The 270,437-nt window shown below is 41.1% G+C and overlaps 9 protein-coding genes across 12 annotated transcripts; 5 read left to right on the top strand and 4 right to left on the bottom strand.

The window, feature by feature from the left end:
• The first annotated feature begins 272 nt into the window (after positions 1-272).
• Positions 273-5,317, top strand: hspb1 (heat shock protein, alpha-crystallin-related, 1). The gene is made up of 3 exons (XM_053332209.1): positions 273-761; positions 3,836-3,899; positions 4,550-5,317. Exons 1-3 carry the CDS (start codon positions 356-358, stop codon positions 4,704-4,706), a joined length of 627 nt encoding a protein of 208 aa, XP_053188184.1. The 5' UTR covers positions 273-355; the 3' UTR covers positions 4,707-5,317.
• A 9,109-nt stretch (positions 5,318-14,426) lies between these two features.
• Positions 14,427-28,814, bottom strand: ywhag1 (3-monooxygenase/tryptophan 5-monooxygenase activation protein, gamma polypeptide 1). The gene is made up of 2 exons (XM_053332208.1): positions 28,684-28,814; positions 14,427-15,178 (listed from the first exon to the last, which is right to left on the bottom strand). The coding sequence occupies exons 1-2, from the start codon at positions 28,768-28,770 to the stop codon at positions 14,522-14,524; spliced, it is 744 nt and encodes a 247-aa protein (XP_053188183.1). The 5' UTR covers positions 28,771-28,814; the 3' UTR covers positions 14,427-14,521.
• A 3,181-nt stretch (positions 28,815-31,995) lies between these two features.
• Positions 31,996-39,715, bottom strand: LOC128370946 (scavenger receptor cysteine-rich domain-containing group B protein). Its single transcript, XM_053331131.1, has 10 exons — positions 39,580-39,715; positions 38,491-38,523; positions 37,772-37,810; positions 36,920-37,222; positions 36,675-36,743; positions 34,904-35,218; positions 33,728-33,793; positions 33,208-33,522; positions 32,429-32,509; positions 31,996-32,312 (listed from the first exon to the last, which is right to left on the bottom strand). Exons 1-10 carry the CDS (start codon positions 39,713-39,715, stop codon positions 31,996-31,998), a joined length of 1,674 nt encoding a protein of 557 aa, XP_053187106.1.
• An 11,613-nt stretch (positions 39,716-51,328) lies between these two features.
• Positions 51,329-107,917, top strand: LOC128371826 (RIMS-binding protein 2). The gene is made up of 30 exons (XM_053332205.1): positions 51,329-52,204; positions 73,152-73,259; positions 73,627-73,755; positions 75,392-75,568; positions 76,393-76,578; positions 83,977-84,144; positions 86,212-86,295; positions 86,450-86,539; positions 86,688-86,810; positions 86,900-87,004; positions 87,242-87,292; positions 89,758-89,938; positions 90,667-90,756; positions 91,209-91,414; positions 93,602-93,708; positions 93,800-93,909; positions 93,997-94,872; positions 96,544-96,695; positions 96,812-97,276; positions 97,366-97,761; positions 98,056-98,208; positions 100,069-100,168; positions 101,772-101,914; positions 102,221-102,389; positions 104,138-104,206; positions 104,902-104,949; positions 105,731-105,855; positions 105,939-106,010; positions 106,098-106,253; positions 106,763-107,917. The coding sequence occupies exons 1-30, from the start codon at positions 51,329-51,331 to the stop codon at positions 107,087-107,089; spliced, it is 6,042 nt and encodes a 2,013-aa protein (XP_053188180.1). The 3' UTR covers positions 107,090-107,917.
• An 11,751-nt stretch (positions 107,918-119,668) lies between these two features.
• Positions 119,669-121,867, bottom strand: supt4h1 (SPT4 homolog, DSIF elongation factor subunit). The gene is made up of 5 exons (XM_053332211.1): positions 121,716-121,867; positions 120,871-120,977; positions 120,721-120,776; positions 120,175-120,228; positions 119,669-119,972 (listed from the first exon to the last, which is right to left on the bottom strand). The coding sequence occupies exons 1-5, from the start codon at positions 121,782-121,784 to the stop codon at positions 119,905-119,907; spliced, it is 354 nt and encodes a 117-aa protein (XP_053188186.1). The 5' UTR covers positions 121,785-121,867; the 3' UTR covers positions 119,669-119,904.
• Positions 121,868-123,722: 1,855 nt separating this feature from the next.
• Positions 123,723-125,860, top strand: hsf5 (heat shock transcription factor family member 5). The gene is made up of 5 exons (XM_053331130.1): positions 123,723-124,212; positions 124,529-124,852; positions 125,042-125,133; positions 125,281-125,664; positions 125,780-125,860. Exons 1-5 carry the CDS (start codon positions 123,723-123,725, stop codon positions 125,858-125,860), a joined length of 1,371 nt encoding a protein of 456 aa, XP_053187105.1.
• Positions 125,861-127,232: 1,372 nt separating this feature from the next.
• LOC128371827 (E3 ubiquitin-protein ligase RNF43) lies at positions 127,233-216,912 on the top strand. Of its 2 annotated transcripts, none has more exons than XM_053332207.1 (9): positions 127,233-128,803; positions 185,213-185,326; positions 210,374-210,448; positions 210,565-210,699; positions 211,163-211,264; positions 211,372-211,542; positions 211,643-211,745; positions 212,013-213,527; positions 213,984-216,912. In XM_053332207.1, exons 1-9 carry the CDS (start codon positions 128,582-128,584, stop codon positions 214,007-214,009), a joined length of 2,463 nt encoding a protein of 820 aa, XP_053188182.1. In that variant the 5' UTR covers positions 127,233-128,581; the 3' UTR covers positions 214,010-216,912. The 2 variants fall into 2 exon arrangements, with proteins under 2 accessions (XP_053188182.1, XP_053188181.1); XM_053332206.1 differs by having other exon boundaries at positions 211,643-211,766.
• Positions 216,913-218,978: 2,066 nt separating this feature from the next.
• hpda (4-hydroxyphenylpyruvate dioxygenase a) lies at positions 218,979-224,633 on the bottom strand. The gene is made up of 14 exons (XM_053332346.1): positions 224,557-224,633; positions 224,332-224,358; positions 224,004-224,066; positions 223,203-223,307; positions 223,069-223,111; positions 222,874-222,956; positions 221,975-222,064; positions 221,775-221,881; positions 221,229-221,306; positions 220,756-220,918; positions 220,450-220,521; positions 220,204-220,326; positions 219,992-220,108; positions 218,979-219,299 (listed from the first exon to the last, which is right to left on the bottom strand). The coding sequence occupies exons 1-14, from the start codon at positions 224,557-224,559 to the stop codon at positions 219,186-219,188; spliced, it is 1,188 nt and encodes a 395-aa protein (XP_053188321.1). The 5' UTR covers positions 224,560-224,633; the 3' UTR covers positions 218,979-219,185.
• Positions 224,634-226,470: 1,837 nt separating this feature from the next.
• Positions 226,471-269,721, top strand: mtmr4 (myotubularin related protein 4). Of its 3 annotated transcripts, none has more exons than XM_053332345.1 (19): positions 226,471-226,489; positions 230,852-230,954; positions 247,824-247,913; positions 253,842-253,958; positions 255,767-255,849; positions 257,487-257,653; positions 257,740-257,836; positions 259,460-259,573; positions 259,710-259,909; positions 260,822-260,950; positions 262,041-262,152; positions 262,745-262,940; positions 263,083-263,268; positions 263,504-263,674; positions 264,041-264,195; positions 264,366-265,833; positions 265,965-266,075; positions 266,233-266,321; positions 267,792-269,721. In XM_053332345.1, the coding sequence occupies exons 2-19, from the start codon at positions 230,952-230,954 to the stop codon at positions 267,967-267,969; spliced, it is 3,666 nt and encodes a 1,221-aa protein (XP_053188320.1). In that variant the 5' UTR covers positions 226,471-226,489; positions 230,852-230,951; the 3' UTR covers positions 267,970-269,721. The 3 variants fall into 3 exon arrangements, with proteins under 3 accessions (XP_053188320.1, XP_053188319.1, XP_053188318.1); XM_053332344.1 differs by lacking the exon at positions 226,471-226,489 and adding an exon at positions 229,599-229,704; XM_053332343.1 differs by lacking the exons at positions 226,471-226,489; positions 230,852-230,954 and adding an exon at positions 240,483-240,527.
• Positions 269,722-270,437: the final 716 nt, after the last annotated feature.

Here is a 270,437-nt window from a genome sequence, read left to right as displayed (position 1 = left end):
AGAAAGGGGAGGGGGACAGATTACACACACCATGACGTAGACAGGTTTAACAGTGTACCAGTCAGCTGTCATTGGGGAGGGCCTTTCTGTTGGATTCCTTTCCAGTGCTATGTCTGCCACAAATAGATATTCTAGTACCTTCCCTAAATGTGTTGGGGGTGTGAGTTGGGGAGGGCTTGAGTCAGAAAGGAGGGCCCTGTTGACAGGGGTGGTGTCAGTGTATATAAAAGCCCTCAGCTGAGGGGCAGACAGCACATTGGAAAAACACTTTCTGAGAGGCCAAAGGGCTCTTCATTTGTCGCCAGCAGTTCTCCATTACAGCACCACCACTCTTCCACCTAAAAACAAAGCAGCCATGGCAGAGAGACGTATTCCTTTCACCCTGCTCCGCACCCCAAGCTGGGACCCATTCCGTGACTGGCACCAGAGCCGTATCTTCGACCAGGCCTTTGGCATGCCGGCCCTGCCTGAGGATTTTGCCACATTCCCAAGCACCCACTGGCCAGGATACATGCGGCCTTCGGCCCTTGCCCCAGACATGAGCGCCATGATTCCCCACGCCCCCATGATGTACCCCGGTGCCATGATGTCTCCCAGTGCCATGATGTCCCCACAGGCTCGTGCCCTGACCCGCCAGATGAGCAGTGGCATTTCAGAGATCAAGCAGACCTCAGACAACTGGAAGGTGTCCCTGGATGTCAATCATTTCTCGCCTGAGGAGCTGGTGGTGAAGACCAAGGATGGTGTGGTGGAAATCACTGGTGAGTTTGTATTGCAAAGCTACGTACTGCATGCTGATTTAAGTATTTTCATAACCTCATAGCCTAAAAACATAAATGTATTAAGGCAATTCACTGTCAGGAAGAGCCAGTATAAAAGCAATGCAATAACCCCCCCCGAAAATGTGCTCATACAGAACAGATTCATTGGCAGGCACTTAGTATAATGTCTCACTGTGTGTACTTAGGTTTGTGTCTTTTACTGCTATACTACCAAACAAAAACACATAGGATATAAAAGAAGGAAACCTTGCTGGGTCAAACACAAGGCAGATGCATTGCTGCAGAGTTATGTAACATCTTGAGACAATATACTGAATTCCAGCACACTGAAGGGCGGATGCTGTTGGATGCATGCCTGCTAGATGCAAAACAATACACTATTCAACATGTGGAAGTCAAGTTTAACAGCAGCCCAGAGATGAACACAGTGTAAAAATGTTTTCCTGTCCATCCATATACTTGTGAAGGACCAAAGCAACAAAGAAAAACCTGAAAGAAATGTAGAATTGATCATATAAAAGCTTAGCTCTTTGAAGTAATGAGCTCCTTTTAGTCTCCCAGTCAGTGTCAGCCTCTCTCTCTGCCATTTCACAAAGCATCATGCTTTTAGAGTCAAGAATTTGAGTAAGGGACTTAGCTGTGACTCAGACACTATGTCTGCTACTTTAAAAGGACTGCTGGATCTTGTCCATAGTTCAGGGGTCTGACTATAGCCAGTGTCTCACTTTTGAGAGACTGGACATGGTCAGAAACACAGAAGATAAACAAAGCTTAGGATTCCGTCTAAGTGGAATTTGCCACCTCATGTGTCTCATATGCCACAAGCGGACATGGATGATATGTTTAAAGATGATATCACTGGCTTGAGTGATGTGCTTTGTATAGACATCGACCACTTTATACTACTGCCCTCTCCTCTGGCTTCTTTATGCATACTCACAAGTAATGACCCTTAATATAGTTGCTGAAAAAGTTCCTTCCTCATACCAGCTGCTGACAGTCTCGTCTTGTTGAAAGGCAGACAGCTCCCCAAGGAAGAGAACCTTTATCTGCACGTTGTCATAACAAACATATCACTGTGTAAAGCCAGAATGAGAGCCAATGTTCCAACATCACAGCTAGGCATTTGGGTGCCTCTGAGGGATTGACAATGCCTGATTAAGACTGGTGATACATCTGTGGTTACTTGAGCAGGAGGTGTACAAGATAAAAATAGCACAACAAAGGCATCTGTAAACACAAAACATGGTCATTGAATAGTATCCAGTTTCATGTGTATCACTGCTCTAGTATACATAGTATTAAAGATATTAACATGTCAGGACATATTGGGAAATATGCCAATTCACTTTCTTGGCAAGAGGTACAGACAGCTGACAAATTAAAGGAAAAACTGGTGCAAGCCTGAATGCTTGACCCTTACAGTGAGGGGATCTGGTGGCTCTGTCATGCTGTGGGAGGCATTTTGCTGGCATGATTTGGGCCCACTTGTCCACCTAAAGAGAAGGATCACTTCAAATCAATACAAAGTTGCTCTTCTTGGTCACCTTTATCCTACGATAAAACATTTCTATCCTGATGGGAGTGGTCTCTTGCAGGATGACAGTGCCCCCATCCATAGGGCACAAAGGATAGCTGAATGGTTTGATGAGTATGAAAGTGATATGAATCCTATGCTATGTTACCACATCTCAACCCAACTGACCACCTATGATAGATTTTGGACCACGCTCTCCACCACAATCATCAAAACACCTTTAACTTGTCACCCATCTTTAAATGAGAAGATTAATACTACTCTCATGCCTGTATAGAAAATATGAAGCTAGACCCAGGAGCTGGTTAGCGTAGCTTAGCATAAAGACTAAAACAGGGGGAAACATCTAGCCTAACCCTGTCCAAAGTTAACAAAATCTACCCACCAGCACTTCTACCTGTCATTTTTACACTTTAACTTTTGTATGGATTAAGTGATATAACGGTAGACAGATCTTGTCTGATGGCTTATAGCAAACAAGAATAAGTATATTTCCTAAGTTTTTGAACTGTTTCTTAAAGTACCTACATTTCGGCTTTGTATCTGACATACCGTTAACAATGCTTATGCAGAGTGTAATCAAATACAGTAGGCTAACACATATATTAGCAAGAGAAGGTGTTTAATTTAAGTATACCCAAGTGCTGGGATTGTGCATAATAGCTCAAAGTAATGGCCTTCTGGAACATTTAATTGAGCTGAGCCATAATTACTATATATTTGATATTGAATACACCTGTGCTTTACCTGTTTTAACAAGACAAAATGTCTGCCTTTGAAAAAGATCTACTGACCATGACAAAATACTGAATCTAGGTTAGTTTGACTCTTTAAAATGCAATCAAGCTTCATTTTAAGTGAGTGATGATGACGGTTATGATAACAGTTGGTGTAATAGCTCAAACACCTGCTATAGTTTAAGACTCTGTGTGTGTGTGTGTGTGTGTGTGTGTGTGTGTGTGTGTGTGTGTTATTGTGGGGACATATGTGTTTACAGTCATGTGGGGACTCAAATCCCTTGTGGGTTAGGGTTAGGGTTAAAGAGCAAGTCTAATCATTCATTTTAAGGTGGAGACTTGGTATAAAGTTAAGTATAGGGTTATGTGAAGGTTAGGGCAAAGGTTAGGGTTAGGATTGTTGTAATTATGGTTAGTGTTAGGACAAGTCTCCAGGAAATGAATGTAAATCAATGTAATGAAATACTATTGTGCGGATGTGATGAGGTGAGCCCTAGACTATATTTGTAGCAAGTATGTTTATACCATGCTAAAAGTGGAGCATACCAATGTGGAATTGACAGTAATAGAAGATATAAAATTATTAACACAGCTCACAGCTGTAAAACACCATGTAGTCATTCCCTCCATTCATGCTGTATTCATGTTCTCGAGCAGCTTCTGCAACCACTATCGTTTCTACTTCCACATAAATGTAATATGACTTACTGCTTGGTGCACCATGATACATTCTTTCTGTTATAGCTTAAAGTGAATGTATCTTTTCTATGTCTATATAGGCAAGCATGAGGAGAGGAAGGATGAGCACGGTTTTGTATCGAGAAACTTCACCAGGAAATACACGTAAGTAAATCAACATTATGCATTCATTATCAAAAAATAAGCCTGTGTAATCCAATTTTACCCACATTAGGTCTGATCATTTTTTACACGAATATTGTCCAGTTAATAAAAGGAGGCTACAATATGTTAACTTACTTCAAAACTTCCCAAATTCACGACTATAAATCAATTAGTCTCGGCTGTTTGATGATGGCTTTGCGGTGAACTTTCATGGAGGAAATACATTCCTCGGGCTGGCTCCAGATTCCTGTGATTCTCTTATCGTGGCTTTGCTGCTGTGAGTCTCTTTAGTTTTGTGTTGTACTGGCCTGTACAGGGCTGGCTGCTGCTGATAGCTAAATTTCATGCTCTGAAAAGCAGCAGCAACAGCAGCAGCAGCAGCCTCCACCTCCTAGTGTTCAGCCCTCCTCTTTCTGAGTTTTTAGCTAAATAGGGCTCTGCTGCCATCCAGGGGCCACAGCATACACTGAGAATACAAACTGGGATCTGGTTTCCCATCAAGACTCTTGTTAGGGCATTCACATTTCAATCAGTCTTTGTTTAATTGGTAGCAGTGCTGCTTTTTTAATCAAGACTGGTGCTTTATGTAAATTCACTACAGTGGTTTGTTTAATGTATAGCCTAACAGGTATTTTATTTCTCTCTTGTAGCCTCCCCCCTAACACTGATGTTGAGAAGGTGACCTCCTCCCTGTCTCCTGAGGGGTTGCTGACCATTGAAGCTCCTTTGATCAAACAGGCCATCGAGTACTCCGAGACCACAATACCTGTCAACATGGACAACAAAAGTAGCGTGGTGAAGAAGTAGACAGAAAAGCAACACACTATCTTCCACATACACACACACACATTCACATGTTCAAGTAAACACTTTACTTTGACAAACTGCTTCTAGAAAGGTGAGGCAGCAGCTTATTGCCTCCTCAGATGTAAGCGTTTTACCTTAAAGCAGCCTTCTTCACAAGCGAGGGGTTGCCCTCACTCTTCTCTCTCTCCTCCATTTTTGGTAATGAGCCGACCCCAGCTGAGCGCACTGTGTAAACACATCTGCACCAGTGCCATATGCCTGCTCTTTCTGCGGTAATTACACTCTTCATCTGAATGTAGGAAATCTCAGCTTGGCCCCTCTCACAGTCTTCCCTCTCACTTACACACACACACACACACGTACACACCTTCCTCATTTCTGTTGAGTGAATTCCCCTTTCATGCCTCTCCAGACACACTAAACATAACAGCAAAGCGGACTGTAATAGCAGTGATCTTGTAAATGATGGTGCCAAGGTCCCAGGAGAGCATACACACCACCACCTTGAATGCAAACAGTGGTCTCCTTGGACTGGAAATAGACTGGTTTCATCAGCATTTGCCTTTGGAAACAAACTATTCAGTCCTGCAAACAGAATAAAGAACAAACAAACATACTGACTCTCTTTTTCTCTCTCTCTTTTTTTTACGTTACAAACTCTACTGTATATTTGCATGCTGGTGACATGACATCAGTTGTCTTCCTCTTCATGGAACTAACATACTTAAGCAGCTACTGTGAGCTGTGGAAGGTCTGGTAACAGAAAGATAGTAGCTAAATAAAAATGCTAAGCCTTTTAATGTCACAGTTTCTTATGCTAAATTATTCATCTGATGGTCATCCATGCAAAATAGAACAAGTGAAACATGTAAGCGCCCATGAGTGAAAATTAACATTTATAATTTCTTGATTCCTACACAATGCCAGACTACACTAAGTTTCATTGAATTGCAATTATAGTTTCTAAAACATTATATTTGGTATAAACATTTGGTCCTTTTTAACACTGCCCCCATTTGGCCAATCACTGTATTTCTAAAGGAGTACAATTCAGTTTTTACAAATCAGTTCTCATCCAGCAACCTCGACAGACAGGACTCATTCAGTGTAGGTGGGATGTAAGACTGATGGGGTGGGTCTGATTCATGAAGGTGTAAAAAAAAAACTGGTAATTGGTTGTGAGATGGGTGTCATATGTATAGTGAAAAAAAACAATTTCAGCCCTGTAGCTGCACTGTAATGTTTCATAACACCCAAAATTCCGTAATTCCATCATACAGAATGTCTCTAATATATTATTCATGCCTGGATAGATACATAATTGATGGAGATTTGCTCTCTACTTTTAACTGAGCAAGGTCATTTAAAACAATTGCACTAGGCATGGATATAGAGTCTGCTGGAGTCAGAAGGTATGAGTATGTGATACTGAAGGTTCAAACAATTATTATTTTATTACTGATTAAAATATATGGACACTTTTTAACCACACCTGGCAGCTGGGGATGACAAGGTGGCAGGTTGGTCCACCACTTTGGTCTAGACTAGTTGTCACCAACCTTGCTCCTGGAGAGAGCTACTGCCCTGCATGTTTAAGGTAGCTCCCCACTCTAACACACCTGATTCTAATTATTAGCTCATTATCAAGCAGCTGAAGCTTGTCAAGGGCTTGATAACAAGTTCATTCCTAGAAACAGATGTGTTAGAGTGGGGAGATACCTAAAACATGCAGGGCAGTAGCTCTCTGGGAGCAGGGTTGGTGACCACTGGTCTAGACTCAAGTATCTTAACAACTACATGATGGATTGGCATGAAATGCTGTAAAGAAATTCACACTCTCCAGAGGATGTATCAAATTAACTTTGGTGAGCCTCTGACTTTTCATTTAGTGCCACCATAAGGATGATATTTGTGTTTTTAAGTGAAATGTCTCAATAACTATTGTCTGGATTGCAATGAAATTTAGTACAAAATTGTAGTAAATTTGGTGATCTGAGTTTTCAACTAGCACACTAAAACTAATATGTGGTAAAAGTGATGCCTGCTGAACATTAGCATTTAACCCAAAGTATTGCAGTGACTGAATCCAGCCTCACAGAGCTGCTAGCATGGATGTAGACTCCCAGTCTTGTTGATAAATCATAAATCATAACATTTTTAAAATAATGTGTTTAACAAATGGCCAAAACTCAGAGCCATTAGGAAAATGGTGCTGGTGCAGTTACGACTTTCATAGTTTCACACTGAGGAATGTCTACCACTGTCACGAACTCTGGTTTTTATCACTTTAATGATGTTTTAAGAGTTACATAACTCAAAATTCCTTAAGCACTGATTCAGTTTTTTAAATCTCCTTTTCATTAGATATTTATCGGTTCTAAAACAATGGTTTAAAAGGTAATTATGTTACCAAAGGAGAGACACTTCCATCAACTATACCAAACACCTTAATTGAGAGATATTCATAACATCCTGCACATTTACAAAAAGGTTATAATGTGTATATCACACATATAGGTGGAGAAACATACATTGTCAGGATATAAGTGGAGGAACTAGGCCAGAGGCTGTGACTGAAAATTACATCACAGCTGTACATTAACAACCTATATCAGCTGAGGGCACTGCTGCAATCAATACACTGTACAGTCGCATGTTTAAAGCTAATACCACATGAAATTCTGTTATCACTCTCCAGTTCTTAACCAGTCATTGCAGGATGAAATTAAAGATGTAGCAGCACAACTGGTTACGTACTCAGCGGCTGGTTGTTTTCATCACTTCTTTTTTTCTTCCTTTCTGTCAACTTCCAGTCATTCATGTAGCGTGCCTGCCCGGTAATGCACATACTAACTCTACTCCTGACTCCGAAGCTGCAGGGGAAATCTATTTATAGAGCACTCTGCTATGCACTGAGCCTCCAGCATGTTGTATAGTTTCACAGGGTAGATAACGGACGTGAACTTGTGCTTTTTTCCCCCCTATGGCTCCAGACCTGTAGTGACTAATAGGCTGCTTATCTGCTATCATTAGCTTGATGTCAAGCCATTTCTACAACAATGGACTGTTTAATACACACAGTAAAATATGTAGTGTGTGTGTGACAGATTTCTAAACATCTGCCAAAACAGATGTCTTATTTACTGAACAGCACACGTATTTATATTATGTATGTATGCAGTGACATGTGTATTCTGCCACACAGTGAGCTTAGAGGATGCTCTGCTAGAAAAGCCTTTCATGGACGTCGACACTGACTTAAGCCGAAGAATCAGTCTCTAAACCACTTAGCATTTCCACTTTTGCTCTTCCATGAGTCACCATTTCCTTCCAGTTTAATGCAGGTCTAAATTATTCATGCCAATCTCCATCAATCCAGGAGCTATCCAGTCCTTAAACCAAAGAAGCGCCTCATGTGAAGCCCTGTTAGCTACAAGGCTGCTGATAGGACTCCTCTCAGTTCTCTGCATCCTCTCTGCACTCAGGCCATTAAGCTGAAGAGGTCTGGCTTTTCCAAAGACCTTCTCGGGTCATCTTGAAGTGGAGCAGGCACAGATTTTTTTTTAAAGGGGAAGGTAACTAATGTGTATTTGAAGGGAAATGGGAAAAGAAATTGATAGGTCTTGTTCTAAGTAGACATTTTGATTTGTCAGGAAACAGGAACAGGAAAAGCACAGGTGTTACTAAGAACATTAACTCTGTTCTATTTAAGTGTCCCATTAAGCCATGACAGTGTGACAGTGAGTCAGCATGCACAATACCAGGACCCTGTAACCGAAGCTGTCACCACATGGTCATCATTCATTTTATTTTGCTCCTCTCCTACTATGACATGTGATAATGTGTCTGTGAAATGAACCTACAGTTAATGTCTCATTTTAGAACAAACTGTACTTTTCACATATGGTAACTTCAAACAGCCATGGTCAACAGTTGCAGTTGCATTTTTTTTTTTTATCTTCTGGGATTGCGCCAAGACCTCCACTGCTCTATTTCCATTGTGATTTATTGGACTGAAATCATATTCCACCAACTGTGAATTAAAACAATAACAAAGACTGCCTTGTCTATGTGTGACATAAACAACCCCTCTCTGAGTGAAACGTTGCTGTTACTGCTCAAAGTGTGGGACAATAAACTGTGTTCATTGATAAGGCTTGCTGATACAATGTCTGTAGAAACACTGCATGTATGGACCAAAGTCCAACTGATAAAGTGAAACAACAATAACGGCTAGGGATTACAGTAGTATCTGTATGGAATACATTATTCTCCATGAGATTAGTGGATTCACTACAGCACAAACATTACAGTAACCAATTATTGATAAGCTTTTTACCAAATACCAGATGATCATTTATAAACAGAGCTGATAAGTGGTCATTGTATCCCTGCTTTATGCACTGTGTTGCAGAATACAGAATACAAAATGTAAGTACACCACCAAATATCTGTATCCTCTATTAAGAATTCCTCAGCAAATCAATGAGTTAAACTTGGTCAGATGGTGAGTGTGAAGGATGGGAGGACTCCAGCTACTGAACAGGCCTTTACAACAAACTGGGCATCCATCCACCATATTCTACCTGATAGACTTCAGGCCAGGTTAAAATTAAAACCTTACCCCCCACAAAAGCATTTAATTACATATGCAAACAAAACTGCAATATATCTTACTCTGCAGTGTGAACCTTCATCTTAAATTCTACCTCTTCCAAAGCTAGTAACCATCTCTAAAACAAACTCTAATTGGGCTAATACACACTCTGGAAATGTTGCAATATATTTTTTAATCACAAAAGATGAACAACAGATGTACAGATACGGTCTGGTTTCTGCAGTGAGCATGTGCATTGGAGACCTCTATGCAGGCACTGAGGAGAGCAGGTGGTGGGCTTTTTTTTCTGCTTAGCAACAGATCAGGATTGGCTGGTGACACATCTTGTAGCAGGGCTAGTCCAATCAAAGGGCCAGAGTGTTGATTGCCTTTCAATCAATTTGCACTCACCAGCTGTTTTTAATAATGAACTCTCCATCTCTGACTAAGGGTGTTAATTATACAAATTGTTGCTATTGATTGGCATTGGTTTCCAGAGACAATGTTTGCTTTGTTATTTCAGTTGACTTACCTGCAAGACTGTATTTACTGACATGTAAGATCAGTAAATTGTTGACACCTGTTCTTGACCCAGTTTGATGGTAAGGCTTCTTTGTCTTGTCAATGTGAGGAATCTGTCCCATTAATTCTCTGAGATTATCTGCATTTTAATGGTGCTACATTTCTGCCTTCTGGAAGTAGCTGAGTCTCATCTTTATCATGGATGGTCGGTCAATTTGTCCACCACATTGGCCCAGACTGAAATATCTCATTAATTATTGGATGGATTGCTGTGTAATTTGATCAATTTTTCCAGTATAATATCTCAGCATTACTTGCACATAATTTTGTTAAAATATTCATGCTTTCCAGATTATGTACCATAATGATTTTGGTGATTCCCTTATTGTTCCTCTTCCTCCAGCCATCATGAGGTTTATATTGGTGGTTTAGGGTAAAATGTCACTATTGCATGGACTGTCATGAAATTGGGTGTACAAATTAATGTCTCCGTCAGGATGAACTGAATAGCTTTGGTGATACTTTGTCCAATAAATAATCCCATCAGCCTCAGCTGTACTTTGTGTTTAGTGCTAATTAGCAAATGTTAGCATTCTACCCCAATAAACTAAGCTAGTGAGCATAACGCTACATGTTAGCTGACGTTAGCATTTAGCCCAGCTGTGCCTAAGTGCAGCCCCACAGAGCCGCTAAGATGTCCGTAAAATATTTTTTTACTGTTTTATTAGAGACACAGACTGAACCATGACACTACTTCCCTCATGTTTCCCACAAACCAACAGTTCCTTTCGGGGAAAAAAATAAGTTTCATTTCCCTCTGTAGAATAAGTCATGGTTTGTAGTGTGAGGGAGTGAAAGACATCAAATAATTTGTGGGAAATTGATGAGTCAGTGCTTTTTTTCTGTCATTTGAGAATCATCCGTGGACTTCTTCCAATGAATAAAGAATTTCAGTAAATTGATTATGATACATACTTTGTCAGGAATTTTATTGCATTCTCATTTCTGTCTTAAATCCAGTCAAACACTAAGCAACATAAGAGATATCAGGACAGGGGTTACTTAACTTCAAAAACATCTGTAAGCAAAAATGCAAAATGGAGGAAAACAGACTTCAGTTGAGGTTTATCAAAGATGCACTGATTTCTGTGTTGTCATGTTGGTGCAGTAGTCTCCTCCGTTTGAACAGGTCAATTCAGTTCCTGTCAAAGAACAAAGTCTGATATCTTGAAGAGGTATCTAATATGCTTTTAAAGAGAGATCCTCATAAGTCTAAGACACATCCATATGAAATAAAAAAAACATTTTTTAAATTGAATTATAGTGTCTTCAAAAATTCAATAAAAGGTTACAAGCATGATACTATTGAGGATGTAATGTCTATTTGGATCTATACCAAGCGGGTAGCTCTGGGTCTGAAGTGACGCCACTGTGGAATTGACTTGAACCTAGATTCTCTATAATGGCCAGCAGGGGGCGACTCCACTGGCTCCATAAAGAATTCAGATTGTATGGAAGTCTATGAGCAAATGACCCTACTTTTCACTTGATTTATTACCTCAGTAAACCATTTCCTAATAAGTTTGTGGTCTCAATCTTTCATTTCAAATCTTTATAATGCTCATTTTGTAAATTATGGTCCCATCTTGAATAAAAATACACAATAAGTAGGATATACTTAAGAGCGTGGCTTTGTTGTCATTGGCAAGCTGCTACCCCCCGGATTTACAGAGTATAGGTGTAGCTGTAGTTATTGTGTTTTTAATTCATGAAAGTTAATTGTAAAATTTTGGTCACCTATAAAAGTTTTGTTCAGCATTTGGTCGTACTAGAAGATCGTATAATGAGTCGGATGTTCCGTTAAATACATTTTGTTTGAATGGTTTTAAGCTTGTTTTTCGTTAGCAAGAACTATCATTAGAATTATCATAGTTTACTGTAGACTGTTAATGCACTGTGCTAACCAACCCAGCAGTTAGGCTCAGCTCCACCCACTCGTCCAAATACAGTCACTTCTGGCTCCAAAACTCCAAGATGGCGACAGCCAAAATGCAAATTCAAGGCTTCAAACTGGGACCATGGATGTAGTATAAGAACTGGATACTGCACTTCTGCTCAGCCATGCAGCCAATTTTTCCATCCGTCACTCACAGTATTGCACCAAAAATAAATCAAACAAAAAGTGACATCTGTAAAATTGTTGACAGGACACCTCAAACTGCAAATCAGTTAATCAATTATGACTTTATTATGAATTTATGATCCCTCGAAGATTTATATTCATAAAAACTTCCTCAAGCCAAGAAAAGCTATTTAAAAATCTGTGACAAAAATTTAAAATCTATGGGCTGAGTATGAATTCAACAACCTGGAAGCAAACCCCAAAGCTATAGATTTTCTTTGATGTATGTGCCAGCTGAGCAGTTCTAATTGGACTGAATAGGTGCTGTTTTCTGTCTGGTATCCAGCTCTTATGATACATCCATGCAGTCCAGAAACCAAAAGGTGACATCACTATGACCTTTTTTTTGTTTATTTTCCGGTTTTCCTTGTCTTTGTACGATATAGACAGATAACCATTTAATGATCTTATCTACCATCTGGTACAGAACTATTTAAATTCTGTTTTCTTAATGAAAAACTTTTTGTACTTTACATCCTTTAGCCATCTCTCGCACACATTGAAATATGTTAGACCCAGCCCAAAAAAAATCACTGTGGTGCACTGCAGTAATACCGTGCTGTTAGTCCTATATGCAAGGACAGTGCATTGTTTTAGAACTGATATGACCACCAAGTGTCCCACTGAAACCTAAAATGCTTTACCTCTGTTGTACTTAATAATAGTGGTTGTGTGTTTTTTACGCAGTTGAATTAATGACAGTTTTCAGTGTAAATCAGTAACAGAAGTCCTGGTCCTATGAGACTTTATTTGACAGAATTTAGTTGTTTAGTACACCAAATGTAGTCAGGAAAATTTTGCAATGTCTTTATCATTCAATTATACCTACGTGTGTGACTGCCAATGTACTGACAACTTTGAGAACATCTAAAACTTTTAACATACTTGCTAACACTTTCAAATATCACAAGCCAATATGTTTTCTTTTTTTTTTGTCACCCTTACCAATAATTGCATGTCACCATACTGATGTCCGTAACAGATCAATTTATTGTTAACAATCACTGTTTTGGTATAGCGTACTTCAGCAAATGGAGTAAAGAAAACACAGATTAAAATAAGGTCTAGCTAACAATCGCAATAAAAAGAAATAAATAGAAAATAATCTGATTAAGGTCTAGTAATTCCATGTTCATATGAATACATAACATCTACAGTATAAGTTAATAAATTGAAGCTACTGTATAAATACATCACCAGCATGCACAATATTGTATTATGGAGAATATTGGAGCAGTTATCATCTTACACTGAAGAAACAGTATAATAGGCAAGTGCATTTCTTGACCAATAAGAAACCGAAGACAAAGTAAATCCACATTTCCCAAATCTGCTTTTAGAGCTTCCACCTAACATTGCATGTGCTCTGGCCAAAAAATAATCGACTCTGTGGTTCCAGGTGCCGTTTCAGAGATATTACTGATTGTTATGAAGATAGCGTCATTGGAGAAAAAGGGTGAACTCATGATAATTTCCAATCACCACTTTTTTTGTTTTTAGAGGTTCAATCTCCATTTTTACCTTGCTATCTGAATTCCTATGAATCAAATCACTTCCTCCAAACATATGGAGCCAAATAGAAGTTGTTATAGTAACGACAATACTGACAATAAGAATTAGGTGTCCAAAAACAGTTAATTTATTTAATAAAGCACATCAGCACATGAGAGGGACAAGCTGCACTAAGTTTACTTTATGAATTTGTATTTTTAGTTACAGGATGACTGTGTGACTGAGCTGGACACACACCTGACACAAAGCAAAACAAAAACATATTATTCTTAAATGTTATCTTCGATAACAGAGACAACCTGCTTCTCACTCGACGATCGTTGTGTGATGTAACTAAAGATGCCGCGTTGGTACATTTGAAGTTACGCAAGTTGGACACCCCTAAAAGCCCCGTCTTCATCCCTGTAACCCGTCTGCTCTCTCACTCGCTCTCTCTATCTCGCTCTCTTTCTTTCTGTCTTTCTCTCTCTTTCTCGCTAAGCAATGCTGTGACATTCAAGGTTACTCTAATTTTCTTGTTGCTCAAGCATCAAACTCAATTTCTGAATGCTCTGCCCCTCAACAAATACAATAAGACACCTCAGCTTCATTTGCGCGATGAGACCAGTCTCTGCCAGTGTGAAGGCATCTTTACCCAATGGTCACACTGTGATGAATGACATACCTCTTGCTTCTAAGTGGTATTTTGGCAAATGCTGCAGAGGCTATCAAGGAGGGGGTTTCATTCTTCTTTTTTTTTTCTTTTTTTAATTGTAGGTTATTTCTCAAACTAAAATCGTCTTCCCTCCTCCTACTATTTTTTTTTCACTTTTAATTTGTGGAAAAATAAAGAACAGCAGCCGCGTTAGTACCATCGGCTAAATTGGCCGCCGATGTTCCACCGCACCCTCCCCCTTCCCCTTTTTTTAAATTTCTAAGAACTTTTTTACTATTATTATTATTTTGTCATCATTTGTGAGCGCGCGTGTTGTGTTGTTTTGGCAGAATGAGGTTTTGGACTCTTTAGTTGTTGCCCTCTCCTCCCTCGTCGTCCTGCTGGTCGCTCGTCCACAGCGTCAAGTTGTCTCGTAGCAGCTGCATGATGAGAGTGGAGTCTTTGTAGGAGTCCTCGTTGAGGGTGTCCAGCTCGGCGATGGCATCGTCAAAGGCGGTCTTAGCCAGGTGGCACGCCTGCTCGGGGGCGTTCTGGATCTCATAGTAGAAGACGGAGTAGTTGAGAGCCAGGCCCAGTCGGATTGGGTGAGTGGGCTGCATGTGCTCCTTGCTGATCTCGTGGGCCTCGCTGTAGGACTTCTCAGAGGACTCCACCACCGAGGCACGCTTCTCCCCCGTGGCAACCTCGGCCAGGTAGCGGTAGTAGTCACCCTTCATCTTCAGGTAGAACACCTTGCTCTCGTGCTGCGTCTCGTTGCAGTTCTTGATCAGGAAGTTGTCGAGGAGGTTGAGCACGTCCTGGCAGACAGCCTCCAGCTCCTTCTCGATCTTTTCCCGGTAGGCCCTCACCATCTCGATCTTCTTCTCGTTACCATCGGCCGACGTCTTCTGCTCAATGCTAGAGATGACACGCCAGGATGAACGCCTTGCCCCAACCACATTCTTGTAGGCCACAGAGAGAAGGTTCCTCTCCTCATTGGATAGTGCTTCGTTCAGCTCTGTGACCTGAGAAGGAGAGACAGAGAAGAATATGCACACATTAGCATCTGTTTGAAATAAATGTAGAAGCAATAGTAGTAGAACCAGATATATCATCTTTTTTCTTTCACACATTTTTCTTCCTTGTCAAATCCTGACGCCTACATTAACCACAATCTAATCTTTTCACATATACAGTAGTTCTCCATATAAAAAAACTGTGAAAAAGTGTTTTGCCCTTTTTAATTTACAGATTTCCATTAGAATTCAGCAGCTGACAATATGTTACAATTTCAACAGCAATCACAAGATGATGTAAGCAACAATGTGAAAGAAGGACAAAAGGTTCAGATGTGCAAATGGTCACAGATGGCTCTGGACGAACTCGACTACACCCGAGGCAATGGCCGCTGCATCCAGCAGGGCGAGCCACTCCTCCAGCACCCTGACATCACCCTCTGAGATGACCGCTGATTGGCTGTCCTCAGCTCTGAAAGCTTGTTTTGTTGTGTTTTGACAGGCCTGTGTCTGGCTGAAGGATTTAATCCTTTATACCCCACTGGGACTGTGCAGCAGAGGCATCTTTACAGACCTTTTCTCAGTATAAAGCCTGTTGTTACTTTCTTTTTCAGCACCGAATTCTGCTCCATGAGCATATCAAAGCAGGGGGCCCCGGCCGATCACGTGGAACAGCTCTTCACAATGCCTTTACTGAAGGCAATATCGGTCGACATAAAACTACATTCTGGGTTTAAAACTGATGGGATTGTGCTGGTATTTTAAATGAATAAAAACAAACTTGCTTGATTTAAGATTAAGCTGCTTTGCTTTTTACTGTAATGCCCCAGAAACAACAAAAATGATAAAGTGACTGCTGAAAAAACATCTCTGAGTTTACAAAACCCACAAATCCATGTTACAGAGACCTGCTCCTTACTTATAGTTGGTATTACTGGTACAGTTGTCATTTAGAAATTCAGCAATATTTAAACTGACCTGACATTAAAATGTGAATTTAAGCACTTTGAATTGACAAGAACATAACAAGTGCTCCCCTTTTTGTCAACAGCCATTTATTTACTTTGAGTGCTGTATTTAGGCACAGCAGTTCTTTATCTAATTGCTAACATTAGCACTAAACACAACGCACATCTGCGGCTGATCTGAATAACGATTTACTATTAGATATAATTTCAAGGGATCATTTAAGTTGTTACAATTCATCTTGCAGGGGACCATGAACATCTATTGAAGATTTAAGAACAATCAATCTAACCAATCGATCCATCCTCTGAGTACCACGACTGTCTGCACCTTATTTTGTGCCAATTAATTTAGTAGAGGTATAGATATTTTACTGAAATATATGACCTCATGGTGGCACTAGATGAAAAGTCATTAGGCTTCATCCTCTAAGGACCATGACTTTTTGTTTCATTGAAGTTCAACATGTTTTGCTATTTGTGTTCATTATCTTATTTGTCTTCTCCTAACTTCCCTCTGTTGAAGCGCTCTAATGGATCACATTTATCTAATGGAGGCATTTCAAAAAACATGATCAGCCTTGATTCAATTTCCCATCATATTCTCTTCAACAAAACAACATTCAGTCGGTAGGGTGTGTACAGCATCGTCGACACATGGCGGAGCATCAGTATCTTGCTCAAGGACACTGACAATGGAAAGCTTAAACTCGTGACCTCTGAGGTGTACCACAGTCAGCATGAGCTAACAGCTGTGTCACTCCGCCTTAGCTGCAGAAGCACAGAGCAGCTGCTAATCCATTTTTACCACTTGTTACTACAGACTCTAATGATACACACATATGACTAATCATGTGTTCATCTTATAAACTCATTAGCAGTATGCGTAAGTCCTTAAACACATCCCCACCCATCTATAACTGCGACTCTTTGCTCTCAGTGATAAAGCGATGGTTCTGTTCAACAGACCTGACCATCCGTTTTCAATAAGATTACTTCAACTGTAAAAGGGAGTGGAGGGCAAAGAGCAAGCTGATGATGCAATCTCCTGTTACCATGGCGACTGTAAAATCTGCTTGTTTGTGAGAGCCATACTCTTCTCTGCTGGAGACACTGGCCTCGAGCTGCTAATGGCGAGGATGCTGACATGGCTGATGGTATGGAGAGGGTTACAGTACCGTGGGTGGGTATAGTGCAAAACAAGTCTTTCATATCTCACACCTTTCAAGCCGAATCATACACTGGGTGTTGGCCTGAGTGATATCATCTTTATGGCTTCATACAGGACACAAATGAGTCAAAGGCAAACAGGCTGCACAGGAAACAACCAAGAACTACAAGCAATCTCTCCCCTAAAATTACAACCTGTGTAGTGGCATGTAGACACTCTGTCTGTCCATTCAGTGCTACTGTCAAATAGTCATTCTATTTAGTGCAGACATGGTAGCCAAAGGATGACAATATCAAACCTAATATTCTAATTGTCTAACTGAACTTTCTATGAACATTCATTACCACCATCAGGTCAAATTGTGACTTTGTAACTTAACATGGAAAAACTACAAAGTAGTAGCCGATGGACTTTTTGATAGAAAATTCTGGTCAGTAGCCTAGACCAGCCATCTTCAACTCATTCCACAAAGGGCCATGTGGCTGCAGGTTTTCATTCCAACCAAGCAGGAGCACACCTGGCTCAATTCATTTAATCAGCTGAACTCACTCTTCAGTCAGCTGATTGGTGTGCATGTGTGCTCCTGCTTGGTTGGAATGAAAACCTGCAGCCACATGGCCCTTTGTGGAATGAGTTGAAGATGGCTGGCCTAGACGTTAAGTGTTTTAAATAGAGATTTACACATCGCCTAATGAAATTAAAACCAGATGCACCTCACAAACTAGTTCTTACCTAGAGATGTATGAGCTGTTAAGTATTTATACCTAACATCATGAGCTAGCTAAATGAACCAAAAGACAAAGCTAACATTAGTGTGCCGTTTTGACTGAAGAGTAAAACACTTTACATTTCACAGACGTACACACACACACACACACACACTTGAGCTCAAATAACAAAACTTTATGCAAGCCCATGAACTATTTTAATGGAAATCCTGGTTGTTACACCAATTGTTAGAAAGTTCTAATTTAGCCTAGTTCAAAGTTAAAGCTAGCTAAATGAACCAACTGACAAAACTAACATAAGCATGCTATCTGACCGGTTTAGACTTAAGAGTAAAAAATATATTAATATTGTCAATATATCTGACCTGAGGCTATATATTTCACAGAAAAAACCCACTTAAACTCAAATTACAAACAAAACATTACACTTAATGACCAAATAGTGACAATTAGCTTAGCATAATCGTATATTTCACTCTCATTGTAAACTGTATGCATACTGCTAATTCTGAAACGTGTATTTCTCTAGGAACGCAGATATACATTTTTTAAAAATCATAAAGGAGTAGCACTCCTCCTTATATCATCTTTTGGCCAATAACACAGTCCAGTTCAGGCCGGTCCAGAGGATGAACGTAAAATCTAAAAGGCATATTACAATGAATGCATTAATGACCACTTTCCTCACGTCACCTGATGACCAAATGATTGTTCCTACTTGGTCTAAAATGTAACTAACAGCCAGACTGTCCACTTTCATGCTCCGGAGAGGAAGTATCTTTTGAATGTACTCATCCCGTGTCAAGTTTTACATTTTTTTGCCACCTTTATGTTAAGCTTTAACAGTAAAACCATCAGAATGCTTCCTGTTCTCGTGTGTTGTGATGAACAGTGCAGCCTCTAGAGGGCCGCGAGCACGGCTGCTTTTCTGATACTTCACTAAGGAGTGTCTACACAAGATGTTGTAAATTTTTACAGCCGTCATAAATAAAACAACCTCTGTACTGGAAGTATGAAGAAAAGCAAACAATAAAATGACATCCGTTATATAATGAGCCCACTTACAAGCACAGAGAGAAAAAAAGCCACCCTGCACACCCCATTAGACATTCCTGAAGCACATCGTCGGCCTCTGCTCTATACCGTTCTATGCCTCAGCCCATTAAATTGCAATTAGCGTAAACGAGGATCTGACCTAAAGCGAATGCAACCAGCGGAGTGGGTCAGCGCTGGAGCAACAGAGAGGTCAGAAAAACAAGGCCTAAACAACCCGTCTGTAAAAACATGGCTGCCTTTGTTTCAGAAGGCTGCAGGGTGAGCAGAAAGCCCTGACGGAAGCTGCGGTGCTGGGATGACAATAGGGCTCTGTCTACCCATAAAGCTCATCAATCGCGCCTGCTCTCTCGTGACTCATCCTTACACAGGGCAGTCAAACTTCCAAACAACTGAGTGTTAATACAAACAAAAGGCCAGGAAGGGCAATCAATAACTTCCTCTTTGACAGCTCTCCCCATGACCATTAATATCCACAGGAGAGACGCTAAAAGAGGGGAGATTGGGCCTGAGTGGAGCCTGGAAATGAATGGTCACTGTCTTTACATTTCCATTTGCCCGGAATACAATTCACATATTAATGGCTTGCCATGGTCCCACAGCTTCCCAGTATTTTCTCCCAGCTCCACGCTTTTCCTTCTGTCTTTTTCCTTTGCTCATTTGCTCTCACTCCCCGCTCCCCACACCCTCACTCCTAATCTGATGTGACAACCCCCGTGCCGACCCTCTTTCAGGCAGCAGAGCACAAAGGCGCTGTGGACTACCTGACGTCACTGGTGGTGTGAATAGGGCTAGCTGGTTTAGCCACAAAGAAAAGGGGATGCAAAGTGAGGCAGAGTGTGTGTATGTGTGTGTATGTGTGAGTCTTAGTAATGGTGGTGGAGAGGGAGCTTCAAGTAGCTCTTTGTGGCATATGACTGTAGTTTTTCTTGGCTTATAGGTGATGTGCACATCCAAAAATAAAACGCATAAAGCGGTTTAATCACTTATAAAGAGATCGAATTAAACTACTGGGCTGGTGTGAAGAAAGGAACTATACAAATGTGAACAAAAGTAAAAGTACTCTCTGCTAAATGCTGACTTTAAAACAATAAGATGACTGTACTAACTCAGGTGTTTTCCTAAGCTGTAGCAAAGTCACATAAGTTTCTGCCTCAGAGATCAAAGGTGAGTTATGATATCGCTTCCTATTCACTTCTCTGACAGCACAAAAAAAGGACACATCTGACTGGATATAACAACATTACTGAGCCACTTTTTACCATGTACTGACTTGTGGCAGAGACCTGCATTACTTGTAGCAGACCGCCCAAAAGTATATAGCATGTAAATGGTCAAAAATGAACATTAGCAGGAGCATGGGTACTGCATCAGATGATAAATACTTTTCCAAGAACACAACTTTCAATCGCCCTAATAGAAGGTCAAAGAGACCGTAAGCCAATTAGCAATAAAATTTGATTGGTTTTTGTATATTCTAATTTAAACAGTGTGATGAGATATTTAGCCTAAGGCTGATGACAAATTACACAAAATGAGATGAGTGCCTATGTGCACTAACATTACATGTTTTGGTCTGGTCGCAAGACTTATATCAGCCGGTTGGGGTAGGTATGGATTTGATTTAGAGATAATTGCAGGGAAAGGGTCTGTTTCGGTATGAAGCTTTGCAGGTGTGGCTTGAAAAATTTGAACTGTGCAGGACTCTGACTTGCAGTATTACTAACCATTTGAGCACTGAGAGTATTGGGTAATTGTACTACTAATACTGGTATAAGCCTGTTTCAGGGACACAGGCTGTTGTTTCACATATTTTTGGGGTTGGTGCACCTTCTAGGTACCCAGACCATGTCAAAATCTTTTCATACTTTCAGGGTCTGTAATAACCCTGTAAACTCATTCAGGGACATGATATCCCAAACAAATAATCCTCATCACGATGCTGAAGCAATAAACCAACAAATCCCAACCCTTCTTTTATGAACGCGAAATGTAGCTTCAAGTGAATGACGTAAGAGGAAGAAACACAGGACCATAATCATGATTAAAATATGAAAGAGACTGATTTGCAGACTATCCTTAGACTCATTTGCAAGCGATCAGTAAAGCCTGAAACTCATGAAGCTCATTATCAGGACGGTGTCCTCCTTTGCCCCAGTGTCAGAATCCTCACTGACAATCATGGTTTTACCTAGAAAATATTGAAAAGAAAATCAACGATCCCCAAGACTTCCTATCACTTGAACTCACTTGATGAAGCTAGTCTGATAAAGCTTTGCCTGATGAAGGTCTGAGGACCAAAACATCATGTTAGTTCTTAGGTTTTCCTTTTGAGTCAAGAGTTTTTTATTCCAGGCACCTGTCACTAAGATTTCATAGGGTCTGGAAAGAGTGCTACCATGCTATGTTAACTGTCACATTGACATACTCATTCACTGTAATACCAAACGAATTGAACCCTGAGGATTAATTGTGTCAATCATTATTTGACAGTTATCACCTAATACCAACCGGCTGAACACTTACCACTGTACACTGGTACACTGTACACTGGTACAGTGATAAAAGCAACAGTGTGAGTGACGTACCAGTCCTAATACCCAGATTGGTATAATAGATGGATTCACTAGGCTCTGACTTTTACAAATCTGTGATCCATTCTTATCTCTCCTCTCTCTTTCATATCAGCATAGAGCCTTAAATAAAAACTTAAGGTGGCACCCTCTACTTCTTAGACAGTACTGACCTTTGCTGTCACAAGTTAATGACAATTGTGCATGTTATATGGGCCGCTACTGACATTTATTCCATGAATAACTTGACAACAGGTCAAAATTAAATTTGTCTTGTTTGTTGCACGATTTGTGAGCTCTACTCTGTCCAATGGCAAGTAAACTGAGTATGTTTCTAGTTCTAACACAGAGTGAAAGGTCTCTTCAAATAAAACAATGGAGCTTGGCACGCCCTCTTGTTTCCTGTCATCTCTAAACCATCACTGCCAAATGGAAGCATAAAATTGAAATGATCAAGCTCACTTTCATTCCAGGAGTTGCATTCTCTCGCTTAACACTTTCACTCAAACCATATCAATAATTGAAGCCTATCAATGTGATACGTTTTGAACCAGGACCTCCACTATTTGGATGAAGTAGCTGTTAAAAAAAGTGTGTGCCAAATTTAGGAGGCAGATACATATTTAATCATGACTGCAGGTATTCTGCTGCGTGTATACAATGACTTTTACTTTGTATTCTGTGCAGCCACAAAAACATCTTCCAAGATTCAATCTCATCTAATTTTCTGCTTGGGTGTTGTAGTTTGGGTGTGCCCTGACATGATTAGGACATCGCTGGTTGCAAAGTGCCTAATTTAGTGAAAATCCTCTAAAATAACATTTTAATTGTGGGTGGTGATATTTGTGGTGAGTAATGTGTTTGTGAGAGAAACATCCTAAAAGCCCTGCTGTTATGATGCAGTTTAGTTTATTAATGTATTAATGTACAGGCACTCTTTATCAGTGAGTCAGCAAAAAGAAAAGTAGGCATCATAATAGCAAAAATGATGCTGCCAGATAATAAAGTCCTGTTAGTTTTCATTTAGAGGTGACTGTCACTCAATGTAAATCTGCCCATATTGCAGCAAATATAAGAATGACTCTTACAGTAGATGTGATGTGGTTAAAGTGTGTGACTCACCGCTGAGTCAAAACTCATTAGGGGAACGTCCTGAAATGCCCTGAGATGACATCAGCCACATTCATCACAGGATCCAGGTAGAGCAGTGTGTTCCTACCTCAGAATTACACAAGTTTGATGTTTCCTGTGCTAAAAACTCCAGGATGAGGGTGATGATGATTATGATGATGATGAACTAGAAAACTAGAAATGGTGACTTAAGGCAGACAGACATTTTCTGGGGCTATAACCCCGTTTCCTAGTTTAGCACACTGATTGTTATGGCAGTTATTATCTAAAATGAAACTCACAATAGGTGTCAAATTCACATCATGACACATTTTGAGTCCAGATATCTCATTTGATCTGGAAGATACCATGACATTATAATAAATGAGTGATTTTAAGGGAAATATGAATAAAGATACAGCAGCATGAAATTTACCTCGCAGTCAAAATTACATAAATACACGATGGCTTATACATTTATTTCCTTTTTCCCTCATCTCCCTCATCTCCCTCAAGATTTCCAACCGTTACCGCCTCTCCCGTAGATGCACCATCCCTCCCACACATCCGCCCACACCGATCACTCCACCACGCAACAGCATTTTCTATTAAAAATGTGTCCCACCGTAAATGTATAACGCACAGATAGCTTGTGTATATCGCTTTAAGCAGTGAGAACTGAAAAATCACTATGGATCAAATCCGTCTCTCTCTACTACTGTATGTTGTTTCCCATGGCAACAGCTGGAGAGTGAGACTTCCGAGTGGCAGTGACGGTGCTTTTGTTAGCTGATCAGCTGCGGATGGTGATTTTAATCAATGTTGTTGACCTTTTGACGGGAATTTATGTGACCCATCTGCATGAGAAGCTGAAATGTTATTGAGATGTCTGATAACAACGGCCACACCCCGACATTTGTTTTTTTGTCCTTCGGGACCTGCAGGATCATTCACTGCTGGTACAGAGCATAATGCCTGTATGTTTCTGTGATTATACATGTGTTAAAACCCAGTGTCTGTTACAGCTTGTATATTGTCTTTATGTTAGGTGTCTTAAAATGATTCAAATGAAGACAGTTGGAATTTATAGACATGTAGATGATTTCTTCTATCCAACACAACACTAGTACAGTCAACACACACATATAAAGTAAATACAATGCATGGAGCAGTACAGTACCATGCATCTGTTAATGCAATGAATGGACTTCCATGAGAGAATAATGCATTCAGTCCATTAAGTGTGATTGCAGCCTTGGCTGTCTGTGCCATGCACTTCCTGAGACAAAGACGTAAGCTCGCCAACAGGGTGTGTGTGTGTGTGTGTGTGTGTGTGTGTGTGTGTGTGTGTATTTCTGTGTGTGTGTATTTGTGTGTGTTAAATTCAAATCACACTGGATAATGTTACCCTGATGTAGGGTAGTAATAGTAGAAGAAGGGAAGATTCTCATCTGGTGTAACATTTAAGTGTCCATATAATCTGATCTTTTAATAGATGTTGTGTGATTGCAGTGTGATGGTTGTGTGAGGGTTAAAAAAAAAATACTGCTCAATGACCATGAAGCTCTGTATCCTCTAACTCTGGGTTTAATCACTCTGCATGCAGGACTCCTGCTGACACACAGTGAGACATCTGCAGTATAGTTATTTGACTTTCAGGCTTTTAGACAAATCTGTGATTCTCAGTTGTAATTACAACTTGGATGTTTGTGTCAACTGTATTTACAAGTCAGTAACTGGTAATCACAGTAACCCTAAAGCCAAATTAGGGAATGATATTAGAGAAAACAGTAGTGAAAGAGCTGAATAGTAATTTTGGATCTGTTCTTTAGTGAGTTATTTGGGGACAGGATTGTATAAACTACAGAGCGGGACAAAAATTGTGTCTTGGCTGCTTTTGCTGGGACTTAAGATGTAATACCTCTTTCAGACCAGTACCATGAAATGGATTAACCCACATCTGTGGTTGGCTGAATGGGCAAAGTGCATCATCCAAAATGGTTTCTTGATCCTCCTTTCCAACCTGGACAGATTGTGAGCAGCTCACTTTTGATGAACAGGAAGAGGCATATCAGCTTGTATTATTTTAAACATTTGTGCATGATTTGGCTAGCTTCAAAAAGAAAGAAAGAAAGAAATAGGGAGAAGAAGACTGAGGGAGAACTACGCTGTCATGGTGTGCTTGCTTTCTGTAATTCAGTGGTTGAGCAGTCGTTCGTCCTGAGTTCAGCTGCAGACTGAAGTCTCTGAACAGTGACGCTTGGGGATTAACCTGTGAAAGCAGTCCCGTCTGAATCAGGTCAAACACAGGTTGAACACGAGCTCAATACAGTGCAACATACCTGAGTTTATATGAGAGAGCTGTGAGTGGCTTTGAGTGTGGTTGATTTTGCTGCTTTCAAAAAGCTTAAAGGAATAAAGCTGACATTTAGTTGAGTTTTTTCTTCATCGCTGAACACTCGTCTTCCTTGTGGGAATAAGGTTTTCCCAAAAATGGAAGGTTATGTGTTTTTTTCTTCTATTCAGCAAACCAAGAAGCTGCATCAAAATGTCAAAATATCCTTTTAACATATTCTCTGCAAGCACTGATATACTGTACATTCTTCTGCTTTGTGTCTACAAGCTGATTTTCATGGTGAATGAAAGAAAATGTTAATAAATGCATATAAAATGTAAATGTATATGATTAAATACATTAAGGTCTAAGCACTGAATGAAAAGGTTGAGGCAGTGTGCCCATGTGGATACTATGATGTAACAGTTTCATTAGATATGCATGCTACAGTATACTATCAAGCTCTTTCTACATGAATACATATAGCTGCACAACCTCACACAGCATACATGCAAATTCCTCATCAACAGCACACTCTCATAGGACATGCTTCTGTAATATACAGTGGTTTAATGGAGTGGATTACTGCTGTATATTTCACAGCGCAGGTCTAAGCAGTACATGATTGCGAACACTTAACGACGAGCGGTCACAGTCAAGCGGACTCTTTCAGAAAGGATGCGGAAACTGATGAGTCAGGAATTTAGTAGACCCCAAGTAATGGAGCGCATTCTGAGATGTACGATTGTGATAACGTGTGCGGGCGTTCAGTTTAGTCAGTTAAATGGGGCGTACGTCAAACCAGACAATGGTCGAAAATCAGCTTTGTGAGTCCATCATTGTGTCAGACAGTATTTGAGAGTCTGACAGTTTTCATTGCTGAAAGATTTATTAATAATAATTTATTGTATTGTGAAAGCTGTGGTGGAAGGTTCTTTTGTGTGTGTATGTGTGAATGTCTTTGGCCTTTAACATTCCCTTTGAATAAAAATAAGAGTCAGGAGCATTTACTGAACAAGTGAAGAACTCACTTTCTGTTCATCTAGAAGTCCAGGACCTTAAATCTAATATTTTCTGCCTTTGTACACAAAATGACTAAATATTTGGCCGTTAACTGGGTCTGTATCAGTCACAGCTGTCCCCGACAGACAGAAAGAGGACGAGCAGAATTTAAGTGATGTCACACATCGCTCCTGAAGATGAATTTGGAAAAAACACTAGAGAGCTGATAATGACTCTGAGCAGGAACATTTATTTTTAGGAGGAGTGCTTTTTTTATATCTAACAATGCAGGCAAATACTATAAAATAGCACTTTGTTACTGTTACTGAATATAAAGTCTTGCTTTTTTTCATCTTTAGCTCCCAAATAAAAGAAGAGGCTGCCTCAGATGAAAAGAATAACTAACTGATTTCACTTTGTCCCTGATTTATTCCTATTAAAAAATAAGGGGCTACATTATTGATGCTGTAGAATATTAGAGTTGATGGTGACACACAAGCTCTTCTGATATCTGCTGTAAAAAATGCTGTTATTGTGTAAAAATACAGCACCTGGATCCTGAATCTTTTTGTCTGTGTGATTTTGGCTTTCGTTGCCACCGGGCGGTTACCATGTCTGCAGTGGCAAGGGATTCCCCTCAGATGATGGGCGAGGCAGCAGACACACCCCGCTGCCCAGTGCTGCAGAGAGACTGGCTGGGTGAGGGGCAGCACTCTCTCTCTGACTCGGCATAAATGGGAAGGGGTGGAGCCGGGGCCCCCTGTGGCATTACCACTACAGTGAGTGGCCTTTTAAACACGCCGACACCTTTTACTTGTTGACTCTTGGAGTGCGGAAAAAAGTAGCCCCTAATGAATCTTGCTTTCACCACCATTAAGACACAACTACTTGACTCACATGCTGATTCTTAACAAAAGCAAATAGATGTCACTCTTAAGGACAATCTGAACTCATTCTGTGCTCATTTTTAGAGGTATATTATAGAATAATGGCACCAAAACTACTATTATCTGAATATGAAAGTAAAAGTAACTACTACAGCATCACCACGAAGTCACTATGAGTAACCACATACACTGTGTGAAGCCCTGCATGGATAACTGTAGTCATTCTCTTGAATAAAGAGGAGTGGGCCTTCTCACACAGCTCCACATTCCTTAACCTCTCCTGACAAACTATACCCTTTCCTTTGAATGGTTGTAAAGTCCTGATCACTGTGATACTGTGAGACACACCTTTTTGCAAAGCTGTGGTGAAAAAGCAGCACTAGTGAAATGGTGCACTACGGGTGGGCCCTGTGCTGCATCTTGGCAGATGCTGCGGCACGCCTCTTGTGTGGGAACCAGGACGCAGGGATGCGGTTGCTACACAGCATCGATTAAACACAGCAGTCATGCTACAGTTTGCAAGGGTGCCAAAAAAAAAAAAAAAAAAGAGAGAGAGAGAGAGAGAGGAGAAAAAAACCCCGACCATTTGCTGCAATATGACATCTACGGAGCTTTCTGGAAAGCTGTCCGTCCAGCAACACCCACGTCTGAAAGGTGAACGCTGGTTATTTTGCGAGAGCTGCTTCTGCGCAAATCGATTGCGATCAACCTTCAGCCAACATTGCTGCTCTTCCCAATGCGCCAAACGGGAGGGCACACACACACACACACACACATACACACACACACACACACACACACACACACACACACATCCTGTCTTCTGTTCTTCCTCATCAAGCTAAAGAAAAGTGGGGTTTTTTCACACTCAATCGATGCCTCATCATTTCGTGCTCAGCATCATTCAAACCGGAACACGACCATGACCGCAGCCTCCCATGTCACTCTCCTCCTCCTCCTCATCATCATCATCATCATGGTACCACCTAGAGCTCTTCCTCTGCTGTTCAGTATGCGCATCTTTTCGACGCGAACAATTTAACGCTCTTTTCATGATCGCCCAGACGCATCATTTTAAACAGTCTTGTGGCTGTCAGGGAGCAATCGAGGGGGGTGGAGGGGGGGGGGGGTGTTTGGTATGTTTTATTTGCTCCTCTCACTGCCAGGCTGAAAGGCACCGCCCCAAGATCAAACAGTCCGCATTTCAGACAGCCGAACCCGCAGCAGCGCACCCTCTGACACCACCGGCTCATTCCCCGCAAATCAGACACTTCCAGTGCGGTTTGAGACTATTGAAAACTATGAAGCGACACACCTCTTGACATGTTGAAACCAATGAAATGTGAACCCTAGGCTTTACAGGCCTATGCAGTCCCGTTCCAAAATGATGTTACCCGAATCTTATTATAACAGTATTTGATCACGCTCCCAATTACGCATTTCTTATCAATGCGCTCTTTAATCATAAGTTTCATACACCAACTTTATGTGGCTTATTCGATTCAGTCAGAAAGCCTCAATGTGCTCTGACACAGAGGATCAGCCCCTTGTCTGCGTATTACTGCCCTAAATGCTCTCCCATACACACATACACACACACATGTATCGATGAGGTTATTGATAATAAAAAGTCCCCCTCCTCCCCACCCCCCCAAAGATAAAAGGTCATTACAGAGGAAAGCTTACTTACCGATTTCATGGCAGCTGCCATATCATCATACCTCTCTGCCTGCTCGGCCAGCCTGGCTTTCTGCACCAGTTGCTCGCGGTCTACCATTGTTAAGAGTGCGTGTGTGTGTGTTTGTGTCCTATGTGTCCCGAGCTGGAAAATCGTAATGTTGAACGTGTTAATGCGGAGTAACGGTAGCGGCTCCTCTCGCTGCAGCTGCTGCCTGCTGTCTGTGCGCCTGCCGACGGGACACCCCTCCCCCTCCGAGCACTTTCCCCTCGGTTGTGTCACCACCCCAAAAAGGCGTGTCTTCACCGGGTGATGTAACGAGCCTGGCAGCCCGCAGAGCTGTGGACGCTTAAGTCTAGTATTGCCCTACAGGGTTTGGACTTCAAATGTCAAAGGAAAAAAGTGGTGTATTTTACTATAATATGTCTGCAGTGTGTCACTATACAAGAATACATAGCACTTACTCACATTGCCACCAAACAGGGCAAAGGGACAATTATTGTGGACCCCAGACCACCAGGTCCCCATCAAAAGCCCACATTTCCACTGTGCTTTGTCATGATACAATTTAAAGGTCTCCACCAAACACGTTTCAAGATACATAAGATACATAAAATACTACTGCTTTGAATAATAATTGGTGGTTGACATGCTTTTTCAGTTCATTTACCTAATTAACATCTTTAAAATGACATCTACTCTTTGTCTTACAGTAAAATATCCAGATTGAAGATACAAACATTTCAGAAGTTGAACTGCTGGACCCAGGATGTCTCCTGCTTCATGGTAAAATCCATGCTCATTGTATATCTGCACTGGAGGCCACATGTGCAAGTATCCCATTGTATCACATTTGGCCCAAACTAGATGTAATGTCACAAATCCTTAATCTCAGATTTAAGGTGAGCTCTATACATATATCATTCTGCACAGTTAGGCTCAAACATCCAAGAGAAGTAACAATAACAAAAGCCCATATTTGAATTATAACAAAAAGCACAATATCAGCTGATATTATAAGGGCCTTACGGTAAGTCCTGCTTTATGACCTAATCTTGAATCTTTAGTTGAGTCTGTCTTTAAGACCTCCTCGATTTCAGTTCATATCATTCTTACATGATTGATAATCTTTAATCAGTTTGTGTTTAATCAGATTACCACACAGCAAACCTGATGTAATACTCCAGGGTAGGAGTACACACAGTGCGCAGAGAGGGGGGCCCTACAGATAATTTCTGCCCCAGGTACCACCTATCACATTTATCCGGACATGGCCTAGTGATGCTATGTCCAACTTGCACTGAAATGAGATTGCACAGTATACACCAAGATAATGTTCTATGTACTACATAATACTTTTGTAATTGTGAACTATCAAAGGCCACATGTCACAGTGAGTGCAGGGGTTCGCTGTAAGCAGTCCAGTAGACTTTCATTAGCAGTGATAACTATAGGACGTATCAAAAACAAGTAATATTTAAATAAGAATGCACATTTCACATATAAGCTTTATATACAGTCTATCAAACATTTTTCTGTGTTCATGTCTGATTGGCTGAGTCACTCTCAAAGCACAGCACAGAGCAGCTCATATCTTATCATTGACATTCCTGCAACAGCCACTTGGCAGAAGAAATGCAAGGCAATTATCATTTAAAAGCTAAAGGTAATTATAGCCTCTAAAACGTTCAAATATTTTTGAGTTCTACTGTTGTTTCTAGAGATATCTATATAATAACTTAAAAATATATACATAGACTACTGTTTCTATGCAACATGTTTGTGACACTACTCCTGTAAGCATGCAAATATTTCTGGTGATAGTGATTGTTGGTGTGAAGCACTATACTGAAACTGAAATGCTGATTCATTTTATCATGAGTCATCCACTACAAACACGCCCTCCTAGGCCATTCTGTTTCCCTGTCCCTGTCGACACTGGATGCTTCTGAGATTGATCAATCAGCTCCACTTTTACTAATGAGCCTGGCAGACTAAAAGAAGCCATTTTAGCTTCTTTTTTCTGCTAACAGTATTCATAGTACTGTAGGTGTACACATATCTCATACTATAGCCCAATCATATTTTATATATACAAAATGTTTGTTTAAGATGTTACTGTAATGTTTACTTTAATGTCATTTAGATCTATGAGATTAAGGTTATTTTGCCATCAAACTCTATGAAACCTATTACAGATATGTATGTTTTAGATTTGACAATCTGAAATGATGGACAAGTACCTCCATGTAAGTGGTGAATTGTCCTAACTCAAATGAAAGATTCTATATCTCAAGCTTCATTCTGATTGTAATAAAACAATACCGTTTATTTAGTTAATTTAAGAGATGTAGATTATTATTACTTGAATTATGTAAAACTACAATAATTTAAAACAGTGTTTTATCATTTGTTGATGTCCTGAATTGATGTTGGCTAATCAAAATTTAAATCAAAGGACACATATCTATATATATATATATATATATGTTGTTATGATTTTTTACAGTTTAAAGTGAGACTACTGTATGTCCCTCTCAGTTGAATTAATTACCAATTAGTTTTGTGAGTTTTGCGTATGACTAATGCAATGAAAATCATTTTTTATAAATTGTTTAACTTTTTTCGTGTACAGTACGCTGAGCTGTGTCACATGCCTGCACTCTGCATTCCTATAGATTCACTTTCATCATTTGTTCAAAGTCAACATTTGATTTTCTATTTTCACAACAAAAATATATTGTATACTGAAAAATAAGCACATTTATTTTGTCACATAAATGATTATTAGTTACATTTATTCATGTGATGGTTTACAGAACACATGTAGCACATAATTTATTGGTCAATGGAGAGATATATCCACAAGATATAACACATTTTTTTAGGGGATGGTTCTATGAATTCTTTTTTCGCATTTATATTTATCTTGTTTCATGACAAATCACTCCTTTTGATTGCCCTACTCTGGCATACCTTACTTAAGCCTCATCAGAATAACATGCACACTAAATATTTTGACAATCTCAGGGCAAGAAAAAGACAGACAGTTAATAAAATATTTGTTTTTCTTTGTTTATCAAATAGAAAAAAAACTGTGTACATTGTATTTTGTATCATATATTTATTTATAAAGTGCTTAATAGGCTTAGATAGTTATAGTATGTAGTCATATATTGTCATATTAGTTATTTTGTATGTTGTTGTTGGTGGAGTATTCCTTCAGCAATGTGAAAGCTGTTATTTACATAATGTTTACAAGTCCCAGGTTGGTACGCCCACTTCCTTATTCATGGCGAAGGTGGGAGTGTGGTTCTGTTGAAATCACGACAGTGAGCAGGTGACGCCAGCATCTTCAGAGTGGTCACAGTTGTGCACGTTCCAGGATATATGGGAGCACTGCTGCAAGGAGGCCTCCGTACCGCTGCACTTGAGATTGTCCAGCAGGATTGTTCCTGTGCCAGGCCCAAAGTAAGCTTGTCCCCGAGCCGCCATGGCCTCCCCGCAGCCGAGCTGACGGCATACAACCTGTGCATCAGGGAGGTCCCAAGCATCATCACACACTGTGCCCCATCCAGAATTTGAGTACATCTCCACCCGACCCTCACAGTTGTGCTGGCCATCCACCAGCCTCACCGTTCCTGCAGAAACAAAGAGGCATGTTAGACACACAAGTACACACACACACACACACACACACACACAAAGAGGAAAACATGAGCTGGTGTTGTGCTAATTGAAAATTTATTTGGCCTACCTTCAGTGGGTGCTGGGGTGGTGGTGGGCATCCTTTCTGTTACTCTAAAGTCACGCGCAAGTCCCATGTTGAGCATAAAAGCTAGAGGAAGCAGAGGAGAACAGAAAAGGCTGAGTGATGCTTCTGTGTCTTGTGCATTAGCAAGGCTGTCTTGCCCATACTTACTGCAGTGATCAATATACACTACAGTAGTTATGATCATGACACAGAGACATACTTCGCAGCAAACTTGATTTCAGCAATTGTTATGCTTATATTCCTGATTGTCATACATAGATTATACCAACTTTGTCAATTTGAATTTCCTGCTGAGGGCAGTATTTCTCAAGAGCACTGATAAAACCTGCTGCTGTTAGTAATCAGAGATATAATCATATTTTCCTATTGAGCTGAATGATGTGCTGTAAGTTAAGGGAAGCCTGTATGTGCTTCCTATTTAGCCTCAAAGAACTGAAATTTGGCCTGGAGGCAAGCAGTGACGCTGATGTGCCTTGACTCATCCACTGTATTTTTCATGCTCTCTGGGCTGTCTCCTCCTCAGAGTACAACATTCATACATTGCAATGGGACAGCTCAGCAGGGCGGGCATAGATGTCTGGATAAATAGGGAGTTAGAGTTCAGTGGAAGTGGATGACTTACTGTAAGATAGGCGTTGTGTGATTATGCAGATACAGATACTCCCTACTGTATGTGTGCATCTGTATGTTATGAATGTTTAATGCTCAATGTAAACTGCTTTGGCACCACATTATGTCAGAGTTGTCTAGTTAAGTCTTACGTGCACAGATAACTCCAGCATCCTCATGATGGCCACAGTTGTGCTGACCCCAGCCCAGGTGGAAGCACTGGGACAGCTCCCCTTCGTTGCCATTACATTCCACATTGTCGAGCAGAATAGGACCCGAACCATAGCCAAAGTATGCCTTAGACTTGGCTGCGATAGCCAAACCACAACCAAGCTGCCTACACACCACGTTGGCATTGGGCATGTCCCAATCGTCGTCACACACCGTGCCCCAAACATTTTTGTAGAGGACCTCCACACGACCCTGGCAGCTACTGTTTCCATTCACCACACGAATGGCTAGCTTGCCTGCACAGGAAGAAATAGATAGATACATAACTGCAAATTTAGAGTAGAAGTATGCTTTCTAATCAAATCTATTTGGCTGATATTTGCATATAAGGCAGTAGTATAAGAAGCCGAGTCTATGTTGATGGCACCTTTAAATTTCAGGATTTATTGTAGTTGTGTACTGTAGATGTTTACAAAGGAGAAAAGAGTTTAATATTGTTACCTTTTGTCTGGGCAGTTGTGGTAACAGTTGTTGTACTTTGGGTGACTGCAACTTCCTCAGTTGTTGCTGGTGGGAAAATTTGACACATGACAAAATTATCTTATGACCCAAAACAACAAACAATATATAATAACCACTGTAATAACCATTGTACGGTTAGTCTGCTGTGTGCCACAGTATCACCACAGTATCTTATGTCACTGTACAGCACAGGGACACATTCAGAGACTATCAGGGAGAAATGGCTCACCCTATTGGTCATTTGGCAAAAGTGCATATTCAATTTTTTACTGTGAAGGCAGAACGTAAAGATACTGTGCATACACATTAAGCTAAATACAAACGATATACCTGCAGTGCCCTGTGTAAGCCAGATTGATCTCTGGCTTCCAGTCGGAGTGTTCATCACAAGAGGTGCAGTAGTGGATCCTAAACCTGGGTAGATGATGAACATAGAAATGATTTTTTTTGTGCAGTACAACCACTACTATTACCATTTCCACTAATAATAGACTAGTACTACCTACTACTTACAACGATACCCAAAACTACACCATACTACTATTCTCCTCCTTCTTCTACAACTACAACTACAAAAAAGCGCAATTTAACTATCATGACTTAATTCCCAAAAGGATCAAAGTGTGATTTTATGCTTTTATACACAATTTGTGGACTGTAACTAGATTTACCAAAATGCTGTATTTCAGAGGGTATTATTCTATTTGTATTTATTTCTCCACCATAGTCATCATTTACAGTACTAATACAAAGATTTAACAGTAAATAGAAGACATATGATGAGCTTGCTGATTAATTAGTTGATTAATTTTTACCATGTGGCATCATACCTTTACTCAAGTAACAGATCTGGATACTTCTACCAGTACTGATCTTTCTTCTGCATAAACTGACCATTAATCTTTGTTACCTGTCATTATTCTATACACTACTACACTATTAGTGCAGTTATATCTATAAAGTGAAATAATCAGTATTTTCATAGCTACTGATATGACCACTAATATTATAACACTAATAATAACAAGACCACATATCATCTGTAGTAAAAACAGTAGAAGAAAAGATAAAACTGTTGTATTTTCTGAGATATTTGTTTGTATTATAAAATATACCCTATTGTCTGTGCTTATACCATGACTGAGAGCAGCATACCAGTGCAGGTGACCCCAGCATCCTCATGATGGCCACAGTTGTGGTTTCCCCAGCCCAGGCTACTGCATTTAGACAGCTGCTGCTCGTTGCCATGGCAGTTGACATTGTCCAGAAGAATTAAGCCTGTCCCGTAGCCAAAGTAGGAGTTGGTGTGTGCCGAGACAGCGTGGCCACAGCCAATCTGCTGGCACACCACCTCAGCATCGATATTGCCCCAGTCATCATCACACACCGTCCCCCAGCTTCCCTGGTAGTAGACCTCCACCCGACCCTGGCACGTGTTCAGTCCACCCACCAGACGAACGGTGCCATCTCCTAAACCGAGAGACAGAGGTTTTTAAGGATTGGTATTTCAAGTCACTGTAGGTTTCTTCAACTTCTAAACATTTCAGAGCACATGGTACCAGGTAGGATTTGCGTGAGAGGAAATGAGAAAGGAGAAGGGTGTGGGCCTATACAAAACATGTAGTGATTCCACAAAATGAAAAGCAGTAGAGTTGAGGTGAACATCTAATACTGCAATGAGCACAGATGTTGTCACCTTATGCCTCAGGACTGACAAAAACACACCGTTAACAGAGACAATAGGCGTTCTCATGTGCCCATCATTTATAAATGCTCTTCACCTGAGATGAAGCCATGAATCTGGGTGGTTTTGGCCCATTCCCAGCGGGATTCATGACAGCCACTGGAGGATCAGCTGGATACGTCATATGTAAACTAAATTTGAAACTGTGGTGTCTCATGATCCATTTGGGATAGAAAAGAAAAACAACACGTCGACCGCAACAAAGGCCAACCCAGAAAACAATAGGGACGGCCTGGAATTCAGAAGCCCTTTGAGCTGTATTGTGTATTTCCCCTGGAGATGTTAAAGATATACTTTCCACTGAGCTGTGTCTTTGATGTCCAGAACAATTTTAGTGACAGTTTGTACAATTTGAAACAAAATGAATTATAGTATTTATGACCTTGAACATACCAGTGCAATCAAATAATGTTTTCTCTAGATGTGTGTGTGTGCTCATCTCAAGAGGATTCCTGCAGGTTATAGACCTACACATCCAAAAATAAGCCATCTTTCATTACTTAATAAAACCTGCTCTAACATCTGGCATGCCACCTGTCTATGTGTGTTACACTGGCCTCAAATTTAATTCCTTTAAACACATGCATATCCTTTAAAGCTGAGAAATTTTTATTTGCATTTTTTTTTTAATGAGCATCAAAATGAGAGGTGCACACTTATTCAGTGGAGAGACAATGTAGCATCTGTACATAAACCTCTTTTGCTAATCAGCCTCATGGCACTGTTCCATTTTTGGAGGTGGGGGACTCATTTCATCAGCTCTGTTCACTGAAGAGTAAAGCCAAATATCACTGTGGTTAGAGTTTTCCAAAAGGCACAGTTAACGCTGGATCTAATGCTGATGTAAACAGTCAGAAAATTTATTTGGTCAAAAATAAAAAATGACATGTTTATTACAGTCATCGCCAAGGACTGTAATAAGTTGCATACTGTGGTTTCATTACTGTATACACATCTTGTTTACTGACAGTCAGAATTTATTTGTCACATATTCCTCAGTATATTATCTTAATCTCAGTATCTCAATATTGTGATCACTTTGAATAAAATTACAATCTGAGTTGGAAACTCAAAATCTGGATAATGTTTTAACGTTATTTTTTAAAGACTAATATATATCTCTGTGACCTCTTGGGTTGGCAGAAGACCAGTCTCATCTAGATAAAAGCAGTGAGCACTTACCTAAACCTGCATTCCTGGAGGACGGCGTGGTGAGAGCCCCGAAACCTTTTGCCCCCACCACTGATGGTTCTGGCAGCAGAAGAAACATGAAAAAAGAAGCAGGAATAGTTACTCTCTCCTCTATTCTAACCAAAGTTACAAACATAAGAGGTTGTGCTTTGTACAATGACAATAAAGACTTTCTATTCTATTCTATATGATTCACCACTACCTGTGCCAGCTAAAGTGTATATTAAAGGCTTTACCTCTACATGTAACAGCCACGTCCTCATAGTGGTAACAGTTGTGGATGCCCCAGCCCAGACTGTTGCACTGACTGAGGTCTGTCTCACTTCCTTTGCAGTCCACATTATCCAGCAGGATGAGCCCTGAGCCTTGACCAAACTGAGAGCTGCTGCCCACCGCCACCGCCACTCCGCAGCCCAACTGCCGACACACCACTTTGGCATCCACCATGTCCCAGTCGTCATCACACACTGTGCCCCATGTATCATTGTAGCGCACCTCCACGCGACCCTCACACCTATTTCGTCCATTCACCAGTTGCACTTTGGGGAAGGAAAGCAAATCATATCTGTTAGTTTTGTCATATTTGTTAGTGCTTTTTCTCTATATGAGGGAAGTGGGGATAGTTCTTTGTCCCTGGTTATGTTTGTGCCATCTCATTAACAAAACCTGAGATTCATAAAGGTTTGAGAAGATAAGAGAAGAGAAGTGAAGAGAAGAAAAAGAGAGGACTGGTTTGGTCCTAATGTAATGACGGTTAATTTGAAGGGAAAAAAAGAGATCCTTCTGGAATAAGTCTAATCCTGCCAAGTTAAGGCACACAATAAGCCACATGATTCCCTGGACAAGAGCGAGGTGGATGCAGGAGGGTGGGAGGTTACATAGCAAATAAGTCATTGAGGGGATTAGGGAAATGGAGAGCTGGGAAAGTGACCTTGTTTAGAAAGCCCCAGGCACTGATCTACCTTCTGTGCTCTCTTTCACTGACACACAGCCAGCCAGCCACTGATAGGTTTTCATGACGTGGCCTCAGAACATGAGTGTCTGGGGCAGGTTTGTGGAGGTGCAGGTGCTGTAAAGCTCATGCTTACCTTGGTACTGCGTCCTCTCGGGGGATTGCACGGTATTGGCTGGAACAGGAGAGAGGAGGGGATATGGGAGAGTGAGGGAGAGGGAGAGAGAGGGTATGGTCAAATTATTTGTTGAAAGGAGGTTCTTGGCCTTGCATAGTTACTGTACTCTATATCTACTATATCTATTTTCCTGTAACACTAGACACAGCCTGAAACCACAACAGGAGGCCTGTTTAGACCACATACTGCACCAGCACAAGAGCTACAACAGAGATACGTACTCCTGTTCCTTTTAATTTCAGATTGTATTATGAAAGTGAAAACACAAAAAAGATAAAACAAAGGGTGACTACAACATCTAAATGTTGTACTCTGTATTAGAGTGCCTCTATTTGATGCTTGTCCATTTCACCTTGAACCAATAAACCCAAAAGCCAATTAATGTATGAATTAAAACAACAGTTGATCTTTTATCAGCAGGACTATGCTATGTGATGTAGATTTCAGAGATGTGTGTGTTTTGATGCAATCCATATTTTCCCAGGTGTCCGTGAAGACACAGTGGAAGATGTTTCTGGGTCTGTACAGAGGACATTCTAATTAGCTAATTAACATCAGCCTCAGGGGTCAGTAATGCATCAGTTTATGGTGTCACATGTAGGTTACATAGTGGTTTATATTCTGTAGAGAGACAGTTCTTATCCTAAAGGGGATCATGATACTTGAATATCACTTACTGGATACAGCCCGTCTGTTTATTTTCAAGTCTCCTGTAATGAGAATACAACACATGTCAGTCAGGCAAATATTAAGTGGTATAACAAATTAGCTGGTGTCAGCACATTTGGATGAACTGTTCCATATATTTGTTAATCCATAATGTCCAGTGAGTGAAATCAATCCTCGCTTTAAAACAGCTGCAGGGCTCGCAGCCAGCTACTGTACCACTGGTAAACACAGAGCAGACAGTGACTGTGGACACAAAAGCCCTCATCTACAGGGAGTTCACTTGCAGGTACGCCCGGTTCTCCAGCATTATTAAAGCCTCAAGCATGCGGTTAAGCACTGAAACACAAGAAATCATCTCATGTGTCAATCCTTTTTCAGTTTTGGTGCAGTGGTAACTGTTCCTCTAATCCCACAAGAACATCTTGAATTAAGATTAATTTAGTAAGTATGTATTAGTAAAGTATGGAGAGGCCAACAAAATGATATTCATAGACTACTAACCTGGAAAAGTTTAAAAAGGAAAGAAATGCAGTGGAGTTAGAGAGTTTCTTTTAAATGTTAGAGCAATATATCAAGCTTTGGAATCAGTTTCATTCTTCATACAGCCTACCTCTGGTCCTTAGCCAATGTATGAAAAAATACCCCCTTTTGGAAATAACATACTTTAATTAGAGTGTATTTTACACTTGCCATTGAGCACTTAAAATAGGTACAACTAAACTTTTCAGGCCTATTACTTTCACATATATATTTCACATTGTTCACTATAACAATGAAAATGAAACACATGCTACATTTTACAGGAAACATTTAGAGAAACATGTTGTTATTACTTCATCAGTGCAAATTCATTTCAATTAAATACTGATGTTACTTATATCTGCAGTCTTCCTATTAAACTTTTTTACATCCCATTTCTGAAATATTGACCCAAATGTTGAAAAGTACATTTTAAAACTGATTTTACAAAGTGACTTTCTGATGTTCTGTATAGGAGAAAGTTCAACTCCCACAGTCTAGCAGCTTGGAAGGCTTTGAGCTGTTTTTTGTCAAATCTCACACAGCACCCCTCACCCCAACACCACCCACCCACTCACCGAGTCGCAGCAGCACACTGAGGGTCACCAGGACGAGGGATCCCAACAAGGACACCAGGAGCCAGACGGCCGGGTTCCAACACCTGTACTCGCTCTCCACCACACGCTGGCCTCGCATGGTTGCCTGACTGACCATCCGCCTGCAACACACACACACACATATACACACACACTTTCAGTCTCTCTCTGTCAAGCTTCTCAAAGTCTAAACTAACACAGCTAAGCTTAGTAGACTAGGGGCCCCTTTTCTACTACTACAACAATCACTACTCTTTATCCTGGTTCAGTGTAGCCTTATTATAATATTGGATTGTTTTCTCTGATGGAGCCTGCAGCTGTTGTGGTGGTACTGTAGTACTGTAGGTATTGATGGTAGTCTGAGGTCAGTGTAGTTCAAAAAGAAATCAGTTCCAGAGATTATGCAAAGTGCACAGCTGACTTTGTCAACAACACTTCTCGGTCGATAAAATATAAGTCATCCCTATTTCCCAGCCAGTGTCCAGCGAGTCCAGTTACGTTGCTTTGTAAGCACAAAATGGCTGCCGTGCACCAACCTGGCAGTAGGTAACAGAGGCCGCCAAGAGCAGAGAAGCTTAGTTTGCAGGTTTTACAGCATCAACATTAGCTGGGGATGGGGAAGGTAGGCTTGGTAGACACCTGTGCTGTAGTCTTATGCAAGGGGATTTCCTTGAGACAAAGAATATTGGGATTTACAGACATCACTCACTAATCAGAGCTAGATAGGACTGCAGGCAGACATTGAATACCCATCATTCTTGTCAGGTGAGAAAGTGGGAATGGCAAATGATCAAATATTGAAAGAGAATGCTTTATAGGCTTTACTATGGTGTGAGGATGTGATTGAAAAAATACAAAATGTCACATTTTTAACATACGTTGTCAAAAGAAACGGCAAATAAGCATGTTATAAAACTTCTTTGGGGACATTATAACTGTCACTCATTGTATCTGGAGGGATCAGGAGTGTACAATGACTGACTTTCAAATTTCACATGTGCTTTTAAAGCAAGTCCCCCAATATGTATATGATATCTTTGCATGTATTTAGAAGCATGTTGTCATTAAGAGAACACAGTGTGTGGTTCGGTCTTGGCTTGTTTGTCGTTTCACTCATACAGAATTCCCTCTGACCTTACACTGGAATGTGTATTAGGGGATGATGAGGGGAGAATTTGATATTGGCCCCTCGAGATAGTGGACATTCCGAGCCCTGGGGGCACAAAAAGACATTTCTGCTTTCTGTGGTCCCCATCGTCAGGCATAAACGCTGCTTCCTGCAATCTGTCACTAGAACCCTCCAAAACGCTTAGGCACCTGATGACACTGCAGGGGCGCCTCTCGTCTCCTTGGAGAGCAGGAGGCAGGAGGAGGAGGAGGAGGAGGAGGAGGAGGAAGAGGAAGAAGTTGGGGGGGGTACTGATAACTGTATACATACAGTTATCTTCAGCTCAGGTAAATGTAACACAGTGTCATGCAGCTTTTGTGGTAGATTTTGAGGCATTAGTGGCGCAACAAAACTAAATAACAGCCAGAGAAACAGCTCTGGACAGATACATTTCCAGGTCTGGTCTGCCGTTCGTCTCAATAGGTGCGGCGCAAAAGGCCTGAGGCCCACAGAGAGATCATTGTGTGTCCAATTGGGAGGTGGGGATTTTAACACCAGCACAGCGCTCGAGAACCGCGGCTGTCTCATTTGCAGACTGTACTAACAAACCACTCGAAACTCCAGGACAAATGGCTCAGTTATGGAGGATGAAAAATAATCTAGTCCCCAATGTTGTGTTTTTCAATACTCCATTCATGGTAGGATGTAGCGCAGATCCGCTGGGGAATAATGTTGCCTTTTGTGTCGAGCTCTGCTTCCCCTCCCTTCTCACTTCCCCGTGCTGAGAAATAGCTGAAAGATCTCGGCCCCACAAAAATACCCCTTAATGCCTGACATACACCAGAGAATAACACTGTCAGTGACTTCAACAGGGAGAATTTTGTGCCATTTAAACTGAGAATCAACGCATTTGTCAGCATGTGTATCTGACTGTAGCCCTTTTATGAGCAATACACCGCAAAGTCGTTTGTGACAAAATATGACAGAAGATTGAAAAATGTCCTTGTTCAATGACACTGAGAAAAAAAGCTATCTCTAATTAACTGAATCTGAATACGTTTGACATTGGCTTTACAACACTGCACAGTATGAAGATCTTAATTAACCTCTGTCCCTAAGGGTCAACCTTTTATAGAGCTGTAGAGAAAACAACTTGAATTACACAGAAAAGCTGCATTGAAAGATATAGTCATAAACAATCATTTATCAGACTATTCACATATTCAAATATAACAAATACAGAAACAGAGCAAAATCAACTTAGTATTTAGAAAAATACATACCTGTTGTGAAAGTATCTATCTTCACCAACAACCAAAAAAAATAAAATAAAAAATAAATAGAAATAAAAATAGGCTTTCCTCCAGAAAAAAAAAACCTAAAACAAATTGTCCTCAGAGCTCAAGTAGCAAGCAGCTTAATTCCACAAGTCACACAGAAACTTTGTGTAGAAATGGAGACAGGAAACTCTAGCATCCATCCAGCGCTACGTTTTTTGGTCTTTCATCTCCTTAACCCTGCTTGACTATAAGTACCTGGTTTCAGTGACAGAGATTATGTAAAAACAATAAATACCACAGCATTGTATGTTAATATTCTAACGCCCTGTATTCGTCTATGCTTAAAAGAAGCAGGAGGGGCAAACGGAAAAGAAAAAAAACCCAAAAAAACAAAGACAATGAAAGCTAACCCTTCATTGGTACCCCTGCATCTCCAGTTTCAGGTAGCGCTCACAGAAGGTGCGGTCCTGCTCATCTCTGCACACAGTCACAGCAAGAGAGACAGGGCTGTGTGGCTCAGAGCTTCTGTGTGTGTATGTGTGTGTGTGTGTGTGTGTGTGTGTGTGTGTGTGTGTGTGTGTGTGTAGGACTCTCCCTCAAAGAAACACTCTGAAGCAAAAGACGATGATGAAGCAATGAAAATTTGAGTAAATCACTGTCAAAGTTGTTCACAGTAGTTCCCACAACAAAGTTTTTACAATTCAACAGAATCCTGATGGTGACAGACGAGTGCTTAAAAGACAAAGCAAAGCAAACATGAACTTATTAGCTTTTTAATCTTTGTCAGAAGACTCAATGTGGCTGCACTTGACCAATGAAAGTTCCTACACCACCTCGAAAATCTTTAATCAGCTGAGTGAACATACTGTATTAGTGCAAGACTGTTGTAATCTCCATGTGTTAGCATCAAGATCTCAACCAGCATGTACCTCCCCTAAAAAAACAACTATCACACTCCATGAATTAATGCCTCCACCATGTTCATTCCAACATAGGCTAGTCACTATGTGTGTCAGTGTGTTTATGTATCAGACTTACAAGATATTCTATAGTTCTTTCAATTGCACGTTTCATTACAAGGAAAATCCTGGGGCCTCTTTGAAATGAGTAGCAGATTAATAGCAATTGCTTCCAAGTGCTAATCCTTCCTGAGCCGCAGAGAAACGTGTGGGCTGTCTGTAGCCATTGTCAGAGTTTTAAAGGAACAATTCAGAACTCCTTCTTGTGGTGTCACTCGAATCAGTGGTCGGGCCAAATATTGGATTAAGTTACGCTAAACTAATCTTCTGAAACCCCCAGGATCAGATTGAGAAACACAGCCCAAACAGCCAAAGTTAAAGATCTACTTTACCAAGGAACAAGAAAAGCTGTTAACTTGCTAATTTAAAGCAAGTTTAGTTTTAAAGTGGGAAGCTAGTGGATAATAATATGAATATGTGTATGTTTGATTTTGAGTCAGAAAACTTAGCTTTCACATTGAAATAAATAAGCCTGCATTAAGTGATTATTTGGCCACTAGAAGGCAGCAGAGACAAGCTGTAAACACTGACATTTTATTACCTTAAGTTGCTATATGGAATTCATTAGCAAACATTACTTACACAGCTGACATAGTGCAACGTTAGCATTCATTTTGAGTCTTGTCTCTGCCACCTGATGAATTTAAGACAAATATTCAGCCAGGAAAGCAAATATTTTTGTCTCTGTCAGGGAAATATTTTTTTTCGTTGCTAAATACTCCATATGCAATATGTTCACCAGCTTGCTGCTAATGTTGTCTGTTGTGTGGTGCTGGGCAGGCAGCGTACAGTCCATTTGTTGGAGTTTTTTTCTTAAAATTGCTGTCTTGGGCTACTGCTAGAAACTATGTGGATGAGAGCTGTGAGAGTCAATCTAAACAGTAAAAGTGAAGGCCGTAAAATCAAAACAAAGCTCAAAGATGCTAAAATGCTCACACAGAACTGAGGTGAACTGCTGGGGGGTTTGTAGCTATGAGCAACTCCTTTCACATATAAATCTTCTGATCCATTTTTAATATAAAAACAATGATCACAGCTGCTTTAAAATGATACAAAACTAACTATTAACCTAACAAATGAAACAACACAGGTATCTTCTGAAATTTCAAAACTTACCTTTGAACCACACATACACTTTCATGTCATGAACAAAAAAACATTTTTTTGTTTCTTATATGTCCAATTATTCACTAAGATGATCTGATCAGATCCTTTTTGTTTTTATGTTTCAGGTTCTGATTGGAATAAGTTACCTGCAAATATCCATTTTCTGTCATCATTTTGCTTGTTCAAAAGTGATTTTTTTTTTCTTCACATGTTAAAAATGTTTTCAGTAATGCCATCACTGTTTCATCAGATTTTAAGGGGCTTCTCCTGATGAAATACATTTCTGTAGGTAACTCTATACCTGTAAAATATTGGACCACAGGCACAACATGATTTCTGTAACTTGTAGAGAATCATGTTTAAAGTTGTATAATTTAAACATAATAAATGTAATGCTACAGTAACAGTAGTAAAAGTGATAAATAAGTGTTGTGGACTTACTGTACCACACTCATTACCAGTCACTTAATCTTTATTAATAGATGCTGGAGAAAATACAAAATATGAAGCACATTACAATATGCCCCCGAGGTATGAATAAATGTATAACACCATAGAAGATAAAGAGAGTTTCTTCTTTTTTATGCCTTTTCTCCCTACAGCAACATGGAAACAGTGCCAGTGTATTAAACCCACGGAGAGCATGGTAATGATTTTTAATGTTTCACAACTGTTCTATAATGTTCAAGTGTTTCTTTTTTGCTGATGTCTCTTGTCTTGTATATAAGGGCGAAACCCTTTCCTCAGCTTGGACCAGCATGTGTTGGAACGTTCATGTGTCTCTGACAGGATGTTGTCGAACACATATAACAAGGATTCCCAGATGTGGTTAGATATACAATGACGGGGAGATGGTCAGCAGTGATTAGTTATACAACCTGACCTGGCTGATCTACGGCTGTCACTATGAGTGAAAGCTCCTGTGGTTTGAACAGGAAGCTCTTTGTTAGATTAATGACTGTATTATTTCCTCACTTGGTTCTCACACTGGTGTTTGAGTCAGGATTTTTGTAGAAACTGCTTATGTTAATCTTATGAACACACATTGACAGTTAAACAAATAAAAAAGATTCCATTGCACTCAAGGTTTCATTAACCAGCTTTCCCTGTGACTTAAACCTGTTTGAATTTGATATATTTACTACAGAGAAGTACAATGATCTCAAATGTTTGCACTGGTTAAAAAAGGCTAAGATGGGGAAAAAAGAAACAAAGCTATTCCATACAAAAGGCCTGAAGGAAGAAAAGATTGAAGGAAGACCAGTCTTATCATCTCCCAGTTGAGTTTTTGTGCAGAGATACACAATGTGAGCAAATGGGTTATTCTCAGGGGGGATTTTAGAAGTTTCTGGGAGAGATGTCTTGTCAGTGTGTTGATGATTTGGTGAGGTCAGCTATTGTTTGTGTTCTCAGAGTCTGCAGTGTTTTACATAACTCAGTATATACGTAAGGAGCTGCTGGTTCATAGATCACCCAGGGTTATGTGTCATGGTTTACATTTCTGTCAAAGATATGGGTTATCTCAATACTTTTGTTCCCAAGTTACGAGGGTTTTGGAATCTGAACTTGACACAAATAGTACAGAGTGACATCCTGACACCTTTGTCTTTGGACAATCATTTAAAGTGGGTCATGAAGTCAGTCTCCGTATCGCAGGTAGTGAAAACTGTGACACAGATCACCACTATCACGCACGTCAGGATTTAGAATTAATCTCTGTATTGTCTGTACTTCATTTCCTTAATTAGAAATGAATGAAAGCAGTAAACTTTATGAATGAAAGGTAATAAAAAACTTGATCTAACTTGTATTAAAGATTCCAGTAACACAATGCTGCTGGTATTTTCAATAACCTCGAGGATATTATGCTCATTAAAACCAATAAGGAAATTATTGTTTGAAGTCCCATGTGCCATATAAGTAGTGCAGCATAGTGCCAATGAATAACAGGATGCACACTGAGTCACAATGAAAAAAGGAGACTCAAATGTCTTGCAAATAGAGGAGTATGAGACAGCTCTACGTCTGCCTCTGGTTATTTGGCTTGTGTGAAAACAGTTTAGAGGTTTTATTTGAAATGTAATTCCAGTACAAAATGCAGGCTTTAATATATTATGTATGAAGATAATCTCAAAAAAAAAGAAAAGATAAATGGCCACAAAAGATATTCTTTTTTCTATTCTTGCAGATGATCAGATTAGCTCAGATGCAACGCCGTGAGTGTGGGGATGGTTGGTCACACATCACAGCAGCAGAGAATTAGATAAAGAGAATTCAGTTTTAAAAATAATATAAGAAAACATTTCAAACTGATTATTAGATTGTAGATTGGATAGTTATACAGTGTATTATCTAATATATAAATGTGTATAAAAGTGAGTCAAGCCATGCAAAATGGGATTCTTAGTATTCACAAATAATCATACTGACACTCCTCCAAAACGACTAAAGCCAAATGTGCCAGAACATACTGTATATGCAGTGTTGAGGAGTAACTAGTTACATGTAACATGTAATTTGTAACATGTTATGTAATTTAACTACAAAATAAATGTAACTGTAATCTGTTACAGAAGAAATAGCTCAGGAGAGTTTTTTCCTCATTTTTAAATATTTAACATGTTACTGAATACACATAAGGCTGATTTGAAACTAGTACTAGTAATCTGTAATCTATTACATTACCAAAGTAACTTTCCCAACCCTGTGTATATGAACATATAGGCACATAGATACACTACCAGTCAAAAGTTTGGACACACTTTCTCATTTAAGTGAATGGGAAGGTGCTAAATGATTAAGGGATTGAGATCAGAACATTTTGCTCTCCCTCTCTGTATTTCTGCTTCTTGTCTGTCTGCCACACGTGAACAGACAGAGATGGGAATGAGAAAGGGAGCGGCCCAAGGACACCCTGATAACAGAGAGCGGTATGTTGAATCTCTCTTTCTGTTTGTCTCTGTCTATTTCACCCTCACGAGAGATCAAAACCCTCAGAAATGCTGTCCGATTCATTGCTCTTCATGCATTACTGATGTAACGGACATAATACAAAAATACAGAGGGAAGATTCAGGCTTATTCTCTGCTTATGCACAATGCCAGTGATCAGATATGGTTTGCTTTGCCTCTTTGATGGATTTCAGCAATGTGATAGTGAAAAGGTATGTAGCATACCTCTGAGGATTTATACATTTCAATATCATTGCCTTTGCCAAATAATGGAATCACAGGAAGCTTTTCATCAAGGTCTCCGGTATCATATTAAACAGTGCATTCCTCTCGATTATATCCTCACGTGCAGACAAAAAGTGAGATATATTACAACACAGGGATGGTGGTAACAGTAGCAATCGTATATTAGATGAAATGCAGCACATAACTGTAAAAACATTACTATGACCAAGTGTAAAGGCAAGATGGTACCTATTACTCAGTCAACAGATAATATGATAAAGTGATGAGGAGTCATGGCTATTAAAATACCAGCAAAGTGTCATGGTGATCCTTCTTTTTACCACCATCTGTAGACTTCCTCTCCTTCCCCAGTCCCTGCTTGTATTAGAACTTTCCGGATCATGCTGCTATCCCCTACCTGTCCACTAGTCATCCCTGTTGAGGGCTCTTTACTGGACTTTACTGGATTAGCCACTTTCCCTGCACACCTGTTCCTCCTATCCTAATTAGCTCTCCTTGGTGTATTTATAGAGCCTGCTTACCTTGACTGTCATAGTTTTAAACCATTTCTTATTCCCTTTATGCATCTAAACTAAAGCTTCTTGACATCTTGTGTCTTTAGTAACTTAATTTCAGCACATCATACCAGTCTGTGGCACTGAGAAAATGAAATTATAGATAAGAGATGACAAACGAAAGCAATGACTGATAGAAAGTTTAATGTTAGAGGGACATTGTATTTCACAGACTGGGCCTTTCTCACTGCAGATATTTTGACTTGTCATAGTTGATGAAGCGCAGGTGTTACTAATAACATTAACAATGGCTTTGTTCAATTAAAAAAAGTGTCCAGTAAGCCATGGCAGTGACCCAATATGCAGAAAACAACTCCATAAAACTGAAGCAGCTAATTGGAACTCAGCCACTGTTATTTTTTTCATTGACACCTGTGATTTCCTGCTCTGGCAGTTAAAATGTTGCAGATACTTGATGTACAATTGGTTATGTGTAATCAGATATTTATTCCTCAGGGTAGATATTTAATGACGGGTTCATTTTTCAACAGAAGTGATTGTAACAGGTTTATAAAATTGTGTTTTCTTCCACAGGGTGCACATTTCATAAAATGACATCCTTCCTCCCAGATATCGTAATTATACTGGATTGATCAGATTACATTCTTCTCCACAGGACATATAAATGTATTGGTCTACTTACCCTAAAAATACATAAAATGATAAGATAAGATCCCTTTATCGATCCCTCTTGAGAGAAATTCAAATTGACACTGCAGTATAGTGGAGAAAAGTAGCAGTATAAGTGTGAAAGTGTACTAAAAATAGAATCAACAATAAATAAGAAAAAAATAGGATAACATAAAATACTATATAGAGTAAACTGGATCTTTGTATAAATAAATCTGCAATATATAAATGTGCAATATGCAGAAGTTCCTGAGATTATATTCATGTGCAATCTTCCTGAGGTTTACATACAGAGTAGACCCTCATACAGATAAAAAAAAAAAAAAAAAAAGTGCAATGTGCAGGAAATCTTAGATATATACATGTGCAGTTTTCCTGGGATTGACATAATAAGGTAAAGTAAAAACACTTGCATACTGTTGTACAGTGTTGTATTTTTAAACTATAAGTGAGTAATGTATGGTTTGAGTCTTAATCCTATAGTCATCGTCAGTGGAGTGCATATATACATGCAGAATGCAGAATGTGTCGTCTGTGTGGCGTTCAGGACAATAATTTGACTTGTAAGAATCAATAAAATAATACAATATTCCTCAGATCAGAATGCAAAAATGTATTCATAAAGTCTGTATAGGCTAAAGAAGGTAGATGTCTAAATCTCAAATCAGCAGTAGCAGTCTGCAGCCACTAGTGGTCATCCATCTCACACAAGTTACAGGGATGTTATCTTCAAAGACTGTCGGAAATAACACCAATTCAGGCATACGCCGCTGAAAACTTTAATTACATAGAAATTTCTCTCTTTGTTCTATTGTTTCAGCACTATAAAAACATCTATCACGGTTGACTTTCAAAATTTACATGATCAATTTTCTCAGTCCTGCTAGAGATAGTCATTGAACATACGAAAAACCGCACAGTTTTACAAAAGAGCAAAGAGCACCTGAAGGCAGCACCGCTCTTGGACTGACCAGCAGGCAGAATGACGGCGTGTGTGCGTGTGTCTCTGTGTGTGTTTTGACACTGACAGATAAACAAACCCCTTCTCGCATGGCTCTATGGACCTTCTTTCTACTAACGTTATCACTGTCAGCGTTGCTAAATAGCTCATTTGGATGTGGAGAGAACAACCCTGGTGAAAGAAAGACGACTTCACTGATGAGAAGTTATTACACTGGTTGAGTCCACTGGGAGGTGAGTTTGATACAAGTTGTAGCTTAGAAAATGTACCGTTAAGCTAACGTTGGCTAACAAGACACAGTAGCTAGTACTTATTCTAGCTCCAATATACCAGAGCGTTATTCATTTTATTAAATAACGTTACATATATCAGCGAAAACTACTTGACCATTTGCTGGTAGCACGTAAGCTAATTAATTAGCAGAAGCCCCCCTTCCTTTCTGTAATATGAGCCCTGCCGCAGCGTCCATATGGGCACCGCTATGTTGAGCTAGTGATGGATAAAACTGGCTAACGTGTCAGCTAACAGTGCAGCGCTGTTTGAGCTCCTCACTGGAAGTTCACTGGTTCACTTGTTGCATTTTCAGCTGAGTGTTAGACTCCTGCTCATAAACATTATAAGCTCCATTAATCGTATCTTATTCTGAGTGAACTGACAGCATGTCTGTTTAGAGGCGGGACCATGTTGGAAATAAATGTTTAACACGTTATCCCTTGATTTATTGTGTCTGATTATCCATAAATAAAATCAGTCAATAAATCAAGTCAGTTCTGCCATACATGGATATCTTTACATCCAGCAAGGTTTGGCTGGAAATAATGACCCATTTCTTTATAGATAGGCTGTATAGAAAGACAGATACACATATATAATATAAATAATCAAAAGTGTAGGCTATTGGCCGAGTTGGGAAGGGAAGGTAATACAGTAGGTTACAGATTACTAGTTACCCTATTTAAAATATGAGTAATGTAACTATTTCAATTACTACATTTAAGTAATGTAACTGTAGCTGTTAGGGTAAGTGTAGGCTACTCATTGAGCCCACCAAAATCTTTTCAAGTTCAGATGTTTTTCATGGATACTGACATAATTTTATAAGGGAGATCATTTTTATAACACAAGATTGATCTGTCATTTGAAAATGTGTTCATTAGTTCAAGTAGATTTTGGAATATAAAATAAAGATATTATTTTAAATAACAGCAATACGTATTCTGTAACATGTTAAATATTTAAAAATGAAGAAAAAACCCTCCTAAGCAAAATCTTAAAGGTCTGACTTCAGATGTAACCCCCTTTGTAATCAGCAACATTTTCATAAGTAATAATTTAACTACACATTTTTCTCAGTAACTGTAATGGATTACAGTTACATTTTTTTGTAATTAAATGATGTAACACCACTACATGTAACCAGTTACTCCCCACTATTGGCTATTTGTTGGGTTTAACAAAGCATAGACAGCTATCACCACAGATTATATTCCTTCCTGCTCCAGACATAAATTCTTTCTCCATTTGTAACAAAAAAATCACAAGATTTCATTGGAGTAGTCATTGTGGTTGCCCTTTTTTTCCCCAAATCCTCCCACTAACAGAGAGGTGTCATCACTGCTTTCACCATGCTAGACATGTTACATTTCTTGTTAATACATTCATCTGTGTCTGTTAAAAATACCTGACCATACTGTATCTCTGTTTCTCTCACATCCTCCTCTGTCTCATCTTAGTGACCTGCTGTGACAATTTGCATGCTGCATGTCTGATAGCTACCCATCACCCGCCTGCACCCAGTTCTGGTGTGTGGCCCTTCTTTAGAAAAAATGAACAAGTGTCAACCTTCCTTGCATGTTGTGCTGTGAATGTGGCATCATGAGGAAAGACAGGGATAACCCTCTGGCACTGTCCCCCAAGAAAGCGTGCCAGGGCCAGACGGACTATGGACGGGAGCTAGAGCGGCTGCGTGCTGATTTGGAAGCGGAGAAGAGCCGCACACTGCGGGCCCGTCGACATCTCTGGGTGGAGATAAGGCACCTGCGGGAAGAAGCAGAGAGGAAGCAGCAGAGGGCTTTGAGGGAGCTGACGGCCAGGCGTGGCTCCCAAAAAGACTGGCACTCCAACAGGCCCTGGCGTCTGCTTTCTAAGGAGGTGAACATTAAAGACAGTAGATACAGTAACACTGATTCCACAGGGAAAGAAGCTTGTTTGATCAGTGGAGACACGTTTACAAAGCTGGAGCAGTTGCTGCTGACGCTGTATGACAAGATAAATGGTGAGCAAGGAGTTTATAAAGTGCATCACAGGCAGGATTTGGAGCTAGAAAAGGCCGTCTTCCTCTGCCACCTGCTAGAGGCCCTCGAAAGACAGGGGAGGCAGAGCGCCGGACACCTCAGCTACATTTCTAAAAGCCCCTCAAGAAAACCAACGCAAGAGAGAAGCAGCTTCAGCCAGACGAGGCCTCGCCTAACTTACTCCAGGGCCTCGCTACAGAGATCCCAGAGCGCCTCCCTCTCAGCGAAGAAGACAACCAAACAAGTTCGACTAAAGCAATTTTTAAGCGAGGACTCGGTTGCAGCTGACCCCTGCACCACGGCTGCAGTAGTGGACACCTGTTGGAGCAGCTCTCTGAATATTTGTCACCCTGCAAACATTCCCCATGCAGGCTGGGACGACCAGCCCCCCTACTGCACTGAGTCCCCTGGGTCAGATGAGTCATTGTCCTCCAAATGCATGGACACAAACATGGAGGTGAGCAACTTCATATTTCCTACATTAATCTCTGATTTTTTTTCACTGGTAATTTAGAAAATGCATAATGCAGAATGAAATGAAGTGCAGTCTGTTACACTTGTTTCTGGAGGTCTGCTATGAAAACCTGAATGGTTTGTAGAAATAAGATATTTTTGACTATATTTTTTTCAATTATATTGTACTTTTGTTTTAGAGATAGTGAATAGAAACAAATCAAAATGACAAATCAGGTGTACATTTTACATATTTTGACTTGTGAGTTAACTGACAGTGGACACACATCTTTCAAGTTTGCCCTGTGATTTAAAGGGCAAACATTACTTCCAAGTGTCTTGTGTTGGCTTATCACAAGAAAATGTGCTTTGTATTAGAGTAGTGATTAGTAGTTTTCAGTAATAATGACCATCTAGAGGGATACAGATATTAGCCTCATGTTTTCCTCATTACTGTATGTAAATGAATAGAATACAGATGTAAATCTAGGCTAATCAGTTCACCACTACTGTAATAATACAGGAAGGTAACAACACAGAAACAGACCTGCTAACCAGCACCATGATTATGAAGGCAGCAGCACAGGAGGCATGTCTATGTAAATATGTAAGCTATATTCATTGCAAACTGATATTAATTAACATTTTTTATCAATAGATCTTTATACCAATGGGGTCAAAACATATACTGTATCAGGAGTCAATGTGTAGTGAGGATTACACAGTTCACATTATACACAAAATAACCATTAAGGCTGTCATTACCAACTTTCAGTCTTCTTAATCTTTTGCACGTCAAATTGCTTCAGTCAAGTGCAGAAAGCATTTAACTGTACACTGTAAGTGTTGGAGGGTATTCTCAGTTCTGCTAGTGAGGAGTTTCCAGTAATTAGACACTAATAAAAAACTCTACTATGATTAAAAAAGGAGAGCTAAACCCTTGCAGATGTCACACATGTATTTGTTGCCATTTTGAGGCAGGATATTTGAAAAGCATTTAGTATGATTGGAGCAGTATGATGTAAAATACATTTGTGAATATCAGTTGCTATCTGAGGTGTGGTTGTCAGACAAGGTAAATTGTGCAGGATGAGAGCAGAGAGGCGGGGTTAGGATCTGTTTAAGGCTCTTGTTTGAGTGGCAGAAATGGGTCACGGTGCTTCCGTCGCTTAAATTTTGGATCAAGTTGTCAAAAGAAAGTTAATAATTAATCAAAGCTTGAACTGCGTCCAAACAGCAATACCCACTTGCCTAGCCTCATGTTAGCCCCCTTTTTGTATGTCTGAATTACTAAATAATTAAAAAAAATGTTAAATAGGATATTTTACCTGAAAAAATGTGCATAATGCAGTTCACTAAGATAAACATAGTTATTATAAACCTTTTAGTTTGTCACAAAAATGAAGGCTTCACTACTTTTTTACATTTATATTATGGCCATACTGACTTCTTCTTTCTGTGTTTGATTTGTAAACTGGTGAAAAGGCTTTTGTGATTATCTTAATTGCTATTCTATAAAATGCAAATTTGCTTATATCAGAAATAATGTTGAGAAAGAAAAGGAAAGAGGAGCAATTATTTATATTATGTGATATGACAAAACCCAGCAGGGGGTGAAGAAATGATGAATGTGTTGGCATGTCAGAATTTTTCCCTGATTGCAAATTGAACTTCTTAATACAATCAGTGGATACATTTGCTGTTGTTTCTGAAAGACGTGGAGACACTGTAATGACACACTCAGCTGACAGCTATTGCTTTTCTGTTTGGCTGTTTTGCAAAATCCCAAATGATGTTTCCGAGACATTTAATGTCAGATGTACCAGCAGCCTAATTTTCAATCTCATGTCAGGCAGACAGGGAGACTCTGTCAAAATATGTCAGTGTGACAGGATGTCAATACCACTGAGCCATGATGGACCAGGCTAAAGCTCATTTCCCTGCACAGCATTTAATGTCTGACGTCCATTTGGTTATGCTGACAGGATGCTTTCCATTGTTTGTGATATGTGCACCCACTGATGATAGCGGTCATGTGTGCAGCAGTTGTCTGACCCTGTTCTCTACCTCGCTGGTTGTTTTGCAGTCAGCACCTCTGTTCCCAATCGAGGGGCGAATTTAAACAGTGAGAGGAGCTGAAGCAGAATAGAACCAGTGTTTAGTAGAGTTCACGTCAGGATTTGCTTTCAGTCTTAAGGCGACTAGAGTCATGAGTCGTGAGCACACTGTAATTAATAATGGAACAGACCGAAAAAACTTGCTCAGGCAGAACAAGAAGAAGTTATATTTAAAGCCTTAAATTGGGCAGACATATTGGTTAAAACACAGACTGGTTCCAACCTCACAGAGCAAAATAAGAAGCTCATACTTGTGATTTATTTGAGTTGAATTTATTTTTATTATTGTGGCCTGTCTTTTCAAAATCAGTCATTTTCCCCAGTGTTACTGATTGTACATACTTGCCGTGCCTGCCTCTCTCTCTCTCTCTCAACAGTAAAATGGGGAATTTGTAAGTAACAATTTCAGTATTGGCTGCACTGACAGTGGAGCAGTATGCCAGGAAACCGAGGCAAAATGTCTGGTTTTGACATTGCTGCACCCAGCTGTGGATTTTCAGTGACCTTTAAAAGAACAGAAGGCGGAATTTTGCACGACATCAAAGCAAACACACTTTAAAGCCTTGGCGAGCTGTGTGACCGCAACAAAGCAGTCGGGGAAGTATTCAAATACATTTTGACCTTCTGTAGATGAGTCGAGAATGAACTGAATGAAAGGTCTTAGGAGTGAATCTTGAGATAAGGCTGTACCTAAATTTGACTTATTGTGACATATAACAGTTTAGCTTGTCATTTGATAGATATTTAACTTCACCTACTGCTTTAAAGTCATTTACAAAAAAGTCTACATTTAAGACTCAACTGAAGGATTAATGCCCACAACACAAAAACAAAAAACTGCAGAGCCAGGTGAAACTACTACATCATCAGTAACACTCACTATCTGTCAATGTAATTTGTCCAACTGCAGTAAAACATTAGAATGAGTCTGGACTGGACACACTTGTTCCTCCTCCTGCCCCCTGCAGCCTGCCTGTGTTGCAGTGTGCACTGCCTCTTGAACAATCAATAGGGAGCCAACATCATTCCAGCGTCATCTCCATGGAAACGAGCTCCAGTCGCGGTAATGATTGGGCCCCGACTCAAAGCCTGCCTTTTTTTGATAGGACGATGGGAGCAGTCCTCCCTACCCCCCTCCTCACAGCGACATTCAGCGTCTTACACACACACACACACACACACACATTTTTTCCCTTTCGTCCTCTTTCTTCACCTTTATGGCGCTGTAACCAAGATGGGATTAAGCAGCCTGTCGTGTCTTATTGCATCTGGATGAATGCAATAAGACACAGCAGCATCAATGAAGAGGGACTCCCAGCTGAAGAGTCAGAACGCAGCGCACATCTCAGCCCCGATGAGAGAACGGGGGACTGGAGTGGAGACCTGTTAGTTAGATCGCTCTCTCCTTTTATTTTTTTTTTCTCCATTGCACGCCTCTTCTTGTTTGCTATTTCAGTTTAGGCCTAGGTACAATGTTTCGGCGTTATGTAGGATAAGAAGTGGACTGGTCTATGTTTTCTCTTTCTCTTCTCTGGACAAGTACCCGTGACAAACCTCCTCTCAGACGACAGAGCGGTAAGGCATGAAGAAACAGCCTATGTGAGTATAGTGAGCAGGACTCTCTAAATACTGATCACAGTGGGCTCACTGCAATGCTAACAGAACGATGACATTCATCAAATTGCCGTCACAAGCCAAGGCCGAAAATATGTAATATCCCATTGGAGCTGATTGTCCTCATTTTGGAAAACGTCACAGCGCAGAGAGAAGAGAAGAAGAAGAGACAGAGGTACTTTACAACTGGTTTATCTGTGACTGCTTTTGTCTTGGATATGGAACAGTATCGTATCATAGTGCTGTTTTTGTTAGCTTAAGCTTTAACGGGATTTATACATTTATGAGGCTTGTTGTCGGGTCAACAACAACATGGTGGTTACAGTCCTTAGCTCGATTTCAGACACTTCAACTTACCTGTGAAAAACACCTGTGTTCATGAACTGTTGACAAGCGGGACTACAGTGACATCTTTATCATTTTGAAGTCAACCTACATCTGATCCATTTAATTCTCCCCTCCGACAAATGAAAAGCCTGCGATGGCACGGTCTTGCTGGGGCACCTCATTCGGTCATATCGATCCCATTTGCGCTGTTTGACTTTGAGAGAGAGTGATGTATGACCTGTGCACTCGGCCTGAGCAGCCCGAGCCTGCATCGGCACACACAGAGATGGAGAGCCGCGACGAGGCTGAAGCTCCGGGACGAACCCAGCAGGAGTTGAACAGATCGGATGAGCAGGGTGATAAGCAACACGGGCTCTTGGACAAGGCAGGCCCGACCACGACTAATATCACCTCAACATCTTTGTTAGGAAAACGGCACCACTCACTTTATGCAAACCTCAATGGTTTTGAAGCGGAAGGCATATGTAAGGTAAATGTGGAACAGTTTTTGTGTCTTCATGTAACATTTTCAAGATATGAAGAAATTTGGGGCACTGACACAGATGTCTTGTAGTCCCATTTACAATATATTGCCTGACTCTTTGAAATATAAAGAGCAAAGGAATCTAAAAGTACCTAAAAGTGACTATTGAAAGTTAGATATGTACTGTTACAGTTTTAAACATATAGTTGGATCATCATCTGTGATTGTACCCTACAAACACTGAACCTGTGAATGCAGCACATTTTCTTGACACTTTATCTGGGACAGTGCTGTAGCTGCTGTAGTTAAAGCAGTGTGTTGGCATTACGCCGACCTATAGTGACCTTGTCCCTAATTTCACACCTCTGCCTACCCTGTTAGGAAACAGAAGATCCAATTAATGGTAGCCAACTGAAAATCAATAGGGAGCCCATGAGATTTTCATGTAGCTGATGGATGCTAACTGATGTACCAAGCTTTTACCAACAGAGACGTCATTGTCAGGACCTGTCAGAATAACTTACTTAAATTACTCCACTCAGCTAACAAAACACATCTTCTAAATGTCCTTACAAGAAATAAAATAGTCAAGCATCTGGAATAATTGATCACAAGTGGTTTAATTGGTCCAAACACAGTTAGTAGATACTGTTTAAAGGTGGCAAATAGTGACATGATCCATCTTAGACTGTCAAGAGTAATACATGAAGACAGCTGAATCAACCTGAGCCATTTAGAGCTAAACTTATTCATTTCTATAATAGACTGTTAAATTAGTTTGACTTGGCATCACTTAAAGCTAATTTAAATCATACAGCTTGCATGAAATGTCATTAGACGTTAGATGTCTCCATTTTTGGGCCATATTTTTATTTGTACTATAATATGTAATAATACAACTATAATATCAAATAATGCTATAATATAGCATGTATTTACCTCCAGCTCCTCTGTGATGCAATAGTATGCATCCAGTATATCATTGTTGAGATATAATTTGTCATTAAAGCATGGTGATCTTTGTGCAGCACTCTACTGGCTTCCCCACCCCCGCCACTTCATTACCCAATCACCACAATCAGGGTTTAGTTAAAACCCCCTAATGAACTGTCAAAACACAACCTGGTCACAGACACTGAGAGGCAGCATTATTAAATGATGCCTTAGAAATTATAATTTGGCCATTTCAGACCAGTGGGGGTCAGCAGTTGTGTTTTTCAGCAGGGGGCTGTCAGTCTTAGATTATCGTTTATAATTACTCCATTATTTGTAGTGGGGGTTCTATAATCGTTCTTTTGTTACCTTATCCCCATTTCCACAGCTAATTGAAGACTCTGTATGTATTTATGTGTCAGGATGCATTTTTATAAGAATATAATAATGATCTATAGTCCTCCAGAGCAAGAGTAAAACACTCATGCAAGAAGGAGAGCAGGTATTTTACAGCAGAAGGAAAGTGGGTGAGAATATAGCTGGAAGATTATATCATGTTCAGCAAATCCCCACATGACCTGACTGGGTTATAAATGGAATATGTAGAAAGATGGCTGCTTTTATAGAGTCGGAGATGCTAATCGACTTCTGGATCACCATGATTCAGTGCGGCCTGGTCCAAAGAGCAGAAAGTTTTTTACTTTTTATGCCTTCATTGTATTCCACATAAAGCTGTCAAAGGGGTATTTTAGTTCAGTTGACTGACTAAAAGCTTTTGTTAAAATATGCAGTATATATTAATTATTCATTTAAAACATTGAGGGGATATTTAGACACAAGTTAAGATGAGAAAAGGAATGAGGAATTTGAGGAAGACATGCAAGTTCCATTGTAGAAATGTGTGCAATGTCCAATTTTAAATTTGAAGTCAGTTAAGGATATGATTTAAGGTTTTTCTCCTATTTTTGTTACAGAAGTTGAAAAAAGTAATGATTACCCTTCATTCAGCATACTTTATTCTGCTGTGGCTAAAATGATAGGTTGAACTATGCCATAGGACAACAAATCTTCCAACTGAGCCAGGATGAACATTGTGTTTACATATTTCTCATAGCTGCCTGGTATCAGTTTTAAACTGCCATTTAGAAAACCTATAGTAGTCTGTAGGTGCAAATTGCATAAAGCAGTTGTCATTGTCAATCTTTCCAACTCATGGAAGAAAGAAGTGTGATCTCTCTGAAGGCTAATGAGCTTGTTGACTGTGTGGTCCTCTGTGACCCACACTCTCAACACCTGTCTGGAAACCATATGGCTGCCTCTAATGATGATTTGCACACCATGAGTTTCAACTGGAGCTACAAAGTGATACGAAACCCTTATCTCTTAAATCACTCCACTGAATACAGATAATTTTCCGGTCACTTTATTTGTTGAGCACATTTAAAAACAACAGACACTGACCAAAGTGCTCAACAGAGAGGTAATATTGATAATCATAAATAAGATAGACAGTCAGATAAAGTTACATCACAAACAGCATTACACAAACAACAAATAAAATAGAAACATAGGCTGTAAAAGCCAGAGTGTGGTCAGACATGACTTCCTGAAGATAATTAGAAGGCTAAAGAGAGTAGATGGGTCTTTAGACTGGTTTATAGACAGTGATCGTTCCCTGTGGTCATGAAGCTAAGGCCAGGCAAAACAGTCAAAGATTCTTTGTGGTCTTTTGTTCAATGTTATACCACAAAAGTATAGTCTTAATTTGTAACACAGCAGTGGTACTGTGATGATGCCATGTGTGTATTTGCTTCCTCTGCATTAGCTTGGAATTTTGGTATCTTAACCTCACATAGTTTTATTCCCGTGGCTGCCAAATCCGTCAATGAAAACAGTTATTTTGGAGTCATCAGCAATGCCTGGTTAAACTGTTTGACTCAGGAGAATGTGCAAGGGTTTGCAAGCATGTTTCAGCATTGACATCATGCTTGATTATATATAGATTGCTGCTGTTCACACAATGTATACCTTTACCTCAAGTAATCCAGCTAGCAGGGGCATTTCCTGCCTTGTGAAATAACCCACATGTAAGAGTACTTAACACTGTCAGCAGTGGTTCTGTAGCCTGTAAATAAAGGTTTTGCTGCCTTGTCAACATGCCACTTCCCTTGCTGTGGTGGCATAACTGACAAAAATTCAGAGAGAGCGCTTTTATACTACTCAAAGCTGCTCCATAACAAGTACAGTTGGTGGGTTTCCTCACACAAACCAAACACATGCGGGGTTAAGTGAATTGAAGAGTAGGTATGAATGTGTTAATCTGACTGTTAGTTCTGCATTAAAGAGGTGACGCACTGATACCAGCCTTGCAGGTCACCACTGACCCAGTTCATACCTGTGGGAGAACAGAAAGTGGAACAGTGCGTCTGTGTAGAAGACCAGATTTTACCCTCACTTTGCCTGTAATATTTCCCAATAAATCATAAATCTCCAAGAGGACAAGAGGTAGAGTCTTTAAATTGTGAGTTGGGCCGGACCGATACCAGATTTTTGGGGCCGATACCGATTTGACATTCGTCAAATGTGGTTATCAAACAATTGTGACAAAGATATCTAGTGGAGGCATGATATTTTACTGTTCAACAATAAGCTTTATTGTATAAAATGACATCAATGTACTGAAACAATACACTTCACTGTTTAATAATTATAAATAGGTATAAAAAATGCATATGTATATTAAACAAAATAATAAAACCAAAGCTCAAAATACACACAAAATGCTGCCAATGTAACTTGTGTAAAATAATAAGACAACATCAGCTGATAATATCGACTGACTGATACAGTATATCACTTGGGCTCAAATTGTGAGTTATTGTTCTGCTCTTTGATGATGAAACATGATGACAAGCATAGCATCTGCTGTGTTAGACTGGCATTTATAAGGGAGGCTCCGGATCCATTCAATATTTGTTTTTCAGCACATTTTTAAACATTTCATTTTAACATTCCAGATAATAAGACACATTTTTTTGTCAGATGTACTCCTCTTGCAGATTCTACATAGCTCCTTTTAGCCACACGGTTCTGCCTTGTTTTATTAGTCATATATGTTATGACTTAGTGAATAATTGATAGAGGAGTGTGAGGGTAATCTCTGGTCTCTCACCATATCCCAGCCCAAACATCACTGTCTGGCTGTCTGGCTGCAAGGGGGTACAGACTGTCTCTAAGGAACAGGGCTCAGACAATGTGTCCGCTGTCGCATCCACTTGAAGTCCCTTCCTCACCATACTGTATTGTATGATGTACAGAATATACCCTGTAGATCTGATGTTTTGGCATCTATTCCACTGTGTAAAAATCTGAGATGTGACAAAGGCTCGGAAGCACTTTCAAAGCACTGTCAAAAGTGAAAATAGAAATGCTCTTTACCACTGTAGCTGCTCTTTAGTATGTATTCACCATCGTATTGTAAGAATATCATTTGCTCACATGGCAGCAACAAGGAAATACATATGTTGTTACTTGTTGTTACATATGTTTTACTATATCATAGTCATTCTTATGGAAAAACTCAAATCCAGCTTTCATTATCTGTTTCTACCCATTCTTACCCATCACATTTTCTCCTTCACCATTAATCACCAAATGGGAAACGTTTAAAATGCCCATTGATTGTTGTCCATTTTCCTCTCATCACCATACATCCTGCTGGTATTTTAATAAAATTTAAATGATCACACTTAATTCATTGTGAGAACAAAGGCAGAGATTTTTGTGATCATTTTAAATTTAAAAATGGTCATCTTGAAGAGTTTTAGAATTCTAGAGGTGGGGAGTGGCCAACGTTCAATACTGTGTATATACAAACACCAACCGACTGCATAGTATACCCTTTAAATGTTTTTGCAGTTATATAGTGGTGTATATTTAGTGTCATCTGTTGTTGGGGGTAGCATTTCTTTATTCACCTGTTTTGCAGCTGCAGGGTTTGCCTTCTTAGAGATTTATGCTCAGACTTTAAATCACACAGAAGGTGTCTTGTCCTCCTCACGGTCATATTCACCGGCCTGCATCCAGACTCTATGTATTCGCCATTCTCCAAAAGCTCTCTGCTGTCTGACATTCGGTCGCAGGCAGGATTAAACCTATAATTACCTGTTTTCCCTCTCACAATAGGAAATACTTTTTCGCCTGGAGGAGCAAAGGGAGACTCATTTCTTTGAACCACTGAATGTCAAGAAAGGTCACTTGGGCCTTTTATTACTAAAGTGCCTCTACCAGAGGTACATTTATTGAATGTGACTAGTAAAGGGCTTTTTGTTTTGGTGGAGCACTGTTATAACGCTCAGACATTTCAGTAGCGCTACAGTGTTGTGAGACACTTATTGACTATCTTGACCCTCTGCTGTCCTTTCCGAGACTGTGCGTGTGTGTGTGTGTGTGTGTGTGTGTGTGTGTGTGTGTGTGTGTGTGTGTGTGCGTGTGTGTGTGTGTGTTTTGTTAATGGTTCTGTCTGGAGACCAACATCCAAGCTTGCTCCATTGCTCCGCCCCATGTTCTTCTGAATATGTTGAATAAATCTGCCTCATGGCTAAGCGTACTTCTCGATCATGATATCAGCATGATCTGTATAGAGGAATATTATTTATTTACATTAGTATGCCTCTGTAAATAACAAGGATTTAGCATATTGGCACAGGACTGATGATAACAAAGACGGGAATTCCCAAATTGTTTCCACACTGGAAAGATCCGGGGAAATTTTTCAGTTCTTTATCGGTGAGCTCTGGGTGATGAGATGCTGGCCGGGGGGAAACTGCAGTGATGACAATGACAGAGTAGGGGGAGTGATTTTTGGCAACATCAATAGTGGCGACAAGGTTCTTTGTGGGGCTGGTTGGACGCATTTTTTCAATTAATTTTAGACACTTCCATTTTTGGCTGAGTGTATTGGAGCTTGCGGGGGTCAGCCCAATCTGTAGAATGAAAATGGCCAAATGTCTAACGCATATTTGTCATTTGCTTACTTTGATTGTTTGCATCAAGCCTTCAGTCAACAAAGGCTGTATCTTTTTAATCCACTACACATAGGCCACCAAAATATCTAAGTGCTTTGCTATTCCATTGTGGTTTTGTTCTTATGTTGCCTCTTTTCCCTATAATGATGACTGATGTGGCTTTAAATATCCAATGAAGCCATCTGTAAGTGTGTCTATTGTGCTAGACCACATAGTAAGTTGTTGCTGGGGTGATAGCGGGGGGTCGAGGGGCTTGTTTGCATATATGCAATTTTCCATGACAGGATTAAGGGTTATGTTCATCCAAAGCTCTCAGGGTGTGGCCTGTGGAGCACGGGGGGAGAAACAAATCATCTCCACTACATTCTGTCTTCTTTCCATTTTATGCTGACACTGCACTAAATGGAATAATTTGGCGACCCCCCTCTTCTGTCCATCTTTTGACTTTTAAAAGGCCAGATGTTCCCTGCATGTTTAACACATTATTAAGCCCTTCGAGGCTCGGGAGATTGTGACATTTTTGACATTTGCCAACAATGAAATGATGAGGCAGCCATGCTAGTATGGATTTTAATTACTGTGTCATCATTAGCTTGTAAGAAAGAAGCTTGAGACAGCTCCAAGCTGCAATAAAGACCACATCTGAAGGCTGATGGTGTGCTGTCATAATTATCAACTTGCATACAATTACCAAGCATTACAGATGCTAAAACATAGCTACCGTGCCTTCATTTGCATCAAGTGTAAAATCACTACTGGTGTAACAGATTCCCATTGCTTCATGATGATACACCATAACTTCTGAAGACATCATGACTTCTAGAGTCTATTGGTTGGATATCCCTGAATGTAAATTGGATAATTCATACCACATATAGGTTATTTGCTGAAATGTATGCACATCTTCTATTCTAAACATATGGAAGGGAGAAGGCACTAACAAGCATTTCCAGACAGTGCATTTTATTCTTGCACAACCTCACCCAGAGGACGCTTGCATGAGGGGTGGTAGAGGTAGATGGCTAGAAGCCTGAGGGGGAGTAAAGGGGTGTCTCGTGTTGGTTCTTTGTTCTCTAACGCCCTAATCTGTCACCGTCAGGTACCCCTGGGGAGATGAGTTGTGATAAATACAGGAGGGGGTTTGAGAGGACACTTAAGAGGGCTTCTTCATGACTTATATATGAGTGTAGGGAGAAAGCTGCTGTTAATATAATACCTCGGGCCACAAACTGCTTTTTCATGTGCTTTGTGGTTCTTTCCTTGTGTAGTTTTAAAGACTTATTCAGACCATTGTAGACTTCTGCCTCCCTATTTCTCAACCGTAAGAAAATGTTGCAGTGCCACAGATCTCAAATTATTTCAAGCATTGCTATGAATTAGGTGGATATTGCTAGTTTGACCATTGTAATACAGTAGTAGTACAAAACACAAGCTTGGAAAGGGTAGTTGGAAATAGTATAGTGAAATAATATGGAGTAGAGCATTGGAGACAAACATTTCTGAGCATCCTTTTTAACAGGATTTGGCTAATTCATATGCCAGTGCACTGACAGGCAGTAGTGTGTGTTGGGGTTGGGGCAATGGTAATGGACGATGGTATCGCCCATTGCTGATGGCAGTCAGTCATCGACCACTAAGCCTCGAGAGTGTAGTTAGTTGTAATCAACTAAACCCGGTTCATTCTGTCTCCTTTTTTCTGCTCACACACACACACACACACTCAGCCCCGCCCATGGGGAAGTTCCAGCCTCCCTAATGTCATTGTCCATTGCAGTGTTGTCGGACGTCGTCATATGTTAATACTGTAACACAACTACAGGTGTAAGAGATCAAAAACAATTCTTTTACTTTTGAGAATGTTTGACGGGAGAGCAGTTTGAAAAACCTCACTGGAAAACCACTGATGTTGTAAGAGACTGATAAAGACAGTCATTGATTTGCCTTTAAATTGTAACACCTCACCGATATTGTGAAGTCCATTAGTATCCACTTCAGTGGAAGAGCAGCTATTCCCAGTCTGTGTATAGATTGTCTGTTTCATGCCTCTGCTGCTAATCAATACCTCCAATATGCGGTCACAACAAACCATCCATACGTCTTCCTGTAGACGCTGATCTACTGCACATGTATGAAATGCAGACTCCTGAAAGTACTATAAACATAACTGCTACACATCCATGGTATCCCCAGCTGTCTGTGTATGCATCCGCTTGGAAGTACATTCAGGGTTTTAGACTGTGTTGAGGAGTCATTTCCCTGACTGTGTGATGTTAGAGGATGTGTGTTTGGGAGGAGACCTTTCCTCTTCACTTATTGCCAAGAACAGACAAGGCCTGAATTAAATAATGCACATTTTCAGATTCAGCAGACTGCTTCCTTCATGCCAATCCTCTGAACGACTGCTGAATGAAGTCCAGCAGTAAGCACTTGCAGATTGTGCACTGTGCTTTTATAAAGCTGAAACTGTAGTTTTCTGAAAACCTCGAGTAAATAAACGTAGGGATGATTGTAACCTGACACCAGACACTGTCACATTTATTTGACAGGCTGCCTCCAGTATTAGTAGTACTAAGAAACAGTTGCTACTGTATATTATCCAGTTTTCCATCCAGACATTGCCAACCATAAGCTTTGTGCTGTTTTTGTGGAAATGGTAGAAGAGCACTGGCAACCAACCAAACCAGTGTAAGTAATGGTTTTCATATTTTTCAAGCCCCTGTCCACCATTGGTATTATTACTGGTGAATTGATGCATTTCTTTAGTAGTAGACCCTGTAATTGCAGTAATACAAACGCTATAGACTTTGGCTGAAATCAGATTTGAGCTTTAATAATGCCCGATTCAATCATTACGTTCAACAAAGAATGAACAATGGCAAAGCGTGTGTTTGTGTGTGCCATGTGTCCATGTCTGTGTCTTTGTCTCGCAGTCTCCTTAGAGGCTTATAGTGGGGGATTTCTGGCTGTCAGCTAAAAATGCTGATGTTGGTGTTTCTGTGAAACCAGACTGTAGACATTTCCATACGCCATACAAAAGCTAGCGGAGGATCCCAGACAAAAGGAAAATCTGGTTGTGTCACCTTATGAATATTTAAGAATGAGCTCCCATACAACTAATGATCTTTTCTAAACGTTGTTGATCCTGCAGTTGTATTTTTTTGCTTTTTATCTTAAAATATATACCATTTAATGAGGCAAACATCTATTCCCAACATTGTTGTTTTTTTGTTGTTGTTGTTGTTGTTTGGTTTTGAGTTATTTGTCAAACAGTAAGAAGCCCCACGAATCTTCCTTTTAATACCTTTCCTACTGTGATACACAAAATAATGCAAAATCTACTGGAGATAACCAGCATAAACCAGGAATAATATGACTATGAAAGGAACCACTTAAATAACACAAACCACTGAAAGTTACCTTTAGTAGTGGAAACACTTTGAAGCCATGATTTAGAAGTTTTGATGTAATGTAGTAGTTTCTAGGCTACAAGAGCTATGTTCTGTGTGTTGTGCTTGTTTTTATAGCACCACTAGAGTAATAGAAAAAAACATAATTTGTAGTTAATGACTTGCTTATTTGATTCTGAACTTAACTTATCACATACTGATATTGAGCAGCTGCCCAAGCTCTAAGTAAGACTTACACAAAGGGAGTCATATGATGTTTTCAATAGACTGGGTTCTCCCTGTTATTTTTTTGTGTCTGTGTTGCTCCTCTACTTCAGAGTTTGCAATGAAATGCCCAAAAAAGGGATGAATTCCCCCAAAGCCCTAAACCACTTTGATTTGGACCCTTAGAGGCATATGAAACGAGCAACTGACCCAGATAATCAAGAGTCAGTATCGTCTGCCCTCGTTATGAAGTCTCAGTCTCGTCAGTGTCAGCTTGTTGTTAGCAATATAAGTAATGCATGTGGATAATTAGTAGGAAGTCACTCAGGATGTTTCTCTTTAATGTGTTTATTTTTGTATTTAACTCAGGTTAGGTTGTTTTGCCTGGCAGTAAAATCTTATAAAAGAAATCAAAGTGACTCTGCATGGCTCAGATCGCTGCTCTAAAGTCAGTACCATATGTTGGTGCTGGAACTACCTGCTGTGTTCCTAAATTGTGACAGCCATGTGATGGTAGGGTTTGTCCTTTAGAGGGTATACTTAGAGTTAGGCCCTGCTCACACCTGGCAATAACATGCATCTTGGGTGATCCGATCACAAGTGGACAGCTCAAAGTACGTCACTTCACACCTGGCAATAGAATGTGTCACTATATGCACCTCAAGTGACCACTTGTGATCGGATTTCACTTTCCTGCTCTATATGCAAGTAAACACGTACATCATTCCCACTTCAAAGACCAAATGTGTTGCAGGAGGCAGCAATGCATTTCCATGCCTGTTGCCCAGGAATTAAAACATTTTTGAAAGAGAATCCACTTTGCCTTTTGTTGTTCCACACTATAATATGATGCAGTTGGTGCGTAAATGAATACATACTTTTGCTTGCAGAGGACGTCAGTAGGGCTGGGTGATATGACCATATACCATGATACCTATCCCTATATAGCAAATCTTAATACAACGAATAAAGAGCTGGAAGAATTACATTGCATTGATTTCTTGCAGATCAATTGCTTAAGATGAGCGTCAGTGAATGCATGGTCGTTCAAGACAGTTTTTGATTGTTTTTTACAAAGTGAGAGACATGCAATATTGTGAGCTCGCACATCGTTAAAACAACCATTCAGATATCATAGTAAGATGATATATATGGCACACTCCTGGTAGGCAGTGGTTCAGTGTGGCCTACTACACAATTGTGTTCATACTGTTGAAATAATGTGGCCATATGTGGCCCAGACCACCTCTGAAACGGTTTGAGTTATCGGACCTCAATGCGTCTACAATGTGTCTCTGGTGCATTCAGACCTGTCCTTAGAGTTGTCCACTTGTGATTGCATCACCAGACGCATTTTAATACCATGTGTGAACAGAGCCTAAGTGTAGTTACTTTCAGCATTGGGTCAGTTATCTGGATTGAGTGGTGTTTTTTTCTACACACACAGGTCCCCATTACAAATTCTGTCAGTGTTTCTGACAGACGATAGCGCATTATGTGTTGAAAGGGTCTTTTGTCTGAAAAACTGTTAAATACATCTGAAAATATGACTTTCTTCATAGTAATCTGAAAAGCCCAAAGAGATCCTTCTTCAAAACACCAGAAAAGCTGATAAAAAGCTGATGTGGGTAACACAGAGGTTATTCTCAGCATAAAATATTTCACACACCAGCAATCAGTAAAGGCGTTAAACTCTTATCCACTCTGCTTTTATCTGCTGTGTTGCAATAGAGATCACACAGCAAAATCAGTCCAGCAGGGGTATGGTAGGAATGGACAATTTTAGCGTGAGTGAGGACACATCCTCGTTCAGACAAATGAAGCTTGACATTTGAGATAAATTCTAGTTATGAATGCAACCCAAAAATTACAAACAGATAGAACAGATAGAATAATTAGTTTTGCTTATCAGTAGTGATTGCATTTTTTAAAACACAATGAGACGTTTTTGGTTTAAAAAGTTGAAAACTATGGTACATAATGAGGTCGTTTAGACCCTGCAGGCTGTTGACAGTATTATTATGGTGCCTGTCAATGTGTGTTTTATAATCAAGACTCCCGTCAGTTATCTCCCTGTATTCACAATTATTGGAGACAGATTCAAACAGAGCATAGGGAGATGGCTCCATTAGGCCAGTCTGCCGTGCCCAAGGCTCAGACTCTCCTGACAGACGTTTGTGCAGAGACCCTTGCCCTCCTGCCACTGAGTTACAGCTGCCTCGCTTACTGAGCCAGGCCCACGTGAAAACAGCACCGTTGTGAGAGAGGAAACCTGACTGAATGCTAATACTTTGGCCTTGCGTAGACCTTGCCACCTGCAGTCCTTTTTTGAGGCAGCAAAAGCAGCGTGTTTTCAGTCTGTAAGAAGCCGGCATTACCTCATGCCTATAGAAAACCCGCCGGTGTATTTCAGTATGATTCCCAGGGAACAATCACGAGACGTGGACCGACTCCAAGATCATTAGAATCAGAATGGAGGCAGGCGGAGGCTGAGTTCCCTTTGGCTGGCCTTCCTTTGAGGTGATTGATTGGGCTTCAGCATCTTCATCCTGAGAGGAAGACCGGGACATTGGGACCAGCTGACTGCCGTAACTGATGGCAAAATAAATCTCAAGGACAAAAAGGTTCTGCTGAACTCTTTGAGCTATTAAAGAATCTGTCCTGTATAAAGCTTGTTTTCCTTTTTTTCCAGTAGCATCTCTTCAGCTTCAGTCCAAAAAAGTTATTTAGGCTGCAACGGTTTCTGTCCTTTGCTATTGTCTTATTGTGACATACTTTTATCATAGCGTCCTGTGGTGTACCTCTCCCTAACAATGTTATGGCAAAAATGTGACATCCACCATCCTCAGAAGAGTTGCATTATGAAGTCCTGTTTGAAGTTTTTACTATATTTCTGCCACTCATGTAACAGGACTTGCTGTAGTTCTACATTTCTATTTCTTACCTTTACCTAAAAGAGTGCAGAATATCTCCATTTTCAAGCACAGACACAGGATGGTCAATTGCTCAATGGTTTCCTGTCTTCAAAAGAAAAACATGCTTTATCCCAACATAAAAAAAACATTTTTTTATCTTCAGATTCTATGCCAGTTGTTCCACAGGAGATTTACTGCTGCAGCTTCATGTTGAAAAATTACACTGGTATTCAAACATTCCTGTTTAGTATATGCAGTTTTAAGGATTTTCCAGATATTCCTACTCGGAGCATCTGAACAAATGTAATAGCAGAATAACTCTCATACCTCTATAACATCACAGGGCAAGAGATAAATCAAACCATGACAGTTGAATAAGCAGTGTCCCAGTGTCCATGAAACATTCATGTATCATCAACCAAGCAAATAGTCCAGTCATGAAGTGCTGGTCGTAGGCTTTTCTGTTCTCTTATGTGTCCTAATACATCATGTGGCGTGAATGAGGAGATTCTCATACACTGTGTTATAGGGTCAGGGTGTTTTGTCTGTGAGCATGTTCACCATTTGATAAACTGGTGACCTAACCACAGCGATTTCCTGTCTTTAACCTCAAATCCGGCTTGTTGGCCTTTTCAGGAAGAAGAATGAACGAAGAATGAATGTTTGGAGAGTGCCAATTTTTCAGTTTGTAAAAATAATACCAAAAACATTTGAGTACGCTCTAGGGCATTTGTTTCTACAGCATTCAAGCAGCTCTCTTACTTGTTCTAACTATTGATTTTACTTCACAATCTTTATGTAAAAGGGTCTAATAGTTTCAGTAGTTTTCTTGGTGCTGTCATGCAGCAGAATAATTAGATGATATTTAGTTTTACATTGTTTTAGCCGGTGCAGAGTGGTGCCCAAAGAGGACATTCAAGTTTAAGGGGAATGTACTCGCAGACCCTGTATTGATTATAAATGTCGCCCATGAAGCATCTTTTCTTGCCTACAGTGACAAGCAGTGATCACATCTTTGCTTCGACTGCAGGGTTTTCACAACTAATCTAAACGGTATTGGAAATTCACTATAATGTGCACAGTGGGACTGGCTATCACTTTATAGCTGCAAAGGCTCTGTTGGGTCTCTCAACTATCTCAAAGTCATGCCAGTTTGATACGAAGGATTTCATATATATATATACGTTTTTTTGTTGTTACTTCAGTTTTTTACAGTCATTTTCCTCATGAGATAATGTAACTAGTTTGTATGGTCTTACCCTGAAAACATATGGTATTTCTGGCGCTACTTTGTAACCCATTAGCTGCATATTCAGAGAGGATGTCCAATGTCATTATAACAATAATATTGGAGGATGACCACATATGGATGGAGCCTCAGCTGTTGGGTGAGTGAACATTTGGTCATTAGTGTTGAGCTAATAACAGGTACTGTACAGTAGTATTAAAACCCCTCCAGAGAGCCATCATATCACTCATCCTCTGCAGTTACCAAGACAACATAATCTCACAAGATGATGGTCACAGGATTTTTTAAACCACACCATATTATCAGAATGTTCAATAGAGTTTGATACAGTCTTTGTGCTGTTACAAAAGTATCATTGTGGCAAAAGGGTTATTTCAGGTTAGTAATGAGATCCCTGGAGTATCATGGAAACATAATTAGACACATTTGAACAGATTTGCTGGTGATTCACATGTGGAGCCATCTGTGTGCTTTTGTCATGCTGAGATATGTAGTCTACCACAGTTTAGTCTTGCACTTGGAGACACTCTTTCCTCATTCATTTATTCATCTGTGTGTGTGTGTGTGTGTGTGCTGCAGTAGAGATATACAAGCTGCCTCACAGTCAGCAGTCAAGAGTTCAGCTGACCACAGGTTATACAGGCAGTTTTTATTTTGTCAACGGTTAATTGCTTTCTCATCATACATTAGCAGCTAAAGTCAGTGTAGGTGACTGTTCTGTCAAATGTGTTTTACACTGAGGACAACCCCCCCCCCCCTCCACTTACCTCCATTATATCTGTTCACCCCGTCTGCCCATCTGCTCTCACTGTAGCATTGCCTTCATGTGTGCCAGGTCTACTGTCAGCTCTTACCCCTGAGCCCCAGGTTTCATTTAGAGCATCACTGACACAGAGGAAGGGTGGCATCGTTTCCATGCAAACTACGGACCAATCTGAGCTCTCCTCCACATGAACGATAAACGCTCTGACAGTCTTGATCACCATATTGACTGTCTGTTACATTGACTAGCTGCCACATCCACCGCTGCTTTGTCCTGCTGTCCCTTCACTAGGAGCACACAAAATAACAAACTCATTTTTCTAACACTTACATAAAATGATTTTAAAACTTTATTATGCATACATAGTAGCAATCTTTGAATATGTTGTGTGTTTGGAAGGATCTTCAATATGCATTTTTAATTCTTTCTCTGTAAATAAACAACTATTGTCACAGTGTATCACACTAAAGGTGCAGATTGCATACATGGCAGAGCCGAAGCCTAGGGCGAATCATCAATTAGACTTATATGGCTACTCTATTAACATGGTAACACTTTGGACTTGTGGTTACTTTTAGAGCATCAGAGAAGTAGAAGTAAGCTAAAGGTTCCACTGTTGTCAAAGTAACAATCTGAAGCACACAGCCACAAAACTAAAGTGACATTGGGTAAATCCACCAGATGTTTCTTTAAGGAACAGCCAAAGCTAGGAGACCTGGAGATGACATTTAGTTGGTGTTCCTGTCAAATTTGATAGTTTGAGAAGATCTACAGGAAAGAATTGGAGCAATAAAGGCCTATCTAATGGCTTGACCCCACCGGGTGCATCTGTGTCGTGTTCCATCTCCAACATGGCTGCCATAGCTGATTGTGACCACCAATGCTTGTGATTTCACTAGATGTGCCATAGTACCTTTCAGAAGCATCCCAGAAGTGGCTCTCTGCTCTGCCCCAGGAAGCATACATGCCCAGTGCAGACTCCCAATCATATGTCAACTATTAACACAATTAAAACAGATACATAAAGAAAGCCTACTTACCCACAGTAGAAGCAGAAAAATCAAGAAAAATGACGAAATCAATAAAATCTACTGCAGCAATTACAGTAGTCCAAAGGCACCAGTTTGGCCTCAACTAGGGTGCTGTATTTATTGAAGTAATAGCACAACTGAATTTAAAAGGTGGATGGCTTGCCCGCAGTCAAAGTGCCCCACTTCTGAATCACCTCTGGTGGGATATAACAGTGTGTGAAGGACGGAACAAAACCATGTCAGAGCTGCCCCAGTGAGATCCTGGCATAAGAGAAATATGCTTTTGCTGGTTCTATAGTACTGAGTACATGGAACTGGCACCATGTGTGTAAATTATATAAACATCAGCTAAAGAGTTATTAAGAGCATGTCATCAAGAAGTGAGTGAGTGAAAAAGTGATGTGGATTGATTACATTTTATAAAAGAACAATATGAGTCAGTAAAAAATGTAAAAACAGAATTAACTGTATGGATCTCCGTTAATCTCTATCTCTCCTTCTCCTCTCTCTGTAGTGCAGTGTGTGTGTGTGCAGAGCTCATCTTCCTCTGTTTGTGTGGTATAATAAGTGTTCAGCACCAGTCACAGGCTGACTGAGTTGGTCTAATGAAAAGCCTATTCAGTGGGCTTTCATCTGTCATCCACTATTAGATAGCTCAGTATAAACATTGGCTGACAGCAAAGGAAGGCTTTTCTGTCACTCAGAGATGACACATGATATGAGACACACTGGAGAACTCATTTCTTTTGTATTGATAAGCATTCACTCCCTGTTTCATAAAAAAAAAAAAAAAAAAGGAAAGAAAAGAAAAGAAAGAAAGCAAAAAAGCAGATACTCCTGTGTGTAAACCCTGCATCTCATTTTACTGTTTGTTTTTCAGAACGGTACTGACTATGGGTTTCTGGCCCGTCAGAATTCTGAACTCTTGCGGGCTCTCGATGATCTGGAGAAGACTTGCACCATACTGAGGGAGGAAAATGGCCTGCTGGTAAGACTAAAAATAAAAGTTTGTCATCTTGACTGAAGGCATCCTAGAAAGTAGGCCAAGTGCACAGAAACTGAGCAAAACATCTACTCTACATGTGCATTGTTTCACTTTAATGCTGCAACTTCTTTTGTTTTTTTGGTTCTGTCATTTATTCAGTTCATAAATAGATAATTATGTTGTCAGTGTGTCGGCCTCTCACCCATCTATATTCTATATTTCCACCGGTGGCACAGGCGGATGATATGAAACAGAGAAGTGTGATGAGCCACCCTGTATAAATTGTTTTCGTGACTCTCGCTTGGCATCGCTGTGTTAGTATTTGCTGCAGGCATTGTGTGATGGTATTTGTTTACCCTGTGTGTTTTAGCGGAAGAGCAGCGCCCCAGAGACGGAGGAGAAGGTCAGGCGACTGAGGAGGAAGAACACAGAGCTGGCTGTTCTCGCTAAGAGGCTGGAGGATAGGGCTCGCAAACTGCAGGAGGCCAACCTCAAAGTGGTATATGACACAAATACCTCTTAACAGTTTCTCAGTGAAGTGCATTGACCCGCCTGTTTGCCCTCACTCTGACCCAAACGCTGGCACTGACTCATTATTGAACACCACCATTCAAATCACCATGATGTCCGGTAATGAGACAAATCGTTCAGCATGTGATGAATAGGAGCTTTGTTGAAAGACAACAGATCAACAACATCACCAAAATGACTACACAAACTTTTTTGATTTAGTTACAAGGATTATAAAAAATTGTAAAACTTTTTTACTCATGATATCTCTTGTGATGTGAAAAAACATTTTCAAACTAAAAATTGAAAACAACAGTCAAGAAAACAACTAGCAATCTTCCTAGTTTAAACACTCACATTCCTCACAAAACATTTCTTCAACACAGTATTTTAAAATATTGATATTTTGGCAAAGATGGACATTGACTTTAACAGTAGTTGTCTTGTTTCAGAGCAGGGCTTGCTAGTTGGGCACCATCTGTACCCCTGCGTAGATGTGCATATCAACGTTTATTTTTATAACAAGGGATGAAAAATTAAATCAGTGTAGAAATATTTTATACAAATGTGGTGACTCACTGGGTGAATCCCCCTGTGTACGCAGCATCATGTCAGAGAGCAAAATGAAAAGGATGAAGAGATGACAAGCAGTTACATAAAATGTGCTTAGAGCATATAGTACTGAAGTATACAGTAGCTTCAGCAAAAATTAAGTCCATATATTAATACTATTTGCTTATGCATTCATTTTTGGCAACTTTTTATTGACAGAATAAATTACGTAATACCTAAGTGTCATCACTTTTGATGAAGACAAAAACTTGTATCTTGCCACAACCCACAACTGCAGGTCAAATGGTCTTTAAATAGGTTGATAAATGTCTTGTGTCTTAATAAATGTAATGTTAGAGTATTCTACTGTTGCACAGTATCTTGTAGTAGTATTTCAAACATGCTTTTGATGAAACAGAAACAGATCTGAAGTGGTAAAGCGCTTGCAGCCAAATTGTGTCCTGGACAGATGAAGTAATCTAAAAAACAATTTAAGGACCACCTACAGTGTCTCTGTCCTAACTCCCACTGTCACTGGCTGCTGTGTATTCTGTGTGCACCTGTTTACCAGAGCGAGGGAGAGACCTCCACCCTCCCCCCTTCACCTCCTGCTGCTCACTGAAGGGCAGAGCAGTGTAGTTTAGGTACAATTACATATACAGAAAGCGAAAAGAAGTTTGAACAGGTCTGTAGCATTTCATGAACGATTGTGTTTGGATTTAATCTAACATAATATGCTTCACTGCTTGGTGTCGCTAGTAGCCAAAGTGAGAGCCATAACCCCTGACAAACACAGTAGTATCCTGTCCCTATCTTACTGGGGGGTGTTTATAATGCTGCCCCCTGTGATATTATATGATTGATCTTCTAAAATAACCACTATCCTCAGCAGGACAGAGCAGGTATGTGCAGTAAATCATTGAGGAACAGTTTCTCTGCACCACCTGCTACTATGTAGAAGTTTACATATTGTAACATACATTCCTATCCAGACTTCTTCTCTAAGATCCTCTGGTGATTAATGCACCACTGATATATTGATATATCTTATATACCTTCTTGTTCTGGTACAGGTGAATTCACCATCACTGATGAGGCCAGGATCAGTGGAACAGTACAAGAGGGCATTTGCTCGTCAACGGGCTCGTGACCTTGCTCAGCACGCCGATGCACTTTTATCTAAGGACAAGGAGATTGCTGCTCTGCAGCAGGAGTGCAGAGAGCTAGAGGAACGGCTGGGCACCACTAAGGTATTAATAACACATTTCTTCAGAAACTTTTTTAACCCCAAATTGAACTGTGGCTATTCATTAGGACTTTTTTCTTATATTGATCAGTGAATAAATGTCTAATCATCATTTATCTTCCAAGTTTTTGCCCTCCTGCTCCAACTAACCCCTCTCATCATCCTCTAGAAGGGCTTACAATGCCGCAAGGTTGCTCTCTGCTGGACAACATGGGTACTGCTCATCCTAACTCCCTCCTAAGCCCGTATTACAAAGGCTGCGTCACTGCTGATGTCTAGATGACAGTGCAGGAATGGGCTGCCTTTCTAAGTGCCTGTTTTTAATTACTGGTCCAGTGACTTAAAAGCTCATTCTCCTGAGTGTGAACATCTGTTGGATTTATTAATGAAGGATTTTACAGGCTGAGCAGTGCATTAATCTAGTGAGAATGTCTGCGGATCCCACGCTCCAACGAAACACATTTTCACCATGTGATGAGAATGTTCAGTTTAAGTTGAAATGGGGGAAAAATAAATATCATATCCAAATCAGAGGACACTGTTATGTTTTACTGCATTTTAGTTATACAATATTATTTGACTGTGCTTATAGGCTGTGTTCATTCATGGGGATTTATTAAATGCTACTTTCATGTGTTTTGCAGTCAGCTCTGAATTTTAAGCAAAACAGGCATGGATGTATATAATTACAGCTGTTATTGACTGAGATCAGTTAATATTTAGGATGCACTTCCAAAAATGTAACATCTAAAATCCAAATAATTAAAATGCTAATGTGTTGAATAGATGATGTCATTGTCTTTGATGCATTTGCATGTGTCTGCGTAGGGTTCCCCCTTTCCATCTGCCAGAGTGGAATTTGAGAAGCTTCTCAGGGAGTCTCAGAAGGAGGTGCTGCGGCTCCAGAGACAGCTGTCAGTCACATCATCCGGACAGCAGCACAACCACAGCCCCGACCCCGGTGGGCCAGAGAGGTGCGAGGAAACAGAGGAGCAGCAAGCGGAGGAAGAGAAGGTAAAGTCACCCCCTTTATACACACAGCACATACACATCACAACTCTACACTGACCCCTGCTGGTTTGAAACAGCTTTAATAAAAGCAAGTGAGCCTCATCTGTGCACACCTGAACTGAAGACATCAAAGCACCTGTTATTTTGTGCTTTTAGCCATGAGATCAAAGCAGCAATAAAAAATGGATGGAAAATTCCCTCCTGCGTGTCTGTTATGTGATTATAAAAAATAAAGCAATATTTTTTTTTAGCTTAAGTCAATGGATAGGTTCAAAAACTGTAACAGTAAACTGCTACTTGTGATAACTAGTTAACTATGTGATCAGGGTGAACAAATACAGACCAGATCACATCTTTACACCTACGAGGGTTGATGGTGTCAGTACCAGTGTAGTGGGGATTATGTGTTTGTTTTGAAAACGGAAAATATAGCCCTAAAACCTTATGTATGTTTATGTTGGCAAGCATGCGGTTTTGCTGCGTTATATAATGGCTTGTCGTTGGACCCGATACTAATCTGCCACAAGCCATAATGAGATGATTCCCTGTCTTGAACTTGGGCCTGATCAAAGATACCAAAGTCACACGCTCTGATCCTCTCTGCATTTAATACTGATCTCCTCAATATTCAATTCTTAGAAGCAGTTATCACCGTCTTCACTGTAGAGGTGATGCTCAGATGTGTCTACCGCTGTTTAAAAGTTTAAAAATGCACATATTTCATGCATAAATGAATATATTACATAATGCAGGATGGGCATTATTTGTAATTGTAAAATGTAATCAACCACATCTGTAACAGAGGGGAAAATGTAATTTCTGTGATGTCGCTTTCAAACGTACATTTTGTATGTGTTCATATCAGTTTAAAGCATGTATTCTATTTATGGATTTTTTTGTGTGTACTGCATGTGAAGTAAATGTGAGTAAATTCTCTGCCTGTGAAGCTCAAATGAGAATGCCGATTGTGGTAATCTCTCGTTTGTGGGACGCACACACATGCACTGACAGTGGCACGCGCACACCCAGAAAGGGGCCATGTTGTGTGAACTCTAATCCCCTCTAACAACAGAATGGTACAGTCCAGTAATCCGCTCTCTGTTGCTGTGGCAGCGGTGAGAGGGTTTTGGGCGGTAGGTAAGACTCCAGCCGCACTAAAGACTTTTCTGTCTCTCCCTGCTCTGGATAACTAGCAGGCCAAGGGAAGCCTTGACGTCGCCACAGATCACACGAAAGGGGTAGGTCACCTTATGAGTTCTGTTGTTTGTGTGTGTTTGTAGGTGTCAGTGGTCCGTCACGGTTCCCCTCGGCTTACCTCCTATGTATCCGCCTGGATGTGAGACCGAAGCCTTGCAGGACTCAAACTTGAGTCTTAATACTGAAAACGAATCAGTGACATGACGAATCAGGAGTGTGAGAGAATTGGCTCAAGGCAGAGGCTGTTGCATTTGTGTTAGATGTTAAAATGAAAAGCTGTTTCTGAAAGATTATGAATACGTTACATGCCCCCGTGTTGGTATTACAATATGACTTGCAGCTAAGGAGATTTTTCTTGTAGGTCTCATAGCTGTTGCTCTTTAATATTCATTTCAGTAAATCCTGTGTTAAATCCCATCCTTGTGTGTGATGGACTGCCACTTTCTTAAAAAATGACAAAGACAGGACATGCATGAGGCCTAGTCAAGGGCAGCCTGTCAGAAACCCAGTTTTATAACAGCCATGTTTTGGAGCTTCCAGAATTCGGACAGATCGACTTAACGACAGGGTGGTAGACCGTTTGATTGGTGGACATCGATATGCTGTGTATTAAAAAGAAAATCAACGGCCAGGCCAATCCATTAAGGTGCTTTTAAAAGAAGTGATCCAGTTACCCGTTTCAGTAGTCTGCAGGGATTACACCAATGTGCTTATGGCATTCAGGGCCTGCTGAATGGGATCTGACCCTGCTTTAGTACGCATGGGCCCAGGGTGTACTTTATCCTTTCGTATACATGGACCACATCAGTGTAAAGTGTACACAATGGCACCTCGTAGTGTGAAGCGGGTAGCAAGTAGAGGTGAGCATATAAGCAAAGACTTTTGTGACACAAGTGAACACAACAGCACTGTGACCTTTTATCAGCTCATGAGGACACACATGGCAGCATCCTCCCATCAGGTTATATACTGATTATGACTCATATCAGTGTCTTTATACTTGAATGATGTTTGTTTGTTGTTTATTATTTATATTATGCAGTCATATATTATTGCAAGTTTTTGTGACTGCCATTATTTTTAGATCAGTTCTGACACGCCCCTCCAGGTTCCAGCAGTTTAGACCAAGATGAACTGAGAGACCAACACGTTTTTATCAAGTATACCAATATCATTTCAAGAAGCTTTAAACTACTTTGAAATAAGTTAATTTCACACATTCTCACACATATGCATTTGCATAAATCAACAAAGTAGAGACAGGAAGGGGCTGTGACCTTTGCTTTCTCAGATCTCAGATTTCTCTCATTTGAACCAGTACTTTGGGTTCTCTGCTGTTACATTACCTTCCATGTGTTATAAGACAATCAAGTCAACAGTAATACCAAAATATTTCAGCTACAGTGTTTAAAATCAATCTGAAAGTCTCTGATGATACAAAATAGGAAGGGAATACAGGGAGCGGAATTTGTAAAAACACTCAAATTATCAACTCAACTTTGAAGTGTATTTGCACTTTATATTATACACTTTACTGAATTATATTATAATAATTGTACACTTTACTATGCAGGTATGCCTGATTAAAACAGGTATGTACCTCAAAGCATCATTATAATTAGAATCATATGTTGACTTGTAAAATAATAATACATGTACAAGTTGTATTCAGGTATTTGTATATTATTCAGTTGTGTTTATATACCAAATACGTTAGAATCTCTTGTACTCATCACTGTGCAGTAATAGCATATACAGTGTACAGTAAGTGATCTAAATATATACTAAATTACTTTTACGATTTCATTTTTAATTGTTGACAGTTGGATAATTTGCAGTAATGTATTGACACTATCCCTATCATAAAAAAACAACATTAGACACACTGATTGATCTATATTGAGAAATGTATTAAAAAATGAATTTGAAGGTTTAAAGGACAGGATCACAAGTCTTAATACACTATTCACATGCGTGCATTGAATCAGTTTTTGGTTGCATACAAAGACGAAATCCCTTCCAAACACATTTCCAATGTAGAAGAAGGACAAACTCTTCTGCCTTTTGTTCTGCATCAAACTACATCCTAAAGTTTAGTTGAAGCCAATGTTAGGCTTCAGCAGACTGAGACAAATCAAGTAGCCACCCACCAAAGCTACGGTCTGTTTGTTTCCGCAGACAACATGTTTCTGCTGAATTTGAGTGGACGAACAGTAACACAAACAGACAATATTATACTTGGTTGGAACTTTAGTAGGTACCTGCTATAATTATTTCATTTATAAGAACATATTGTACAAATGTGAACAAAACCCAGTGTTCACTTTTTTTATTCAATCCTTTAATCACCTTCCCTGACATGTCAGCAAATCAGCAAATGTCTAATCATACTTAGATAATGATTTTGATACACTGATTGTTTAGTCCAAGTTATACACAACATCCTTAAAATGCAGGATGATTTATCTATTTAATGTTTAGCAAATTCCTGATTTGTTGGTTATAGAATTAAAAATGTCTGCTGTTGGAGCCAGTCCGTCTTTTATTTCACATTACATTCGTTCTGATCACAATCATATGAAAAGTATACATACATATATGCAGACAACTTAAATTCTCACTAGATCTGCTTCTATTACTACCAAGAGATAAATGAGCCCGCCTGTTCATATTGTGTAGTGCTAAGTGGTCAGAGGAATGCCACATCTCCTCATACTGTTATCACAAAAGGGCAGTTATTGTTTTTGTGCTACCTCAGATGTAGCCCTTTCAGCTCATGCTAACATGTTGGACCATTTTGTGGAAATGTAATATAATTTTGCCACAGTATGTCAGACATGTAAAATATATAATTTCTCTAAAATATAAGCTATTAGGCTGTACAACTTTACTGCCCACATTTTAGGTAAACACTAGTGAGAGAGCTGTAAAAAGTGGTTATCATTTGATGTGTTTCTTGTATATATTATATATTTTGTAATGTTGCCCTCAAACTAAGTGCTCAGTGTTAGTTTGAATGCTTTGTCTTTTAAACTTTAAAATGATTTAGTCTTGTTTTTAACAGTTATGTTATATTGTTGTACTTCTCTCTGAGCCAGTGATGGTACAAATCATAGTAATGTAGATTTCTATGTGCCTTTAACACACTGACAAGCTCTTTGAGGACTGTGTTATTTGTCCTCCACTTCAATGTGAGGGCAATGTCACTTTGTATCCGGTGCTGTTTTGGTCCACACTTGTGTACTGTCATTCTGGCATACATGGTTGGGAAGATCGCTTACGCCGAGACTAGTTGAACTCTTGACCCTTGTTTCTATCTAAGGGTTGTTCACTAACCCTTAGGTTAGCTATAGGTATCTTTGATCCTGTACAGGGTTACTTAAGAACTGCCTGAGTACCAATCAGTCACAGAGAGAAAAGCTAATTCCAGGTGGCACGCTCTCTTCATCAGCAAAATGATGCATCCTGTTTGTATTATTTGATGAAATTATTTCAAAAGATGACAGCGCTCTCTTTGTGTGTTTGTCAGTAATCAAACAATTCTCCATTATACACTTTAGACAGCAAGCCCAACACATCCTCCCTTAACTCTACCCAGCTGTTTCTCACATCTGTAGCTCATATCCCTACATCCCTCACTGTTACATTTTTCTGTTGTTCTTATTTTTCTGTCTCTGTTTTCTATGTTTTTCTGGCCATCTGGTCAACTTAACTTTTACTTACTTCAGAAATGTGTAAACATTTTATTGTATTTTATGTATGTCGTGTGCACGTGTTTGATTCTCTCACACATTCTAAAACACGAAACAAGTTAGACAATTTGAATTGTGTAGCGTGACCCAGTGAAATGACTAGTTTGGTTAAGTTAGCATGTTGGCACATAAACCTTCTGAAATGATTCATAATAGCCTAAGCCCTGGTCTAATGCTCTCTGTGACAGTCCCTTTATTCCTCACAGCATTGTATAAATGATGCATTATGTAATATTCCACCTCGGTGCCCATTCGTCAAAATGATGGCGGAATTATATCACACATCGCCTGAAACCTGATTATGTTTGCTTTGAACTCATCATAGTGAGCTCTCACACTCCCTTAATGAAAGATTGCTCTCTTAGGGGATTTGATTTGTGGACTATTAGTGATTTATGTCACACTGATTGTAATTAGATATGAAATGAACTGCAAAAGTAGTGGAATGATGATTTAAAAGGGTAGGTTTGTTCACATTGCTTAGAGATCTTATCTTGGCCTACACCACTTAGGTGTCACTCCCATGTTGGTGCACGGCTGTCGGATTGTAGCAGAGAACTCCACAAACAAGTGCTACAAGCTAATCAAGAATCACAAGTAGACTGATCGGTTTAACTGCGACTGACCAAAGACTGAGCAAAGCTGTGAGTTTTGCCTGCATGCTGGGATCATCTAGCACATCTGCACTGGAAACGGATGTGACATGATCTTTAATGCCACCCCCCAGCCCCCACAAAAAAAAGGAAACACAAACAAAAAAACAAAAAAATCTGCAGAGCATTTGCTAAAACCCTCATTCCTGTGCACTGTTTTTGTACAGGGGCCAAAGGAATTAGTGCCTCCTGCCGGCCTTTCGTCACCATTACTAACACCATCTGGTCTCCTTTCCAAAAGATAAACCTGGGATAGCCTTGCTTAACTTCAGACATTTCAACAGTTTGGTGTTGAACCATCACACTGGTTTATCAGCCCCATGCTGAGGTCTCCTGTATCAAGCTGTGTGATAGGAAGAAAATCCTACTGCATTAAGCACCTGCACATTTAACAAACAGACAAACAGAGCAGTACGGTGCCAGAAATCTTTTCACATGGCTAGTAGCAACACGTACAAAGAAATCAAAGGAGGCTTGGAAATAGATATCTTGGTGTATATAGTGTTAAATGATACCAATGAGAATCAGCTGCCTTGTAAAATGAAAGATGTTCCTCCATAGAAGCTGATTCTTTTTGTCTGTTATTGCCAGCTCACAGTTTTGTGGTTTCTTAGAATAGCAACAACTGTGCACATCAGCCAAAGATAATTTCTTTCTTCCATTCAAGTTAGAAGTTCTTTCATATTTCAATTTCAGCCTCTTCACAATATTTCTTGTTCAACAGATTACATGTATTGAGGCTGAATTGCGAGTCATTTTTCAGCTGGTCCACAGTAATTGACTTCCTTGGTATTGTATCTAATGTAAGTGTTATCTGAAGAGAAATGTTCATTTCTTTATTGACTATTCATACTAAGCATAATTAGTATGAAATACTAAACATGCATTGCAGGTAATTGCTACCAAAGCATAGTGAGAAGTCATTTGTTAAGCTACATTTCCTAGATTTCTTTTCCTAATGGGTTTTTCCCCATGAAAACTCTACAGATTCCAAGCTAATTGAAACTGACAGTCCAAACGTAACAAATGATACTAAATGTCTTCATTTGCAAACAATCCAGTTGCTTTTGGGTGTGTTTTTGTCTCATTTAACAGTATTTAAATGTCTCTGTGCAGTGTTCTTACAGTCACTAGAGAAATCCTTTCTGTAAATGTTGTGGAACTTGCGCCTTAAGTCTTGAGTGATATGTTAAGGATAAGAAAGGAGAGTGTAAAGAGGAGATCCCCTTTGCAGCACGTGGCCAAGCGCCTTTGATCCTGTTATTGGGTCATGGCCTTGGCTACACTAGCACAGTTTTACTCTGAGCATAAGTAGGTTTGCTCTAAAATTAGATGCTGATTCCTGACTCTTAACCCTTAACCAATCTCAGCCTGCCCCCCTCCACCCCCAACCCCCACCCCACCTGGATCTCAGTTAGATGGATCATACAGACTTTTAAAATAGAATTATAAAACAGTAATTGGTTAAGAAAAACAGCCCACTGTGAAACATTCAAGAAACGACATGCAGCCTAATTAGAACGGACAGCTTCCTGCTAATGTGCTGGAGTTATGTTGAAGGCTGGAGGGATTCCTTTTGGATTATTCATTGATTGTGGTTAGACCACTGGGAATGAGGCTTGCTGTTAATCCCTCTCTTACAGAAGGGGATGTAATGTTAAGTGTTACTGTACAGTGTAACAGTCATACATTTTCTCCCTTGTCTGTAGCTGGCCATGTTTTCCAGATGACAACAGCATCTTTTTAAATATCTGTAAATGTGACATGACTAACTTAAAGATTCCCCCTGCCCCTGCTAGGTTGTAGGAGAGACCCCGTGTGTGGCATTAGATGAAGCTCCATCCAGGTGTGAGAAGACTCCCGGAGAGGAGGAGGAGTCGGGGCTGCGAGTGACGCCCCCACCGGGCCTCAGCCCGACCCCCTCCCATCAGGAGGAACACACAGAGGAGCAGCACCTACATTTTCTGGTGAGTGTATCAACTTTTGATACTTCATAATAACCCGTTTTCTTTGTTTGTATTAGAGCCTGAGATAAAAATGTACTTATTGCTGCTTTCATAAGGACACAATTGCTCATGGAAGCAGTAATCTCGAGCTTCAATAAATGTCGCCGATACGCCTTTTGAATCAATCCTTCCCTCCAAACAGTCCTTCATGAGAGTCCTACACACACATACTCTTGGCAGCAGTAACTGTCATAATTGCAGGGATTGAGCTTTGCATTTTCATGTGAAACTGGAGGTTGAATTCAGTGATGTGACTGTGCTGACTGCCACTGAGGGGAAAAAAACTACGGTCAGATTTGTTATGTAATGCTGGGATTATTTTGATCTTGTCCCTTGGAAACAGAAGAGAAGCACATTGGCCTTGCTGATTCTACAAGACCATATTCCCATGCATTAGGATGCACATTTTAGAGTTAATTGATGTTTTCATTCTGATGTGAGAGAATTCATGTTTATGTCTCAGGAGATAAAAATTAAAAACAACTTGTTAAAAACAACAACAATTAAAGACAACTGTCAGCAGCATTTTGAAAAGCTTGAACATTGCATTTTTCTTTAAGTTTAGAAGGTCATCGACCATATGCAAATGAGTCACTGTATCATCTAAGAAGTGATGTGCTGCTTTTTAAATTCTGAACTCTTAAGCGCGTGTACGTGACTTGATCAAATGCATAGTTTTTGCATACTCAGCACACTCACTTCACTAAGTTGTGGAGGCCAGTATATAAATTTAAATCAGGAAGGTAATGTGTAGTTCATCATTACATCTAAAAGTGAAATGTGCACGTCGGGCTGCAGAGGGAGTAATTGAATTCATTCATTGAATTTTTTTGCATTCCTATATCCATTGTAGAGCTGATTAAATGATTGATTAATCGATTAGCTGTCAGCTATTAAATTAATTGCCACTTTTAACTTTTTTAAGGGAAAAAAATCCAAATTCTCTGATTCCAGAGTCTTTAAAATGAATATTTTCTGTGGGTTTTAGTATTCTGAGATAGCAAACTGAGTATATTCAGTTGGGACAAAACAAGACATTTGAGGACATCATTTTGGGTGATGGACATGTTTCCGATTTTTTATTTTCAGGTATTTTATAGACCAAACAACCAATCAATTAATTGAAAAAATAACTGACTGATTAATCCACAATGAAAATAATCACTAGTTGCAGCCATAATCCAGTACATGGTTAAAGCTACAATAAAAAATGGTGAAGTGTAGAGAAGAAACGCTTTATCACCTGAGCAGTGTGCCTCAGTTGTAGCAGAAGAGAAGCATCTGCTGACTCCATGAGAGGAAACACACATTAGTCTACACCCTCTTCAGGCATACCAGACAGCACAGAGTTAACACAGCACAACAGGAGCTAAACAGTCAAATCCATTCAATTGGACACACAACAAATAAACAGCTCAGTTAGCTTCACAGTCATGAGTCAATCTATGGTTTGGTGCACCTTATTCAGGCCCAGGATGTTGCGTTGTGACCGATAACTCACAATCAAGCAAATCAGACTACAGATTGCATTTTAATTATCCTTATTGTCTCGTTGTGTCATTACTGGTGAGAGTACAGCATCTCCTCCAGTCAGCTGCTGGTGGTCTGCAAATTGGCCTGTCCGTTCTGTGGCCACCCCCACCCCCCCACACACAGTCACAGTGGTAATGCTTGATTGAGTTCCCGGGGCCACGCTGAAATAAGCTGATTTCTCCTATACTGGTCCTGCATGTAAGCTGCATTTAGAATAATTAAAGGATGCTAAGCTTTGTAATACCTCACTGCTATCGTGTCAGAGGTCATTATGAAAACTGAAGCCAATGTATTCTGCAAATTCTAGATGAGATAGTTGATCCTTTGTTGGCATATTATTTGTCATTATATTACATATTGTTTTTCATGGATTTACTCTTACAGTGCATCTGTGTTTGTCCTGGTTAAAATCATGCAATGGAGTTCTAGTTTCCAGATTAAATTACAAGTTGAAGATTCGTTGTCATTATCTTCACTTTATTTTTGTTGGTTCAGGAAAGTGAGCTGAGCAAGAAGAGAAAAGAATGTGAAAACCTCGAGCATGAAGTAAAGAAGCGACAGAAGAGATGTCTGGATTTGGTAAGTGATCGTCTTGCTCCGGTATTGCCTTCTCGTACGCTCCCTGGCAGCCCTCCAGTCTGGTTTAAGCGTCGCCATAGTGGGCATGAGGATGACTTGGGACACGTGGATTTCCTCGGCTTTAACTAAATGTAGTCTTGCGGTTTCATAACAGGAGAGCCAGCTTGAGGATGAGCGAGGCAAAAATGAGCAACTAAAGGAGGAGGCAGATCTCCTCAGGAGGAAGGCACAGCTGCTCGACCAGGTCAGTGTCTCCCTGCCACGTCGAGAGTTTACCCACCAGGCTAAGTTGAGCAACACAAATGGTTTGACAATTAGAATAAACCCATTCTTTCCCTTTAAATCAATCCCACCGGTTAACCTGCTTCTCTGCATCTGTGTCGTTTCCTCAGACTCGGGCTGAGAATGAGGAGCTGAGGGAAGATCTCTCTGAAGTGACCGCTCAACACAATTCAGTTCTCGAGGAGAACCAGAGACTCCGTGCCAAACTGGAGAACCTAGAGCAGGTCCTAAAGGTACTTCCAGGGTCAGATAATCCGGATCATTTTCAATTTCACTCCTTACCATGCCACTTGAAAAGAAGACATTTTTCCTCTATGAACAGCATATGCGAGAGGTCGCCGAGCGAAGGCAGCAGCTGGAATTGGAACATGAGCAGGCACTGGCTATCCTTAAGTTCAAACAGGATGAAATCAAACGGTTACAGCGGGTAAGAACCACAGACCTTTTGTACACTCTTCATATTTGACAGCTTAAATCAAATGTTCCTTTCAGCCTAATTTTGAGGAATGGGGGGGTTTGTCCAGCAGGAGGCAACCTTTGGGCACCGATAAAGCATCATATTTTATCAGAGCAATTCTAATAGAGCTCACTGTGCTGTGAATTAGAATTTTAATGATCAAACACCCAGCATTAACTCTGACTTTGATGTCTTTTTAATCATCAGGCTCAGTTATTCGCCAAGAGGGAACATGAAGGAGTGGTTCAGATGCTGGAGGTGAGTTTGTATTGCACCATTGTGACTACTCATAAAAATTAAAAATGAAGATGTATATACTGTGCAATGCTTTTATTACCATACAGTGAAGCCCTGAGTTGCTTTCAAGAGGGTTAGGATGACTTACAGTCCCAAAGCACACACCAAGCACAAAAGAGGATGAAAATATAGATGCTCAGTGTAATGGCCTATGTATGTTTGTCTAAACACCTGGAATTTTTGTAACACTCTTGGGCCAGGAAATGTAACCGTTTGAACAGATGGCTCCTCCGCTGCCGTGTGACGTTTAATTTCACTCTCAGTGTGAGTGTAACACTGTGGATTCAAAATGAATCCAGACAGCCGCTGACAGTTGGAGTACTGATCTTTCTGATTGGCTGCTAATTTTGAATGATGAAATTAGATCCTAAAGACTTCGGACTTCCACAAATTGATGACTCTGTGTGTATGTTTACTGTCTGTGTTTCATTTTCCACACTGTGCATTTTGTTTTACATGAATTTATCCCTAAATGAATTGTATATTTTATTTTAGGAGTTGGTTCAGCTTGTGTTGCGGAGGGAGCTGGTAGAGTATAGTTGCTCCTGTTTCTTTCTTTTTTTTAAACTGCTCATTTCCTTCCTCTTGCTTAGTTTCTCTCGCTTTCTGTCTCTATTTAAACCTAAAGCATCATAGGAGAAAGTCTCTTTCCCTTGAGAGAGAGCCTGACTTTTTGTTGCCAAGTCAACAGCCTGCTTTCAGCCAATCTGTCGAGAAAAAAAAGAAATAAAAGATTATAAGGAATATATGTGTTAATTTAAAAGGCAGGTGTGGACTGCTGAGGGCCAAGAGACATTCTGATGATGCTTGTTCCCAACAGGATTTTATTGCCGACCTGGACTCAGACTGCTGTCTTTCTACTTTATCCATATGTTTACTAAATGTTTCACAAGCATGTGTTTACTTTTGTATACCTCTTTTTCTCCTTGTGCTATTTTTTGTGCTAACCAGAGTACACTGGACTGCATGCAGGTACTGTTAACATTTAGCCTGCTTGATCCTCCAGACCAGATTTTTAATCTGTCATAAAACCCTAGCCCCTGTGCTGTTGATAGAACCACCAAACCCCACTTACTTTTATCTCAATTCTTCAGAGTGTGAACATTGACAGAACAGCCTGGTCTGTAAGTCATTTGTGTTTTGTGCGTATAATATAGTTAGAGGCAGGAGTAACTCCCCCCTTCAATAATTACCGTAAAACCATCTCTCATAAATGCTTCATGTGGCCACAGAGGCCCTTTTTAAATGCTGATGCCATTTTTTTCTAGGTTATCACAGTGTGTGTAAATCAGGTCGTTCACAGTTATCGCTCCCAGCTGCACTCAGCACAGTTAATAATGCTTATCGTGCTGACTAGTTATTTGATTCCATTATACTGAGGTTTCCTTTGCATATACCCAACACTGAGGCAGATTGCTGTGTATAGTTGAGTATTTATAATGTAGAAGTGATTACTCAGTGTATTTTAGTACATGACCACCTTACCTCAGTGTGTGCAGCTAGATAACGATGTAGCTAGATAACTGTAGAACCAGGCTTTGCGTAGGTAAGAGCTAACAGGAAATGTTGTTTGAGACAGTTTCGTGTACAGGCTGCCAGGAAACTCCCACCACAACCGGAACTGAAATCAGCCCAGTGAGGCTAAGACAAAAACCTCTGTAGTGTTCAGGCACATAATTCTGCTGTCTAGTGGCTTCGTTAAAGCGTATGCAGTGTAAAACAGAAGCACAACATGTACCTTCTTATAACCTATACTATCTATCTCACTCTGGTTTTTACTGCTGTGTCCCATATTACCAGAAAATGACCTACCTTTATTTCCCTCCCCTTTTACTTCCCACTGATCCTGTAATTCATTGTAATTTGTGTTTGCAGCTTGAAACAAATGTTTCAGTGACAGTTTATATGGTCTGTCTTGCAGAAACCTGACTTTATTGCAATTTTTCATTCTACAATGCACTGCTTATGCATACATCAATGATAAATGTTTTCCATAATACCTTAAGTGGCTTTTTAGGTATAAAAAGTGTTCTGCATGACACTGACAAGTTATAAAAAAGCTTATCTTTGTTTACTTTTACAGGGTTAGACCCCTCCTCATGACTGAATGTGTTCCAATTAATTAATTTGAGGTTAATTAAAGCAGAAATCCACCTTAAAACACAGCCCAGTGTTCACATACAAGCCTTGTAAGCAAAGCTGAACTCACTTGTTTGTGTATTTAACAAAGCACATTCATTAAAAATGTGTGCACAAGAAAAGTAAAAAATAGCAGTTCATCACTGTTATATCTGAAATCCCTCACAAATGAATGATAGCCTATATAAAGGTGTAGAAAGGTGGATTTGTCTTATTTCATGTCACAGTTCATTGTTTAGATTTTCACTGCATGCCTGTTCTCCATGTTTGTTACGCGTCATGTGTAGTCAAAGGTACGAGACCTGGAGGAGAAATGTCGCAGCCAGAGCGAACAGTTCGGCTTGCTGTCCCAGGAGTTGGAGAAGTTTCGACTGCAGGCCTCGAAGGTGGACCTTGCTGGCTCCAGCCTCCTTAACAATCCCAGCCTGTCTGTTCTGACCAATGGGATGGGCCTGACTACAGAACGAGGTAAACTCCACCAACACAAGCTTTGCAATTGAGTACTGTACTTCAGAGGATTCTTTATACTCTATATATTTTTGAACAGCAGTCATTTTTTGAAGAGATTTCACAACAAAGAAATAGTCCAAAATGCCGCTGTGACGCAAGCTATCTCTCTTACTTTATCTTGTTTCACTCTGGTAGTCCAGTCTGGTAGTATTTTAACCGTAATTCAACTTCCACGTATGTAATCTGTGTTAGTATTTTTGGATTCTTTCAGTTCCAAAAAAAATTATTTTTAAAAGCGGAATCATTCCTTGACATGCATGCATGGGCAATATAGACGCACAGCATCAGTCCCCAAAATCCTTTTTTAAACTGCAGGGATGCAGCTGTTCAGGTTTTAGTATTTTTTATTATGTGTAAATAGTTTCCTTTTAAACAGTAGGGGTTTATTAAATGATTGTTTTAAATAAAATTAGAAATGTATACTAGTGTGTATCCTTTGTTCATGAGTAAAAAAACAACAGCTCTTAATTCTGTGTGTGTGCGTCACATTTCAGCTTATTCTATTATGGCATGAATTAAAGGTGCAGGAGTTTTAAATTTCTTTTCACTGAACGGAATAGAATATCCGTTATAATGTAATCCCGGCCACAGCTGCCTTAACCAAAACAACAGTCGAAATCTTTGCTGCAGCATGTGTCCGACAGATGTATCCAACCTCTTTCTCCTGCGCTGTTCATGTGTTTTAGACTGCACTGGTGGCTCATGGGATATGGTGTCTCTGAGTGAAATAGCCTTCTGGAGTCTCGAGGGAGGTGACACTCTCTCCTGCCCTGAGGGTAATGATCCGCTCGGTACTCTCTGTGTCTCCGTTACTCATGATATGTGTTGGATACTGTCACAAAAGCACGGCATGTTCTAACCCGTCATCTCACTCACACCGTCACAGTCCAACGCTGTAAACAGAGCTTGTCTGAATTTCTCACAATCACATGAGGGTCATTGCTCATGGGCTGAGGTGAGAAATGTCTGTGGACTGTGGAACCGGTTAAGCCCCTTAGCGGTGCAGGTGTGACACAAGGAGTGTGACCCCTGACCTCAGACAGATGGAGGAAGGATTTTTCTCCACTGTTTAATCAGCCCGGGTTCAACCTTGAGCCTCCTGCATGTCAACCAGTGACCTCACCCACCTAGTTGCTCATGGATTCAACCAGGCTACCAGTGAGAGGGCTGGTGTCATCTATTAAAGCTGTGGATTATTACATTATCTTCCTCCCCTCTCTCCTGCTAGATGTTGCTGCTGCGCTACGGATGGGTGCCACCCCCCACGCAGCAGGGCTCTCCAGGGTGGAGCGCTCGCCTGTCACCAAGCACCGAGAGCTGCCCACCATCAGCGTTAGCAAGTCAGGCTCATCCTCCAGCAAGTCAGAGACCGCACACCTCACCCCCAAGTCCGACACACACCTCAGTCCACACAAATCAAGCCCAACACATGAGGTACCAGCCATGAGGATGTACAGTGCATCATTCTATGTCAGAATTCATATGTTTATGGTTGTTTTTTATTTTTTTTAATTCAATTTTTTCTTAGTTGTCATTGAGAGAATATGCTATCACTACTAGGGTATTATTTGGAAGTTGAAGTGGCAATTTGCTGCTGGAAAAATGATAAAGCTGATGCTAACTTTTTAACAAGTAGTCCACCGATTTAGCGTTGCACTCCTGTAACACTGTCAGACTCATGATGAGTAAAAGTAAAAAGTAGTAAGTAAGTAGAAACCAAAAAAAGATCAGAGTTGACGCAGCAGAATCAGAAATATCCTCTTTTCTATTCCAAGTAACCCTAATTCACAGTACAACACAACCACTGACAGTTTGGATGCAGGTTTTTTTATGCTAGTAAAGGCTAATGTAGCCTAAAGCTGCTAACAGAGGTTTGGTAACCTTCCTTCCATGGCCTGATCTACCATACCCGAAACCTTGGCAAGTACCCTGAGGCCCTTAAGCAGAAAGGGGCACTCACTGACAAGTGGAAAAAAAAATTGTTGGGCTCTACAGAAATACAACACAAAACTTGATCCATTCTCTTTATGTTGATAATTATAGTCGCTTTTGGAAATCTAGTATGTCCACAATAAAATATGGATTAAAAGCAACAGTGTATTGTGATAAAATCGTAATAAAATAAAAGTTGTTTCCAAGAAAGTTAGGGTTCATGATTGACTGTCAATTTGAACGCTGGGCAAGTGAGGATTACTTAACAGACCACAATGTACTGTAGGTAGGTTGTTTCAATGAGTATGCAATATTGAAAAGCCCAGCAAAAAATGTTGCACATATGAGTAGCCTAAAAATGAAGAAGAGGAGTATGACGTGGGGGAGCATGACGTTCAGTGCCTAAGGTCCCCTAGGGGTTCTAATCCAGCCCTGCTTGCTTCTTTCTAACTTCACACCCCCACATTTTTGTCATTTTCAAACTTGTGGTCTTCAGCCCCAGCTGAAGCTGACTCAAGTGACAACACTTGAACCAATTTATCAGAATTTGTGTAACTTCCTCTGGAGCTTTAACTTTCTGACATACACAGTAGCAGTGGAGTTTTCTTTGAATATTTGGTAGCCGAAATAGTTTTCTTTTTACTCAGATTGGCAGTTTAAAGAGTGTTCATTTTTTAAGGTTTTAGGGTTTTGAAATTGTCCTTTGGTCTCTTGATGTTCATTGAGTTTATGTCCCATGCTTTCTTTGTTTTCTCCATGGTCAGATAGCTCATCAAGATTACCAAGACAGCTACGCATGAGCACATTGATTGTGTGGATTTAATGGATTAAAAATCCCTCCTTAAACTCTCTGTCATCTCACGCGAGTACAAGCTATAGCTGAATCTGCAAGAGCTCATACATGCATACTAGAGGTTATTTGGATCTGCCTCCAGGTTTAAGTATTTTTTATTGTGCCATTTCTCCAGAAAGTTAGTGTCTGGTTTCACATGACGGACAGGTTGGTGGTCTTTTCATCTAGTCACCCGTCTGCTTACAGTTCAATAAAGCTCATATTTAGTGAGATAATCCACTCGCCACTGTGGATTATGAAGGTTATACAGTAGTAGTTGTGAGTGATTATCCTTAAAATGGTTTTCCCAGGGAGCTATGAATATGCCACATCTCTTATTGTATTGTGTGTAACCACTATGAATGGAAATCAAACTGCAAATCAGGTATCTCTCTACATCAACAAAAAGTAAATGATTCCACTTACAACTTACAACAATATTGTACACAGCATTTTATGAGAGCAGTTATTTGTGGTAAATGATAATTAGATCTGTAGTTCTGTATTTAAATCTATTAGTTGAGTAAAAACTGCAAACAGTCATTTACAGTCAAACGTAATGGTTCCTGTACAGTCATTCAAGCAGTCATGGCCTTTCCAGATAACACTTTTCATATAACACCGAATTGAATAATAATCCACCATTATTAATCACAGGTTTAAGTATTGAGAAAAATGTTCAATTTATTTTAAATAATCCTTCAGATATATCAGTATGTGACACCGATGTCTGTTAGAATGTGGATTTATTGTGTTGAATAAAAAAATTAAGTAAAATAATTTTGTTCCCTTTTTTAATTCGTCTTTTAATCACCTTAATGTTGAATCATTTCACCATCTGTTTATGGCACTCTCAGGTGGACACTGCCAGTGAAGTAGAGGAGCTGGACATTGACGTTGCCCCGGCACCTTTCATAGCCAGCAGAGGAGCTGCAAAGCTTCAGGTTTTTATTGCAAGATACAGGTAAGCATTATACTCAGACAGAAGTCAACTCACTATGTCAAGAGTTTGTTACTATCAGATGAAAATAACTTTCTGCTAAATTACCTTTCAGCTATAATCCTTATGATGGCCCCAATGACAACCCTGAAGTGGAGCTACCGCTCACTGCGGGAGAATACATCTATGTGTATGGAGACATGGATGATGACGGCTTCTATGAAGGTGAGTTTCAAGTATTTTTTTTTCTACATCTACATTTCATATTTCTGTGTGTACGTGGTCTGAGGTATTTACTGTGGTTGCTTGCAGGTGAGTTGATGGATGGACGGAGAGGGCTGGTCCCCTCCAACTTTGTGGAACGTGTATCGGATGATGATGTCATGAGCACTCATCATCCAGAGACAGGGGACATTTCTCACAACTCCCTGCTAGACAGCAGCCTGCACAGTGCCAGCCACCAGCATCACCTCCACATAGGCGTCAGCGCCTCAGAAAGGACAGAGGCCTCTGCTGCCTCTGGCCCTGCCTCAGCCCCCTCAGATTCAGCATCGGCCTTGGCTGTCCCAGCCCCCCTCACCAACGGCCTGGACTTGGATTTGGAGGAGGTGGGAGTGGACATTGTGCCTTACCCACGTAAGCTCACCCTCATCAAGCAGCTTGCCAAGAGCATCATCATCGGCTGGGACCCTCCGTTGGTGCCGGCTGGGTGGGGCAATGTGTGGAGCTATAATGTGTATGTGGACCAGGAGCTGCGGCTCAATGTGCCCTTCGGTTCCCAGACCAAAGCAGTTCTGGAGCGGCTAGACATAAACCTCAAGGCCTACCGTGTGTCAGTGCAGAGCCTAACAGAGAAGGGCCTCTCAGACCAGCTGCGCTGCAGCATGCTTGTTGGTCGGGACGTTTGTGTGGCACCCACACAGCTACGTGTGGAGAGGATCACCGCCACCTCTGCCAACCTGACCTGGCTGCCCAGCAACAGTAACTATGTGCACATTGTGTCTTTGAATGAGGAGGAGTGTGAGCTGGTGAAGGCTGGCTGCTACTCGCTGTGCCTCAATAACCTTTTGCCCAGCCTGCAGTACACAGTCAAAGTGGAGGCACGGCCGCACCGCACACCATGGGAGTTACCCGTGGAGCGACGTGAACACAGAAGCGCTACAATCACCTTCAGCACACTGATGGCAGGTTAGTATTAGATCTAATATCAATGTTCTCAAAGGATGCAATGCTCACTACACTTACATAGAGTCGATGGATCATGAATCAAGAATAATTTTTCCCCATTTAAAATTAAATATCAAACATTTAAGTTGAAAACAATAAGTAAAAAGCATTTAAGACTCAAATATTTGATTCAGATGAAGAGTTTTGGACAAACTTTTGGAGAATCTATTAAAAATGGTTATTGCAGCCTGAAGTTAGTCCATGAATACGGCCAATGTCATTGGGTCATTCAGTCATTCATTTTATCAACACAGCACCCCACAGTACCACACAGTGTGGCAGTTTGAAAATACATTATTGTCAGAAAATGTATCATTCACACATACTTTAATCACAGGGAAAGAATAAAATGGCTGAGCCCTGAAACATTACAGAAATGTCACAGAATCATAGAAATGTGACTTAGTATACCCGAGTAGAAATACAGTAGTACCACACAAGCACCTCCTGATGTTCTCCAGCAAACCTTATGATATTTTTACAGTAGCAGCATTAAAAAAACACAGTCATAAAATGAACCTGTATTCATCTACTAAAAATGTGTGTCTTTTCAGTTTTTTGTGTAAGCAAGAGATCCCGGATCATATGCAGCTTACCAAATCTTTGTGTGGATGATAAGTTGACGAATTGTCATTTTTACCATGTTATGTGGCCATGGTGTTGGTGGTGATTGAAGTTTTCTACACAGCTGCACTGTTAGCATGTGCCGCATACATTGTTGAGGTGGTCACATACACTATTTTAAACTGTTCAGTGTGTTCAGTCCAGCTCTTCACCTTCAGTAATATCACTCAAATGTGTTCTTCAATTAATACCAAATGTGTGATATCCTGCAAGGTTAAGATAGTAGAGATGGCTCTGAACCTCCCACACAAAGTCATCAGTTGATTCATGAGTACAGCTTTTATGAGCTGCTCTGAATCACATTTCATCTATTAAATAGCCAAAATACTGTGGCACTGAACAAATTCAGTGTTTCTAAAGGGAGGGAAAACTGGTAACTTGATTCGTCATGACAGTTGCTCTATCACAATTTCTGATCAAGTGTTTATATGGTGACATGATTCAGAAAGTTTCAGATACTTGGTGTTTTCCCGATCTTCAAGTGCACTTTGCCCATTTGTTTTTGATTTATCTGCCCTTGCACAAGAGTATAAAGGGAAACTCAAAGAATTCAAATTCCCTGCAAAAAGGGAGCTTATTGTGCTTAGTGTTCATGATGAGTTTGATGAGTAATTGATGGAAATCCCCAACAATATATGTGGTCAGTTTGTGGTTTCATATTGTCATTCTGCTCCTGCCAATCAATGTTTTTTTGTTTTTTTCAATAATAAACCATAGAGATGTGTTATTGTGATCAGTGTTATATTGGATATGAGTTGCATTTCTCTAAATGATCATTCAAATTTCCTTAAGTTTCATGCCCACAGTCTGGGAACACAGGTATATGGTTTCTGAATTTCTGAATGTCCCCTTAGATCATAGTATATAGTAGAGTATAGTCATTATTTCTCATCCCAAGCAATGTATTTTCAATATGAGCATTCAGTTGATTTTATATTAATATAAAAACATGGTTCTCTATTTTTTTGCTTGCCACTGGCTGTGGTGTTATGCTATTGATCTCTTTAGGCCCCCCTGATGCTCCTCTGGATGTCCAGCTGGAGCATGGACCCTCCCCGGGTATTGCCCTCATCAGTTGGCTGCCGGTCACCATAGATGCTGCTGGGACTTCCAATGGAGTCCGTGTCACTGGATACACTATATATGCTGATAAGAAAAAGGCAAGACTTGAGTTGTTTTTTTTTCAGTTTTCAGCCAAGCAGGACATTGCTGTTTGAGTGAGTTTTATAATGTATGGTACATATAACGTGGGGTTATCCATGTTCTCCTTTCCCAGGTGCTGGAGGTGTCTTCCCCTACAGCTGGAAGTGCTCTGCTGGGCCCCTCTCAGATCCAGTCCCTGCAGGCAGCTCAGGATATCACTGTCCGCACCATGTCTGCCCACGGGGAGTCCTGTGACTCTCTTCCAGTCCATGTGCCCTCCAAGCTGGCTGCCATCATGGCCGGCCCAGCTATCACCACCCCAGTTGTGCCACCCCTACCCTGCACCCCAGCAGGTCTGCCCTCACCGCCATCCTACGGGAACTCTGCTGCCAAAGTCTCAATGCTGCCCAGCACTTTACCAACAGACACACAGTTCACTGGCATCACAGTGGAGACTGCTGCCAACTCTCCTCTCCTCCACTCAGAAGATCTTCTCCCATCTGCCTCTTATGTGAACGCCTGGGCCAACCCCTCATCTGCTGCTGCCTTGGCTGTGTATGAGGCCACATCACCGTTACCTGCCATCATCACTCCAGTGGTAATCCTCACTCTGACATTCTTCTGGATATATCAAACTGTATCTATAATGTAGAATAATATTGCATTGACTATATTTCTCCTCCTCAGGTTAATGTGACCTCAGCCACCATCTCATCACCTCAACCTCCACCCGAAGCAACACCATTACCTTCACTGTCACCATCACCTTTACCAGCAGCAGCAGCAGCCGTGTTGGATCTGCGCAGAGACACCAACAGCCCCGGAACGATTCGTCCTTTCCCGTCTATGACAGATTTCATTGAGGACCCCAGTGCCAAGTTCGGGACCCCTGAGCGCATCCCCACACCACCCAAAGCCCCAATCGCAGAGCTCCTTAACCGTCAGGACACTCTGCTCCACCGACCCCCCAGCCATTCACCGCTGGAGTCGGAGGTGGAGGAGGAGCACGAAAACACCCGCCTGGTGTCCATCGAGGAGTTTTTGAGACAGGACCAAGAGCCGAAGTTCCACAGGACGCAGCAGGTCAGCACTGATTGATAATCAGTATTTAACTGAGTAAACTTTTCTGTATTGATTATTGCTGATAACTGATCTGGAAGGGGGAAGAAAGCTTGAAAATGTGTGGCTAAAGAGTCAATAAATGTGCATTATATTTCAGTTACCAAAACAGCAACATGTCATTATTTAACTTGCAGGTTTATTATCTTACTGAAAATACAACAGAATGACTAATAATCTTTTAATTTTGAACATGAATTCACTAAATAAATCCACACTGGATAGTTTCACTCAGAATGTTGACGTATGTTTTCACAGAGTTATGGCAGAGGGACGATGGAGCCTCCCAGTGACTACCACGCAGACAATAGCCGCTCAGACCTGTCTGACATCCTGGAGGAGGAGGAGGAAGACTACTCTGACCACCTCGGAGAAGCACAGGCCAGAGGATACACAGTCAGAGCTAACAGGGTAAAGGACTGCAGTACATACTTTGCATCCACATTTGTGAATGCTGCTTTTCGTGTGAACTACTTTTCTTGAAGTTTGTCTCACATTGTTATATTGTCACAGCGGCCTTGTTCTTCTGTCATATATTTAATTGTGCTTGATTGTGATTCTTTTTGTTTTTTCTTCTTCTTTCCTTTCTTTTCTCCTTTGCATGGTTGCGCTGCCCTCTGCTTTCTTTGCACTTCCCTTATGTTCACTTAACAATATGATATCCCATCCTACCATCACCGACCCATTTTTGCTTGCTTTGACCTGTGGTCCTTGTAGTCAAACAAGGTGGCAACTCCAGACAGTGATGAGGAGGTTCTTGAGAGGATCCTTAAGTTGCCTCCTCAGGTCTACCACACCAAGCAGCTGTTCAGCATCCCCGAGGTAACAGAGGAGGAGGACAGCAGTCAAGAAGAGCCTTTACCTTACCGCAGAAAGCCTCCACCCAGGCCCGGCCACCTTCACCCCAGAGACACAGAACGCCTCTACCATGGTCACCAGCATCACTCACACCACCCCAACCCCCACCCAAATATTCCCCCTCAGCATCACCACTTCAACAGGGATCCTAGATCTCTAACCAAAGAGCCTTTATCCAGGCACGGACCGCAGCAGGTCAAGCCTAAGACGCAGCACAGGGTGCACTATGCAGACACAGTGGACACCATCAGTTATCCTGAAGAAGAAGACTTGAGTTTATATGAGGGTCCCACCAACAGGCGGGTCTCAGCCCGTTGTCCTCCTCCTCAGCTGACCCACAACAGCAAAGAAAGAGTACTGCTCAGAGGGCTAGGGGACCGCCTTAGGAGGGAGGCCATGCTCAGGAGTCAGAAGGCTGTTGCCGCGGCAGCCAACCCCGGCCATGGCCTTACCCCGCCAAGACCCTATCCAGTCAGCAAAACAGTACAAACTATGAGGTCACCTATTGGTCCCGGGATGGAGATCGATGTGGAGTACGGCACAGATGACAACGGGGAGCCTGCGGAGTACACTCCGGGGGAAGTGGTGGTGGAGCAGATGAGTTCTGAATGGTGGTTAGAGGGGGCTCAAATGGAGCACAGCAGACCCCCCATCCGCCGAGGGCTGAAGGCCGATCCACTGGTAAACGTTGCTGCGGGCCAACCGCAATGGGTGTGTTGTGTCAGCCCCCTCCTCCTCTTCCCCCCCATGTAGCAGTGTGGATCTTCCCCTTTGACTCCTTTAGTTGATATCACTTCCTCCTGTTTCATCATCGTCATTGCAGTGAACAGAGGGAGGTCAGGCCGCACATGTCATGTTTGAGGCATGTTTCGCTGTCACAAAAAGAAAAGATGATATTATCCAGTAATAGCTGTTGAGTTGCTAAGATATAGCCAAAAAGTGATTGCACTCTTTTTTTTACCATTATCCTGAAGCTTCAAACTGATAAGATATACAGTATATGCTGTATATAATATTTTGTGTCATTCCTCTGTCTGACTGCACTAATTCCTGTTACATTCAAATTCTCAAGTCAGTACTGCCTTGCCATTTCCTTGTGCATTAACCTACCATGGATGTGCTTTGATCATACAATGCAAAACATGAACATGCTTATGTTGAAAGAGTAGGATGTTTAGATGTTCTGTATTTCACAAGGTGTCTTTTTCTACCGCAGTAATTCAGAAGGATTATCAGTACATGAAGTATAGATTAAAATATATCATTTGGAAAAATAAAGCGCTGCATTTGCTGTTCATCTATAAGCCCCTCAGGAGTCTTCTCCTCTCCTTTTCTCTACTCCCTTGTAGTGATTCTGTTTCTGTATTAGCTGTTTTTCTTATTGTCTTGTTTTTGTATCTGTATGTTGAGCAGGAGCCCAGCCAAATGCCACCAGCTGAGGCCGGGCCATCATGGGGGCCCCAGGCAGAGCTCTCCGCTAAACCAGGGTGCTTGCCAGCCAGGCAACTCAAAGGTCAGACACTCTTTCCTCTTTCTTCTTCCTGTTTCCTCCGTCTCTTGCTTCTCTTTCTCTCTCTCTCTCTCCCTCTCCTTAACCAGCGTATGCAGTGAAGACGTATGAAGCGATGCTGACACACCTGTGCTTTCTGTTGGCAAACCTCCCCCTCTCTCACATGATGGTAGTCAGATTAGCACCTTGCATTGAAGGGGGGTGGAGAGGGTTGCTGTACTGTAGCTGCCGCAGTGGAGAAGAGGGAGAGAGCCTGCTAAGCTGAGAACCGGCTTAAGCCAAAGTGGCTTGTCATGACAGGAGGAAGTGACAGACATTAAAATAGTAACCTCGATTAGCCAGCAAAGAAATGAGCGGCTGCGTTGAACGTACAAGCCCCACTCTCTCTCTCTTTCTCTTTCTCTTCTTCCTTCCACAATCTCCCGCCTCTCTCTCTCGTCTCTTCAGCTTGCAGTTTCATTCGGTAAACCTAACCTTTCTGGTATACGTGGGGGGTCACACAGTCGACTACACGAGCACACAAGCACATAAACGTAAACGTGCGTGCAAATAGAGGAAGGGAGCAGGGAGAAGTTCTGTCCTATATACTCGAAAATCAGTGAGGATGTGAAAGTGTGCAAGTCGTCTGCCTGTGACTCTTGCCACAGATGGGCTGATTCCCCCTAATGAGATAGACAACTCGTCTCTTTAGTGCAGCTTAAGTCTCACTACAGCTCTTCAAATATGTCTCGTCCTGTCAAATAGGCTTCACATGTAATGCTTTTTAGCCGTGCCATTCTTCATGTGTGCCCTGCTAAGCACGGTGTTCCATTTATAGACTATCTTGCACAATCTGCGACATCTTTTTAATAGAGTTGTTTGTGCGCTTGTGGCTGTGTTGTCGGTAAACGTCCACAGATTTAGATTAGGTAGTGGGTCAAACGCCGTTTCCCCCTCTTGCCGGGTTGCTGCAGATCATGAACGAGGCGCACGTTTGTCAAACAGCTCATGCAGCTTAGGATCAGTGGTTTAGCTTGATTACCTCTTTTAAGGACATGCCTCTGCTAAAGCGAACACTGTTCATAGCGGCGCTGCAGTTGGTGGGCAGTGGGGGAGGGGAAAGCTGCCTGCACCGTTTGCACAGAGCTTTGCAAGCTTTGCACGGCTTTCCTGCAAAGTATAGCACCAGGCAAAAATGTGGACATACTTTATCATTGAAGGGAATGAGGAGGTGTGTCCACACTTCTGATTTGTCTATGTAGTATTAGTAGTTGTACATTGCATTTTAAGATTTTTAATAAAATGTTTACAAAGCACATAAAGAATAAACCAAAAAAATAGAAAGAGAAAAATTAGTTTCATGGAAGCAAAAATCATATAAATTGTCTTAATTCTTTATAAAATGACTTGTAACAAATGTCTGATTTAAGTTAAGGAGTTAAAATATAACCTCTGCTGTCAACATTGTACTTGTTTAAACAAAAGGAAAGACACGTGTGAATGAGTGAGCTGAGCCCAGGTGTCATTTAATTATATCAATGCTGTGCCAAATGAGTATATGAAGCATATCAAGTATTGTAACCATGTATTTGTGTGTGTGTGTGTGTGTGTGTGTGTGTTTGCACAGGTGTTGTTGATTCACCAAAGATGAAAGGAGACAGTGACATACGCATCTTCGTGGCCCTCTTCCCTTATGATCCTGCCACCATGTCACCCAATCCTGACGCTGCTGATGAAGAGCTGCCCTTCACTGAGGGACAGATCATCAAAGTATGTCGCCATGATGATCACCTGTTTTTCCTTCAAAGCATCTCTCAAACATGTGCTTCACTCTATGCTGTAAAGTGTCATTTCTGCAACCAGAACAGGGAGACTAAAAAACATTTTTGTGACATTTCCAACAAATGTGAAACACTACAAGTTAAATTTGCATGTAACTGTGACCTGTGTTTTAAAGCACAGAAGCCATTACTACTTGAACAGACACACAAAGCCAATAATGTTACAGGTGTGAAAGAGGCTGCATGTTCACCTCATTCCATTTCAATAGATAAACCTTTACAATCCTCTTCTCAGGTTTACGGGGATAAAGATGCAGATGGGTTCTACCGAGGGGAGAGTTGTGGTCGTCTGGGTTACGTGCCATGCAACATGGTGTCTGAGATCCAGGTGGAGGACGAGGAGACCCGGCAGCAGCTACTGCAGCAGGGCTTCTTGTCCACGGCAGCTTCCATGGAGAAGATAGGTACGTGATGCTGTCAGTGTAAAGATTGACCTGTCAGCAGATTTCAGACCAAATGTCAAACAAAAGTGTGTTGTGTGTAAATCTTAATGATGTTGATTGTTAAATGTGTTCTGTTAGAAATGGAGTACATCCTTTACCAGAGGTATAAATGTTAATGATTTATTCATGATATCACCGCTGTTCATGTTTTAAGTGATAAGTGAAAATAGCAGCACAAGTGTTGCAGAATCCACACCTAAAAAAATCAATTATTCATTTATTTTACATCACTAATTTTCAAATTGGCTGTTCAGCTATGTAAAGATAGAGAGCTTTATACAGGAACAACTCATACAAACAAACTTGTTTTTAAGTGTTGAATACAAGTGATTTAAGGTACGAAGGAAATAACACTTTAAAGGCAGAAAGCTTAATTTGAGCTGTATTCATAATGTCTCACGCTGAATGAATTTCTTATTTAAATATGACAGAGACCATTAACCAGATTTTCCAATTCACAGAGAATTTAGTTTTTCTCGATTTCATCATTTTATCTGCATATTTCACACAGAAACTTTTCTCTCAATCTATTAGCTGCCCCGTATTTTTTAAGATTTAACACTTGACAGTGTAACATCACCTACTGTGGGTTAAAATACTCTCCCATATTCATGACTGTCACACAGCTGCCTCTCACATTAGTCACAGACCACATTGCTTTAGAAAGACATTCTTTAGTATCTAAATTCATCTCAAATCATCCCCTCTTTATTTCTGTCACAGTACATCGCTGCTCTGATGACAGCTGTGCTATAAATGTTTTCTATGTTTGTTTTGGGTCCTTTTAATGATCTGACTCACGCTGCTAAACATGTTTAATGATTTCTGAAGTGCAGCAATATTTCTTTCTTCTTCGGTAACATTATTGAAAATGAAACTTGCCCATACAAGGAGTGGAGCATGTAGTCTGATATGGCAATTGACGATGAGCACGTTCATCAACTCTGGCTGCTTTTAAATGTGCTTTATAAATAAATTAGATTTGTTTTAATAATCATGAAATCTTATGAATGCATCCCTCCTCATAAAAAGGTGGAAACAAGTGATTTAAGAAAGTTTGGTAAATCTGACTCTGAACACTGGTAGAATAATCCTCACAGCAAAAAGTAAGCAAGGATTTTATGGAAATGTTCTTGCATGAGGCTCGACATACTAGAAAATTTGTTGTCTGCATTCGATTCTAAAAACTGAGAAGTAAAAACTGCCTGATAACTGTTGACCTTTTGACCCAGCTTGAGGCACAAAGAAAGACTTCCTTTACGTGGAACGTCATTAAAATGAATCCAAAAAATGTTCATAATGGCATTTTATTTTATGGCTTCTGCTTCACTGTGTTGCTATGAAGGAAATCATAACCATCTACATATTCTCAAACACACTCTGACTGCATTTTCATGCAGGTGTCTAAAACATAAACTAAAGTCAAAGTGTTTGCTCGGAGGAATCAAGCTGACACTTTGCTTCTGTTTCCTGCTTTCTACCCAGAGCAGCGTGTACAGATGGTTTTAACCTTTTCACTTCCACTTGTTCTCGCTGCTGTGTCCGCTGCTCACCGGTTGTCATTTTTTTAAATTGCTCTTCACTGGCTTTTCATTGTCTCCTTTGTCTGGTCTGCTTCTCTCAAAATTGCACCTCTGTCTTTCTTTTTGTTTTTTATTTTTATTTGTTTGTTTTTGTTTTTGGTTATCCTTTTCTAAAACTCCATTAAGGCTCTCGCACACACGCACAGCTTCCGCGTCGGCCTGTCCCGCCGCCGAAACCGAGACGATCCAAGAAAGGTGTGTCTCGCTGCAAGATTGCGGCTTCCCACCTCCCTCCTTTAATTCTCTTATCTGGTTTGCTTCTCTTTCTGTCTCTTTCACTTTAGCTTCTGCTCTTTCAGTTGCTGCTTCTCGCTTAGCGACCAGAGGGGATTTTTAGGTCAGTTACTGTAGTAAAGAAATCACACAGCTTCCCAGCATTTTAGTCAAATACTCCCATTATGAATACTGTAGGTGTCTGCATCACTTTCACATTCTATAAATGAAGCTTAGTTTTACTCTTCACATCCACAGGTTAGCTTTTTATCATCTTGATTTTGAATCTGTGCCACAGCTTCACACATGTAAAAAAGACACATGCATGAGTACTGAGCCAGTCCTGTCAGCTTTCATTGGATATTCATGTAATGCATTGCAGACACAGCAGCAGAATGTCACAGTATTAAATGATCAGCTCAAAGAAAGTCTCTTTTTCCCCAGTATTTTGCTGCTGTGTCACTAATGAATTACATGATCACTTAAAGGTCACTTGTTGAAACATCCATCCCCTCTGATCTCCATCTGTGACTTTACGTACTTCAGTGTGATGATTGATACCAACTGTAACCTCAGGGAGGATTATTCTTTGAACTTTGAGGTGTAATATGAGTGTTGAGTCACGGCTGGTTGTGTGATTGTGCTCACGCTCTCTTCCCTCACCTCGTCTCTTCCAGTGGAGTCTGCAGCACTCTGGGAGGAGAGCGTAGACTCCTCTAGTCAAGGTTTGTAGTAGCTTTGGGAGCCTCTGCCTCTCTGTTTTTCACCTGCATGACCAGAAGACTGCTTCAGTGTCCACCGGACGCCTGCATGCCTTTACTTCCCATTCTCTGGCCTTTGTTTTTAATAGTTATAAATACCAGGATTTATATTCTGACTGCAGATAACATCCATCCTTAAAAGGGACTGTTTGATTATTCTGAGGTTTCCCTGAAGAACGTGGACCTTTTATAAAAATCCTCTCCAAAGTAAAAAATGTTATAGATTCCATCAGTCTGCTTGGAAAAATCTGCTTTTCTTGAGTTAAAAAAAAAACATATATATATATATATATATATATAGGATAGTAAATGACCCTTCCTAACACAAATTAAACCATGTATTATATGCTACGTTCTTCATTAACCCTCGGTATAAATGTCAAGCAGCCCCCCCTCCTAACTCCTCTTTCATTTCAGTTCAAATAGCATCATTTCATCACCAAATAATTTCTCTTTTCTTTTACTTACAGTGTTGCAAAGAGTTAATTACTACTTCTCCATGTTTAAAGACATCACAGCATGAGCTCATATGACCTTTCTAATAGAAATAAGTGCTACCTGTCATTTCTAATCTATTGTATTGACCTTATTCATTGGACTGCAGTGGTGTGACTCTCCCTTCAGCTTAGCATGACGCTGAGTGACTCGGACTCCCAGGCACAACGAGCTGCATGCCAACGAGCCGATGGCGACATAAGAATTACGTCACTCCTCTTAATTATTCTGCTCTCTGATTGACTGACAGAACCAAGCCAGGCTGCCGCTGCCACTGCCGCCGCCACTATGGGGAACCCAGCCCCGGGAGCTCGCAGGATGGTAGCCATCTTTGACTACGATCCACGAGAGAGCTCCCCCAACACTGACATAGAGGTCAGGCTTTTGCACATGCATGATTTCTTTTCTCATTATATTGTAGTCACTGTTTGCTCATGATCTGTCTTGTTTCTCTTCAGGCTGAGTTGACATTCAGTGCAGGAGACATCATACATGTGTTTGGTGACATGGATGAAGATGGATTCTTTTATGTAAGTGTTATAAAGACTGTAGAATTTAAAGTGGGTAAACATGATATAACTTTCAGCCTCATGTCTGACACTGTTTTCACCTTCTAGGGAGACTTGAACGGACACAGAGGTTTAGTGCCCTCCAACTTCCTGCAGGCCCTACCTGAGGATCCTCCAGCAGAACGTCACCCTGCTCCACCCCATCACCCTGCTCCACCTCCTCAGCCTGCTGCACCTGCGCCCGAACCCAAGAAAGAATCACAGGTAAGCTCAGCATGCGGCCTTCTGACCTGCAGTCAGACACATCACCACTGACATCGCTTTCTTTTCTCATCATTTGGGAGCATTATCAGAGTGTGGTCGCTGTGTTTTTCTGCACTGTTTCTTTAATTCTGCTTTTGTTGCATTTCTTTTGCCCCACCATTTCTTGCATGGCCTTTGTGCAGAAGCAGAAACGAACTGTACACTTTGAGACGTGATCGTAAGTGTTTTCTGACAGGACTATAGCAGCCCAGTGATCAACACTAGTGCCCCCCCCCCCCCCCCCCGTTAATGTCTTCTTCCCTCCACCTTTGACTGTAGTTTGACTTTCCTTCATTGCTTAGGATCCTGCACCTGCTTATGATTTTATCTAAACCAAAGCAACTTGTTCCCTCCTATGTGTGCTACTATCCTCATGTTTCCTTTTTATTGCAGTTTTAAACATTAGCACCACAGTAAATACTCATCACCTTTAGATATAGTATCAAACAAGTCATCTTTTCTTCCTCAAGGGTAAGTGGACGTCTTCTACAGAGCCACAAGATCCTGGGCCCTCAATCCCGCGCCCCCAAACAGAACCTCCTCCTGCTCCTCCTCCACGCCCCGACCCGACAGAGCCCACAGACTTACTACAACCTGACCCTCTGCCCTCTGCAAACCCCACGTCAGACCCGGACAAGGCTCGGGCCACGGCGGACGTCTGCCGCTCTCCCCCGGCCCCCCTCCCTGCAGACAACCCGGCACAGACAGACTGCTCTGCACAAGCCAAGAAGAAGAAAGGCTTCTTCTCCAAAGGCAAGAAGCTCTTCAAAAAGCTGGGATCCAGCAAGAAAGAATGAGAGTTAGGACACCTAACTGAATACTCGCGTCACATTGAAAGCACTTTTTCTATCTACACTGTTATTCTAAGTCGGCAGTCGGCACGGTTAGTGGTTATCAGATCTAATAACTGATGCTTCAACCGTCAGCAGTTATACATTTGCCTTAGAGCATTGCTAGACCAGCTGTTTAAATATACAGTAGAGTACTTAAAAACATCAACATACAGCTTACAGCATCACAAGAGCATGTTGAAGTGCATGTTGAAGCGTGCAAACTCGCTACTCCTACAAATATACTCTCTAGATACTTCCTAATTATCTAAGCAACTGTTCAACTCATCAGAGGCTTTAATGCTTGATATAAAACACTCAGTACTCTCCTGGTTTATTTCATTGTATCAGTGTGATACAGAACGCTATTGAAAAGCAGCTCCTGACGTCAGACACAGCTAATGAACTGTTAGCTTTAGAGCTCGTGTACTGGTGCCACTTTATTTATTTGAAGCAAACAAATAGAAGCAAAGCAGTCCGCTGCTTACTCTGCGCGACTGTAAAAGAATGCACTATTTTAAATAGGTCTGCTCGTCCCTTCACACGTGTTTCCTGTCTTTTAAGAGTATTTATACACTACTTTGTACAGATTGTGTTATTTATTTGTGTCAGACCCTGCCCTAATCACGGCCACGTTGCATGAAGTGACATCAGGGTAGAAGCTTAGTCGTGTTAAGAGCTGTCAGAGACGGCGATGATTCACTTTAATATGCGTAGTTTAGATGGGGAAGGTTAAACGTCAGTGCTGTTCATTGAAGCTGAAGATGATGTTAAGAATGTGAAGGGTCGCCCTTCTGTGTGTGTGTGTGTGTGTGATTGTTTGGGTGTGTTTGTGTATGTGTGTGTGGTTGTGTGTTTTTGTGTGTGTGTGTGTGTGTGTAGACGAAGCCGCCCAGTCCACTGGTGAGACTGAAAACAGATGCCTTTCTCAAACATGAACACGACTGGCCTCGATGTTGCATACTACATATTTTCTGTGTGTGTGTGCGAGAAAAAGAGAGAAAAATAATGTAGTATCTGGTGATCAGTAGGCTCATTTCTACTCCAAATATTCTGGTTTGATTGTAAGTGGGGCATCAGGCTGTTATACTCAGTGTAAATGTAGCATGTTTGGTGTTTTTTTTTTTTGCAGTATATGACACAGCTAACAGGAACAGGAACCTGCTACAGTAGAAATGCATTCATACTGAACAGTTTTCAGTCATGGCACTGGTGGTTTGTGGCACTACTGTACTGTGATAGACTCTGCAATAAGTTATGTATTTATCGTTTTGCCTCCGTGTGAGCGGTGTGAGAATATCGGGTCAGACAGTGTCGTAACATCTTCATCAGCCCACGCAGTGTAGCAGTAATTAGTTTTTAGTTTTTACATCTGCACATTTGCATCATAAAGTGTCGACTGCTCTGTTAAAACTAAACTATTAGGACTTTAGCTATATTGTCATACTGTGTACAGCAGTGTTTTAATACCATACTGTATATTTTAACGCTTTGTGTGACAGCTTTAGCTTAGAGGTGCGGCAAATGTTACTCAAGTGGATGTGTGGACCAGGCCTTAGTAATTCTAGTTTAACACACGCAGTCTGATTGGATGCTTTATCCATGTGACACAGTGGCTTGTCACACTACTCAGGTTTAAACTCATAGTTTTCTTATTTAACGCCGAGCCAAGCGTGGTCTCCGGCTGGTCAAAAAAAAAAAGTGCAGAATATGCCAAAATCTTTAGGTGCTTTGCCTGTTACCATAGCTACGAAGAAAGAGAGAGAGAGAGATCAGACTTACAGCATAGGAAGGGTGGGAGGGGAAGTAAAGCGTGGAGGTTTGCTGTGAAGATCAGACCTGATTTCAGTTTTCGATAGCACACCTGAAGGCACAAGTCGGAGGCAAACCTTTTTTTTTTTCTTTCTTTTAACGTTATGAATGTTGTTGTTTTTTTAGTTTGATGTGTTTGTCACATAAAGGGAGCACGATGATGCCAAGATTAAAAGGGAAGGTAAGGGAAGGGATGGACAAAGACACTTTAGATGTGGAATAGCCGGGATAGAGGCAAGACTGAGGCTGTTAATGTATGTGTTATTTAGTTGTTTTTTTGTTTTTGTTTTTTTCTTATTTTTTTGAAAGGGGTGGGGCAGATGCTCTAAAATTAAAAAAACAAAAAAAGTTGCCGAAATGTACAGCGAATATTTGTACTGATATTGTATTTCACGGCCTTTAAATGCACAAGTATTCCTCTACCTGATGTGTAGTGAGTAGGCTGCTCCCGCTCCACTGACCGAATAGGACCTAGACCCCCCCCCCCCCCCCCCCCCTCCATATGTACATGTAGGTAGTGTATTAGCTCAGTTCGATTAATATTTAGCCTTACAAAGAAGACGACCTTGTTTAGTCTTAATATGTTGTTTACAGGATGTTTATTGACTGCATGCATACCAATGTTATACCCATGTTCGGCCTTATTTATGTTACTGTCATATTTATGTTTTTTCTAGGCTGACCCGTCTACAATATTTGAGTTGTAGATTGTCGATGCAGTGGAGAGGAAGCTATAGGAGTTGTCTGTATATAATGAACAGTGTTGGGACTTTTGACCATGTGGTATATTTTCATACAGCACACGTTTTTTTTTTTTCTTTCTTTCTTTTTTTTTTCTTTCCTGACCTGCATTCATTGTTTAAAAAACCAGTGGAAGATTGACCTTTTTATATATTACTGTTTTTATTACCCTTTTGGAAGCTCATCTGTAAATACTTTTTGTTAATATTGTTTTTCAGATTTTTTTTTTTTTTTTTTTTTTTGCATGTTCAGGCAGTGTCTACGGAGGGTCAGTAACTAAAGATGTAGTGCACAGAGGACTTGAAATTGTGACGGTTTCTTTCAATATGGATCTTTTTACAGGAATAAAGTATGTATATTTTCACAGAAAACAGTGTAATGCATGTTTCTTAAAGCTTACAACAACAAGATGGTTTTGATTATTCGTCTTTATTTTTATATCACACAGATTACACTTCATGTCATTTTGGATGTACATTGTTTTTCAGGGCGATTGAAAGACGAGTCATAAAATGGAGGAAAGAGTCGCGAGCTTTATCCGTGCCACACGCCACCCATGTGAACTGACTGGGGCAACACTCTGGGTAACGCGTGGCCTTGCGAGACAAAGCAGCTTCCTCTTTTCTGACTTCCTTTGTGAGCGCTGTTCCCCTGGGGGGCGGGGCAAGGGGGGTCCTCCTCTCCTTCTCCTTCTCCTTCTCCTTCTCCCTGAAGCCAACAGTACACTCATCCATAAAGTAGGAAACACTACACTGTGGCGATGAGTTTAGTAGTGCTTTCTACTTTATGGATGACTGCACTGTACATCCACCGTTCTTCTTCCGTCTTCTCTCCTTCCACTTTTCTCTTCTTCCTCTTCTTCTTCTTCTTCTTCTTCTTCTTCTTCTGCACCTGTAGCCACCGCGTCTGCAGCTGCACACACACATATACACCAACCCCCCACCCCCACCCCCACCCTCCCACGCTAAACTGAAAGCTCTCAGCTCAAACGCGCCGCCCCGCTCAGACAGGCCCTCGCTTTTGTTCAACCAGAAAATTCACACTTCCTGATTTGCCTCGAAATGTTCGTTCACTTGCGTAGTTTTGCAGACGACTTATTTGAATACAAGTAAGGTCTGTTAACATTTTTCGACAAGAAAAACGGGGGGAAAATAGCATAAGACCCCGCCTGTCTCTCTTTCACAAACACTTTGCTTCTGTGCAGGTTTTGAGGTTAAAGTCAGAACTTGCGCTAGAGGCAGCGCTATCTTTGAGGAAGCCATTTTGGCAGGCATGAGTAAGCTTTTCTGTATGAGCCTTTCCAAAGTCATGTTTGAATTTAAAGAAAAAACAGTCCAGAACTACTGCAGACATGTTCAATTCAAAATCTAATTGGAGGAAATGCAAAAACATCCTGAACTCACATTAAACACTTAAATACATCACTAATATTACAACAGCAGAAACAATGAAAGTTCACTTTGAAGTATCTTATTTCATCAAAATTCCAAATAAACTTCTGAATAGATGAATATTAAGCAACAGTTAGATCAACGAAATGCAAAATCAATGAAGTAAAAGTTGCGACTTTGGCTTATCTTTTAGTATCTAACAAAAAAAAAAAAAAGTACCATATCGTCAGAAATAATTCTAGCATTTTCTAAACAGCGTCTTCCATCATACGTCACCTCAACCTTCCTTCACTGTTTGTTTCTCTCTGTTCTATAAGTGACGATTGTCCAGCAGCCTCACAGGTGTCTTCTGTCGGTCCAAAGGAGCAGATGAAGAAGAATGAGAAGAAGAAGAAGTTTGTCTCCTTTTGAACCCTCCAACCACGTGATGTAACCACAGGAAGAGGTGTAACAGTCAGAGCAGCTCTCCTTCTCTTCTTCCGCCTTAACACACAAGAAAAAAAAAAACTGCACCTAAAGATACTTTTCTCAGACGCGGCAGCTTGATTATTATACAAGCTTCATGGGAAATGTGATGCATAAATCAAATAAACGTCTCTTAGTCATTAGCAGATGTGTCTGGGTTTATAGTGTAAACATTAGATTTGAGGTGATTGGCTTCAAATCTCATTCTTGTGGGGATTCAAGCACACATTTTTCTATCTTGACAATGTTTTGTGTGGGTGTGATGCTGAGCTACAGGCCACTAAGAGGTCATTTTTCCTCATATGTAGACATTCTGTGGCATTATTCAGTTTTACCCCAGAGCACAGGGCAGTGTGAGGTTGGGTAATAAGCCCAAGTCAAGTGGAAATAGATTACAACACACACTAGTCTTCCCAGCAGGTGAATGAGAATTATTTTAGCGTATTTGACATATAATACATCACATTTCACATATAATACATTGCATTTTAGTTCATTTTATCATTGGTTTCATGACTTGACTGAATGTTCTGAACTCTCAGCTTTGCACACGAGCCGCTGCTGAGAGGTACAGGAAGGTTGGGTTAAGTACCTGATGAGTAAAAAGGAGCATTTCCTGTGAGAAGGTGGTTTCAAAGATCTTTCCTTTTGTGGAAACAGCAGAGTCTCATAGTATGAGTAGTGTAGAAACATGAATAGTTCAAATGTTGGCGCTTTTTGTGTGTGTGTGTGTGTGTGTGTGTGTGTGTGTGTGTGTGTGTGTGTGTGTGACTGTTGAAGTGTGGTGTTTGTTTCACAGCTGCGGTCATCAAACGGAGAGAAGTTCACATGAGATATGTAAAAGCAGCGCTGTAACTGTAACAAGCAACAAGCAACAAATGTCATACATACTTAAAAGTCAATGCATCGCTCTCGTCAACATTTAGCGTTACGTTTGAACTCATCTTTGTTTAAAATGGGGGGGGTTATTTGCATATAGGACGACATTTTCGTCTGTTGGTTTCAAAAGTGAAAGGCGCCAAGTTTCAATTCCTCGTTAATGTAAATGTACAACTGTAGCTGTGTGTTTTCCCATAATGTTCATATGAGGGGAGAAGGAGGGGGGGGGGGGCTGTATCACCACAATGCATAGAGTAAAGCTTCACTGACATTTAGTAATATGGAGACATCAGTATGAGTTTCACTAACACACGTGCTGAAATGTTTTAGAGTATAAAAACTTTTACACAGTGCTAGAAGGAGTTAAATCCATCATGTGAACATATTCCATTACAAGTAAAAGATCTTAAAGAAATATCATCACCTTCTTAAAGTACTACAAAGTAAAAGTACTTGCATTGATATATTATATAATGCATCAGTGTGTCAGCAGCAGTAGCTTACTCTCCTAGAAGTTGTGATGTGCAAATCTTTTCTCTTATCTTTGATTATAGGTGACATATTGGATCATTTGAACAGAAATGAAAGTGAAATGTCTCACTGGTGGATGTGCTAACAGCTCACAGACAGCTGAAATGTGACCAGGTGATACATGCACACACTCATTTTATAGAGAAATTCACAGTATTTTTATTTTAAGATGATCACATGATGTTTGTACGTGTGTAATGTTAACCTGAAAGTAACTACAGCTGTAAATGTAGTGACTCTTAACTGGACTGCAGCATTTTTAAAAAAGTGCCTAATAAGAATGTACTGAGTTACATTCCATCACTGCTTTTAGAGCCCTAAAAACTGTCGGACTAAATAGAAAAGCAACTTTTCTCTTTCAGGACTTGTTCATTTATTGCTTTGCTAGTATCTAGGTCACACACACATACACACACACATACACACACACACAAATTCTCTCTGAAGAAGCTCCAGCAGTAATAAACGGGCCTTCCTGTGACACACACTATCCCACACAAATACCTCATCATCAGTCACAGATAAACAGTAAGATTATTCCTCATTAATGAAGCTTTCAGAGAGCAGAGAGAGTTTATTCTTCTTTTTTTGGAATAAATATGGGTTAAACATTATAAAATGTGTATCAACTGCACACAAATGTTCTTTAGAAGTTGAAATATTTCCATTTTTGATTATTCTGGATCACATTAGGAGAGGTCATCAAATGTCAGGCTAAAAGTAAAACATATTGAGGGTGTTTAACAGCTCTGCAAATGTAAAAAAAAATGAGTCGGATGTGAGCCTGAACAGGATGTAAAGGTTAGGACCTGTAATGCACAGCAGTGATGAGAAAAGCTTTCAGACGGTTACTCGTGTGACATGATCTGAGCGGTGAGTGAGCTGGAAGCCGTTTCACACGTATGCGTAAAAATAGTGACATGGTTAGATAGAATATCATTTTATATCTCCGTGACAACCACTCCTTCAGCTGAAAATCTGAAAAAAAGAGCGGACATTATACTGACATCAATACTTTGTAGGGCAATGGATGGTGGGAAAAAAACTCTTCCACCTGCAGCACAGTGTGTGTGTGTGTGTGTGTGTGTGTGCATGTGTGTGTGTGTGTGTGTGTGTGTGTGTGTGTGTGTGGGAGGGCTACACAACAAGAAAAAATAACATGGTGAGGATATAAAAAATACATAAAAGCTGGTATTATTTATTAATTCGACTGACTTCTTGTTGATGCTCCAAATCCAACAAAGTGTACTACAATGAAGAGCTGTTGAAAAGATCCAGGACATGGTGTCTGTTTTTTCTTTTTAACCTTTAACCCTCCAATCTCCTCACCCCTGCCCTGTTTTGTTAATCCGTGCCCTCTTTAATGTATTGAGTCATCGGCCTCCAGCGTGTGTGTGTGTGTGTGTGTGTGTGTGTGTGTGTGAAAGAACACACCAGTCTTTATCTGGCAGAAGACCACTGCATGTGCCAGTGAGGAAGCGATCCTAACTCCCTGTGTGAGGAGTGAAGCAAGGCCCACACTGGCTCTCCTTGATAGACCTTATCTGGGCCGGCAGTCATTTCCCCCTCCCTGTCCTTCTCTCTCTCTGTCTTTCTCTCTGTCTCTGCCTTTCTCTGCCCCTGTCCTCCACGAGCTCCTGGGCCACCCAGAAGCTCTACGAGTCGCCTGTTGATGCCATCCTGATATATGACAAAGCTGCTGCTTCTCTCCAGACTGCTAAAGAGAGGAAGTTTTGTCAGCCTTATGAAACACAGCAACTGAGTTTTTATCCCTGTCACAATGCAACAGACTGCGCTGAAGAAAGCTCCACTTGCTTCTTTTTTTTTTTTCTTTTTTTTTACACACAGGTCACCAAAGTTGCACTATGAGAAAAAAAAGCATCAAGTTAACTTAACACCCTGCTTTTCTCATCTATTACTTTCCCCCTCAGCTTGCCTGCACATCCAAATAAGGTCAAAAGCCATCGCTACGATCACAGAAAGGGGCCTGTGTGTCCTCTTTGTGTGTGTGTGTGTGTGTGTGTGTGTGTGTGTGTGTGTGTGTGTGTGTGTGTGTGTGTGTGTGTGTGTGTGTGTGTGTGAACACGAAGGGCGTGATGGCTCCGCTTAGATGCTGGTTGCACTCTGTGGTGTGTGTGTGTGTGTGTGTGTGTGTGTGTAGAAGACAGCACGGGCGGAGCTGCGAGCCTTCCTGTCAGACTACGCCTGTGGTCGTGGAAGTCTTGCAGCAAGTGAGCCGAGTTCTCGGTTTTGTTTTTAGTCTTTGCAGCTCTCGTGAAATGACTTAACCCTCCCTTTTAAACGATTGAATGTCAAGGAGAAAAAACAGGTTGAAATGACATTTAAGAAGAGAGAAAACTGAAGTGACGGCTCTTAAGCGTGGAGTTTTACACAAGTGTCACATAGCAGGAAAAGTGTCAAATTGAGCTCTATGGTTGACTGAATGTTGTACTCAGGCCTGTGTCGTGTTACTAACCCACATAGAGGCGTGCACACTGACACGTGTGGTTTACTTCTCATTTGATCACCAACTGCCCCGACCACCGTTGGATGCTGCTCATTGCTCTGCACGCTCTACTGTGTGTTCCACTTGTGATGGAACAAGTGAGAAATACTTAACATACTCTAAAACTTTGAAAAACAGTCATGTTTAAGTTGCATGTCTTCATATTTTTTTCTGAGGGAGGAAAAATTTGAGCAGAGAAATATGATTCAACACAGTTTCATATTTTAAAAGAGAGAGGAGACACGGGGGAAGGTTTCATAGACTGTAGAGATAGTCATAGTAATGAAGCAAGAAATACACATGTAAATCAGGTTATTAAAAGTACAAACATGACCTAAAACAGGAGCTTGCATTAATAAGAGACGTAGAAGCATTCAAATCTTATACTTAAGTTAAAGTTTTGTGTTCAAAATCCTACTGAAGTCAAAGGATATGCTCATGTACTAAATGTTCTAAGTAAAAGAACATGTTAACCCTTTTGTAGGTCACACCAAGAAAGTGCTATTTTTTTCTCATTGACCCTACATTTTAAAAACCTCATTCAGACCTCATTTGTTCATAACTTTTCTAAAAACTCATTCTGTTTGTGTACAAGATGAAAAAATGAAACTCAACTTCAAAAATGTCTCCAGCAGGATCTCTGTGTTATTCTTCATGTATACACTAGCACAATCTGCATCTAGCAACCAGAACGCAATCCAATGGTCTTTTCTATGCAATACCTCATACCTCATACAAGTGGTAAAGATTGCCCAATTTAGTTTTTAACCAAATATCATGACACACAGTGACCTCTACCAAACAGCTGAGCAGACCTACGAAGGGTTAAGCAGAATATTGAGCCTCCAACAGGCCACTTAATAAATCTGTGGGGTCGTGAAATGATAAGAAGACAAACACAAGTTCTGATTCCAGCATTTTGATTTCATTTTTCAAGCTTTCTCTCTTTGCTTTTGTTGTGCATTATAGGAGAATTGAACCTATTTGTGATCAGAACAGTTATTTATATGAAAGCATGTGAGAAATTTAGAGGGGAATTATATTTTTTCACATATGAAATATGACAAGCAACCACAATTAAACACTGATTTTATGTATTGATTTATTTTATGTAGGAGTCATAAGCCAGAAGGTTTAGTAACAACTGGTATAATCTTTAACAATGCATTATCACGTGTTATTGCATGTAAAAAGTTCATCTGAAAGTAACTAAAGCTGTTATATAAATGTACTGGAGGATAAAGTATTTCTCTCTGAATTGCGGTGTAAGTACAAAGTAGTAGTAGTAGTATTTATACTTAAATCTAACACTTGAGTACATGTACACTCCACCTCTTTCTGTCTCTCAGTCGGTTCAGCCGAAGGTTTTTTTTAGAGGAGGACACTGAATGATAGCTGCTGTTCTGTTGCTGACCTCTGACCACAAACAAGTTCATTTAAACCGTCATATTACTTTCAATAAAATACCTCATCATGTTAATCTCCCCATAAAGATTCACATTAAACTGATGTACACAGTGAAATGTGTATTTCAGAACATTATAACGTGGATAACAACTTCTGTCAAAACTAGTTTGTTCAAATTGATCCATCAGCTTCAGTGAGCCTCAGTTAACACATGTGGAAAGTACATTTACTCCTGTCTTACTTGAGTATTTCCATTTTCTATAGCTTTCTACTTCTAGTCCATTACATTTCAGAAGGATATGCTGTACTGTACTATTTAATCACTGGTTACTCTTCTTATTAAGGATTGAAATACAAAACCACATTCAAGTATCCATCAGTACACAAAGTAATTGCAGTTTGCTCCAACTCAACCTGTATTGACATTACAAATCCTCCTTTAGGATGATCAGTAATAATCATCCAGTGTTAGAATAAATAACACTGACAGAAATAAAAACTGCTACTACTTTTACTTCAAAGATTTTTCTGCTAATGCTGCATGGATGTTTCCATATGTCACAAAAACTCTACCATACAATGTGATTGAACAGTTACACACTGCTTCAAGTAGAGGTCTGGTTACACTGTCATGACCTGCAAAGAGCCAGATGATAAAACTACACGAGGCGCCTCAGTACATAACGCAATGCATGTAACTGTTGTATTTACAGAGATCACCAGAGGAGATTCAATTAACGGGAAATGATCATTATCATCTTTAAAAATAGAAGAAATCTGTATCTGTATATTAACAGCAATGAGGGGGAAAAAACTATGTGACAGTAGTATAGTCACATTCATTCAGTTGTGGTATATGTTGTACGTCATTCCAGCTCTGTCTCCCAGTTTTCCTCTTATGTCTCATTGTTGCCTGTCAAGAATAGTAAAGACATGAGAGATGATGACCCAGCTTTCCTTTGTATCACATTACTCTTACCATCACCCTTTTTATGCTGTTTTCACCTCAGGGTATTTATATTTTATATATATATGAAATATATATTCATTCGCTTGACACCTACCACAAAAACTAGCTGCAAGGGCTTCAGATTTGACCCACTTAGTCTGTAACTTAATACTTAGAGAGAGAAAACAGAGAGAGATTTATGAACTTTGTAAATAAGTCCTGGAGAGGTTAGAAAAAAAGAAATTAGATACATATGAAAAATATCTGTATAAAAATGAAGGGGCAGAGAGACAAGAGTATTACATGATCATTCGTTTGACGCCTCCACAAAATCTGGGCACAAGGGCTTCACATATTTGACTCACTTATTCCATAACTTAATAAACAAAAGTTTTCTTGAGACAGAGAGAGAAATCCTATCTTTTCCTTTCCATAAAATATGAATATCATTTACTATATCTATCCATTCTTGTATTGTGGGAGGTTCAGGAAGTAATTAACATCTTGTGAGTGCTTTTTTTTTTTATAAGCAGATATCAAAATACCAAAAATATATTGCCTGAAGATCCATCCAGATTAAAGTGGGAAACTGAAAGGGCGGATCAGTTTTAGCACTTTATGGATCTCTGCCCAGAGGAGTCTTATCACTGGACAGTCCCAAAATACACCTCTGGTTATTTTAATGAATTTAAAGCCCATGAAATTAATACATGTTTATTTTTCTGATCTAAACTATAAGGTAAGACACTTTAAATTCCTTCCACATGTGCTTTTCTGTGCTATTATGAACTGAACATTCTGATTGTGTGTGTGTGCCATAGGGAGAGTGTGTTTTCTATTTTCAGTGCTCGGTCAGTTGTGAACTGATAACACGATGGAGAATGTTGAGATAAAGCCATCTGCTTCACTTCACTAAACCAAAACCTCATCTTTTTTTTTTTAGAAGCAGTTTCCCAATAAGGTTTCACTCAATGTTGAGACCTAACAGCTCATTTACAGAGATTTAAAGAGTCCTCGGTGTGCATGACCCCGATCCTTCAGCTTACAGTCAACACAATGCCTGGATCCAGCAGCTGTAAACAAACACCTGATACACACAGCAGCACAAGAAGATGTTCTGTACAGGTTATTGTAGAGGGAACAATAGCCACAGTTACCGGAACTGAAAAACACTTTAAAAATTTGAATGGATTAACTGCAGACAGAAGGTGAATATTTGATTAGATTTCCACCACTGATAGTTTAGTTTACGGTTCCCCCTGCTGGTAGACTTTAGCACTCTCACCCTGCACTAATCTGCAACTCATATTCATTTGGCATCAGTGAGATTTTTTTTACATATGAACCAGAACTGTAAATAGTTGTTCAAAGTGTGATTGGGTCATCTCTGTTTGGACTTTTCAACAAGAAACCTGAAGAAACAGACACTATGAGGAGTGCTCAATAGGCCTCCATTACGCTGTGAGAGAATGCTGTGTCATCCTGCAGTCTGTCTAACTGTGCTGAGGAAAGAGGAAACAGACTTTACTCTCTCAGTACACCAGTATTTTGTATTTAATCATTTGGGGATTTACCAGGAGCTGTTTTGTTTTCTATGGAAACATCTCAGGGAACTTCCTATGAGACATAATGATAATGGAACATAATCTGGGCACCACCTAAGACAATAGTGATTTCCCAGGAACTGCACCCTGTCCACTGAATGAAGGGCAGCTGTGAGACTCTTTGCTTACAGTGAGAAGATGAGCATTTAAGGTCTTCCATTAGAAACATTCTTGCCCGTGAATCAGCAAATCTCATTGTGTTTGCAGCTTACTCCAAATTTAAAGTAAACAGTGGTTTTATGACAACAATCAGACTTCTTGTATTTAAAAAAAGGCCTTTATTGTTCTCAGTTATCACGAGAAATAAGAAATGTCAACTCCCCCCTTATATACATGCTAATATTCTAACACAACAAAAAAAAACTAAAATTAACAGTTGTAGGACACTTTTATAAAGACATCACAAACATGTGGAAAATAAAACGTATAAATGTAGTCCCGTTGTTGCTCTGGTGTAATTCCTCAGATGATGTTAAGCAGCGGTCAGACAGTCAGTTTTATGTCTTCACTGCTGTGTCTCTGGATTTGTAGATCACTCCTCTGCTTTTTAGCTCTCTCACCACACCTGCAGGAAAAAAAAGAGAAGAAGTTGAGCAATGTGAACAGCAGGTGGCGCTACAGTGCAAGGATAGTAGTACCTGACAAAATGACGAAACAGACAAAAATGTACTTTGTCAGTGTGTGTGTGTGTGTGTGTGTGTGTGTGTGTGTGTGTGTGTGATTAGAAGAGCTACAAATATGTGGTGGTACAGTTTGATAGGGTGTACCTGGAGGTAGTCTGCCTGTCACTGACACAGCGTATACACCTGGTTTGAAATTGCCTGTAGAATGGAGCATAAAATATAGTCAACAAGACTGACTTTTTCAATGTTTCATCAGGAGTTCATGATATGAAAAGGGTACACCTACAAGGAAAAATGACTTACACACAAAAAATTATGATCATTTTCAAAAACAATGCTGCATTAATCATTATTTTTCTATTATTATACAGTAAATATGTCCGGCTGTGCGTCTGCTTCTTAGTAAATGTAAATGTAAATGTAGTTTATTTATACAGCCCTTTACAACAGTCCTTTCGGTGTACCAAAGTGCTTTACAGCAGGTAATAAATAAAAAGAGGAATAAATAAAAACAATTAAAAACAATAAAATAACAGTGAAAGCAATAAAATACAACAAAATGAATAAGATAAAATAAAATAAAATAAGATAAAAGTAGTCTAAATGAGATTGATGCAGCTTTAAGTGTTGGTATACTTAATAACACTTTTTCAGTTACACTCAATTTAGACTACACTGCTCGTTGCTTACCTATTCTCTGCCACTTAGCTACCCAACTGTCCTCAGGACTCATCTGGGCTATCACCCTGTTAACACACAGAAAATAATGGAGAACATTAGAAAAACTACAATCCATATGTTGAAAGTGCTTAAATAATTAAAGCTAAAATCAAGACTCACCCATCAAATGAGGAACTTGTGCATTCATAAACCATCTCTCTGTTCCCCTTCATCTGTAGGTACGACTCACAGTTGTCACAGCCGTCGTATTCAAACTGGTCAATGGTCTGAAGAGGACAAGAACTGGGGATGTTAGTAACAGATCATAGAAATCCAGGACAAAGAGTCGAGAAATAAAAACTCCCAGATGTGACTGTATTCCATATGTTTCTCCTCACCAAAACTACTTCTAATCAGGGATAACTAGTCAAAAGCAGTGTAATTTGTTCAATGTGTGTATGGAGTTAGTAATGATGGGCTTTTTTTAACCACTCACACTTATGAAAGAGTGTTAGACACTGTAACAAAAGCTTTCATAAAGCTTTAAACCCACTTTCAGATTTACCAAACCTTTATTTTGAAAACCGGAAAATATAACCGCTCCAGATTAAAAACCACTATATCTGCACTTGTCATAGCTGGGCTAATTTATTAGCATTATTATTATTATATGTTTTTTTAATAAGTAAAATAAAGGTTAACAAATCTTAAAGTGGTTTTAATCACTTTTTCATACGAGTAAATGAATAAAATTGAAGAATAATGCGCAAAGCGAACTCCAGCGTCAGTTAGCTTTCATCAACACAACACTTTCAGATGGGATGCGTTAAAGGACAAAAAGCCACAACGAAAGCAGCACAGACAGATTTCCAGCAGTCTATGGGTGTTATTCAGTGACTACAAGCCGTCCAGACATCTATAATGAACCAGTGTGTAGTAAAGTCAGAGACACAACAGTAGAAATACACAGCTAGGCGCTAGCAGAGAAGCTAACTCGGCTATTTCTTCACATTGTTCAGTTTTACCTTCACTAGAGAACAAAGCAGACACGCCCGCAGATGGCGAAGGTCTTTGGGGACAGTTTCCAGTGCCATTATGTGATCAAAATAAGACAGAAATACTGCACAGATGTAATAAATCAATGTTGTGAATGTTCTCCAGCAGTAATCATGGCAGGAATACGTCACACTGTGTGTGAGGACCTAAACTCAGGACCAGTGTAGAGGTGTCTCTACCGCGCCTGTATACAAACCTTTGTCCCTCCATCATCATCTGGCCTAATGAGATCAGTTACAGCCTACAGGGATTATTATTACAGACTTGTGCTGTATAAATCGCCCATCGGTCAACTTGACTGTACTAAACGGTGACTGGTATCCCCTGGGGCCCCTGGGCACTGACGCTCATGTCCCCCAAACAACTTTTATTTTATTCTAGTTGGAAAACGCTGCTGTCAGGAGGAAACTGTGTAACTCCATGTTTTGTTTTGGACATACAAGGTTTCTGACAGTGACCATAATTATCAACATCAACAGAATGGGTCAAACCTTGTGTCTCTCAGGTTAGAAGTGATTTTCAACTTGAATAATAAGTAAAGTGAGCATTTTTGGGTTGTGGACCAAACAAGACATTTGACATTTGAGGACATCATATTAGATTCTGGGAAACATTTCCATGATTTTTATTATCATGAACAAACAACTCAACCAATAATCAACAAGTGGTCCAGAAAGCTGACCATATTCTTATTCAGGAATTCTGTTTAATGCCCTTAGGATGGTATCTTGTCTCATCATAATCAAGGTTGATATATTTATTTATTAAGCAAGTACAAACTGTGTAATACAATACACTGTACAGAGTATTATTTTAATAACAAATGTGATGCTTTTTTTTTTCTTGTCTTTATTCATATTTCCACACATATTTTTCACAGTCATTTGAATGAATAAATCGTGTTACTATCATGCTTGTTTGACAATACACATTTTGATTGTCAAAGCAGGAAAAGCACTGGTGTAAATTATAACATTAACAATGGCTCCATTGCAGTATTGTCCCAGTAAGTTATGTCAGTGAGTGAATGTGCAAAACACCACAGCGCTGGATTATTAATGTTATTAATTCACCTGCTTTGTAGCTCATTTGTCCCAGCTGTAACTATATTTACTCAAGTATGGTATTTTTATTTTGAGTAATTTGTACCATACTGAGCAACATTTTCTGTTACTTTCTACCTCTGCTCCACTACATCAAAGGGAAGAAGGACTTTTTATCCCATTACATTTAATTGACAGTTCATTACTACAAATATAAGAGCCTATAAATGTGCAGAGGGCCCCTGCGACCAACAGAGGGCGCCGTTTCTCACTGCAAAACAAGCTAGAAACAGCCCTGTATCTGTGATAAATATCCAATAATATAAGCCCTTGAAAGACACCATTCTACCATTGTATTTTGTATGCAGGAGTTATAATGAAGTGTTTTTACATGCACAGCTTGTTACAGACAGTTTGAGCTCTTCAGACACACAGGTGAAGCTGGCAGTTGATGAACCGTTTGAACTCCAACAGTCCCAACGGTTCAAGAAAGGCAGAGGTCACTTTGTGCAAAACAGGTAACTTTATGTTTAACCAGCGGCTAATTAAGTCATTTTTATAATGCAGAATGACTCAAAAATACTAGACAACCCAACACCATTGTAACTTTGAACCTAACAAGCTAACAGTCTGGCATACAGAGCCATTTAATCAAGTTTAATAGTCGCCTAACGCTGATGCTAGCTGAGTAGCCGCTAACTTTATAACGCCAACATTTATATTTTTAAGATTCTAGTTAGACATTTAAAGAATGTTGTTGGCGGGGATGTTCTTTATAATTCATAATGTAATGTATAAAGTAACCACTGCTTAGTGTTATGTAACTTTTTAAATGTTAGGGTGAAACTGGTAATAATGTCATTAGCGTTAACTATTGACAGTTGGCCTGATATTCAGATGTCTACCTCTGTTTCCAACCCTGCAGATAAAAGCATGGATGCTGGTGATATTTCACTCCCTGACTGCATCAACCCTAACAACTTTCCTGCCAAACTGTGGCGTTTGGTGAACAACCGGGCCAACAGAGCCATCTGCTGGGACAACGTCGGTGAGGTCATTATCATTGATCAGCAGCTGTTTGAGAAACAGATCCTGACTCCAGAAAGCATCACCGCGGACAACGTTGACGCCTTCAAAACGACCAACTTCTCAAGCTTTGTCCGTCAGCTCAACCTGTACGGCTTCAGGAAAGCCGACCCAGCCAACACAACGACTCCGACCAAAGTGATCACTGGGACGTCTCACCATTTTTTCAACCCAAACTTCAAGAGAAACCATCCTGAACTTCTTGTGAATCTGAGGAGACTCACTGTGGACAATAAGGCCAAGTTACAAGCAGGTCTGAGCGTGAACTGTCGGCCTCCAAGTCGGTATCAGCGACTCAGTGGAGGAGATGATGGTAGAGATAGAATTTTGAAAAGAGGTCAGTGGGTCATATTAACTTTTTCATGATATGAATATCCAAAAATATATCAATCCCATCATTGGATGCCACCTCTTGGCTGTCATTCAGTAGAGAAGCAGCTGTGGATAGAGGAAACAGTCACACAAGTTTCCCTGGTATAGTGAATAACACTGTAAAATGAAACCTTTAAAAGACTGGAAAGGGTCCTTGAACCACACTTTGAAATCACTAAACCTTTTCTCACTTTTACATCTAATCACAGTTTTAATTTCCTCAGCACTGTGCTTTAAATGTATCACTGTATTAACCTGTAGTTTTTGGGGGTTTTTTACAGTTTCTGCGGGCAGTCCTTCATTGCTTGACCACAAGGACTCAACTCATCCTTACTATTCAATCAAAGCCCAGTCCAGTACAGTGCACAATGGAACCCCAGTCCCACCACGTTACCTGATAAGGGGCGCAGCTCTTCCTACTTCTGTCTTTGCCTCAGACAAAGGCATACCACTTTCTTTAAGCCACCACTACCCCGGAGTAGCCTCTAGCCCCAGCGCTTTGCACATTCCTCAGGGTTTACTGGCCCACGCAAACCACCCCAACCACAATTTCACCACTTTTAATGCTCGTAATGCACAGTATCAACCTGGCTACTATTCCCCAGGTAAGCATGACATCCCTTAACCTAGATGTTTTGAGGTTGAAGCACTTATGTACTAAAATGGACTAGTAAGGATTGGTATGTTGAATGAATATTTTTCAGTTGTGAATGGCCAAATTTTGTTACCAACTCCAATATGAGCAGGACCAAAAGCCTGCATTTTATAATCTAAACTATAATGTCTTCTTGAAGGTTGCCAGTGCTATCATCCGAACCTTGTGGCATCACATATGAAAGCTAGTGGTCATCCCCCAGGGCAGTTCCCTTCTCCCAGTTATTACCAGGTAGGTGAAGTGGAATGCAAACTAATTTTATAATTGAAAATCATGTAATCAATGACTATATTCACAATTAATATGTGGTTCATCAAAGAATGTGAGGATTATTAACATGTGCTGTGTCTAAAAGATATTTTTCTTTCACTGTTTCAGGCAGGCTATCCTGTGGATGGTTTGTGTCACGGGGACCAGAGCCAGGACTTTCATTATAAGGAAAACCTGGAGATGAAAAAATGTGAAGTAAACTTGGACACAATTTTCCAGATTGCCGACGAAGTGATGCAAACTCCCAATAACTGCCTGGTCAGAGTCGTGACCCCAGAGAAGCCGGGCAATGTGTCCCTCAACACCTGTAGCCCCATAGTGCAGATTTCTCCACAGAGCAACAAACCTGGCAGTAGCAGGAAAGCTAGCCCTTTGTGTGCTGGATCCATTATAGTGGCTGTGTCAGGCAACATTAACCTAGTCAAAAGCGAACAGCAGGAAGAATCAGTGGTTTCAGTACATGAGCAAATGCCTGAAGATGCTGTATTTGAGGTGAGGCAAAAAGAAATATTCATCCATGTCATGTATATTCATAGATATTTATTAGAGAATGTGTAACAGCTTAGCAGAAACACATTTGTTGTGGTCTCCTCTGTGCCCTGGCAAGGTTACCAGCGATGATGCAAAGGACAGTGACGTCACAGATGTCAAGGTTGGCGGCTCTTTCAGCGATTCCAGTCCTCCTTAAAACAGCAGCTGCACAGGAAGTACACCACATCTGTAGGTAAGAGACACTTGAACATTTAGGGAGCATATTCAGAGTAATACCAGTGGAAGGGAAGGACTTTAAGAACAGAGTGTATGTTTGCAGCAGGTTAACTGACAGTTGTATTTTTTGTTTTAGATCTCAACTTATTGATTTGATTGGCGTGTGACAGGGAGTCTCGATTCACTGCAGGGTGTTAAGTTCTCACTTCGACCAGACTTCATTCTCCACATCATTTCTTGCTGTTTTTTAAATCTAAATCTAATTGTAAAACTATTGCAAAAGTAGTTCAAACTTTCCTATTTTTTCTTTCGTATTTTTTTCCTTATTGTTAGAGACTTTGGAAAATACATACATATGAATATTTTTGTCTCTCCAAGAATTCAAATAATTTGTACCACAGTATATTTTTGAAGAATTTTTCACAGGGCTTTACCTTACCTTACCTTTTAACACTATTATTTAAAATGTTTTACCAGCATGTGATGTTTTTAAAGAATTGTAATTTATACAGATGTGTAGCAGCAGTTAAGCCAAACTAAACTCAGTTGCTCTATCTTAATATGCATATTTTTGACAATATGTTCGAAATAAATTACCTCAAAGTGTTTGTCAAAGCAAGTTGTAGCAAAGTGATAGTACATGAGATATATATTAAATTATTTTATGAAAATATAGTTATTTAAGTCTACTTGTGATTGTTTGCTTTGTGATAGTGACCCGTGGTGGTTGTATTTTCTCCACCCTTTTATTTTTGACTGCATTACTTCCATGTAGTGTTATTTATTTATTTATTTATATGTAACAGACATTTTTAAAGGAATGTGTGTATTATACGTGTATAATTATTCAAATTAAATATAGTTTCCAGGATGCAGCTGTGAGATTTGTTGATGTGTATTTTATCACTTGTTTTTGACATAGCAGCATTGAACTGTATGTGTCTGCATTGTTTTATAGTAGTTGTAACACTAGAGGGAGCCACTCACTCGCTTTTATCAGCGCCGCTGCTCTGCTGCTGCTCCGCCCTCAGCGTCTAATGCTGCCTTCACGGACCACTCGGAAACCTCTTTCATTACTAGATCTTCTTACATTCTGTGGGATTATAGGCGAACAAAACCAAACATGCAACAAAATCAGTACTTTATTCGTGTTTATTATTAAAGTGGGTGTGAGTGAAAATAGAGAGTAAATGTATGTTGTTATTTTTGTATTAGATTTCCAGTTACAGGTTTATAGTAACTTCATAAAACACCTATAATATAATTAAGTTTACACATCTTTTCCTTCGTTCAATAAGGCAGGTGACAAACCCCACTCTCATTTAAACACATTAGGTACTTATGTGGTCCTTTTATGTGCGCTGTTTCAAAATAGCCCCAATGTCCGACGGTTCATGAAGGCAGCAGGACAGTGAGCAGGTAGAGCCTGTCAATGAGATCCCTGGGGAGCCTGCGAGAGTCCGGGAGGTAGACTTTTGGGACAGTGTCCTAACTGCTCACGGCGTCTCTCCTGTTTATCAACTTTAAATGGGGATCACAAGGACTTCTGACCACTCTTATTCCGTACTTTCTCTACTCTTTCTACTCCGCACTCGCTGATGAGTTTGACAAACGATTCATTTTCCCTCGGTGTTCTCAGGAGGATCGTATCCAATTTCTCATAGTGGAGCGGAGACACTGAACTCGGGGAATGTGTGTGTTTTTTTTTTTTTTTTTTCAGCGTGTAGGTTTAAATGAGGACCGACTCTAGAAAAGAAGTTGATGGAGCTGTTACAGACGTCGCTTTGGTTTCGGACCCACTTTAATTACGGAGTCATACGCGAAGGAATCAACGGTCCATTTGGGTCGGTTAATAATTAGATAGAGCTCTACACTCAAGTGAACATCTTCCTCGAGGATTATCATTGCAACTAAAGAGAAATATTACCCAACTTCTTGGCACCTTGCATGATCTGTCAACATGCCGTATAACTTTCCGGCGGCAACCTGTAACCCAGCCTTTGAAGTTCAAGTCGTTGCTATTCAGCGTTTCATGTGGATTTATCCAGAAAATGTGGCACCTACAGGACGCGCTGTGTTTATCAACTCGCGTTTTCTCTCAAAAGTGTGATTGTTAGATACACTGTAATATTATATCAGTAGTTGAGTTGCGGATGAAGATCAATACACTGTTTCCAAGACCTGCCCCGCTGGGAGAGGATACAACAGTTCACCTAGAACACAAAACACGTTCCTAAATGAGGACATTCATGTTGTGTCTGTCCTGATGAGCAGCCAATGCACACTTCAAGCTCTAACACCACACAGCGTGTCTTCACGGTGTATTTGCGCATGCAATGTTTCGCCACCCACATTAATGACACTGGATAAAAGTTCATTATAGCGTGTGTGGTTTTTTTCATCTCTGGAGACAGTTTTGTGTAAGGCTCCATGTGGGCCGCTGAGTGTTATGTATTTCTGTAACGTGTCGAGCTTGAATATTAACTCTGGTGCTGAATGGAAGTATTGGGACATTCACGCGTGAGTCCTCCAGCTTTAAAAGTTTGGATTGTATCCGTTTCGCTGTAGTCGTCGAGGCAGAAAGAATAAGCGGGACGTGTATCAATACAGATCTATTTTGTCCGTTTTGTCTCTGTGCGGTGCTTGCCTGCTTTGATAAGTCCACCATGTGCGGCCGGGCACCGCCGCTGCAGCCGAGGCCATGACCATCCCCCAGCGGCGCCTGGCCGGGCTCTGGCCGTGGCTGCTCATGGCGGCCCTGCAGGTGGTGCTGGGCCAGCCGGGCCTGGAGTCCGAGCGGCCGGCCCTCCGAGCGGTCATCATGGTGACACTGCTGAAGCAGGAGCCGACGCGGAAGCCCATCACCCTGGAAGGGGTGTTCGTGGGAGGTAGTGCCGGCAACGCGGAGGGAAAACTAATGCAGGTAAGGTGTCTGGAAAGAATGTCTTTATTGTGCGACTACACCAAAACATTCACACTCATCATTCACCCCCCCCCCCCCCCCCCCCCAAACATGTTCTAAAAAGAGGAATACTTTGAGTCTTTTGTTTTTCCACTGGGTAGAGTTAAAGGGCTGCTGCTGGCCACCTGTTGTCTCACAGGGCCTAAACCTTCTACCTGCTAAATGAAAAAAACGTTGATACAGTTATTGCTCAATTACACTTAAGCAATGTTGATACATGTGAATATTTGCTCTTCCATGCTTGTATCATTTGGCATCATTTGTGCCCTGATTTGCATTTACCTTTTGACCTTTTTTCTCTTAAACCATTTAGTCCCAGGAGATCCTCCCATTTGATCATTTTATTGTAGTAGAAGTTCTATTGTTCTATTTGAACAAGTGGGAAGATAAGCATTGGGAGACTCATCTTTTTCTAAATGTGTATGCTATCCTACAGTACAGTATGAAAAAGTATTGAAGTGCTTTGGGACCTCCTCAGGGCATCCACTGGACTTATCTCTATCATCATCTCTGATGGACTGTGTCAACTGCTCAGTAATAACTCTACAATCAAAATAGGCCCATGTGAAAAGCATTAATTTGGAAATTACTTTTCAGAGTACGCTCTTGTCTTTCAGTGCACCAATCCATCAGAGCACTGAGTGTCGGCCCCACCTGTTTTTCTAACTTAAAACTCAGTTTACACAGCATCCACTTTCTGATAAAGCGAATGATGTTGACACCTGCACTTGTTGCTATATGCCATCAAAATACTCTAGTGACCATGGGTTACAGTGTGCTGGCTCCTTCCAAAAGCTGCTCACAATGCCACACTCAGCTCTCAGCATGTGATGACAGAACATCTAAATTCCTTTAACAATAGTGATGACATACAACTGTTATTGATCTTCGTTTGTATTCAGTCTACTTTTACCTATCCCTGAAAAACAGGGGTTTGGTTGAGGCTGCCAACCTTTTCAAAGGTGTTGCTTTTCTAAGATGACAGCTTTGTGTTGCATTTAACTATTTATGACAGCTAATGTTCTTCCAACATTTTTAATATGAAGGTGTGATGGAAAACTGTTAAAACAGCCCAGCGAATCATGTTTGGACCCATGTGAACCTATAATTTAAGCCAAAGTGTTTTTCTTTTCTTTTTTTTCACCATTTAGACAGAAGCATGCTCTTCCCCTGCAAATGTAAAGTATGTGGTCTATTCAGTGTGCATATTTAGGATTCAGGAGTGGATTAAGGCTCCTGCGCCATAAAGCTCGGCTGTGTCAATTTATTTACCGTCTCCAAAGAAACGGGACGACAGATATGAGGCACTGTAGGATCTTGTCTCTCTTCACTCACCAGGTGTGGGAGGTTTTGTGAATGGCGAGCCAGATGCTGCAGTTTGCTGTAATTGATAAGGGTTTACATGGCTTCTACAGAGAGAAAGCCAAGTATTAGACATTGCTGTCGTTCCTCTCCTCTCCTCTCCTCTCCTCTCCTCTCCTCTCCTCTCCTCCCTAGTTAAAACTGATTTGACTTTAATGTGTCTGTGTGGCATGTTGACAACATGTTACGGATGCTTATCACAGCGCTGCAGAGATCAAAGACACTTCCAGCTCTCTGGGATTTCCAGCTTTCTTTAGTTTTTTCCTCATAAAACCTTGCACAGATTTTTTTGTAAAGATCTGTGGGCCAGAATCTAAATCTGCTTTAGAGTAAAGCAGTCAGATAAAGAGTGTGTACATACATGAAAAGATAGGAACCTCCTGTCATCAGATCTCAGCTCAGAGTTTCAGCAACATACTGCACACATAAAGGCACAGTAGCATGTGGAAGACAGAGCTTGATAAAGGTTTGTCTACACAGTGGTTCGTGTCTGCTCAGATGAAGACTTGCTGTGCTATTTTTTTCTCCCCAAACATGACTGTTTTCTTGTTTCCTGAAGTCAGACCTTTGATTGTGGTTGGTCTAAGGCTTGGAAGGTATAGTTTTGTCAGGCTCTCTCTTCCCAGGCTGTTCCCACAGTGCACAGAGGTGGTGTTATTCTGCAGGATGCTCTTTGTTGCAGCTTAGGCCTGTTCCAACAGGTCATCATTGCCTCTGCAGGCTGCTTTATGGTCCCGCTTTATGTTCCTGTCTTCCAGTGGATGTGGGGGGATGAAGGCTGGAGAGGAGAGGTTGACTTCCAAAGATAGAACCTCTGCCTTTCTCAGTCTTTGTTCCCTTTTTTTTTTAAAAAATCTTAGATTACTCACTCTCTCTCTCTTTCTTTCTTTCTTTCTTTCTTTCTTTCTCTCTTTCTCTCTCTCTCTCTCTCTCTCTTTCTCTCTCTCTCTCTCTCTCTCTCTCTCTCTCTCTCTCTCCTCTGTGTAAAAACTGTCCAGTCTAGTAATAAATGATCATGATGACAAAACCAAATTAGTAGATGCACGTCCACCATGAAGCTTAAATCCTGCAGTGTGTACTTTAGGAGTCTCATCACGCTGAAGAATGACAACCTTTTCTTTTTTAAAGCCACAGTCATTACTTGTCATTAACAGGTTTCCCCCGTGAGCCACAGACTGTGATGCTCCTCTATTAAAATGGCCTCATTTTGGAGGATGATATCTAGGAAAACAACAGCTGGCATTGGAAATTAAATAAGATTTAACGATTGCCCTTGTTTTAGCAGCAGTGGTACAACTTTTACTGAGCTGTTTATACAGTATAGACACATTTTGTAGCCTTTTGGAAAACAGTATGCTTTATATAGGTATGAAAGGTATTTATTTTATCCATCATCAGATCCTGTTTTGACCATGTTTGCTATTAAAACTGTGAATACTCAGAATAGAAGAAGTTTCCTTCACTGTATTCAAGTCATAAGACTTTTCTTTGGTACGTATCTCCCTCTGATCTATTAAACTGTGATCTCCCTGGAAGTGTGCCCTGTCCTCTGAATGAACACGTTCATTGGAACACTGGCTGGGGTCTGGCCAGCACTATTTGGACAAATACAAGTGCTGAGGAATTTTTGACTCTCTCTCCCGCTTCCAAAATGAAGCTCGCTTAATGACCAGAGGAGAAGTGCAAAGGCTTCTGGGATAACTTTGAACTTGGGAGGAATGTCAACTGTCCTCTGGCCTGTGTTGAGAGAAGGAGTCGGGAGTTTATGCTGCAGTGGGCACCGTGCCCAATTAAAGGAAGCTAAACATCATAAAAGCAGCCCTGTGTGTTCCCTGAAGGCCATCTTGAGTTTCTTTTCATCCTCGCGCTGTATTTTTGGGTCTTTGTACTTTGAAATGCTGAATTGACCTTTGAGAGCTCCCTTAAATACATCAGCTATAATTAAGGCACGCCAGGCCAATTGACTGAACACCAGTTAACTCTGCACCACTTCACATTCTTTCGTCTCCCTTCTCAGTGTCCCGCAAGGTACCGACCGCCTCCTCCAAGAGCGTCCGAGGCCGCTACTATCTGCACGTTCCCCCGGCTGGCCCTCAGAGCGGCCGTTTGGGAACGAGGGATGGGAGGGCGGAGGGGGCGCTGAGGGAGAACATCAAAGCGCGTCCAGTTCCAAACGTGAGCTGGGATGATTAAAAACCGAGACTGTTTACACTGCACTTCCCATATGGGCCCTCTCTTCCCCCTCCCTCTAGATTTCCTGTCCCTACTTCCTATCTCCCTGGATGAGATAACAGCCTGTCCAGGGCTCCTCAGGGCTCCTCACTGCTTTACATTGTTGGGGGTTGCTGCTGCTGCATAGTTTTTCTTGTGGACATGTGGTAGAGCATAAATATAAATCATAAATAAGTGTGAGCAGGTGTCTGGAGCTTCAGTGTTGCATATCAAGCTCTTAAACTCTGGATTCTGTGTTTTTAAACTCAAAAACATTCTCTTTCTCTCTCAGGGTCATATAAAGTCTCCGAATATTTGCATGCTACTGAATCAGCAACAAACCTTTTGGGTAATTTGTGTAGTAAACCCCCACATTTGGCAAACAGATTGGCTGACTCAAGTCTGTACATCTTCAAATCCGGTGACTCACAGCGATCATGTCCAGCATGCAAAGCTCTGCCATGTCCAGCGGTATGGACACCATATGAGACCTCAACATATACAGCAGTAGAATCACGTCCCCATCGGTCCAGTCTGCCCCTCGGCGACGTTTGGCAGTTACATAAACGTATGAATGAAATTGCCATAAGCTCACAATTTCCCCTGCTTTGCCACAGCGCCTGTTAAAAAGAATGCTGACTCCTCTGTGATTAAGTGCTGTTTGTGTTGAAAGGAAGGCCGTTCAGGGACAAATGTCAACCTTTTTTTTTTTTTGGCCTTTATTGGATAGTAGGCAATGAAAAGGCAGACAGGAAACGAGAGAGAGAGAGAGAGAGAGAGAGAGAGAGGGGTATGACATGCAACAAATGTTCCTGGCTGGAATCAAACCAGGGACATGACAGTTATGTGGCCTGCACATTAACCATTCAGCTAACAGGGCGCTCCAGATAAATGTCAGTTTTAAATCCAGCATATAACAGAAGTAATGTTGATACAGAGATTATTCACATTCTTTTATTTGACCAGACAAGGCTTACTCCCACAGATCTGCTATCAGGACTTGTTTGTCGTTTGTATTTCCTCATGCTTTTCTATCATCTTGTTTCTGTGTTGCCTCTGGCTCTTGTCTCGAACAGACCCCCATGTGTGTCCAACCTATCAGACAAGCTCTGGACTAATGGTTTCTCCTGAGCAGGGATCTGACAAAGCTGCATGCCTGCAGCACAGGAAGCAGGGGCTAGTGCTGTCCTGTCCATCCTCTTCCACAAGCGATGACTGAGATGTTTCTTAGGGCACAGGGAAGAAGGGAGAGGCAGGTAGGGGGAAACATGGCAAATCTCTTAATCCTGTCGCCCCCCTCCTCTTTCTTTTTAAGTCATTAGACCAGGTCTGGAATTCTTGAGTGTGTCTGTCAGGCCCGTGTTATACAACACATTCTTTTCTACTTTTCATAGCTCTCCTCATGCAAATAACCAGGCGAGGTCTCTGTTACTTCAGTATGCACTGTCACTCACTCCCTCATCTATTTGTGCAAAAAAAAGAAGAGGGCCACATACTTAATTCCACATTTTTTGTAGCACACCCATGTAGAGCATACAAGCACACACACGCTAAGCACACACTCACACACAATGCAGTATGGTAAAGGCATTACTACTGGACTTATCCTTGAACCGGCCCACAGACGGGGCGAGCTGGAGGCGATAGAAGAGGGACAAAAAGGGAAGAAGAGAGAACATCAGAGCAGAAACAATTAAAGCTGGGCGATAAAACGATAACAATAATTATCTCAATGTCATTTTCCTCAGTTCAATTATAACAAACATGTAACTGCTATTAAAAAAATATAATATAAATGATATATGACAAACATATAACAAATATTTGATATGTTTAAACTGAGAGGCTAGGTTGGCACAAAGCGGCTACAGGGAGCTGGCTAACGGCAGCAGCTAACAAATTTGTTTCCATGGTGCAGAGCCACGCTTCTAGCTCACTGAACCTCGCCTCCACCATGACAAATAAAGTTTACTTAAGCTATTACAGGTAGTATTATCACTAAAGTGGACAGAGGAATAGCTAAACTTTAGACACACCATGAAAGAGAGAGGAGGAAAGTGAGGAGGCAGCACTAACCACTAAGCTAAAGTAACTAGCGGATCTGAATAACGTAAACCCTACAACTGTGGGGTTAGCGAGAAAGTCGCTAAAAGACTATGAGTGCTTGAACCAAATGAGTATTTGTTTGAATGTACAACTGGTAGTTAGCTGCAGTAATGAAGAATATTGCAAAATTAACTCATTTGAGAGCAGCACATCTAACACATATAATGCTTACATCAGCAACTTTCTGCAGGCTGTATTGTGTTCATTTTCATTAGTATACTTGCAGTTTGAGCCATCTCACATGTGTACTATATGACACTGCAGCACTTTTAATGTGTTTTTCTATTAAGGTATTTATTTTGTTCCGGAAAAAGGACTGAAAAGATGTTTGTTTCATTTTTACTCATGCATATTTAGATGTTGAGAAAAGATTTGAATGTTACTGTTTTGAATGCCGTACCTCAGATTTGTGAAATGTTCCTCTGTTTTGTTTTGTCATGTCCTGACCTTAAAGAACAGTTTAAAACCCACAGTTAACACATCTGTTTTCTTCAACGTTCACTCAGCAGCAAACATGGGCCTTTAAAAACCAGAATGAAGTAATAATCTGGCGTTTATTGTGATAATTATCTATATCAACTGATATCAACATTGTTATCGTGATAACATTGGTCATATCGCCCAGCCCTAGAAACAAACAGCATTACCAAATCTCACATTGTCCTCCTGCACCACTGTGTTTGTGTGCCTCCGCTTAATTGATCTCAGACGGTGGAAACGGTGGAAAAACACGTGCGTACACGCATAAACACACACTTAAATTAAATGTTAATGATAGAGGCTTTGTCTGGCTGCTTCTTTTAGAGCGGTTTTATCGTCTGTCCCTCTGAGAAACCCCCAGGACGCTGAAGGAGTAGCAAATGTACGCAGTGCTTTTTAAGTTGCGCCATTATGTGGCCACGCATCCATCACAATAGAGAGGAGTGAGTCACCGCTGAAGTACTTTTATAAAAGAGCACATGCATGCACTCACACATATATTATATTGTATTCCTTTGATGGCACCGTACCTGACCTATGGCCAGGCAGGGCCAGGGTGTTTTCAGGGTCAGTGGAATTCAATTATGTCAAATGTCCGGGGTTAAACTGTTGGGAATACCTCTGCATTTTTGCATTCCCAGTGAGATGGGTATCCTGCGCGACCTTTCTGAATTTGTCCTGACAGTTCATGTCGAGTGAAGCACCTGTCTCTTTCCAGTTGAAACCGATCCACTGGGAGTACAGAGGAAAGCCCGCTGATCCATCGCGGGTGTGGAGGCCAAGCTATCCCTTCCCCGGGGATCAAGGCCACATTTATAGAGATTTAGAGAGAACTGTGTTGCGACAGATGACAATAACACCATACGGCAGGAGAATTCCTACGCTACCGGTGGGAAACTTGGCTGTGTCTACTCTGTACCCCCCCCCCCACTGCCAAGTGAAAGGTTGTGATCACTGGGATAGTTTTATACCCTTCCCTAAGGTTAATACAACTTATGAATGAATAAAGCTTTTATTATTGCCTCATGCATATAAGTCTGTTTAACCTTTGTGGGTTTACAAGACATCACAAACTCATAGAAGCCAGATCCAGACTGCTAGATGTATAACACTTATAGATAGAATAATCCATCTTGCCTTCTCTTCCAGGCTTTAAGACCAAGTCAAGACACTTAAATCCACGTTTCGATCATCTGTACACCAGATTACTTGCAGAGTTTTGCAGAGCCATTTTAATGGAAAATCATAGCATGTCCACTTCAAAAGAGACTAGGACTCACTTTTCACTGACTCACGCAGCTCACTCAAGCTGTTTTCTCCTTAAAGATCCTTCTGAATCTGCAAACCTCAGCGGACAGAGAAAGAAAAGCAATACTGAAGCTCAACTGCGCAATTGAACATCTTTGGCTTCAAGCTAAGAAAGATTAAACATATGATTCAGAGCCAGACATTTCTCAAACTTGAGCTGAAGCTTATTTTTAATACCGTTATTACACCTAAAGATATAAACCACGTCACCCATAAAAGATTGAGTATATTTGATGTAGAGTTTGAAAGGTAATTCGGTTTCAATCATTTGGGACTTCTTTTGTGTTTGCTATCATATTATTATGTGGGTAATATTCTGTTAATTTCATCCAAATGACTTCACAGATAATGTAAGTTATCACAAAGTCTCTCGCTAATAACTTCTGCCCCGCCTGCGGTGGCGAGCGCAGCCCTCTCTGCTCCGGCTGACATCAAAGGCTCCGAAAAGGCTCTCTGCAGTTTTTCATCTCTCTGCCTGTCTCGCTCTCTCCCTCTTTTCTCCCACAGTGCAACTTGGAATTCCTCCTCCTCACCTCCTCTCCCTCCAAAACCAGCCCTCTCTTGTTTCTTGACAGCTCTTTAAAATGGTTGTAATTCATTGCGTGCGCTTTAGTTTCAAGGACAAAAATGGCTACATGTACTCAAAAGGCAGGAAGCGCTTAGTTTGCTGAGAGGCTGGAGGAAAAGAGTCATCACCATACCACAGATAAATGCTCTCTGACAAACTCCCTCCCTCTCTGTGGCTCCCTGTGGCTCCTTCACTCACTCTTTGAGACATTTCTTTCTTTTTTCTTTTTTTTTTTTTTTTTTTTCTGCTTTGGCTTTGTGCATGCCGCTTTTTGGCAAAATATAGCAATAAGACCTCCCTGCAATGACATTTCATGCAAAGTTGTTTGGTTCTCGACAAGCTGAAAACTATTTGCAATACATGTTTACGACTGACAAATTAGCGTCAGAGCTGCAGAGTGAACTGATAAAAAAAGCAGAATGTGCAGCAAGAACAGAGCAGTCTTCTGAGTGGAAACAAATTCTCTACTTTTCTGCTTGAACGCTTGGCTCAACGATCCGCAAGAGGAAGAGCTTTCACCTGTGTGACGGTCTGATTCTTTATGTATGTGTGCACAAGCATGAGTGAGTCTTTGTGTGTGTGTGTGTCTGTGTGTGTGTGTGTGTGTGTGACTGTGTGTGTGAAGGCGGAGCTCCCATACTGAGATCATTTACCAAACTCTATTAAGCGGGATCAAAGTGACTTAGATCTTTCAGTGCTGCATGACTACAAAAGCCATATTGTAACCCCAGATCCAGGGAGATAACACTGCTGACAAAAAATTCTTTATGTCTCCAAAAGTCACATGGTCACCTCCAAACAACAAACAGCATGTCCCGTTTTTGACCCTTTTTTTATTTTTTCTGGTGCCCTCTTCTTAGAAAGGCTTCAGTGTTAGTCGCTGTAATGGCGTTCATACTTCACAACTTCATGCAGGGTTTGATTTATTGAATTAGAAAAGCTTTATGCAAAGTCGTATTTGATTCTGCCACACTTCTTACAGTCATTAAGTCTCGTGGCAAAAAATAAACAGCTCAAAAGTGCTTGGAGGCATTGAAATCTTGAAATATTAGCTTTAAAATATGTCCGCTATTGCCTTGCAGTGCTGTAATTCACACATTCACAGTAATTAAAGCCACATGATACCCATTGTGGTTGTATTAACCATGCATTAGGTAGGTGTAGCAGCTAACAAGTAAAACAGGGATAATCTGCACAGTACAAGTAAATGTATACATTTTTAAGACTGACATTGCTTTCACATACATCTGCTGAAAAGGGAAAGTTTGTCTGTGTTCACCGCCAAACTCAGTTTAAGGCACGTCCCCATTGAACAAGCATCATTTGTGACATCACAACTAGTCTGAATGGTCCAGTATGAAACTGAAATGAAGTGGAAACTTGAAGCCTCCAGTGCACAAACACTGAGAATGGACCTTTCAGTACCGTTAGAGATATTTTGAAATAAAAAGGAACAATTGCATCGTCACAGATTTTGTATTTATCAATGACAGAGAAGAAGTACATGACATTTTAAGGATTTTCTTTTTTTTTACATGTTTATGTGTTAAAAGTTGCCTGTAGGGATCTTTAAGGTTTCAGTAAAAGTTGGTCTGGTGTTACTCTTGGTTATTGGTGCTAACAGCAAGTATGGTTTAAAAGTACACATCCTTGAATACCTTGTTTGTATGTTGGAGATTTGCATGAGAATGAGGGACAAAAAAAAGGCAGTCATAAATAGTAAAACGTGGTTTGATTTAGTGAAAATCTTGTTCTTATTCTGGAAAGACTGGCAAAAAGGAGCTGGATTAGCAGCATCACGCAAAAATACATTTTATGCGCTTGTGTTTAAACCACCAGTGGTTCCGACCGGTCGGTGTCGATGACGATTCTCGTGTGATCTCTTGAATCCAGCTGCCTCACAAGGTGAAACAGTGATAGACAGATGTTTCATCCAATCACTTGCCAAGTGTTTTTTGAAAGCGCCTGCGCCTTTTTATAAACAGTTTCCAAGGACAACTTCTCAGATGGTCCTGTGTAACAAACCATCTGGCGCGTCAGGTTAGTGAAGGTTTTTGTCCAGGAAAGGCTCAATACTGTGTTTTTCAGAGAATGTTGGATCGTTCTCATGGGAACATGTGGTGTATCTCAATATTAAACTCTGTAAATGGAAAAATACTTTGTCGTTTACTTTTTGGCTTGAGAAATCACTGTGTTTTTGCCCTTTGCAGCTGCTGGCCTGTTCCTAATGACTGCTGTTGGAGCAGGAGGTGAATAATTGTTCTCTGTGAACATGGTTGATCATCATACATCCAGTCACATGCCTGCCAGCATGATAGATGGCTGTTCTCTCAGTCGGACCAAATGAAAAGTGCATGCTTTTGAATTAGACAAGGGGTTAGTATGTCTGCCAGACAAGTGTGCTTCACTGATGTGTTCGTCTCTGCTCACCTGCAGGGAGAGTTCCCCTCTTCCCCTTCAGGGATTCTTTTGTTGGAAGTGCACACTCAGAGAAAAAGTCACATGTGCCTTGCTGAGAGAATTTCCTTGATGAGCTGTCACATGGCCCCAGGCGCCAAATGCTCACACGCGCGCTCACAAATTATTTCACATCGTTTTACCGTCCACTGCCGTCAGGAGGACCACTTGAGCCTGCCTCTACTTGATCAATTTCTTTTCCAGCTTGAATGATTGTTTATTGATAGCACATCAAGTTTTTTTTGTTCAGGTCTGTTTGGGTCGACCACATTTTGGTATTCTTGTGTCTAACTGTGCTTGGGTCCCCATTGGAACTCTTGGGGTCTGTCTGGTTTTTAAAAGTAATTCATGCACGTCAGGTTTTTGTAGGTTTTCTACTGTACAGTATATGATGCATGCAGACCAGAAGACCTGTAATGATCAGGACATTCTTAAAATTAGTGTTGGAGAGATGCCAAAATGAACATGACTGAAAGACCAGTGGATTCCTCATCAATGCCGGCAACAGATTTAATCACTGATCAAGTTACTTTGCTGCAATAATATACTGCAGATTTACAAGGGCCATGATCTGAGTATTGACTGACTCCATGGTTTAAAGCCACCCATAATCGTTAATGGCCAATAAAGGAGACCCCATTACTAACCAGCTAGCTGGCAGTCACCTCAGTCATTTGAGGTGACATTGATTGCCAACGTCTCTGTCTCAATAGTCTTTTTGTTGTTGTTGTTGTTGTTGTCTGGCACTTATTTTGGGTCATGCCATGAAATATTAGGGTGCAGCCTCATTTTCATTTTTCTTGACCTCCTCCCAATGCCCTATGGATTAAATCAACCCCCCCCCCCCCAAAAAAAAGAAAACCTTCCAGATTACCCAATCAGGCTAATGATTGACAGTGTAGTGTGCTCAAATCTAATATCCATTCAGCACTGTGACACTGCGTGCTTATTATAACAATGCTTTCAGAGGCTTTATAGCCATTGTAAGGCCATTTTAGAGCTCTATACCGTTGGCTGCAAACACTTGGCCGCTCCCTTCAAGTGTGTGATAACACTGCTGCCCCCAGCCGTTTATTAGCGCAGGTGGAATAACTGATTCAGCACAGCCATGCAGTGACCTTGTTGCACGCTCCAAAAACAACTAAGAACAAACCCGACTGTTCCTGGTGGACTGTCCAAAAGGCATCAGGAGAGGACAGCATATCCAAGAGACCCATTCCCATTGGCCATGACCTCCTGACTGGCTGCTCCTAATTAGAAGCAGTCCCTCACAGTGCCCCGCTCTCTTGTCCAAAGAAAATACCTTGGCACCCAAGAGGAATGCTGACAGACTGCTGTTTAGGGTGCTCCGAGAGAGGCAGGAGAGCTTGGACAGTCACTGACTCCCCTCACTCCCGTTTAACCCTCTGGAGTGCGATTAATACACAAGCGAAGATGTTCAGCCAACACTAACAGCATTAACGTTAGTCGGCAACGGAAACACAAATGATCTCATTGTTGAACTCACTAAGAATATGCGTTACTATCTTGGCTTTTTCATGCCAGTGTCGGTGCCTGTGTTGGTTTTCCACATGGAATTCAGATTATTCTCTTGAAATGGCCTTGACCACAGACTGGGACTTTGTAGGAAAGTGATAGAGCTGGCGGAGTATCATCTACATCTGGGTTACATAACCTGTGTATTTACATTTACTCCAACATTAGGCTTCCTGCAGCCTGTAAGTTAAAAAAACAGATCCTCTTTTCCAGTGTCGACTGCCCCTCGGCACGCAGTGGTTGACTGAAATCAGGTGGGCGGATCAAAAGGCAGTCTGTATTTGAAAGAACAGGGCCATGATGTCTCATCAGGGCCATTCACCTGATAACCTCCTCTGTGGGAGCTGCTCCAAAGTAGTTTAAAAAAAGGCACGTTTTCAGGGCTATATAGACTCATATCAGCTCCTTTTTCTACTTCGAGATGATCCACTGGTGATCAGAGCTGCCAGGCCTCATTCCCTTACAGCCTGGTATTTAAACCCCCAGATTGTTGTGCAGGAGTGGAGTGGAGCATGGTGTTGCTCTTTGTTCTGGGCCCTAGGTTAGGTTTAGCACAGCATTACACCACAGCAGCCCTGCAAGCCAGTTCTAAAAGACTAAAGCAGAGCTGTGTGTGGTTTGGTGTTTGGTCTGCTCTCTCTGAGATTAGAGCAGCAGGTTGGCAGAGGATTGGGTAATGACATGTCTACCACTCTCAAGTCCTTGGCCTGTCTGGGACTGTGGGGCTACTTGAAAGCAAGAGGCAAGCGCACACACCTACACATAAGCTTAGTGCTTCTTCTGCTACCAGGGTAAATATGACCATGAAGAATCACCAAGACAGACTAACATTGTGGTAACAAACAACATAACATTTATAATCTCCGCCAGATGAGTTGTGACACGGTCTGCCACTAATAGACGATGACACACGGATGACTGAATGTTTTACTTATGACACTGAGTCAAAATCATGTTTTCCAGACCATTACATCTTTGTCAATGTATATAATAAAATGAAAATAAACCAGTGGAACGTTGAAAGTGTGCATAGGCCAATAACAAGGTACTATAAATAACATCATGATGGCACCACCAGTACTAAAAGTTAGTGTCTAGTGAGAATAATAATGAATATTGGAGCTGATTCACTTGGAAGATTGCTCATAGCTTTTATCTTCTCCCTTTTATACTCCATTAACAGACGTATTCAATTAGTGTTTGTCCTTTTTACGCATTCTTTCCATTTTACACACGTTCGTTTGTACATGCTTGGAATGTTCCCCTGGAGAGGATTTAGTGTTTTCCGTATCTGTGTATTCACAGCACTTGACACTAGAAATGAATGCATGTTAGCAGTCACACATTTGTGAAAGATTTCATACCACATCTGATCCGTCACCATCAAAAATCTCAACAAAAATGCCAACGATCCAACATCACAATGTCAGGATTATACCCCTAAATGCTAGAAATGTGTTTGCGTCAGATGAAATTTGTAACTTGGCGGCTTTTCAAAGCAGCTAGATAGGGCTGATTTTGTTAAAGGACTGTTTACATCCCACAGTATTTTATGAGGACAGTCCTGTTGAGTTATCATTACAACACTGTCTTGTATGAGTCAAGAGCATGTTTATGAAGCGCCGGTCTAAACCAAAGAGTCAGCAGTGGAGCCAAGTGTCCCAGTGTGTAAGCTATGCCAGATCTATCTGAGAAGAGGGAGGAAAGGAGGGAGGGTTAAACTTGAGAGAAAGAGGGAGAGAGGGAGAGGGGGGTTGGGGGGGCAGAGTGTCTACTGCAGTTCTCTGACCTACCTCCATGCCACTGACTTCCACTGTTTGCCCACTCTGTTAACTATTACCAAAAGGCTGTGTACCTTGGCTGTAGCCCAACGCTCTTACACATACTGTGGCCCATTATCAAAGGAGACCTGCACTACAAGCCCTGGAGTCCTTCCAAAAGGCCACAGCCACAGTTTCTGCATCAAGACCTATCCCAGCACTACAGCACTATCTGAGCACTCCCCATCTCTCTCTCTCTCTCTCTCTCTCTCTCTCTCTCTCTCTCTCTCGCTCTCTCTCTCTCTCTCTCTCTCTCTCTCTCTCTCTCTCTCTCTCTCTCTCTCTCTACCTCTCTCTACCTCCTTCCATTCCCTCTTTCTCCTAATCCCCTTGCTTGAACATGCACATGTTGGCTAAACTTTTCTTGGCAGGTACCTCACCCACTCACACTTATTTTTATTATCCCTTTCATGTGTGCATTCATTTTCCTTGGTGTGGTTACAGTACAAATACATTGAAAATACTGAACATTTCAGAAAGTGAACTCTGTAAAAACATGTGAAATAACAGTTTGGAAAGATTATATGATCTGCAGTCTCGTTTTATGAAGTTATAAGAGCATTGCAAGAGTCTTTATTGATTGTCATGTTTATTCTGGAGTTGGAAACTCAATTTTTGACATGGTTGAATCTAATGGCTGTAGTACCATACAGGGCTGACAGTTATTTTTATTATCAATTTATCCAGTGGTGAGAAGTTTTGAGATGACACTGAGGAAGAAGAAGCTGCTAGAAGCCGTACCACTGCCATTTAGTTTTGCTCCTAATTTGCTAACATGCATGTTATTTTAACTTTAATCACACGTTAACAGACTTTATGCTCATCTCACTTGGACATCTCTGACTCTGTTGGTGCAGGCTTATAATGAAATGTATAAAGTTTGTGCAGTCAGTCGTTCAAACCAGCTTAGTGTAGTCATGAGTATGTTTCTCTCCTTAATGTAGAATGAAGTGACAGTGCAGACTCAAGGAGGACAGAGAGAGAGTAGAGAGTTTCAAGTAATGGAAATATCAGTCAGCTCAACGTAACATAACAAATTCAGACACAGACTTGGATCATATTCTCTCTCTCTCTCTCTCTCTCTCTCTCTCTCTCTCTCTCTTTCTCTGTCTGTCTCTCTCTCTCTCTCTCTCTCTCACTCTCTCTCTGTCTCTCTCTCTCTCTCTGCCTATCTCTGTCGTTCTCTCTCTCTCTCTCTCTCTCTCTCTCTCTCTCTCTGCCTATCTCTGTCGTTCTCTCTCTCTCTCTCTCTCTCTCTCTCTCTCTCTCTCTCTCTCTCTCTCTCATTCTTTACATGAGTAGCCGAAGTTAATGTATTCACACCAGCTCAGTGTATATCATAAGTCTGTTGCTCTCCTTAATGTAAGGTAAAGTGACATTGCAGACTCAGGGAGGACAGAAAGAGACTTAAGATGTTAATATATAGTGCAATATAAACTGAGCTGTATAGTGAAAATGTTAGGAGGAGCGGAGCAGGTGGACCCAAATGCAGGAGACCATAGGCAGAGCAAGGCTGAACTTATTTATTTACACTTGAGTGCAGGCAGAGCTTAACAGAACTGAACAGAGCAGAACAAACAGAGCAGAACAAAGGTTCCAACAACACTGAACTGAAAACCAGGACTTCAACACAAACTAAGGGGATGAGGTGCAGGTGGAACAAGAAACAGGAAAAGAGCTGATAGGATGGGGAAGACACAAGGAGCAGGGCAGGGCTAGTGAGACTAAGTCCACAAGTCATGGAAAGAAGTAATCAATCTGAATGACTCAGACAAATGATTCCAGTCTGATGGTGCTTTAAACTGAAAAGCTCTGTTATTTTCTTTAAAGATTCTAGCCACATTTTTTAAAAAAGGCTGTTGAGTGTGTTTAAGTCAATATGATGATCTGAATGTAACTAAAAAAATCTACCTAAAGCATAGTTAGAGTAAATGCATTAAGAAGCACAAGAGCAAGCAGTGAAAATGTCTCCTATAGTGCAGTGCTAGTCATTTCATTGTGTTGTACAATGATGCATGTGATAATGATATTTCATTTTACGGATCTACAAATATTAATGTAAACTATATTTAAAGGTGTTCTGGACATGATACCACCATAATCAATAATGTGAAATAAAAGCTGCTGAACAATTTATTTTATTGTTTTCAAATAAAATCAATATGAATCAATACAAATTCCAAGGATTTAAATGTATCAATTTTAATAAGTAAAGACCCATTTAGTAAAATAAATGTCAGCATGTAAATGATTAGGACTTGTTATTTAAAAATCATTTCACTTCTGATTGTGGAGAAATTAGAATTTTAGTTATATTGGATTCAGATATAGACACACTACCTGATCTTGGTCTTATACCTCCATTTCTTGACCTCTTCATATATCATAGATCATTTATTTAATTCTGCTTCATTCTTTGACCACTCATAGGCTATATGTGTATGTACATGTATTATTTGCTTTTCTCTCACAGTGTGTTATAGGCATCTGTGCATGCCTGTGTTCTCTAAATAGTCTACATGCCAGTCAGTGTGTATGTTTGTGCCCGTCTGTCCACATCTATGAGACTGCATGTATAGATATTACCGTGTGTGTGGGTGTGTGGGTGTGTGGGTGTGTGGGTGGGTGCAATGTTCTTATGCATGGGTATGTTCTCACTGAGCTTCTGCCATGTTTAAACGCTACTATTAGTGCTACTTGTACCAAATGGGGTGCAAATTTAAAGATACATGTGTAAATGTGTGACAGACTGCACACATGCCCAGGTGAATGCATAATACATGTATGCTTGTGGGAGTATTAGTTCCTTTTTACTATATTTCCCACACCACTACTTTCTCACTTTAATTTATTGTGGCTGTAGGTCTATTAAATGTGATTCTCAATGTTGATTCAGAGTTTATCAGTTAACAGATGTTGCTATTGTTATCACCTGTTTTATAGTCGGTGATGGTGCTGCCTCTTTAAGGCTGCATTGTAGTTCTTACATTTGAATTGGTTGTCAAGTTGTGAACTTACCAGGAATCACAAGGAGAATGTCTTAACTTTACTTATGGTTTAGGTCTTTGGGGAAGGGTTATTGTATGGATCCAGGCCACCATATTCATATCCATTAGCCAACACATGACTGAGCTCAGTTTAATTTCCATTAACACCAGGGGGCTTAATATCCCACATGAAAGGATCCCTGTTTTAGAGTTTTTGTATCAGAAAATTGTTAACTTTGCTGTGGCCCAGAAAACACATCTCCACCATAAAGATGCTTGTTGTTTTGCAAATTAGTTTTTATCACCTTATTACTTGTTCATCTGCTCCACAGGTGTGATGGTAGTTTGTAAGCATAAGCTTAAATTTGATTTTCCAAGGTTCCTGGATGGACATAGATGGGCTGGATGCCATTGCTAAGATTGGGTCAGATGGAAAGAACATTGCATTGATTTCTGCCTATGCTCCTAACAATTTTTATGTTGGTTTCTATGACCTATAAACCAAAATACTTCTGGATCGCACAGGTTTCCATATGGTTTCATGTTCAGATTTTAATGCAATATGTGATAGTAACATTAATAGAATGGCTGGAGTTCAGTAAGGGTTCAGGCTCTGTTAGAAGCAACACCACACTGTATGTACCAGTCTGAAATAAGTTAAACGTACTAAAGTATGCTGCTCTCAATGCTACTTTACAATGCAGTTATAGTGACTAAAAGAAATGAATTCTCTTTTCAGGCATCATACACCAAAATAAAATTACCATAATGGAAAATAAATAACCCATTCTGAGAACAGATGTAGCTCAGCTCATAAATGTTTTATAGCAATCTTCTTATATCACATTGTAAAGGCTCCATATGTGATCCAAATATAAAGGAAAGTTTCCCCACAGAAGACTGGAACCTGCTATCACTATCAAATTGTGATTGTGAATCATGATTTTATCATTTAGCCTAGTTTGTTCATCAGTTATTCTGAGATAACAACATATTGCTATTTTAATCAAACATGATGACAAATAAACAGTCTATGAGTAAGTATGATCAACTAATCAGATTTTACATCTATCAATGATTGATTTCAAAGTCAAATGACTAAGTAATGTGAAAACTCACTTGGGTGGAATCTTTATCTACATTAGCACAATTAGATGTTGGCAGCTGTAAAATTTGCTTTTACTAGATGTTGAGATATGTTGATCATGATCACAAGAAAGCGAGTGATCACAAGTGATTATATAATTGTATCATTAAATAGGGCCTGTGAGAACCAGAAAATCCCAATGAGTTATTTTAAGACAGGGTGATGCTGTTGATGCACAACACAAACACCTGAAACACGCCTATTTTCTGGTTACGTAACTATATAATAATAATAATGTAATGAGAATAAACTCCACAGACAACCTGAGTTTGGATCATTAGTGGACATTTCTACCCAGATCTGTGACCTGTATGAGATCATTACAAATCATGCTTTGTCTCGACATTGCTGTGCACAACCTCGTGTCATATAATTTAGTATGCATGCTTCAAATAAAGGTTCTTGCATACAGTGCAGTATAGTATTCCAAATTTTATAAAAGAAATTGTAGTCTCTTTGATTTTGGTGCCAATCTGTCACAAGTGATTCATCCAAAGTTCCAAGTATTGAATAATGTAGGGCACATGTGACCCAAATATCATAATGTGGTCAACCAGATTAAGAATGTCATGTATTTGTTACGCCCCCTGTTGGTTGGCACTGATGATACTGCTATAATAGCCGTTCTTTTGGTCTAAAATAGAATTTGACCATGGAATGATAATCTATTCTGTGTCATTTTTGTATTTATTGTTAGGATTTTTATTGTATATTCTAACACATGCCATCGAGCAGTGAGGTGAACACTATGAGTGTGTGTGTGTGTGTGTGTGTGTGTGTGTGTGTGTGTGTGCACGCGCTATAGTGTATTATGTTGCTTATTTGATCAGGTGGCGGTCTCATCATACTTCAGGCAGGTGCTCGCCTATATTAGCTCCAATCTGTCTGTACACATGGCAGTCTTGATGGCATGTAAACATATCATACTTTGAAGTGTGGATAGTCGTTTGTGTATTAAACTTGGAATCTGATTCTTTATAATTGACATATAAACAGAGTGTGCTTTTGAAGTGTGTGTGTGGCACAGACTGTATTTGAAAGTGTGATGTCAGATATCCTCAGGCCATGCCCTGCTCTGTTGGTTCAGTGAAGCCTGCTAATGTGGAGAGATAATACCCTCCCCCAATGTACCTCTCCCATGCTCACTTCCTCTCCCCAGCAGGAAGTCCTGGCCTTTTTCACCCTAGCAAAGTGGTGGAGACAGTAGCCTCTCGTTGGAGTCTTATCTCTGTAGCTTTTGATTAGCCCAGAGGTGTTCACTCCCTGTTCTGTCATCCCTGTCCTTTACTGCCGGGGGCTAAAATGATCAGGCACACAATAGCAGCACCTACAGTGTCACTTTCATCCTTGACCTGATTTTGGTTCAAGATATATTTAAGTTATTTTAGATACATAATGGCTCAACTGCAATTAACTCAAATTGCATCTGACAAACACAACATATTATACTAGCAGCACATTGGTAATGTGATTGACAACAAGACTGGGAATCTACACATACATGCTGGTGAATCTGTGAGGCTTTATTTAAGCACACCAATGCTTTTATCTAAATGCAGATTTCAGCATGCCAACATGCTCACAATGATAATGCTAACATACTGATGTTTAGTAGGTAAAGGCATAATATTAACCATTATTGCTATCTTAGTTCACTAATCAGCCTTAAACACAATGTATACTTGAGGCTGGTGAGAATGATATTAGTTTGCAGGTATTTGGTTATAAAATAAATGTCGACCAAATTTAACGGAAAACCCATCCAGTAGTTTGGGAGAAAATTTGTTGAGAACCACAAATGTCTTCTGTGGACAATGACTGAGGCAATCCACCCAATGGTTGCTGAGATGTTTCAGTCTCAACATGACATTGCCATCCACATAGCTATGGCTATGCGTGCCATGCCAAGTGTGGCTAAAAACAGGAACTCTTTATTTGACTTTAATAGCCGTCTGAATGTGCATACACATGTCAGCTTGCTCTGTCATACTCTTTATGTGATAGTCATAAAACAGTAACAGATTTTACAGGTGTTGACAGCCATTAGACTTTCAGTTAAGTTGTTCTTTGCCTATCGGCAGTTATCCTTTTTTATTTCAGTCTCGTCATGTTGCTGTGCTCTTTGTAGTTTGTTATATGACGCTTCAGCATTGGTTTGCATGAGACCTTTGCTGAACGGCAGGTAAGTCGAGAGCCAGCTTTGACTTTAAGAAAGGCGGCACCATTTAACGGTTGTCTGGTTGGTGCCTGCAAGACAAACAGTGGCACCACTTTACAGCTGGGTATTGCTAAAGAATACAATGCATAATGATGTGTGAGCCACAATATGGTTAAATTACATCTCTGTTTGAATGTCTGCAGTTGCCACTGCATAATTATGTGCAAAATATACCATCACTCACCACCCCCTGAATACATAGTTAATCTTAAACTGTCTAATTAGGGACAACCTAAAAATTGGTGACTAGTGAGATCTCTAACTCACCTCCCCCCCACACACACTCAATACACACACACACACACACACACACACACACACACACACACACACACTCCCACACAGACATAATATGCCCTGCAGTGACCCAGTGGTTCCAGTCTGCATGGCGAGTAGGGAGGAGAGAGGGCAGTACCCTTCAGAGAGTTTCTCTTCCACGCCTACGACGCCTTTGTTTTCTCGTATAATGATTTCCTTTTGGGTCACCTCTCCAGCCTTTCAGGGCAGTGAAAGTGGATCTGTCCATGGCCTCTCCATTACATAGCCTATCAGATAGGGAACGCTAGATAAGTCCCCCCTGTATAATAAATGTCTCATATTTGATCTTCACAGGTGGGACCGATCTCACAACACCGTAGCCAGGGTGCCTCTCCTGGGACAGCTTGCACAAACACCTGCTCTTTAGGGGGAGAAAGACACGTCTAGTTGCCGTCTGACATACACAAACCAAATGTCAAAAAAGTGATGTAACCGTTTCCTGTGACTCTTCACCGTTGGTGTGCGGGAGGGTGAAAGGTTAACATATCCTTGCTTATTCAGCCTGACCAACCTTTCAGGAAGCTTTATGGTGCGAATTGTAAATGAGTTAACCCCCAACCTAGAGTCCCCTCGCCATACCTCACCTCTCTTCAGCATGCAAGAGAGAGCGCCATCGGCTCGTCAGTTCAAAGTTCAAGCACAGGGCCCGGCAATCATTGACAAAGTAAAGCTCTGCACCATTTTAATGTAATGTCTATCTGGAAATCAATAGGATATTGAAGACAGTTTGCCTCCAGAGTAGACAAGAGATCATAAATACAGCGGAAAGTAAATAGTGGAGGCAGAGTGTCAGGCTGCCTTGTTAGCAGGTATAGTATTGCAGGGCCGCCGTCTGAATGGGAGGCATTGGAGACATGGGAGGCAACCCTAGCTGTGAGTTATGTTTCCCCAGCGGCACCGGGTATGCACCACTTGTTCCCCCCTTAGCGTTCACCAACAGTCAAAGCCTTGACTTGTCAATAATTTTTTAAGGGTGACATTTTCCTTGGAGATCATTGGTCACAGGGGTTAGGGGTGTGTTCCACCAGACTGCCCACTACGAGCTCTCCTTCTCAGCCCCACCTATTGTTTCGGTTAAATCTTGGACACTTTATGGACTGCTTTTAAGCTATGGCTTCTTGCATGTTTTTTTTGTGTGTCTCTATCCTGGCATTTAAGAGGAACATACATTTAAGTCAACTGAATGCCAGGCGAAAAAGTGAATACTTGAAAAAAAAAAAAGATTGCAAGAAAAAATGAAAGAGTGCACTGCAGGCGGTTGAAGCTACAGACTTTTACTGCAGAACGGTATAGCAAAATCAGTTGTGTTCATTTACATTATTGCGACTCTAACTGCCCTTTGTTAACCGTGTTTGAGATATGACTTGCGTACTTTGCATTGTTTTACCGTAATTCAGGTGGCTTATCCTATGTAAATACATGAAAGGTTCTTTATAGCGGTCAGCTATTTAAAAAACCACAATCAGAGTTTGTTTTTCCAGCAGTGGAATAGTCGCTATGTTTAGGATTACAGTTATATCCACTTAATAGTGTTTAGTTTAGCCAGTGTTTATCTGTGGTATTCTACAGTATGTGTAGGAGTGCTACAGTATGTGATACACAGGTGTTGCACAGGCTTTAATCCCTAACAAAGTTAACTGATCAGCTGACCCCAAGCCTGTGTTGTTGTTACCGATGTTTGTATCCAGTAGCAATGGAAACAGGCATTTCCCCATTTTATCTACCCCTGTTTCCTCCGCTATACAGATTCAGTCATTGTAACCTGCACGCTTTACTCTGTCATCGTCTACCTGCTTCTTGAGCTCCTTTTATATTTTTAGGCCTCTTATCTGATATTGTCATGGCAATATAGAATAAACAAACCATTTTGGTAGCTGCAGGTTTTTTCAGTTGGAACCTGTCTCTGGGTCCTTTGATCAGAGAGGCCTTTTATTCTGCCAAGAAGCTTGAGAAGAGGGGGTGGGGGCCGGTGGAAGTAAAATGAAGCAGCCTGGAAAGCAGTACTGTGCCACAAGTCCTTCCTGATTATGAAGAGAAAGGAAGACACCTGACAATAGTTAGCAAAGTTTCAATGAGAATTCAAACATTTGGAGACAGGGATGGAAAAGACAGTCTGTTCTTTTGATCGGTCACTAATGAATACTGCCCGTTACCTTCGATTGGCTGTTCCGTTTGCTGACTGACGCAGTTGAAGACAGGCAGTTGCTTGAGAGAACAAAGGGAAACATAAATAATGACTAAGTACACATTCTCGGTTGGTGCAGTTAGGTGGAGCAGTGAAGTTGTCCCTGGCACCTTTCCAATTACTTATCTACATCATTCAAGTCTTTAAAGATGGCAAACGACAGTATGATAGGTTGGGGACCAATGTGTAATCATCCATAAATCTTGGCATAAGTGACAACCATGTAAATACTATGGAAAGGTACTTCAGTGGATCCCTTAATTTCACTCCCAGCTAATTTTAATGATGTTCACATTTTGGTGTTTGAGATTGTGGTAAAATCTAGAATTGATAAATCATCTTGTTACTGATTGTTTACATGTGTGGGTGACAACAGGTTTACTTGTTCATCCTTGTGTGGTTGTACATGTCATTGTGGCTTAGCCAAAGTAAATGAGTTTCAATTGGAGAGTATATCAGTTTGGGTGGGTGAAAGTAGCATTGTGGGATTGGAAGGGGGGGGGCATGTCGGGGTGTGCAGTCACATTGAGTAGGTGCGTGGATGTGTTTGCACGATTGTGGCCAAAGTGTAGGTGTTTGTGATGATCCGTGCGTGTCAAGTTGTGCATGAGCGCCGAGCCCCTACATGGTGAGGTCACTGCTCATTGGCCCTTTTGTGGGGGTAAGGTTGGAGCACTGATGCCTGCTACAGAAGGGGAGTGTGGGAACCAACTGGCCACCGCGTAGAGGATGGGGGTTGGGGGGGAAAGATGAGGTAAATGTTCTGAAGCCCAACAATCAGCATGTTGATGTCTTCACTGGGTGGCCTAGTTCTATGGGGGATGCAGGTCGCTGGGTCTCAGGGCACTATGGGAGCTCTGAGCAGGAACACATTGCACCATCCCGCTGGATGATTGACGAGCCGTGTTTTCTGCTAAATATAACAAGGTGAAACCTTTTTCCAATAGAATACCAGTAGTTAAACAGGGAGGACAAATCTTTTCAGCCAAATACATACATATGGTATTTCAGCAACTCTATAAAAAGACTACAACATTTTCTTTCACACATAGATGTACCCAAGCCAAAGTCTGAAGAAGTGCAGGGATCGGAATTGCCCATAACAGAAACTGAACCAAGGAAGACAATTTCCTCAATGAAAAATGGACTGATGGAGACCCAGTAGTGTATTATAAAGAGTTAATTGATATCCTTACCCCAGTATTGCAAAGGATCAGGAGATGTTTAGGAAGGGATGTATAGCCCCAACTTATAACCAAGTTTTAATTTCACTCATTTCTAAAACAGGTGGAGTTGCAACAGATCCTTCTAATTTTAGACACATGAGTTTGCTCAAACTCCACAGCAAAAGTCTGACCAAAATCTTCACCAAATATCTGCAGTGGGTATTACCAAGCATCATTCACTCCAACTAAGTGGTACCTCAACTGACAATATGATATTGTTGATACATTTAACATGGTTGAGTCTGTCTAAAAACACTGAAATAACCACTATCAAGTTATGTTAGTCTTTTTTAACCTGTCTAGAGGGAACACCTTGGCATGAGAGGGGATAAAGAAAACAAGCTGTCACTTTATGCAGATGATATTCTAGCAGTGATTACTGACCTCTTGGTGTTTGTACCATATCTGATGGACACCATCCAATCATTTTCAAAACTATTAGGTTATACTATGAATTGGAATAAATCTGAAGTAATGCCCCTCACCAAATTTTGTCTTTGATTCATGTTCACTTTTAAGTGGGTCCACAAGGGAACAAAATACCTTGATATCAAACTTTCTCTGGATACAGGAGAAATGACAATGTTAATTTGTAACCCAAAAATGACAGTGGCTCCCCACTATGATGCACCCAATCAAAATACCATCTACTATTTGATGATATAATGAAACGTTTTCTGTGCAATGGGAAAGAGCCAGGTGTTAAATTGGGTAAATAAATGTGCCCATCAGGAGATAGGAGGGTTTGGCCTTAGATTGCACGAAGTTTATCTTGACTAAAATGGCAGAATATTGGCATGTGCTAGAGGATAAAGCAGACTGGATGAACATAAGTTGTGTTCACCATTCAGTCCAATTGAAGTACCATCTCATAATAATATATACCTTTACATTCTGATGCCTGGACCAGAATTCATGAAATGTTCAAACTTTCACATCATGTGCCAAAATATTCCTCACTATGGTGCAACCTTGCAATCTCTACTGGAAAAAATACTGTGTATTGGAAGCAGTGGCATTCCCATAGTTTAAGCACTACTGGTGATTTATCTAAGGGCGGTGTGTTCTTGTCATACAATAATCTATTAGAGTGATTTAACCTGGGAGGAAAAGGACATTTCTGGAAGTACTTAGAGACAGGAAGTTGTATTATGTCTCAGTCTTATAACATGGCTAATAACATAAGTATTAAGTATCTGGAAATACCACAAGAAAACTGCAAAACCTCACATCACCTCAGCTTTATAAAACAACTAACTCCCTCTTGAGTAATGAGCCTGTTGAAGTGAAAATGATATGCCAGAGGGACCTTGGGGGAAAAAAAATGAAATTGTGGCCAGTTGTGGCAAATATGTGAAAGAAGCTAAATCTCTCTGAGACTAAAATGATGTTTACTGAAGGACTGGTTCCAAATACCAAACATATCCAAGTGTGCATTTTCTGTTACTATTGTGAGTAAGTTATTTTAAGGCGCTGGAAGAAAACTAAGCCTCCAGAACTGACAGAACGGTTAGTGCAATCGTGAAAATAGCATCTTATGAATGTTTGCTGATAACAATATGTGAAGATCAAGAGGAACGGGAGTTTCTCTGGGGCCAGTTCTGGGCTTAGATTCAAATGGAAGATATGTCTAAATAGATATTAGTCTCCTCTGTGACCATGTGACGCTGTGGCTTTCCTATTTCCTTTTGTTGTTGTTGTTGTTTTGGTTTGTTTTATATCTTTTGGGGTTATTTATTTGTTTAGTTTTACAATATTTGTGTATTGGACTCTGCCTCCATAATATAATAGCAAATGAAAGGACTGATGGGTCGTTCTCTCTCTCTCTGTGTGTGTGTGTGTGTGTGTGTGTGTGTGTGTGTGTGTGTGTTTCGAGATTGCGTGATAAGAGCTGTACATTTCTTATTGAAGGGCATAAAGAGGCTTTGTGCCACAATTATGCTGGAATTCCATTAGACTTCCTCAAATAAAGACTTTAATTAAAAATGTTGTCATGAAATAATAGAAATAATTGATGGAAGTGTACCTGAACTGAAATTTTAGTTGACGTTGATAAAGACCTGGGGTTCAGTTCCTGGTAGTGCTGCCAACAGTGCAGTCATATATGTTACCCCTCTCTGGCTTCCCACCCAATGGGTTTGTTGGAGCTCTCACACAGGTGATAGAACTTCCTTCACTCACGGTAAAACTGAGCACTTCTAGGTTAAAAGAAGTGTTTGATGAGACCATAGCAGATATTTACAATATGAATTACTGCCTGGGGCACAAAATGTTTCATCACCACAATATTTAAATTTAGCCTCTGTTCATCTGATTTGCATGTGACTGCTGCTAAAAAAAGATCTATGGAGCACAAAAGAAAGTGTTTTCTGCTGCTGACCTTTGGATACTGGTTGAAAATATTCATTAAATAGTATGTTGTCAGCTCAACAGAAAGCTGACTGATTGAAGAGATATAAAATACAATGTTGGAGGTTAATAAAACATTTTGCCTACATTACTTCTGTAAACAGATTAAAAATGAATCACAACCTAAATATTCAGTCACATCACACTTGGACTGGGGTTGCTGTGAGAAATTAAGAATGAAGAGGTCAATTGCAGCTAACAGAAAAGTAAAATGTGTTTTATCTCTTTCATCTTGTGTCAGGAGATGAGAACTCCTGAGAGGTCAAATTGTAATACTTTTCATTTGTACTTTTTCTTACACTTTCTCCCTATCAGACTCTCTCTCTCTCTTTCTGTGCTATAGTCTTTCTCCCTCTGTGTGTCTGATGAAACAGTGCCTCCAATTTTTACACCTGCTCTTCCCAGATGTTACATTTCAGACATAATATCGTCTGCTGCTGCGGCCAGTCTGCGGTGATGAAACACCATTTACCAAACACACTTCAGTCAAATATCATGTTTGTTATGCAAGAACATACACTGTCTCTGTGACAATAAATGTTTTATGGAAAATGCTTGGTAATGGTAAACAATTACAAACATCTGTTGGGAGAAATGAGAGCATAGTTTATCCTGTGTGTTACTCGGATGTTATTGTACCCAGCTGGCTCCGCTAACACCACTATATACCACAAAGACCATCTTTTATTGTGGGTTGGGTGGTGCTATGTTGGCATAACATCACAGATGGTTCTATGATTTTTGCTTTGGCACTGTTAGGATTGCTTACAAATAATGATTAGCCTTTGCTTATCCCCAGAAATAGCTACACAGTCATTGTGGTAATAGCTTTAGTCTGAAGTGGCAGCATCATTTCAACAATACCCCAAACAGTGTTCAGGCTTCTGTATCCATACTATACATCAATATTTTTCCCAAGCGCAGTAAGCTCCTGTTGGAACCCCCTCCCACCACAGCCCCCCGAGACTTTAGAGCGAAATCTTAACTGCTCGCACTCAAAGCCTGTCAATGAAAGGCCAGCTGTTCTCCGCCCTCTGCCGGCCTGCCCAGGCCTCCGTTAGATGCTCTCCTCGATTTTCGGCCCCCAAACCCCACCACCCCGCTCCCCCCAACCCTGCTCGATCACACGCACTCACACACAGAGTACCCAGGCTCGTGTGAAAGCATGAAATGCCATTACGAGGAGGCGTCAGGTTACGTGGGCACAGCACCAAGCTATGTCCCCACTGCTAACGAAGGATGTGGTACGCTCCCAGCATGGCACTGTTCTCTCTATTTCACAAACGCACACTCAAACATACACACACACACACACACACACACGCTTCCCGAAGCCACTGGTTGTCAGTGCACAATTCTGTAAAACTTAACCATATGACAGAAATAGAAAACGCACCACTCCTAAATATTACAGTCTTCTCACACAGGCTGCTGGTGGGACCCCTCGGTATAAATGAAAGCTTATGTTATATGTTAATGTGGAGGTCTTTGACTGTTTTGAAGCGGTGGCTAATCAAATACAGTGAGGAAACATGTCACTGTGATGGATAACAGCCTCTAGGAAATGAAATATAATCACAGCTGACATTTAATATGTTGTTCACTCTCATTTTCAGTCATTGACAGCTTCAACCACAATCAAAACAACAGTCAATCCTTTTAGCCCGGGGTCAGTCGGACTAAACCCGAGTCTTATTTAGAGTTTCACAGTAATAAATAAATGTTAGCAAGCATGCTAACATGTTAAACAAAGATGGTAAATATTATACTGCTAAACATCAGCATTAACATTGACGTTGTGAGCATGTTAGAATGCTAACTTTAGCATTTAGCTCAGTACAGCCTCACAGAGTCGCTAATTTGGCTACAAGCTGAATTTGTTTTTATAATAAGCCTCAAAGTAAACTTAACCATAAATGTAGTACATGTACTTATGTACTTGAATTATTGGGCATTAAAACAATATCAGACAAATATTGCTATTGTTTGTGTTTACATTCAGTTTTTGAGAAGAATTTAAGACATAAAGTCCATGTAGCTGATTTTTTTCTTTTGATGTTATTGCAGTTATATCCTTTTTGTTAACAGACAGTTTAGGTCTAGGATAGTATAGATAAGAAGATAACTGTTGTGTGTGTAGCTGAAAGTTTTATTGTACGTGTTTGCTTTATTTACATCACGTATGGCAAAGAGAAAACAGCACTTTGAATACTGTACCACACTGTTGTTGCAGATAGCAGTGGTGGAGCTTGGGACAGAGTGGAGAGATTGGTTTCACTTCCGCACGTGGGAGGCATGCTCTGCATAGCCCGAGGACACAAAACCAGATATCTTTTGCATCTGATATCAGCTTATATCACTCCTTGAATCTAGTCCATCACAGGCTGCATTACTGCCTTTCCCTCTACCAGAAGCTGTTTCACTGTCTGAATTTTTTTTTCACTCTGTCAACAATAATATTTCCTGATTGAATTAGTTTAGCATCAGTTTAAAGACTTTTTTCATGTCTGCATGTCATTTCCCGACATGTTTTTTCTTGCTCCTACCATTTCTCTTTGTCAAGAGTCGGGTTAGCTTTAATGAGTGGACTCCATTGTTACTTGGGGCTGCCGCCTGCTTGCAGCTGTGGATGAAACTATCTGGTGTATTTGGCATGGCGCCCGTCTTCGGCCTCAGTTTCTAACAGGAGGAGGAGGAGTCGTCGGAGGCCAACACATTGGATGTGCTTGATGTGGACTGATGGACAGCAGACAGCTTGCCTTGTCTCCAAGAAAACAGAGTGTTTTCCTAATCTACTTAGACAGGAATCCATGGAAACCAAATGCTGGTGGAGAAGGATAGGGAGTTACAGTAGATGAGAGATTGGCTAACAACTGAAAGTAACCCTCTGTTGAAGATTTTTTTCTTTTTTTTTTTACAATTCAGTTGATATCAATGGACCATCCATATTTCGCCTCTGATGTTTTGCCTGTTTCCCCGGCCCTTATAATCTACTACATGTGACAACATCAACCTGCAGTGTAAACTCTAGGTTAACCTGTGGGCTCTACTGTCCCCTCAGTCATTATCATGGCTCATCAGATGCTGCTGACAGTCAAAACAATAAGATCTCTTATCATTTGATCCTTCTGGCGCATTACTTGGTTTTGGCCCTGTGGGGTTACTTTGTCATGGGCTTTTGGAACTTTATAAATCATCTCTGACATCAGCTGTGGGCTCCATAGTCGTCATCTTCCTGAGTTATGATAAAGAGGATGTCTTGAAACTCCCATATTAAACATCATCCAAATCAGATAACATGTAATGTGTGAAGTCATTTACAGACTCTTTTGTTGAGCTCCACTGAGTCCTCTGAGCAGCACAGAGAGAGAGCGCAGGGACAATCTCCACCCATCTTGAGTTACATTTGTCTGGAGCTGAATGTAATAAAATCATATTTTCACTAAAGAACAGAGATTTTCAAACTATGAGGTGCGCCTCCCCAGGGAGACACAAGAGAGCTGAATGAGGGACACAGAAGGAGAGATGTGGGGAGTGAACGTTAAAAGTCATAATCCTTCTTTGACTCATAAAGGAGTTCAATCTGCACCGATTAATACACATAATTTGAGATTGAGTGTGACTTGCACTTCCCGAAGATATCATCACCCCTGATGTTTATCGCTAACGGATATCCATGAATCTGCTTGGAAATCATTTTAAAAGCCTAGATGATGGCCTGAGTATCATCACATTTTTAACTTTTTAGTATCAAAGTAATCCAGTGTTAGTCATCTGTACATCCATGATCATATTACAAACTGGAACCATTAGTTAATTTGACATACTTTCAATGGCACCAATTTGCTAAAACAAACAAATATAGCCTTAACAAATAAAGAGCTCAAGCTACAGTTCACATAGATCCCTTTTACACTTTGCAAAGCATCATGGGAAGTGTATTTCCATCAACAATAAAGAAATAATAATTGTGACAAAAAGTTTTATATGGGCTTATTTTCATGGTGCGATATCACTATTTTTATAACTTTAGTAATGCTCAGAAACATATTATTTATTGCTGGAACACTTCAAATCAGCTTCAATCTGACACACAACTACAGATAAGATGTCTTCTTATAAAAGAGCATTATCATCACAGATATAACTGATAACATTACAGCCAGTCTGTCAGCTTCGAATGAAAGCCTGTTGCTTGGTTGGCTGGGATAGATGCAAAATTAAGCTTTTGTAGCCTTTGTAAATAAAATTTCATGTATGTCCTCAGTGGGAGGCGGACTGGAGATTGTGTGTGTGTGTGTGTGTGTGTGTGTGTGTTGGGAGAGTCTTGAAATTCCAATAGCCGAAGAGTTTTATATTTGTTCCAAAACAGAGTACAGGTCGTATTTTGAAAGCCAAAAAAAAATCAGAACACCTGGAGAAGTACTTGTCGAGTCATTGGTATTTATCAGCATTCATATCATTTTGTCGTTTTGTGCTTGGCGGCAGTTCAGGCTTTTTTTTTTTTTTTTTTTTTTTTTTTTTGCATTTCTCCTGCTCTATCACACACATGAGGGTATATGTAGCTCAGTGGTTTGCCTGCTGGAGGAGGATGACCCTGCGACCTGTCTTTTGTGCAGCTTGTGTACAGTATATTGCACAGTTTTTATGCCACTGTGATCAGCAGCAGCAGGCTAGTGTAAGTGGCCAACGTGGAAATAAAGGATCGGGATGAAAGAGGACAGATTACATATTCATCTGGCCCATTTAGATGAAGTGAAGCCTGCAGAGATGCCTGTCGGAGCACACTGACGAATTCAAGATTACTCACAGGTGCAACTGTGAGACACGCGCGCGCACACACACACACACACACACACACACACACACGCACACTTCCATCTTCACCCTCAATCTCTCTCTTTCTCTTGCTCTCTGTGCCTCCGTCTTTTTCTCTTCCTGTCTCTTCATTTCAGACGCTTGTGTTTCGCCACCTTCAGCTCTGTGTTTTTTTATCGTGGACCCTCATCTACCTGGTCTTGGCGCGTTTCTGCATGTACACTCTTTGTCTCTTATCGCCAATCTACATTGCTTATCAGTCCCTTTTTATGTGCAAGGTTTTTTTTTCTTTCTTTCTTTCTTCCCTTGTCTGTTGTCAGCATGTTTTTATTTTTCCATAGTTGCTCATAATAAGGTCCTTCACAGGAAGGTCCTGCTCCAGGCCCAGAGATGTTTCTCTCCTCATCGACAGGTGAGGCAGTTTAAAACACAAGGGACCCAGAGAAGACATTTAGGTCATGAGGGAGAGATAAAGAGAAACAAACAGGGGACAGTGGACAGAAAAGCTTTTATTATATTCATGAGAATTGCCAGTAAATTGCTTTGTTGTCTATCTAAGTTTGAATCTTTGACCTATTCCTGCACTTAATGGGTCTCAAGGATTTGGAACTTACTCTACTTTCTTTATATAATCTGTTTTTCACTTATTTAGTCATGTGCAATTAGTTAAGGCAGTACAAGCTGTGTGTTGTGTATTTCCCTGTAGTATTTTTGTATTATCCAAAGAGATGCTGCAAGATTAGTGATTTTTAATGCAATAATTTGTGCGATAAAGGCACAATAGGTACATCATTAAGAATAAGTAGAGTATCTGTTTAAAGCTGTGCAAATCTTGGAAAGTCAGTAGAGTGATATTAATGATACATGCAAACATATACATGCATCAAAGCTGTTGTTACCTACAGCAACAATTTGAATTGTATATTTAAGTTGTTTTTTTTTATTGGTCTGTTGTATGAGAGACAATGGCAACTTATGCAACACTCACATGATGTCTGTCTGTGTAAAGTGAAGTCAGTCATCAGTGCAGTGAGTCTTCAGTCCAGAGGGATTTATTGGCCAAAATCCACCTGTACTCTATACCGACTACACTGACTGAAGTAACAACAGTGTGTGAGAGATCTCTGGTGCCCTCTCTCTGTAGACCAGTTAGTCTCTCCACACACCAGTTCAAATGATATACAGGTAACTAACTCCTACATGTGCTAATTGACTCAAAGTTCAACACATACAACCCCCTAAATCAAAACAAATGATGTTCTGGGAAAGACTGTGACACAGTTCGGGCCGCCCTTTCATGCGGTGGACTTTTGCTGTATTATTTTTTGACCTTAAAGATTATAAATGATTTCCTGCCCTGTTTATGGACTGTCTGATAACAAGCTCAACACTGGAATTACATCAATCATGTCTAGTATGACATTATCAGCCAGATTTACCACTGCTTAAGGACAGACATTGTGCACTGGCTCAAGATAATCCTTCTTGTTGACTTTGTGTGGAGCAGTGCATTGAAAACATAACGTATGCATTATATAGAGGCCATGAAGAAGTCACCACTAATGGACAAGAAACAGTTCAGCACCTCACTCTCTATGAAAACCACAACTTGTCATTTTTACACTTTGGTTTTTTGTGTGTATTAAAGTAATGATAATAACTTGTTAGTTAGTGAGCTTTGCCTGTGCTGGTTGGTGGATTTTTAACCTTTGGGTAGAACAAGGCCCTATGCTAAGCTAAGCTAACCGTCTTCCTCGCTGTAGTTTCATATTTGCCCAACAGACATGTGAGAGCTGTTGATCTTCTCATCTAACTCTCAGCAATAAAAGCCAATCAGCTTATTTCCAAAAAATGTCACGCTACAGTTTCATTCTTTACACGCCGAACCACCCGGCGCTACTTTGGAAATTCTTGAAAAGAACACAGGATGCCGCTTTCAATGCATCTCGCTCTCCTTGGGGATCTCGCAGCTTGTCAGGCTTGTATTTGATTAACTTCTGATCTACCTGCCTACACCCCTTCCATGTTCTGTCTGATTGGCCTGAAGGGCCGAATAGATGGCATGCTTCTAAGTGAATCTGCACCAAAGGAGCAAAGCAGCTCAGCTGTCGCAGGTTTATGCCTAGAGCCAGATCCATCGCGTGCAACCATTTCAGCCTCTAATTAAGCTTCTGAAGGGAGCGACAGCTTTTATTAAAAATACAGATATAACTCACTGTACAACTGTTTCCCCTCTTTTGCCTGGTTCATATTCCACGCCCCTGCTGCGAGGAAGCCAGGAATCCGCCTTGTATCTTTGTGTACCTGATTTATAGAATTAAAGCAGTTGTTGTTGTTTGATTTGTCTATGAAGACTTGTGTATGTGAGTGAGATTGCGCTTTTGCATCGTGTTCTGTGGCCTGATACAGTGTTGGTGGTGGTGGTGGTGCTGGTGGTGGGGGATGACTCCTCCAGATGATCCTGTGTGTAGCAGCAACAGCGACACAGCTGGAATTGTTATCTCCTTTGATATTAGGGCTGCATGTAATGTGGAAAACACCCTGGGCCGGCTCCACTTCCTCCTCAGACGGTAGGGGTTTCACATGCCAGTTGGTTTTTATAATCCTCTTGAGATTTGTAGTTTATTCCACTGAATTCAACCTTAGCTATGTTAAATATTTCCCCATTGCAGTTTTTTTTTTCAAAGGCTCATAGAAGAATATGGGGATTACATTTTGTTTTGCTCTCTCTGAATCAACTCAGCAACAAATGCATCTTGGCATTAGGTTAGATTGTGTGGTTTTTTTTGGGTAGCTCTTGAACACACTTCCCAATGAGACCGTCACACCCAAAGTCAAGGTTGCTGCTTGATAGGAAATGACTTAATTTGCACCTGTGGTTAAACTGGAAAGTGTCTGATAAAATGATGCGTCAACAGCTCAATTACCAAGTAGGTAGGGCCAGATAAAGAACAATCATGCCGGCGTATGTTCCTCTGGGCCTTTGCCACTGATATGGCGATCCCTTGTGATGAATGTCTGCGAGTCTCTCTCCGTCTCTTTACCTTAACAACATGTTCCTTTTGGAGGGAGTTCGAGGGAGGAAGTGCTTTGGATGTCATTGCCTGTCTCCCCAGAGGGGCTGCATGTTGAGACACACCCCTCCCTCCTCTCCTTCCCTTCCCGCCTTCCCTTCACACCCCTTGCACTGATCTCTAAGCCCATCCATCTCTCCTGAGGCGACAGTCCCGTCTCCTTTACTAGAACTGTCTGGCCTCTGGGGTCCACATAATGAGGCACACACTCACCGTAAAACTCCACTCCAAAATAATGCAGACTTTCTCATGCTTGTGTGCCAGTAAGTGTGTGTGTGTGTCTGTGTGTGTCTGTGTGTGTGTGTGTGTGTGTGTGTGTGTTCATTTATGTCAGAGGAATGTCTTAAGTAAACCGCCAATAGCGAGCGAGGTCTACGCAGCTGTTGTGGCTTTCTGTAAACACAGATGTTTTCTTGTATCTCAACATTCACCAATGACAGTGGACGACGGCCCTCAATCTTACTTCATCATACCTCATATTCACAAGAGTCACATATAGTATAGTCAAGACCTCTTCCATATTGTGTGTATTACATTATAATGCCTCATTTATGACATCATCCATCCTTGGCTTTCCATTTGTTTTCCTCTCTTCTGCACAGTAAGTGAACAGCTAGTTTCCCTCGTTCGCTTCTTGTCATATTCATTGTCACATCCCATTCCCACTGTGATTATGACACCAGTGGTATTACACAGGCTTTGTCAACAGTACCAATCGACCTGTAGAGAGTGTAGCATCCATAGCACAAATACACACCTAAATACCTGCCAAAGGCGTTCGTGATCACTGGATTGTAGAGCCTGACTGATACATTGGTCAACCAATATTATCGGCCGATATTGGCCTATCACAGATATATTGGAATCAGTGTTTAAGCCATCCAATGTGTGCTGATTCTTTTTTAAAGATATATTAGCCACATTTTATGTATATTGAATCCATTTTCCTAATTTAAGTTTAATATATATACGTATTAAATTCACTGCACTGCAATGCAATGATTTAATTTTATAAAAATTAAGTTCATTCTTAAACTTTAAAATATCATGCCTTCATTGCATTTGATTGTCACAACTATTTGGTAACCACATTTGAAAAAAAAGTGTGTTTATGTACATATATATCTATATCAGAATGTTTTTACTCCCTGATATCAGTATCGGCATCGGCCCCAAAAATCCAATATGGGTCAAGCCCAACTGGATTGATGTTGGGCAAGTCAAACATTAGCCCCACTGACACCCAGCAGCACTTCAGAAATCCTGTCCTCACAGTGGAAATGTGCCACTAAACAAAGTCCTTTTAGTAGCTGACATTGGCAAACCAGCTAAGACCACCCAACATGTAGGACAACTTTATTGGAAGAAAAAAAAAAACGCACCTCTGGCCGCTGCCCCAAGCTTACACACATTGGATCAGTTTCCCCATTGAACACATAGAAGAACACTGATTAGACAGGGAACACACTGACCCCCAAATTGTCAAGTAACAGTGGGTTATTGGGATGTAATGTACTGTAATTTTACAGCGCTCACATTTGTATATGTGTGTCCAATTGCCAACCTGTTTGTATTTCAGGATTTCTGTTACTTCGTTGAATCTCGAAGGTTGTTTTGTTGTAGCCGACAGCTACCAACGACTAAGGTTTTTAATATTCAGGTAATTTATGAGCTACTGGTTTTAGTTTTCACAGCTGGTGTTTTAGTGGTATACCCCTCAGGCGAAGTGATAAATCTTTCCCTGTATGGGAGACGGTTGGGCTTATACTCTCCCCTATACCTAAGAACGACAAAAACAATAAATTAACAATGAATTTATAATGAATTACTTTAAAACAATTAAGAGGGAATGAAAGGATGGGTTGAGTTCTCCCTCCAGCATAGTAAATCAGTGCTCAGTCACTCTTTAAGTGTCCCACACAACAAGATAGCCTATTTAAGACTTCTGATGTTCTACTTTTTCTTAAATAATCTTTTTAGTGTCTGTATAATTTGTTCAAACTAGTATTTGATTTTAAACATGACAAAAAAACCTACAAAGATGTCAAATGAAGCATATCATCATAGAACAGGCTCTAATTCCAGAATTGGATATATTTTTGGTATTGTTTATTACATATTTTGGCTTTATGAGCAGGACAGTTGGACTAATGATATTTCACTGCTTTCTTAGCCTGAGTGACATGTTTAGCTGGCACCTTGGTGGAAAGTGTGTTCGTGTGCCAAGAATCACAGAGAGAGCAGAGATAACCACTTAAGTTCAAAGTAATACTACCTAAGCTCAAACAGCACTACTGTGGGTCCTATCAGGATGACTCACATCAGGCTCTCTGAGTATTGCAGAGATAATAGGCTGGCATGTTGTCAGGATGACTAAACATATGCTTGTTTTCTTTTGTTGTTGTTTTTTATGGAGTGCACTTATTCTGTCTTATTATCAGCTTGTCATTGACCTGTGAAACACTTTGAACTGCACTAACTTGTATGAAAGGTGTTATACAAATGTTGTTAAATGATTGGTTGATTGATTGATCCGCACTTGTCTGCTGGTATTGATTTAACAGTTAATTTTAGGCTATGGGACTGGTCCAAAATAAAACATACATAATACACAAAGGGACACACCTAAAGCTTAACCTAATGCTTTGTGAGAATTTGACATCATTAAATCTCAGCAATTACTGAGCTTTTTAAATTCCACGAGTCACACCTTCATACAGGTAGATGACACGAATTCAATTAAAGGGTAGAGCAGGAAAAAACATGATCAGTATGTTGAACTTGTGACCATGACATCATTTGATACATTAGTTATTATTATGAATACTAGTAATAATAATAACTTTATTTATAGAGAACTTTATGTTTAAAGTTCTTTACAGACAAAAATAAAAATACAATTCAATAAAACAACAGAAACATACAATATAAATTCAATTAAAATGTAAAAATGAGACAAAATAACACAAATTAAACAGATTAAATTAAAGTAATTATTAGTAATGTACTAGAGAGTAAGAGTGCCTTTCATTATTTATGTGTGCTTGCATTCATGATGTGGTAAAATTAACACTTGAACACCTCCATAGAGATAGAATGGGGTCATATGGCAGGACTAATATATGACTTCCTATTCTTTCTTTTAACATGGTTGATAGAAATATAGTAAAAAAAAATTAAAAAAAACATTTTACCGACTAGTAATTTTGTAATAATATAACAAAACTAACAACTTGCTATAGTAATTATATAGCACAAATTAAGTGTAATTGATTGGTTCCACCTGTCAAAGCGTCCTTTGGCAAAATACTGAACCCTAAATTGAATGTGCGTGTGAATGATAAGATCCTGATGAGCAGGTTGGCACCTTGCATGGCAGCCTCTTCCACTAGTGTGAGAATGGATGAATGTTGTTTGTAGTGTTAAAGTGGTGTTGTATAAGTACCCATTTACCATTCATGTTTCAACCAGTATGTCAGTCAACAGTGTGTACTTAAATATGTATTATACAGTATATGAGACCAGTCTCCACTGTAGCCTAGTGAAAATTCAATTTAAACAATTTCACATTAGGCCAGCAACATACATTTAGCTTGTATACCTTTCACCATGTGGACTCAAACAGAGCAGCAACGATTAGTTCATTAATCAACAGAAAATGAAACTTCAAATTTGATGATTGCTTAATAGTTTCAAAATTCCCCACCATTCTTTGGTTGCAGCCTGGTTTCTCTGTTTCAAATCATTGTTAAGTGAATGTTTTTGGGTTTAAAACAGTTGTTTGGTTGATTAGTTGCAGCCCTGCATTCAACATGTGGACTGACAGACAGGTTGGCAGTACCACCAACTCCCTGAAATGATTTGTTTTTTTTCTGTTTTACGAGCTTTAAGGTATCGCTCCCTATATTACAACAAAGCCACTAAAACAAAAATGTGATTTAAAAAACAGATTCTATGATTAATACGATTTGAAAAGTTCATAATTTCCTTTTACTGTTTCCTTTTAGTACAAAGACAGATGTTTAACATTAGTGTAACACCCCGCAAAGAGGCTGTTTTGAGCTGTTTAACAAAGCACTCAGCGCCCATGCATTGCCCCACCGCCCCACTATCCACCACTCTGTTATTTCACCATTATCCTCTAATGATAAGCAGGTGTGAACGGGAACGGAAGGGATGTGTGACAATCGAGAGCCGATGAGTGGTCTGAAAAGGTCAGGGTCATTGTTGGTTTGGCTGTGATGTGGTGTACCAGTCAGAGAGAGCTTGGAGCATGATGCAGTCTGGCTGAATGGCAGCTGGCCTTTGCTACACAACACTGATTCCTCTAAGGGACAGGCCTGTAAAAGCTGGTTCTGATTTGCGGCCCACCCACATAGCAGCGCAACTTGAATGGACCTAACCGAGGGAATGCTGTGCTTTCCCCCCAGTCTTTATCGTTTCCCTGCCAGGAGGACAATTTTATGCGGTTATTTACTGCAGTCTACAGTTGAGTTCCAATGCTTTTTTCTCTCTCTCTCTCTCTCCCTCTTTCCTCCTCCTCCTCCTCCTCCTTTCCGCTGGGTGCAGGTGTGTGTGCACTCGACCGAGGAGATGTGTTGGCTTGTCTACAAAGGCTCCGACATAAAAATGGATCAGGAAATTCTGGTTCCACTTTATACTCTGCCCCTCCCCTCACATGGCAGTAAATGCCACAAACCAAACCACCTGACCCACCCACAGCTGCAGGAAAAAGGTGATGAAAAGTTATTGCCACATTGTTGTTGTCACCTGCCCGCTCCTGAGGTGAACATTTCTTTCTAGTAGTCTTCAATTAGCACGAAACTTCAATGATTTAAAAAAAAAAAAACCCCGAAACAGGACCTCTTTATTTTTCGTGCCGTAGGCGGTCCAGCAGATGGACTTGAGGTGATAGTTAATATGCGACTGCAGGGCTGTTAGCATTGTGGACCCTCCAGTTGACTCCAGTTGAGACAGGATTCTCCAGTCTCCTTTCATGTCATATGAGGTCACCATCTTTTGTGTCCTATAGTCCTCACACCCTCAGGGCCAGAGGAAGGAGACCCAGCAGAGGAAGTGTAAAGGTCTAATGTTAGACTGCTGAGTGACTCTGGAAGGATGCTAGATCAAGTTGCGGGGGCCAGCCAGGTCTTTATTGTGAAGATGAGTCGATCTCCCTCACTGAATGAACCTCATCTCCGTCAGTCAGGGCCTTGTTTGTGTCGTTGTCCTCCTGGACTTGCCTGTAGGCGCTAACCGCAGAATGTCACAGTGGAAATTTGAATTCCTTTGTGTTTCAGAGGAATGCCATTCATGGATTTTTTTTTCTTGACTTGAAAATAGAAACTGGACCCAGTGATTCATGACATTATCATTTTCTAACATGGTTTGACCTATTGTGACACATAAACCAGGATGTATGACTTTTAAGTTTTGATTAAAGAGAGGTTGCGAAGGTCACCCAAATTGTAGCTGTTCCTTCCAAGTGCATGACACATGACATTGTTTTGAAACTTGAAGGAAAAAAAGGACAAACTCTGATTAAGAAAAATGCATGAGAAAAAACATACCACCAGACTTGGAATACATGTCAATCCTGAGCTATACTGAAGGTGTGATGTTGCCCACCATTATGCATAAGTGGAGTAGAGACTAAAGAGTCTAACTACTTCAAAAGTGGAGCGCCGCAATTCATGTTCATGCCACAATAGGCATTATGGTTTCTGTGCAAATTATAGCAACAAAGAGGAGCAGTGGATAAGTTGAATTGGCCTTTTAAAAAGAAAAAAAAGAAAAAACTGGGATGGAAATAACATAGTAATAATAAATCAGTGTAAATGATCTATGAAAACATTTAGATTTGATTATTTTGGAGACATTTTTTAAGTTAACATTGAATCATCTTGTCAGCTAAAGGTTTCCCCTGTAATTAAGTGATGTAGATGGATCAGAATAATGCAAATCTAGGTATTATTATAGACTTAATATATGTGGCTTGGCAGCTATCCTCTATCTTGAAGCATAGTTTCTGCATTATCACTAATGTCTCCATATGATTCCAGCCGTCCTGGTGGCAGCCCACTGGTGATTAAGTGCTCACGGCTAGCTGGTCTGGCTTGTGGATTTGTACGCGAGGGATATGCCACAGAGCGCTGCCAACTCTCCCTGTTTCTGCCAGCGATGGCCTAGGTTTGTGTCCGGAGCCAGTGGGGTTAGCCACAATATTAGAAAAAGAGCAATAAATCTGTCCCTTAAGATGAGGAAAAGACTGAAAGTTGAATGTTTTGATGGGATCCAGAAGAAAAGACTGTGGAGTGAGGGAAGTGACCCCATGAAGAGCTGTGATTGAAATAAATATTCCAGCAGGAAATGACTTGAGGGGATCCCTGGAACTGACCCCAGCCTGGTGGAGTCATTTGCCAGAGGCGAAAAAAGACAGTAGCGAAGTAAGAAAGGCACACTTTCTGTCAGGGACATACCTTCTCTTTTTCTGCAGAGGACATTGAGGATTCAGACTCTTGTGTTTACGGTGAATCCCGGCCAATGATAGTAAAAAGAGAGAGAATAAAAAAATGCAGCAGAACTCCAGTACAGTCTGAGATCGTCTGTGATGGAATTCAGAGTTCTCCGTTTTCCTGCCAAGAATCTGCCGAAAAACAGCAATGTTTTGTCTGCTGAGAGCTTCCAGGTTAGAAGGAGGAGCACACAAGACAGTGGTTGAGGTACTTTCTATCTTACCTTAGCCTTTACCCTGCTGACCAAGGTGTCTCTCACTGTGGCCCAGCAGTGGAGTGGGTGCTTACTTGTGGTATGGGCTGAGCTGTAAATCACAGACAGACTGTCCCAGCTGAAGAGATTTATCTAGCGGGTACCAGAATACACCAGCAACAGACCTGCCCTGCCAGGCAGCACAAGTAGCAATTTAAAAGCTTCCCTATGATATGACAGCGCAGCGGTGATGACAGGCTGATCTCTGTTCCGGGCTCCCCTACCTTTCATCCCGCAGAATACCGAGGAAGAGCGGAAGACTGCTGAAAGGCCTTTAAAGTAGGAAGTAGTGCACTATAATGTGGCCGCTGCGGTAGAAGTACGCCTTGTGTTTTGTCGTCTGAGGCCCATGGAGTCTGTACTCTGGCTCAATACGCTCATACATGCTCCGAGTCTTCTGTAATTACGCGCCAAATATATTTTAATGAGGAATGATGTCTAAATAAATGTCATTTTTGCAAAGCCATTTAGCTAACTCTTCTAGCCTTCAGAGGATATTTTGGATGTCGCTCCATGTAAATGTTTTCGCTGGCACCCAGACAGAACTACCAGTAGGTGAATACTGCAGAGGTCATTCATCAGACTGCGCGCAGATCTGTTCAAAGACACTGAAGTGGCACCGCTCTGTAAAAACGAAACCCCTCCGACGCCAGATACAAGCAGCAGCAGCAGCTATGGCTCAACTTTATTTTGTTAGTGTCTGTGTGTGTGTGTGCTGTATACACACTGTTACCAAGTCGGAGGGGTGATTTATGTGTATATACGCTATAGAGACTTTTATGAGTGTATATAGATGTATGTGTTGAGTGTTTCGTGGTAGCGGTGTTGAGTGTGTGCAGGCAGATGTGATCATACAACCGCCTGTGTCAGAATTTAAGACTTCCGTTACTGAAGATTGTCAAGATATTAGGTTATACAAGTGGACAGACATACTGTATATCCAGTCCAGAGAGCTACAGCGATGAAGAGCTCTGTTGTGTAGTTACAGGATTAAACCTGCATGGAGAGTATAGTAGTGTAAATAATGTATTGACTGTATCTTGAACTGTTTGGTACATGACTTTCTGTTAAGTACACTAATATTAACAGACTTCTGAATCTAATACAGTCTAACTAAGAGAGTAAATGTAAGAGAGCTGAAGTGAAAGGATAAGTTGTGGGTTCTGTTATCTCATTAATGTAGGCAGCAATAGTAAATTAATATAGTTTATTTCAGTCATATTTAAATGTATGCAACTCAAATACACATGTAAATAAATAAAGTCAATTATCATATGTCCTTGTTTTTTTCCATCTCTCTTAGAAACAGTGACAAACCGACTGGACTGTGATGTTAACAAAAGGAGACAGCACAGAGAGGGTGATAGCTATAAATGTATTAGAAACCACCAGTAATAATTTGTCAGTGGGTCAGTAGTAGTATAAAGATTAGAGCACCCTCATTACCACCACTGAGGTGTGAATGCATGTAATGCTGAAGGTGTGAAAAAGCCTTGATTTAATCACTTCAAATCAGAATGGGTTTGAATTGAAAAGATTAGTGTATTATGTTCATTCACTTGCATATATTGAGTAGTATAATTAACATTTGATTTGTATAACTACTGGCCTCATCAGCTTCAAACACATGTATTCTGTCTGAAAGCAGAAAACACAGACAACATATCAAACTATAGTATGTACTGAATCCTTGATTATGCAGACATTACACCCTCAGTGGAGAGTGGTTTTGATATAATACTTGTTCACTTACACACCCTTCTTTCTACACACACCCACTGGTAGTAAGACAGAGGGGTGCTCCAAAGGGCAGCAGTGTTTACCTGTCCACTTCAGTGGATTCCTCAGCCGGCTGGCTCAGACGCTGAGGTAGAAGCTCCGGTGCCTGCGTGTCTACTGTCTACACCAGAGACATTCTTAGCCTGATATCTCTGCTGCACGCTCAACAAAGATGTTGAAAGGCCATATTGAAGTAGGACTAGGAGTGGGGTAGAGAGGGGATGGGGGGGGGGGGGGGGGGGGGGAGTTTGAGGTTTGAGGAGATACCCGAAGTCGTCTCATAAAATTCCCCACCGTCAGTGGGCCCGGAAGCCTTGAAGTGTGGTGCATGCAGGGGGAGAACAGGTGTGAGCTTCTGTATATGTTTGTGTGTGTGTGTGTGTGTGTGTGTGTGCGCGCGTGTGTGCGTGCGTGCGTGTGTGTGTGGATGTACTGTATGTGACTGTGCAGGCATGTGCATAGGCGCATATGTGTTCACATGTGTTAAAGTTAGTGCATCTGTGTTTGAGTAATAAAAAGAGTGTGTGTGTGTGTGTGTGTGTGTTTGTGTGTGTGTGTGTGTGTGTGTGTGTGTGTGTGTGTGTGTGTGTGTTGAGCAGGCCTACAAATGCGCACATACATGCTGTTTTTGTGTGGTCGTATTTGTGTCTGACAAAGCAGAACTCACTAGTTAAAATCATTCTTACTTAGTTAATCACACAGCAGTAGGTCTTGTGTGTGTGTGTGTGTGTGTGTGTGTGTGTGTGTGTGTGTGGGTGTGTGTGGGTGTGTGTGTGTGTGTGTGTGTGTGTGTGCGTGTGTTGTAATCGGGAGATGAGGGGACTTCAAAGTGGCGTGGCAGCATTCTCTCAGCCCGGCCTGTTTACACTGCTCAGTGGAGTCTGCATTCCTCTGTCTCATTTTTCCATGGCATTCCACGAGGAGCTCCATGCTCCTGGCTGCGTGCCCACGCCTCAGCGACGTTTAATCCCCCCCCCCCCCCCCCCCATACCCCACACCCCTACCCATATAGTACACATACATACTTCTGTACACACATAACTGTACACTCCGCTTGGCCGTTAAAACAAGACAAGAGCCAGCTGGGATTGGGAGCACGCAGCAGCACGCAGCAGCACCCAGCAGCACCCAGCAGCAGGGCACCTTCACAGAAAAAGAAGTCAGTAGGAGAAGTTTATTTCTCCCCAGAGAGGTGCTTGGCTGTGCAGCAGTAAAAACAGTAATAACACAAGTTCAAAAGCACCCGAGGCAATTAAACGCAGCATACAATAAAAAGTAGAAACGTGTTAAAAACCAAGTGTGGTTGGGTGGTCAAACTGATTTTACCTTTTTCTATTGGAGGGTTTGTATCTGTCAGTGTTGTTTAGTTGGTGATTGAAGTTGGAACCTGAAAGCCAGGTCTTAAACTCTAGGTGGGTGCTGTTCTGCTTTCTTTAACAACTTTTTTTAATACAAATCAGAGAAACTTTTCTATTTAATACATCCTGCTGATCCTGCTTCAGACCCTGATCACCTTTTGTTAATGCATTTTTCTGCTTTAGATTGAGAGAGGAGATAGTAAAAATCGACTCAATAAAATATCAGTTAAACAAAGTCATCAGGGACCTGTCAACAGCAAGCTCAGCCAAGAAGGAGGTAAAAAGGGAGGGATCATGTGCTCCATGGCACCGCAGGAGGACGGGAAATTCAGCCTGCGAGCCTTCCTCCCCTCACTTGTTCCTTCTCAAACCCCCCACCCCTCTCCTCTTCCCTCCATGCTGATATTCTCAGGTGGATATCAGGACTCGCAAATGTCAGTCTGCGTCTCACCGATGTTGGATATAAACATCTGCGCCAGTTTGTCTTGAAAAGCTCTCAGCACATTCCCTGACCATAAATCAGCCTGCTTCAACGCCCGCCTCGGAGCCAAAGTGAAATATAACTGTGAATAAGAAAACAATTATGCTGCCAATTACAAGGTGTGTTGTGAGCAGTCGGCGGCCGCACCGGAGAAGTTCACTGCAGATGTGTTTGTGACTATTTACTGGTGGGGTTGCTAAGGGTGCAGCGTGTGTGTGTGTGTGTGTGTGTGTGTGTGTGTGTGTGTGTGTGTGTGTGTGTGTGTGTGTGTGTGTGTGTGTGTGTGTGAGTGTGTGTGTGTGTGTGTGTGTTAAAAAAAAACAAAAACAAAAACACGGAAAAGCCCTTAATTTAGCTGCTGTGTTTACTTGCTCTTTGCCTTTATGACTGCGTTTCTCCGACATAGGCCACAGGTGATTATGGGATTCCCTTTGGGGTGGAGTGATGGTGGTGGAGGGATGGTGGCAGACAGTGACATCTATGGAGAAATACATCAGTTTTTCCATTTTTTTTTCTCTTTTGAACCTCCACTGAATTAAATTAGAGATCTTCCATGACAGAACAGTAGGTATGACAACTGCAAGGCAAAAAACACCCCTCTGAAAAAGTGCTTTCCTCTACTTTTGAATCTGAAAAATCCCCTCACCCACCTCTTCCAAATATGTTAAAAATCTGCTAATTTGTGGGAGACACTGGGGAGATCTTCCCAAGACATTATTTTCTAGACTCTAGACTTAGTACTTTACTCTCCTTTGTTTTATGGCAGGTTTCTTCTTTCCAGGAAAACCAGATTTAAGGCTGAACATGCAACTAAATGACTTGTTAGTATGGAAAGGTTTTGCAGCGCATAGCAAGTGTCCAAACTCGGGGACAGATGTTAGAAGAATCAACTATGAAGAGAAGAGGAAGTCAGTAGGTTAAGTCATTTTTGTCTGTCATTTGTTTCTGAACAGATGGGAGGATTGGGAGGCCTCGGAGGGCATTTCAAGAAAATGATTTATGGTGTAAACCTTAACCCAGATTCAATAAAACAAAACAAAAACTGAGCTTTATGTTTCTCTCGAAACCGTTTGTAGTTAATTCCCATTTGTGTTTAACAGCCAAGAGGTAAAACACGCCAGCTGCCAACCTGCATGGGAGATAGAAAACATTATTCACTGTCACATGCCAGAATTTATATCTCAGTCAAAAGTGTTTCACAACATAGATAAAACGTCTGATAATGGTAGTAACAATGATTATAATCATTATGAATTTGGAAATATACCCAAATATGGTGATAAATGTGGTAAATGTAAGTTTCGTGCTTCAAACTTATTTCCATTGATGCTCTTTATTCATTAAACAAAGTCTTACTTATACTGTATGGTGAAAGTTGCGACCGGATCAGATTACAGACATTCAACCAGCTTTCAACACGATTTTGTCATCGTTAACAAATTTCCAGCATCAGGCCTGAATATGAACATCGCAAATGAAGAATGGACATCTTTAAGCAAGGTTTATGCTTGATATAGTGTCCCTCGTGTAAGGTTGCATGTGCCAAAACTGACATCATTGTGAGTTTAGAGTTGAATACAAAGGCTCACTTGATCGTGTTTGTCTGAATTTTTGTGCATATTGCTATGACTGCCTAATCTGACATGGTAACTATCGTGAAAGACTAAAATATCATAGTCTGATCCCGGCATTCCATTCAGTCTGTTGTCTTGTCCTCACACAGCTTTATAAACAAAGTCTTGTACAGTGACATTTATTATCAGTCCATGAGCTACATTTAGGGTTTTAAACTTTATGAGGTTGACTGGAAGAACAACTGGAAAGCTGGAACAGCAAGAGGAAGTGGTGAGAGAAAAATGGCTCCCTCTCACATGAGATTGGATTTCAAAACCAAAGAGTGGTGTTAAAAAACACCCCCAGCAGCCTACTGCTTTTATTTTATATGCAAGTGTGTAAAAAAGAAGGCACCTGTTTCTCATTAAAGAGAAGTCCACTGAAACCCTACTTTGGAACATGGACTGGACTAAAATGTCTAGTTCAGCGTTTGTATTAATACATCAAATTTGTATATCTTAAGACAACAGAAAATACCCTGTTAACACGTTAGCAAACACTGCTGTTCTAAATGTAGCATCAAAGAGCTGCTAGCATGACTAGCTAGAGATTTGACTCAACTCTGATGCTAAAATCTCATTCCTGCTGAGAAACTGAAGGAAAACATGCAAATGTAAAGCAGATAAAACTATTTTTAAATCAATAACAGTAGAGATATTACCTTTTCCATGCAATGAAATATACCACTTATAGGATATCACTAAGTTATCATGATTTTGTTGCTATTTGCTATCCAGCTAACTCACAAGGCTAATAGCTAGGCATAAAAAAACCTCTTACAGTACACAGTTGGTGCTAATGCTTGATTAGCTTAAGTATGTGAATGAATTGAATGTTTCATTATTGTACTATTCCTTTATATTATATTAGTATTATAATATATTCATTATTGTATTATTGTTAATTGGCCAACTCTATTATCCAAAGTGGCTTACAAATGAGGCAAGACAAACAATTAGCATCAAGCATTAGAGGACAGTGACTCCAGGTGCAAGTCAATGAGAGAGCGCTAGACAGAAGGTTTTTTTTGTTAGTTTTTTTTTTTTTTTTTTAAATATATAAAGCAAGACACACCAGGTAGTAGAACAAGTGCATAAGAAATAACAAGCAACAAGAAGGGAGTGCAAATATCAACAAAAAGTGGTAAAGGAGTTAAGGGGCTCAAGTGATGGTGAGGTGTTCATGGAAGAGCTAAGTTTTCCAGTGTTCCTTGAATGCAGAAAGGGAGTCTGCAGACTGTGTGGAGCTGGGGAGCTCATCCCACCGTCGCCGAACCGCAAATGAGAAGAGTCTGGATTGTGATTTGGTACCAGGCAGTGATGGTATAACCAGATGTCATTCATTTGCAGGCCGCATGTAAAGCTCACTGATGTAAAGCTTATTTAGAAAATGCACGCTCTGAAATGGATGCAGTTTAACAATCATAATCTAAAAAATACCCAAGTCAAATATAATTACTGACTCCAGAAATACCTCAAACAAAGTAAATAAAAAGCTTATAATGCGCAGTATTCAGGGTATATAACAGACAGCTCATCATCCACCTCTCACTCGCCCACATTCCCTATGAAGTACTAAAATATGAAATAATTGCTTTGAGCTATCCAACTAAAGCTAACAACCAAACATTAATAAACCACAAACAATACACAGTAGGTGACGGCCTTTACTAGCTGAACATGTGAGTAAATTGAGCATTAAATTCATGTAAAGCTTATTTAATCTACAAAATGTGTACCCTGATCAAAGCGTCTGAAATGGATGCGGTTTAAAAGGTTTATCATAAGCCCAAAAATACTCAAGTAAAGTTAAAATTACTGACTTCAAAACCCCTTCAGAGTCAATAAAAATGTTCCCTCATTGTCTGTCTCTCCATGTCTCTCTTTCTCCTATAATTTAAAATTCCTTTCGGTGAACACCCTTCCTCACTCACCCGGCTAATCTCTTTCCACATAGATGACCTTAAGTTCTCAACCTTAAGTGATTGACAGGATGAAAAGTGTGGGTTTTCTCTCCGACTGCTGTTGTGGAACCTGAGAGAACCGGAGCGTCGTCCTTCAGGCCAGGGACGGGCCGGAGGAAGCCTGGAGGACGTGTGCATGTGGCCCCTCGTGTCTACGGGGAAGAGGGATCACTGCAATACTAACAAACTGCTGGGTTACCAGGCCACTGACTTGTTATGACAGGGAAGTGCTGTGTTTATGTTGAACTCAGAGCTTTGAAATGTATAGCGTAGCGATGGCCCGAGGCTGACGGAGTGGCCCATAGTTGTTGGTGGTGTGCATGTTTAGGTGTGTGTGTATATGGAAGCACGTGCATTTGACTGCAGAACCTGTGCAGAAAGTGTGGAAAGGGCACTGTGCTCCATCTTTGAGCTGTTTCCACGGTGATCCCAGTGCAGCTGAGCAACAAGCAACCAAAGTCCTATTGCTCCTTCCATCATTAAAGTGTATGAGTGTAGTCCAGCAGTACACATAGTTTGAAAGCATCCTGGATGATAAACTTACTTTTCTTACTCTGGTGAAATGTGTTCTATATACATGTATTAAATGATGTATTGGTTTGGTAATCAAAGCACAAACTTGCTGGGAAAAATGGTGAGTGTGTGCCATAAGGTTACTGGTGTAAATGGAAATTGTCTTTGCCACACACACACTTCAGGTTATCTTACTGGAGTTTAATTTGCTCCTCTCAAGGCAGAGGTTTTACCACCATAGAGGTGACACTAACTTATGAGGTCTTTTATTCCATCGTCTATTACCTTTTAAACAAAATGGGACTTTGCCTATCTGTGGAGGTGATATCATGCCCCCCCCATTTTTCTTACTTCGTACTTTCTTACTCTGCTTACTATGCTTCTGGTGACAACAACAACAGTGACTAACTGTGTACATGTGTTCAACTGTGTATGTATTTATATATTGTGTGTGGGCCTGTCACTGTCAATAATTACGTTATCGACTTCTCGTACACTAACGTAATTATCAACGTGTTCATGTCTACATATGGACTTATGGTATGATACATGGACATGAATATCACTTCAAATGACAATAATATTATTTATCGTTTTTATTTCTGTATATATATATATCGTCCAACAAACGCAGTTATTGTGACAGGCCTAATTGTGTGTACATGTTTAGATTCCATTTTTTTTTATTATTGAGTACTGTTTGGAAGCCAAATTGCCCCTCTGGGACAATAAAGCTTTATACTCTTCTCTACTCTAACCTACTTTGCCAGTTGAGTGGTGATTTGTCACCATGTACACACACAGAGAGAGAGAGAGAGATAGAGCAAGAGAGTGGTCATTCTGCTATGATTTACTGTATACCAGTGGTTCAGAGCAGCAGCCATAATAATAACAAAAACTAAAAAGTAACAATGCGTAACAAGCTTTTGTGGCTGAGTGTCAGTTTGGAGATTTGCAGCTGGAGACAAGTCTTATATGCAATCCCCTTTAGCTGGCAGGACAATACTAACTGTATTAGGTTTGTTGCAACATCCCATTCATCATATTCCGTTTTGTTTTTTTTGCAATTTCACTGAGTAAATTTTGCAATGAAACAGATTTGTAAACTATAACCACACATTACGTAACAGTTTTCTGTGTATGAGGGACAGTTGTCACACTTGGAGCTTTAGACTATTAAAAGCAGGTCAGCAGGTGTGTCCCTCTCCCTCTGTTCAGCCTTTGCTTCTAAAATCCAAATCCTGTTTGACTACTGTTTGTTGATAATAGTATAATTGCTTATAGTTGCTATAATACCTTTAGCACGTGGATTAGAGAGCTATTTAAATGTGTAAAGCTGCTTTAACATAAGGCATTATACCTCGACCACTCAGCTCTAAAAGCCAGTATTTTCAGTTGCTTTTGCCATGCCTGAATGAAAATCTGCTGCACTGATCAAAGCACAGGTGCGGTGCTCAAAGTTCATCCAAGTTGAACTTTTGAGCTACATGTTGTGATTATGAAACCTTCACATCTACTGGAAACTAATACAACTAATGAGGATGGGAAAGAAAAATGGGATATGTAAGTTTAAATAGTCTGTTCAAATATGTTGGCGCATCAGGAAAAAGCAAACATTTATTCCCACATCTGGCACTCCTCTAGTTTAAGTACTCAGCACTTTCATTTAGTGGCAACATTCACGCTCACTCCTCAGCTTCCTTTCTTTAAGACTAGCTCCTTTTCCCTCTCCAGGTTCTTTCTCCTCTGTCTAATCCCTTTTATAGAGCAGAGAGACAGTCTGACGGGCCTGGAGTTGGGGGGGAAGCGCTGCTACTTAAAGAAAGCACCCAGGCAAATTTGGGACTGGTGGTAATTATTTGGGCCTCATTATGGGATCACGTTTCCCTAAGTCATTCTCTGCGGTAAGCGTTACTGGATATGGGGCTGACACTGTCAATAAAGCGGGGGGAAAGATGACACGCCTTTTGTTTTGACAGGACCAAAGCAGTAATGCTTTCTGTTCGTTTGCATTTGCAAAGAGAGGAGAGTCTCATACCCCACTTTTCCAGATGCTCCCCACAGTGAAAGACCCTCTGCTCTGTCTCTCCCCCGGCGACGGGCAATCCGGCGTCAATCTCATATCAGCCTTTCATGAAAATCTACTTAGTGTAGGGTCATGAGATACAAGTGTGTTGGATTGAGGAGTGTGGTATGAGGAGTGCGTATCTGTGTCATCTGTGGCACTGAGACCTGGACCACAGTGTGTTGTGTAGAAGCCAGCACTCCCTGATTATTGGTCCAAGGACGGATATGAGTCTCAGTGCCTTGGCTTCCAGCGCAGAGTTTTAGAAACACACTCCTGAACCCGATGCTGAATAACTCCCCTGCAGGACCACTGAGGGACTTTTTGAAGCCGGAGATCAGCAGATGCAGGCTCACGCACACACACATGTTCACATGCAAGCACACGCTCAGGTGCCTCTAGCAACAATGCATAGCTGCGCTCTCGCTCGCTAACCTGCACGATTTTAACAAACTCCTACCATACTTTCTGTAGCTGATGTGTTTCCAAGCTGGAGTCGCCACTAGGAACAAGAAGTAAAGGGTCAGGGTCAGGGTCATGTCATCCCAGGATCTCTCATACCTTTTAAAAACACAAACACACACACACACACACACACAAAGTCAAATCTTAGCAGAAATCAACAGTAAGTGTTGCCCAGTAACCCAGGCATCCAGATTCAGATCTCTTTCATCTGTTACATGCGGTCTTGTTGTTCCTTTTGGCAACCGCTTTTCCTGTGCTTAAAGCAAACATTGTACCATTGCCTTCGTTGTGGCAGCTTATGCCAAGTTAAATAAGAGAACGTTTTGATTCACACCTCCAGCTTGACTAAATTGTTTTTTTGAACCTCATGCAAATTAAATATTTAATGTCCCATGTACCAGTGATGTAAATTATGGTAACAAGTCTGTTAACCTTGGCAACCAAAAGCTGCCATCCTGGTTGCCAACCTGATCACCACTTCTAAAACTTACTGCTGCGAGACATGCTGGCTCCTTTCTCACTCTGGCCCAGTGTGTGTGTGTGTATGTGTGTGCGTGTGTACGTACGTGCGTGCACAGAACAGGTGGGTGTTTTAATGGTGGAGTTTCAAAACAAAACGAGACACTTCATTGGATTTAGAGCCCAGACGTGGGAGGCTGAGTCACTCACTGAAGAAGTGGGTCAGAACCCAGGCAACAGATAGTATTTACAAGGTGTGTGTCTGTGTGTCTGTGTGTCTGTGTGTGGGTGTGAGCTTGCATGTGGCGGGGATGATTGAATTCTTCCCTGATATGCTCTAACCTGGCAGGCTTTCCAGGCCTCAGGGCAGAGCTCCATTGAAGAAGCCTTTTTCTGTTCCTCACTCTCAGTCTTGATTTACTGGAGAGAATAGACACATACGTTGCAGATATATCTCTTTCATCTCCTTCTCCACCAATCCGCTTCATTTTCAATTATTTTGCATATAGCATAGCGTTTCATCCAATAGCTCTCTAGAAGCCCAGTGACCCGAGCAGCTGGTAATTGAGTGGTGCAGCTTGATGAGAGGTGCAAGCTCTTTTTGCCCCCCCCCCCCCTCCCCCTTCCTCCCCTCTAACACACACTGACATAACTGCCTGGGCCTGGTTCCCTGCTGGCAGCAGATGAACTAGAAAGCTCTCTTGCTGATTATTGGCAGATGAAAAAAGGAGATCCGCAGGGCTAAGCGAAGGGAAAAAATATTATTGACTTCTCACCGCAGCTACTATTTATTTTCCCCTTTTTCTGTCCATGTATTTGTTTTTGAGGCTGTTAGATTCTTGCCTCGGAATATTTTTGGGGTAGTCTTTGATTGAGCTGGAAAGGAATGCCTTTAATCGTGGCTACAAAGGAACAGAGGGACATGTCCCCGTCAGTTTTGCAACAGATCTAGACAGATGAGGAGGAGGCGGAACGGAGGAGTGAGCATTGTTAACAGTCTGTGGGGAACTGTTTGCGTGCCCTGTGGTTTCTAGTCCCTGTGAAATGGAGACTCAGTGATTTGGTTTCCCAGGCCCCTTTTTCTCAGGGCCGCACAAAAAAACCAAATGAAGACGTTTCAGTCTGTCCTGGTTGCCATTTATAGCCCAGGCAGCGCGTTTCTAAGTGGTAGATGGCACTGATGGTGGCACATGGAGAGTGTTCACAGCCATCTGATTGTAAGTGGTGTGGACATATCTAAAATAGAAGATAATGCTTAGTCTTGTCAACGATGCAAAACATAGACACTGTGACCAATGAGGTGGTTGCCCTCAGAGCCTCTGGAGAGCCAGAGGAAACTTAAACTCGACCGCTCCTTCTGAGCCTGTTTGGCTCCGCTTTGGGATTATTATCTGCTTTATTAAGTATGGTTGCGCAACCCCATGCATCGACATGTTTCATAGCTCGAACCAAACACGATCAAGGGCGCCGGAAGATTTAAATAACCATCGTAATCTCACAATAAAAAAGGTTTCCCATAACTGAACGTGCTGCAGCTCTTTTTCCCACAAACCTATAGGAAAAAAGAGCAGAGGTCATGGCATCAGTGAAGTAGTGTCATTAAAGGATCTTTTTGAATTTTCTTTCTTTTTCTTAGTTAAGGGCCAAGTTCAACTGTAGGCCTCTAATTTGGGCCTAGTAAATGTGGACTGGTAGAGGCAGCTGGCAGCGCAGCACGCAGGCCAGGCCAGGGGCTCAGTCACTTCCTTCGTCAACACGAGCTGCCATTCAGCTGACATGCGAAGGTCTGAAAACATCATGCAGGGCAAAATTCTCAACCAAAGCGTGTTTGTTTTCAGTTTCACCTTCAAATTTAGCGAGGCAGAGACGTGCTTCCAGGATGCTTTGAATGCCTCACGCTGTCTTCCTAATCTACTCCAGAGGTCATCACCTCATCTCTCATATGGCATTTCCCAGCAAGTCTCATCATTCATTTTGGTGTTACCTGTGCCAACTCATATGAATCCATCACTCAATACCATCACTATAAACAGGATGCTTTACCTCCTGCTTACCCCCACCTTTCATTTTCTTTTATCTTCGTGCCCCTGCTCCGGTTTATTTTCTCCTCTTCCTCCAGTCTGCTTTCTTTCTCCCCTCCCTCTCTCTCTTGCTTTCTGACAGACATGCACCAGCCCTTTGCAGCACATTACGTCAATTCCCCTGGACCGAGGTGCCAGCTGTTGATGTCACCCTTGGGTCTTTTTAATTTAGGGATTTCCGCTGGGTGAGATGAGGGGGAGCCCCATGACCTCAGCCCACAGCCACATGAAGAGGCCCACCACCGGGGCAGAACCAGGCCAGGGGACGAGCCTGCGCAGGGCAGGGCATGGCAGGGTGGGGTGGGACCACTCTGCTGGGGTGTGGGTGAGCACAGGGTGATCTGTGAGTTGTAACAAGGACTAATCTGGGAGCTCTGTTTTGTGACGGGTGCCTTCATTGATGTCATGTGAGCGAGCGAATGATCCGCCGGGGTGTTTTAGGAGTGGTTTGCTCCTTCCTGGTCGTGCAATTCTTCATACCCGTGACAGCATGTCTGTGACTTGCAAACACTGCTGCTATCCCTTGAGCTCTTAAATGCAGCCTTTCAGCAGCTACGAATTTCCTCCCTTTCAGAGGGGATCAAATGTTCCTACCAAAGACTATCTCTCATTCTTTCAGTCCTCAAGGCTCTGAGTGGGAGTGAACATTGCCATCCATGTAATTGATTTTCTAGGGTGCCAAAGTTTTTCCTCTTGATATCAGTAGCTTTAAGAAGGAAACTCCTTCATTTAACACATAAAAGCTTCTATCAAGAGCAACTGTTGTTCTGTAATGGTGTGAGATCCAGCTTTAGAAACTTTGTCCAGATCATCCTTTAAAAGGTTTCAACATTTTTTTCCTCATCATTGGTTTGCATCCAATTTCTTGATGTCCTTCAGGTCACATACTGTTGGTTACATGTGTTTTGGTCCATGTGGATTAACACAATGAACTGAATCAAGTCAGTTTTATTGTAGTTTTATAGTCCAATATCATAAATCACAAATTTGGCTCTAGGGGCTTTGCAGACTGTTGTACACACAACACTCTTTATCCTTCAGTTCAGATAAAGAAAACCCTTTAATGGAAAAAAAAGAGCAGAAACCTCTGGAAGAGCAACAGAGGAGGGATCCCTCCGACAACAGATAGATGTCAGTGTTACAGGATCTCTCTCTTAGGTCTCATTGGTTTACAGCCAACCCTTTTTTTTGTTCCCTGGGCATTCAGTACTAATGCTTTGTCATGCCCCTTAGCGTCTTATACCAACGCACAATGCAACCTTTAGCATATGTATGAAACCAACAAGGCTTTCAAATAACTCCAATGTAAACCCTTCTGCGTCATGAGACCGATGACATCTATATAAGGTGACATTTCCATGTTAGGAGGAGGCCAGTTGGATGGATGGTTAGATAGTTAGGAGGCAATAAGTGGACTTTGCTGCAGGAGACCACCTCATGCTTCCAACCGCGACTTTGGACAGGTTTTTTTGTAATGGTGTTTACTGTTGCCATGACAGTGTATCAAGATCATTTTAACAGAAAACCACGATCTTTCCCTAAACCTAACTAAGTGGTTTTATTGCTTAAACCAGTCACTGTAAGTGTTTAATATATTGCAGCGGATGGGTCTACATTGGATTTATCTGGTGCGTCACTATATAGGCGCCTAAGGGAAGGTTGTGTGTCTGTTTGAGACGCCAGAGGAGTGTGAAAAAGCGTCAGGTCTGGCTGTACCCATTATCATTCTGCTAAAGGGGAAAAAAAACCTAGATAATTTGTATTTCTTTAAATCAATCACAGTCGTATTGGGTGGTGCTAAGCCCAGGATGTAGCAACTGTGCCTTTGCAAAATAGTGTTGGGGTGAACTTGTTTGAGCCTTGGCATCAAAATGCCCCTTCAAAAGAAAGCACCACATACACAGTAATAGACATAAGCAGCTATGTTATACAACTTTTCACTGATAAAAAAGACTAACATAACTTGCCATTTTCAGCATATGTTGAGATTTTTAACATACAGACAGCAGAAGAAGAGGAGAATGCTGGGTGGAATAGGCAGCCAGTGGCAGGTCTGCATCTTCTGAGTCAGACTACATCCATGTTTATTAGCTTGCAATCTTGTCATACACTGCCTACCACTGCTGGTGCACTGTTAGGCTTTTCTGTGCATCACTGCCACCTGTAGATCATTGAAACATTATTGAGCCACTGGCAGGAGCGTGTATTTGGATCACCTGCAATGTATATTTGCATACATGAGACAAAGAGAACGGGAGCCTACCACCTACTGTATATAAAAACTGCTCCACAGCACTAGAGGTCAGAAACTCTACACAACACCTTTAATTTCAGCTGCTGTTGTGCTGAATGTGTACCATAGCACTTTCCATGACGGTTGCACACCTTAAAACTCCAGTGGACATTGTAACACAAAGTATTCCTCAAAACTGTATTCTACACAACTCACCAACCAGAAAAATCACCCCTCCAGAAACATCTGTGTGTTTTTTAAATGTCTGATCTTTACAAGTGGTGATTTTCTTTTCATTGAAGCTTTTATTTTGCAGGTTTAACCTCTTTTTTTAATTTTCTCCTTTTCATCCTTTTTGCAGTATCACCCTCTGTCTCTGTGCAACACAAGTGAGGATGAACGACAAGAGAGTGACTTCATCACCATTGTCAAACTGGAGCAGACGGTACGTCGGTGTCTGCCGCTGCTCGATAAGGTAATGATCGCACATGTGCACACACACTCACACACACACACACACACACACAGACACACACACACACACACACACACACATACTGTTAAAAAATCTTCATGCAGTCATTCTCCCAGTTGCCACTCTCAGAGAAACTTCTCCCTGTTTGACCCCCTTCCCCCTTTCAGACATGGCAGCAGACAGATAAACCATTTTGCCATCTTGTCTTCTCTCCAGAGCCCCTTCCGCTCTTGGACTTAGACTTTAAAGAGAAGACGGTTTAGAAGGAATTATTTGGCAGGAGTGAAATGTTTTGTTCGGGACGGTGATCTTTCAGAGTGAGGGGTTGGACGAGAGGGGGGTGGGCTTAGCTCAGCGCTGCTATGTAGCAAGTGGCAGTGAGCCCTGGCTTTGGATGTAAGGTTTTCAAGCCCCAGCTGTCACTGGTCCGATCCCAGCCAGCTAGCCAGCCAGCCAGCCAGAACCAGACACTCGCTGCTCTCCATTTCTGCTTCCCTCTAATATGAGCACAGCCAGAGCTCCATAGATTCCACCCACAATGGTTTAGATGTATATGCAACTGCAATGGAGTTGACCTAAATCTCCTATGTGTTTAAGTATTCTACCATATATACTGGCTGGCATGTCCTAACTTTAAAGCAACTTGATTTAAAACTGTTGCTATTTTTTCCCCCGTTTTTCAAGTGGTGACAAATTAGCAGGCAGGAGTTTAGCCGGCTGCCTTTTTTTAGCCTGTGTTTTCTTTTCCCCTAATTTCAAGCCATGTTTAGGAGCTGCCCACCATGGCGACGATGTAGAGACATTCCCACACATTTTCCCCGCTCCTTTCTTCCTCCTCCTGTTTGCTCCCTCAGTGGGAACCGAAACCGAGTGGGCGAAAGCAGGGGGGGTCGAGGGAGGGGAGAAAGAGGGATGTCACTCGAGGCTGACTCCAGAAACAGTTTTGATTAAAGCCTAAATGGCAACAGCGTGTTGTCCCATAAACAAAACACGGTCTCCCCGTTCATGCAAAAGTACCCTCGGACAAAAGGCTGTTGCTTCCGAGTGCTTCCTCCCTCCCGACAGATCGCCTTTGAAATCAGGAGTGAAGGAGCGAGGAGGGGGAGGAGGAGGAGGAGGAGGAGGAAGGGGTCTTTCTTGCTGTTTTGGTCGTCTGGAAAGTATGTGTTGCAATAAACTCTACTCCAGCCACCTGCATCCTCACTTCCTCGCTTCCTCAGTGAGATTCAAAGCTTTTGGTCGTGGTGGATTTATTGGGGATTCATCGTGCAGCTGCTGAGGAGTTTGCTCTCAGCCGTTTGAAGAGGATGAATCAGAATCAGACGGTTTGAATGTGCTGCGCTGGGTCCGCCGTGGTCTCTGGATGGGACTTGTTTACAGTTTAGTCTGACTGTAACCCGCCCAACTGATCTATAGATACTCCGACAGGCCACAGAGGGTTCATGTTGCACCACACACACTCAGAATAGACTGTAAACCAAACAAAGTGAGGCTCAAAACCTTGAGGGATAAAGTTTCATTGTTGTCCTTTGTTTTTATTTTGCTTTTTAGAGGTTCCTATCCCCAGCGACATCATAAACATGACGTATGTGCCAGATTCCTTCACTGATTTGCAGCGATTTTGCGCTGTTGCTCCAATGCTCTTTGTTTTACTGAAAGGATGAAACACAAACCATGATTTGACAGAGCGCCATTTTCATATCAAAAGGAAAACATGTCAAACACTTTCTCTGGATGCCCTTAAAGGAGACCAGTTATGCTTTTCCATATTTTCAGATATATATATATATATATATATATATATATAATGTTACAAAGTCAGATGTTAATATTAAACATGGTCAAAGTGTTAATAATGAGGGAAAAGTATGTAGAAGTAATCCATGTGAGCAAAAAGCATTGGCTTTAGACAGTTTTTTTCCTCTTTCAGCCCGAGCTGATGTCAGCTTTATATCATTATATTATATTCACTGCTCTGTCTTCTAACATTGTGGTGTTTCTCCATCGTTTTTGGGTGTAGTCACACTGAGACATGGTTCCATTACAGCAGGGCATAGTATAATAACTTGTTTTCCTCTTGGAGGTGTGCTGTTCATCTGCAGCTCTTCATCACACATCATCATCACTGTGGCTGTTTCTGCTTGTACTATTCGTCCCTGCTTTATTTCTAACTGATCTGCTGAGGGGCTTCATAAAGGACCAGCATAAGATAAATAAGGAGTTCTTTGAACTGTGAATCATGCAAAGCTACTCAAGAGGAGACAAAAATAAAAATGTAGAGCTGGAAAAGAGCATAGTAGGTATTGTTTAATAAAAGGTTGTGCAATGAGTCTTTAATCATCGCCCTCTCCTGGTACATTCAGCACTGCTGGCCTCCTCTTACCCACACTCACACACTTGTATGAAAGCACAGCTCCCTCAGTGAAACTTCACAGTTGAGATCTTTAATCCTTTGCACCAGATAGAACCACTTTGCATCATTAATCACTCTCTTGCCTCATAACCTACTTGAAACTGAACTGAGCGTGACAAAATCCAGCAATAATATCTTCTTTGTTTCACTGATGAAACTGTTGTTACCATGAAAACTGTGAAACATGTACAGTTCAGCTCACATGCAAATGAATGATTGTGGCCCAACTTATTCTAATTCCTGTCTAAGACACACAAGTGTAAATTATTAACGAGTATAATTATGGAAAAACAAATTTACAACATGTAGGGAACCATACATTTAACTCTTTTAGAACATACTTTAAAGTCACATAGTTGTGATTTTTCTTATTATATTTTAACAATTGCTCAATTTACCTGAATGAACTTGAATCAAAGCCTTGAATATGTTATGTTTGAATGCAGCTCATTAGTTTCCTTTATGTTACACACCTTAACTGAGAAAAACTATGACAACAATGTAAAATGAGAAGTCTCCAAAAAGTGTCCAGATTAACTCTTTCTACAGTTACACATCTCTGTATCAGATATGGCTCTCTGTATGCAAATGCCTGAATCAAAACCCTCCACCGCTCCTGTGGTTTTGCATCATTACACAACACAACACAAGCGGAGGCCACTGGAGTTCTCTGCCAGCATGTTGTGCTAGAAATGATCCGTCTGCTTTCCTCTACCCGGCCTGACTTTTCTGTTTACACTTAAGCCCTGGAAAGGTTCTGCAGCAAAGTCACAGATCCATGCATGACTCGATGAGAAAAGGCAGCGCGGCGGTGCCAGGAGGCCTCGTCTAAACTCCACACGAGGCTTACTGTACTTTGTTCTGAAGAAATGCTGTAATCTGGAATGTTCAAAGTAACAAGGATGGCCCAGTTTTGGCGCTCGGGGAGACTGAACTAACTTTTCACCCACACAAAATACACTTCTGTGAAACGCTATTAATAAGAATCCATCGTTTTTGTAAAAACAGCTCTTAAAGTGAGTGAGTGTTTGGCCCGTGTCTGAACTTGTTGACTCTTATAGAAAGCCTCGCTTATTGATTCTGTTCCTCTCAGATGAAAAGAGTTTTTTGCCCGATTGTGCTGTAATCCTGTTTTCTTTAACTAGGGTTTTCATGCACATGTGCTTGTGTATGTGTGCATGTGTTTGTGTGTGTGTGTGTGTGTGTGTGTGTGTGTGTGTGTGTGTGTGTGTGTGTGTGTGGATCACATTACTTCAAGTGTGCCTTCTCAGATTCTTTTTTGTCAAGCTTTTAGAAAGGTGGCCACTTTGTGAGGAGGCAGGTTCGGGGAGCCAAAGACAGTGAAAACGACACTGATGGTGCACATCTGTTTATTTGAAATGTCATTATATTATGTCACATTGAATATAATGGTTAAACAAGATGATTGGCAGCCTCCAGCTACTGTAATACTGAAGTGCTAATGCTAGTGTTTCTCAAAATGACAAGCTAAAATAGATGGTTTTTGTCGCTTCTCATGGTAATTTGTTTCATTTAATCCGTCAAAACCACATTTTATTTAATCTAGTAAACATATATTATGTACTGTATGTGAAGGGTGGAGACAGTTTAATGAGTAAGCTTGTGCTTATACGAAAAAAAGGGTAACCTAAGGAGATGAAAAACCAAATAATCTAGTAAAAGATGAATAGTAGAAGTGGAATAAATTCAGAGCAGGAAATGTTAAAGCTTCCATCAGCTAGAATGAGGAACTAAAGAGTGAATAACAATATACAAGTCATGAAAACTACTCAGAATGGTCCAATTTGTCTTCCAGTGTGGCCCAAACCTTTGTGCCAGGAAGAGTAGTCCCAGTGACAGGAAGTGGTTAAAAACAAGGGAAGCCCGTTGAGGGAGGAATAAATCAAGGCCCTGGTGACAATGGTTTTGTCTCCTTGTGTCTGATTGTCTGTAGGGGGTGACACTGACCTCAGGCTATTCCTGCCTGGTGTTTTTAAAGTTAAGACGGGGGCTGGAAAAGGCAGTGGCAGCTGCCTCTGGCTTATTTTCCTACGGTAGCGGAGTCCAACGTCTTCAGTTCATCGGAGACGAATCAAGCAGGAGGAACACAGGGCAACATCTGGAAAAGGGGGGATATTTCGGCTTTTTAGAGCAAATGCAAAAAGCAGCAGGTACACAATGGACATTTTGGCCGGTATGAAATGCGTCAGTGTTAGCAGACTTCTGGGTTCGCTTTGATTTCCCTCCCAAGAAAATTCATTATTTGCTCCGACGTGCCAGACAGTTGCACGGTTGCCTTCAAAAGGATCAACTATGACTTTCTGTTTCTTTCTTCTGTTAGTCAGAGCTTCACTCCAGCTCCAGCTGCAAGGACCTTTGCACCTCTTAAACCACTGCATGCACCTCAGATTATTCTTTTTAATCTTTGAAATCATACAAAAACTTTTTTTCTTTAACAGTTTCCAATATGAGATTAACTGTAAATCGCTGCAAAAAAATCTGTTGTTTTTTTTTCAGCCTTCTGTATGAGCTCTTATCCTGGACGGGGGTGGGGGGGGGGGGGGTCATATTCCCTCTGCTCCTTGTCAGATAGGTTTACACTGCTTTGATCATGTCACCTCTAATGCAACAGCTTCAAAAGTGATGTAGCTTTGGGCTTCTCTCTCTCTCTCTCTCTCTCTCTCTCTCTCTCTCCCTCTCCCTCTCCCTCTCTCTCTCTCTCTCTCTCTCTCTCTCTCTCTCTCTCTCTCTCTCTCTCTCTGATCATCCTCTTCTATCAAGCAGCAGTGTGAGCAGACGGCCTCATTATTAGGGCACATTGCCTCACCCACAAATGTCCCAAATATGTCTCTTTCCTAATTTTAACTGTTCAGAGACTCTGTTTTGCAGTTTTTTCCAGATATTCCCTCCCATTCCCTCTTAAGACTTGCTAACCACGTTCCTCTGTTTGACCCTGATGACACAGTCTTTTTCCCTCCCATTTCCTCTGTTACTAAAGTTAGGCTCTGTCTTAGCTCTCCATATCAATGTGAAGATAACTCGGGTGAGGGGGCGCAGGGGTGGGTTACTCTCTCTGCACTCACTTTGGCTCTTACAGTACTCATGATGTAATTTATAGTCTGATCAGCCCGTCTCCGAGGATCGTCTTATTGATTTTTTCTCTGAGATCGATGCTGTTCAGACAGTGCAGGTATTTTCCTGAGCCAACATCCTCTTCTGTCTCCTGCTCCTTTCATGATGATGCTCATATTAAAAGGGGAAGCCACTCCCACAGGGTTTCTAATAAAGCAGAACAATGGGCACCTTTGTCGGGCCGTTCCCTTATCCACCATCCTACATAACAAGAGTCATAACCCTCCCGGCAAACAGTGTTAATATCAACCGCAGTCTCCTTTTTTTTTTCTCCTCCTGAGAGAGAGAGAGAGAGCGAGAGAGAGAGAGAGAGAGAGAGAATATTGTTCTTTATTATGTTATCTGTCATTATTACGTTATCTTCCGTTATTACATAATTGGTCATTATTACGTTATTGGACGTCATTATGCTATAGGCTGCTACAAATGACAAAACACAAGGTTCACTTTTTTTTATCACAACAGCATTTTGAACTATATTTGTGGCCCAAAATTGCAGCAAAATCCAATAAAATGTGATATTTGATCAATTAAATAATGCCGTCTCCTAAAATTGCAGTGCTTCAACTCCCTTTTGGTACTATTCAACAAATGGCCATCCAAGTTTAAAACTGGACAGAAAATAATGCTGTCAGCTGGTTGTGTTGTTTAGAGTTAAATATCCTGCTAGCTATTGGATGGACATGCAGTTTTTTGATGATATTTGTTGATCCTCTGGTTTTTCATCCAGTGCCATCATCAGTTTCAATTTGACTTATACTTTGGTTTATCCATTTAACCATTTGCTTTTCTTTACAATGAGCATTAAAGCTGCACAAAGCCGCCAGCATGGCTGTAGAGTCTTAGACTTTATGATATATGCCAGATAAGTTTTACCTGACATAGCATACTGTAGCTTTATGAGACGTAAAGTATAATAGTGGTTCTGTCTTATCTACTCTTTGATCTTCAAAGAGTAGATAACATAAATCAAAGAGATTCGATGACTCTGTGTCATACTTTTAAGTAGTCAGCCATTACACTTACAGATTAACACCCAGACACTCCACACATTTCCAACCCCAAAAAAACAGCCGATTTGGCGCATGTACCTCTACTGCTTGTAGAATTCATAAGGGATTACCCAAGTCAAGTGCAGAGTACTTCCTCTGGCACCGTATCTGAATAAAACCTTGTCCTCTGAGGTGTTGCCTAATGATGTCAAGTACAAACAGGAGCAATTGTAACCTGGAAAGAAATTTGAGGGTGAAAATCCTCAAGCAGTTGTCATTGATGTTGGTGAAGTATCTGCTGCGTTAGAAGTCCAAGGACAGCAGAACAGAATGATAAGTCTTTTGCTGTCATCACACGAACACGAGAGCGCATTCCCATGGGACGTGGCCAAAGAATATTTTGGACAAGGAAGAGCCCTGACCAACGGGAATGCTATTCAAGTCGAAGCCACCAAAATGAATCTTGGGCTGCTGCTTGTTTACCTCGGCTTGTGTGGGAGGGCTCGTACGCTATTTCGGGAGGATTTTCTGTCCGTTAGGTGAAGATAGTTCCAGTTTGGAAAAAGATAACCTGGTTGCCTAGTTATCTGAAGGGAAACCTGGGTCTTTCTGAGGTCGCCAGCTGGTTGGGGTGAGAGTTCACAGACGTGTGGAATCCGCGGGAGGGGGCGGACCAGTAACCATACCATACTGTACTGGTGGTGTACTTTTGAACACAAGCTCTGTGCAACAGGGAGGGGGGGGTGGTTAGCAAGCACTGGAACGAGCCTTTATCGTTGGGGGAGACCTTTCAGGGAGAGCTTGGCTTTGTGCGAGGCTCTACAATGAGAGGAATACTTCAGGTTTTCTCTCTTCAATGGGAAAGTGCATTCCTCCCTTTGTCAGCACTTAAAAAAGAAGTGGCGTGCTTTGTGTTAGCAGTCGTGTGGTTTTGATGACCTGTGTAAAGAGGGGAGGAGGGGTAAAAAAAAAGAAAGAAATAGATAATTGGAAAATAAACATTGAATTTAATTTGTGGGTTCACATGAGCAGGTGGGACGTACAGGACAACGTGGTTGCAGAAATGTGTCCGTGGGGCAGGAAAGAGGGGTTGGGCCGCTCGGTGAGATATCTTTGACCTTTGGAGCAACAAGGTGATGAGTCAACACAAAGATATATCACGGCTTCAAACTTGTCGCCGAAATATACGACACACTTATGATTTATGTAGATTCTGGATAGAGTTTTATTTTGGTGGGATTGTCTGCACGCCTCCTGGACAAATCAAAGACACGCTTAACTTTATGGAGGGACTCTTCACATTTGTAATGAACAGGGTTATTATAGTTTGATGTTATAGTTTTGAAATATAGTAGGTTATTATAGTTCATTAGTTTGTATTTTTATTTAGTTTTTCAGTTAGTTAGTTTAGTTTTAATTTGTTTAACAAGTGATTAGATCTTCTTATTTTAATTTGAGGAATTAATTAGTTTTAGTTTAGTTTTAGTTTTTTCAGGTATTAGAGGGAAAGCCTTGATTAGTAGAAGGGTTAGGACAAAAGAATACATGACACCTGATATGGTTTACCAAGTCACTGTTTATTAAAGGTATCATATTATGTCATTTTATTCTTTAATCATTAACGATGCTAGACCCACAGTAGAGCTCAGTAATGATCACCTGGAGCTAAATCAAAAGCAAAACTTAAAATGTTCCGCGGCTACGAAAATGAATCTAATTTCATCTGAAATTCTGTTTCGTTTCAGTTTGTTTTGTATTGTTGATTGTAGTTTTTTTTTAACTTAAATTTTTATTTTTAACAAAATATTTTTTTCACTGCTAGTTTTAGTTTTAGTTTTAGTTTTTGTAAACTATAATAACCCTGGTAATGAAACTGTTTTCGGGTGTTGTAACTTGAAATCTGACTTTGGCCCAGCACCAGCAATGACACACTTAAAGGGAAGTTCTCTGCATCTTTTTTCATCTCACAAGAGTTTTACAGGCCTGATATAAAAAAGGAAATGCACTTTAAATCAACGTATTGCTAAAGAGAAGCTGTTGACATCCCCTATAATTAGATCTTGACTTATAGGCCCCAAGGCTGCTGCAAACAGTGAGTAAGTAATCTGTTAGTAACACTTTCGTAATAAAACAGTCATGAAAAGTTCACGCTACGGATGACCAGGAGCCTTTGAACTGCACTTCTACCAACTTTAGTGGATCTCAACTGATCAGAAGGCCTGTGGGTCAAAGCTTAACAGATGTCACCTTGACCTGCAGCACTGTTGTCGTTCAGCTCAGTTCAGTGCTGTCGTCACTCCGCTACCAACGAGGTGTGAGTGATTTACAGAGAGCCCCCGCTGCCCTGCTCCCCCCGCTGCCGCACTCTCTCCACTCATCCCTGTCACCAAATAGGTGGAAAATTCTCTGGCCCAAAGGTGCATGCGTTGCTCCTGCAGTGTGTGTCGTGGGGGGAGGAAAAGGGGGAGGGGGGGGCAGATGATATTTTCAGCTAGAACACACCCCAGTCGTGGCTGCAGCTCTCATCCGCATGTCTCGCCCCCCAGTTTCTCGCCCGATGCCAGCGTTACTAAGCTAAACATTGACTCCGAGCTCGGGTGGCACGGCTTAACCTGACCCCCCCCCCTCCCACCTCACCCCTCACCTCACCCGCACTCCCGTCAAACCTGAGCGGTTTGTTGTTTGCTTTGAGAGGCGATGTTTTCAGATGCTCTGCTCTCTTTTCTCAGCTCCTGGTGATTAGCAGCTTGTCGCTCCCCTTTTCTCACTTTTCTGCTCTTCCCTTTTTCTCTGGCCTCACTGGAATGACACATGGGCTCTGCATAGTTAGTGAAGACATGTTGACTCGTCTCTGGAGCGAAACACACCGATTCTCCAGTCCAATTTAAGTGTGTCCACTGCATCACCGCAAAACTTTTATACACAAACAGTGAGATGTCTACAGTGCCGCTCGGTGGGAAGTACTTCTCCGAAATAGAAGCAGCTGGAATATCACCTGTGTGTGTATATGAGTGGATTGTAAAATATGTCCCTCCTAACAAGTTCCGCCTTTTTCCAGTATCCTTTTTTCCTTGTGAAACGTGGAAATACGCACTTGCCATGAAGTTAAGAAAAGCCCCTTTATTTCCAGTGTATTTTCAGTTGTTACACCAATGACCTCTCAACATCTGAAAACAAGAAAACACAAGCAGATTCTTTACAACTATTAAGCAAATGACCCTTGAAATGAGCTCATTTACACTGAAAACATGAAATTATCTCAGCTGTTGGACACACATGTTTAAAAGCAGTAATGATTTAACCCTTTATTGGGCAAATAACTATATTTGGTAACTTACATAAACATCCAAAATAGCTTCCCCATGCCTCTCTGTGAGGTTGTGATGTTGATTTTTTTTAATATATAGACTTTTTGGAAAATGTTTTACCCAAGACTGACAAGGAACCATATATGGTAAAGTCACTGACCTAGATGTACAACATAAAAATGAAAAACTTTGAAAAAAAAAGTCAAATAATATCCCCCAATAACTCTCTAGGGTTGAAATTTTGAATTTTTAAGTATTTCAATGAGTGACCTATAAAGGGTTTAAGACTAATAAAGCTACATACATTATTTCCTCCCTGTGAGAGAAGACAGAAACATGCATACGTGTGAGCACCTATGCACGCAAAGCTGTTTATCTGCTCCTCAAGGGGTGAGCGTCACATCTGTCACAGGGCCGCTCCTGGTATTCCAGAATTGCAAAGTGTTTTGCATCTCAAGGTGTTCCTATTAGAACGACAAGCATCTCTCGCTTGTCACTTCAAAAGGAGAGCGCGTGGTCAGGGTTTCATCAGGCTGTCGTCAGCGCCTGTGGGGGGAGGCAGACGATTGGAGAAAAATGCGGGTGCTAAAATTAGCACGGTCCGCCCTCGCTCGTAAAGAGAGACGGAGCCCCGGATGAAATGATGCCATTCTGTGCTAAATTGCTGTGATTAAAATACCTCTATCTCATCTGGATGGGAGACACCTTTAAAGTGGCTGCAGATGGTTGTGTGTGGTTGCAGCCTCGCTTGTGAAGTAGGGTGAGGATTGATGCACGAAGGGCGAGAGGTCAGATTTAGAGTCAACTTCCTTATCACTGCGTGTTTTTTGGGGACTTTTAGCGTCACTGGCAAGAGTTCTGCCTGCAGAGCTGAAGATTTCTTTTCCACACTGCGATGGCAAAGAGGATCATATGATGAGTGCTTAATGGCCCTGCAGTTACAACTGAACTATATCACTGCCTCTCCCTGATGAATGAGGCGTTCATAGGGCAGTAAGTTGTTATTACTGCAGTATTAGTCCTTTGATCTCGCAGCAGTTTGAACCCTGGAGTTTTTTAGAGGGGTGGCTCGTCAAAATAGCTTTGCAAAATGGGATCGGGCCTGGTCTTGCCCCAGCTAAGGGGAGAGGAGGCCCGGAGGTGTGCAGAGGCACCAGGAAAACATGACTACAGAGGCATCGCACTGCATTCTCATGGACATTCAGCTCCTGGTGTTTGAATGGATCAAAGAGATAATTTATTACCTTATATTACTGACTAATCCCTTGCATTCTTGTTAGCTTCCCTTAAGCAAGGAGATTCATGATTCTTGCTCCTACTATAGGGGGTTTTATTGAAAAGGAGCAAGTCCGGTTTTATCTTCACCGACTGCATCAGAACTGATGAAGGTGCTGCCCTTGAATCTGTGCTCAGGAGCTGCAATAAAACACAAGACTTCATTCTCAGCCAGGACATTCCTCTATTAATGACAAAGGCGAATGGTAAGCCTGTTGGATGAGAAGCAGGGTATCTGCGGGTCTTGAAAAGTCTTAAAAACCACGGAATTCAGATCCCTCAAGAAAAGGCATTAGAATATATTACAGGGCTTAAATTTCCCCTCCGAAAGGTCTTGAATATGTTCTCGTGCCTGCTGTAGATAGTAACATTAGTTATAACTTTTTTTGCATGTGTTAGCAGCTGTCAGGAGACTTTACACATCTATAAACTACAAATGAGACTGGTGCGAGAGCGGATTGCGCTGAAGGAAGCTGTGCAATCCTTTTTTTTTTTTTTTTCTTCTTTGAGGAGTTGCAACCAGCAATATCGCAACTGTTGCTGATACAGTAGCTCATGCATTCATAATGGGCAAGTGCCAATTATGACAAACACTTGAATTCATTTTTGCAGATTCATTATACTACTCATTATACTACTCATAAGACCAGTAAGTAGAGACTTAGACTGCTAACCCTAAGTCTAACTCTGTTGTCTTCTAACCCTAACCCAGTCTTTGACAGTGAAAAAGGTGTTAAATTGCATTCTATATGGTATTAAAAAGGTTTTAACCAGTCTAAAGTTTCCTTTGGCGAACACTGAGAAGGGGAGAGGAGAGCAGGAGGGAGTCAGTGAGGTGAATGGGTTGATTCGGAGGAGTGGCAGTGGAGGCCAGAGGGCAACGCACGCCGATCCTTGTCTGTCTAGCATTTGGAGGTCAGGTCTACCAGGTCAGAAACAGGACTGTTGACAGGAAAATGTGCTGCTTTGGTTCGACTCATCCCTCCCCTCCCTCACCTAGTTTTTCGCGTCTTTTCTCCTCCTTTTGTTGTCATCGATCTCTTCTGCCCCCCCCTCCACACACACACACTTTCCTCCCTGTTTACCTACCTAATTCTCTTTCCACCCTCCCATCCTGCATCGGTTCATCTGGCACATCCCAGTTCTCATTGTGCAGGCTGAGCCGCTGGCCCTCTTTAAGATCTGCATTAGAATGTTGTTTTTATATAGCAGCAAGCGGAGGCATGTGGAGTCTCTTTTGAACTGCTCAGCAAACAGATGGAGGTTTTCACGCTGCCTTTATGAGATTAAGTGAAACATTCCCATAAAAAAAAAAAAAAGACATTTCCCCCCATGTCCCTTCACCATTCACGTCTCTGTTTCTCCCTTGTCTTTCTCTCCCTGTCTCCTACTCTCTTCATCTCATTTATTGTCCTCCACTTTCTCTCTCTCTCTCTCTCTCTCTCTCTCTCTCTTTTTCTTTTTTTTTTTTTTTGGCTTGCCTCAGGCTTGGGCAAGGGCACGCTGCTGCTGAAAGTGAAGTGGAAAGTCGACAGGTTTGTATTACCAATAACTACTTCCCCAGGCGAGCGAGCTAGCAGCAAGCATCTCGCGGAGTTTGAGAGCGAAGCAGCAAACAGGTCTTGTGAGTCCTGACACTACAGGCCAAAGGGAGCGAGTTCTTGTTTCTCCTCTGCAGTATGAACCTTTTTTAACTCTGACTCAGGTAGGGGTTAGTTGCCAAGTGCCCCCGTCTCTGGCTTTTTAACAGGGGTTTGACAAAAAAGATTCACAGTGCAGACAGTGTGGCTCTATGGATACAATGAGACTATTTAGAGTCAGATTTGCAAGGCGTAAATGCCTAACCGCTATCAAGCATGGCTAATTTGAGACTTTTTTTTTTTGACCCACATTTTGTAAGAAAAGTGTTATTCTACTTATTGACAAGTCGAAAAGTCAAACCCTGGCCCTGAGCTGTACTGGTCTACATGTGGACTGTACTGACTTACTCACTAACCCATTTTTTGGTTGTGAGTCAACAGCAGATAATGAATCCTGAGTCCTGTGAATATGTTTGAATGTGAATCATTTGACTTTAATTGATGCAGTGGTTTTATATTATGTGGCCTGTTTGTTGCCACCACATTCGCAACACATTTTTAGACATGTAGCATGACTCTAAGGATGTGGGTCAGTTGGTCCACACTACGTTGAATCACCATTACATTTTGCACAGACACTCATGCTCCCCAGAAGATAAATCCAAATGATTGTGATGCTCCCCAGACTTTTCCTCTAGCCCCATCATCATGTTGACTTTTGTAGTTTTGAGTGAAATATCCTGACAACCATTGGATGGATTAGCATGGAATTTGATACAGGCATCCATAATTCTTTCGGGATCATTTCTATTTTTTCTTCTCATTTTAACAAATTATGTTACTAAATGATGTTGTTCTTGCATAGCATAATGAAACAAATTGACAACAACAACACCAACTACTGCTAGTTCATCAGACATATCAGTTAAATAGCATAGTAAAATATCAGTTCTTCTATATATCCATAAACAGGGTGACATCAATCATTCGCGGTCATTATTTAAGCTCATCATATTATGTGTTATGTATCGCACCCATTTTTCCCATCTTTCTTCAAAGCTATGAACTTGATTTCTGATTCTCTTTTATTTTTTCCATTTCATATATTTCCTTTACAAGATCCTTTCATTTACAGTTAATTAAGTTATCATCTGTTAAACAGTTCCTTGTAATTTGTTTAATTATTGCTATTCTTATCACTAAAAACAAGTAAGAGTTTTTCCTACAAATTTCCTTAGGTATTGTCCCAAGAAGAAGAATTAGTGGGTTTTCATTTTAAAAAAATGCCAAGGAAGGATCATTTCTAATCAGAGATTTTTATTTGTGCAACATTTTTTATGACTAAATACCTGCAAAGTAATGACATTCCTATCCTATCCATAGCCTCAGCTGTTTAGTGCTAAAAAGTGACCTAAAGCTAAGGTGGTGAACATGGTGAATATTTAAATGCTAAACATTGTGTGTCAGGACACTGCTGTTCCTTTGAATAAAGCAACACAAAGCTGGAGGCATAGCTGCGGACTCCTAGTTCTGCTTTTTCCTCAAATATCATTGAAATGTACAGAACATAGAGTGAAATAAGGCCAAATATCCACTTGCTGTTCCTAAATGTGAAGAATGAACCTCCATGCTCATTTTTTATGTGGTCTGGGATTCAATTGCACACAACAGCCAATCATCCACCTAGCCTACTGAATGTTGCTAAAACTGTAATATATCCAATAAATGAATTACATGCTTGTCCATAGTTACTTCATTAGGGCTTTGTCTAACTCTAATCCTCGTAAAATCATTTTTTTCACCTCAGGCAGAATGTCTGTCATGCATGTCAAAGATGTGGCAGCTCTGATTTTCATAAACAAACATCATATTGACTTAGCCGAAATGTTATTTGATATACAGCTGTTGTGCCTTGGTTTAATACACCAGAATATAGTGTTCATTTTTTTATATTTATGTGTGTCTTAGTGTAGTACATTTACAGACAGCGTGTGTTCAGTTGCCGCTGTGGTCGTGGTGTGTGTGTATTTGTGTGTATGTGTGTGTGTGTGTGTGTGTGTGTTTGCTCTGCAGAAAGACACGGCTTACTGCATGGCCTGTTCCAAGAATGAATTCCTGGAGGCTTACAAGAGCTGTTGAATGAGATGGAGGGCTCAGGCCAGGAATGATGGGAGGGAGGGAGGGAGGGAGGGAGGGAGAGGAGGGAGGCTGCTCTACACTGTAGGAGGGGTGTCGGGCTCTCACTTACAGGCCTGATTAAATAACAGGATGCTTTATGAAAACAAGAACATTATCTGCCTCTTAAAAGGCCGGGAAAGGCCCTCTAATTGGCTTCCCCTGAGTCTCTGTGTTGCCACCCGTCACTGAGAGAAAAAATCCACTGCCATGCCCCAGCCACAAACTGAGAGAAATAATTCAGCTTTCTGTCCCTCCACTAGTTCTACTCTCATCAGCACTGTAGGAATGTATCAACATAGCGATACAGAGCCTACAAAAAAGGGCGTTTTTTTTTTTCCCACTCAAAGGAGGATCATTTCTCCCTGAATCTCTTGATTGGGTGCAATACAAACAATAAAGAGATAGTGGCTTCTGTGTGGGAACCGACAGTTTTTTCTCATGTGGCAACTTTCACAGCTGAGGTTTTCAAAAAGGCCCTCTAGATGTTTGGAGAAGTGAGAAGAAAGCGTCAGAGGTGGGGTTTGGTATGTTTGTGTTCCCCGCCAGATCAGAGGAGTCCGTACATCCAGGGATCTAACTCTCCCTCATTACATCTCGCTCCCTGCAATGTAACCCAGGTGGTTTACTTAATTATACTTATTACAGTCGAGTACCGCTATAATTAAAGTATATCATGATAGTTACAGCTGTAATTAATTTTAGAACTATTTCGTATGCTTATACAGCTTTAGGAAATTATAGTGATTGTTCAGAGTAGCAATAGTCGGTGTTGTGAATGCAGCGTAGGGCTAAAGCAGTCAAAAATATATGATTATGCACTGTCATGGTAGTGACAGATTTTGCTGTGAGTCACTTGCACCACTTTAACCAGTGTTTTCAAATGTGTCCATGCTGAGAACACTAAAAAAAAAAAGGCCATTCAGAGCAGAGCTGTTGGATTAGAAGCAACAGATTTCATAATATTTGTCTTTTCATACATCAAAAATCATAACCAAAGTTCTGTGGTATCATATTTTGATGTTACTTTGCTATAATATTTTTTTTAAAGCTGAGCAGTGACCGCGTCTTCTACACTATATATAAAAAGTACACAAAAATGAGCAGAAAAACCTTTAATATATTTTTAAAAATTAATAAATTTTGTAACTTTTTATATGCATGTTGTGCACACTCACACATTAACAGCACATGCATTTCCAAATCATATACAGCATATGATTATGTCATTATTTTCACTTCAGTATGTGCAGAATTGTGTAGAAAAGTTCTGATGTTGGTGCCTCCAGTAGTTGTATCATAGAAAAGACACTCTGATGAACATCAATACACATTGCATGTATAACTTTATTACTCATTTCACATTTTATATTTCATTACTGTTCAGTAGGGTATATATTTTAGCCTGGAAAGCAATAAATGCTTGCACTGGTTGGTTGGGTGAAACCACTCTGCTCTGGTCCAACTTGTTTTTTTGTTTTTTTAAAGAAAATACATTTTCAGAAATAAACATATTTGTTTTCTTGCTGAGTGTTAGAGAAGAGGATCAATACCAATAGCTACTGTATAGCAAGGAGACAGTTATCTTAGATGAGCATAAAGACTGGAAGCAGGGGCTATCATCATTTGTTCAATCCATGCAAAAACACAGATTAATATCGACAAGTTGTGGTTTTGTGCTGGTCTATTAATGTATGTAGCATAGAAATATATATATATATAGTGATGACCTTCTTGCCAGACAACCTGCTAAGACTCCAGGAAGTCACACCATGTTGCCTTTACACTTCACTTCTTGTTTTGTTTGCATTAAATGATATTAAAACAGTACATCCTGTACTAGTGACGGAGATCTGCAGGTGCTGGCACATTTTTATACCTTCTGGCTAGCTGTTTCTCTCTGTTTCCAGTCTTAATGCTGAGCTAAGTTAACTGGCTGCTGGCTGTAGCTTCACATTTAATGCACAGGCATAATCAGAGTGGCTCCATCTCCTCTCAATAAGCCCGATTCCCACTATGTAGAACTATTCCTCAGCATCTCTTGGCTTTTAAACTGAACTCTTCTTTATGTTTTTCTGTTTGTCACCGTGGTGATCTGCTGCACACGCTCAGTCAGTGTCTGGCCGCTCGGGTCGCCGAGTTTCGAGAGTGAAATGCGAGGTCACATGGTGGCATGTGTGGGATCGAGTCAGGCCCTCTCGTCCTGATCGTCACGGTTGTCACGGGCGGCCACATCAGTCTCATCTCCCCCTCAGGCTGCAGGCACTCACTGTCTGGCTCTTTGATGTTTCGAGGATGTGTTTAGCAAGCGATAGTGTATCAGATGACATTGGTCTTTCTCTGTCACCTTGTGCTTTGCATTTCAAATCTGTGTCACTGTGCAGCCAGCGCCTGCTAACGAGAGGGGGCGAGAGACAGGGGAAGTGGAGAGAGAGAGAGAGAAAGATAGAGAGAGAGAGAGAGAGAGAGATGGGCTGAGCTTCAACACTGTGAGTTCTCTAAATGACCTCTCTTACCTCCAGACAGGCAGATCAGGTTCATAACTTTTTCCAGGGTGTCTCTCTCTCTCTCTCTCCTCTGCTCAATAAAGGCCAAACCCAGGCTCTGGATTTAGTGTTTCTGTGCGTGTGCGTGTATGTGTGTGTGTGTGTGTGTGCACAAGGGGATGAATGGGTGGTAGAAGTAGTAGGAGAGGAGGAGGAGGAGTGTGTGATTCAGGCCCACCCCCTCAGGCTCAATACTTTTCCTGAGAGTAGAATCTGCTCACCTGCCCCAACATGCCAGCCCAGCCCCTCCTCTTCATGGTCGCCCCCCCCCCCCCCCCTCCAGCGGCCCCACATCAAAGTATCCCTGTGAGTAATGGATACCCAGCAGGGCCACACCCTTCCCTTCTCCAGCTAACTCAAATGCTTCTCAGTCGGTGGCGAGCACCCGGCAATCACACAGCACACACACATGCAGCCATTATCCACGCACAATTAGACTTAAATGCACACCTTCAACACTAGGTAAATAATATTTAGAGCAAATGCTGTGTAGTTCTGGTTGTTTTCGGTGGTGTTTAATTTACTATTTCAACATTTATATAATTGTGGCAGGAAAGGAAAAAAATGAAGGAGTATATCTCATCTTATATCCCTCAGTTTTGATTTTTGAACAAATCAAGGACCCATTTTTGTGTCAGATATTATATTCGTAAATAATTATGAAAATAAAATAATACATTTTTACACCATCCACACCTGGGATCATTCATTCATTCAACATGCACTATGTTATGTGAGTTTGTTTCATGTTACTGGCTGTTTATTTGCATGTACATTTATATATAAAGGTTGTATTGTACATTCAAAAATATGCATTAATATCAAAATGATTACATTAAAACAGCTGATATATTCAGTTGAGCAAATGCAAGGTCATCTAATGTGCAGTGATTTTCTACACAGTATTTTATCATGTACCAGAATGTCGCCATTAGGGCCCAGCTGATACGGGTTTTTGGGTGCTGATACCAATTTTATTATAATGGCTGATAATCTGAGAATATATACATAAACACATTTTTTGCAATGATCCTTTAAATGTGGTTATCAAGCACTTGTAATGAAGATATGCATGATATTTTATAGTTTATCAATAAACTTTATTATAAGAAATTACTTCAGTGCACTGAAGCGGGAAACTTTACTTGGAATTTAGTATATATATAATTGTAGTTAATATATAACTACAAATAGAGCAAAAATATATCTATGTATATATTTAACTTGAATTAATAAAAAGGATAAACAATACATAAAATGCTGCCTGTAGATTTTTAAAAAAATATCAGTCGTATCAGACAACATATATGCTGAAACCAATATGTCTGCGATTGGCCAATATCAACTGATAATATCTACAAACACATATATCAGTGGGGCTCTAATCACCATCTCTAAAAGCATGCAGTTAAAACATAATCAGCCTTAGAGAATAAGAAGAAAGAGGAAAAAGATGTTTTAGTAATTAAGCTTAGAGTGGTCAACATTCCTCATCATCAGCATACATGGATAACACTCTCATTACTTCACAGAGAAACTGATGTGTCAACAATCTGTGAGGTTATCCATTTGATTGATGAGCTTCTGAAAGTTGTGTTTCCAGTAGACCAGCAGAGGTGTTCTGTACACTACAGTGGAAAGTTAAACACAATGTCCACAACATCAATGCAGACTGCACCTGTTTCCAGTGCCACTGTACCCTGCTATCACCGCCACCGGCCCTCGCCCCCGCCCCCGTCTGCTCCTCATTTAGCCGTGCGGCGTGCCCCAGTGCCTCAGTAATGGTTCCAGTGTGCCGGGCCGGTCAGGAGAAATGACAGAGCAGAGAGTCGGCCTCAGACCTGTAGGCCCAGAGCTCCGTACTCTGTCATTAGACACTTTAATGCAGCAGCAGCACCGCAGCCTGCTCGCCTCACTCCTCTCCTTCCCTCCCTCTCTGTCTCCCTCTCTCTTTTTTTTTCTTCTCTTACCTCTTTCACTCTCACTCCTTATTCCCACACATATTATTCCACTGTATAATTTACCCACGCACTGAATGATGTGGAGAGTCACGCTGGGAAAAGAGACCTACAGGGTCCCCACAAGAACCATAAAGTTAGATTGAGGTAAATAGAGTCCGGTGGCATGTTTTAAAAAGGCAGGCAGGGTTATCAGAGAGACCAGAGGAACTGCAACATCATCAGCTTTCTGGCCTGTGTGTGGCGGAGTGTAATTAAGAGTAATAAAGATTTTCACAATAACCATACTCACTAATTAGCTTAAGTTCAGACTGAAATGGAACTGAATGCAGAGCTAAAAATATCTACCCTAACAGTCATTTACCCATAGAGTCCTAAAATATTACTGTCTTAAAACAAGCCCATTTTTAAGGGTGTTCTTCTTTCATCTGATTCCAAAATCGACATCCACAAAAACAAACACAATTTCTGAAACAAAGCAGCAGCTACTTCTCAAACAAGTGAAATGATCTCAGTCCACAGCCAGATGTTTATGTTGTATACTCACTGCTCCAGATTAAGGACTCTCGTTGCCCCTTTAACACGTAGACGTCTTCATCTCTTGTCAAAAGTCAAAGGTTAGGAAGCTACTGGGTCACACTTTGACTCTGAATATAGTTCTGTAATCATAGATGTTAAACTAATACAGCAGATGGTTCTCCATGGCAAGACTGAGTGTGCATGTGTGTGTGAGTAATATTCTCATCATAGCCCCTCTCCTTTTCCTCTGGAGCGTGGCTGCAGATGAAAGGAAGGCGCCCGCTGGATTGAACTATGCCATCCGCACCACATTAAACTCATGACAAACACTGAGATGTCAACAGGCAAAGAGGCGTCCGTGCTTTTGGTGAAATAAAGACATCACAGCATTGTTTGTTCTTGCTCTGTCGAGAACACACAGTAATGCCTGACCTGGCTCACAGTCCGCACTTCACCAGGGATGTAAACAAACAGCGCCGGCTGGCCCACGAGCAGGCCACCCACCGCAGGACGGGGCGGTCCGCCGGCTCGATGTGGTGGACATGAACTGTGGTTAATACAGCAACTAGTCAAGTGCTGCTTGTAGTGAAGTGGATCAAGTATAGATGCATCATTGGGTTGTTGGTGTGCACTGTGTGTGTGTGTGTGTGGATCAGTTTTTCTGCTGGAGGGTGCAATGCAAAAAAAACAACATTGTACATAAACAGGCAAAAGATTTCTTGTAACTACTACCACCTGAACTCAAATCTAATAAAAACCTCTGATTGATCATTTTAAGAGTTAATAAAACATGGACACTTACAAGATAGGTGATATTCTTACGGTCAGTAAATGGGTCAATGACAAATAAGGGTTGGCAAGACGAGCAATTCCAAAATATCTTAAAAAATAGTTTTAAAAGCAACATCAGGTTTGTTAAAATGTACATTTAGAATTTTTGTTGGTTTTATATCATTTGAAATGATATTTACACCATTTGTTGAACCAAAAGTAAGACTGAATGCTCCTGAAAATGTCAAATGGTGTAACCACAAAATAATGATAAATATTTTATCCACCTACAATGTATTTAAGTGTACTTATAAAAATAATTACTATATTAAAAAAGTTGTTGATTGACATGATTCCACAGTTTTTATGGTTACACCACTTAGACATTTTTGCCATAATCCTGTAATATCTTCTCTCATAATTGATTTTTATGCTGGGTCCATAAAAAAAAGAATGTGTACAAGTTATTCATGCATTTATTTTGAAATTCTAACCCATTTAAATGAGACTAAACCACGTGGACACAAAAAAACCATCATTGATCTAAATACAGTGAAAACCCCAAAACCAACAACCAACCAATGTTGTGTGTGTATAAACCCTGCAGTTGATTTTGAGTTGATCTCACACACAGTGTTTTGCTTCTGCAGACAATCAATATCACGCCAAATCTGCAGCTAAACAAAAGTTTTTTAAGGAAATTTTAAGGCAGTCTGCACATCTGTATGATAAATATGAAAAGCCTGCCAGCAACTGGTTAGGTTAGCTTAGCTTAGCATCAAGACTGAAAACTGAGGAAAACAGCTAACCTTGTTCTTTCAAAAATAACAAAATCCCCCCTACTGGCACTTCTAAAGCTCAATCACTAAATCTGAACCCATGTCAGGAAACCCTGCTAAGTCTGTTGGTCATGTGTTTTGTGTGTGTGTGTGTGTGTGTGTGTGTGTGTGTGTGTGTGTGTGTGTGTGTGTGTGTGTGTTTCCCTGCTTGCGTACATGCTTGTGTACCTGTGTGACCTCACGGCGTCGCTCCCTGGCTCCGTGCCCTCAGGTGTGTTTATGTTTGCGAAAGCTTCCACACTACCTGCTACCTCATTGCTCCTCACAGTGCAGCCTCATCCCAAACCATCTCCACACTCCGTTTCACAAAACACAGCAAAAAATAAATACAAAAAAAAAAAAAAAAAAAACTTCCCCCGTGGCCGCGCCCTCCGTCGAAAAAAACCCCATCAGTGTTAAAAGTAGAAGCAGACTGTTGTGGTGTCTGTGTTGTTTGTTAGTCTTTCGGCGATGACGTCCTCTGCTGTATAACTCAGTAAACCACAGTCATTTCCGATGCTGCGATTGTTTTTACTCATGCCAGATAGTGTTTAATTACGTGTCAAGTTGCACCTCATGAGGACGGGTGTTCAGTTAACCACAGCCATGTCTATTTCAGTTCCGACCATAACAAACCTGGAGATGTCGAAACACTCGCGCTGGCAATGCTTTTAACTGTCTTGTTAGCGTCAGACTTGTGCTTTTCATTGCACTATGAAAGGTTAAATATATCTCCTATTAATCATGTAATGAGATCTCTCAGGCTGCTTCCGGGTATGTGGCTCGGTGGAGGCGTCCTGGTTGGTGACCACACTCTGGTACAACCACTACTAATACTGAGATATAATAAGACCACAGCGGTCATTTGAGGAATATATTATGATATATTCTTGAACTGGCTCGTGTTAGTCGGAGCTGTGGGAGGCTATTTGAAACTCCTCAACTGCTCGTGTCTGTCTGTGTGTGTTGGACCTCAAAAAAGCGGGCTTCCCTGCATTTATTACCACGATTAGAGCATGTATGGGCTCCATGCCGTGTAGGGAACTTTTGAACCCCAGGTAAAGCAAATTCCCACATGTCAAAATCCAGTTTTTTGTTGTTTTTTTTTTCTCCTATGTGACCGCACCCCATTTAGGCCCATGCACGTACTACAATTACTGTTCTGATGAAACAGGGGGAAAAGCTGTTGCACCAGAGCTGGAAGCCAGATCAAAGAGGATATGTTAATTTTTTATTTGACCTCTTTCTGACCGTCAATACCGTGGCCTTTGAATACAGCCAATGGTTCTGTGGGACAATGCTGCTAAATCACAACCGTGCGCTTCCATGTGCACATAAAGCTGTGGGCATTCAGCGTACATAACGCCTTTAACTTATTTTCTGCAGCGTGCCTTGAGGAAATAAGTGCAGGAGGGGTGAGATTCTGACATTTTGTATATACAAAGGAAACGTCTGTTTCTTCCTTGTCATGCATCGACTTTCTCTTTTTGAAGTGTTAAAAATTGATCTGCCGCCACTGCACAAAGGAGGATTCTCATTCACTTGATTTATGCAACGACTGATGGATGTTTTTACCTTACCTTTTTTTTTTTCTTTCTCAAATGTACATGTGTGTGTATGCACGTGCTCCTTCCTGCCCTGGGCTGAGAGCAGGAGGCTAGGAATCACTGTTTAGGGTTGTGTTTGACCCGGGTGATTAGGTGTTTAAACTTGTGTCTCCTCCTCATTAAGCGTTAGCAGATGCCAGGCGCTTTAGAGCATGCGATGAGATATTGATGAAAAGGTTGCCATTTGTTTTTTTCTCGCCGTCTTCTGGTGATGCCCCTGCAAAAAAGCATTTCTGGGAGCTTTTGTGGAGCGCTCCGATAGCACAAACAATGTTCAGAGCCAACGCAGAAACGCCCACGCATGGAAAAGGCCTCACACACACACACACACACACACACACACACACACACACACAAGACAATGAAAAAAATCAACCCTGCTCCTGTCATGGAGAAGTGGGTCAGCACCAGTGGTAGGAAGGGTGTCATTTCCACTTGGAGATCTTAGTTTTGTTTCTTCACTTGTGTAGTTTCACAGGCTGGCTTTTCACAATAAAAGCTCTACTGTACTATAAGCAAAATATGTTCATATGCTCATTTAAGCATAGCAGTAAGCTTTGACCCCCCCCCCCCCCCCCCCCCCCCCACACACCTCATTGCTGGAGGTGTTTGGGGTCGTATATGCAGCAAAAGCGCAGGTGAAACTGATCAACTGATAACATTAACAATGGCCCTGTTCTTATTTGAGTGTTCATACCAATGAATCATCATGCTCTATACCAAGGTCATGAATAAATGTTGTTAATTACACCTGTGCTTTTCCTGCTTCGACATGTCAAAATGTTTGCCGTGAAAAAAACGCAGATTCACAGCTGGAAAAAAAGCGCTTCCACATTCTATCCACAGACGATTAAATTTGAATTAGATTAAAATGTATATATATGAATAAATATGACATCACCTATAATAAAGTATCAGGTCTCAAGTTTAGTGCATTGACAAGAAAGACCATTTAAGGCTCAAGTAGCTACCAATAACCTATTTTATCATAACTTATACACATACACACATTGAATTAGTACCTGTTTATCCCCAAATGTCCTCATATTTCTTCCAAACTCACTCTTGATATGTTGAAATGTAAACACAAATGGGTAGATATTGTAGATTTAATGACACTCTTAGGTGCTATAATAAAATGTTGTAAATGGTGTGTACATGTAAGTTAATAAAGGTACATAAGATAATAAGCCAGCTGTTGCCTAATGTAAGTTACTGCCCTTATTGCTTGTATCACTGTGCTCTGCAGGTAGTACCACTGCCACTGACGTGCCACCATGTTTATTTAGGATATCACCTTTTTTTTCCCCTTTTTTTTCTCCATATTGTTTTAGCTTTATAATATCACACTGTAAAATGACATGAAATAATACGGGTAACATGTAGAGGGTAGACTGGTAGCACATTGTCAGAGCCTCGTTTGAATACAAAATGTCAGGTATTTGCATGTTAGCTCTACCGGGATGCCCCACCTGTTTGCTTTCATTCAGCATAACCCCACTTCTTTCCCTTCTATCAAATAATCCTCCACTGTTTCTTTTGTCTGCACTCTCCAGCATGAGATAAAGGATTAGAGCGGGCAGCACATTTAAGCTGCGGCCTTGAGATTCCCGCTTACACACTTTCACACACTGTGTGGGGCTTCCAAAGTCAGGTGGAAATGTGGCAGGAGGAGCTGCACTTTGGTCTGTGTTGTGAGGATGGACGCTCAGGGCATGACTGCCACCTAGTGATAGTTTAAGACATTGAACTGCCCAGTGTACTGCAGGCCTATTTTCTGTTGCTTGAGTACAACAGATTGCACTGGGGGACAAGTTTAGGTCACGCAAGCAACGTTTAGCTGTCCCTCACCTCTGGACTGAGAGAAAATGTCTTTACAGTCTGTGGGTTTTACACATTGCAGTGTGCATGTTTTGTTTCTAACTGTAGTCTCTCCTGTGTTTTCTCCTGCAGGCTCGCATGGCATTGGAAAAAGGAGCTCAGGCTGTTATCTTCGACGTCAGTGATGATGCTAATGCTGCTGCTGATGTGAGTGAGCGGACACAGCTGCATCTCTATCAGTTTATAAAAACACATAACATGAATAAGCACATACAAGATGCTTATTTTGTCTCACTCACGTTACTGTGTATTTCTACACACAGCTGCCAGAAACAGACTCTCTTCCCCGTCCAGTTGTGCTGGTGAAAGCCAAGGATGCTGAGGAGTTGATGAGTTTGGTCAACAAGAACGAGGAGGCCAAAGTTCAAATCAAGATCCTGCTGGAGCAGCACAGATGGGTAAACACTGCAGCTCGCACACCAACATGTCAACAAGAGGAAGTAGCAGAACAGAAAGGAAGTAGTGTGACTGCTCTGGAAATTTCACGTCATATTAGCCGGGAAGGCCAGTTCAGGCCCAGCGTTAAATGTTGTTTTAGTGTGAAATACATCAGAATGTATTAATGTGGACTGGATACAAATGAACCATCCAGTGTAGAGAAGAGAGGGCGGGAGATAGGCATGGAATAGGGTTTCTTCATGTGCCCATAGGCATGAAAACTTAACTTTGTTCAGCCATGACTCACCCATGTCCTCTTAAAGGACATTTCACAGATGTACAAGATCCTAAACAACAAGTCATTTGGTGTGCGCCCGTCGTGCTGTGCTTTAGATTTCATATGGATGTCTTCCTGTTTCTTGTAACATTTAAGTTTAACATATGTTATAGTAGTCTATAAAATAATATCTGCTCTCTTTTCAGCCACACTATGATGTGGGCATCCTGCTCACCATCGTCCTGGCTATTCTGACCATCGTCCTAATCTTTGCTTTCCGCTACAAGTGCAAATCCAACAGAACCTGGGTGAGTGAAAGCAACGACATTGGTAGACTTGTAAAGCTCACAGAAACAAGGATCAGTTTGGTTCAGGTGGAGAAAGGTATTTCTAACGATCCTCCTTGTGCATGCAGGACTCTGTCCATCAGCAGACCATGCGGGCCATTAATCGATTGGAGACCAAAACCTACAACTCGCAGGGCTGCTCGGCCTCACAGCGCCACCGTGCAGCCTGGGGGTCAGCCAGCAGCTCCAACTCCAGTCCAGTCTGTGCTATCTGCCTGGAGGAGTTCCAGGACGGACAGGTAAGAAGAGAGAGAAAGTGAGGAACATATCTTTATCTTAAAATATCCTAACTGGTTATTAATCCTCAAATATACCTCTCTTTGCTTTTTTTCGTCCCAGCATCTGAGGATCATCTCCTGCGCTCATGAGTTCCATAAAGACTGCGTCGACCCCTGGCTTCTGCAGCACCGCACCTGTCCCCTCTGCATGCACAACATCATGGGTGAGGACAAGCATATTTCCAGTTAAGTTTCAGTAAAGACGGTGCCCGTTTGATTGTAAGAGTTCAAACTGCAGGAGGTGATTTTTGTTTTCCAATCGACTTTGTCAACATTTCAAGATTATGTTTTCACCAATTTAGGAGACATTTTCAAATTGTAACTTCTCTTGTAACCGCCTGGAAGCATCGGTGTCTTTGATAATTGCAATTTAAGGTTAAAAATTAAATTGACAATCCTGTATGTATTCTGACTGCTGCTGTGATCCACAGGTACAGAGCGGCAGCCCCAGAGGAGCAGGCACCAGCAGAGTTCGGAGCAAATGCAGGGCTTTCTGCACTCTCAGCCTTACAGTAGCCCACGCAACCACCCCTTCCCCCAACACGACATCCCCTTCTCTATGAGGCCTCACTACCCTCGCGGACCCTCTGGGCACTATCCCTCCCTCGGCCACTACAGTGGTTCTTCTCCCATGGACACCCAAACATTACGTTTCCTCGCCAGCAGGCCGCTCGGCTCCTCCTGTGGGTACCACCTTCCTGCAGAGGGTCCCGGGAGGCCCCACAGGATCGGAGGTAACTGCAGGACTTCCACTCACCACTACACCCCCCGTCGATCCTGCCACAACTATCGCTCGTCCTGTCCGGCTCAACGCAGCGTGTCCAGCTCCAGACTGCACCACACCACCTCCATCGCGCCACAGAACCGGGGAGCGCCACCCCACAGCCGGCAGGAAGATGGCAGCTGCTCCGGCGGCAGCTACCACACAGAACGCAGTGGATACTTAGCTGATGGGCCGGCTAGTGACTCCAGCTCAGGGCCGTGCCATGGCTCCTCCAGTGACTCGGTTCTCAACTGTACTGATGTTTCCCTGCAGGGAGTTTATGGCAGCTGGTCCACCTTCCGTAGCTCTCTGAGTAGTGACTATGATCCGTTTGTATATTATGGGCCAGGTCCTGGGCGTGCCCCCCGCAGGAACAGCCTGGAGGCAGGGGCCCAGGCCCGGCCGAGGTCTTTGGATTCTGTGGTGAACAAAGCGGGCTGCACCGAAGAACAGCCACAGACTGTGTTCAGCCACATCCATTACCACCGCCACAGACACCACCACTATGAGGAGGGGGAGCACAGCCAGGGCCCAAGCAGAGGCTCAGATGAGGAGCAAGGGGCCGCTGCTGCCGCTGCTGCAGCTGCACCCGCTGCCCTCGTCCTGGATAAAGACTCACCTGTATGCCCTCCCAAGCACAGCCCCTGCCAGTGCCCAAAGCCGGACCCCACAGATCGGCCGGGCCCCGGGACAGAGGGTCAGGACCATGACCCCGGCAGCCCTACTGGACCCTCTGTCCTGGTGTCCCCGATCCCCTTACAGCTCCAGCCCCACTGCTGCCATCAGGGACACGGACACCCTCCCAATCCTCGTGGGCGAGTGGGTGGCTGTGTGCTGGATGGCCCCTCTGTCCGCTTCCACCAGAGCCTGGATCTACAGGACGACCGTAGCGTCCACATCCACTACGGCCAGGGCCCAGGCTTCTGCTGCTCGCCTCCCGAGCTGCGACCCGCCTTGCTCCCCGTACCTCTCATTCTGGACTCTGGAGGTATGGAGGAGTGGCCTTGCTGTGCCGGGGCACATGTTGTGTGGCAAAAGCGGGTGCAGCAGGCTCGCTCGGAGCCTCAGCTGCTGGGGCCTGGGACCTCTATGGACAGGCCACCCTGCAGGTTCCACCACAACCCTGCTGCTGACCGTAACACAGACATTTGTTTATACTGCCAAACATTACACCACAATCAGGGTGGGTGTCTCATTTCTTTATCTTTAATAGCTTGAGGTTAATTCCAGTTTATTACAACTTTGGGTTTTATTTTCATTGTGTTGGACATCATTTCTATTTGTTAAGAGCACATTGACTCACTAAAGTAACCACTAAGATCTGGAAATATGGTGACATCACTACAAAAGTCTGAGATACAAACAGTCAGACGATTAAAGAGGTTTTAAATAAACTCAAAACTTATCCTGCTCAAGATTACTAGATTATTTCAAGGAAACACCAAATTTAACAAAGCATGGAGCGAGAGGGCTGATGATAATAACTTTGACATTAACATTCAAAAGAAGAAAAATAAGCCCAGAGTTGAAATAAATCTGGATAATTCCTTATAAACATGCGTAATATTTGCAGATTGTTTTGATGTTCTTTGTTTTCTCTGAAGTCTTAAGGTGACTCGAGCTGTTTCTGTGTCCACAGGATCAGAAGAGGAGTCTGGCGTGTGAGAACTTGTTGCATCCCCAATTATCACGCTGCTACACAGGAGCCAGAATGGACAAGCCTCTCACTGGTTATCACTCTCATACCTTCCACATAATTCCACCAGCAATGCCTTCGTTCGGACGTCTCCCCTGGCTTCCCCCCCCCCCCCCAGGATTCAAAGCTCACGCATGCTGAAATGCTCTTTCAGTTCATTTGGATATCATTTAAAGTGACAATGACCCCTACTATATTCTAATAATTTTATTTCTATTAAATTATGCTAAAATGTTAGGATAATTCTGGAATGCGCCCTCCTTAATATATTGAGTGATTTGAATGTTTGGAGTCAGGGAGTTGCTGCGGAAACGACACATACACCACAAAGGGGAAAAAGTGTCTTTTTCTCCTTGTCACTTATAGGAAAAATATTCATTACCGACATGATATAGAAAATTCCCGTGCTCCTTAGTGACAACCAACGAATGATCCTTGCTTAGAGTGTTGAGCCCTCATGAAGTGAGACTCCATCTCTGCGTCGCTCACTCTATGACAGAATAACTTGATTTATCTTAGAGGTACTTACTTTCACTCACGTGATCTTCGTCTTCCTTCGCTGAGGTCAGTCTCAGCTGAAAGAAGCTTTTCTCTCCAGCCTACCTCAGCTCAGATTTCTTAACATGCCTCACACACAGGGGGGGGGGGGGGGGGGGTCTTTAAAGGTACTGCTGTAGTGATTTTTTTTTGTTTAGTTTCTTTTTTTTATCACAACCATGTAGCTCCCATAAACTCAACTATAAGTTATCCTGTTGGCAGTCTGACCTGTCCAAACGGAGAGAAAGGTTGATTCTCAGCCCATCAAATGACAAGCATTCACTGAGGTGGCTGAGCCTTGCATGGGCCTTATTTTCAAGATTTCAATAATGGCAGCTGTTTTCAACATGTTTGTGTTTTAGATCATTTCTGTTTTCAATTTTTTTTTGTAGTCTGTAATTTTTTTCTTCTCTTTTCAAAATGAACCAGTTTGACTGAATTATGTTGCCGTCATTACAAGCTAACGTCTTGTTCTTGTCATTTCTCTTGCCAATGGTTACTTCACGTGTTTGACCTCAGTGCTGTTAAACTCCCTGATCACAGTGAATGGGTGAACCATCTTCTCTGCTCCTTCACTCAGCCCAATATTGTATTATGTCCTCAGAATAAGGACATAACCTTTGTGTTCCAGCAACTAAAGCTCTAAAAAAAAGTTCTTCATTTCAGCCATAGAAAAGACATAGTGCCTATTTAATTCTATAACTGGAGTAAAGCCATGCTAGGTAGACCTTACAGTCCCAAGCACCAGCTCTGTCTGCTGCCTTAGCACCAGTTTCGTGAAAGCTTGGTGTGCTTTTCCCATGATTTCAAACTCGAATGGGTAGAGCCTGAGAAATATCTCAGGAACAATCAAACACTGGAAAAATGGGAAGAATTCATCATATAGTTATAGTAATGATACCCAAGTCGGTGAAAATTCCTTTTTCATGGTAAATGTGCATTGCCAATCCCTTTTGAGCTTACAGCACTTGAAGGAAGCTCCACCTTAAATCAGAAATCAGATACTTCACAGAGGTTGTTTCAAACATTCTGATATTTAGTTTTGACAACATGTAATCATCTCTCCAAATTTAAATCTTTGTTACCTACTTTTCCCTCTGCTCCCATTTAGCCACTCTAACAAACATTAAATGTGTTTGTATCCCAAGAAAAAAAATTGACCTCATCATGCCATCAAAGATGGCTCTCTTATTTTCAGCTTAACCACAGACTTCTTCATGCTCACATGTACTAGATAATCTGAGATCAGAAAATTCTGTTTTAGCGTGGACTTTCCCTGAAAGGCTCAGTGAAAATGTGAAAGGATTTTTCTTGGCAGTCTGACTGCAGATATAGCTTAGCACAAACAGCAGACAAAGAGCTCACAGGTACTGCAATGTAACCAGTAGCACTTACTAAAGCCTCATATGTGCCTTATTCATTCAAGTCCCTCACCATCCTAAATCAGGAATCTCCCAACACACTTAGCTCTTACCTGTCTAACCAAAGAGGCAAAATCTTGAACACAGTGAATATGAATTTATAGTATGTGTTGTGCCTTCTATCCTGCACCATCCCTTTCCTTGAACCTCAGACTAATTAAATGTACTTTGAATGACAAGCGAGAACATGTTAGAATTGAAGTGGAAATCATTTCGGAGTCAATATTTTTGGACAACCATGCAGAAAGTTTCACCTGCATTCCCTCGTACTAATACCTCACTTTGAATGTGTCGACGCAGTCCTCCTGCTAAAGTATCAGGGTTTCCTTGTCTGTTATTGTTCGTGCCCAAACAGTCTCCTAGACTGAAATGGAAATGACTGAATTACAAGCAGCACTTTGGCTTAAGCAGATGTTATCTCTCTCTATATATATAGATATATATATATATCTATATATAAAAAAAGAATAAAACTCATAGTATTAATTTAAAACAAGCCCAAAACTATCGAAAAATAGCATCAGTGTCAGTGATGCTGCAGAATATCTGATGTGATTTCATCCTGTTCAAGATCTTTCTCTTTGTGTCGTTTATGTGTTTATTATTGTTATGTTTTGCAAGAATAATGAGCTGAAACTGCCTTTTCTAATAGAGTAAAAAAAATCCCTCCAGAACTCGTTAAGGGATATGTCAGTATATTTTGGATACTTTGTGTACAAAAGAGAACAACAAAAAACAGAAATGAAATAGTGTTGTATTTTATATATAATAGAACATTTCAATATAGTGACATGTCACTAATATATTTATTTACTAATATATTTATCCATTTTGTCCAGGTTTGAAAGAGTGGTTTCTGTATAGACTAAATGTTTCTATATGGAAACTGACCAGTGCCATCACTATCAACCTGTCTTCATTCCAATTATATGCAAATAAATTATTTTGAAATAAAACCGCTTTGTGCTGACTACTTTTTTTCCTGTAAGATAATTCAGTATCAAATGAGTTGACTATGCATGCCATTGTATTAAAGGAGTATTTCACCCAAATTAGCTCCTTTCAGACTATTAAATATGAAAGGAAAATGGAGAAACCTGCACACTATCTTCACTCAATAAAATACTTTTTCATAAATAAAACGTTTTGGTCATTGACCTTCATGTATACGCTGACAAATGGAAATATACATCTTCAACACAAAAAGTACATTTTAACAGCTCAAATATTATTATATCAATATTACTTTTTAATATGTGTTCACTCCACCAATGCACCTCTCAACAAGACTACTCTGGTGCACAACAGACTTTTTGCTGATTGTTAAACTAGTAGATTTGAGAAGAACAGGTTTGGTTTGGGTTTATTCTTCATACACACAGAAAATGTATATTTGCCCATCTCTCTTTCAATTTCCTTACATAAGACATTTTTACACCTGATTTCAGAAGTTGTAACAGATTTCAATCATCTAACATCCAATATTATCTGTTAAACAGATCCACACTGTAGCACCCACACATGGGACAAGGATTTAGACCCACAAGAACCACATTATGACTTTAGACTTAACTTTGCCCATGCCTATTTTCATGATGTAGATAGTCTGGTGCCTGGACATTCGTGTATTTATATACATGACTTCCTGGCAAGTACAGAACCTTATTAGCAATGTTTAATTACTTTTATGGTTAAAAATGACCCCTGGTTAAAAGTGGGTTCTTTTTATTGTAATCAAAAAATGTAATTAATCATCTTAATGTGCACAACCTGTAAGCAGACCTGTTGTTGCTTAGAAAGGCCATGGCAATAGAAAATACATGCACAGTCAATTATTGATTTAATCATTGCCATACATAACATTTAGAAAATAATATTTTTATGTCTCGTAGACTTTTAGGTAATTTTTTAACCATACATTTCCTGCAAGTAACCCACTTTAATGTCCAACAAGATACCAAACAACATAAAGAATGAGATTTAATGCAATATAATGGTAACTAATTAATCAGTTAAGAAATGCTGTTAGATTGACTCTTTTTTATACTCAGGAAAAAGCCACATCCTCTTGTCTTTATGCTACGCTTAATTAATCCTCCCCTTGTTTCTCTTTCTGATTCAAAATGCAGATCAGAGCACTTCACCTCTTTTGATATGTCCGTCCTTCTATCAAAGCTACCTCTCACCTGTTTAACTTGTGTGTGCTTCTCTGTACACTAATTCTTTGTGCAGGAAAAAAAAACCATTTGACTGAAGCATGATACAAATGCCTCTCTGCCCACATCTGAGCTAGTTTGACTGATCAGATCCTTAATCATCTTCTTCCAAGTTTGTGCCATCACAATTGAATCAGTCTCTCTGAAGTCTGGAGGAAACGTTTAAACCAGAATGTGGCATGCTACTCACATATTTAAAACAAATTAACACATAAATCTAGCGCTGTTTTATGTCAAACAAAATGTGATTTGTTGTTTCCTTTAAATCCTCAGGCAGCGGTCTGACTGTCTCTAAGACAGCAAGGTGTGTTTGACATGTTGGCAGCAGTTAAGCAAAGAAACCAAATACAAATCTTATCAAATCAGCTGCTGTTGATGCCATGTTGATACCTTCATCAAAACACAGCTTTCATTTCATAGACCATGCTGCAATTTCCATGAAGATGTACATTTGATTGACCTTTATCTGTGCTTAGAGGTCTATTAGTGCAAATATGTATGTGCTGTATTAAATTGATGATGGGGCTATTTCAGTCACATGAATCACTAAATGAATACGTGCCAAAGCCAAAAGCATCAATTCTAAATGTATGCAAGGGAAAAGATTAGATCAGATTAGTGAGCTTTAGGGTTGCTGGTGCGAGCTTCATATTTACAGTACAGATATGAGATTAATCTCACCAAGAAAGCAAATATATTCCCAAATATGTCAACTCCTTCATTATTTGCATCCCCATTTACCAAAACACACACCCCAGCCAATGTGTACATCAGTTTCTTTATTTAAGTCATATATCATCCAATCTACTGACAGCTCAAAGCGTATCTGATAACACTTACTGCTTGTCACATGAAGATATTCAACACTCTATAAGTGTGTTTGATTTATTGTAGATGTGGTGTTGATTGCCTCTGAAATGTACAGTCATATATAACAGTCTAAGTGTGGTTCAGTCTAAGCAGTCGGAGGATCAGTAGAAGGTCTTGGCCTGCCCTTTGGGTGTCAGCACGGTGAGGTTGCCCCTGGCGTCTTGGTCCTTCTCAATGGCCTCAAAGAGAGACTTGAAGTTTCCTGCCCCGAAACCCTGGAGAGAGAACAGACACACACAGATGGCTAATTGCCCACAGATCTGCCTTCTTCTGTGTCATTTGTTATGGCTCTGGGGATCTTCTCTCGCACACCGTTCAGGGTGTTAAACACTTTGATGTCGGATCAGAAACGGCAGATAAATATTCTTGGGAGGGTTCAAACATCAACTCGGCTCTGACGGGGAGCTGCTCCTGAATTAATCATGTAAATATTTTCATAGATAATCAAAAGATCAAGTGTAAGCGGTTGCTCCGAGAGAGTCTTTGCTGTGGTTCAGGTTCAGTCTCTCACTTTCATGCATTGTATCCACATCTGTGGACTTGCTGAAACCCTGGAGTGTGACAAGACGTGCCTGTTCTGACAAGCAGAGAGGGTGCTAGGTGTTCTAAATGAAGTGCCACAGGGTGCAACCCAATCCAAAGATCCCCCCTCGCTGTGAACACTGAACCTTTTAATCTGTATCTATGATAGATTTACTGAGCTTTTACAAGTGGACTACTGTTATACTGCTCACTCTGGGTGGGAGTTGTAAACAGGTGTTCAGGCTGCTCTGTCTCGGTTTCTTAAAGGTGGTACAGGTAAGAAATGGGACCAAAATCCTGTAAATCCCATCACTGAGGGGTTTAGACTAACAGATTACCCTCGGTTTACCAGTTATAACGGTAGATTGCCTAACTGATCACTTACAAAGTGGTTGTTCCTCTGGATGACCTCCAAGAACAGGGTTGGTCTGTCCTGCACGGGTTTGGTGAAGATTTGGAGGAGGTAGCCCTTGTCATCAAAGTCAACTAAGATTTTCAGTTCCTTTAAAAGGAAACAGAGATTATTTGTATTGTAGTTTTTGTACAAAAAAAGGCTGTAAATAATTCCCTGCTTCCTGAAATAACACATCTTCTCACCTGTAAACGGTTGAGGTCCTCCTTCACCTTGATCTTGGCGGTTTTGAGTTTCTCCCGCAGGCTTTCATAGTACGTGTCAGGTGCTGCGAGGAAGTCCATTCCTCGGGCGCGCAGGTTCACTATCTGTTTTAAGACAAAAGCAGAAAAAAGCGTGTCTTTACTTGTAGGTTTTTGGGAGAATGTGCAAAGATAAGTCTGAGGAATATGCTGGAATTTGAATGATGATTAAAAACACAGGAGACTCACGCTTTGAATAATGTTTGTCGTGTTGAGTGCAATGTGTTGAACACCTGGCCCCCCGTTATAGTCCACATATTCCTGTAGAGAGAGGCAAAAGACATTAAATGCAATGAAGCAGGGCTGTAAACAAAGAGCTCTTTTATTCTATTACTCTTTCATTCTACAACTGAAAATAACTGAAATAGATACATTCATCTTTTTGCTGATAACTCACATGAGGGCCAGTTTAGGGAGCAAAACAATGCATTAAACAGAAAGTGGCAAAGAAAATGAATGTGTGGGTCTCATGGTGATAAATTACAAAAATCATACCTGGATTTGTGATTTCTTTTTCCCCATTGCAGGCTCATTGATGGGCATCTTAATGGTCTCTTCATAGTTTGTCACCACTATGGACCTCAGCGAACTGTACTGCGTGTGGATCTGCTTGTCGTCTATTGACCAGAACCGATGGAACATCAAACAATTCTGATACCTGGAATTTGGAGATTACAAACATGAGAACTGATGATAAGTGAAAAGAACAAGCCATACCTTATTTGGATTTGTTTAAATGTGCCTCTTTTACCCTTGGTGACTTTTATTGAAACTTTTTTTTTTTTTGTCTACTTTTATATAACTTTTGTAGACCAGTAATGTTGGATTGGAGCCAGCTTTTGAATATCAGCAGTATCAAATCACATTTCAGCCTGCAACAGCGGTGGAGTGACCTTTTGTGTTTACTCGTCCTTTTGCCCCGTGTGTCTACTGTGCCATGTGTGTACGTGCTTAAACAGGAGTCTTACCAGTCTGAAATTGGCACCATTTGGTCATCTGGCTGGTTTCCCACAATATGATCGATGAAGTTCAAACCTGCTGGTGGACTACAGAGAAAAGAAGAAAAAACACTGCATGAGTACTTTTCCGTTAGAGGTCAGCCAAAATTTTGGTTAAAATCTGGAAAAAGTTCACTTAAAAAATCAAAAAATCAAAGCTGTAAGACAAACAACTTTTTCAGAGACTGGTTTGGTGTCCATTTTTTTCTTACTTCTATTGTAAAGGAACAATACAAATTATAATAAACATTTCCATTTTAAAAAAACAGTGGTAATCATGAAAAAATCCAATTAACTTTTATATCCAAATAACATTTATCAAGCAACCCAATAAAACAACTTCCTAACATGTAAGAACAAATTAGACCAATAAAGAAAGCCACACTATAAATTCAGTATAACTAAAAGAGCGGGTTTGAAGGACTAGCTGTGTTATGAAATAAAAGGAAAAAAATGCATTTTGGTTCAATTTTGTACCATAAAATGTTAATACACTGAAATATTCATGACACTCACAGTTTGGCTAACACAGGATCCTTATACAGAGGCGCTTTGTAGCCAGGCAGGAAAAGGCCTTGGTAGGGTCCAAGGTACTCAATGAGTGTGTGTGTTGTATCTCCATACTGAGGACAAAACATTGACCAAACTATTATTCATTTCCAGTTTTATGTGTGTATTTACATGAGGCTTTCAAACGTGCGTCACTCTTTACGTACCGTCTGAACCACAGCATACTTGACACTCCCATGGCTGTCCTGCTCCACCCAGGGCTCCTTGACGATTACAGCTCCCCTCTCTTTAGCTGTCTGTCAGTGTGTGAGAGGTGTTGGGATCAGTTGGGAAATACATTCACATAACAGTGTTTCAGTCTGATGGTGGCTCCTTGAAGCCCTCCAGTGGCTAAAGAATGCATTTCAGATAAATGATGCTACACTGTAGATGTATGTGTGAAGTCTGTGGTGATGCTGTATCTTTGCTGCCAGCAGAGGGTCAACCCAGAGTTTATCCAAACCTCCAGTCTGCCCTTTACTTAAGTAAAGAGTTCAAATGGGCGACCAAAACTCAAGGCTGTGACATGTTTACCTCTATTTCAACACTCACTGTGTGTACCATAGAGGCACACACACACACACACACACACACACACACACACACACACACACACACACACACACACACACACACACACACATTCATGTAACCACTGTTATGTGCAAGTACAAGTCAGGTTAGGTTCACTTCTTAAATTTAGAGAAGCACTTTAAGTTTGAAACAATATTAGTAGAAGAGGGTGAATCTGAGGTTAGTGGAATTCAAATCTATTTCTTCCAACACTGTATAGTATATATTTATATAAATATACAGCTATGTGAAATGGTAAACCAAAATCACCCTGACCTGTTGAGAAATTGGTTAAACACAGTGGCCACAAGGTCAAATAATTATACAACTCATATTTCATGTATGAGGAGAATGTCTTTGACCTAATTAATTCATATTTTCTGCAATTAAGTGTCAATTCAGCGTCTGCTTCCTGATGTGTGTTACAAACTGAATGTAAACTGCAACTAAATCAGATTCAGCAGATCAACATCACACTCTTTTCCATTGTTACCTTGATTAAGAAGTCACAGTCCTCCACCTGGAATGCAATGTCTCTGACTCCATCTCCATGCTTCATCAAGTGTTCTCCCATTTCTGAAGGGAAGATAAAACCATGTTGAAATGCTAAGCAACCGTATATCATTCTCACACTATTTCATTTTTCATTATTTCATATATCTCTGTGTTTTCTAATGATGAAACCTGCCTTCATTTCCAGGATTAAGCGGAGACTCAAACGCAAATATTATCTGTGAGGAGAGAGGAGAGGAGGTGTTTTGTGTTTGAGGACAGGATGTATATACTGTAAATTCAGTCAGCACAGGACGTGAAACTGCATACCTTATCCTGCTTGATGACATGAGACACCACCTCTCTGCTGCCGGTCTCCAAACCCTTATAGGCACAAGACTCGAAGCCCATCTTATCACAGTAGTACGCGGCCGCCTGCAGAAGAAACCAGATTGTCTTTACTGTGAAGAGAGTTTCTGATGAAATCCACAGTCAGTACAGTACATCCACAGTCACATCCAGAGAGAATACAAATATTTACAAAATACAAATATTATATATCTTCAAATATTTTGTTGTTTTTTCTGTCAGGCCAAAGCTCAGAGATATCAAGTTTTCTCTCCTCACATTTTAAAAGCAGAAATGAGTTGGGTTTTTTTATTTGAAAAATGGCGATTAATCAATTAGTTGCAGTTTCAGCTTTGTTTCACAAGACTGTCTTTGTTATTCATAAATCTGTGTCTAACTGCTTTGGACCTAAAGAGCAGAGACTGAACAGACTCCAGATTATACAATTCATGGTTATATAACTGTAAATGGGGAACAAATTTACAGTTATGTAATTACTAAACATAAACTAGTATATATTTCTGTAAATACTGAATATGTGATTAACACTGTCTGACCTTATCTTTAACCAGTAGTAAGTTCAGAGAAGATTGATGAAGACACTGAATGTTCAAACATTTTACAATCTATTTTTATCAATATGTGATTCCTTTGTGATGTAAAACACTTGTTCTACATCTAAATATGAATAATGTGCAAAAGCATTAGGTGTGTGTGTTGACTGGTGCCTGAGTAAAACAGATGAAAAGACTTTTAAACATATGTCAGCATTTGGATACTGACCTGCTTGGCATTGCCGACCCAGAAAGTGAGATGATGGAACTTGATAAACCTTCCCCTTTCATGCTAAAAAGAACATGAGAGAGTAAAAAAATTGAACACAGTATGGATCCTATAGGTAAGAAACAACTATTAAATGATTGACTTTATCTAAAGACTTAAAATATCAATGAATGATTTATTGCTATGTCATTCGGCCACTCATGTAAGATTCAGGCCTTTTTCTGCAGAACTAACAGTCCTGCTCAGTACACACATCAAACTATATCACGCATCATAGACTCCTGTCCCAACAAAAAAAAAGCCATTCTGGAGGTTATTTTAATCTTACCTTCTCTCCTTTATCTGTGTAGCTCGTCTAAAAAGGAAGAAAAGATATCAATCATCAAGTGCTCATAGGATCTTCAGACTAACCTGCTATCATAAGACTGTACGTCTCATATATCTAATGTGACTTAAATGGTTCTTATCATTTAAAGCAACCATTATCTCCTCAATTACTAAGCTGTGAAATGAATACCTGCTCATCATAACTGACTCAGATAAAGTTTCTTACCATGCTGTGATTTGTAGATGGGCCACAGTTCAGTAAGAAGATGATCAAAATCAATGTGTGGCCCGACGGTGTGGAGATAAGTACTGACCTGATGACCAGCTGTGATTGGTCCTTTAGGATCTACACCCACCTGTCCGCCTCCTCGCTTCCTGTTGCACTTTAGGAAAAAAAAAAGAAGTTCAATAGCCGTCATCCCTCCTGAGTCCAGTGTCTAATCAGCGGTCAGTCCTCAGAGGCCCGGTTGTCATAGAAACGAGACACATTAACCTCAGCTTTCCATAATAGGGAAAATAATGAAGTGCAGATTCTGAATTCCCTCTAGATGTTTTGACTGAGATACTGAGTAAATCCTTTAGTTGAAGATTCAATGAGCTCAGGTGAGGAACTTTTTATTTTGTGATATAACAGAGGCTCAGAGCTTGATGTGAAGAACTGTGAGTGTCTAAAAGTGTCACTGGGTTAGTGGTAGTATATTAAAGGTGAAAGAGATGAAAGAATACATAGATTCTTTACTGTCTTTCAAGGAAATTTGCTGCCACAGTGTCTACAGAGGCTCACGTGAATACATAAAGTACACATACACAACATAACTACATGAGAAACATCCATACAGATTATAATCTTTATGCATCCATACACACATGCAAATATACACATATACACAAGTTAAGGTCATAATGTCTTCCCTCACCAGTCCATATGAGATCCCTCTCTGGTTTCTGGTTTCCTCCACCAGAGGGGGCAATAGTGCCTGATATATACTGCCATTGATATCAATAATTAACCATATATGTTAAAGAAGAGAAAGTGCTAGAAACAGAACTTTCTATTTGCATATGAACCTATTTTGAATTTTTCATATCATTGTCATGTCAAGAGATTACATATTTTGTTAAGAGCCACTTATTTCCTTCTAAATAGTAAAAACATGATTAAAAACAGGCTGTAAACATGAGTTAAATTAAGAATTTAACACTTTTTCACTGCTGTTTTCAGTGTGCACAGGAACATCAAGCCAAGAATCAGATCATAATAACCTGATAATAATATATTTCTTGGAAGATGTTTGAGGTTATGAAAACATTCTCATAAGGGTGGTCATGTTTTGTCTGGCTGTGCAGGGAAAAATGTCACAGGAGTGTAGCAAACACACACACACACAGGGGTGAAGTGCAGCGTTGTGTTGCTGTTGACGGCTATCAGAGAGCATATGAGGTCAGGTCCAGGCTGATACAGGCAAGGCTGAAAAACAAAAATAGTGTCTGGGCCCAGCTACAATGCTGGAGACTGTATCTATCAGATGTACATGTACAGCAGCAGAATATAACCAAGTACATTTACTCAAGTGCTGTAACTTGACATTTCAGAGGAATATATTATACTTTTTACTCGACAATTTTGATTTCACGGCTAGAGTTAATGGCAATATTATCAGTATCAATATTTAATTCACTTTATAAAATAACTATATAATAAACTGATAAATGAATAGATTGATTGACATGTGGTTTAGCACGTATGCACAGCCCTTCATTTCAGCTCTGATGAGTAAAGCTCATTTCTCTCATAGTCAGAATAACTTCAAGCCTGCCGGATGTGTGTGTGTGTGTGTGTGTGTGTGTGTGTGTGTGTGTGTGTGTGTCTGCTCTCACGCACCGGGCTGTATGTGTGTATTCAGTTTGTGCCGCGCTGTGATTTTCTATTGGTGCGCACTCGGAGTTTGATGCCACCTGATTGGCTTTGATGTGGGTGTGTACGGATTCACTGTCTTGATCGTTCTGAGTCCTGATTGGCCGGTACGGATCCTGTAGCTTCCACAGTCCAGTACGTCCAATGTCCTCCTCGACCATTGGCCGGCGCTGTTGTCATCACGCAGGAATGCGGAAGTCGTGCAGTCTACTGAGTCACCGTTGTGTCAGCTGATTGTTTCTGAGTGAGTAACTCGGTTTAATTTTTTAAATGAAGTAATGTATGAATACTGTTGTGATATGTGACATGTTGTCGGGCTGTCAGGCGTGTGTTGGTCATGTGAACCTTGAGCCGGTTTGGTTCTTTCTGCTTGTAAAATGAGCGTATTTAACACAGCTTCTAGTATTGTAGCTATCCGGCGGCTAGCATGGTGCTAACGTTTGCAAACACCGCACACACACACACCTACACACATACACACGCACACACGCACACACACATACACTTTGGGTTAGTCTCCTGTTAGCAGTGAAGCAGTCTGTGGTGAGCCTCTCTTCTACTTTCACTTTCTACTTGACGTGTCAACTTTTATATTTATCACACCTGTTGTGTTTTCTCCGGTAAAGCCGCACCTGTTATTCACTGCTCTGTTGTTTTAAGGAAGCTCATCTGATATTAATTTCCAGATAAATATTGTTTTTCAATGGAACGCACCCTGGAATACCCCCACCGGCCTAGGGAATCAATGATAAGGAAGAGAAACTAATCGCCCTGGCACTTAATGTTCACCGTTATCATTGAATGTCTGTAAAGGCTGCATTAAAATGTACAGATCTTATTGTATAACATCACTGTTGCCTTCGCTGTGGACATTATTCATTCAAATTTTTCAAATAGGCTACCTACTGTCATCTAATTATAACTTGCTACTCGTTTTCGGGGGTTAATAATTTGGTGACAAATAGTGAAAAAATCTCCATTACAATTTTGTTAAGCTCTAGATTTTATTGATAATAGCAAATATTCCATTTCAAATTATATCAAGACCTATTCATATTGCTCGAAATCATCTTCACCATTTGTGAAACCTTAAAGATCCCCTCCAGACATGTTTTAAGTTGTAAAAATACTCCACTTTGATTGATAAATTGCGTCCAATATGTTTTATTTCCACCAAAAAAATTTATTATTCCCTAATTAAAATCACAACTGCTCCTCCCTTTCCCTATCAGGGAAGGCACTAAGGGGTGGCTTTCGGGGCTGCAGCCCTGAATGTTTTCTCAAAAGCCCTGAATCTATTTTTAAATTTTTAAAATCTGGTTAAAGTCACTTTTTTATTAACAGTGACTTCAACCAGCTGCTGACTGATTCTGAGTGAGTTCATAATAATTGTTGTTAAGAGTGAAACTTATGAAGACATTTAAGTTGAGGCAGTGTTACAGAGTTAGCAATATTATTGTTATTTATTTATTTTTATGTATATTCTTTTTGGAAAATAGTTCATAAGGACAGAAATGGATCACTACTCCTAATGTTTGCAGTAGTCATACAATGCAGTAAAACTTAATTCTGCACATGTAAAAAAAAAAAAAAAAAAAAATGTCCCTGGCTCTGGGTGCTGTGGGCTTAGCCCCGGATCTTCTCAACTCCTAAATCCACCCCTGCTCTCTTTGTAAAAAGTCAAGAATCTATGAATATGCAAATATTTTTCACTTCTAAAGTTTTCCTGCTTTACACAGTATGTCTCCTACTTCACCGTAAAGTCCACAGTCCTCAGTGTTTTGCACTGGAGCCTTTAAGTTTCCACATCACACTTGTTTAATTTGAATATTTGGCCAGGATTGGCTCCAGACTAGTTGTGATGTCACAAATCATGCTCATAGGCCCACTGCTTAAACCCATATTTTCAGTGAGCACAGTGAAACTTTTCACTTTCAGCTGATGAAAGTGAAAATAACCTTTCTGTGTCAAAACGTGCATATGCATCATTGTGCACATTCTTTTTTGAGTGGAGGGGGACTTTAAGTGAGCTTAATGCTCTGTGGGGAATGCAGCACGCAGTAGTTTTTGACAAGTCAACAAGGCCTAAAGCAGGCATGGAGTTATATAATTGCATCTGAAGACAGGATTTGACATGAATAAACATGCATTATCATGTGCAGGGTGTGTCAATTACTTGGAATTCTAAGTAACACTTCTGTCCTCAGTTGTGGTTTCTAACAAGGCATTCAATCATGTTTAAAAATATCACACTGCAAATATGTCAGCACTGAAGTTTCAGCCTGTGGTGTATTGTTTATTTTTGCAAGCATTTCTATTAAACTCATGTCAGATTGGGGAAGTCATCTATGGCACAAATGTGAATTGAGTTTTTAATTACAATCTGTGTTTGTGTTTTTTATTATTAGTATTGTATTTGGGCCTGTAAAATATTTTCCCCCAGAACATTGCAAAACCAGAATGATCATAAACAGGCTGTTGGAGTGTACGCTTCATTGGTTTTTATATGTTTTGGTGGACAGAAACAATGAAGGGGGGAAAAAAGGAATTTTGGATTATATGTTAGGCAACATGCTCTCTAGTATGAGATATTCCATCAAAAAAAAAATTTAAATGTTGTAAAGTCTTTTGAAAACATGGATAATTATTGATAAAATACACTAATCAGAATAACAGCTAACTTCAGACCTAGATAATTTAGGAAGGATGGTTGAATCCAAAACAGAGTTCACAGGCGAGTTAATGTTTAATTTACAATCACTTGGTGGGCAGAAACATGATAACAAATGAATGCTGATGCTGCTTGTGTTTGCTGGGTGTGTATAAAGGCTAGCGTGAGCTGTAATGTTTTAAAGCAGTGATATGTCAGGTTACTGTTGAATTCTTCTGTCCCCAAGTAGACAAACCAGCATTTAATGCAGCTTTCTTTTTGCACCTTTTTATTCTGAACCTGCACCTCATTAAAAAACTTTTTTTTTTCTTCTTCTTACGTTTAACCATCCAACACAATTTTTTGTTTAGTCAGCAGGTGACTCACATCGCTCTGAGTGTAGTATTGTACCTTTTTTTGTTTTTTTTTTAAAGCAATTACGACCGCCTGCCTACATGTGATGATTTCTTTTTTCATGAGCGATCAGCAATGAAAGCCATTCCTTGCGGATGAGATGAGTCATGAGTGGAGGTGGTTGAAAAAACGTAGAGAGTCCGTGCCCTGTAGTATGGCTTCTTTCACTCTGAGAAGCCTGGCACTTACGGAGTGGGAGGGTGAACTAGTAAGCAATAGAGAGAGAGAGAAAGAGAGAGGGAGGGAGGTATGTCATGAACTGGAATACAACCAGTATGTGTTTGGGAGACGGCGACTACTGCTACTTTGCAAGGCATTGAGCTTTAACTCAGTCTTAAGAGACACACAAACAGAGACAAACAGTTTGCAGCATATTGATTCAGCAGTTTAAACAGGTAAGAGGACTCAGTTGTATTTTGTGAGTTGAGAGAAGTGAAGTTTTTTCTTTTTGTGGTGCTGTGTGCAAAAGGGGGTGTGTCCGGAGAAAAAAAAACAAGTGTAAGGAAGTGCACAGTGAGATCTATGATCTAGTTTCAAATTGTGTCCTTGCACTCAAGTGTATTTTTACTACAGTAGGTCTGCTTTATAACACAAGGAAGTCAGCGCTGTGTGCATGTTTTGTCTGGCTGAAGCCTCCGTGTGTGTGTATGTGTGTGTTTCTCTCGGTATTATAAACTTGCGAGCGTCCTCCTCTCCCACCTCGAGCTTCCACACATGCACAGGAAGAGACGGCAGTGCAATATCAGAGCCTCGCTTTTCATATTTTAGTGAATAGAGTATTTAGTTTCAGGGTGTTCAGTGTTTGTTGAAACCTGATGCTGTAGTAGCCACTGTAGGAAACGTACACACACACACACACACACACACACACATAGACCACACTTCAGATATAAAATATAAGAATGAACTGCAGGACATCTGTCATGCTGTTGTTAAAATATCAGGATATCCCCCTCAGCTGGCCAGCTCCACAGCAGCACCTTTTGCGTGTGTCGGATGCAGGAGAAGAGTTGTGAAATTTAGTCCAGGTCCACCGTCTCCTGCAGTTATCTAATTGGCTTCTGATAATCTGGTGAGGAATGTTGAGTTTGCATTTCCTGTAAATCAGTGTCTTTCTCATCAGGTCAGCCGCTGCGCTCTGAAGGTTTCCACACATGTGCCTGCATGTCTGTCTGCAGCACTGGATGTGTGGAGTGTGTTTACATTGACTTGACCTGATTTACAGAGACTACCTCTCGTCCCAGGCAACCACTCTAAACCATCACCCTGTCTGCCCCCGGACTCCTCTGAGAGCTGTTGAATTGTGTGTCGGTGTTAGTTTAATAAAATATCAAGTACATTCATAATCAATCTCTCCAATAATTAGATATTTTATGATTATAGTACCAGCTTTTATTCTTGCTTGCTGTACTTTAGACCGGGAACGGTTGGTTTTTGGAGTCCAGCCCTTTTACGCAATCACACGCAGGCTCCACAACCGCCCCCACACACACACATACACACACCCCATTTCTGAAGGTAGTGTGTTTTTTATGTTGGCAGGAGCCATCGCTGGCACAGCAGAGATCCAGCAGACGGGGAGGAGAGGGAGGGACCTGAAGAGGAGCACCCGAACCGACTGTCGACAGCCCTGGCTGGCAGCATGGTGAGCCAATCACACTATCGAGGAGGACGCTATACATGTTTATACATACTCTGCTGCAGTCAGAGGTGCTGTGAATGCCCTACAAGCCTTCTTAATGTTAAATCATACACAGGAAATGGGGAAACGCTCTCACCTGCCTAACCAAACTGTAGGTTGTTGTAACATGTCCAACAAGGAGAATGTATTTCTCAAGCTTTTGTCGTTTTTTTTTAACTCACCACATATCTGGTTTGAGGCTGACCAGTCAATTGTACATTTTTATATAAACAATAGATCCATTTCCCAGTTTAGACTGTTCATATCCTTTCATTTTTTGTCCTAAAATATGTGGTAGAATATTGATTAGAAATACAGCAGCACTGAATGTCACTCAGAACGCCCACCTTCAGTAAAAAAAGTAGTCTGTGCGCTTGTTCATAGAATGCACAGCCTGTTTTTAAAACATATAAATCAAGATTTTTTTCGATCAGTGATCAATAGAGCTGTAACACTCACAGTCAATTGATGGATTAGTCGATTGACAGAAAAATAATCACAAAAAATGAAAAAAAGAAAGAAATCCCAAGCTGGAATGCTGCTCCAGCTTCTTAAATGTGAATATTTTCTGGTTTCTGGTATGCCTCTCTAGTAAACTGAATAACTTTGGGTTGTGGTCTGTTCATTGGGACAAAACATGAGTTGCGTCTTGGGCTTTGGGGAGCAGTGACTGCCACTTTTCACCATTTTTTGACATTTTATAGACCAAATACAAATCGATTAGTTGAGAAAATGATTGACAGATTAATCAATAATGAAGAAAGTCATTAGCTGCAGCCCTCATGACTAGCATTGCTTTAGCTCCTTTCATCAGAGACTAGAGGTTCAGTTCTTTGAGGCGCCACCTCTAACATCTAGCATGCACATCTGGCCATGCTCGCAGGTGGGAAGCCAGTGAGGGATCATGTTGTTGTCACTGCTTTAGCGACTGGTTGCTCACGGAGCCCACACAGAGGGAAGTTGTCTGGCTCCCTGTTCCAGCCCTAAACAGGGATTTGTGACTCACCACTTTGAGTGAGCACCAGCAGGCAACATCTCTTTTCACCCCTTAAAGTTCCCTCAGCGGGATTACGACTTTATTGCACGCTCAGGAACGTGCTGCCGCGTCAGTAAAACAGCTGTATAGCAGGTAACAGATGTTGCACGACTTTGATGTAGCTGCATGCCACGTGTCTCTGCTCTGGTTCACTTCCAGACCCTTTAACCCCCTATTCACATTAAGAGGCTCATGGTAATATGTGACGTTTCAAAGAATAGAATGCATGCATCATCGAGCAAGACGCATAATCCCATCATGCGCATTCAGCGTTCATCATACTGAATGTGAATCTCAGCTAAATACCCAATATGTGAAGTGAAAAGCTTGTGAAGACCAGAGATGATCAAGACACCACTCTGCTACAGTAGCTACAGTAGCAACACAACAAGAATATGTCCCTCTAGTGGATACTGCTGTCCATTCAGTTATGAGGCAAAACTTTTTTTTACATACATTATCATATATCAAAAATAATTATGCTGCATCAAGTTTCTGCTGTGTGCACTATTGTTTGAATCTGAGGCTCCCTTCAGAAATGCTGAGTCTTGGATTTTGCTGTACTTGAGACGGGCAGCAGTCTGTCTGATCACGCTGCAGTCGTGGACCCGAGGGTTGTAATTATACTGAAGAATAGCAAGTATAACTTTCAAGATGCAATACTATTTGTAGCTCACATCTCTACTTTCATGAGAGCCATGCAAGCTGTGCACTTTATATTATAGTAATCGTTGCGTGTTTATGCTGACTATGATCCTGAACAGTTTATTTGACTCAACTGCTCCACTTCTCAGAGTTTGTGTCTGCAAGAGCTGTGTGCGGACATACGGGGCTTCTCAAATTAAAGTGTCGATGTACACCCTGTAATTTTAGCACACAATTCACAAGATGTGTTTGCAGAATGCTTTTTGAAATTAATAGCACCATTGTACTTAGTGATCTTGGGGAAAACCCTGGGCATGGTCCCTTTACTCTTTCTCAGTAAATGGACATTAGAGAGAATAGATAACTCTTGAGCAGAGGGGAAGTTGTGACCAAATTATTTTCTAAAACTAATGGGTGCAGCTTTTATGGGACAGAAATAGGAAGTGTAACAGGAGGATGTGTGTCCCGAGGTTCTGGTCAACTGGGTCCACAGAATGCCACCATGGCCGGGTGCCCAGCTCTCAGCCTTTTATGGGACACACAGCCGAGCTCTGGGCTTAATTGATGGCGGGGCTGATGAACAAATAATGTGCCCATCGAGGCATGTAGAATGAGGGTGCAGACCTCAGCTAGTCATAAGCTGGTCCTGTAGTGCAGCTCGATTGTGAACGTTTCTAAAAAAGCGTCTTCTCATTGACCTCTCACTTGCTTCCTGGGGGGACACTTCAGGTGTGGTCGGGTGGGGACAGAAGTGCGCTCTGTAGTACCTATTAACCAATTCCACATTGATGTCAGGTGTACTGAACACACCCTAGACTACTTCAAACAGTAGAGATGAGCAAAACCCTTCATTGAAGTTAAATTACGTTAAATTACATTGAATGACGTGCAACATGAATTTCCAACTGTGTCATTATTTATAAGTATGGTACAAACTACATTAGTGGGTCCTTTTTTTTAATTTATTTCTACCGTGATCACACGGCTCTAACTAAACCAAACCAAAACAGGTGCTTGAAAGAAGGGAGTTGCAACAGCAGCAGCAGCAACAAGCAGTCAGAGTAGAGAGAAGCTGCTAGCTGTGAAAGGCTGAATCAGCTGGGAACACCTGCGCCAGGTTTGCTAACAAGCCACCTGTAGAGCTGAGCAGCCAGAAAGGTATATAAACAACAAACCAAAGATGGCAGCGGTCATCACACTATCTCTTCTCAGCTGTTGATCTAAGGTCTTGTTTTCTCAGGTGGGATTGGTAGACATTTGTTCCAGCAGTTTGTTCCACAGGTAACACGATCCTCTTAAGCCGGTCTTGTGAAGCAGTGTTTAATTGCTTCCCAGCCTCCGGCTTTTTCGCTGAAACAAAACGGGAAGTATTGAGTTCATACTGTTAACCACTCACGCTGCCGTATTGTTAGCAGGATAATGCGAGCATGGAAACGAGGACAATGGGGTTGTTTTACGCTGCCCTCAGTGCCCGCAATGCATTGTAATGCTACCTTTTAGGAGTTAGCAGTAGAAGCTGGTGCGCCAGCGCCATGTTAAGATGGGAGTTTGATTCACTGGCCCATATGATGTCACCTGCTTACATAAGGATTAAGGCACCTGTATGTGTGTGTTTTTTTTCCAAAACGCACTGACTAGACACCAGAAGCTTTCAGTCAGGGTTGCAGTTAAAGCCACAGTGTTCATGCCAGGTTTTTGTTATTAATGATTTGACTTCACCTCTCCATGAAGGGACTTTGTGCTTCTAACACTTTTTTAAAAACTTATCTGGTTCCTAAAGTCTGGCTGCCAGTGTGTGATTCCATCTTCCTCATTTTCACACAACTCAAACAATTTGTTGTTTGATTCAGCCAATCAAGAATGAGTAAAAACAAGTTACCAGTTTGTGCATTAGTAGTCTCTGTGTTTTAATGCTTTAATGCATCATATTAAAGTAAGTCCTGCTTCAGGCTGAAAGGTCAGAGTTGCCACTGCTGACTGTAACAAAATACTACAGGTCCTGTATGCTGCAGTCATTTTACGCACAGTGAAAAATGATTTGAAAACACATCAGGACACCTGGATCTTTCATTTGTAGACAGCAGAATAGTTGCAGCTTGTATGGTTTCAAATTGTAAAATTCATGCACACAGACACGCAGTTTAAAAACATAAATGTGCAAATCATTTCTGGAGTTTAAAAAGGTTTTAGTCTAGACAAACTCCTGAATGCCCCCATGTCTTATTCATATCCTACTTCTATAGCTGTGTGTCAACATGTTGGCTGACACTCTGCGTTGGTGAGACTCTGCCCTCCTTTCCTAAAATAAAACCGGAGACACAGGAGGCCAAATCTGGTGCTCACTTTTGCATTTGGTTTGGGTGGGGCCGAGCAGGCAGAGGGGGGGAATTTGAGACCCAGCGTTTGGACTGTGGAGCAACTCATCATAGATCAGTGTGCAATATTCATAAAACCCCTAAAATGTCCATTCATCATTAATTTACCTGCAAAATGATTTAAAGGCCTGGGCTGTTTTAAGTTCACTGCTAAACAAAAGTCAAGTATAGGTTTAAATAAGATTAAAATGTCAGTGTTTTTTTAAGGCTGGTATGTGTGGGCTTTTATTGCATGCTTTATTTCACTTCTTCATTTCACTTAAGGAAAACAAATGTCACGAGTCACAGGTTTACCATGTGACATGAAAATAATTGTCAGTAAGGTTCTGCTTGATTTGTGGAAGTGCGTTTTATAGCAGCAGATGTTTCAGTCCATTTACCTGATGAGATGAAAGTCATGCATCACGAGTGCAATGCATCGTGCTCTCGCTTGCAGCATAATTCTGTGCCCCCTCATGTATAGACATACTAAGGCAAGTTTAAAGAGAAGCCTTTGTATTTCCAAGTAAGTAATCATTGCATAAAATGGTCAATGACTTGGTGTTCTGAGGCCAATTTGAGTATGGATAGAAAACCTATAAATGAGTAATTCCAATCTAATTTGTAAACTAAATGCCCAAATGATTTTCTTACCAAAGACTAGTTTAATTTTTCAGGAAGAGAAAGTTCAGAGTGTGATGAAGGTGCTCTTTGGTAGGAAACACAAAAGTTCAAAAACAAAGAAGGGTCCTGAGCAAAAAGTTTAAAAGCCTTTATTCAGATGGCTATCTTCTTAAAAACAAACAGTGCTTGTGCATGCTGAAATAAAGCTTACAGTTAAAACCAAGAAGGAGCAGCACAACATGTATTTCCCTTTTGTAAATACAAGATAATTGCAAACACCTGAATAGAAAGCTGCTTTAAAGTGTATAAGCAGAAGAGAAGGATGAGAAAGATGAGAGCAAAATAACATGCAGAGATGGCAAAACAAAAAAAAACCCAATCTACAGTAGAGTAGTAGAGAGAGTAGTAAAGGCACCAGACCATATGGATTATTATTGTATACATTATAAAAGTGCTTAGCCATAGGGTAATCTTAATGAGCTTTTCTGATAGCATACTTATGTTCAGAGACTCTCTCTTTAAGTCCGTTGCTTGTCCAGCCTATGTAAAAGTAATCACAGGTAAAATCTGAACGATATACAACAAACGTAGAGTTGCAATTGACAAATGTTTTGATGTCAGTTTTAGAATCTATGAGTCTTAGAACCACTGAAATGATTGCACTTCTTTCTATTAACACAGTGTCCCAATGGTTTATTTTTCTATTGTTGATATGGAGATGGCTTGACACTAGCCTGTCCCATTATGTTGAGGGCCTTCTTAAAACTGATCTTAGGAGGGACAGGAAAAACTTCCCAATGAATAGTGTCACATTTAATGAGATTCCAGTTTGACTGTGTTTTATCCTTTTTATGGAATTTGTCTGTCAAGATTGTAGCCTGGTTTTCAAATTCTTCAAATATGTCAAAGATGTTGGAATTGGCCCAAAGGTATGTTGTCCTTAAGCCAGTTAGAATGCAAACTATCCACTTTCAGCACAGTAATTTTGTGTGTTGCCTTCTAATATTCTGTGGTGTGAATCTGTCCATCCTCACCCTTAGAGATAGTCAAATCTAGTAAAATTGATTTTAATAATAATGAATTATAAGTGTTCAAAAAATCATGAAACTGTTGTTCAGCAGTAATAGTTTCTCAGGATCAGTCCAAAACATGTCAGTGTACCGCCCCACCATTTTATCTTTTCACTATAGTTGTTATGATAGATTAGATCAGATCATTTTCTCATAAACCTAAAAAAGGTTAGCAAGTAAAACAAGCCCCCATAGCAGTACCCCATTCCTGAGTATACATTATATAGTCCATTGTATAATCTGAAGAACGAACTAAGGAGGCAAATCATCTGTTGGTTTGTTCCATAGGAAGTGTTGCAGAGCTTTCAGTTCATCGTCATAGTCAATATTAGTGTATAAAGACTTCACATTCAAAGTTACTAAGAGAACATCAGCAGGAATTCTCATTTCATGTAGGACCTTTAGAACATGAGAAGTGTCCTGGATGTATGAAGGCACTTGTCGAGCCAAAGGCTTAATATGAAAGTTCACAAACTGAGAGGTGGGCTCTGTAAGGGATCCGGATTCAGATGATATACTAGGCCTCCCTGAACGAGATTCAAAATTCTTCCGGACACTGGGGAGCATGTAGAAAATGGGTCTCCTAGGATGTGCCCACCACATGAAGCCATGCTCTTGTTTGGTAATCCACCATGCCTCCTTAGCTGTGGACAACATTTCTCTTAATGTCTCCTGTGTGTTGCCCCATGGATTTAAGGACAGTTTCTGGTTATATTCTGGGTTATCCAATTTCTGTAAGGCTTCTTCAGTATATATGTCCTTATCCATTACCTCTCTGAGCATAAGGATGTTAAAAGAAAACCTAATTGGGATTACCCTATGGCTAAGAACTTTTATAATGTACAAATCAGTAATCCAGTAAGCCTTATGGTTGAAGGCCCTGCCCCCCACAAAAAGAACATTCTGGTGGTGATCAACTGAAATAATTATCTTCTATGTATACTAAATGCAAGGCACAGCACACTCTGGACTTGTTTCATGTCTTGTTGTCTGTACATCTATTTTCTCTTATTTTGCTCTCATTTTTATTATCCTTTTCTTCCTTCTATACATCATGTAGAGCCATCTAGTGGTCATACTTTGCATTTGTCACCTGTGAGTTCATCAGCGTTCTGTTCAGGTGTTTGCAAATATCTTGTATTTACAAAAGAGGAACCTGTGTGCTGAAGGCTAAACCCTGAAGAGGGCTGCTATACGTGGACTGTAACAGCTATATTTTAACATGCACAAATATTGTCTAGGTTTTTAAGAATGTCACCTAGAAATAGCCATCTGAATAAAGGCTCTCAAATGTTCTGCCATATGAGTGCCTTGAACCTTTCTTGTAGTATAATTTTTCATTTACATCAGCAGAAGACTTAGAGAACATAACGGTGCTGCTGAGGCAGAGCAGCAGCTGATGGATGTCAGAGACTAATGCATGTAAAATATGTTCAAACCATGAGGCTATGTTGTTATGTAATTGCACCTTTGTAATATGTGATTTATTACATTCATCCCTGCTGGATTAGTTTTACAGGGGGATGCGCTATTGTTGATGAAGGTATCTGCATTTTTTAATCCAGGAGAAACCTAAATTGTCTGTAAATCCACACGTCAGCATAAATGACATAAAAATATTTTGTATTAATAAGAGGTCATCCCATTGGAATATTGGGTTACTATTATACATTTCTGTAAAGTATAAATTAATTAAATTCATGTATGCCTGTGTGTAAACTGTACATTTTACATCCTGATGATGGCAGTAATTTTATGAAAATGATGCTTTTCCTTTCCCCTGTATAAAAGGCCCTTTGGACAGAAGTGCTTTATATGGTGGATTAGAATTAGAGATACAAAAGTAATACCAGCAATTGTCCTCCTTTTTAATTTGACCTTTTACTTACTTCTTTTTTAAATTATTGTTCTGGATTTATTGTAGCTAAAGCTCATAATATAATAATAATATACAGATATGTGGTATGTTGTATATCTCCCAGAACAACCAGTATAATAGCTCTCCATTGGACTTTATTTCAGCCTTCACTTACACTATATTGGTTGTCAATCAGTGTCCACTCTCCAGGCAATGGATCAATATCGGTTCACCTTCCTCTCTACAAACAGAGGTGATAGTGCATGCTCACTGACTGTCATGAAGAAGTACGACTGGCTCATCCACAAAGATTTGAACTGTCAGACCTGTAATATACCTGATACCGCTGTCTGATGGAAAAATACACTCAGATTCAGATTTGTTTTCCCCCCTTCATGGATTACACTAAAATATGAATAAATGAAAATATTGAATAACCTCACTACCCCCCAGGAAAATTCATCCTGTTAAAATGAGGCTCTCCCATGTCAAAGTTACAATTCAGCACCTCCCCCAGTAACATTAATCCTGTTTTAATAGCCTTGTGTTATGCTTCAAACATATGCCGCACGTACCGCTGTATATGTGTTACATAATGTGGGGTCATACAGCTGAGGGCGAGTGGCTGTCACGACTCTGCCAGAGAGGAGGATGGGGTAAGGGGGGGGAAGGGCTGAGTGTCCCCCCTCTGCATACACCGTATACTAACGGTGACCTTCTCCTGTTTTAAGAAGCACAGCAAGGTGTCGCAATCACCGCTCTGTGCAAAGATGTACCGCGCTTGTGTCGGACAGTGCCAAGGAGGCACTCAGAGATGGGGAAGAGGAAGAGTTAGTGTCTGTAGAATGCTGTGTCACCGGAGATCTCTGCATAGACTCTCCTCCACTCCCTCCCTCCCTCTTTCCTCTCTGCCACGCATTCGCCTTCTGTACTAGATCATTTGCTGCCAGTGCAGCGGTTTTTAGATAGGATACTGTCCAACCACTGGATGAGGTGTTTCTCAGCTCTCTGTGTGTATGAGTTTGCTCCAGGTTGTGATTTTGTGTTCAGCCTATCCAGACAGCTACCCGCATGCAGTCTGCGCGTTTGACCGAGAGCTACAGTGTACTGCAGCTGATGTCAGATGGTGCAGGCGTGACAGTCGGAGCATCTTCTGGTTACCGGCGGTACACTATGCACTTCACCGCCTCGTTGCTGAGGGAGAGGCATTTTTATGAGTAGATGTCGGTGAAGGGTGAACAAGGAGGGAGTGGGGGAGGAGTAAGGGATGAGATGGAGACCAGGGGAGAAACGTGAGCATGTGAATGCGAGAGAGAGAGAGAGAGGGATGTAGATGCGCATGCAGAGGGTGGAGCTTAGCATCAGGCAGTTCCCTCTGTCTTCCTTTCTCTCCTGCTTTCTCTTTTCGCAGTTTTTTTTTCCCTTTTATCCATCCGCTACAGTTGAGAAGGCACATCTGCAGTCATCTCATCCCTTTTTGATTTCCTCTCAGTTCCAACTTGGCTGATCGGGGCGGACTGCTGCTCTTGTTTGCATCTGTATGGACTATCCTCCTCCTCCTTCTCTCAGCAGTGCAACAGGGGCTGTCTTCAGACACCGGCATACTCTCTTTCCCCTCTCTGGGAGCAGCAGGGAGGGGGCGGGGGGTGTCAGGGTGGGTTACTGAATGAGAGTCGGGACTGGCGTGTTGCCCCATAGCACCTCTCGAGAAAGGGGGGAAAGTGCAAAAACTTGGGGGGGAGAGAGACAGAGAGGGTTGGTAGGCAAAGAGGGGGTTCGGAGTGAAAGAGGGGTGGAGAGGCTCCGGCTGAGGGGAAGAATGGTAATGCCGGCTCCTCGTGTTCTGGTCGTGCTGCTGCTCCATAGGCTGTGTGTCATTCAGGCACAGCCCTGCCTCACCTCGACATGAGCCTCGCAGGAAGGGTGTCCTGCTCTATGCTCAACTGCTTCGTAAGTCCACAGGCTGTTATTTTGGTGTTCTTTTTTTTGTTTCTTTAATTGAGTCTGATTTGTGATGGGTGTGTATCAAAACCCCTCCCCTCCCTCCCTACCTACCTCGCCTCTCTTGTGTGTGCCTGCTTGCCAATCAGTGGGGGATGGGGGGTAGGGGGGTAGGGGGGTGTTGGTCGACACACGTGAGCGCTGCAGTTATTAAGTAACCGACCGGGGACTCCACATACAAACAATTGAATTACCTCAATGTGTTCTCATGCGTGAGATGATAAAAAGCTACTTCATTGCACCCGTTACTCAGCTTTGTTGCATGGAGTGCTTTGAGCTGCCGGTATGTTGAGTGGCAGGGAGAAGGCAGAGGAGAGGGCCTGTCAGGAGTAAGACGTGTAAAACGCATGTGCTGCCCAGAGCGAGCACATTGTGCAGTAACTGTTGCAGCCTCAGTGTGGTCCACTGCAGTGGAGAGCCTGCATAGAACAGTAGTTGGGGTGCTTGGATATTGCAGGAGATAAGGGACAATGGGAGTTTATATTGAGAGAGTTTTTAGACAAAGTGGTGAAAAAGTTGACGGTTTAAGAACAAGACAGGGTGGTCTCAGCTTCATGTCTTTGCCCTTTTTAATTAGCTGACGGTTTACAAGTTAACCTCTGACCTCTGATGTCCACAGTCCTCTGTGTGGTCCTGTTGACTGCTAACTTTCAGCAAGTCTCTTTTTCAATACTTTCATTTTCACCTGCCAGCCATCTAATAGTATTAAAAAAAAATCCTGGGTTTCCAAAATTTGATGAAAACATAAGAGTTTAGTCTCATTCATACATTAATGTAGTTTTATGAATTATAAGCAGTAGTTTTCTCGTGATTTTTTTCCCAAAGCTGATGAAAAAAGGATATGAGGTTGAAATGTAGTACTCAAAACTCATTATCCTTCAGTATAGCACTGAAGTGATGATAAAATGTCTTACATTCAGTAAAAGATACATGTAAATGAGACATACCAGCAATGTAAGCTATACATTTTAAAATAATGATCAAACAACAAGAAATAGATAACAGTAATACTAAATAGGGCTTCAACCATTATTTTCTCTACTGATTCACCTGTCATAAATCATTTTCTCAATTTATTGATAACATTTCAGACAATAGGGAGAAATTTAATCATTTTACAAATCCAAACAATCTAAAATGTGTATTTATGTCCCAACCAGCAGTGACATATTCAGTTTACTGCTACAGAAGACAAAAAAAAACTAACTGATAAACTGATTATTCAGTTATGAAAACAGTTGGCAATTAAGTTAATGATGATAAACTAACTGATAAATCAACTTATCATTACAGCTTTCATGTAAATCAGTTACAATGACAATGGTAAAGCTTTTAGAAGTCAGTGTCTTGTGTAGCAGTCACTGTTAAAGCGTTACCTTCTGTAGCATTTACTGGGGGGGGTTTCTTTTTTAAATGTCATCGCTGTTTCAATAACAACAAACAACACATGTTAATAATATTCGGGGAACTTCCACTCTGATTTTCTTCACTATTTCTTCCAAAGAAGTGGTTCCTCTTCTCTTTTCTCTCGTGGCCAGGCATTTCTCTATTTATGGTCTCTCTTTAATATGTCTGGGGTTCAGCTGAGTTGGCAGTTCTCCTGCGTCAGTCTCTCTATAATTTATCATCAGCGTCCTCTGTCTCTCCTCACGGCTCCATCGGTCTCCCTCCTGTGAAGGCGGACTGCAGCAGCGTGTTCTTCATCATAACCACCATTGATTGTTATGATCCATTTGCAGGAAAAAACATCTTCAGTTACTGTTCATGTGCACGTCCCTCTGCAATATGTTGTCCACACCAAATGGAACTATAAAAAGCCTTAATTGAATTGGTTAAGATTTTTCCATGACTCAGATACTGTTATACCCACTAGCTAAATGAATCAGAGGTACAACTGTGTCTTTTTTTTGGGGGGGGGGGGGTTGCTTGAGGCTGTACATCTTGTTACACTCTGCACTGACAACAGAGCAGAAACACTGACTATAGAGTAGGTGAGAGTGACACTGAGGAAGCTATCATGACCACAGCCATCTGATAGAGGACCAAAGACAACAAGATGGCACAGAGCAGGAAGTATTTTTTACAGAATCATATTTAAATAAGAGGATAACTGGCACTTAGCTAGCAGTTTGTGCTATTTTCTTAGTACCTCAGCCTAAAATATCTGTCTGTGCCTCCCACACAAAGATCAAGTATCTCAATTGTAATCCATCAGTTTGAGTTGTTTTTTGTAATGATAAAATGTCCTTGTGTTTTGTCCTTGTAATACCAGAATCTTAAACATGCCCTGCTCTGTGTGCTACAGATTTGCTCCAACTTCTGTGTTTTTTTGTTTTTTTTTAGACGAATTCTGCCCAATAACAGAAAACTCTGACCCTGCTTTAGTTCCTCAGCTTTGGAGAACAGCTCAGTCATGAGGCTAAAATTGGACAGATCATTTCGAGCACAGTGGTCTATGAAATATTAATATGGACAGAGAAGGGACGCGCCGAAAGAGACACATATGAAAAGATTGGTCATACTCTGCCATCCTTGATCTTGATCCATTACTTAGACTGCACCGCCGAACTCAGTCCTCTCAGAAAAAGGATGTTTGTCTTGGTTGTTGTACATTTTAGTTTTTGCTGCTTTTCATTCTGTCCTACCTTTTTGTTTTCTTTCTTCCTCTTTAACCTTTACATTTTCTTACTTCCTGACATCTCATTTGGGGGTCAATAACATTTCAGAAAATGTGCAACACTGTGTCTGCCTCATTCAATAAATAACTGGATACATTAAAGCAGACGCGTAAGTGCATGTCCCCCACATATTTAGGAGGTAACCTCTGCATCTGGTAGTGATTCTTTAATCTGCACAACTCCAGGACAAAGCCTCGGTCAGATTAAGTAAATAATCTGTTGAGTAAGGACAGCAAATTGTTTCCAAAAGCTTTAGAGAGAGGAACTCTGCCTCTAAAAAGAGGTTGTTGTATCCATGGCAACCAGACACTTATTCATAGAGACTGTGCCAATGTCTTTTTCAATTCCTCTACCTATGCTACCTTTGTGTTGTCATGCTGCCTAATTTTCCCATTCACACTCTTGCAGATATGTCTAGGAGATGGTTTCTCACACATGCTTTCCCCAGGTGATTAAAATCTTACTTTAGCTCATACAGAAACCAGCCCTGTGTGTTTCTACCTGCCCCCCCCCCCCTCACACACACACATACACACACACACTATGAACCTGCTATGACAGGCCTGTCACTCTGTTCATACTATCAGCGTACGTGACACAATACGTGTTATCAAGACATTAAATGCGCTCTCTGCTCTGACAATATTTGAGAAATGGATGGAGGCGTATATGTGTGCATGCTTGTCAGCTCCAGCATTTTGATTGCTGGTTGGACAAAGGTGGGGGGGGGGTGCGCAGGCTCACAGCAGTGACGAAGCAAAAAACGTGTCGGGCACAGGACAAGCTGTGCTCCATCTTTGTGAGTCGGTTGGAAGTGAGAGCATTTCTCTTTTCCTTTAATCTTCTGTAAGCTGATTGTCTGGTTGTGGACACAGTGCAACGGACAAAAAAAGAAAAAAAAAATCAGAACAGAAATACCTCCCTGCTTGTGTTTTGTTTGAAAATGTAATGGCAGTGTTTCAAGTCCAGTCTTGATCACATGTTTTTGCACCATGTGAAGGCACTGTGAAATAAGAAGGATGTCTGTAGGTTTCGGTCGCTACAAGTCTCTAAACACTGCTGCATTGACTGATTGTCAGCTCAAACAATTTGTAGTGCAATATCTTCATGCTAATGCTCTTAAAGTATGTTTAGTACCTACGCTTTATTATAAGCCAGCCTGCATATAGCCTTCGTCATAGATTTATGGGGCAATCGAACATCTACACAAGTTTTAGTCAGCTGTTTTTTGCTGTAAAGTACACAGAGTTCTAGCAGGGCTGCTCAGAGGAGTGCAACGTCAGTGCTGCTTCATAAGAGAATGAAGTAAATGGTGCCAAGTATCTGGGAGGTAGTGCAGCACAAAGACATATGGGAACCAAGGGAGTAGATGGATTATTGACGTAGTGTGTGTGTGTGTGTATGTGTGTGTGGGTTGAGACTGAATAAATGCTCTTCCTACTGATTGGCATTGAATTTCTTAGGGGGAGGTGCTATAACCATAGCTTCTCCTGTAATTTATGACCTCTGTCTGGCAGACCAAACTTTATTCCCTTTTAGAAAACATTAGTGTCTGGACAGCAGGCCGGTGGTTCAGACTGCCCAGCAACAGCGTGTGACATCAACCTGTAATAACGTGACCCTCGAAGGATTGCCACTGACTGATGGCCACTGTCGTGTTCCACCCATTCTCAGGTGAAAATAAGAAAATTGATGATGCACAGACAGCTGCCTCATCAGTCAGATGTCTAAGTCCAGGAAAGAGATTTGGAGCAGTTCAGACAAGTTTACCTGTTGGAAAATGAGGCTTTTAGTGTCAACAGGAGTATCTTCTTACACCACGGTTTGAGTTTTAAATGCAATATTTTCCCATAAGAATTGGTGGATTGCTAAGTGGCTCTGTTCATGTTATGAGACATTCATGTAATATTGTTTATATCGTATTTCTGAGCTGCTGAGTGGGGAAGAAGCATTAAGATCATCCTTTATGTTGTAATTCAAAGTCAGAGATATCGTAGACCACTGTTTTTGGCAAATTACTATATATGGAAATAATCTCCAGTGTAGTGACCACAAGGCTATTAGTGAGGCTACTCATCATGGAATAGTCTGCAAACAATCCCAAACTGGAATAATGGTAGTTCCCATTCTTCCTATTTCTGCCGACATTACCTGAACGCAGCACTGTGCCAGAAAGCAGCTTCCACGTCAAAGTAGTCTTGCGTGTGTTCGGAGAACGAAACACAGCATTAGCTTGAACATTAAGGCATCTTTTGGAGGAAATGGAGCTTACAGTAATACCAGGCAGCACTTAACAATGGAGCATCATTTAAGGAGTGCACATCTCAGTTTGGCACACGCCCACCTCTACAGTCGCCAGCAGCACTGCCATTTATTAAAATTTATGGTGGAGAGAAGTAACAGGAAGACTGGCTCTGTATGGTGACTTATACCATTAATCTCTCTCTCAGATAGACTTCACAAACCCCAAAGCAAGCCTTCAGGACAAACACAGCAGCAAATGATTATTCACGAAACTACCTCTGAGACCTTGACACCTCTGCTCTGTGTCCCGTTAGATACCTCCTTCTTCACTCAGCTGAAACTGAAATACTGTTTGATTCTGTAGCTCTCACCTTATTGATTGCAGCAAGAAGGCGAGACTTGTTTTTTATTAGAAATCGGTACATTTTAAATACAAAGATGTTACTCTTCATTTTCAAAGGTGTGTGTGTGTATATTAGTAGCAAGCTATTTCCTTAAAACATAGTCTTTTACGTCTTTATCTTATGTCAGTGAAGCTGTAATGTTACAGAAGCTGATGAATATTGCTTTAGATTTAATTCCTATGATTTCTATGCCCTTGGAATCAGATGGTGACATTTTGGGGGCTTTTAGAGGAAGGGTATTCACTGTAGGGACCCTTTCTCCATCTGTTAGCGGTCAGCCCAATGGGTGGTATGCTTATCATGTGGTATAATCACCAGCTTGGACCTTCTAATGACAGATGTAATGACTGTAAACATGGCAGGAGGTCTGCATGGTCAGACATCAGGGGGTTTGAGCTGCGATAGATATATATGATATTATACTGTCATGTTGTGCGTCCTGGGACGCAATAATCAGTATTTTATCAGCTAGAGAGCAGCTTGAGACAGTGGATGATCTCTACTAATATAAACCACGGGAGACTGTATTCTGCCTCCTTCTGCGCCCCCCTCCCAGGACTCCAATGCTGTTTTCATTAAGACACAAAGCTGACATATGGTCCGACCGGGATGGAGAAGCCATATGTAGTGGAGTAGTAAAAGTAGCTGTGTTCAGACAGCCAGACACCAAACTGGGTTCATCCTCAACAACTGCTGAGATAACTCAATGAGGCTGGATATGGAGGAGTGAAAGAGTGCTGGAGTCTCTCTATATTCCACGTAAACATTGCATCAATGAAAATACTACTTATTTAAGTGTAAATAGCCTGCTGGCCAGGTAAAATCTGGTTGATTTTGATGAATTGGTAAAAGGAATAGTGGGGGCTTGTCCTTCAGCTGCATCATCTTTCCTCTCCAGTGATTGAAGTCTGATCTGATGAAAGTGTTTGCTCAGTCTGAGAGGGACACTGGCACACAAAGCTGAAAGGACAAGCTTGGCTGCCCTCTTTGTTCCTCTCTCTCGTTCTCGACTCCACTGCCTCTTGAGGTGCTGCAATCTAATAATAGCCAAACCATCCATTACAACAGGTGTGCACTTGATAAGCGTCCATTTGGTTGTTTGATTTATCAGCAGCATTAGAAACACCACACGGTCATCATTCGCATAGAAACATTTGGGTTTTTTTGTATTTGAAGCTAAAGTGACTCTAAGAAGGAATTGCTTAATCTCAATGTAAGTGAATGACTCATGAAAAACTTGTGTGTGTGTGTGTGTGTGTGTGTGTGTGTGTGTGTGTGTGTGTGTGTGTGTGTGTGTGTGTGTGTGTGTGTGTGTGTGTGTGTGTGTGTGTGTGTGTGTGTGTGTGTGTGTGTGTGTGTGTGTGTGTGAGATATTCCACGAAGCCCCAGTATATCTTTTGTTTGCTCAAGATTGTAACGTCCAGTAATGACGTTTACAGGTTTTTGGTCTCATTCATTTGCTCACACAATAACTCACTGCGTCGCACCAAAGAATCTAAATAAAAGCTTTTACATGATAATTAAATCAGGGGAAAATGATATCAAGGATTGAGTGGAAAACATGTTAACAGCATTAATTTCTCTTTAAAATAGCTTGTCTCATTGACTTAACAGAATGTCGTGTGTCCCCTATTTAAAGGGAATTTTAGATGTTGTAGTAAATATTTAATCTCCTACGTGATGTCTGTGAGTTAGCTGGTACCAATTGTGAAATTCCGCTTGGCGTGTCTCTTACATCAGAGGCTAACCTCCCTGATAAATGCTCTCAGAAAATATTTACTTTGTGGTTGATTTTACGCAAGTTTTTTTTTTTCCCCCTCAGCTGTAGCTTTATTGAGTGTCTCAACTTTTAGTGTCAATCTATATAATGACAGAAGCATTTTATCTGACCACCCGTACTTTGTGTTTGTGTCTCACAGGGTGAAGAGGGGCCTCCCAGTCTGGAGTACATCAAGGCCAAAGACCTGTTCCCCCAGAAGGAGCTGGTGAAGGAGGATGAAAGCCTTCAGGTGAGCCGAATGACAACCAGCGCTCCAGTGCACATTCAATCAGTAAAACTTTATTTACATAGCCTCTTCCATACAGGTTAATGTAGTTCAAAGTGCTTCACAGCTGATTGACAAGCTGATAATAAAACAGAACAAATGTCAGCCAAGGACAACATAAAGAGAAGGAACAAGAACAAAGAACAAATTGAGACCAATCCACGAAAGGAAAGTAAAAATGAAGAAGTATAAATAAATTCAAATAAATAAGAGAAAAATATATAAATAAAAATAAGAGCGAATACGAGAAAAACTTTATTACAGGTCAGAATAAAAAACTAAGTTAAAATAGATGAAAAATAGAGAAGTAAAATGAAATGAAATAGATAAAGTTTAATAAAAGCTAGACTAAAAAGAGATTAATAGACAAAAGAAGCAGACAGTATAAAATTGAATAAGAAGATAAAACATAAAATAGAATAGAATTAGAAATAGACTATAAAGCACAACTGCTGTGACACCCAGCTGCACGTCTGTGGATAAGACAAACAGGAAGCTGGTGAAAAAAGACCAAATGTAGCACCTCCAGATGATGACCTAATCATCAGTCCCAGTCCCCGCTGCAACACCCCGATGAAGCTGTTGTGGTGTGGCAAACTGTGGCAGCCAAGACAGTACAGCAAGAGTATCCACTCAGCAGGCTCAAGGCCAGACACTGAAGGAGAGACCAATTTTAGGTCATTGTTCCGAAAACCCTTTATCACTGTTCGACACAGGACAGAGTTAATTAGGCAACTCAGTGGTGAACACAGTATTTGCCTTTTGAATGGAGACTCTGCACACGCTCTCTGCAGATCATACTTCTTAATGAAAGCAGTTTTTCTTCAGTATTTATTTAGAAAAGAGATGAACTGATTAGTCTCTCATATTTGGGAAAGTGAAATTGGAACCTAACCAGAACAGAAGCAAGGTTTTGAAAACAGAAAGTTGTTGACACAATACGTACGAAAGGATTGAAGAAATGCGACTCGGGCCTGCCTGTAATTGTAGTGGTTGTTTATATGCACGCTACATGGATAGATAGTCCCACATCTCCAGACCATTTGATGTTTTTGCACTATTTAAACAATGGAAAATACTTCTACATTCACTCTGCTACACTCACATTGAATATGACAGAACTTTGTCAGAGCAAGAGAGGAATCCACTCTTTCACACACCGCTCCACTCAGCAAGTAAAAGTCACTGCAGAGGATAAAGAACGGAGCAGCTAAAAGCATTTAGGTCACTGAAGTGAGAAGGATTTGAAAGTCTATTCCACGGTGAAAACGCCAGTGGCACGTTGGCGACGGGGGCGACTCTCAGCGCGCCCTCCCCTGGTGTTGAATTTGTGCTCTCTGGCTGTCTGGTGGTTAATGGAGCTGAGCATCATGTGTCTGGAGAACTGGACAAAAGAAAGGTGGAAGGAGGAGGGACTGGACTCAGCCTGGGGTCACTATCTGTTGTTTCTTTTGTGCTTTTCAGTCGGAGCATGTTTCCAGCTGAGTTGACGGGAGTGGCCTGTTCAAAAGTGTTTTTAAGTTATTTTTGAAGGGATGTGCTTCAAAGCGTTTTGTGTGTCAGAGATCCTGATAGATTTATTTATTTCCTGCCAAGCAGTGTGAGAGGGGATCTATAAAATAGCGTCTTATAAAGTATATGTGGCTTAATCTGAGCAGGCAAAACTGTGTAGTTGTTTTCATTGTAGTCACCTTGCAACATTTTCTGTTTTTGCTGCCCCTCCTCCCGTCCCTGCATTCACACATGGAGTCACACATTGTGTCTCTGCTTTTGTGTTTTCTTTTGTGTGCAGGCGTTCCCATGATAGTTTAACTGACAGCTGATGTCTCTTACCGCAGCTCTCCTGCAGGCGAATCTCATGCATTCCCTACCCCACCATATTTAACACTCTGCTGCAGCCGTCCCTCTCCCGTGCAGTGCGCTGCATGCCTGCAGTTGCGCTGCACACGTGCATGTGTCCTCGCAAGGCAGGCAGCTCAAAACCGGAAGTCACGACTCGAGTGTTATTCACGGGCCTCTCTGCTCTGCCCCCCCCCCCCCCGTCTCTCTCTCTCCCCCCGTCTCTCTCTCTCTCTCTCTCTCTCTCTCTCTCTCTCTGTGACTCTCTTTTTTTCTTTTTTATATTTCTGCCGCTCAAGGCCTTTGTGTAGGAAACGTGACACAGTATCTTCTGCTGCACTTGCTGGCTGTCGGTGACTCATGCACCTACTTTTGGAGCACAGCTTGTTTAATGCAGCTCCCAGTCTGCACAGCATGTTAACTATGGCACTGTCAGCAGGACGTGTTGGGGCTCTTCCCCAGCAGAGCACCACGCGCTCAGTTAGCTGCACGTCTGCTTCATTTCAGCCATTTCTGCTGTTGTTGAGGTGATATTTAATATCATTTGGCTGCATCCTCTGACCTGTGACAAATGTAAAAAAGCTTTTGTTAAGGCTTTCCTTTTTTATATTGTAAAATGGTATTTAAAGCTTTTCTTCCCCCTCATAATCAACAACGAGTTTTCATCTTTATTTCTGAACCTGTCACTTTAAACTCAGCTATGTTAAAAAAGTTGAAACAGTCCAAACTTCACTCTCTTGATTCGAAATATCCCACTTTTTTGAAGTCATGGTGCAGGGTGGCGGAAGAGGGGAGGGGAGGAGAGGGTGGTGGGGGGGGGGGGGGGGGGGGTGCCACCTATATTTGGATCTGTTGGTGTCTGAGTGCCGAGTACTACGTGCTCCATTTCCCAGGTTAAGCTGTGCTCTTTGCCTCATCATGCTTCCTCCCGTCCCAGAGCAAACACATTTTCAGTTAGAGATGAGCAACAGCAGGTGCAGCAATAAATGTCAGAAGCTTTTTCCTTTTTTTTTTCTATTAATATAAACTCACTGGACTAACAGTTATCAACAGTACGAAGCACAGACACGCTTTTGAACTCTTGCCATTCAAAACTATTCATCCGTCTTTTTGTTTAATTTTTAGATTTAATATATGTATTTTCTTGTTTTCGCCATGAATGGTAAAAAAGAGGTTAGCTGAATGAGTCTATGTTGACTTGTCTCAATTGCATCCAGCTTGTGTGCTCCGTGCACTAAGACTGTGCTTTTAACTGTGTTTTGGCTAATGTTGTTTAAAGTAAGCCTGATTTTCTGACATCTTACCATAATCCCCATCTGCCCTGCTGCATGTCCTCTTTTGACATGCATCAGCGGGTCCTCCTCTGCATGACTCAGCATTGCATGCTATGTAAGATGAGGTAACGTTGTCTCTTAGCAACACTGCTGTTGTCCTCACTACCAGAAACTTCACAACAAGACTTGAGTCCCAGTGTGGCCCCCAATGACTGTGATTATGTTATAGCAGCCAGAATATTAGTGCAGGCGGACGTGATGAATAAAAAGCGTGAAGCCGTGGCGTAAGTAAGGAATGAATAAGTGTAACACAATCCTCTGTTTGTCAGCTTAGAGGGAGTGATGTCCGAGCAAAGATATATCTCCTTACAGGATTTATTGTATCACATCACATGGAAGGAATGTTATATGCAAGGTGATTGTAAATTGTTTAATCTCTGTACATAATGATATAGCATAACAGTGTCTAAAAATTGACTGGACATCATTTTTTAAATCCCTTGAAAAAGCATCTACAGTAAGCAAAACACAGTGACATTGACCACTCTGAAATTGGTTAGGCACTTAAATTTTTATATAAATTAATACATCCTTTAGAAATTGGCAACCATGGCCATGTCTGTGTTTCACCTCGTCAGCTTTTAAAGCAGCTGCTGCCTTGCGTCAGAATGAAATAAAAAATGTTTTCTGTTAACCTCTGTTGGGAACCAATTATCTTAATGTAGGGGTCTTGCTGCAGCCAAAGCCCCGGCTTGGCTGTGCCTGTAATAAAATGGGTACAAGTAAGAATGTTAATGGACAGTTTGGGGTTCCTCACTGTGTACCATCAGCGCTGGTGCAGACAGTCTCCCTCCCAGCACAGCCTCTTGTCTGCCTGCCTGCTCATTCAAGCTCACAAACATGCCCTCTGTCCTCACAAAGATCCTTCTGTAAAACTAATTGGACAGCTACACATCTACACCGTTTCCCCCGTGTCCCCCTTTTCTCATATTTGTAGTGTTGGGGCACCTCAAGCATTACGAGTTTAGCTTTTGTAAGGCAGGATAGATTCATAAAAATGTCTCAAGCCTGAACTCTACCTGTTACTTATGATTAGGGTTGAGTATTTGGAAATGTTTGATTCTCTAATATGATGTTCATAATGATAGGTTTAACTAGAGCGAGGACAATATATTGGTAAAAACAAGCACAAAGTAGCTGTATGAGATCTTTGCATAAAAAAATGCTGTTTAAAATGAAAAAAGTTGTTATTTAAGTCGTAAACTATCTAATCGATGATCACGTAAACAAGACTAAGAATCAACTAAGGGGTGGGAATGTGGGTCCATTGGGCAGTTCCATGGTTGCTATTTGTTAGTTTATGTATTTATTGTATTTATGGTGCCTTTATCATCTGACTTCTCCTCAATCACCACCACTAGGTCAAAGTTTTAACTTTTTCCGTGATTTGTCTCAATATCTACAAGTCCATTGTTTCTTGACCCCTAGTGGTCCATGCTGTCATTACAAGCTTTTCACAACATAATAAAATACACATTTTAAAAAGATCTTATGGCCTTAAAAGACACACCATTTTTCCTCTGATAGTAATTTAAGCCTTTTTTTTATCTGGACTGCAAACACTTACAGGCCTTTATTTATATTTAGTTTGAGAAGTATAACTGTTCAGTGTTCATATTTTAATGCAAAGCCTCATTTTTGATGTGCTCCTTTTTGCCCTGTTAAAACCCTGTCACTACATTTCGCTTTTAATAAAACTCACACTTCCTGTATTGTGTAAATGAAAAGCCCTCCGGCGTTTCAACAGGCCTTTCATTTCTTAAGAAAAATTTTATTGGGAAACATTTGTAGGAACAAGTTGTAGGAGCAAACAAACATATAAACACAAAGGAGGAGAAGAAGAACAGTTTAACAGAGTAGTAGCAACATGGAGAAATGGCTTGAACTAAACTAGTCTAGAGACCAGGGTCTGTTTAACCAGCGTCTGTTTGGGACACTGGTCAAACATACTCTGGTCTACAGGAGAAGAAAACTAAGACTGAGAGTAAAAAGAGGCAGTATAAATGACTGCATCATGTTCATGTTGATTGTGCATACATATGTTGTTTTATTTTAATAAAAGGATGTAGATTTGGGTTTTTCTTTTGGGAAAGGAAGTTGAGTCCTCAGGACTCAACTCAAAATATGCTATAATATATAGCGAGTCAAGTACCACAAAACAGGTTGAGAACCACTGTACTAGAAGGATTGGCACAACATGTCTATGCAGACACTCATGGTGCTCCAATGATGAATCCTCATGACTTTGGTGATGCCCTGATCTTTCATCTAGCGCCACCATGAGGTTATCATTTGTTGTTATGAATGACATTTCTACTTCTAGAACTATTGAGCAACAGAGTGTTATTGAATTTGATTCACACATTAATGTCACCTCAGGATAAATTGTAATGACTTAAAAGCATCAGCTGTACTGTGGCTTTAGCACTAATGAGAAAACATTAACATGCTAACATGCTAAACCAAAAGAGCAAACAAGGTGAAAATTAGCATTCTCTGTGGCTGTAGACTATTATTGTTGTTAACTAGAGTTTTGTATCAAGACCTTCAGTAATTAGAAAGAGCCTGGAAAACACTGAGAGCTCAGGTATAAAAATAGAAATGTGGATGTTATGATTATGCGTCCAGCAGACATAATAAAGCGTGACAGTAAACAGGTGTTGTAATTATTTTTCCACTGCTTCTATTTCAACAATCTGGTTGTTTTGTGTGCCTACAGGTGCCATTCCCAGTTCTTCAGGGGGAAGGGGTGGAATATCTTGGCCGTGCCGATGAAGCCATCATTGCCATATCTAACTACAGGCTCCACATCAAGTTCAAAGACTCTGTCATCAATGTAAGTGCACGCCACAGACTGTAAACATACAGAAGAACTACAAAAGCAGAGTTTCACTTCAATGTCTGGGGAGCGCTGCTGTGCCGTGCCACGCCACCACAGAAGCCAATAGCAGCAGAGAGGAGATTATATTGTTTAGTTTGGACACCCATAGGCCTTTCCCTTTACCCCATATAAAAAATTTTATAAACACATAATTGTGCAAACAAGGCAAATAAAGCTACAAGTGCTTTACATGAGGCATCTATAAAGTGGTTTAGACAGGCAAAGCTGGCTTGAGGTTGTTTTGTACCAGGACTTGACCACAGGAGTAGCGGGGCCCCTCTGATGTTCAGGCACAGGGGGTGGGGGGGGTGGTTTTAATGTGACATCTAGGCTCCAAGGGCCCGGCCCCCGCTGGCACTAATGTCCACCAGTCCGCTCCTGCTGACGTCAGGCCTCGCTCAAATACAAACAGGCCAATTGTTTGTGTTCACTGGCAGCGAAAATTCCTGCCCTCTTCCCAAATCCCCTGTCATCTTTTCCAGAAGGATTCCGCTCCTGGAAAAGATGACAGAGGATTTGGGAAGAAAGAGAAAGGCGGTCGCAAAGCGTAGATCACTAGGATGTTTCACCTTGAGTCAGATTTGTTCACGGAGACCAAATGTCAGCGGCTAACGGTTCCCCGTCGCACTGCCTTAACTCGGACAGCACGGATGAACTCTGAATGGATGCCAGCGAGCCACAACCTCTCACCCACACACACACACACACACACACACCCTTCCCACCCCCACCCCCTCCCCCCCATATCCCTTCACAACTCATCCCCATACTTCTAAGCTGTTTTCCTGCCCTTTGCTCCCATCCATGTTTGTCTTTCTCTCCATGATTTCAATTTGGCTTGGTCATGTGCTGCAAGTAGCACACTGCGTGATCCGCTCGGTTATCTTTCATCTCTCAATCTCTTTGATGTTCTCTTTCCTTTTTTTTTTTTTTTTTTTTAACTCTTCATTTCATTTTGTCTTTTTTGGTTTAATAGTTTGTTTTTTTTCCCATTTCCTCCTGTCTTGTGTCTTCCCTCCCACCCTCTCTCTCTCTCTCTCTGCTCTCTCTTTCTGTCTTTCTCTCTGCTCTCTCTTTCTGTCTTTCTCTCTGCTCTCTCTTTCTGTCTTTCTCTCTGTGTGTGTGGTCCATGGTGTCACTGTGTTTTAGACCTACCCAGGTGTGGACAATGAGATATCTGTGAGTACCATATGATAAAACACCACCCTCTGCCACAGTCTAGACAGCTTTAGCCATCCAGCTCCTCTTCACTCTATTCGATTACAGCGTACCGAGGACAAATTGTACTTTACATCCGACTGAGCTCCAACACCGGGCTTATTTTAATTTTAAATGAAAGCACCTTGCTGGCTGATTGTGCTGCAGTACGCTGCCTGAGCCTGAGACTTAATGAAGACTATTTTCTGCCATAAAACACAAAATAGTTGTTATTTTCTCATTCTAAATATAAAGTTTAGTGGGTGATTCTGTAAATCTTGGCAGCACCTTCAATAACACCCCAGTCCACACACACTATTACTCAAAAGCTATGAAAACAAAATAGACAGCCCTGTGGACAAAGCCAGGTTTCTAGCTGTTGGTTTGTATAATAACAGAGGTTTAGGGACAAAGTCAAAACACTGCAGAGGCCTCCTTCTCCTCCACAGTGAGGTAGAAGCTGTCTCTACTAGACCAGAGGGTGGTAACCTCTTTGCAGATGTGCCGTCTGCTCTGACATCGGGGCCGTCAGGCTGATGGCACGCATTCTCTGTCTCCCCCTACAGGTGCCTCTCAGGCTGATTGAGAATGTGGAGAGCAGAGATATGTTCCAGCTGCACATCATCTGCAAAGACTCCAAAGTTGTCAGGTAAGGAGAGAACGTCACTCTATACACACGCGAAAGACATCGTATTAAACCTGCAGATGGATTGATACAGCACCTTTCTCCGGTAGTCATTTGAGTCAAAAATATAATAGTTCAAGTTTCTCTGGCCATAGGAGGGAGTTTATATCACATACTAGCAAGTTTAAATGTTAATGCTATTTCTAGGTGTAAAATAAGCTGTGACAACTCCTCCAGTTAAAAAAAAACACATTAACACAATAACAGTGTTGTTCAGCCTCTCCATCCTCACCTCTCCCTCCTAATTACTTAATGACTTTAGTGATAATGGAGATCATGTTTTGTGACCTCAAAGAGTTCAACAGGGTTATCTCTGCCTGTGTCAAGTGATTTATAGAGTAGAAATACAGGATTTTTAGAATCAGATTTAAAGTTTGGAAAGATAAGAGAGCACCAAATTGGGTATAATTTGTATGTTTTTGTAATGATATGATAGTAATGATACTAATGAATGATTTCTATGTTTGGTATGTCTTTGTACGAGCAGGCCAACAGCTATAATTCAGTTTTTTGCATATAATAGTGCTGAAAATGATTAGTTGGTTGGTTGATTGATTAGTCAAGCAATGGGAACTTAATTAACAACAATTTTTGTTATTGATTAAATGTTTAAGTTATTCATTAAGGAAAATGTCAAATATTGACTATGTTCAGTTTTTCAAATATGAGGCTTTGCTGCTTTTCTCTATTTTGTACCATATATCGAGTGTCTTTCCAATGTTTCTTTATTTTATGTTTATTATTATTTATTTATTTATTTATTTTATGGACAAATCATAAATATTAAACACAAACTCTGTAATCCTGTAATATTCAACAGATTCATTGATAATGAAAATAATCATTAGTTGCAGCCTTACAATATCTGTCATATATCTTGTGAGAGAAGATGAATAGAATGTAATGTATCACTGAAACATATAGAAAGTAATTATAATGCTTTTTGAATATTGTTATGAATATCTAGAGAGATTCATTATGATTCATAGTTACTTTTAGACATATTTCCCTTTTTTCGTGTTGATAATCCTTGTCATAATAACTCAAGATGTTCTGTAATTTCCTTCCAGACCACTATAGTTCTAATATTCAGATGTTTCACTGAAAGCTGAGTGAAATAAGGATGATTGCATTTTGTACTTTGGACTGTTCTCTGATCAGAGTATGCTCTGTAGCGTTTGTTGATTCCGAGCTGTTGTTATTGGCAATTTTGTTGAATTTGTGATAGCTACACGATCATTTGCCAAGATCAGACAGATGGCAAATATGTAACTACCACTAAGATTGCTCTGTCTTGTTTAAAAAAGCAGTTTCAAGGACAAAATAAAGAGCAAGGCCTCCTTTTATTTCACAGTAGACTGTTCACACACATCTGTCAGATCTGTTCACACACATCTGTAAAGCTCAAAACCAGTAGAGCCTTCATATATTCAGCAGCAGATGTGCCAGCAGCATCTTGGTTCCTCGTCATTAAGCAGCTATATTATTGTCCGTGTTTAAAGGCTGGAAACGTTTCATCACTGAACATCCCCCCAGAGATATTTAGATTTAGATTTAGAATCTCAGTAATATTTCTAATCTTTACATCGGGTTCTCCACAGATGCCACTTTGCAACGTTCAAGCAGTGCCAGGAGTGGGTCAAACGTCTGACCCGGGCCATCGCTCACCCTGCCCGACTGGAGGACCTGTTCGCCCTGGCCTATCACGCGTGGTGCCTCGGAGGCTGCGCCGATGACGAGGACCAGCACGTTCATCTCTGTCGCCCAGGTCCATACACACAAACAGTCAAGACCCAACTTGGAGAAGTCTGAGATCTCCTGTTTTTGTTAAAACCTAGTAATCTGTTTTTGCAGGTGATCACGTGCGTCAGAGGATGGAAATAGAGGTGAAGAGGATGGGCTTCGACACGCAGAACGTCTGGAGAGTGTCAGACATTAACTGCAACTTCAAGTACGTCACAGATATTTTACCCTAAATAGAATGACACCTTTTTAAGAGTTGTGACGATTGTTTGGAAAGTGAATGATGAGTGACGGCGTTTCAAGGAGCTTTTTCAGTCTTCGACAGAGGGCAGGGCTGGAATCAGGCAGGATTAGAAACACTGTCACCGTGATGTCGCCAAACTGAACAGATTGTGCAACCAACAGCTTGTGTTGCACATTGGCACATCTCATCTCAGAGAAATGGGAGTTTTTGAATTCTCGCTGATCTACAGATTGACTTTTAGGCAGAAAGTTGGCAGGGATGATGGTGGATTTAAATTGCCAACAACATATTCCTTTTAGGGAACATTAACAGCTTGAGAGATGACTTTTAGAAGATTTTAGAAGACAGCTTGGACTCACTGTAATGAAAACAGGTTGCCAGTGGTTTCACAGTTGTGGCAAAAAGGGTGTGTCCAAGTGTATCAAAACATCCATAGAAACTGCTGCGTAAATCACTTCTCCACCACTGATCAATATGTGGAGTATGTTCCAAACAAGTACTTGCTTTGCCAATAAATCTCTAAAACTATGAGCCCAGTGTCACGCAGTCACCTTCTCATAGCACTGACGCTCTGCTATAAGTAGCTTACGTAGTGATTTATTGGTCAAGTGAGGATTGTGTGACAAACAGCATAGAAATATTCTACAGGAGATGTTTGAGAGGTTTTTATGGATGTTTTGATACTTACTGCTGGGTTAGCATTTCTTTCCATTGCAACTGCTCCAAATTTAGGATGACTAGAGCTGCCATTCTCCACATAGAGAAAACTGTGCAGAGTCGTCTTTCAATCTTACATGAGGAGAGTGTTGCTCAAAGGATAGATTTGGAGTGGATTATTCCTTTTAAATGCCTGTAATAATACAGGTCTGTACAGTTCAGCAGCACTCTCACCAAGTCCAGTCTTTAACACACATGCATAAATAGCATCTTAGCACCCACTCAAGCAGAAATAACGCAGTTGATCTGCATGTGCACCTGTATATCCGACTTCTGTGTCTCCTTTGCTGTCTGGGCAAATAAATGCTTCATGAAAAAAAAAAAAAAAAAAGGTCGGTCTGCTCGAGGGCCCCAGAGAGCGTATCCTGCTGAGGGAGACAGACACACAGGACAACCGGCTAATTAAACAAGCAGCAGCCTGCTGAGGCCCATGACTCAGCACAGTATTTTACTTTCCCTCTCACACACACACACACACACACACACACACACACACACACACACACACACACAGTCTCCGTCTCTCCCTCTCCCTGCCTCCCTCCTTAGACAGTCAGCAGGTGACTAGAAATTGAAGACAGTATCACGTGAGAGGAGGATGAGGAGGAGGAAGAGACAGATGGAGTCAGGCGGTAGTGCTCTGCGATTTGTTCTCCATCAAAGTCAAGAGCTCTTGACGCAGTAGTGACCCTGAAAACAAGAGAACTTGTGTTATTTGTAAGAATGTGTGTTTGCTGTAGCTGAAGCACTATATTACCTTGTTTTGTTTTCATTTAAAGACTCCTGGAAAGCCTGCAATGCACTGAATGTATAATAAAATCTGAAACACCGTGTTTATCTATATATGTCTCTTATCCTCCCTGTGGACAGGCTGTGCTCCAGCTACCCACAGAAGCTTCTGGTTCCAATATGGATCACTGACAAGGAGCTGGAGAGTGTAGCTTCCTTCAGATCCTGGAAGAGGATCCCTGTGGTGGTCTACAGGTGGGTTTTACTGACACACTGTATCACATGTTTTGACCATTTTCCCTTTTTTTTGTTATTTAGAATTGTTCACCAACTGCAGATGTTATGATTCATCTCTGTTTGGGTTTACTGACTTTTTAACCTTGGATTCCAGACACCAGAGGAACGGGGTGGTGATCGCCCGCTGCAGCCAGCCAGAGATCAGCTGGTGGGGCTGGAGGAACACTGATGACGAATACCTGGTGACGTCAATCGCCAAGGCCTGTCAGATGGACGCAGGAGCCAAGGGTACCTGCGGTGCTCCAGCCTGCCGACAACGCGGGGAAGCTCCCGACTCCTCCGATAGTGATTTTGGTAAAGCTTTTATTAATATTTTATGTATACAGATTTATCAATACACTCTTAGAGCAGAGTCGCTACTAAGAATGCAAAGAAACTTCAGGCGGTTATTAGTGAAAATGACCTCATGACTCAGGAGGAAGAAGATAATTTCTGTTATTTTTATGTCTAATTTTTCCCTTCTTCCAAAGTGGACTGCCAGGAGATAATGATGCTAATCATAAGTGCCCATTTACAAATATGCCTGCATACATAGGGCCTTCTCAGCAAATGCATTTCCATTTATGGATGATCAAGTAGCATTAAATCATATTTTGCTTCTATTTCCTGAATTGTTTATTTGCTCCCATTTAGCTCTTGCGGTATCCATTAATGTAGAATTACGACTTCCTAGGAAGAACCACAAGAGAAACTTTTACAGAAAAACAACTCTGAATATGTTCTGAACACAGTTTTGCTTTTCTACATTTTCTATTTTTATTTTGGTTGTTTTCGAAGGTGATGACAGTATGTCACAAGACAAGCACATTTGCCTTGAAATGCACATATGACACAAGCGTCAGTCAGTACACAGTTACTGGGAGCACAACAGCAGGCGAGAGAGTGAGTGACAGCATGACACTAAGTGCAGAAAGTAGTTCAGTTTCGGTCTTGGAGTAATTACCTGTCCATCTCTGGTTTCAATGTAAAAACCACATCTCTTGACTTGTGATTGTTACCAATAGCAACACTGCTTGTGTCATCAGGATGAGATATTGATTTTCAGTAGGTTACAAATAAGAGTCAGTCTCAGTTAATCATGTCCCCTCCTCCCCTCTCCTTTCTAACTCCCTTTCTCTTCCTCTCCCCGGAAGTTCGATTTACACAACAGCGTCCACTGATAAAAATGTAAAAATAGTCTCTCTGTCCTCCCACCTCTATCTCCAGACTCATCTCTGACGGGCGGCTCTGGCTGCGATGACAACACTGTGCCACAGAAGCTGCTTATACTGGATGCTCGCTCATACACCGCTGCAGTGGCAAACCGAGCCAAGGGCGGAGGCTGTGAATGTGAAGGTTAGTGTTAGCAAACATTTGAAAAGTCTTACACAAATCAATGCATCTGGTAAGATATTAGAATAAATGAAAATGACATTGTGTTTGTCAACATTTATCACAAACAATATTTTGTGTGTGTGTATTCAGCTCCTATGCTTCTGCTTCTGACTCATGCAGGCAAAGGAAATTGAATGAGGAGTGATTTAAAGCAGAACTCATTAGTTTTCTTTATATTAATAATAAATCATTTGACGAATGTGACTCAGTGGTGCTTCAGCATTTTTTAGTTATTTTTTTGGTTTTGGAGCCCTGTCATTAACCTTATTTCAGTTGCAACAAGCAGCTATACGTCTACACTTCCTGCAACTAGTGCCAACTGTGTCTAACATCTCACTTCTGAAGATCCAATTATTTATCTCAGTGGGCGCTAAAAGTTAGAGTTAATATTGGACACCTCTTTGTCAGGAACACAACTCCAACTAATGCATCTGCTAGATGTTTGCTATGTTTACAAGGTGATAATTAGTCAGATAATATGCTGTGTTTTCAGCTTGTTGCTCTGACCAATACTGATCAAAAATAATAATTTACAGAGCTTTAAAGTTTTCACCGCTATGGAAGTGATGGAGAGAACTGTAGGGCTCCAAAATGAATTTAAGTTTAAGTAATTAGTTTTTTAGCTGTGATAGCTCCATCAGTCTAACTCCCGTCAGTGCTAAAATGTCATTGGACCTGTTTTTTGAGGTCAGCCTGTTCACAGGTTAAAGTTCAACAAAGATGAAGCTGACACTCAAAATATGAAGAAGTGTTATTGTTTTCTGCTCTGTCTAACTGGGCTGTAGACGATGATCTCACTCTGCCTCTTAGGATCCTACTTGATATATTATTCAGTAAATAAAATGGAAATGATTACTGCCACCAGTGATTGTGCACACTGACTTTTACTGATAGTGGTTGTCCACTAAGGAATTTATGTAAAGATGAAAATGCTAAAAACTCTGTTGCATCTAAGAGAATATGAATAAGTGACCACATAATGCTGCTGTATCTTACATTGCTAAAGCCTTTGTTTGTCTCATCTGTTTATGTTGTGTGTTTCTGTGTTTAGAGTACTACCCTAACTGTGAGGTGATGTTCATGGGAATGGCCAACATCCATGCCATAAGGAACAGCTTCCAGGCTCTGAGGACTGTCTGCAGTCAAATCCCGGATCCGGGAAAGTAAGTCGATCCGTTTGACCTTTCTCTCTGTGCGGCTCTGACCTGGTTCGTGCCTCCCCCTCCCTCCCCCAGTTTTAATGGCCTCACCTCGCAGTAAGGCAACACCACACAGAGATGGGAACGCTGCCACAGTCGAGTCTCATTCCCGCCGAGCTGGCCAGCTGTCCGTCTGCACACACCGTGACAGTGGATACGTGTGTTATGAGTTTCCGTTTGTTCCACTGTTTACACGGATGTTTTCAACGGGCCAGCTGTGTGTGTGTTTTACTAGCGTGTTTACATCTGTAGCTGCGTGTCTGTTACATATGCGGCTGTATGTACAGTGCATAGGTTAACCTGTGACGTCACATGTTGTCTTAAGCTTTGTTATTCTGATGGAGGTGTGTAATGATACAGGGAGGCCTGCGTAGATGTAGGTCAGAGACTCAGTCCTCTTCATACTGTCAGCCTCAAGTTAACCTTCAGTTAACCTGAGCTGATGTATGCAATATCACAGCTCCACATCACTTCATCAGTGCAGGACAGGTTCTATATAGTTTTATCTATCTGATCTCTAAAAGTGATCTAACCTGACCCTCTTTTCTGTTTCCAGCTGGCTCTCAGCTCTCGAGAGCACCCGCTGGCTGCAGCACCTGTCCGTCATGCTGAAGGCAGCCACTCTGGTGTGTTCAGCGGTGGAGAGGGAAGGCCGTCCTGTCCTGGTGCACTGTTCGGACGGGTGGGACCGCACACCCCAGATCGTAGCCCTCGCCAAAGTCCTGCTGGACCCCTACTACAGAACATTAGAGGTGAGTGTGTTTGTGGCTGTAGTTGTAGACAGGTCAAAGGGTTGTTTTACACAGATCACATGTGGACACACTGTTACGAACAAGACTTTCTGTGGCGTTATGATATTATTACCTCCAGCGCTGACTACCGTGTGCTCCACAGGGTTTCCAGGTGCTTGTAGAGACTGAGTGGTTGGACTACGGTCATAAATTCGGGGACCGCTGCGGCCACCAGGAGAACGCTGACGACGTGAGCGAGCAGTGTCCTGTCTTCCTGCAGTGGTTGGACTGTGTTCACCAGCTGCTTAAACAGTTCCCCTGCCTGTTTGAGTTCAACGAGGCCTTCCTGGTGAGTGCACTCTCTCACGTTCACGTATCCGTTTCTTAAAAAGTACTTTATCAGTAAATCTCAAAAGTGTGAAAGATTTTGCCAGGCATTACACAAAAGAAGCATAACTAAAGCTAGTCTTTATGTCAGATGGTAATGTTTCACATCAATCAGCTGTCACATTGAACTTGCACAGGGCGTAAAGAATGAGAATAATATCCTTTCCATCGCATATCCCATCTTCTTCTTGTTCCAGGTCAAGTTGGTGCAGCATACGTACTCGTGTCTCTACGGCACGTTCCTGTGTAACAACGCTCGCGAGAGGGAGTCGAGGAACATCTACAAACGCACATGCTCCGTCTGGTCGCTGCTTCGTGCCGGAAACAAGAACTTCCAGAACTTCCTCTACATCCCCAGTCATGATATGGTACAAATCAGTTTGTACAGTATTTTTTATGCTTTTGTGGTCGTGTTTACAAATACAATAACAGCTGGTTGCCTCCTGCTTTCAGGCAGGAGGTTTGATTAATGATTTATGGATAGTATAAATTTAAATGTTAACTTTCATGCCCACACTTTCTCTTTGATCAAATATTTAAAGCGTGAACATGACTTTATAACCTCGAGATTAACTCATTCGACCTCTTATCCTTTTGTGAACTATCTCGATGTAAAGCATAGAAATGATCACAATACATCGTCCACTGCAGTTGTAGAACAGCAAAAATAATAGGCACCATCATTATTGTACATTGACCTTCTGAAAATGTCCTTTTTACTATTTGTCTGCCAGGTGCTGCAGCCAGTCTGCCACACACGGGCATTACAGCTGTGGACAGCTGTCTACCTGCCCACTTCCTCGCCCTGCACCGCTGTGGACGATTCTATGGAGCTCTACCTCCCCCCAAATGTCACAGGAGACGAACTCACCTCCCGTTCTCTGGACAGGTACGTTTGTTTAGTGCAAATCATCATCTGTGCTTACTGTACTTGGCGTATTTACATCGATTCAAAATGCTTCTCTTGTGTTACAGAGAGTCACACTGCCCTCTAGAGCCCTAAGTAGAGAATTGCATCATTGTGGAATAAATCAATCAATATGTATTTCTGATTTCCAGACTTCCCAAGACCCGCTCCATGGACAACCTGCTTTCAGCTATTGAGAACGGAGTGCCCCTGACACGCACATCCAGCGACCCCAATCTCAATAAGCACTGCCAGGAGGGTCGCTCTGCCCTGGAGCCCGCACCAGCCGCAGAAGGACCATCTGTGGACATCTCTGACGAGGTCCCACCTGACACTGGACTGGACAGCAGCGATGGGGAACCTTTACATTCGAGTCCGGCCAAGACTCCAGAAGGTGACCCAGATGCAGAGACATGTGAAGACACACTAGAAGAGCCCTGTCTCACCACTCAGCCCCTGCCCTCTCTACCCCTTCCCCCTGTCCCTCTCAGTAATGACATTGCACTCGCTCACACTCCCTTCCCCACTCCTGTCATCCAACAAGCTTGGCCTCAGATCGCCAAGCCTCCGCTCCCGCCTCCTCCTCCAGAGGCCGAGAGCCCCTGTAGGACTGCTGAGAGCACCACGTCGCCCTCTCATAAATCAGAGCCGTGCTTACCTCTCCCCTGCAACGGCACGCAGCAGGCAGCCGCCGCACCCACCGCACTGCTTAACGGCCACATCGACAGCCAAACGAACGGCCTCCCACAATCTGCAGACCTGCTGGCTATGAAGCAGCTAATGCCTCTGCTTCCAATGGAGGACTCCACAGAGACTCTCACAGGTGAAGGCGAGCTTCCCCCGGCCCTGCCTCCCAAAGAGAGCAAGGGTCTCACCCAGAACAACGTCAGTGATGAGGAGCAGCCTGAACCGCAGCCTCAAGTTCAGTCCCAAAAGGAGAAAGAAGACGTGAGGACAGATATAGTGAAAGGAAGAGAACGCGCATTAGCGGTTGCAGCAGCTACCATAGACTGCACCCAGGTAGCAGCTCGTCACCTGATCTCCCAGAGCCAGCTCTCTGACCTGTCCTTGTTTGGCTCCCACTGGGAGAGCGTTCAGGGTCTGGTCCAGTCTGCCTGTCACTCTGGCGTCAGCAGGGCCTTGCAGAGCAACACGTACCAGAGCCGCCGGCTTGCCAGTAAACTGCTCCGTGCCCAGGGCTTCGCCATCGCCAACGGGTCCCAGTGCTGCCGCAGGGAGGCTCTTTGTTGTCCCAGCAGCCCTCTGCAGGGTGGATGGCTGTCTGCTGCCAGGAGTGCAGGCTACACCGGTCTGAGTGGACCTGCTGTAGCTGCCCTTAACAGCTACTCCCTAGCAGGCCATCAGCTCCTACCAGTGTCGTACTCCTCACCCTCCGCCTCCAGCTCCCCTCCCCCTCCCCAGGCCCCAGCGTACCTCGATGATGACGGGCTGCCGGTGCCCATGGACGCCGTTCAGCAAAGACTGCGGCAGATAGAGGCCGGCTACAAGCAGGAGGTGGAGGTGCTGCGGCAGCAGGTGCGACAGTTGCAGATGAGGCTGGAGAGTAAACAGTACAGCACCCCTCCCTCAGAGCCAGACATCGACTACGAAGATGACATTGTGAGTAGCTTTTTTTCCTCACAATGCCCGACAGCAAAGCCAAGAGCTTTTTATCGGTTTGCTGTGCTTATAAATATGTCTTTTTTTATTATCTTCTCTTACACTTGTCTGTTTTCTCTCTGTGATTTCAGACGTGTCTGCGGGAGTCAGACAACAGTAATGAGGAGGACTCTCTGTCGACACACAGCGAGGACCGTCTGTCTGAGGGCAGCTGGGATCGAGTGGAGCGCAAGGACACAGAGGTCAGCATCCTTCAGAGATACATCATCTGATTTAGCTTCTGTCTCCTCTCCCTCACCCCGCTTTCTCCCCCTCACCCGTATTGTTCGGAGCACCTCTAATTACCAAACACTCTTTTCATAAAGATGTCTGTCTCTGTGTCTCTGTGTGTGTGTGTAGGTCACAAGGTGGGTGCCGGATCACATGGCCTCCCATTGTTTCAACTGTGACTGTGAGTTCTGGATAGCCAAGAGACGTCACCACTGCAGGTGGGGCTTCACCGTGCTTCCCTTACATTAATGAACACAAAGAAAACATCACACTTCACAACAAATGACAAAAACCACTTGGGTGCACTGTTGGACACTTCCTGAATCAGTACTCTTTTATCAGCTTTCTCCACTTTCACTGATTTCACTAGGTTTTAAATGTTGTGTGTTTTGTTTTAAAGAGGAAAAAAACATCCTCACTTAACCAACATCATCCTCATTAGTTAATAAGAAAGTGCCACTCTTAATATTCTCTGTGATTGCTAGCTTGTCAGTTTACATTCACAGCTCATAATATTAGTATCAGGCAAACAGAAGAGTTATTTACTTGTGAAATATACCTTGTACACTTCATTGTTTCCTGTTGTGTTGTGGCTCAAGCTCATTGGCTGGCTACTTTGTGGTTTAAGGGTCCCAACATTGGTCCATAAAGGAACACACATACCCCTAGTTTATAATGTTTTTCACTATCAACCACAAATATTCTAGAATTTCATTATTTATGAATAAACTTTTTATAAATGAAAGACTTTATTAAAGTAGAAAATTAAAGATTAAATTAGAGATTAAAGTCATCACAAATTACCACTGCCTTAAATGATGACTTAGATTTCCTTTTTCATGATCAAAAAGAAAAAAGAGGGGAAAAAATGTATTCAACAAAAAATATTTTAGAATATGTCAATAAATAATGTAAATAATCAAATCCTGTCAATGATTAGACATGAGAGTGATATCATCTAACTCTCAGTGGGCTACTCCTATACACCTTTTAGTTCCCTAATATCTTATATTCATATTCTATGACAACTAAATCAAGATGAGCTTTAAAATTTTCCCAATTTTTGTTGATTATTCAAAATAATCAAGTACTCTGTTGTGTAGCAGCCTGCAGTTCAAAGACACCACTCTGCTTTGTAATTTCCAGGCAGTAAATCAAGCTTTTTAGACCCATTCGGCATCAAAGGCCCTTGCTTAGCTATTTATATTCTCTACTCAAAAACTGAGACACGTGTCCTAAATTGGAAAGAAATTCATATCCACAGACAGGACATCACTGTACTGTATGTGAGATGGACAAAATGTACAATACAAATCCACAAAGAAGATGTTCAATAAGTGATAGAGTCATCAGCTGAGTTCCTCATGTGTCATCAGGGAAGTATAAAGGTACAACATGCTCTACAACTAATCAATCATTGTTATGATTTACTGAAAGGCATCAAATCTGTACTTATGATTGAAGATAACAGAGTTTACCAGGAATATTTATCATCTTACTGTTTAAAGCCTGTTAACACACAGTAAATGAAAAACATCTATTTTTGGGTATATTTGGTATACGCTCACTGAAGTCTTAGTTTCTTTGGACCATATTCAGGAATCATCAGATCCAGATATATTCCCTGTTCCTTTCTTTTATTAATCAAATACCTCACTGTAACTCTGTGTCTGTTTCTCCACCTTCAGGAACTGTGGCAATGTGTTCTGTAAAGACTGTTGTCATCTGAAGCTGCCCATCCCAGACCAGCAGCTTTACGACCCGGTGTTGGTCTGCAACACCTGCCACGACCTGCTCCTGGAGGCCCGCACCCGCGACATCCGCAGCCAGCAGCTCAAGAAGGCCATCGCCACAGCCTCCAGCTGAGAGAAGCGTCCTCTAGCGTGGCCCGCCTCGGCTCTGTCCCGGTCGTTTTGGACTGATGAGCTGAGCGCCCCGTCGTCACCCCCAACCTGTTGTGGGTTTTTGGCTGTGGGAGTGGGGGAGGGAGGGAGGGTGAAGGACGAGGAGGAATTGTTGCTGTTTGGGAGGCTCGGTTTGGAAGCGGAGATGCACTGTGAGGCTGTCTTGAGCGGGGGGGAGAAGAGGAGAAGGGGGGAGAGTCTGCAAGGTGGGAGACTGGAGATGGAGACGTGGCAGCAAGCGAGGGGGGGGTTTCCCTATAGAAACACACCCCTTCTGTTCAAAGACATTTTCAAGCCTGGAGCGCCACGGCGACCCGCCGCCTCCATACGGCTCTCCTCTAGTGGCGTCCTGTCCGAGACACATCTCAAAACCTGTCCGCCCCCAGCAGAGTCACACACACCTTTTAGTACCAAACACCTGCACCCTCCATATAGACACTGTCTCGCACTTCAGAGGACAATCGCTCACCCTTCCACGTGTCGGGAGACTCCAAAGCCTTTACCTGTACTACTGGAGGCTTTCAACTTTAAAAGAAAAGAATTGCTGCTACAGTATTTAAAAGTCTAATTTTGTATTCTTATTTTGTGCACTACTAGCTGTTGTGTATTTGAGGGAATTTGAGACCAAACTTGAGCAAAAGGGAGAAAATCTGCTGTTTACTTTGCCATCGCATCTATTTTTTCTTGGAGCCTGAATGTAATATGTAATGGGTAACTGGATTGAGTTTATGTTAATGTGCATTCGGTGGGTCGTATATGTGTTCATTGCTGCAATGTGTTTTCAGAGTTATGTATATGCACAGTCAATGTGGTTCTGTCTTTTATCAATGCTTTCTCTCCAGTATAACAACATTTTTGAGGGACGTACGGACAGATCGACGCAGGGCTGTGCTGTCGTACGTTTTTAACAGAACGTGCGGCTCGGGATGTTAAGAGAAGGAGAACCGCTGAATGACGGAAGACGGCAGGCTTCTGTAAAAGTCTTCTTATGATTGGAGAAAAAAAAGCGAACGTACTGTGGGTGTTTTCCGTGAAGTGACGAGGGAAGTTTTTTTTCTACTGAGATGTTTGTGAATGAATGGATTAATGTCCACGTAAAGCTTGACGTCCATCTGACTGATGACTCCTCCTCAGATTGTTAACCGGCAGTAACGACTGCTCGGGGGAAAGACTGAACAAAGTGCTCGGAGTTTCTTCTTCTGTTTTAGGGGGGATTTCGGCCACAGTCCCCTTTAAAAAAAAATAAATAAAATGTGTTTGTGTCTACTGGTTGTTCCTTGACAATAGTGCCATATTTTGTTTGTTCTTTTGTCTATTTTTAAAGCCTTTTTTTCTCTCTAATGGATGGCAGCAGGTTTCTAATTGGCCACCTCTCTGTATGTTTTAATGGTACAGATAGTTAGAGGCTTAATAACACTGAGACGACTAAAGATTAACAGATGGTTCAGTTTGATAATGAGGCTAACCAGTTCAACGGATGATTGGATGTCACTGAATTAGTTAACCTGTGTGGTTATCCATGTCTAATAATTGGGATTTTTATTCACACGGTGTTCATGAAGTCAAAATCTCTAAGAGGAACTCAGAAATGTAACATACATAGTGATCTGATCTGTAGTGGTGGCTAAAAATCTGTCACTTAATGAATAATTGTTGTAAAGAAATGCACTGTAAAAGTTAAATCCCATGGGTTAAAATAAAAGATTATATCATGCCTCGGTTTCACAGCTTGCTCATTTGTTTGTAGTTCTGGTTTTGAAGGGTTTTAGATTTATTTGGTCTCTCCATGACTACCAACATCTTTTTGCTAGGGAAGCAGGTAATTATAGAGTTGAACAATCTGAATACTTTAATCTGAGACACAGTGAGTGTTGAAATCAGCTGGTACTTCATTAAGAGGCTCGAACTCACTGTTAACTTACTGGTAGATGATACAAAGTGAAGTAGAGGAGAGGAAAAAATGTAAAACTGTCATAAATCAAGAAAAACCCTGATAAATGTTAAAGGAAGTAAAGAAGTAAAAGTAAAAGAAGTTCAGGTTAAAGTTTACAACCAAAATGTGCCTCTTTCCTCTTTCCACTGGTCAGCAGGAAAGGTGATGAATGTTACTACAGACCCCAGAAAATGCACGTGTGGTGAGATGGGACAGATTATAAAAATGTGGTTTCACTCACTTCGACCTTTGATAGTTGCAGGTACTCTGCTGTTGATTTTGTGCTCAGAAACTTTTTGGCAGTTCCTGAAACTCAAAGGTGGAAACACTGTTTACATGAACTCAATCACTGCAGTTAAATACAACTCTAACATGCTTTTTCGCTCATACTCCTACTCAAGGTATGATAAAATAGAATGCATTGATACACAGCAAATTAAACAAGCTGAATGTGTATAACATCATTAAAATGAGCTCCAACACTATTCAAATATTAC

The sequence above is a fragment of the Scomber japonicus genome, chromosome 13, assembly GCF_027409825.1.
Source record: "Scomber japonicus isolate fScoJap1 chromosome 13, fScoJap1.pri, whole genome shotgun sequence".
NCBI lineage: Eukaryota > Metazoa > Chordata > Actinopteri > Scombriformes > Scombridae > Scomber > Scomber japonicus.
The sequence above is the reverse complement of the archived record's forward strand: the minus strand, read 5'-3'. Positions and strand labels throughout refer to the sequence as shown.

Coding starts and splice junctions, on each gene's coding strand:
- LOC128371826 (XM_053332205.1), top strand. CDS start 51,329: ATGAGGAAAGACAGGGATAACCCTCTGGCACTGTCCCCCAAGAAAGCG. Junction 75,569..76,392: donor AACGGCTGGGCACCACTAAG/GTATTAATAACA, acceptor GTGTCTGCGTAG/GGTTCCCCCTTTCCATCTGC. Junction 106,011..106,097: donor ATGAAGATGGATTCTTTTAT/GTAAGTGTTATA, acceptor TTCACCTTCTAG/GGAGACTTGAACGGACACAG.
- mtmr4 (XM_053332343.1), top strand. CDS start 240,483: ATGAGCCTCGCAGGAAGGGTGTCCTGCTCTATGCTCAACTGCTTC. Junction 257,654..257,739: donor CGTTCATCTCTGTCGCCCAG/GTCCATACACAC, acceptor CTGTTTTTGCAG/GTGATCACGTGCGTCAGAGG. Junction 259,910..260,821: donor CTCCTCCGATAGTGATTTTG/GTAAAGCTTTTA, acceptor CTCTATCTCCAG/ACTCATCTCTGACGGGCGGC.
- supt4h1 (XM_053332211.1), bottom strand. CDS start 121,784: ATGGCACTGGAAACTGTCCCCAAAGACCTTCGCCATCTGCGGGCGTGT. Junction 120,777..120,870: donor ACAAGTTCCTCATTTGATGG/GTGAGTCTTGAT, acceptor GTGTGTTAACAG/GGTGATAGCCCAGATGAGTC. Junction 119,973..120,174: donor GACAGGCAGACTACCTCCAG/GTACACCCTATC, acceptor TTTTTCCTGCAG/GTGTGGTGAGAGAGCTAAAA.
- hpda (XM_053332346.1), bottom strand. Junction 221,882..221,974: donor AGTATGCTGTGGTTCAGACG/GTACGTAAAGAG, acceptor TTTTGTCCTCAG/TATGGAGATACAACACACAC. Junction 220,522..220,755: donor AAAAGAAATCACAAATCCAG/GTATGATTTTTG, acceptor CTCTCTCTACAG/GAATATGTGGACTATAACGG.
- hspb1 (XM_053332209.1), top strand. CDS start 356: ATGGCAGAGAGACGTATTCCTTTCACCCTGCTCCGCACCCCAAGCTGG. Junction 762..3,835: donor TGGTGTGGTGGAAATCACTG/GTGAGTTTGTAT, acceptor ATGTCTATATAG/GCAAGCATGAGGAGAGGAAG. Junction 3,900..4,549: donor AACTTCACCAGGAAATACAC/GTAAGTAAATCA, acceptor TCTCTCTTGTAG/CCTCCCCCCTAACACTGATG.
- LOC128370946 (XM_053331131.1), bottom strand. CDS start 39,715: ATGGTCAGTCAGGCAACCATGCGAGGCCAGCGTGTGGTGGAGAGCGAG. Junction 38,524..39,579: donor CAGTGTGCTGCTGCGACTCG/GTGAGTGGGTGG, acceptor TTCTCATTACAG/GAGACTTGAAAATAAACAGA. Junction 37,811..38,490: donor AAACAGACGGGCTGTATCCA/GTAAGTGATATT, acceptor CTCCTGTTCCAG/CCAATACCGTGCAATCCCCC.
- hsf5 (XM_053331130.1), top strand. CDS start 123,723: ATGGATGCTGGTGATATTTCACTCCCTGACTGCATCAACCCTAACAAC. Junction 124,213..124,528: donor AGATAGAATTTTGAAAAGAG/GTCAGTGGGTCA, acceptor GGTTTTTTACAG/TTTCTGCGGGCAGTCCTTCA. Junction 125,134..125,280: donor CTTCTCCCAGTTATTACCAG/GTAGGTGAAGTG, acceptor TCACTGTTTCAG/GCAGGCTATCCTGTGGATGG.
- ywhag1 (XM_053332208.1), bottom strand. CDS start 28,770: ATGGTAGACCGCGAGCAACTGGTGCAGAAAGCCAGGCTGGCCGAGCAG. Junction 15,179..28,683: donor TGGCAGCTGCCATGAAATCG/GTAAGTAAGCTT, acceptor TCTCCTTCTCAG/GTCACAGAGCTGAACGAAGC.
- LOC128371827 (XM_053332206.1), top strand. CDS start 128,582: ATGACCATCCCCCAGCGGCGCCTGGCCGGGCTCTGGCCGTGGCTGCTC. Junction 211,543..211,642: donor AGGAGTTCCAGGACGGACAG/GTAAGAAGAGAG, acceptor TTTTCGTCCCAG/CATCTGAGGATCATCTCCTG. Junction 213,528..213,983: donor AACATTACACCACAATCAGG/GTGGGTGTCTCA, acceptor CTGTGTCCACAG/GATCAGAAGAGGAGTCTGGC.